This window comes from Haliotis cracherodii, unplaced genomic scaffold (genome assembly GCF_022045235.1).
Source record: "Haliotis cracherodii isolate W230 unplaced genomic scaffold, xgHalCrac1.p SCAF_31, whole genome shotgun sequence".
Taxonomy (NCBI): Eukaryota; Metazoa; Mollusca; class Gastropoda; order Lepetellida; family Haliotidae; genus Haliotis; species Haliotis cracherodii.
In genome coordinates, this window is record NW_027266288.1 from 3,260,403 (window position 1) to 3,548,760 (window position 288,358).

Here is a 288,358-nt window from a genome sequence, read left to right on the forward strand (position 1 = left end):
CTTATTCGAATATAATTTGGTGATGTATTGCAAGGTTAAGTCAGACAGCGTTGTTTTAGGGAGGGTCCATCAGCCTCGACAACCGGGGACTTTCGAAAAGCACCAAGGCATAGTTTTAGTCCTTGATGGTTGAATCCAGTTTTACGAAATTACTCTTGCAAGCACCAGCATACACAATAGTTGGTTGGTTGGTTGGTTTGTTCTTTAACGCCTCACTCCGCAATATTCAAGCTATATGACGGCGGTCTGTAAATAATCGAGTCTGGACCAGACAATCCAGTGATTACTATCATGTGTATCGATCCACGCAATGCATCAACCAAGTCAGCGAGCCTGACCACCCGATCCCGTGAGTCGCCTTTTACGACAAGCATAGTCGCCTTTTACGGCAAGCATGGGTTGCTGAAGATCTATTTTACCCCGGATCTTCACGGGTCAACAATAAATGGGGCCATAGTCCAGTTTAGAGCGAATTAAGGATCTACATAAGTGATGAAGGGATATCTCCTTCCCCATTTTGAACAGATCTAGGGCCTTCAGGCATTTTGTCTTATGGTATTTAATATGTGGCAAAAAAGTTAACTGATGGTCGAAAATTTATCCTAAAATATTGTCTTCTTTTACAATCTTGATTGGAGTGGCCTCTAAAAAGAGTTTGGGGTCTTTATGTGGTTTATATTTGCGACAGAAATGTATACAATTCGTCTCGGTCGGCGAAAACGTAAAGCCACTCTCAAGATATCATTTATGAAATATATTCAGACACAACTGTAATTAGTGTGCAATAACACGCATGTTTTTACCACGACATGAGATATTAAAATCTTCCATAAACAATGACCTATCGATTGAGTCATTTAATACTTGTGATAGACTATTTATTTTTATACTGGACAAGGTAACAAACAAAATACTGCCTTGTGGAACTCCCTGATCCTGATTATAATGATCAGACAGGATTCGTCCAACACAAACTTGACATTGTCTGTCAGTTAAAATAATGCCAGAAGAAACCAGACCTTGTATGTTCCAGACCATGTTGTCGATGCCGCTCCCATAGCCATCCAGTTGTAGCATATAGGACGCCCATGTCTTTGACTGGAATGTATGGTTCTGGAGATAGGTGGGGTCGGGGTAACCAGGGTGACTGGGGCTTTGGGGCCACTGAAAAAATATATAATATGCATGGATTTGCCAGTTTTTGTATGGAGGAATATATCTTCATATCTACATTACTTGCATTTTCGGATTATTTGAATACAAATGTTTCCAGGAGAGCATTGTTTTGAAAGAGTGATCATATATGAGAGTAAGAATTAGGTAATCATAAGGTTATCATATAGTAATACATTTACTTCTTTTCTGAACCGCACATGTAATAATAAAAAAAATATTGGTATATAACCTTCATGAAGATTGCACGATACCTTATTTGATACTGTTTGATACTTAAACGTGCAATATGTGCTACATGTAAGGCTAGCAAATGTTTTAGACATACAAAATAACAACTAGTTATTTATGTCTTTTTAAAAAAAAAGCTACATTGATGTATGAATATGTGTAAGAATATGTTTCAACACCTAGCCCATTGTCCCGTGTTTCATCATTGTTGTTTAAGTGTAATGCTTGCATAGCGATTCTCTCAAATGGCCATCGTGAAATATACCATATGTTTTACCTACACACTTTATAATTTGTCACGGGATAACTATAGCGTTTTATTCAAAGCAACTTTGAACATCTAGTTTAAACATTTTCTCTTTGTACTCCCTCAAATAATTATGTAAACTGTTTACGTACCACACTTCGCCTTCATGGGTTTACTTTGAATCGATACAATGTATGCGTGCAGTGATACATGCCTTATCTGAGATGGTATGCCCTAATATACACAGGTATAGACTGTACAGATCAAGGGTCATGGTTGATGTCGATTTGGGCTAAAGCACGCGGCTCTGGTATTTAAAACCACTGGTAAGATTTTTTCTGGTTGGTTTGTTGTTTTACGCCGCACTCAGCAATATTCCAGCTATATGATGGCAGTCTGTAAATAATCGAGTCTGGACCAGACAATCCAGGGATTGACTGCTGGTAGGAGGCAGCGTGTAGTTTACTGAATTCGAACACATGTCTATATGCACATGAGATCGGATCCAACAAACATTTGCACAAAATGGACACACTCAATCTATATCAGACAAATCAAAAGTTGAAATATTGGCGATGATCTGTATATGGATACACACACTCTCACTCACTGTCTCACCCCCTTTGTAAAGTAGGTAGGAATACAGCTCCTTGCAATATACCCATCAAAACATAGATTCAGAAGGTATACTGAGACTTTGAAATCATACATGAATCATATCATATCATTAAATCAGTTTTTGCACGGAATGTGATTTTTACGTCATACTTACATTTGCAAAGAGAGCATCTCTCAGGTCTCTGTTCACCCAACGCCCGGGAGCCGTTCCGATAGATTTACATTTAGGAATTAGGTTCGTTTGAGTGAGCCCATTAATCTTGTTCCATCTCTCAGACTCATAATAGACCCGTCCACCTTGGGCGAGCCACTCGTTGTGGATTGTAACGGTTGTGTCAGAGAAGGCCTCCTCCCACAGCAACAAGGTGCACAGAACCAGTAGTAACATTCTGCAGTGTAATTAGAATACTTCTATTCCCCAACATGGGCTTTTATGTTCTTTTCAAGGCTGTAATCTGCATGTGAAAGCAGCATGTGGCAGCAATCAGGTACTCCGTTACACATACTTGTGATAAGGGTAGGGCAAAGTAAACAAGAAAACCTTGATGCAGATCATCAAAGTTCCCCGTCATGTGTGATGCCTTACAAACGCATAATTATAACGTTACTGAAAGGGCATGAAGGAGAATTATTCTACTAACCACAAATAAGACAACGCTGTTGTGGAATTTTTTAAATTTATGTTGAGTATTGGGCAATACAGTTGATACATTTGCAAAGAGTAGGTCAAATTAAAAACAGTTTTCCTGTTTAACGCGAATTCTGCATTATTCCCGCTATTTGACAGTGGACTGTAAATAATCGAGTCTGGACCAGACAATCCAGTGATTGACACCAAGAGCATCGAACTACGCAATTTGAATATGATGTCATGCATCAACCAAATCAGCTAGCCTGAGTACCCATTCCTGTTCGTCACCTCTTACGGCAAGCATGGGTTGCTGAAGACCTATTCTAACCTGGGTCTTTATTAAAACAGTAGATGGAAGCAATTTCTGGCACAAATGTAAACATGTGGAAATAGTATCAAAACTGCCAACTAGTATTTGCAGATGGACATTCTCAAATAATAAATCACATGGCAAACACTTGGCAAAATGAGGCATTTGGTTAAAATAATGTAAATGAAAATACTATGGGCACCATATGGTAAAAACGTCATACTAGATGAGGTCTTTGATCAATCTGACCCAAACCATTCCGCATATAAGAGCCAAATAATGCATACGAATCAAAATCCGTAAAATTGCAATGGAGACACCATTAAAAGTTACCAAAAGTGACTGGGATATCAATATTGCTTGTTGAAATGATTCGAGGATATCTGTTTCTCCTGCTTCAATATTTAGAGCATCAATGACGCGGTCATAAAACTGATCTGTTATGGAGACAATATCGCTTGAGACAGTGGCTGCTGGGAACTGATTATGACCTAAATACCCCTCATAGCCTTCTGTGTTAACCATGTGACCATAGAGAGCTGTGCCTTCATTACAGCAGATGATCGAGGTCAGTGGAACAAACGCAAATAGATTTGAGCCCTGGGGCACAAAATATATGATAGCGACCAGAGCTACAGTACATTTAATTCCATTAAACGGTTGAAAAATACTACTATTTTGGTTTGACTTTGCTGCCAAACGTTTCACATGTGGCTATGTCCGGTGCACTGATTAAAAAAACACGGGGGACTGGGTTAATTCAAAATACGAAATGTAACTATTCCAAATATTTCCAGTGAACATGAGCATCCAAACAATCAAAAGTGTGGTATGTAGAATGTGGAATTCAACCGTATTACATTTAAATTGAGATAATTTGTCGTCGTTGTTCACGAATAAGCATATTCAGAACATATTTGATATTATGCTGTTATTTACGATGTCCGGAGTACAATTCGTCTTTTGTTTACACTGCGAAAATCAGAAAATTAATCCTTGAGGAAAAATGGACATCGGTTGAATAATGTCCGCTAATGACTAAAAATGGTCAGTTGCATCAATTAACTTAATTTCCCTTATTTTTTTCCGTTGTTTATATTGTAAAACATGTTTTGTTTCGAGTGTTCTTGAGGCCTGATACAAGATGTTGATAAACTGATGACAATCAGGAATGACGTCATTTCCTTCTGAGGCAAAACTCGCCTCATCAGCAGAAATTGCAGTCAAGGTTTTCTGATGAATATCAGTCAGACGCATATCGATAAATCGGATTCTGGTCCACTCCAGGGGGTCTATTCGCTAGGTATGTCCTTACTGAGAACAAAACAAAAGGACTTATACAGTGTGATGATGGAGTATTAAAACACTTTCTTTTATATGCGTTTTATGACAGAGTGAGTGCTTGAATGAGTGAGTTTGGTTAAACGCCGCTTTTAACAGTATTCCAGTTACGTCACGGTGTGTCAGCTTAATGTGGGAGGAAAGCTCGAAGTGATGCAAGTCTCAGACGTTAACCACTTTGGTGAAACCCACGAGCACAGGTATGGTGCTGACAAACCTAGAAATGTTATCGGGGCGAACCGGGATTCGTACACACAATCATAGGTTTCTGGCGTGCCCAAGGGACGCAGCTCTGCACAGCGAATGCGGCGCCATACACGACTGGGCCACCCGTGCCCCCTATTTTATGACAGAACTTGATTGAGTTGGCTTTAACACCTTTTGTAACAGTATTATAGTTACATCATTGCGTGTCATCTTACTTTGTGAGGAAAGCTAAAAAAGATGCAGTTATGTGATAATGTGTACCTCTTTGATGAAACACACAAGAGCATGTCGGGAGTAGTAGTTGGCATTCTACAGGACACTTCGACAGCAACAACACAAGTCCGCATAAAGGTCCACAACATTTATTCGTCACAAGAAGACATTCAGCTCTCAACATCTCAACTCCATCTGCCAACTCTGACGGGCTTAAATGTTTATGTATAAACACCCTAAGCTTCCTGAACAAATTCCTAATATGCTTATAAGACCAGACCACATAGTACCTCGTCCACAACTCCTTTGCATCTAGTGCAGTGACCAGTCTTAACCTTCACCTTATAAGGCTACTGCATGACGTAATATGCGACTCCAGCATCATCCTGAAAGGCAACGGCCAAAAATCCAATCAGTGAATGATGAAGTGGAAACAGGGGAGGGTCATGCGAGCCTCTACCCAGGGTCGAAAACCCAGTCGCAAACCTCACGCGACATACTGTATACTTCATGTGATATACCACCCGGTCTTGACAATAGATGTGTCTTCTCGTCTTTAATAAGGATTGTGAATAAAGTACAATGGACAATCAGAATAAGTGCATCAATAAATAAATTGTTTAGAAAACATCGTCTGATCGCAGAGAAATATTTTTTTCATGGATGTGTGTTTAGAATTTGTGTGTTCCATACTAACTTAATGTGGTCCTTTCTTTTTCAGAAATTACGTACAAAACCATTTACAGTCGTTCCCCATTGTGCCCACTTACTCAAGATCATCACTGTGATTATTCATATGAATTAAGGTTTTGAATGAACTGGTGTAAAAATAAACATTAGCTGCCACTCTCCTGTCTCCGGCGATTCCTTATTAACACATACAATAACGGAACATCAACATTTCCCATGGCAATAACTATGAACACACATTCCACTCAGGATGGCTGGCCCTTCCACAACTACCTGAACTCGTAGGACAGAGGATGATATTGCATCCCCAACATGCCAATGTATCTATCCGTGATCAAGGGACAGATACAAGTGGAATCCATCATCCACCTCCAGGGAGCTCTGGGCAGCCTGCTGGTTGTCCTGTACATGTTCATCTACAATTGACACCTGTCTTTCTCTCAATCACTGCACTGCTAGGTCTTCGACTGGCCTCTGACAGTAACGGGATGGTCCTTTTTTCTGTTGGTTGTCTTGTACTTGTTCATCTACAATTGACACCTGTCTTTCTCTCAATCACTGCACTGCTAGGTCTTCGACTGGCCTCTGACAGTAACGAAATGGTTCTTTTTTCTGTTGGTTGTTCTGTACTTGTTCATCTATAATTGACACCTGTCTTTCTCTCAATCACTGCACTGCTAGGTCTTCGACTGGCCTCTGACAGTAACGAAATGGTTCTTTTTTCTGTTGGTTGTCCTGTACATGTTCATCTATAATTGACACCTGTCTTTCTCTCAATCACTGCACTGCTAGGTCTTCGACTGGCCTCTGACAGTAACGAAATGGTTCTTTTTTCTGTTGGTTGTTCTGTACTTGTTCATCTATAATTGACACCTGTCTTTCTCTCAATCACTGCACTGCTAGGTCTTCGACTGGCCTCTGACAGTAACGAAATGGTTCTTTTTTCTGTTGGTTGTTCTGTACTTGTTCATCTATAATTGACACCTGTCTTTCTCTCAATCACTGCACTGCTAGGTCTTCGACTGGCCTCTGACAGTAACGGGATGGTCCTTTTTTCTGTTGGTTGTCTTGTACTTGTTCATCTACAATTGACACCTGTCTTTCTCTCAATCACTGCACTGCTAGGTCTTCGACTGGCCTCTGACAGTAACGAGATGGTTCTTTTTTCTGTTGGTTGTTCTGTACTTGTTCATCTACAATTGACTCATGCCTTTCACGCTTGCATATATTTGACGTATAACGGTGATGACCTATCTAAAAGTAATTTTTGTGTAGAAGATTCAATATCATCTCAGATGGCATTTGGTAGATTTTTTCCCCGGATACATTATTGTAAATGTTTCATCATTTTCAAAATATATAACCTTCACATACAAACATATAAGTAATCACAAAATTAGGACTACTATACACATAGGTTAACAGTGTTTCAAATACCATGCGATTTGTTTATATGAAGGCTAAGGTGTTTGGTTATAACGTCCTCAGATTGTATTTGGGCAATACACAATTAAGGTGACTTAGATCATACAACTGAAAATACCCAGAGACAAATCCTATAACAAGTATTAAGGATTAGTGTAAGCAATCATTGGCTTGATTCACACAGCCTGAGTCAGTCCAACATGTCAATATAAATAATCAAGCAGCAATAAAGAACAATTCTCAGTTCTAATACACAGATACACCAGATCTAAATACAGAGGGTATTATATTCTACCGGGATATAAATTGCAAAGACGCCAATCTATGTAGTTAAAACAGGCTTCAGATCAAACCACCTGGTGTGATACTTGTTCTTTGTAGGCATAGCCAGACAGCAACTCTGGTCTTTGAAGTTTAAGTCAGGGCACCGACGCTGCAGTACGGTCGGGTGTCTCTCAGAGTGTATGTTAGATTCCGCTCTTATACCAGAGTGAGTCTCATACCTCTGCGGTTATCGAGCATATTTCTCAATACTCTTTAATTTGATATAGCAGATTGGGATATTAATGAACGATAATGTGCAGCGTTGATCCTTTAAGAAGAAATGTTACATGCACCCAAGGCCCGAGTGGTTTTATTGTTACGGCAGAAAATGTAACTCAAAATACAAGGGAAATTAAGATTTGTATACCAGAAACATTAGAAATAAGGAATCACACAATAACTAGTGGTTACATATAACATGTTGTGCATGTTGCATCTAAAATATTACAAACACATTAGATATACATTTAGATTAAGCAAAAAGTGCCGCAGATCAATGTGGAACACTGTCACAATCAGGAAAACATTATAAAGACAAAATGTGTAATTTGATAACAGCTAAGTGTATCTCCTTTGTTCCCAAACTTCATTCTTCTAGCTTACACCCCCTCACTCTCCTCTTCTGATATACTTCAAACATATCTTATATCGGTATAGTTCAATCATAACTTCCATACATATCTTTGCCATGCATTACACGCAATACCATTATAGTATGGCCTATAATATTATTATAAAAGAGCATGGCCATATCGATATCATGAATGTTTGACATGAAAACTTTACAAATCATACGGAATACATATCTTACATACATGTGAACATTCCTATAACTTTCTTTCGTTCTCATTCACATAACTAATACACATACTTACGAGTCCTCAAGACAGATGTGATCCAAATATAGCTTATCTGGATTGAACTGAAGCTGTGTTTCGAACCCCCAACTACAACCAGTTAACATGTATTTCATATCATGATTAAGAATCTGATTAAGGTAATGATGCACTTTCAACCGTGGGGACTGACACGGGTTAATTTATGGTGGATGTGCGGGTGTGGTGTATGGAACGTGAATGCAATGGTTGTTTAATTGCGTGTGGATACTGTGAAGAAGGAATATATACAATATACAAAACAAGGTGAATATGACAGTGAAACCGTGGGTAAATAATGTCAGTTGAGGTATGGGAGGTTAGTGTTGAAGAGGAGGAGATGACAAGGAGAAAGATATACGACCAGGTTCAATTGAATGCCCAATGGATCGCAAAGAACATTTATTCATTTGTTCAATACACAAATGGGAAAAGATCATAGTTATTACCAAACACTGTTGTAATGCGTTAAATGACAAAGTGGTCTTTTTTATAAAACAAATCACTACACGAATGATTGTTTCTTTGAAGATGATAGGGGGCACGAATGGCCTTGTCGTCTAAGGCGCCGCAATTCGCTGTGCAGAGTTCCGTCCCTTGGGCACGCGAGAAACCTGTGATCGTGGGTTCGAATCCCGGTTTCCCCCGATTATATTTCTAGGTTTGTCAGCACCATACCCGTGCATAGGGTTTCACCGAAGCAGTAAACGTGTGAGACCTGCATCATTTCGGGCTTATATTAACTTTGATGTAATGTCTCCATTCTGGCTTCTGTCTACTCCTTGGCAATTAGTTAGGCCTGAAGTGAACCTTTCTCTAACTTAGTTAAACAAATCTGACACAAATGAAATATCATAGCTAATACTATCCTTACAACCTTTCTCTACCTTCAAAGACAGTTTGCGTCTGAACATTTTCTCATCATTTCTGATACTCTATCTTGTCCCAAGGCACTGAAAATTGTATCTTCGTCTCATCTAATTATTTAAGATAGTTTAGAACTTTACATGATCTTTTAACTGGTCAGTCCAACATTGTGTTTTGTTGGTTGCCTGGTCATGTGGGCAGAAAAGGTAACACAAATCTGTGACACCACTTGTTATCCCATACAGTGATTACAAACTAATGATTTGATGCTACATTCGACATGTTACATCCATATGGGATAAAACAATTACACGAAAATACCTGCTACATCTTCTTCAGCTGTCAGTCCAGATTAGAAGAGGTCATTTTCTGACTATGTTGTATTGACCATAACATATATACTCATGGGTATTGTTTTAAAGATGAGGATCCTCCATTTTGTATCCCTTTTGAAGAAAGAATCATGGTCAAGCATGTCCTGCTTGAACATATTGATTTTCCATCACAAGGGATACATTTTCAAAGTTTCACCCATAAAGGATCTTTTAAATCAAGTAAATGCTCCTTTAGATTTTTACTTTTTTTAAGAAATTGAATTAAATTGATATATTTGGATGTTGGTAATTATTCATTTTATTAAATGGTAGTATATGATTATTAACTGAGATTGGTAGTGGCTATGCCCTTGATTGGGGTTGAAGTAGTGTCAATTATTGTCCTTCAATGAGGATATGAAAGCCACGTCATTCAAAGTAATTTTATGGCTTCCAGTGTTTTGATCTGCGAAAATTTGTTTCTTTTCATCTCTGGCTGAAACTTATTAATAATCACCAGTGACTCAAGGGATGGTGTAAATCCTGCTTGGGTACCATGCAGGAAGCAGAGGTAGTGTAAGTCCCCATGGTCCATAGTGTTGTATGTCTAGGTTATGTATTGTCATGTATATATTTTTATGGTTATATGCTAGATAATAATCTGTGATACTATAGTCGTTTTCATGTCCTTTCCTTACAGGTTTCTATATTGTTTGAATGTATTTATTATTCATTTATAAATTCTTCTCGTCACGAGATTGCCGAAATATTGCCGATGAGACGTTACGTTTTCACTCACACACTTACTTTATTTCAAAGAAAGTATTGCGAAAAGATGTCAGCTACAGTCGTTCTACCAAATTCATTAAAATTTATGAATGTGCAACAGATTCAACGAATCTATTTCAAGAAGCATAATTGATGTCTTGGTCCATACAGGCATAAGATCCCCATACCATTTCACCTTGACTGAGAATTCTAATTGCTCATCATCATCAACACGCCTGATTAAATGTATAAAACGGTAAGACGTGGCAAAGGCAAATGAGGCATCATTATTCCACGTAATGAACTGAAAAAACAACCTTACAGTTCCAGATTCCTTCAGCGTAAATTCCCCTTCTCCGACCTGAATGGGGTACTTTTCTACTGTTGTACCCAAAAGATAATAGGAGTATATCGCCATTCCAAGCTTCCCACGGCTGGCAAAGAAATGGTAACAAATTGCGCAGTGAAGACTTCTGTAACTAAAAAGTATATATATATATATATAAGCATGTGAGTGAGTGAGTGAGTGTGCGACTGGGTGAGTGGTCTGTGTGTAGTATTCAGATTAGACATACATTCTTTATGTAGATACTTGATTTCTATAATGGTAAGAATGTTTTGGAGTAGATGAGAACAATCACTTTCTCTCAAGCACAGCCTTTTACACCTCCCAACTTAACTGTCAGTTGTTGATTTTGTTTGTATCTTTGTCTTCCAGAGTCAAGACAGCGCACATAAATGATAATTCAGTGTAAGGTTTCTAAGTAGAAACACAGTCTGTAAATATGTCACCAATAAAGATTATCGTAGTTGATGTTGCAACCTTTATGCGTTCATCTGACAGTGTATTTCTTTTATGGTGATACATATGCTACTAAGTGTTTGGGAACACTGATGGGAATGTCATGAACACTTTAAGTTGTTGCTTTCCTAAGCACCAAGGATGGGATGTCCACTTCCAGTAACTTATGTCTTATGCAATCGAGATAGCAACTGACCACCCGATCCCGTTAGTCGTCTCTTACGACAAGCATTGTCGCCTTTTACGGCAAGCATGAGTTGCTGAAGAACGATTCTAACCCGGATCTTCACGGGTCTCAACATCGTTATTTGTACTTATTGGTAATCTAATATTTCACATGACCATGATCCTACACTAGAGGACATATACGACATTTACGCTCCAATGAAAAGGGAGGGTGCGGTCTGTACCAGGGTTGTCTTACTGTAAAGACGAGATATTTTATAGATTATATCTTCTCTTTTCTCTTATAATGCGACGTTTCTATACAGATTACCGTACAGTTTGCAGGCACGAGTCATGAAAGGGGCAGTAAGTAATAGCACACGATGCAGAAGCAATAAGTTAATAAAAATTGTCAATGTAAGAGAAAAGCAAGTTTAGATTATCTGCCGAAACATTGGAAAACATCACCTGACGACGGGGAAATAAGTGGCATCATCTGATGAGTGAGTGAGTATGGTTTTACACCGCTTTCAGCAATATTCCAGCTATATCATGGCGGGAGTCACGGAATTGGGCTTCACACATTATTTCCATGTGGGGATTCGAACCTAGGTCTTCAGCGTGATGAGCGAACACTTTAACCACAGGCTTCAACGCCGACCCCATCACCTGATAATGGAACATTAACAGACACGGGTGTATACTTGTGTACTTGAGTCGACAACAGCTACAATAAACAAGAAAATAGTTATACCTATCATGTTTTATGTCCCCTTCCTTTTCCAACTCCAGGTTACGTGGACTCTTGACTTCCCGGTAAGAACGCAAATGCATCACAAGTTTATCATCGAAGCAAGTTTTTATGAATGCATATACGCAGGACATATTATCGCTTGTCAGACAAGGTCCTGTATCTAGTGAAGTCCATAAAGCAAGTTTGATTTTAAGGGGAACACGGACAATATCCCATCTGACCTTTTTCTCCAGGGAATTTCCTTTGAGCATGAAAAGCCCAATGATGAAATGAGACCTCTTCTTACTCAAACTGTACAGCTCATTAGGAAATGAAGGGCTACAAGTCAACGCTATTATTTTGTCGGATCCTAGAATCTTAGTTGTGGTCCAGTTGTCTTTAAAATCTGTAATATAACATATTACATAATGTAACGTGCTTGGAACAGACGGGCATATGAGGGTGTGGGTGGGGTAGGGTTAGCCTAAGGGTAGGGAATAGCTGCACGGCATGTTGCGAATTCCAATTTCGCTATGCAGAGTTGCGTCCTTGACGTATGCCAGAAACCTACGGCTGTTAACATCCCAGATTCGCCCTGATCAGTTTTCCAGGTTTGTCAGCGCCACACCTGTGTTCATGCGTTTTACCAAAGTGGTAAATACCTGGACCTGTATCACTTTGAAGTTCCCTCCAAGCTTGAGCTGACACATCGTGGACAAAATGAAATACAGTTCTTAGCTGATTTCTTATTGACCTGACTCACACTGCAAACACGGCGACGTTGCTTTCGAACGTATATGTGCATTGGATGCTTTCTAAGCGACGGTTGAACTCCGAATAACCGTCGACATTTGATATTATGGTTAATTGCGCAAAAAGGATGTTATCAAACTACTTCTGTGCTTCTGTGTGTCAAAGGAGGTTAAAGCTAACTGCACATGCATGCTGTATGGTCATATGGTAGTGAAACAGTATACTGCATTGTATTCCGCAAGGTGTATTGCAGATGTACTGATAAAGTTACGCTTAAACACTGGGAGAATGTAGACAATGTGGCAGTCACAAATGCCACTTGTTTGAATGTACACACTGAAGTCAAGCACATGACTATATTCAAAATATTCATGACCTCTTCAGTAAAGAAATATCACTTATACACGGTTATTGGTAACACTCATCAAGAATACGCTTTATGTTAATAACCCTGTGTTGACATAAAGCAATATCAGCTGACCCGACCTGAACATTCTGTCATTCAGATCCTCATACAAAACGATAAAAGAAAACCTGTATTCAAAGCTATGACATAGTTAAGCAAATCTAGATGTATTTAGCTAAGGCAGACCAACTACTTGCTTCTATCATGTTTGAAATATATTTCTTGTATTATTTTACTTTTAAAGACTCGAATTTAGCTGACGTCCTGACGTTTAAGCTTCTATGCCTTTTAACCAGGCACATGAAAAACCGTCGTCTGGAGTATCATGAAATGAACGTTAGCTAACATCGAGCCTATATTGCCGAATATGTCAACAGTGTTAAATCTAGAATCAGATTGATTAGATCGACTGTGTCTGTTTCGAAGATAACAACATTTGTGGTAAGAAGCAATGTTGCTCTCTTCGCAAAGTCCTTGTTTCCTCATTGACTTTCAATCATCCATTCACATAATTTGTACAAATATTTGGCCGTTTACACCTATTGGTTTCTGCTTAGGCAGATAAATGAGAGGGGTCCCTGGCATGGATATTTTATATTTACTTAGACAAAGTCCCCGAATTCATGATAAGCTCAGCAGCATTTATAAAATATGCTGAGTCAACTTCAAAACAAATTTTCTGGCAATCACATTAAAACATTACAAATTTTGTGTCAGAGTTGTATGACTGTTTTCCTTCATGGACAGAGCATGTTTGTTTGTACCTCAAAAATTATGAGATGTAGACGCCAAAAGCTGAAGGTGCCTGAATATTGCTCGATCTTAAGGGAAAGTTGACTATGGGGAAGTAAAAGTCATCCCTCTTCTTATTGAGTCTTGTATAAAGGGGGGCACGGGTGGCCCAGTCGTCTAAGGCGCCGCGATTCGCGGTGCAGAGTTGCGTCCCTTTGGCACGAATCCCGGTTCGCCCCGATTATGTTTCTAGGTTTGTCAGCACCATACCCATGCTCGTGGGTTTCACCGAAATGATGAACGCCTGAGACCTGCATCACTTCGGGCTTTCCTCCCACATGAAGCTAACACCCCGTGATATAACTGGAATACTGTTAAAAGCGGCGTTAACCCCAACTCACTCACTCACTTTGGTAACATGTAAATGTAAAACGTCTCATGTAATGCGCAGTAGACATTTTTTTATGAATTTAGGGGTTTCCTTAAAAATACAACTGAACAACAAACAGCATAACGCGAATGTGTAAAGCACATTTACCAAAAAAAATTGTCACAGACCCTTTTAGACAAAATTATAAATTTCCTGTACATTTACCCATAAACCCCATGTCCCCACATACATTTAACGGAACTATTACGTGTACAAATAGACACGTGGAATGAGCAGTGTATGTGTGTCGGATTACAAGATACTTGATTAGCCTTTCTGCCAATCGGGGCAGGTATCGCCGCCCTTGATGGCAACAGCCCCGTTTTGTGATATGACAAGTAATACGCGACTCGTCGAGTGCTTGTTAACGCTGCGTGAGCAACAAAGACACAAGTGTTAAATACAGACTTGAAAAAGATAAACTTTGATTCGGAATAGACGATCCCGTAAGATATTTAATAAAGCAAAACGGCGTCTTAAAAATTCAAAAACAGAATTTAATAAATTGGCATATCACCAAGAAACAAAAGCTTAAAATACATGTATGGAAAAGAAATTACGTATATTACAGTTTAAATAGGACTTTTCGTCAAAACATTTACCATTCATCAAAAGAATTTTCGAAGATCCTAACTAAATGTAAGAAACAAACAAATCCGAAAGCTCCTGATATTTTGTCCTTCTTTATTTTTGTATAAAAAAATAAATGAAAACAAATTCGATGATTCAGAATTAGAAGAATGTGCAACTGCAACATTACTATATGATTGTAAAATCTTAAACGATGACGTAACAACTGAAGCAATTATAAAAGCTGCAAAGAAACTTAAAAGAAATAAGGGTTCCGGACAAGATTTTATCGAGAATGATCATATTATAGATATCATTGGGGTACTTGCCCCACTATCTTCCAAATTTTCAATCTTTTCCTCTGAAATGTTTTGTTTGTTTGTTTGCTGTTTAACGCCGCACTCAGCAATATTCCAGTTATATGACGGCGGTCTTTAAATGATGGAGTCTGGACCGAACAATCCAGTGTTTGACAAGGCATCATCCAGGTCAGCGAGCCTGTCCACCCGATCCCGTTAAGGCGATCCATTTGACCCAAAACTCGTATCGACCTATTACGATATAAAGCTGTTTCGGAAAACTTTTTTTACCTGTATCCTAAACGAACGATTAACACATTTCTAGATGCTGATACTATGCTCCAGCAGAGTCGGGAAACTACCCCCCACAAAACTTGTGCGTGCATAGATTTTACAAAAGCATTAGATACTGTCTGTAGGACTGTGGTCTAAAATGCAAAACATTGGTATTGAGGACCAATTTCAGTCTTAAGTTGAAAATGTGTACTGTAATTTTAAATCAATGGTGCAATCAAATAATGCAGAATAGGAGTATTTCTCTTGTCAATCGGTTGTCAGACAGGGCGAAAATCTATTGCCACTCCTGTTTTCAAAATCTTTAAATGATCTTGAACCGTATTTAACAAAACAAGGATGCGAATGGATTTTATTTGATTGTATATCAGGGAATGGAACCACAGTGTGGCTTCAAGTTTAAGTATTACTCTATGCAGTCGACATGGTCCCTTTTGAGCGATTGGATTGCACAAATCATGAGATTCCTTGAATCGATATTGCTTAAAATGGAAGCTAAATGAAAATATCTGAAAAACAAAAATAATAATCTTTGGAGGGGGGCCCAGCAAAATCAACCAAATCAATATTTTAGTTTGAAGGAAAGACACTGGAAATTGTTGATAATTATACATATTTATGTATAAATCTTCACAGACATAGAAAAATTGTTTTTTTTTATGAAATCACTGACAGCAAACGCGACAATACGAATGTACTGCCTAATAAAAAGCGCACGAAATGTTAACCTACCATAAGATTGTTTATTGAAGGCGTTTGCCGTGATGGTAGTGTCAATACTTGTTTACTCTTCCGATATATGGAGTTTTGAAAATGAGAGACAGCATGCAATTGAAATTTTTTTAAATAGTAAATCGTCTGAGGAATTACCAAAATTCTAAACTTTTCTATTACTTCCCAACACTATCTACTTGCCAATTTCACAATTACTTCCATTGAATCATCAATTGCCCATTGAAAACGGCCGATGGCGAGGGTTACTGAGAGGAGACCGTGTCTGTACACTTTGAAATTCATCTGCTGTTGGAGACGAGTTTCACAATCTTTTTGGGTGAAAAGCTCTTCTCCAACAACGACTTCTTTATATTCCGATGAATTGTTATACCTGGCCAACTATGTGTAAACTGCATAAGACGTTATCATCTAAACTATATCCTTTTTCAAACAGCTGTCCAGAATCATTGTACATTTGAACACATTATTACGTTAAAGTGTCTAAATAAACTATTAAGGCATGTTACCATCTTGATCTGAATTGAATATTATACGTTGTATATATTTATACTCTTGTACTCTTGACTGTACTATACGTTGCCGTGGTTTTTTTTCAGGTGAACAATCGACTTGTCTTTGCATGTGTTTGTGACGGGTGTCACCGGTTGGCCAGGATAGACTCACCTCATTGCGAACACCTGTTATTATCCGGACCAATATTGTATGTTTCGCATCAACATCATCCTACCGTTCTGTTGGTTCTCTGTTTTTGACATTACGAACGCCCTGCAGAGGTTTGGTTAGTTCGTTGTTTAATGCCGCACTCAGCAATGTTCCAGCTATATGACGGCGGTCTGTAAATAACCTGAGTCTGGACCAGACAATCCAGTGATTAATATCATGAGCATCGATCTACGCAATTTGGATCGATGACATGCATCAACCAAGTCAGCGAGCCTGACCACCCGATCCCGTCAGTTGCCTCTCACGACAAGCATAGTCGCCTTTTACGGCAAGCATGGGTTGCTGAAGACCTATTCTACCCGGGATCTTCTCGGGTCCCCCGCAGAGGGATCCAAATTATTAACGCTACATGTTTCTCAAGGAAAACGGAAAATGTGCCAAGTCGCATAATTTACTGTAATTTGCTGTGCTTAATTGTTTCTGTTTAGTATGCTAGAAACCTGTGACCCTTGGTTCGAATCACAGATTCCTTATTATTCTATTTCTAGGTTTATCAGCACCATACCTGCATTCTTGGGATTCAACGAAGTGGTAAACCTCAAAGACATTTATCATTTAGGTCCTTCTTATAAAATCGAAATGAAAAAAAAGCAAACATTTCCTTCAGAAGATATTAAGTTAAAACACACTGCTACAGGTTTTGCTTTCATACATTTTAGAAGTGTGGGGAAGGGATAAGATGTTCCCATACATGCCGAGGTAAGAGTCTGAAATGTTCTAACTTATAATAATGATCCGAGTCCATACAGTGTGCCAAATGTGTGTCATACATTACCCGAAGGAATTGAAATTGGAACATAATTTGGGTACATTTCCATACCTTGTTACTGAAGAATAAATTATCTTTCATTAATGTCAATGAACTTGGTAACAAGGTTTGTAGAGACTTCTTGGCGCGTTTAGAAATGCCACTGACTTGTTACATATCCCACAACGCCCTTATAGCAAATCTAGTAGCACATCGCAGGGCGGATCACAGAGACATAAGAGTCAGGCATGTCCCACAACGCCCTTATAGCAAATCTAGTAGCACATCGCAGGGCGGATCACAGAGACATAAGAGTCAGGCATGTCCCACAGCCAGAAATACAACTACTACAGTTAAAGATCGATAGTATCCTAAATGAAGCTGAGGGTATTATGTGCATCGGGGGAGCAAGGCCATGTGATTAGTCATTAACATTTATAAAAGGTTGAGCAAATTATATTCTTCAAAACATCGAACGTATTTTGGATAATTTCTTACTATTTCTTATATATTTCTTATAATTTCTCACCAATTAATCAATTTTCATTCATTTTCATTCTTTTTCTCTCCAATGCGAATGTACAGACACAAGAATGACAGTTCCCTGTTTGCAGTGTCTTTTTGGACGTTAACTTTGTACCTAGCATTGCTTCCAAATTCTTTCTCAGAGAGACAGCTGCATCCTAATTACTTTAAGGACTTTCTTATCTTTGGAGTTTGCAGCATTCAAACGTGAAACTTATCACAGTCACCAGAGTATTTCCACTCTTGTTTTATGCCCTCGAAAACCATCTGCTCTCGAAAAAGTGAAACAAATTACCTTGTTTTGTCATCTTCAATAATTTAGCATTTCGTTGTTCCGTCGATATTCTACCTTTCCCCTGTAAGTGTTCTTGTACGTCTGCAAAAAAAATTCGAGTACCGATTTAAAACAATATTGCGGAGTACAGACCAAGTTTTATCATTTTAACATTAATCATCAGTGTCAGGTAATTATTTGATTACAGACGGGAGCACGGGTGGCCCAGTCGTCTTAGGCGCCGCGATTCGCTGTGCAGAGTTCCGTCCCTTTGGCACGCCAGAAACCTATGATTGTGGGTTCGAATCCCGGTTCGCCCCGATGATGTTTCTAGGTTTGTCAGTACCATACCCATGCTCGTGGGTTTCACCGAAATGGTAAACGTCTGAGACCTGTATCACTTCGGGCTTTACCCCCAAATGAAGCTGACACGCCGTGATGTAACTGGAATACAGTTAAAAGCGGTGTTAAACCCCAACTCACTCACTCATTCACTATTTGATACAGGCAGTCTACAGGTAAGCAACACGGAGGCAGGTTTCATGTTCATCGCTACATTCTGCAATGTTCCGCTCCATGACAACGGCCTAGAAATAATCGAGTAACGATCAAGCAATCCAGTGATTGATGTTGGGAACAACGATCCAAATGTCTCTTTCAACCCACATAGCAACTATGATTTAACCAGGAATCCCGGAAATGGCTGCAAATAATATGGCCGTTTATTGATAGCGGTTTCTAAAGTTACTGCATTGAGTAATAAACTATCATAAACATCGATTATTTCAAGAATGACAGAACAGAATAATGGGAATGTTACCCTCGTTTGTATCAGCACAGTAAATACCGTATGTTAGGAAAACATGACATGAAATTATGCTCGCCAAAAGCTCGTATAATTCATTGATTATTCCTAAAATATTATATACCTCTCAATAGAAGTTAAAGAACACCCGATTCTTTCATATTACTATAGTTAATATGTCTTGGCATGTGAGATTAATTATAGTAATATGAAAGAATTGGGAGTTCTTTAACTTCTTTTGAGTAGTATATTTCTGACGCGGAAACACACCAAGTTAATAATCTCATGTCAAGACATCGAATTATCCATACCATATTTAAGTGGGATATATCTTCTGATGGTGTACCCTGTCAGGAAATAATCAGGTATGTTAAAGTATACCTTTTGTAAAACAATAGAACGAAACATATGTAGACGACCGTTATGTGCAGATAAAATCATATTATGCACTCACCATAATGGACACACTTTGTTTCACCACTTCGAGACTTTACGCATGTGCTCCCTGGCTGACACTCGGAACAAGGAGCCTGTGAAATGAAAGAATAATATGTTTCAATGGATAACCCTGACTTGTTATTTACTTGCTTTGACCATTGTATTGAATGTAACAACCATACTCCGCTTGTAGCAACATAGATATTAAATCCAGTGTCAGATACATGTTGGGGCAGTGCTGAAAGAAGCGCAAGCAGGGGGCGCCTCCTATATTTGTGACATTAATACAAAACTTCAACGATAAAATAAACCCAACTTTCTGGACTATTCGACGAAACAGCTTCATTTGGGTTCTACAGACAAACTGTCTGTCTGTAAATAATCGAGTCTGGACCAGACAATTCAGTGATTAATATCATGAGCATCGATCCACGCAATTGGGATTGATGACATACATCAACCAAGTCAGCGATCCTGACCACCCGATCCCGTTAGTCGCCTCTTATGACAAGCATAGTAGCCTTTCACGGCAAGCATGGGTTGCTGAAGACCTATTCTACCCCGGATCTTCACGGGTGTTGTATGACTTGAGGTTGCCACCGGTAGGTAGAGTGTGTTTTAACTCAATCCAAGGACATAAACCCATGAGCATGGCTGTGGATCTGACAAACCCTGAAAACCCTGAAGGCCTTGTCGAAAAGCCTATTTCCGGGGTCTACCATCGTAACATTGCTTTTACAAAAAACCGAAGTAACACTCAATCCAAAGACATCGACCCACGAGCATGGTTGCGATGCTGACAAACCCTGGAAACCCTGAGGGCCTTGTCTAAACCTTAATTCTGGGGTCTACCATCGTAACATTGCTTTTACTAAAACCGAAATAACACTCAATCCAAGGACATAAGCATGGGTTGCTGAAGACCTATTCTACCCCGGATCTTCACGGGTGTTGTATGACTTGAGGTTGCCACCGGTAGGTAGAGTGTGTTTTAACTCAATCCAAGGACATAAACCCATGAGCATGGCTGTGGATCTGACAAACCCTGGAAACCCTGAAGGCCTTGTCTAAAGCTTATTAGTGGGTTCTACCATCGTAAAATTGCTTTTACTAAAACCGACGTAAAGCTCAATCCAAGGACATAGACCCACGAGCATGGCTGTGATGCTGACAAAGCCCGGAAACATAATCAGGGGGTTCTCATCAGCGATCACAGTTTTGGGGCACGGCTACAACCAGGTTGGCCAGAAGCCCTCAAGTTTAGGGTTCAGATAATAATATCTAAAACATCAAGTTTGTCTAAGTTTAAAAGTGACAAATGTTTGGCCTTACTAGTGTTACTTTCTTCCGACACATCCAGTCTTCATAACTCTCTGACGTCTTTGGTTTACCAGCTGCCACATTACTTGATGCCATGCAGATCCTGCAAACCAGCGTCTTGGAATTGAATCCTACATGACTACAACTAGCAAGCTGCAAACATTTAGTGAAGCACAGTAAACTACCGTATGGCGCTAGTTCAGCAAGAGGGGCGTCACATAGCTCTTCTTGTGCACATTTCCTGAATACAGTCATATCCTTGATCGCATCTGCCCTGTACATGACGACCCACGGGACGGTAAGACAAGTCCAAAACACGTGGCATATCATTCTTAACAGCTTGGATTTTTTGATACCAACACTGCTACTAGTACAATGTAAAATGTTTTGCTTCCTTAACCTTCTCGAAAATACACGTCTGTGTATTGGATGTACAATTCAGGAATGTTATACCGGGCTTTCACGAACCAGACTGCTACACATCGTTAAGAAAAAACACTCTTCTCGACTGTCCCCGATCAATGCCTTTGCCAACGGAACGCAGACAGTCAGTATTCAAGTTTTTTGAGCAGTCAAGCATCTTTATTGCATGAGATAAATTTTCTTATATTGAAGTGAAGCTCACATTTAATTCATATAAAAACACATCGATGTGCCAGGGAACTATTTTATGGTGTTATCTGCTCACAATGAAAGTAGTTGTCGTGAGTATTATCAGTTCTGTTCCAGACTCTATCACATCACTGAAAGAGCAAGTAGATCATTAGTGTTCAGTCAATACAACGATAAAGGAAAAACATCGCTAAAATAGAGCATTAAAGTAAAGTACTTGAAATTGTATATTCCTTAAATGAATTAAGAGTAGTTTTAAGTAGAAAGATCTCATTTTTGTAAATATAATCACTGTGAAATATCAATTCTATTTGTCCTGCGTCATTAAATATGTTTAATCACAATTATAATGGATAAATCATGAGGTAAAATCATGCAATTTTTTTATCTCCTTTGAAAAAAGTAAAGTATACAAGTAAGCTGGAAAGAAACTTCAAAACCATATGCACAACAAAATTCCGCGTCAGAATGTCATGTTGCGTTGGTTTGTTTGTTTGTTGTTTTACGCCGCACTCAGCAATATTACAGCTATATGACGGCGGTCTGTATCTAATCAAGTCTGGACCAGACAGTCCAGTGATTGACATCATGAGCATCGATCCACGCAATTGGGATCGATGACATGCATCAACCCAGTCAACAGGCATGATCACCCGAACCCGTTAGTGGCCTTTTACGACAAGCATATGTCATGTTGCGGAAAGTACAACATAAATAAATTTCGGAATTGACTTCTCCGACTCCATAATGGACACGTTAAGGGTTTTCTGATTGGACGGCTATTTTTAGTGTCGTTCATGAGGGATCCTGAATATTTATCATAATAATCCTAACCTATCATATACAACATAATGCTGTATCTAAAAGCCCTGAACTCCGCAAGAAGACAAGTCTGACTGTGCTGGTCCAAACCAAACCCACATTGAAAGAAACTACGTCTGTAAAATGACCCAAAGATAGTCTGCAAGTTATGTATTTACCGTATTCGCCGTAATTAGCGCCCCGCTCTAATTAGCGCCCACGGCGATATTTGCTGATCTATAGGCTAGTAAACAATCCTAATTAGCACCCCTTCCGATTGATTAATGTACACAAGACTTATTTAAGCGCGTACATAATGCGCACTCGTGTGTTATATGCACCCTTAGTTATGGCAAAATATATCTTTCATATATGAACATTTCAGGCTGTCAGTGTAAACCACGAAATTTACGATCTTTCAACTCTTTTCACCAAACTAATGTTTCATATTTCTAATTTTGAGAGCGCCCTGGGCGCTTATTACGTCAAATGCGGTAATAATAATTTATGTTAGTACATTGTGATACTTTGTTTGTTTGTTTGTTGTTTAACGCCGCACTCAGCAATATTCCAGCTATATGACGGCGGTCTGTAAAATAATCGTGTCTGGACCAGACAATCCAGTGATTGACATCATGAGCATCGATTGTGATACATTGAAGGATTTAGCTTTAATAGCGCCATATCACCGAATTTCGGAGTAATGTTAGAATTGTCGTAAGAGGCGACTAACGGGATCGGGTGGTCAGGCTCGCTGATTTGGTTTATGCATGATATCGATCCCAATTGCGCGGATCGATGCTTATATTAATCACTGGATTGTCTGGTCCAGACTCGATTATCTACAGACCGCCGTCATATAGTTTGAATATTGCTAAGTGCGGCGTAAAACAACAAACCAACCAACCGGAGTGATGTACATGGTACGTCTATCTTCGCTTCTTTTCAAGCTTTTGTCAAAGGGTTTCGCACTGAAGGCTGCTTTCCTGAAGTGAGACATCTCTCACATATCGGCCTTACAATAGCAGACATTGTTACACATCAAATGTCAACAGATGCCAAAGGGGGCTTTTAAAGATTTATAGACATAACAATAAAATAAATTTCAAAATATTTCCCGAATATTCCACTCTCATGTTTTCGCAACTGCTACTCTGCCCACACAACTCGCTCAAACACTCGTCATATCTCTCACACTGCTTCAAACCTACTCCTACTTCCAACTGATAATCTATTAACTATTTGATAATAAGCATACACATAGTTTGGCAATATTCAAGCACAATGCAGACATGTAAATGCACTAAGGAACTGAACAAGCTCCCTTGTGGCGAATACCTTAACACATGTACAGTTCAGGTATGTATACACAGGTTCACTTCAATTCAAAACCAAGTGTCACTTGTCTCGAACCAAAGTTCACCTCCAGATATAGATCCTGTCAATCTCGCGAAGCGCTACATCCGTTACCAGCATTTCAGGTGACGTGCCTGTACTCTTGAACTAGTTCTGCTTTTCGAAATGCGCGACTGCCAAAGCTAACTTTGCTAGACAGGACCAAGTATTCTACCATGCTTGATTGTCTCCTCTATTGACAGTCGTGAAAGATGGCTTAATTCTGAATAATAATGATCGGTTATTTGTCATTACTGCAAAGTTCCTGACTGACAAATGACAATCATGGAACCGTTCGTAAAGGAATGTGTTCTTTTCTTCACCGTTAAAATAACTTTGATTAGCAGTTGGGTAACTATCGTTCAGAAGTGTATTAATGTTCGCAGTGGACAGTTATTTTATCATAACGTAGGATGTGCTACTTGTTTCTGAGATATAGGATTTGTCATGAAGATGCAACAACCAATAGTGAGTGAGTGAGTTGGGTTTAATGCCGCTTTTAACAGTATTCCAGTTATATCAGCCAGGTTAATGTGGGAGGAAAGCCCGAAGTGATGCAGGTCTCAGACGTTTACCACTTCGGTGAAACCCACGAGCACGGGTATGGTGCTGACAAACCTAGAAACATAATCGGGGCGAACCGGGATTCGAACCCACAATCATAGGTTTCTGGCGAGCCCAAAGGACGCAACTCTGCACAGCGAATCGCGGCGCCTTAGACGACTGGGCCACCCGTGCCCCCTCAACAACTAACAGGAAGGCCAAGCGACCATAGTGTTCTTGTACCTGACAGCATGAACATGTGCTTGCCTTTTGGCAGTTTGACTCGGCATTGGTCGGTTGGTTGGTTTGTTGTTTTACACTGCACTCAGCAATATAACAGCTATGTGACGGCGGCCGGTAAATAATCGAGTCTGGACCAGACAATCCAGTGATTGATATCATGAGCATCTATCCACTTCTTACGAAAAGCATAATCGCCTTTTACGGCAAGTATGGGGTGCTGAAGACCTATTCAACCCCGGCATCTTCACAGATCGACATTGAATTAGGGAAGATTTGGAGGATGAAATTAGGAAAATCCATGCTATGAATTTGTAAACGAGAAATGTGTTTAAGTCAATTGTATATATACATTTTTTAGTAATTATACTGCATAATAAGCCAGTCATGTGTTTGGAATGAATATGCATTATATATAGTTAAGTAAGTAGTTTAAAAAAAACTAAAAATATTAGTTACAATGAGTAAGTTACTTCTTTAAGATCTTTTTGTATGACGGAAACAATAGTTTTATGCAATGTAGAAAGCATGTGCATAAATTGTGTAATTTGAAAAGTTAGTTTGAATATTGGTGAGTGAGTGTGGTTTTACGCAGCCTTAGGCAATATTCGAGTAATATCACGGTGAGGGACACCAATAATGGACTTCACACATTGTACCCATATAGGGAATCGAACCCGGGCCTTCGGCTTGACGAGCTAACGCATTAACCAGTAGGCTACCCGACCGCCCCAGTTTGAATATTAAATGAGAATAGACATAATAATGCAAATGTATTATTATTGTGCATTTTGGAAAGCTTTTACTGAGATTGTTTACAGACCGCCAAAATATAGTTTGAATATTGATGAGTGCGGCGTAAAACAACAAACCAACCAACCGGAGTGATGTACATGTTCCTAAGAGGCGACTAACGGGATCGGGTGGTCAGACTCGCTGAGTTGGTTGATGCATGTCATCGTATTCCAATTGCGTCGATCGATGTTCATGATGTCAGGTGGCCCAGTCGTCTAAGGCGCTGCGATTCGCTGTGCAGAGTTGCGTCCCTTGGGCACGTTAGAAACCTATGATCGGTTCGTCCCGATTATGTTTCTAGGCTTGTCAGCGCCATACCCGTGTTCGCGGGTTTCACCGAAGTGGTAAACGTCTGAGACCTGCATCACTTCGGGCTTTCCTCCCACATTAAGCTGACACGCCGCGATATAACTGGAATACTGTTAAAAGTGGCGTTAAACCCAACTCACTCACCCACTCACTCATGATGTCAGTCACTGGATTGTCTGGATTCAGCAATATTCCAGCTGCATGATAGTACGATGTCGTCCAATGTTAACCATTATTTCAGACAATCCGAGACGAAATCTTGAATATGTTATGCGCAGAGATTTGTATGTAATAACATTTAAATACAATTCAAGTTCAATCAACGATTCAAAAGATCTATATATGACATATCTTGAACTGTTTTCACGTGTCGATCTCCAATCCTGCTGAAACATATCTAGTGACTTTCTATGGAATAATCTTTAAAAAATCATGTTTATTACCGACACCTTGATACAACCACACATAACCGAAACCGTGATAAAATAGCATCTAAGGAATATTTGATGCCCATGTTGTGTACCCTTGATTGTCCTGATTAAGTAGCATTTTGTATGCTTTTCTAGGCAGGCGGTCTTCGTGCATTTCTAAAATGTTAAACCAGTATTTTAAACAACGAATATATGCATTAATGTACATCGGATATCTTCCACAATCGCCATAAACCATACAGTTTGGAGTGTTTATTCCTGTCTTCAAAAACTTTTTACATGCATATAAATGTATTTTCGCTATGGTTCATAATTTTTAAAACCCCAAAGTTCTGAGCCGCATAAAAGGATAGACTGTATTTGGGCATCAAATAGCTTAAAATAAACTCTAAGTGGAACAGGTTCTAATTTAGATACAGTGGTAAGTAACATGACCATTGCTTTCTTGGCCCTTGCAGCTAAATTTTGGACAGTTTTTCCTAAATTCAAAGTCTTAATAATAATAATAATAATAAAGTCCATTTCTTCAGCGCCATTTCCGTCTACGTAGTCGCTCATAGCGCCTCATATCTAGTTTTGTCTTGAAAGTGTCCAGAGTTGGAGATTGCCTAATTTTCACTGGAAGGGAATTCCAGAGCCCAGATGCAGTGTGAGCAAAAGTTCTGTTGCCCAATGCTTTGAGTGAGACCATACGGACACTAAACTGGAGTTCCTGTGCTGATCTGAGATCTCGTGCTGGCTGGTGTAGGGTAAGAAGTTCACTCAGATAGGAAGGTGATGTACTATCGTAGCACTGGTATGCAATGCACACGACTTTGTATTCAATCCTAGATCTTATTGGAAGTCAGTGTAATGATTTTAATAAAGGAGTGACATGTGCACGCTTATTTCGTCTACATATCGCGTTTCAATTTGCTACATAGATCCTGTTTGATATTAATAAGCAGACTGTTAGCATAGTCCAACCTGGCTAGGATAAGTGATCTCACGAGCTGATGTGCCGCATCGTATGTCAACATGGGTCTTATATATCTGACTGATGTTTCGAATGTGGAAGTAGCAACTTTTGCAGATATTGTTTACTTGACAATCCATGGTCAGGTTTTGGTCAATGATGACTCCGAGGTCTTCAACAGTCAAAGAAAAGGGGATATCAACTCCATCATCAGTCAAGAATGATTCGGATATTGATGCAACAGATCGGCTACTCCCAGTGAGTATGACCTCGGTCTTATCAGGGTTGAGCTTCAGACGATTCTGTGTCATCCATGTCTGGATCGCAGATGTGCACATTCGCAATTCTGCTATCACCTGTGCTGAGTCATCAGGTGTGAAGACTTTCATGAGCTGATTATCATCAGCATAACCATGACGACTAGTGTCAAAAGTGTCTGTAACTTTGCCTAAATGAGAAATATAAATCACAAACAACAGAGGTCCCAATACAGAACCCTAGGGGACACCATAACAAAGGATTGAATCTTCAGATGACATGCCATCAATCGAAACAACCTGCTTTCTGTTACACAAGTATGATGTAAACCAAGCAAGTGCAACATCTGTTATACCAAGATTAGACTCAAGACGACGTAGTAGCCTGCTATGGTCTCTGGTGTCAAATGCCGCTGATAAGCCAAGAAGGACAAGAAGTCCTACCTTGCCCTTATCAGCAGCTGCCAGCAGATCATTCATGACTCTCAGAAGACAAGTTTCTGTGGAGTGAGCTGGCCTGTAAGCCGATTAGAACTTATCATATAAGCCATACTGTTCCATATAATCTGTAAGCCTGACTTTCACAGCTTTTTCCAGGATGTTGGACATGAACGACAAATTACTCACAGGTCTATAGTTCAAGAGAAAGTTATGGTCCAAAGTCTTCTTCTTCAAGAGTGGGCGAACTAGGGCCCTTCTATGTCGTTCGGGTACCTCTCAAGACTCCAGACTCAAGACTGAGGTTCACCATCCTAGTTATTATGGGAAGCAAGATATCCATGTAATCCAAAACGAATTTGGTAGGGACAGAATCAACTCCTGGACAGTATATTGGCTTTCAAGATTGGATGATATTTAATGCCTCTGCTTCACAGTATCCTTCCTTAGTAAATAAAATACCCAGGTATTTATATTCATCTGCAAGACTAACTGGGGTGTTTTTGTAAAACAAGTTTTCGGACTTGACCATCTCTCCTAAACACAAGCACATTTGTTTTATCTAGGTTTACTGTAAGTTTCCATTCGTCTGTTAACGTTTCTAAGATATTCAGCTGGTTTTGAAGCCCTACCACAGTATCTGATACAAGTTTAACATTATCAGCAAACAATAGCGTGAATAACTCTCAAATATCTGGGTACAGCTGAACACTGTGTTTGACAATATTGTATGTCTGACAATATGGTATGTTCACTTGTTAATGAAAAATGAGAACAGCATAGGACTTAATAAGCAACCTTGTTTCAAACCAAGAGGACAATCGAAAAAGTCTCTTAACTGACCATCAAACCGTACACATGCTCTCACAATTGTGTACATACTTTTAACATATGTAGCATTTTACCATTCATGCCTGTATTTTTCAAACAAAGCCATAATTTATGTCGATCAACAGAATCAAACGCTTTCTTAAAGTCAACGAATGCTTCATAAAGCTTCTTCTTACGCCTTCTGAACAATGGGATCAAGGGTAAACTTGGTCAGAAGTAGAATAATGTTTTCGAAAACCAGCTTGCGTTTCCGGAATTTTGTCTCTCACATTTGCCCAAAGCGTAAGTCTCTCGCTTAAAATACATATACAGACTTTACTAAGTGTACTATTCAGGGAGGTTCCTTTATAGTTATCCGGATTATTAGGATCACCCTTTTTGTGGAGAGGTACAATTATAGCTTTCGACCACGTATTAGGGAAATGGCTACTTGAATACACTACTGCCTAGAAGTTCATTCCCCTTACACGCATGGGCAACGCGTTACGCAACCCGTGTGCACCGTGTTGGTCACGCGTGTGGAACCCGTCTGCCACGCGTGTGATACCCCGTGTGCAACGCGTTGAACATGGGTGTGCACCCCGTTCGCCACTCGTGTGCAACGCGTGACACACTCATTAGAGGGGGAACAAACTTTTGATCAAAGGAGGACCCACTTGGAGGTGGTAACAAGGAGAGAAAATTTTGTTATCCTGACGAAAAATGTTAATACACATGTGTTTGCTAATGTCTCCTTTTTAGATGTGATTTTGTGGGAATAACATGAATACTGTTGTGATTAAATAGATCTGTCTTGTTTTATACGACCATTCCTTCTAAATGCGATGGTGTTAAGAGAATACATGGTCCTGGAACATGTTATTGCCATTGAAATGCTTTTATTGTGATTTGACATTAACCGTCTGTAGTACGGCTTTTAGTGATTATATGTATGAGGTTTGGCGACACATTGTTTTTATTAGATCCTAATTACTTTATGATGACTGGGACTCTTTGTCTCAGCTCCATAGCCGTGAGGCTGGAAAAGAGCAGCATGTAATTAATGAGAGTGGGTTATATCATTGAGGATACACTTGAGTGAAATACTAATTACCGTTCTACAGGAAGAGATCTGTAGACGTAAGCGCGGGGTTGTGTTTTAGCTGGCCGTTCCATAATGGCCGCCAGGAGAAGTAAACAGTGAGCTTTGACTGCGTCATCTAAAATAAATAATAAGATACAGCAGTGTTATTTTAACGGGTCTATTGAATAAACTACCAGCGCTACTGTCAATGTATCTTCTACTTGATCCTTGATACATCGTTTTGGCATTCACAATACTAGTATATAGTATTTCAACGTACAAAGGAGCACTGATCTTAAGCCATTCCGCGGGAGTGGTTGTTCCCTTTACATTACTGTATTTTCCTAGTGAGTACCGGGATGATATAGCAGAAATCTAGACTTGTTCGCGACCTGTGCTCGCCAATTGTAAGCGCATTTTCATTGATAGTAGAAAGACGTATGGTCACATTGATCAACAAAAATGAAATGCAGTTTTGGAAATGTAGGTATATTTGTGGGGGGCATCGGTACTGGTGATGAAGTTTTGATAAGTCACTTGCTTGGTAATTGTGCGATCTTCGTGTACACTATTTTGACTTGCAACACAAGGTAAATATTTTATCTGAGCATTGCTTATTTTACCGTATGTATATGTTTACACTCAAAATGTAAACAGATTTCACTAAGGAAATTTATTAAACGCCTAAATATTCGGTTATTTTACAAATTTAAAATATGTCCATTTTTATTAATATGATGACGAATTCCAAATATTTGTTTATGTTTAATATCATCACCAAGTACAGTTCTGTATTGTTTGGCTTCTTTTCTTAGCATAATTAATATATTGTGCGGTGTTTAAGCCCTTTTGATCGTCTTTATCATTTTAAGTCAGTCTGCTAAATAAATGGACAGATTATTTCAATTTTAAGTCAATTTGTAAAATGACTGAAATATTCAGATATTTTATTAATTGCCTGAGTGAATCATATTCTACACATTGACTGTAACAAATACACGGTTAAAGATTGCAGCAATTCTATTCGCCGTTTGACTCGATATCATAGAGCCTGATTTCGGATCAACCGATCCTGTAATCTTGCCTTGAACGGGGTCAATCGTCAACATTTTGGGTTTGTTGGTAACTGTCTCATAGTCAAAGAGTGTGGAACGTATTGGCCACTGCATACTGACTTCTACCAGTTCCCTGCATGCCAATAGCCCGTAGACGCTAAATGTGTTGCAGATTCCACAATGGTTAGTTGCCAGAAATGTAGTAACATCTAATGTAAGCAGTGGTGTGGAAGTTACTCTATTTAGATTCTTTTGAAGTCAATTGTAATATAAAATCCTCTAGAACAGCTATAGATTAATCCAGCATGGTCTGTAATAATCTTCTGGAACAGCTGTAGATTAATCCAGCATGGTCTGTAATAATCTTCTAGAACAGCTGTAGATTAATCCAGCGAAGTCTGTAATAATCTTCCAGAACAGCTGTAGATTAATCCAGCATGGTCTGTAATAATCTTCTAGAACAGCTGTAGATTAATCCAGCATAGTCTGTAATAATCCTCTAGAACAGATATAGATTAATCCAGCATAGTCTGTAATAATCTTCTAGAACAGCTATAGATTAATCCAGCATGGTCTGTAATAATCTTCTAGAACAGCTGTAGATTAATCCAGCATGGTCTGTAATAATCTTCTGGAACAGCTGTAAATTAATCCAGCATGGTCTGTGATAATCTTCTAGAACAGCTATAGATTAATCCAGCATGGTCTGTAATAATCTTCTAGAACAGCTGTAGATTAATCCAGCATGGTCTGTAATAATCTTCTAGAACACCTATAGATTAATCCAGCATGGTCTGTAATAATCATCTAGAACTTCTGTAGACCAGATTGGTATGGGAATTTGTAGAAGGTATTTATACTATATAAGTGTGTACACACATGCCTCTCTCATCTCACATTATATCTCACATCACATCAAGACCAGCTTGGTGGATCTTGGTAACTTAGCAACTGCTATGTGAATATTATTGCCACTCCTATTATATTTTATGGTTCAATTGGCCCAGTGAACCGAGTAGCCCAGTGGTTAAAGCGTTCGCCCGACATGGGAATAATTTGTGAAGCCAATTTCTGGTGTCCCCCGCCGTGATATTGCTGGGATATTGCTAAAAGCGGCGAAAAAAAAAATACTCACTCACTTACGGTTCAATTGTAATTGTACTGCAATAACATTTTCTACTACCACGGTAATTGCTCTGCAGTAATTTGTGTTGATTTGTAAACCTAGCTCATATTATGATGATACAATTGTTAATTGTATACTATTGCTTTGCTGTTTGTTGGCTTCACAATGATTTTATTTACGTTTTAAATTTCTGGTTGAAATTTGACACGAAGAATGAATAACATGGAACAAGATAGCCAGTAGTTAGTCAGTGAAAATATAGAACTGAGAGATGAGGTGTCACATCTTACCCGCAAAATAAACTCTATGGAAAGCCAGGCCAAATGAAACATCGTGATTTTCTATAACGTGGAAGGACATTCAGCTGAATCGTATGAAGATACCCTCGATGCCGTAACCAAGGTGATGACTGAAACTATGAACATTTAATATGAAGATTTTGCACTGTATAATGTACGAAGACTACCATCCAAGGCATCCGGGCCCAAACCAGTGCTCGTCACATTTGCCCAATCTTACCACAAGTCGAAAGTAATGATGGGGGCCAAATATCTGAAAGGCCAAAGGATCAGAGTGTCTCATGACTTCACAGATGATGAAAGGTATACTCGGCGAAACTAAAACCTTTCATGGACAAGGCCAGACAAGATTGGTGTTTCTCTGTGATGAGATACACCAAACTGCAGATAGACAACGAACTATATAAACTCGATGAAGCCATTCCAGATACTCCAAAATTGACTCTAATTAGACGCTTCAAACTCAGACCACCCTCCAGTGAAAATATTCATGACTTAGGGTAAACTCCACCAGTAGTTGTAGCATTCCGGCCAAGGCCTGGGTGATCAATATTCGGGGATTGCTGGTGTCTGTTGGAACATGGAAGGATTAAAATCCAAATTGTGTATACCTTCATTTTGTGACTTTACCTACAAATTTAATATTTTAGGTTTAGTAGATGACGTATTCTGCTTCCCTGGATATCAAGTTCTGGAACACTCGAACCAAAAATGAACACGCCATCAGAAATTCCGGATGACTACTTGTATTAGTAAAGGACGCTTTTTTCTGATTTATGCACCGTTATAAATACAGAATCTGAGAATATACTGTGGCTTAAGATCCAAAGTCCTGAAAGTATGAGTGATGAAATATGTTTTCTGGGTCTTGTATATTTCTCGTCACCCAATTCAAGTGCCTACTCGGCTGAACCTATTTTTGATATCCTAGAGAATGATATTGTTACATTCAGGTCAGATAACCCATATTGTCATGTTGTAGTCATGGGTGACCTTAATACTAGAATCAATTGTCGCTCTGATTATATTGTAAATGATGATTCCACACATCTACCCATCGACGATGACGTTAGTTATGTGGAAGATAGTATCTTTTTAACTAGGTCTTCACGGGATAGCATTATTAATAAAAGAGGACAGGCCCTATTAGACTTCTGCAAACTCACAGGCCTTAGAATTTGGTGAAGATGTTGGGATTGGTACTTTTACATGTTATGCTAACAACGGCCAAAGTGTGGTAGACTATGTTCTAGCGACTAAACATTTCTTCCCAATTTTTTCATCTTTCTCGGTTGTGAATCAAGTGGAATTGGGCAATTTACCTGTGACATTTGCATTAGAATTTACAATAATAAATGAGAAATGTGAAGAAAAAACTTTAACACCGAAAAGTCGACTATATTGGAAAGAAGAGTTGAAAACAAACTTTAATCATAACTGGAATACTATACCGGTTTGTAAAATTAGTGAATTCTCAGATAATCCTGCCAATTGTACAACAATGGCTGTATCTTCATTTGCAAACATTATGGCGGCCTGTGCTGAAGGCTGTACAGTTCCGCAGTCAAGCTTACGTAGAAGTGATGATAGAAGGGGAGGTAACTGGTACGACAAGGAATGTGTTGAAGCACGAGCCGATGCACGCAGGTGGTTGCGTGCATTTCATACCTCCAACAGTAAAGTTGATAGACAGCTATATTCATCGGCATTGAAATACTATAAATAAATTTGTGTAACTAAATGACAGTATTACAGATCAGTTTCGGTGGATAAACTGGTGTCTTCTTTAGAAATAAGTAGTAATAAGATATTTTGGTATTTAGTCTCAAAAAGGAATTGTGCCCCCTTTAAAAATATATCTGTTAATCACTGGATTTAACATTTCGAGTCAGTGTTTCAAGGTAGCCGAGAAAGTGAAGATTCTTTTGAGTTTTATAAATTTGTAGATGACTTTGTCAACTCCATTGGTATTGCTAGATACTTTTATTACTCTAGAGGAATTGGTACAAGCTCTTGGAGATATGAAGTATGGTAAAGCTCCTGGGTACAGTGGGATACCTCTGGGTTTCTTTAAGAATTTCTCTAAAACGCGGCAGGATGTATGGTGCCTTTATAGATTTGAAAGGACTCTGTGTATAGGAATGGCTTACTCTTCAAATTGTGGAAAGGAGGTATTAATGGTCGAATGTTTAGATTAATTCGTAATATATATAGATCTGTAAAGTCCTGCATTTCTCTAGAAGGTGGATATACACAGTTTTTCGAGTGCTACTCTGGTGTTAGACAGGGATGCCAACTGTCGCCTTTTTTGTTTTCATGCTTTATCAATGATATTGTGGAATTTTTTAATTGTGAGGGACTTTATTTATTCTATTGTTTGCAGATGACATAATCTTGTTAGATGTAACAGCTAATGGCCTACAGAAACGTCTTGACCAACTTTCTTTCTTTGTCCGTTTTGTATTGTGCCATATATAGAAACTGAATTCCACTTTTGTCTCGAGTGTCCATTCTTTTCGAATTTAAGGGAACAGGTACTTCCTAAATATTATTGCATACGTCCAACATAAACTAAAACAATTATATAGCTGCAACCTCTATAAAAGAAGATTTGCAAAGTATGTATTTCTCGCTCTCAAGAAAAGGAACACTCTTCTTAAAGATAGGTTCCTTGATGTTATAATCAGCGCTCTCTGTACATGTGCACTGACTTATCCAAATTACCTTGTATAACGGGCCAGTGGGCCCTTTACGGAATAAACGAATTCGCATTCTTTGATTATCATTTATAAGATTTATTTAGATTGTGTGAAGCCAACAATCACAATTGAGCTTAGTGTGGATGACTATTACAAACTTGACATGTGCTGGGGTATACTGGTATGTCGGTACAAAACGTGTCAAAATCAGGAATGACAGGCTTCGCTCTACTGGGTGAGACACATGCAAACAAGAGGATCGGTTCCATTTATGTGGAGCAATATTCCTGCAGCTGCAGCTTTTGGTGTCTACATTTCACAACTTTTGAGATGATCCAGCATGCTCTTTCTACCAAGACTTCAAAGAGTGGCATAATGTTTGATCAAGGTTACACGGTACAAGACCCCAGTAAAGCTATCAGAAAGTTTTATTGGAGACATGTGGAAGGCATTTGAAAATGAGACGCATGAGTGAGAAGACTGATGTCCGGTGCAATTTATTATTTTGACTTACACAATATGTTCCCGTATTGTTTTGTCAAGTGAGCAGGAGGCACGGGTGGCATCTAAGGCGCCGCGATTCGCTGTGCAGAGTTGTGTCCATCTGGCACGCCAGAAACCCATGATTGTGGGTTCGAATCCCGGTTCGCCCCAATTATGTTTCTAGGTTTGTCAGCTCCATACCCGTGCTCGTGGGTTTCACCGAAGTGGTAAACGTCTGAGATCTGCATCACTTCGGGTTTTCCTCCCACATTAAGCTGACACGCCGCGATGTAACTGGAATAATCTTAAAAGCGGCGTTAAACACAACTCTCTCCTCACTCAAGTAAACAATAGACTTGCCTTTGCATGTGTTTGTGACAGGTTCCGACGATGGGACAGGATACACTCACCTTATCGAGAACACCTGGTGTCATCACTATTTGATAGTGAGTAAAAAACACATGATATGATCGGAATAGTAAAATCGAATCTGCTTTGGGCAGATATATCTTATGCATATGCAAAGGATTTTGCTACTTTCGTTTTGGTGGTACACTTCACAGACATATACGTTCTTGTAAAGGATAATTGTCGTTAACACTTACCTTTATTTAACTACACTTGCAAATAACATTTATGTTTCTTGATTCCCTACTTATTTTCAGAATGTACATTTAAAAAACACAAGCAAATAGGAAACACTGCGCCACACCCATGCACATAATGGTTGATCAAGCTATTAAACATGAAAAGATAAAGGTTGCAGCAGTTCACCTCTAGATTATAAAATGTACAGACGAGAGAATAGCGTATAACTGAAGATCATTTCGGTGTACATGAACAAGAAGATAAATTATAGACGTGGGAAAGTATGAGAGCCACCAACCCATAAATAATTTCTTATTTAATGTAGATTTTCCACCATCATTATTTTTAAGGAGATCAAGTAAATTTTGAACACTGTGGATTTATAAAATAACAAAATGAAACATATTCGACATGGGTACAATCTGTGAAGCCCATTTCTGGTGTCCCCCGCCGTGATAATGCTTGAATATTGCTAAAAGCGGCGTAAAACCATACTCACTCACTCACTCACTCACATAAGGGACCAAGAAGAAGCCTGATGTAATTCCCTGTTTTCGCTTGGCTTCTATTATATGTCTATCCAAGACATGACACGTGTATGTAACGGGTGCCACCGGCGTTGGGGAATATGCTGAACCTTTACAGGAACACCTGGCAGTGTCACCATTTCATGTGAGGTGAGGTGAAATTGGGTTGAACGTCGCGTCCAAGATTATTCCACTTATATAGCGACGTGCATGTATGTGTGTGTTTTTGTGTGGCTGCTTGTACTAGTCCGGACTGATGCCAATTTATAGTGCTAGCCCACTGAGATACCATGCCGCAGTTTAACATGAATACCCCACTCAGACTCAGTATACTGACTCCGAGCCGACCAGTCCTTGTTTTAGCCCCTTAATGCCGAGCGCCAGACAGGGTAACAACAAGTACCATCTTTTAACGCCTTTTGGTATGACGCGGCCGGGGATCGAACCCCGGACCTTCCCCTCTCCGGGCAGACGCTCTACCACTAGACCACGGAGGCGGTCTGTCACCATTTCAGAAACAGTTACTTACATGTATGCTGTAGTCGGAGCCCTTATCGTAGGTACAATCGGATGGTCCACTCAAGGCAAACTCCCTCCTCAGTATGGCCGTAGTGAGATACCTTTTTTGCATTTGGTTTGTTGTTTTACGCCGCACTCAGAAATATTCCAACTATATGACGGCGGTCTGTAAATAATCGAGTATTGACCACACACGTGTTTGTAACGGGTACCGCCGGCGTTGGGGAATATGCTCACCTTTTCTCGAACACCTGGTAGTGTCGCCATTTCAGAAACAGTTACTACTTATGCTACAGTCAGAATCCTTATCATTGGTACAATTGGATCCTGGTCCACTCAAGGTGAACTTTTTCCTAAGTATGGCCGTAGTGGGATACACTGTGGCGATGGAGTGGGAAAACAAATTTATTAAGATGTTACACGTTACTGTTGTATTTCCAGCGTTTTGCGGCTTCCTCATGCTCAGTCATTAGCCGTCACCTCAACATTCCACATACATCACAACACACGTGCTTCTCCCAAGTGTGTATTGCGCTGCATATTTAAACCGGACAACCACAGGTGTACATCAGCCAATACAAAAAGTAGGACAGCTCAAATAAAACGGAGCACTGCTTCAGTGAAAACAACAGACACTGAGCTCGAGTGAATTGGGTTTAACACGGCTGTGGACAGTATTTCAGGTACATCAAAGCACGCCAGCTTAATTTGCAAGGAACGCCCAAAAAGATGCAGATATGTGATATTAATTACCTCTTTAAGGAAACCCACAAGAATATGTCCCGAACAGACGTTGGTGCTCAACGGGATAACGACAACAGAAGTCCGCACATGGTCTACAGCATCTATTATTCCCACACTCTGAGGAACGCCTGACGCAGTTCAGCTGCAGTTGTCGGCCTTGGTCGGACGTCATTCGGCCGTCTTTGAATCTCGTCCCACAGGTGCTCGATGGGATTTAAATGGGAACTGAGGGCAGGCCACTGCATGGTTCTGATGCTATTCTGCTGGAGGAAGTCTCTTGTTGCCCTCGCAGTGTGGGTACAGGCGTTATCATGCTGAAACTTGTGGTTGCGGTAAAGTGCCAAATGAGGTCTCAAGACTCAAGGTACCGAGCTGCTGTGACACCATTGCCTCTCCCTAAACCGATGTTCCAGAAGACCACAGGATCAACCCTCTGGGCAAGACCAATTCCACCCCACACCATGATGCTCGGACCACCCCATGAGTCTCTTTCAACAACACAAGCATCCGAATATCGTTCCTTACGTCGTCGCCAGACTCTCTCTCTCTGCCATCTGCTGTTGACATACAGTGTGGGTACGGGCGTTATCATCTCCATCTGCCGAACACTCGCAGGCTTATATGTTAATATTGTCATGTGTCGATTCCCAAATTGAAACAATATATAAACCCAGAAATATGTACGTAAAAGAACTTCAGTGTGAAACCAATAAACAACCAACAAGTGGTATTCAATCAAGAAAGGCATTACAATGTTGTCTAGGTTACAAATCAATACAAAGTACTGCACAACAATTACAATGGCACTACACAAAACAGTCGTAGTACAATATTCAATGACAGAATATATTATGATGGCAGTGGGCAGTATCCAATACAACAATACAGTGGTGACATCAGTGATTATAGAATCTTCATACAACGGCGACAGTGGTCAAGCTTCCCAGATGTGCCTTGCCAGGGAATCGGGAGAAATGAATGATCTTTACACGACTAGACTTGATGTAATGAAATGTATGAGAGAGATACGAGAGGCATGTTCTCATCCCCTTATACAAAATAGCTAAGCGATAAATCGCAAAAAATGACGAACGAAGCGTGGTTTATTTCACGATAAAACATTGTTCTATTATGACGTGATATCTGATGATTCGAACATGCTCTCGCAACTTGATGACGTCGTAAATTGGACAACGTTATTTTTTAGAGGGAAGTGTTTAGTGAGTTGTTCCCCATAGATGTAGATAAACGCAATGGCTGAACTATCGCTTTCAAAATTGAGAGAGATATGACAATCGGTATTGGGAGAAAAGGTACAGATAATCGACGTGGAAATTGTGAGAATATGCAGGAAGCGCTATTAAAAAAATGGACTTGTCCTAAATTCCCGCGTCGGATTCTATTCAGGGAGGCATCATTATATAGATACGGGTAAATATTGTTAAAGCATATTCTTTTCAGTAACATTCTTGAAGAGGCTGTACATAATGTTGATATCTCATATAAGAAATAAACGACTCGTGGTCGTTGTTTATCGTACAGTATAACGCGCCTCTCATGGTTTAGTCTCCCTGCAGTGTTTTATTGTACGATAAACAACGACTATGAATCGTTTACTTCTTTATTATACCTTACCAGCTTCAAGACTTTCTAGTGATGTAAGGCTCTATACACTGATGGACATGTTTCGCCGATTCCGGAAGTAACTATACCACTCTAGCATCTAAATATAGTAACTTCCGGGCGATGGCTTACATAAAAAAAGTATCATATTCCTGACGACTTATCATTGTCCAAATACACTAACGGGATCAGGCTCGTTGACTTGGTTTAAGCATGTCATCGATCCCAATTGCGTGGATCGATGCTCATGATATCAATCATTGGATTGTCTGGTCCAGACTCGATTATTTACAGACCGCCTTCATATAGCTGGAATATTGCTGAATGCGGCGTAAACAATCAACCAACAACCAACCAAATACAATGCAATTAGCTTCTTCCGATCCTGAACAGAAACAATGTGACACAGTTACAATAATTGCTCAAGAATAAAAGAAACGTCACCATGGATAGATATATGAGAAACCTTATTTGTCCAAACACTGTAAACATACTTTGAGACATATTAAAAAGATGAAACTTGGCAAAACTGATCATCAAGGTTGAAATTAAAGTGCCAGTGTTCTTAGAGTGAAACACAACACTAGTCTCTGAGAAAATGGCATCACAAGTCGGTATCTCATGTGTCCGCCATGTGCATTGGTGACTGCCGTACAACGTCGATACGTGGAATGGATGAGGCGGTTGGTGAAGGCCATGGACACTTGAGCCCACACTCTGAGGAAAGCCTGACACAGTTCAGCTACAGTTTTCGGCCTTGGTCGGACGTCATTCAGCCGTGTTACGACGTAAATTGTAATAAAAAGGTAAATTGTAATACTTGCAGAAAATTGTACTAATTTTGACGTAAATTGTAATAACAACGTAAATTGTTATAAATTTTGACGTAAATTGTAATAACAATGTAAATTGTTATAATTTTTGACGTAAATTGTAATACGCAAATTGTAATAAAAATTGACGTAAATTGTAATAATCTCTACTTGCGGTAAAATGTAATAAATTCTTACGTAAATTGTAATAACCTTTCTACCGCAGTGTCCAAGACGCCAATTGACTAGAAATGATATTTGTCAGTTGAGCTTGCGTTTCACATGTACAATTCGAGGAATACTGTGTATGATGACAAACGTACAAAACTGTTAAGTTAGGGATGGTTGGTATAGGCTTTATCGTACAATCGTCATTAAAGGGTGGTGTCAACATCGATAAATTTAAATGACTGAAAGATCCATCCTCGGGTTCAAAATGATGGGTTACACAACCGTATATTCGACAAATAACTTAATTGTGACATATTGTTCAATACTCTTATAAGGCTATTCAAGATGTTTTTTTGCATGACTTGCTTCAACAGTACGTTGACCAGTTCGACACGACTGAACGAGTGATGTCGATTTGCAGTGGAAACGCTATACGAGTTGATAAGGAGTACATGATCCTTTTCTTGAAACAAACGAGGGAATTTAATCATATTTATACAATTCATTTTATTTTGACGAAGAATTCAAATACAACAAATGAGTTGACAGATCCCGTGCATACAAAAATAACATCCGGTATCTTCGAATAACTCTTGTACAGTTTCAAAGAGTATACGAATTATCATAAATTTCTTGCAATCAATTGCTGAAATATATCTGTTTGTATCCAAATAGAAATGAAATGAAAATGTATAATGAAAATATGTTTGTCACTAAAGCAAATTTTCTCTTTGACCTTGAAACGTACTTGAAGATCATTAAACTCGACAATCGTTGGTGGATTGCGCCAAGAAACCTTGATACGAAATATATACCTACAATTATCCCCTGAAAACATTACCTCCTCTGAAAGATTAAGAGGATTGAAGTAATTTGGGCTAACATCAAGCACTGTAATAACATACTCCCTTAAAATTCCAATGAAATGACTGGTGACTTATCAAAAAGTCAACTTGTATTTTGCTCCGATTTTTTTTACCTTGTTCTTATTGCCTACCCTTATCACCTTTTTTCTGAAATTGAGTTAAAACTTCTAAATCTGAGACTGCAATATATGTCTTCAGAGGGTATTTCATACACTATATAATAATTGTTTTACCCCATTTCAAATTTGGTTTCATGCTGAATCGCCCTTTTCAACTACTGTTAACACACTAAAAATGCAAGGAAAGCATCCCAAACATATATTTCTATATATAATTACATTGTGTTGATAACCACGTACTTAACCTACAGAAATATATATATGCAACAATGTTCGATATATCAAGTTTCAAAAAGTTCTCACACCCCACACTAAATCATATTTAATGACGATTGTACGATAAATGCTGTACCAAACTTCCCTAAACAGTTTTGTAGCATTGTGTGTGTGTGTGTGTGTGTGTGTGTGTGTGTGTGTGTGTGTGTGTGTGTGTGTGTATTATAGCTTGATATATATATACAAAGGTACCAAACTGTTTAGGGAAGTTTGGTACAGCATTTATCCTACAATCGTCATTAAATAATATATATATATCGAGCTATATTCGTAGCGAAAAATTATATATATATAACTCGAGTATAACTCGAGATACTTTTGTCATGCAGTGAGAATACATGCATGTTTGACACACACAGCTATTATATTTGTGAACAGTAATCCTTATACAACTATTGATATGTAAAGGGACCTTGAATAGTAAACTTTGAAATATACATCTTTACTTAATCCGTTACTTGTTGGGGCGAATACACAATATCTAATAGTATATACAATGTAGGTAAAGAATATCCACGCCCCTCTTTTGATATTAATAAAAACATTATATGTAATGTTATGTATTAAGTATTCTCCTTTCCCATGCATGGGAAATCTATGCTGCATTTGCCCACGACTGTTTTTTCCCCTTTGACATTGCACAAGAGATCTGTCACTCATTTGTTGTATTTGAATTCTTCGTCAAAATATAATGTATAAATACGATTGAATTGTCTCGTTAAATAAACCTCCAATGCAAATGGACATAATTTCAGGGTCCAGTTGCACAGAGCTCTCTTCGGTAACTCGTAACTCGATTATATTGCAATTGACTCCTAGCTAAGCTACTATTGGATGATGAATCAATTAACCTATTTGTCGAATAGACGTACCTAATGTAATCCATCATTTTTAACCCGAGGATGGATCTTTCACTCATAAATGTCGATGTGTACAGTTGCTAGAGTATCATTCTAACAATACAGACATGACGCAAGCTGCACGTAAAATAATTGATAAAGGTAGTCCTTGCGGGTTTACATACCTACATGTACATCGCCCAGGACATTGTCATTATTTGCTTAACATCCTCCGCGCAACGTTAAAGAAGTTGAAAGTTGAATAATAATAAATTGATATTATGTATATGAACATGTATAAATCAGCTTGCACACAGACTACTGCAGAATGACATGTCATCCATTTGCTAGTTAAGTTTAGTTTAAATATATTTTATTCACAGAACAAAATGAGAATTGTATTGGGGACAAGTTCTTGCAACTTACTAAACCCCTCTCCGCATAAAATATGTACAAATATACAGTTGCAAAATAAATAAATTTGCTTCAGTCAGTAAAAGTCAGACTTTCCACATTTACACATCAATATATTTGTGTAAGTTTGTTACTTTATAATTATTCCATTGTGTATATTACTACCTACTTAACCAATTGAAATATGATCCCATTAGGTTAAATATGAACAATTATGATGAAAATCGTCAATAGGATATATTACAATTAAGTACAAAACACACAGAGTATTTCTCTAATAAATAAGAAAACTAAGTTCATTCTCGTAATTAATCCTCTTATGGACAACCAGAGAAATGAAATTCCCATGCGTTTATATAAACATATGATTATACAACAATGTATGATAACGACCTCAATCCTCCCCAACAGCCATACTTTAATGACGATTGTACGATAAACCCTGTACCAACCCTGACAAGGAAAAGCTCTAGTCATTTAACGCCTTTGACACTAAACTTATAAGGTTATTACAATTTACGTAAAAAGTTATTACATTTTACCGCAAGTAGAGATTATTAAAATTTACGTCAATTTTTATTACAATTTGCGTATTACAATTTACGTCAAATTTTATTACAATTTACGTTGTTTTTACAATTTACGTCAAAATTATTACAATTTTCTGCAAGTATTACAATTTACCTTTTTATTACAATTTACGTCGTAACAAGCCGTCTTTGAATCTCGTCCCACAAGAGCTCAATGGGATTTAAATGGTGACTGAGGGCAGGCCACTGCATGGTTCTGTTGCCATTCTGCTGGAGGAAGTCTATTGTTTCTCTCACAGTGTGGTTACGGGCGTTATCATGCTGAAACTGAGCTGATGTGATGTTCCAGAAGACCACAGGGTCGACCCTCTGTGCAAGACCAATTCCACCCCACACCATGATGCTCGGACCACGAGTCTCTCTCTCAACACAAGCATCCGATTAACGTTCCTTACGGCGTCGGCAGACTCTCTCCCATCTCTCTCTCTCTCTCTCTCTCTCTCTCTCTCTCTCTCTCTCTACTACCCTTAGTACCCGTCACGTGTGAAGTGAGTAAGCATGTCCTCCCTAACCCTTAGTACCCGTCACGTGTGAAGTGAGTAAGCATGTCATGTCCCCCCTTAGTACCCGTCATGTGTGAAGTGAGTAAGCATGTCCTGTCCTCATTGAGTATCCCGTCATGTGTGAAGTGAGTAAGCATGTCCTGTCCTCATTGAGTATCCCGTCATGTGTGAAGTGAGTAAGCATGTCATGTCGAACCCTTAGTACCCATCATGTGTGAAGTGAGTAAGCATCTCCTGTCCACCCTAAGAACCCGTCATGTGTGAAGTCAGTAAGCATGTCCTGTCCTCCCTGAGTATCCCGTCATGTGTGAAGTGAGTAAGCATCTCCTGTCCACCCTTAGTACCCATCATGTGTGAAGTGAGTAAGCATGTCCTGTCCACCCTTAGTACCCATCATGTGTGAAGTGAGTAAGCATCTCCTGTCCACCCTAAGAACCCGTCATGTGTGAAGTCAGTAAGCATGTCCTGTCCTCCCTGAGCATCCCGTCATGTGTGAAGTGAGTAAGCATGTCCTGTCAAACCCTTAGTACCCGTCATGTGTGAAGTGAGTAAGCATGTCCTGTCCTCATTGAGTATCCCGTCATGTGTGAAGTGAGTAAGCATCTCCTGTCAAACCCTTAGTACCCGTTACGTGTGAAGTGAATAAGCATGTCCTGTCCTCTCTTTGTACCCGTCACGTGTGAAGTGAGTAAGCATCTCCTGTCAAACCCTTAGTACCCGTCATGTGTGAAGTGAGTAAGCATGTCCTGTCCACCCTTAGTACCCGTTATGTGTGAAGTGAGTAAGCATGTCCTGTCTAAGCCCTTACTACCCGTCATGTGTGAAGTCAGTAAGCATGTCCTGTCCGCCCTTAGTATCCGTCATGTGTGAAGTTAGTAAGAATGTCCTGTCCACCCTTAGCACCCGTAAGGTGTGAGTGAGTAAGCATGTCTTCTCTAACCCTTAGTACCCGTATTCTGTGAAGTTAGTAAGCATGTCCTATCAACCCTTAGTTCCCGTCATGTGTGAAGTGAGTAAGCATGTCATGTCCCCCCTTAGTACCCGTCACGTGTGAAGATAGCAAGCATGTCCTGTCACACCCTTTGTACCCCTCATATGTGAAGTCAGTAAGCATGTCCTGTCTAATCCTTGGTACCCGTCATGTGTGAAGTGAGTAAGCAAGTCATGTCCTCCCTAAATACCCGTCATGTGTGAAGTGAGTAAGCATGTCATGTCCACCCTTAGTAAAGCCATGTATGAAGAGAGTAAGAATGTCATGTCCACCCTGTGTACCCGTCACGTGTAAAGTGAGTAAGCATGCCCTCTCTAACCCTTAGTACCCGTCATGTGTGAAGTGAGTAAGAATGTCATGTCCGAACCTTAGAACCCGTCATGTGTGAAGTGAGTAAGCATGTCATGTCCACCCTTAGTAAAGTCATGTATGAAGAGAGTAAGCATGTCATGTCCACCCTTAGTACCCGTTACGTGTAAAGTGAGTAAGCATGTCCTGTCCTCTCTTTGTACCCGTCATGTGTGAAGTGAGTAAGCATGTCCTTTCCATCCTTAGTACCCGTTACGTGTGAAGTGAATAAGCATGTCCTGTCCTCTCTTTGTACCCGTCATGTGTGAAGTTAGTAAGCATGTCATGTCCACCCTTAGTACAGTGATGTATGAAGAAAGTTAGCATGTCATGTCCACCCTTAGTACCCGTCACGTGTGAAGTGAGTAAGCATGGACTGTACTCCTTTAGTACCTGTCATATGTGAAGTGAGTAAGCACGTCATGTCCAACACCTAGTACCTGGCATGTGTGAAGTGAGTTAGCACGTCATGTCCAACACCTAGTACCCGTCATGTATGAAGTGAGTTAGCATGTACTGTACTCCTTTAGTACCTGGCATATGTGAAGTGAGTAAGCCTGTCCTGTCCAACACCTAGTACCTGGCATGTGTGAAGTGAGTAAGCATGTCATGTCCAACCCTTAGTACCTGGCATGTGTGAAGTGAGTAAGCATGTCATGTCCAACACCTAGTACCTGGCATGTGTGAAGTGAGTAAGCCTGTCCTGTCCAACACCTAGTACCTGGCATGTGTGAAGTGAGTAAGCCTGTCCTGTCCAACCCTTAGTACCTGGCATGTGTGAAGTGAGTTAGTATGTACTGTACTCCTTTAGTACCTGTCATATGTGAAGTGAGTAAGCCTGTCCTGTCCAACACCTAGTACCTGGCATGTGTGAAGTGAGTAAGCATGTACTGTCCTCCTTTAGTACCTGTCATATGTGAAGTGAGTAAGCATGTCATGTCCAACACCTAGTACCTGGCATGTGTGAAGTGAGTAAGCATGTCATGTCCAACACCTAGTACCCGTCATGTGTGAAGTCAGTAAGCATGTCATGTCCAACACCTAGTACCTGTCATGTGTGAAGTGAGTAAGCATGTCATGTCCAACACCTAGTACCTGGCATGTGTGAAGTGAGTAAGCATGTACTGTCCTCCTTTAGTACCTGTCATGTGTGAAGTCAGTAAGCATGTCATGTCCAACACCTAGTACCTGGCATGTGTGAAGTGAGTAAGCATGTACTGTCCCCCTTTAGCACCTGTCATATGTGAAGTGAGTAAGCATGTCATGTCCAACACCTAGTACCTGGCATGTGTGAAGTGAGTAAGCATGTCATGTCCAACACCTAGTACCCGTCATGTGTGAAGTCAGTAAGCATGTCATGTCCAACACCTAGTACCTGGCATGTGTGAAGTGAGTAAGCATGTACTGTCCTCCTTTAGTACCTGTCATATGTGAAGTCAGTAAGCATGTCATGTCCAACACCTAGTACCCGCCATGTGTGAAGTGAGTAAGCATGTCATGTCCAACACCTAGTACCCGCCATGTGTGAAGTGAGTAAGCATGTCATGTCCAACACCTAGTACCCGTCATGTGTGAAGTGAGTAAGCATGTCATGTCCAACACCTAGTACCTGTCATGTGTGAAGTGAGTAAGCATGTCATGTCCAACACCTAGTACCTGGCATGTGTGAAGTGAGTTAGCATGTACTGTCCTCCTTTAGTACCTTGCATGTGTGAAGTGAGTAAGCATGTACTGTCCAACACCTAGTACCCGCCATGTGTGAAGTGAGTTAGCATGTCCTGTCCAACACCTAGTACCCGCCATGTGTGAAGTGAGTAAGCATGTCATGTCCAACACCTAGTACCTGTCATGTGTGAAGTGAGTAAGCATGTCATGTCCAACACCTAGTACCTGGCATGTGTGAAGTGAGTAAGCATGTACTGTACTCCTTTAGTACCTGGCATGTGTGAAGTGAGTAAGCATGTCATGTCCAACACCTAGTTCCTGGCATGTGTGAAGTGAGTAAGCATGTCATGTCCAACACCTAGTACCTGGCATGTGTGAAGTGAGTAAGCATGTCATGTCCAACACCTAGTACCTGGCATGTGTGAAGTGAGTAAGCATGGCATGTCCAACACCTAGTACCCGTCATGTGTGAAGTGAGTAAGCATGTACTGTACTCCTTTAGTACCTGTCATATGTGAAGTCAGTAAGCATGTCATGTCCAACACCTAGTACCCGCCATGTGTGAAGTGAGTAAGCATGTCATGTCCAACACCTAGTACCCGCCATGTGTGAAGTGAGTAAGCATGTCATGTCCAACACCTAGTACCCGTCATGTGTGAAGTGAGTAAGCATGTCATGTCCAACACCTAGTACCTGTCATGTGTGAAGTGAGTAAGCATGTCATGTCCAACACCTAGTACCTGGCATGTGTGAAGTGAGTTAGCATGTACTGTCCTCCTTTAGTACCTTGCATGTGTGAAGTGAGTAAGCATGTACTGTCCAACACCTAGTACCCGCCATGTGTGAAGTGAGTTAGCATGTCCTGTCCAACACCTAGTACCCGCCATGTGTGAAGTGAGTAAGCATGTCATGTCCAACACCTAGTACCTGTCATGTGTGAAGTGAGTAAGCATGTCATGTCCAACACCTAGTACCTGGCATGTGTGAAGTGAGTAAGCATGTACTGTACTCCTTTAGTACCTGGCATGTGTGAAGTGAGTAAGCATGTCATGTCCAACACCTAGTTCCTGGCATGTGTGAAGTGAGTAAGCATGTCATGTCCAACACCTAGTACCTGGCATGTGTGAAGTGAGTAAGCATGTCATGTCCAACACCTAGTACCTGGCATGTGTGAAGTGAGTAAGCATGGCATGTCCAACACCTAGTACCCGTCATGTGTGAAGTGAGTAAGCATGTACTGTACTCCTTTAGTACCCGTCATGTGTGAAGTCAGTAAGCATGTCATGTCAACACCTAGTACCTGGCATGTGTGAAGTGAGTAAGCATGTACTGTACTCCTTTAGTACCTGTCATATGTGAAGTGAGTAAGCATGTCATGTCCAACACCTAGTACCTGGCATGTGTGAAGTGAGTTAGCATGTCATGTCCAACACCTAGTACCTGGCATGTGTGAAGTGAGTTAGCATGTACTGTCCTCCTTTAGTACCCGTCATGTGTGAAGTCAGTAAGCATGTCATGTCCAACACCTAGTACACGTCATGTGTGAAGTGAGTAAGCATGTCATGTCCAACACCTAGTACCCGCCATGTGTGAAGTGAGTAAGCATGTCATGTCCAACACCTAGTACCCGCCATGTGTGAAGTGAGTTAGCATGTCCTGTCCAACACCTAGTACCTGGCATGTGTGAAGTGAGTAAGCATGTCATGTCCAACACCTAGTACCCGCCATGTGTGAAGTGAGTTAGCATGTCCTGTCCAACACCTAGTACCCGCCATGCGTGAAGTGAGTAAGCATGTCATGTCCAACACCTAGTACCTGGCACGTGTGAAGTGAGTAAGCATGTCATGTCCAACACTTAGTACCCGCCATGTGTGAAGTGAGTAAGCATGTCATGTCCAACACCTAGTACCCGCCATGTGTGAAATGAGTAAGCATGTCATATCCAACACCTAGTACCCGCCATGTGTGAAGTGAGTAAGCATGTCATGTCCAACACTTAGTACCTGGCATGTGTGAAGTGAGTAAGCATGTCATGTCCAACACTTAGTACCTGGCATGTGTGAAGTGAGTAAGCATGTACTGTCCAACACCTAGTACCCGCCATGTGTGAAGTGAGTTAGCATGTCCTGTCCAACACCTAGTACCCGCCATGTGTGAAGTGAGTAAGCATGTCATGTCCAACACCTAGTACCTGTCACATGTGTGAAGTGAGTAAGCATGTCATGTCCAACACCTAGTACCTGGCATGTGTGAAGTGAGTAAGCATGTCATGTCCAACACCTAGTACCTGGCATGTGTGAAGTGAGTAAGCATGTCATGTCAAACACCTAGTACCCGTCATGTGTGAAGTGAGTAAGCATGTCATGTTCAACACCTAGTACCTGGCATGTGTGAAGTGAGTAAGCATGTCCAACACTTAGTACCTGGCATGTGTGAAGTGAGTAAGCATGTCATGTCCAACACCTAGTTCCTGGCATGTGTGAAGTGAGTAAGCATGTCATGTCCAACACCTAGTACCTGGCATGTGTGAAGTGAGTAAGCATGTCATGTCCAACACCTAGTACCTGGCATGTGTGAAGTGAATAAGCATGTCATGTCCAACACCTAGTACCTGGCATGTGTGAAGTGAGTAAACATGTCCTATTCTCCCCTCGTACCCGTCGTTTGTGAAGTGAGTGATACACACATGATAACTAGTAATGTTACAAGATGGCATGATTATTTCTGAATATATGAGTCCAAACTACAAAGTAGTCTTTTATCCATTTTACTTCTTTTCAATATGCCTCATTTCCACGGCCAGGAATGCATCACCGATCGTGCAGAGAAATCAATACAGTACACCAAAGTTGGCAGTTATCTGTATGACATGTCATGGTAAAGGAAAATTGGATAATAGGTTTATTGGATCATCTACCATCTTTAAGGGACTTATATGTTCCACAAATAGTTGGGAACGAACTTGAAATGAACACACAGATGCCATTCACCGTGTGGTTATAGATCCAAGTATATTTAATAACTTGTACATAAGACATAACATGTTTAAAAACCAATATGAACAACGAACAAAACATGTCGATTAGTGATGTTGGCTTCATAGTGTGTCATTCGGTCATGCAATAGTTGTTCACTTCGCTATGATGACCCGTTACACAAACACATCCCGACAGATAAGAACCATATGTTACAAAACACTTCGCACGTGGATGGAACTATATAGAATATCAAGTGACATTTTGTAATTACTGTTTACACTGTGACCAGCTTGCCGATAAGCGGATGTTTGATGTCCTTACTGACAGTGTCGATTGTAAATTAGTTCGTTTCCTTGTTTCGACATCAGCATATACACTGAAATGAGCTGAGCTTAAATTTCTTCATATTATTTACAGAATATCCCTTAAAACTAGGGAGTATCAAAAAATTATAACATTAGAATTATACTCAATGTGAAATGAAACTTTAATGCCTTCGGTGTTAAATAGGGGCGGTCGGGTAACTTGTGGTTATTCGCATTCGCTCGACACGCCGAAAGCCTGGGTTTGATTCCCGACATGGATACAATGTGCGACGCCCATTTCTAGTGCCCCACGTCTTGATATTGCAGGAATATTGCTAAAAAAAGCAGCGTAAAACGATACTCACTCACTTACGATGTTGAATACTGTATCCTCTTCGTTGTGATAAAGGGCGATTTATCATATGGTACACTGTGTAAATTTAAAACATCAAAGCCGTAGAGTAATCCGCTCGATCATCAACGGAAACAAACTCCAATGGGCGCAAACGGCAAAAGAAGCGTCAAACAGCACATGAACGGGCCATGGAGAGCCAGTGATGGCACCAGTGATTGCACCAGGTGATGGCACCAGTGATTGCACCAGGTGATGGCACCAGGTGATGGCACCAGTGATTGCAACGGGTGATGGCCCCAGGTGATGGCACCAGGTGATGGCCCCAGGTGATGGCACCAGGTGATAGCACCAGTGATGGCACCAGTAATGGCACTAGGTGGTGGCACCAGTAATGGCACCAGGTGGTGGCACCAGTAATGGCACCAGGTGGTGGCACCAGGTGATGGCACCAGGTGGTGGCACTATTGATGGCACCAGTAATGGCACTAGGTGATGGCACCAGTAATGGCACCAGGTGGTGGCACCAGTAATGGCACCAGGTGGTGGCACCAGGTGATGGCACCAGTAATGGCACCAGTGATGGCACCAGTAATGGCACCAGTAATGGCACCAGTGGTGGCACCAGTGATGGCACCAGTAATGGCACCAGTAATGGCACCAGTAATGGCACCAGGTGGTGGCACCAGGTGATGGCACCAGTGATGGCACCAGGTGATGGCACCAGTAATGGCACCAGTAATGGCACCAGTGGTGGCACCAATGATGGCACCAGTGATGGCACAAGGTGATGGCACCAGTGATGGCACCAGTGATGGCACCAGTGATGGCACCAGTGATGGCAACAGGTGATGGCACCAGTGATGGCAACAGTGATTGCTCTGGGTGATGGCACCAGTGATGGCACCAGGTAATGGCACCAAGTGATGGCACCAGGTGATGGCACCATGTGATAGCACCAGTGGTGGCACCAGGTGATGGCACCAGTGATGGCACCAGTGATAGCACCAGTGGTGGCACCAGGTGATGGCACCAGGTGATAGCAACAGTGATTGCACCAGGTGATGGCCCCAGGTGATGGCACCAGGTGATGGCACCAGTGATGGCACAATGATGGCACCAGTGATGGCACAAGGTGACGGCACCTGTGATGGCCCCAGTGATGGCACCAGGTGATGGCACCAGTGATGGCACCAGGTGATGGCACCAGTGATGGCACCAGTGATGGCTATTTTAGAAGAACATGTATAGACAAAACCGAACTATAAGAAATCTCTGCTGAAAGAGATTACCAGCCAATTCAGCAATGATACAAACTCCATATGTTCTGTTTCCATGAAATCATACTTTGGAAAATTCCCCAGTCGAGTTTATTTTCTCTGACATTTTGACGTCCTGTACCAGATGTCAATGTATTACGATGCCAAGGTGCCTGGTGTAGACCGATATTTCTCATCTAAATAACCAAGAGTTCAGATATGTTTTAAACATGTGATATTACTGAACGTCGATTTAGCAGACCGCGTCCGTGGTCTAATGGTAGAGCGGCTGCCCGGGGAGCGAACCCAGATCGCGTCATACCAAAAGACGTTAAAAGATGGTTCTTGATGTTACACTCCCTGACGCTCGGCATTAAGGAGTTAAAACAAACACTGTTCGGCTCAGAGTATACTGTGTTTGAGTGGGGTATACGTGTTAAACTTTAGTATGGTATCTTAGTGGGCTAGCACTATAAACTCGGCATACAAGCAGCCACACACACGCACACGCGCACGCACACACGCACACGCACACGCACACGCACACGCACACAGGTGCAGGCCCGTCTCAATATAAGTGCATAAATGTTGAACACGACGCTAAAGCACACAACACCTCACTCATTTTAGCAAAGCAGTTTCAAAAATAAATCAACGAAAACAAAGAAAGATAAAGTGGGATTATAAAATCTTTGCGTGTTCTAAAGTTTTCTTAATCCTATAGGGCGGTCGGGTAGCTTAGTGGTTAAAGCGGTCGCTCGTCACGCCGAAGACACGGGTTCGATTCCCGACACTGGTACAATGTGTGAAGCCCATATCTGGTGTCCCCCGCCGTGATATTGCTGGAATATTGCAAAAAGCGGCGTAAGACCATACTCACTCTTAATCCTATAGATTTAAATACACAGGGAAGCCTTATTGCTTATCAATAGGACTAAGTTCAACACAGCTGCTGCACAATTGATGATGCAGAATATATTGTGAGGTGCAACTGTGACACTGACAACCACTTAAACTGAAGCAGTTTGGCAATTCAAGTTATGGGAACATACGCATGTGTGTCATGGTAATACGCGTAGTAAGCCTAATTATAATGGAGCCATCCATCAACGTGTAGATGCATCATTGGACAGTTCCTGAACGGATGTGTATAAAGGATTGGACATGCAGTTTGGTTGATATGTGCCGCTCCAAGATGGATACGTTAACCTGCATCTTAAGCTTGCTGTGTCTTGCGTGCTGGTCCCTTCCCCGTGGTGTTGAAGGTAGGAATCTAACTGACCACCAAGGCATACCATGAACTGAAAACTAACACTTACATTTGGCTGATCGATTTGTCAATGTCGTCAGTTTCAGAAAAGTATGACCTTTGCCCATGTTCGACCACTGTTCACTGAGTGTCCTTCTGGCTCGCTGAACGGTGGTGAAGTTAAGACGTAAAAGGACGAGTAGTTATTCACTGTTCTCAGAAAGACGATGCTTGCAAGAATATAGCAGTAGAGATGTTCGATTACACCCTATGTATAATTGTATTTTTATAATTAAATATTTTTTAATCGAGCCTCTTCTCGTGACACACAACAATATAGCAAAAGGGACATGATATGTTATATAGGTATTTTGTCAGATAGCAAAATAGTTCTACTGCTGGGCTGTTTTATGCCCCTCCATGTTGGAGGAGAGTAATACATGCAGACAATCTCTACTGCATTCTACTGTTGGGCTGTGGCAAGCCTTTCTATGTTGAAGGTGGGTTGTAAAGGAGGATTGTCTCACTTACTGTTGGGCTGTTGCAAGCCTCTCTATGTTGAAGGTGGGTAGTAAAGACATATTGTCTCTACAGTCTTCCACTGTTAAGCTGTTGCAAGCCTCTCTATGTTGAAGGTGGGTAGTAAAGACATATTGTCTATACAGTCTTCCACTGTTAGGCTGTTGCAAGCATCTCTATGTTAAAGGTGGGTAGTAAAGACATATTTTCTCTACATACGTGCTCCAATGCTCTGTTTCAAAGTCCCCCCAAATTTTTTCCACATTCTGCATCGTAAAATCTTAATTTCATATCATGACACTCACAACTGAAATGGGTCACCATGGCAACTTAGAGATGCTGTGATCAGAATGATGATCGTGACGGCTTCCATTTCATCTTCAGCTGCAGTAACTAAAGGGGGAGGTTTACTTCTAAAGTCTACATTCCATACACAAGGAAATAGGCAGATTAAAAGGAAATGATCTTCAACAACACATCTTTGTCATAAAACCCTCTTTAGTTTCTTATCATTTGAGAAGGAATCCGACCTCATCCTGACAAGCTATATTCTTTCCTATTATTACTACAGTAAGAATGAACTCTGTAGTGGCTCTCATTGTTATATACAGGCACGAAGTGCACAGGCGGATTCCACAAGCATGGAGGTTCTTGTTATTGGTTCTCGAACATAAAAGGAACATTTGCAGAAGCGAGGGTGAGTGATTGATACATTCCAGAAGTCTGAAACGTCATCGGATTTGTGGGCAGTTATTTCATGACACACATCTACATTTCAGTTACGTAATTTTATCCAACTTGACGCAATTGGTAAAAAAAAATGTTAGGGGGTATGGATTTTATACAACGTTTGGTAAATGGTAAAACAACTAATTTTCAAGCTTTCTTTCGCATGATTAAGACGTTTCTGTATTGGAGAAAATATGTATCATGTGTTTGGTCAAATGTCCACATAAAATGATTAATACCACCATAAGATCTTGACAGGACGAACTACTTTAGGGTGATATCTGATGTAACAAACCGGTGTATGTGTGACACATAGAGAATCTCACCAGAGTGTCTTTTGATATCATATATATCAACACAAGTTGATAAAAGTGGAAAAATTCCGAGGCTTGCCGAGGATTTTTGCCACTTTTATCAACGAGTGTTGATATATTTGATATCAAAAGACACGAGGTGAGATTTTATTTATCATCCAACATCATTCTTCCAACCTTTTTCAAGTTGTAGACAGTAATTAGCAGTGTCTTCAGTGTAAAAAGTACTGCAAACAGCTTCAGTAGCAGAGCCATTAGTGATGTCATTTGATTGTGACGTCATGGTAACCAGTGAGATCACAATGGTCTGCAAAGCATTGTGATGTAATTTCATTGCAGCGATATCTACAGTGTAGATATCGCTTGATCTCATCCAAGCGATATCTCCTGTGGGAACCAGTTTTGGATGATAAATAACCTTCACTGCAAGGCTAAAATGTTACACCTCTAAAGTTGTTGCTTTTTGCATTGCTTACGTTCATTTATTGATCGATCTCCTAATAAGGGACTGCATAAAGTGATAAGATTGATTAACAATGTGTTTTGTAGTAAGTCAGAGATCTTCTTAACTTTGTAGCATAAGATGAGTAACTGAGATTTTTGATGGTTGTTTCCTTGCAGTGGACTGAAAAAGAGTAATTGTTCCCCTGTGAAAATCATCAAAGTTTTATTCCTGAACAGATAAAGAGAGGTGTAAACTCTTTTACATGTGTTCCTTTGTTCATAAGTCCTATGAAGAATGTGTGACATAAGTTAGAATTGTTCTTTATTCTTCACAGTCGATCTGTCGCTTCCTGGGCAGTGATCTGGTCACCATCACCAGTCACACCGAGGATGCCTTTGTCAGAGGGTATGCGACCCAGCGGGGAAAAGGTGAATACACTCAGCAGTGCCAAGTATCATTGTTTTACCCCAAATTCAATGGTACACACGTCATTGAAAAATTGTATGATATAAACATATTTTTTTCCATAAAGTGGAGGGACTGGCAAACAAGCACATTTTGCTTATCTGAATGCCTCTCCCAAACATGATACATATACAAATAGCAATGCATATAGGAAAATTGTATTCATTCCAATGGCGTAATTGTAGCGTAAAACGAGGTTTCACTGGTTCACTATAATACGTATAGGTATGTAAATAGATATTTGCATGGTTTGTGATACGTTATAAAAGATACGTGTACAAAAGTTATTTCCTATAATAATGAATACCCATTGTATGTCATATATGTTGAAATAGGCCCGTTGTCTCATACTGAACACATTCTTTGTTTTCTTATTCCGCAATGAAGCTGAAAGATACTACCTAGGGGCCACCGACCTCGGCCTGGAAGGACGCTGGGTATGGACAGGGAACAAGCCCTTCACTTACACCAACTGGGGACCAGGGCAACCAACTAACTACAAAAATAATGAACACTGCCTCGAAGCTTACAAAGGTTATGGATACGGTTGGAATGATGTTAATTGTGACAAGAAAGCAAATTTCATTTGTCAGATGTCGCCACTGAGAGGATAAATAAAACTGTTGCTGCAGTCTGTCTCTGACAGCAACAATTTCACATGTGTGATTAAGAAATAAACGTACCCGTTATGCATATATTACAGTTAACCAGATAACCAAATACATGTTACAGGGAACACACTCAGCACACTCTTGCACACTCAGATACCACGACGCAGTTTAAGTAGTAATAGGCAGTATTCTAAGCCGACCAGTCCTATTTCTAGCCCATTATTGCCGAGCGCCAGACAGGGTAACAAGTACCATCTTTTAACGTCTTTTAGTATGATACGACCGGGCACAGCACGACGGACCTTTCGCTCTCCGGGCGGACGTTCTACCACTAGACCAAGGAGGCGGTAGACAGGGTAACAAGTACCATCTTTTAACGTCTTTTAGTATGATGCGACCGGGCACAGCACGACGGACCTTTCGCTCTCCGGGCGGACGCGCTATCAAGAAACCACGAAGGCGGTCTCTCGGTAAAGCCACATTTCCAAATTAAATTGGACGCATCAGTGACAAAAATCATACCCCATGCAATTACCTTATTCAACTTGTATCATATGTTGTATCCAGATAGCATCTGTAAGACCGCCTCCGTGGTCTAGTGGTAGAGCGTCCGCCCGGAGAGCGGAAGGTCCGGAGTTCGATTGCTGGCCGCGTCATACCAAAAGACATTAAAATATAATACTTGTTGCTACCCTGTCTGGCCCTCGGCATTAAGGGGCTAAAACAAGGACTGGTCGACTCGGAGTCAGTATACTGTGTCTGAGTGGGGTATTCATGTTAAACTGCGGCATGATATCTCAGTGAGCTAGCAATATAAATCAGACCGGACTAGTACAAGCACACACACACACGTGCATTCACGTCGTTATATAAGTGCCATAATCTTGGACGCGACAAACAATGGTTCTGTAAATCATTAAAAATGTCACATGTAAAAGTGAAAGAAGACCTGGAACATGAAGTAAAATTAATAGAAAAATAAGTTCTGTTTCTTTGAGCATTTCAGATGAGGAACCGTTTTTAGAAAGTAGCTTTTAGGGAACACATTTTATGTTGGTTGGTTTGTTGATTTAAGCCGCTCTCAGCAATCTTCCAGCTATATGACGGCGGTCTGTAGATAATCAGACCAGACACACACTCTGTAGGTTCTGTAATATTAAGTGTAGGGTGTGAAAATTAGAATACATGTGAATGTCCACATAAATACAAAAAATGGTTTAGCATAATAATTTAGCGGTTTCAATAAAGAGACAAAACCCTTTCTATAGCCAATGGAAATCTCTGCATAAAGCAAAGTCGACAAAGATCCTATCTACTTGTCATAAGCATGTGTTTCTGAATCACTATAAAATAGTGATGATACCAGGTGTTCGGTGAGCGTATCCTGCCCCACCGAAAAGTAAGTATTGTTGGGGCAGAATAATAGAAAAGTTTTATATAAACTTGGATTGTTTGTGAACTATGGCTACTTCCAATAATCAATAGTTGTATTATGAAAACGTATTCACTGTAACCCTTTACCTTAGCACCCACCGTGCGTGAAGTATTTGTACATGTGCTGCCAGTCCATGGCACCCGTTACGCGTCTGATCATGTGTGGCTGGCTCTCTAGCAACCGCCTTGTGTTACATTAGTGTTCGTGGTTTGTTAAGGTCACAGCAATTTCGAAATAGTTTCTTGGTTGTGATGGAATAGCATATAATTATACACAAATAGGACACTAGTGCTTGTGTTGAAAGCTAAAGAACCGTTTTTTATTTTGTTTAGCAACGCGTCTAATGATGCCCTAAGATTGGCCATGCCATTTGTGAGTGGGTTGGGTTTAACGCCAATTATATCACGGCGTGTCAGCTTAATGTGGGAGGAAAGCCCGAAGTGATGCAGGTCTCAGACGTTTACCACTTTGGTGAAACCCACGAGCACGGGTATGGCGCTGACAAACTCAGAAACATAATCGGAGCGAAGCAGGATTCGAATCCACAATCATAGGTTTCTGGTGTGACCAAGGGACGCAACTCTGCAAAGCGAATCGCGGCGCCTTAGACGACTGGGCCGCCCGAGCCCATCCATGCCATTTGTAAAATTATGTGCTAAATTTGCGTCACTGCTCATCAGTCGTTACGAATGTACAACCTTACCCTGTTTTCGAGTTGTATAAGTGCAATAATCTTGGACGCGACGTTAAACCCAATTTCTCCTCACCTCACCAGCATCTGTTAACATTGTAAAACAAGTTTCCCAGTTGAAACTCTGGAAGTTAACAACGCCATTTTGACATACCTTTTTTACATTTTCCCGAACAACTTTTAGAACAACTTGAATAGGATCGTCAAGCTCGGAACACGCGTGTTCCAATTACGAAATCAGTTCCAGATTGCCTTCATCGATGGATGCAGACATATTTACATTCAAGGCACCAATGACGTCAGCGACACCCAGCTTCATGAACATAACACATATCATGGTTCTTAAAACATACTGAACTGTACTGAACAATGTTTATTAAGCTAAAGATTACAAATAATAACACGTGTCTGAGTATTAGTGCTTTGTTAATGTCTCAAACCATATGTCTTCAACAGCATCATCGAAAAACAGTTTTCCGGATAGAATTATGACTAAGAGCGAATATCTATTTTGACTCGAAATAGGTATATGTAGGATATGTATATTTCATGTAATTTTATTAACATTTGATGAAGGCAACCACTCAATCAATACCCGGATGGTCATGCACAAATGACACAGTCATCGCATCATAGACAGTTTTGCAAGTCACATTTGGTACTGCATATCAGATAAAATCAGATATATTGACAACTGTGTAGGCTTTTTCTGGCTGCTAATTACCAACGGAACAGCTAGTGTTCATTTGCATAGAAATATATTTACCAGTGCGACCACTGTCAGTTGATTTTAAAAAGCTTTGGTGTGAAAAATTCACTTTGCATGTGTTTGTGATGGGTGTCACGGGTGGGGCAAGATACCCTCACCTTTTCTTCGCTATCAACTGGTATTATCACTATTTGATAGTGAATCATAAACACGTGCTCATGACAATCAGTCCATTCCCGTTAATCCGGTCTAAATAGCACTGATTTAATCGGTTCCCATCATTTGCATCCGATAAAGCCGATTTTCGGATTAAAGAGTGTCGGATTAAAGAGACTTGACTGTAGTCGAATTCAATTGACGCTGATTTTAGCAAAGATTTCTGGTGAATGTTGAAAGGGTTTTGTCACTTTAATTTACAGCATGTCACAATCTGAAACAATCGTGACCAACGTTTATCTTGACGTTGATCAAGTATCACACATGTTCTGTTGCATACGTGTGAAGAACTTAGGCGCCGTCCAACTTGTTATCATACAGGTGTGCAATAACACCGAGGTGCGGACCACAGCTGTGCTGCCACTCATGATCCTAGCATTTCTGTCACCTGAAATATTACATGAAAAAAAATCTTTATATGCACAACTATACGTGATATATGCTTGATCAATCTATGTTCATGTCAAACAAAGATCCGGTATAGAATAGGTCTTCAGCAACCCATGCTTGCCATGGAGACGACTATGCTTATCACAGAGGCGACAAACGAGATCGTGTGGTCAGAGTCGCTGACTTGGTTGATGCATGCCATCGCTTCCAATTGCGCGGATCGATGCTCATGATATAAATCACTGGATTGTCTGGTCCAGACTCGATTATTTACAAACAGCTGTAGCTGCAATGTTGCTGAGTGCCGCTATAAACAACAGACCAACCAACCAATCATATCAAACACCAGGCTATTTAACAACAGCTTGCACCATGGCTCATTTAAATATGTATATTTAAGTTTGTAGCTGACTGTGGTGCAATATATAGACCTAGAAATTAGTTGAGCTCCCCTTGGTTTTGCGACCATGTCTGTTCAACAACAAGGTGTCATTCGCGTCAAGCCTGTGCTATGGTTGAGAATTTAATGGCTTGTCTTGAAGATGTGTCGCTTGACCAATGAAAACACAGAGAATGCTGCAAATGTTCAAATATTCTAATTGCAGTAATTTCATTTCAGACGAATAATGTTGCATTTGTCGAGTCCAAAGGACATGCCGATATCACTAGAGAATGACTCGACAAGGAGAATCTATTATTATTATTATTATTATTTACAGATTAAAATGTAAAATGCAGCAAAGAGGGTTTGGGTGATCCTGGCATATTCAGGCTGGTTAGGTTCATCATCAGTTGAGGGCCCTTGCCCCTGTACACGCAGCCCAGACAGCGAATGGGACTTCTCCCAGGAAGCGCTGTCTAGTCAAACCCACCCAGAACTTGTGAAGACTCACCAGCACTGCAGCCTTCTGCATTACCCAGTTTGTCAAAAGGGCTGTATTCCTGGTAGCAAACCCAGGTACGCTCCCAATGTCAGTCAACAGATCGGCAGGTACCAAATCTAAGTCACCGAGATCAATGGGGAGTCGGACAACTTGGTACTTGGGGTGCAAGCGTGACATTTCGAAAGCGATGTCCGCATGTTTGCCATGTTTTTCCTCAATCTTGTCAATCATATTAGTGTTAAAGTGGACAGAAAACTCAATGATATGAATGATTTCATCGGACTTATCAAAAAGGACAAGATGCGGTTTTTTGGCCTGGATACGTCTAAGGCTGTAAATGGGCCTATTCCAAAGAATTTTGTATTAATCATTTTCCATGACGTCCTCTAAATATTCCGGGTCGTACCATGGGTGGATCTCTGTGTCAAAACAACAAGCATGCGAAGACGGTAACACGATGATCAAGCCACCTCATTATGTCGTTTAAGATACTGTGTTTGTGCCAAAGTTGGGAATCCACCCACATTGTGTTGGACAGTCTCATTAAATTCATAACATAATCTACATTTCATATTTACATTTTGATGCAAAATCACCCATTGACTGTTTCGAGTGGGAAGTGGCCTATCCTGAGCAGCAAACAGAAAGCCTTCTGTTTCACATTTCAGGCCAGGCGACTTCATCCAAGCGAGGGACTCTGCAGGATTGCTGATCTTCTCACACTGCACATAAACTCGATGCAGTGCTCGTTCAGATAGCATTTCCTGGAAAATGGAAAGGCTACCTGAATGGTCCGAATTGATATGGCGCTTCGCTTGGTTGACACTTATTTCTGTACCGTCCAGCAGTACAGAACCATCAACAAAATCAACACAGTCGTTGAGATTATGTACCACATCCTTTGCTCGTTTTCGAAAACTGTGGAATGCCTTGTTTTCATCATGAATCTTGACATGCTTCACAAGAGGATCATCAGACGAATAAATGTGTCCAAAAGTGCACAAGACAATTCTATCATGAAGAGCCTCCACATTAATCAAACCACGCCCTCCCATCATGATTGGTAAATATAAGCGATTGAGGGAAGAGCGAGGATGGTGGGATGTATTGTCTGACATGATTCTTTGTGTGAGTGTTTCAATACCCTGAATTTCTTGTTTCGTCCAATCAACAACACCAAAAGAATACGAAAGGACGGGCACAGCATAAGTAATTGTGGCTTTGATTTTATTGCGAGCGTTCAGCTCTAAACTCCAGATTTTCTTAAGTCAACATTTGTTACTCTGCCCGAGGTTTGCCCTTGATATGGGCATTCTGGAGTTTGTCCCTAATCTGCATCTCTAAGTACATATAGGCCTGACATTCCACAAGATGGTCAGTAACTCCTCCTCCAAGTAAACATACGGATCCTCCCTCTTCTACCTTGCCACGTTTCAAATGAAAAATGTTGCATTTTTGAGTCCAAAGGACATGCCGATATCATTAGAAAAGTACTCAACAAGCAGAATCTGTTTTTTTTTAGTATAGATCCTTTATTGGCTATAAGTTCAAGGTCATTCATGTAAAGGAGGTTAGTAAGGGCTGTTGAGATTCTGTGCTTAGATGTCCCGGGTGACAACTGTTTTCTTTGCTGAGCTAAAAGCTTAAAGGTTTTAGTGACAAACAGAAAAACAAAGGGCTAAAAGAATCGCCCTGAAATATTCCTCTGCTGATAGAAATGGGTTCCGAAGTCACCACCTGCCCCATATCAAGTTGAGTTGAGTTGACCAGCAATTCATTAATGACTTGAGTAAAACAAGTAATCGCTTGGGGACGTCAATACATTATTATTATTATTATTATTATTATTATTATTATTATTATTATTATTAAAATATAAAAGAATGCAGCAAATGAGGGTTGGTGTGATCCTGGCACAGTCAGGCTCGTTAGGCTCATCATCAGCTCAGGGGCGTTTCCCCTGACACTCTCCCAATGTCAGGCAACAGACCTAAGGCACTGAGAACAATGGGGATTCGGGCCACAATACATGTACATTTTTAGTACATATATACAGCTCAATAGTTTAATTTGTTACAAAATTATTTGCAAGGTTAATTTGTTAAAGAAACTACAATATATCCCAATTAATTATTGCTCCTCAATGGCTGTTTTTTCGAATTCCCTTCTCCGTTTACCAGTCCTGTTCCTTTTGGGAGTAAAATCATTTATATATATATTCCTCAGATATGGATTACTACTTATCGGGCCTTTTGTCGCAAAAATGTGGAGAAGGTCTCAGGCCTGTATTAATATATACTGCGCACTAGCCACTGACTTGTAAATTTTCTTCTGAAGCCCCCCGTTCAACATGACTTATTCATGTATGTACCCTATTCGACGTTATAAGCGCCCACGGCGATATTTGCTAATATATTGGCAAGTAAACAATCCCAATTAGCACCCCTTCCGATTGATCAATGTACACAAGACTTACTCGTGTGCTATATGAACCCTTAATTATGGGCAATTAAATTCTGGAAATATATACCTGCCGTATATAAACATTTCAGGCTGTCAGCTTAAACCACAAAATTTATCTTTCAATTCTGTTTTTTTCCACCAAAATAATATTCAAATAAGGGCCCCTTATTTCTAATTTTGAGAGCGCCCTGGGCGCTTATTACGTCGAATACGGTTAGTGTATTTGAGATACATATTTTATGAACCTACGTTAGTAAATATCAATTAAACCGACAAACATGACATTTGTATCTTGACGACTTAATTCAAATAATTTATTTATACTCGGATATAAAAACATATAAATGTATTCAGTTTCACAAAGGTAGAAATCGTGAAAGGTATATTGTGTTTTGTTTATAATATTGTTTAGCCCTATGTCCCTCTAAATACGCATCATTAGTTCCAAGCTGCTTGTGTCCCGATAGCTTAATCAATGCTCATCTTTTCACAGCTGCTCCAAACCATGAAAACGCTTTATATCATATATGCATCCGTTTACTCGCCAGTGCATCCTATGATACGCCAACCGCCAGCATCTCAACTGCAACAATGAATGTGTTCTCTGGTGTTGCGCTTCTACTGTTAGGCTCTTCCATGATCCTGTATGCAGAGGGTAAGTCACTCATTTCACCAAAACGTTTAACATGTCCTAATGGCATAAATAGTAAATAATGTTTTCCTGACATTTCTTGATACTCTGTGCGAACAGAAAGAAAACACAACATTGCTTTTTTACCTTACTGTCATCCTTAAAGAAATATGTTTATACACCTCATTTATATGTCTTTGAAAGCAAACATCAATAAACTAGTGTATACTCCAGGAAATTGCCTTCAATAAAATGCACGTAAGAATCGGTAGATCCATAACTTGGATATTTGCATGTGTTACCATATGGGACTACATGTATTAGCATTCTACAACAAGGTTCCGTGTGTCTATCATGTTTTACATCATCTATAATAAAGGTTTTGTTTTTCACACCCCACGTTTGGAATGCCATAGCATAAAGGAAATTGTCTCGTAACGTTTTCAAGTTACAGTAACCAGTGAAAATGATGCACAAAATGCAGTAGGAAGCTATTTCACAGCAATATTATGCTGATTTAGCGTCACATGAGGGACCATTGAAGTATTGGTTTAAACTGTTTTGTGGCTATGACTCTCATGGCGGAACGCCATATATTTCAAGGAGACGTGTTTCATGCAAATACTTTCGTGAATCTGATGCCAGGTTGTTAAAATATACAATATCTCGCCAATAAATGCTTTTAATTAAGTTAAGGTCATATAGCAGCAGAATTGCGACCTTCCTCAAATTGACAATACTTCACGTATCTATACTCAGCAACAAAAGATCCTGTGACACCAATATTTTAGTGTATTTTTCAAACAAGTAAAATTTGGTTTTCAATATTGTAGTACATGTATGGAATCAAGTCATAAAAACGCAACTGCTACAGAAAAGCATGCATTCCATGCAAAGGTTGACTTTTATGCAAGCCCCATGCATTTCACTACCCAAGAATGGGTATAAAAACATGTGCGTTAACGAGATTCCATATGCATTGTTTAGCATCGTGCTGACAACAACCACTCAGAAAAACAACAACATTACGCAGTTATTTTACATTACGAAATGCCACGCCTGTCCGAAAATGAGCGTCTGCAAGCCAATGGTATGCTTGAAGCAAGATCGAGTCAACCTGATGTTGCAAGACAATTTAACGTCCACAGAAACATCATTTGATGTTTATGGCAACGTTGGCAACAGACGAATGCAGTCAGAGGCCATTCCTCTGAGTGGCAGGCCACGCATAACCAATAATCGACAAGACGACTGGATTCGAACAACACACCTACGAAATCGATTTCAGCCATCAATAGTGACTGCAAGAAGCATCCCTGGCCTTCGACGAATATCTTCACAAACTGTACGTCGTCGCCTCAGATGTGCAGAGATTGTCGCCAGAAGACCCAGACGTCCCATTTTGACAGGAAACCACCGTCAAGCACGTCTACAATATTTGACGACACGCGATGTTGCGCTTCGTTTCATCTCGGACCTAATCCTATTCAGGACTCAATTATAGCTCTATATGAGGTATCCAATCGCGTATCGTTGCAACTGCATGCAATTTTCAGGGTAGTACAGAGTTGCAAAAAAATACTACTTTTTATCGTTTTAATGATACTTCATTATGCCATGGGAAAATGACAGATGGCGAGCCTTTGGTATGCTTCAGTGTGATGTCACACGCCAATTTAACGTCCAGGCCATATGACACTAATGGTGACGCGACGAGGGCTGGTAAAAAAATTCTAAGCCTAACAAACAAAACCAACAGTTGGGAAAGTGTTTTCAATTTTATTTTTCAACATAATCTCCCTGCTTTTCAATACCCTTCTCATATCGACAGTGAAGCTTTTCGATTCCAGTCAGGAAGGAGTTTTCTGAAGCCACCCTGCAAAACCCGTTCATGGAAGCTTTAAGGTCATCGTTGTCGTCATTGCGCTTTCCTCAAAGGTGATCTTTCAGTTTAGGAAACAAGCGGAAATCACTTGGTGCCAGGTCGGGCGAGTATGGAGGCTTTTGGAACCCACATTGTCGCACAGCCACCTTTGCAAGTCGAGCGATGTGAATATAGGCGTTGTCATGAAGTAGTAGAACTCCAGAAGTCAGAATTCCTTGCCAGCTTTCTTTGATAGAATCTCTCATGTGATGAAGCAAATCAGCATAGTAGGCACTAGTAGTACTAGTAATCATCTTTGGACTTTCAAAGAAATCAACAAGGATCACACTCTTTGAAACCCAGAATACAGTGGCCATGAATTTCTGTACTGATCTTGAAGACTTTAATTGTTTTGGTGCCGGAGACGTGAAATGGTGTCATTCCATTGATTGACTATTTGACCCATTTTTCATCACCAGTTACTAATCTCTTTTTATATTTGAAAAAATCCTCCTCAATTTAGCTCGAAATTTTGTCTAGCAATGTCAGTTCTTTTTTTCATTAAGATTACTTTGTCACTAACCGAACAGATATCTTATCCAGCTGTAAATGTTTGTGAACAGGGTGAATGGATCCATTCCTTAGACCTGTGTCTTCTTCAAGTTCAGCAATGGTAATATCTGACAGTATAGGTTTTTCTATCTCCTTGATTGAATCTTCATTGATGGGAGTTGAGGAACGTCCAGACCTAGGGTTATCATCAAGGCTTGTTCTCTCAACCTTGAACATGGATCAACAAAGTTTAACCGTGGAATAACTAGGGCACTAACTCTTGTGCCATGAATTTCATGGGGAGTACATTTCTCTAAAGTCATAAACTTAATGACTGCTCGGTACTCGCTCTTTTCCTTTTCTGTATCCATTAGACCCCTATCACAATCTACTGGCTGTCACTAATATACAAACGGACTCAACAGACCAAATAAACTTGAAATGAACTACTAAAAAATGTACTACATTGACTAGTTCACATTGTTATGGCCCATAGTTGAAAGTTAGTCAGACTTAGAACATTTTTTGCAGCGCCCGTATTAACAACCACGTCAGAGACGGTCACCTCAGTATCCGCCCACCCGTGAAAACCCCTTGCCAAGATATCGTCGACACAGGTTACAGACAGCCAGGCTCACAGCCCGTGTAGAAGCGGCGTATCTGCGAGGGTGGTCAGCAGGCACTGACACACCTACGGCATCCGTGAGAGACGCCCAGCTTAAAGGCTAATACTAATCAAGGTCGACGTCTCCATTTATTCAGATATGTAGTCTTTGTCACTGATGTGTCACGTTTACTTGTTCACCGATCCGATTGCAGAACACCGTCTTCAGGCATCCAGGTGAACGTTATGGCACGCCGTGCGTTCTTGAAAGCGATCGTTTGAAGGTGTCGGCTTAATGATCTGAGGTGAATCAACGGGTACACGGTACAGTCAAACTGTTGTGATTGATGGGAATTTGAATGTTGCGAAATACCAGAATGCTTGCAAGATCCCCTCATCATTCAAACATGCTGGGATGAAATGGAATGATGTTTCGAGGCCATTCTCATCTTCAAATGATGTTGCAGGAACTCAGGTTTATCCCTCCTCAGATATGGACTACCATTCATCGGGCGTTTCTTTGCCTCAATGAGCAGAAGGTGTTAGGCCTGCATTATTGCCCACTGCCACTGACTTGTAAACTTGTCGCTGAACCCTCTCGTCCAACATGACTCATTGGCATGTCAGGAGCGCTCCTCACATGGACTGGTGCTCGCTACCGTACCTTCGTAACATTTGCCTCCGTTTCAAAATATTCAAATTATTGCAGGATTACAATACAGTAAAATACGCTTATAACAAACACGCTTATAACAAACACGCTTATAACGAACTGATGGATATTATGAACTTAACGTTTGGTCCCGGCATGGCTCCTCACCTTCTGTACCTTCTGGATATTGGTATATTGTACTTTTGATACCGAACATGAGTAGATTAGGAATATTAACATGAGCTTCTTTTTCCCTGTTTTGAACTGCTGGAGGACCTACGGTGCCACATCGCCAGGATCTACTAGTAATTCTTTATTTGCCAACACCCACTTCCTACATGGGTCTTTCAGCCTGGTCTATATCCTATACTTCTGTTTAACAGTGCATCAGAAACATATGGCTTTAACTAACCGATTCCAATTGCTTATCAATATCAATTACATAAACCAATATGTTTGTTTAAATGTTGAAGGTTCAAGGTGTGTAGCAGGGTTTCATTCCCATGGACGTTCCTGCTACTGGTTCTCTGAGATGACAGGAACGTTTGCTGAAGCAAGGGTAAGTAACCAGTGCTGAGTCTTCTGTTCAAATATGATTAATATATAATAGGAAAATATCGAAAACATTAAACGTATTTTGAAAACAATGTTTCTGGTCTAACTTCTTACCCCTTTATCAGGTGAATGGTTGAATAAAAGAATGTTGATATGTACACAGACTTGCTATGAATAAACGTGATAAGATTAATGTACAGAGCTATAAACAGTAGAAACAGGACTGACAAGGGGAAGCCAATAAAAACATCTGGAGTGGTATTGATTCAGATCGGTTGGTGTATCATTGTGCTATATAGGTTGACAATCAATCGATCAAATCTGATCGAAGTTACACTTGGCAAAATACAGAAACGTGCACTAGGATATTTCATTACATGGGGTGCCACATATTAGATAAATATAACACAGATGAGTTATGGACTGCTGACTATATATGCACCCGACGGGAAGCGGAGCTTATAAATTTGCGAAGAGAAAATGGGGAAATGCCCACATGCAATCGTGTACATGCATTGTACAACAGATATGTAAGGGATCAAAAATGACAAGACGTGTTCATGTTGATTGTCTATACCTGTTTATCATCTAGTGGTTTGGAAATTGTTTTCGAAAAATTAAAAAAAACATCATTGAGAACGGGAATCCAGTGGATTGACATCTTAAAATCTCAGGACCTCAATAGACGGTTGATATACTACTGTTCATCCCGATACCATTCGTTTTGCAGTCAGTCTGTCAGTTTTTCGGAGCTCGGCTCGTCATCATCAACAGTCGAGCGGAGGATGACTTCATCAGGGGATATGCAAGGGGAAAAGGTTTGTAGAGGCACAAGTGCACTGAAAGCCTAAGAGTTTTGGATAGGTAAGCAAGGCAGTGTGACTCTTTACATAGACAGGTGACACGTTTTGAAAAACAATAATTGAAAGACTTTTTTGACAAACAATCGATCAATTTGTTGAGGCTGTGTTTCAATTCTAAACTTCACCTTTTGCATTTAAGCTCCCATTTACTTCATTGGAGGGAATGACCTGGCTCGCGAGGGCAGGTTCGTCTGGGAAGGAGGCAGACCTTTTGCTGGTGGATACCAGAACTGGGGATCGGGTCAACCAGACAACTACAAGGGGGGTGAGGATTGTGCCACCATTTGGAACGAAATCGGGTATCTCTGGAATGACGCCCATTGCAGCCAAAAGTGCAACTTCATATGTGAGATTTAAAAGTGAAGTAATTAAATTGTGTGGCTAATGCCTGGCATCCCGTTTTCTTTCGCTTCTATCCAGAACCAGTATGTGTCACACTGTACAGTCATGATGCGTATCCATGTACATTCACTAACGTTGGTATACCTTCAACTCACTTACTTCTAGTTAGTCCTGCAATATACACTGATTTCAGACTTGAATAGTTTCACATTTGGTCTTCTGATCCGCAATATTCTGAACACAGTATTTCTCAAATATTACATTTTCTTCAAATACAATCTGAACAACTTACGGGAAACCTATCTTGGAACAAGTTATACATGAAACTTAGACTCAACATGCTTGGGTAGATTACCATTCAAAGTATTGCCATTGTAGAATGTCTGAAAGTAGAGGTGAATGTCGTATGAAGCGACGGAGTGGATAAGGTGGTAAAGTTCGGTGACCATTCCAAGTATTGCCATTGTAGAATGTATGAAAGTGGAGGTGAATGTCGTATGAAGCGACGGAGTGGATAAAGGTGACCTGGTTGACTGCCTGTCATAGTACCGGCGACGTGGGACGTTGGTCATAATATCAAAACAAGGCATGTCATAAATACTTTCTGTGGTGTAGAAGCTGTCGTAAAAGCTCTTTAGTCAGTAAAAGTTTATCACACACCTGTTTCCCAGTGACAGAATATGTCTGTGTGTAACGATTGATTACCTTGACCACTGAAATAGTGTGTTTCTATATCTACAACTATTATGTCTAAAATGTAGATAACGTTATGCCTTGGAGCCTAAACAATGGATCACAAGATTTCTTTCAAATTATATATAATGTTTTTGTACAAAATCGTGATTCATTTTCACTTTAATCGGCATTTAAAAACCTTGTTTCTTCGAATATAAATATATGAGACCATTGTTTAAGTTTTAAGCTCCTACGCAAGAATGAGACATATCCACTTGCACCTAGTGAATTCATCAATTAAGGATGCCACACAATTGGCTTCTGGGCAAGCATGTGTAGCAGCCATAAGATTTCCAATCCCCATAATGGGATTCAGACCACGGACCGTCTGATCCGAGGTCGGACTCCTTGTCCACATGAACAGAGGTTAAGCCTGCCAGCACTTCCCCATCAACAGAAGACACGCTTTGGGCCGCGTTTTGCTGATATTTAATGTGCACGTACTCAGCCCCTACGTTAGGCGCTAATGTAGCGGTCATACAATATCCGATTTCTGGGATGGGATTCGAACCACGACCTTCTGATCCAAGGTTAGGCAAGCTGACAGGGTGTGGATGTCGTCTGTGGGATGACTGCAGCCTACTATACATGCCTTCCTGTTCAATATTTCAAGATTCCATCCTGATTCCTTAGAGATTTAGAGATGTACAAGACGTCCTTACATACACCGGGTTTGAGCTGGCAGTAAATATTGGTGTTGTGTCGCTTGCAGAAAGTGTTGGGCCGGTGGCAGAGTTATTCAGGGTTGTATCCAGTAGAAGTTTCACTTCGTGCTTTCCTCCTAAATCAAGCTGACACTCGGTGATATAGTAGTTTATTTGTTGCTCAACGCCGCGCTCAGCAATATTCCAGCTATATGATGGCGGCCTGTAAGTAATCGGGTCTAGACCACACAATCCAGTGATTGACATCATGAACATCGATCCACGCAATTGGGATACGATGACATGCATCAACCAAGTCAGCGAGCCTGACCACCCGATCCCGTTAGTCGCCTCTTACGACAAGCGTAGTCGGCTTTTACAGCAAGCATGGGTTGCTGAAGTTCTATTCTACCCCGGATCTTCACGGCTCCTCAGTGATACAACTGATGTTCTTTTCAGCATAACCAAACTCACAATTTACTAGGGCCTCACTCGAGTGAGTTTTGTTCAACTCACTCTTTTCACGCATAACATAGCTATCGGGGAACTACAAGATAATCAATTAGTAGTACAATGATAGTAATAATAATGACGAGGGACATAATCTCAATGTTAATATTGTTGATGGTTCTCTACTGCTGAACGGTGCTCGCTGCTCGCGAGGAGCTTGTTTTGAAATGAAAATTAATTCTAAGCTATCCATTTGTCGTGATCACGTTAGTTCTTTCGCCTTGCTACACACAGAATATGTAGAGTGCGTCATGGAAAATGATAAATACAAAATACTTTGGAATTGGCCTTAGACCTATCCAGGTCCTGAAAACCTGATATTGTCCTTTTCATAAATCCAATGAAATCATCTGTCTCTTTTGACACTAAAGTGATTGACAAGCTTCAGGACAAATATGTGGACATCGATTTCTAAATGTTACACTTGCATCCCAAGTACTAAGTTGTCCGACTCCCCATTCTTCTCGGTTCCTTAGGTTTGGTACCTCCCAAACTCTGTTGACTGACATTGGGAGAGTACCCGGGTTTGCTACCAGCCCTTCTGACCATCTGGGTAACGCAGAAGGCTTGCAGAGTTGGGGAGTCTTCACGTTCTCCGAAAGGTTCTGGGTGGGTTCGACTGGGCAGCGCTTCCTGGGAGAAGTGCCATTCGCTGTCTGGGCTGCGTGTAGAGACAGCAAGGTCCCTGAGCTGATGATGAGCCTTACCAGCCTGACTGCCAGGATACACAAACCCTCTTTGCTGAATTTGTTTTCTTTTAATGAACCTCCTCTGTCCTATTTACATTCAACGTGGACAAGTAGTGGACTATTTAACTATAAAATATTAAAAAATATAATAAAGAATTTTTTATTTATTCTTACATATATGGACAGAGCGCTGATAACAACAATAAAATCGACAAACCATGAGAAGTTTCAGCTACACCTCATAATTACGTTCATGATACATATATCTTTTGATTATTGATTACTGAACATTTACCCTTTGATGTATAAATAGATGAAAATGTCTTTTAGCAGTATTACATTTGTGATACTTTCGATAGGTTGAAGATTTGTTTGTTTGTTTGTTGTTTAACGCCGCACTCAGCAATATTCCAGCTGTATGACGGCGGCCTGTGTAAAAACAATCGAGTCTGGACCAGACAATCCAGTGATTGATATCATGAGCATCGATCCAGGCAATCAAACCAAGTCAGAGAGCCTGACCACCCGATCCCGTTAGTCGCCCCTCACGACAAGCATAGTCGCCTTTCACAGCAAGCATGGGTTGCTGACGATCTATTCTATTCCGTATCTTCACGGGTCTCATAGGTTGAAGAAAGAATTTTACGACTGCTTTAAGAAGGGACCTCTTCACAACAGACATGTCCGGGTAAGAAAAGAAACCCCCCTCCCCCCACCCCAACCCTACCAACATCCCCACCCTCCACCTATGCTGACCGCCTCCATGGTCTAGTGGTAGAGCGTCCGCCGGGAGCGAAAGGTCCGGGGATCGATCCCCGGCCGCGTCATACCTAAAGACGTTAAAAGATGGTACTATTGTCACCATGCCTGGATCTCGACATTAAGAGGATTAAACAAGGACTGGTCGGCTCGGAGTCAGGATACTGTGTCTAAGTGGGATATTTATGGTAAACTGCGTATCTCAGTGAGCTAGCACTATAAAATCGGCATCAGTCCGGACTAGTACAAGCAGCCACACACACACACATACATGCACGTTGCGAAGTAAGTGCAACAATCTTCACCATTTCACCTCAGCACCACCTCTATGTCAACCTATACACTCTCAGTTCAACTTTGTTCATGGCAAAAAGATGTATCCTTTATTCATTATTTGGCTATATGTGTATTACAATGACATTGCTTGGTTAAAAATATATATGAAAAAATAAAATCGACTAAACTGACCATGTCGGAGAAGCGTACGTATTATACCATATTAACGCAGGGTTGCCTTTTTACCAAAGCAATGTTCGGTTAATATTCCATAGTACTACGTACCTTAATGTCATTGCTTTATTTCATGACTGCCAAGACGACACTTTCAGACGTATATTTCGCCTCCTTGTTCTTGCATATGGATAAGGTGCGTTCAGATTTTTTCATTTCCAAACTCTCATGTCACGTGATCGCAGTTTGTTCGTCTCTTTGTTTGTTTGTTTGTTTGTTTGTTTGCCTTTTAACGCCGCACTCAGCAATATGGTCCAACCATATGACGTCGTTGTGTAAGTAATCGATCCTGGACCAGACAAACCAGTGATTGAAATGTTGATGTTCATCTTTTTTTTCCAAATAGTGTAGTCTATTTTCCCATTCCACATTACATCGTATACAGTGTGAGAGAATGTAAGGTACAATAGACAATATATATGTAATTTACACAAGCCACAATCGCATTGCTTTTAATAGATAGGTGATTGAGCGAGGATGGTTTTACGCAGCTTTTAGCAATATTCCAGCAATATCACAGCGTGGGACACCACAAATGGGCTTCACACATTGTACCCATTTCGGGAATCGAGCCAGGGTCTTCGGTGTGACGAGTATAGATAGGTAAGTATTGAACAGTGGGTTCAATAGATTAAGACATCAACATATTGAGCTTATATAATTTGTGGCACAAGTAGAATGTAATTGGTATATATTTACATCCCAAATGGTGATTGCTACAAATTCTTACAAATTGATACTCATCTACTTTACCCGGGTTACAAACAAAACATAACCGTTGATGTTTTAGCTCTTTTCTGTATCACAAAGCTGGGAACAACATCTCATTTGAGCAACTTTTGTTTGTTTGTTTGTTTGTTTAAAGCCGCACTCAGCAATATTCCTGCTATATGGCGGCGGTCTGTACATAATAGAGTCTGGACCAGACAATCCAGTGATTGACATCATGAGCATTGAACCACGAAATTGGGATACGATGACATGCATCAACCATGTCACCGAGCCTGACCACCAGATCCCGTAAGTCACCTCTCATGACAAGCACAGTCCCATTTTAAGCAAACATGTTTTGCTGAAGACCCATCATCACGGGTCACTGAGCAAGTGCATGCCTATACTTAAACATAGTTATCTCCTTAAAATATGATTCTGAGCCAAATTTAATTTTGAATGCGTCATAAAGGGTTAATTTTGATAGGGCTGCGCATCAACCTTGGTCATAAGAAGATTTTTCACTTTATTTTAGACATGAAGCTGGCAATGTTATTTATAGACTGCTGCCCCCATTCGAACCCAAAGCATCTGATGCCCAGGCGGCCATACCATTATTACAGTCTAACATGAATAAATAATAACATTTCGTTTCAAAACGTGATCCTTTTACGCTGCTTATTTTAACAAATACTTAGCAACACGTTCACATGCAAATATGTACATCTGTAGAATATTTCCTTATTCTCTTCCACGACTGCTTCACACATAAAAACTGCTTACACGCAAACATTTGTACAACTTCTATTTCCGGGGATTTATCTACAACCCATACTTCAGAACCATACAGTAAAAATTACCAGATTTGGAGTCAAATGTTTAAAACAACCGACGGTCAAGGCTGCAGCGTGGCCAGCGACTTTATAGTTTCAAAGAGAACTGAAAGGAGGCCTTATTAACCTGATTAGACCATGACAGTGATCTAGAAAATAATACTCCATGGTATTTATTAAATACACACTCAAGTTCATGCTCGTCAAATTACCACCCCTCAAATCTTGATAAATTGTCACCCATTTTGAAAACAAGAATTTTGTCTTATCTAGATTAACTGAGAAATGGTAGTTGTCACAAAAAGATTTTCTGACATCAATATTTTTTGGAGCCAATAGATAGTATCACCAAAATGGACAATATCATCTTCAAAAAGCATCAAAAATTCCTGTACGATATCAATGTGTAGCTGTACACCTGGAGCAGAAGGTGAATCTATTTGTCAAGCAAGTCAATTGATAAACATGAAGGTTAGGAAAGGAATCATCACACAGCCTTGTCTAAGACGTAGAGGACAATCAAAACATTCAGAAAAAATATTACTTGTCTTAGCACATCTCTTGACACAACTATAAATAGACTCCTGTGCAACACCATATAGTTTAGAATAAACCATAATTAATATTCATTATCATTCAAATTAAAATCAATATTAGAATGTCCAGTCTGTTCAGTGGAGTTGCAATAGCATTCTTCGAATCAATTCTAAAAATGCAAAAAACATTCCGAAATATTTATGTTATCCTTTTGTGGCTTCTTTGTTGTATATTTTCTTAGTTCAGCTTGAAACTCTTTTGATTTGTTATTTTGTCTAACAGAGCATCTCTTACAGAAGCACTATACTGTTTCTTTTTAATCCTGATTAGGTCAATCTTCCCGAGGCAAGTGAGTTAACTGACCTTAAAGGTCCAGTTTCCACCCTTGCCGAACTAGGCTTGTATTATGGAGTTATATTTTGGCTGAGTCTATGCATAGTTCAATCAAAATCGCGTAACGAAGTCGAAATCCTGTTCGTTAACTGTCGAGCAGATTCTGGTCGATTGCAGTATTTGCAAAACATATGCCCCGCCAACTCGGCGTCAGCAGATATTTTCGAAATCTTTTCATGTCTTTAGTCAAAGTGCTCACGTGATTTTTTTGCACATTGCGATGTAAGATCCGTTTTATGACAATATAGATATTGATTATTGATCAGATCGCCTTTACTCTTCGCCGCCATTTTGTTTTTAAGCAAATGCAAGTGATACAAGAGGCGGAATCTGATTGGTCCATAGGAGAGGCAGAAAAGGGACACAACTCATAATAACCACTGGTGGCGCTACGATTGGGCCCAGAAATTCCTGCCAAGTTCGACAAGGGTGGAAACAGGACTTTTATAGTTAGTTAACTCCCTTGCCTCGGAAAGATGAATTAGGTCATTATATCTATTGCATTGAGAAATGAAGCACTGAAGTGATACATTTTGTTTATCTAGTAAATAAATTCAATAACCTTCGAGTTAAGAATCTGTCATAGGAAGTAATACACAAGATAATATTCATGAAGTTTGAAGTACATGTTTTATTGAAAAATTCTACTGATAACTTGGTCCAACAAATGCTAGTTAACATATGTGTCATATCATAAAGTATAAAGAGAGATGGATTAAACAAGAGAGGGGGGATGTGACCCGGTGGGGCAATTGGCAGGGTTGGAATAGGCCGTGGAGTGAGGTGAGGTGGTTGTGGTTTAACGTTGTGTCCAAGATTATTGCACTTATGCAGGGACATGCATGCACATGTGTGGTGTGTGTGGCTTCTTGTACTAGTCCGGACTGATGCTGACTTTATAGTGCTAGCCCACTGAGATATCATGCCGCCGTTTGACATGAATACCCCTATCAGACACAGTATACTGACTCCGAGCCATCCAGTCCTTGTTTTAGTCCCTTAATGCCCGGCGCCAGAGGGGGTAACAACAAGTAACATCTTTTAAAGTCTTTTGGTATGACGCGGACGCTCTACCACTAGACCATGGCGGCAGTCTATAGACTGGGGGGCCTTGGCCTAGGTGAGCATAGGCCTGATGCAAATAAACCCATCTATGCCCCACATCTACGCCCAATACCCTACTGAGTGAATATATTATGCGCCAAACAATAAATTGTTCCACAAACCGGCAAGGCTGAACATTGACACAGACTCCATCTTCCTGTTTGGGACCATGACGACCTATCTACATGCTACCCACATTCTGCCTTCCCAATTCACACCTGCACCACCTCCCTTTGTGTCATATGATCCCTGAGATCCCGTCTCCCAGGTACCCAAGTCATCTCCCATCCTATCCCAGACATGCTACCCACATTCTGCCTTCTCAATTCCCACCTGCACAACCTCCCCATGTGTCATATGATCCCTGAGATCCCGTCTCCCAGGTACCCAAGTCATCTCCCATCCTATGCTAAACAAGCTACACACATTCTGCCTTCCCAATTCCCACCTGCACAGCCTCCCCATGTGTCATATGATCCCTGTCTCCCAAGTACCCAAGTCATCTCCCATCCTATCCTAAACAAGCTACCCACATTCTGTGTTTCAATTCCCACCTGCACAGCCTCCCCATGTGTCATACATTCCCTGAGATCCCGTCTCCAAGGTACCCAAGTCATCTCCCATCCTATCCTAAACAAGCTACCCACATTCTGTGTTCCCCATTCCCACCTGCACAACCTCCCCATGGAGCTTTATATGATTTCTGAAAGCAACTTCTTTGTCAAAATGAAGATCACAAATCTGACATAGGTATTTCACCCCAGCCATATGAACCTGTTGGTGTCTCACTAGGTCCTCCTCTCTTGAATATGTTGCGTCACACACACCACACATGCATATGGGCACAGTTCCACTTATGTTCTCTCTATCCACAGGAACTAGTGTAACAGGGTTGCTGGTTCTCAGTGTTGGTGTCACTGCATCCGAAGATGATCTGATTGCTCCGTGTTCATTAAAGCGCATCTTGAGGCCATCATTCTTGGCATGCTGCAGAGGGCATGTTGAGTTTTTTATCATTTTGGGGGAGTAACCATGCCAACTGTGTCTTTTCTGATGTATCTTTAGCACAGCCTTCATCGAAAACATCTTCCCACAAGCCCCGCACTTGAATCCTTTCCCAGAATGAGACTGGATATGACAATCAAATATCCTCCGGTCTTGGAATATCCGGCCACATCTATAACACTTGAGGCAGCAGCTGACCCTGTGAGACTCTGTATGAAGCTTAAAAAGTCCTATGAAGGAAAACCCTTTGTGACATATGTCACAAGAATAGTTTTGAATACGAGTCATTCCACGACGAGAACCTTCACCGTGGATGTATGTAGATCTGCCACCATCAGCAGCTGTATTCTCTTGATGACCCTTGACTTGACTGTGTGTCTGGAGGTGGGAGGTGAGTGAAGCTGCTGTCCCAAACCGCAACCCACACAGGCTACACTGATACAGCAGGTCGGCCTTGTGGAGCTCCTCATGCAGCATGGCCTCTCTGCCAGACACCAGCACCTTCTTACACAAGTCACACTGGAACATGGAGCTACTTCTACTCATTGTCCAAGATGCTGATGGTTTTGTAATCTTAGCTGCTACATGAAATGACCCAGTGTGTTGAGTGTCATTAGTCTCTTTTGCAGACAAGGTTCCAGCGTCAACAACTGTAGCTCCTTGTAGGGGTTCATTGCTGCCTAGATTAACAATGTCACACCTGTGAAGTGATTCTGTCCTTGTATTTCCGATAACCTCATTTCCTACACTGCAAGACTTTATTCTTTCAGTACTTTCTTTACTGTATGCCAAATGGGTAGATCCGACACTTTCAGTACCCTTTTTGGCCTGAGGCCTTTGTAGAGGCTGGACACTTGATTTAAGCACATCAGCTTCCAGTTTGATCTCCACCTCATGAAGGGTTAACTCCACCACAGCATCACTGACCTCAACTTCTGTAAGACCAATTTCAGTGTCTACAACAGCTGGACCTATGTCTACAGGAGCAACAGATGCATCTTCTCTCTCCTCTGTTAGACCAATTTCTGTGTCTACAACAGCCTGACCAATGTTTACAGGAGAAACAGATAACTCTTCTTCCCTCTCCTCTGTTAGACCAATTTCTGTGTCTACAACAGCCTGACCAATGTTTACAGGAGAAACAGATAACTCTTCTTCTCTCTCCTCTGTTAGACCAATTTCTGTGTCTACAACAGCCTGACCCATGTCTACAGGAGCAACAGATGCATCTTCCCTCACCTCTGTTGAAACAATTTCTGTGTCTACAACAGCCTGACCCATGTCTACAGGAGAAACAGATGCATCTTCTCTCACCTCTGTTGGACCTATTTCTGTGTCTACAACAGCCTGACCCATGTCTACAGGAGAAACAGATGCATCTTCTCTCTCCTCTGTTAGACCAATTTCTGTGTCTACAACAGCCTGACCCAATCCCAAAGGAGCAATAGATGCGTCTTCTCTCACCTCTACTTTAGGACTGGATAAATCTGCTTCTATGACCGCCTCACTGATCTCAACTATCTCGATATTGTCTCCAGCCAGACAGGCAGGGTCATTGTCCACACCAGGGAGAGATTGAAGGTGAAACTGCTGGGCTGCTCGTGGCAGTGACTGGTCAGGAAGTTCTGTGTCCCCATCTAATTCTTTATCTTTCTTAACTTTCACAGATTCAAATTGAAACAGGAAGTCTTTTTCCTGTAACAACTGACCTGATTGCATGGAGTCCGCATCCTCCTTCACACCATAAGATGACATGCCTGCTTTAGAGTAGACTGTTCTTAAGACACTTTGAAGAATTGATGGCTGAAGTCGAGGCATGGGTTTTTTAGACACCTTACACACACCTTCATGGGCATGATAATTTTCTTTGGAAACAAACAGCTTATCACATTTGTTACATGAAAATATCTCGCCATTTTCCTTTCGGACATGCACATTTTTCATGTGTGACAGTAGACCTTTTCTGTCATAGAAATGTTTGAAGCATTTATCACACATTTCTTCCTTCTTCTGATCATGGACTCTTTTCCTATGACTCTTCAACTGTGATGAGTTGACGAAGCATGCCGGACACTGCTGGCACCGATGAGGTCGCTCACCTGTGTGTGAGCGTCGGTGAATCAACCAATTCCCGTGCTGGATGAACTTCTTCCCACAGAAGTCACACTGGTAGTTCTTCTGTCCTGTATGGATCTGAATATGCTTTCTCATCACATACTTGGCAAAGAACTTCTTCCCACAGTGTTCACACTCATAGTTTCTTTGTCCCTTATGGACATTGAGGTGATTGATGTAATTTGTCCGGCTTGTGTATTCCTTACCACAAAGTTCACACTTAAAACGCTTCTCATTGCAGTGAACGTTCCCATGTTCGCGAAGCAAAGCACGTGTCCTGAAAGACTTACTGCAGATGTGACAGCAGTGAGGCTTTTCTCCTGTGTGGATCAGCTGGTGATTCTGAAGGTTGGTATGAGACACAAAGTACTTTCCACAAACTTCACAACAAAAGGGCTTCAAGCCACTGTGTGTTTTGACATGTGCCATATGACATGGTTTGGTCTTACTCTCCTTACCACAAGTGTCACACCTGAACCTTGTGTCACCATGGATAAGCTTGTGATTCTTCAGCAGGGACATCTTCTGGAAGTCCTTCCCGCAGATATCACAGACATGACCGAGGATCTGATCATGTTGAACATGAGGGTCGTTCCTATGGCTGTTTCTATGCGAGTAATACACACAGGCTGAGTTCAGGGATACTCCACATGCAGAACATGTGAGACTCATTACTGCTGTATGTTGTTCGAAAATATTCTGTGTTGTGAATGACCTCCGACAATCAGGGCATTTAATATTGCGCAAAATCTGAAGACCATGTTTCTTTAAATGTTTTGATAGATCTTGAAAGTTCATGCCGTTTCGATGGCAGAATTCACAGTTATAGAAAGGGTACCGAGTGTGCAGCAACTGATGAGACTCCCTCTTTTCTTCCGAGGCAAAGAACTTTTTACACACTCCACAGGAATATGGTTTCTTTTCATGAAGCAGGACATGAGCATGGTATGACCCCTGCTGGACAAACGTCTTTCCACATGACAAACATTCTAATTTCTTAATTCCTGAATGAACTAACAGATGCTTTTTCAATGCCTGTTTTCGTCGAAATGTCCTGTGGCAATGTTTACAATCATAGGGCTTCTCCCCACTGTGGAACAGCATGTGGGCCTGGTGATTACTTTTACTGGAGAAGGTTTTCCCACAGTCAGCGACTTCACACTTGAAGCTTTTCACAGCGAGGTGAGTCTTGCTGTGTTCCCTGCAGTAGGACCTGGTCTTGAAGCACTTGCCACAAACCTCGCACATGAAAGGCCGATCCTCTGAGTGAAGTTGCTTATGTTGATGCATGTTAGACTTGAGGGCGAACCTTTGTCCACAGATGGAACATGGATATGGTTTCTCACCAGAATGACAGCGTTCATGAGTGACAAGAAGACTCTGGTTGACGAACACCTTGCCACAATATGAACAGAAGTATTTCGTACTTACTGATCTCTTCCTCTGAAAATTCTGCGTTCCCTTTTTTATAAGAAAAGATCCATCTTGATCCTTCTCATCTTCTGATGATCGTACGGGTGTTGTGCTGGCGTATTCTGAGGGAGATCGGATCCTGGACAGTTCATATTCATTGAGGGACAAAAAGCTGTCAGTCAAACATGCTTCATCAACATTCTTCTTCTGGTGATTTCTATCGGATTTCCTTCTTTGGAGTACACAGTTTGTTGTTAAACTGGATCTTTCACTGCCTGAGATCCCCTTAGTGGGTGAGTCTGAACTATCAGAATACGCATTAACCACATTTTTCTTTCCTAACTGATTACCTGCATGTGTGTCTGTTTCACTTATCTTAACAGGACTCAGCTGTAGGTTAGCAACCAGCAAGTCCTTACACTCAGGATCACTTATTTCTTCCAAGCATGCCTCCTGTACTTCATCTGACATCTCATCACTTCTCACCACCTGTTCTCTAGCACCTACAGGCACATCCTGCTGTTCTTTAGCCTCTGCAGACACATCATGCAGTCCTTTAGCACCTACGGGCACATCCTGCTGTTTGTTAGCCTCTGCAGACACATCATGCAGTCCTTTAGCACCTGCAGACACAGCCTGCTGCTTCCTACCACCTACGGGCACATCCTGCTGAGAAGGCCCCCATGGAATCCCACACTCTGCTTGTGATGCTACAGAGACCTTACCAGCTCGGGGTGACTCTGGACAACACTTAAACATCGGACTCTCTTCACGTCCAACCGGTCCAGTTACCCAACTGGACGTCTTTGTACCACTCTTGTGTATTTCATCACCAAACACTTCCTTAACACTTGTTTGAGAAGCTTCCACACACTTCCTGCTAGATTTTTCATATCTCTGTTGCTTCTGTCTGGGATGTTTTGCTGAAATAATTTTCTGTTTTCTGCCATAGTTGTCAGTTGAGCTGCTTGTGTTTCTCCCATCAGGGGATACTCGTATCCTGTCTTTCTTCTTTGAAGACAAAGATATCTTATCATACTCATACATACTGCACACATTTTTTTTCTTCTCTCTTGAACTCCTCCTGACTGGCTCAAGTGCTGTCCTGACACCACAGGTCTCTGCCATTTTTTCCCAACACTCTGAACCCAGAGTCAAAACTGGAACTGTTGTCCCCTGTTGACACCTGAAACATGAATAAATACTTCAGCTCTTGTCATAAACAATAAGGCTAGAGTACCACAGGCTCACAAACTCACCCTTATTCAGTTCACTATTACCGTATTCGACATAATAAGCGCCTCACTCTAATAAGCGCCCACGGCGATATTTGCTAATGTATTGGTTGTGAACAATCCCAATTAGTACCCCTTCCGACATCTTCCCGAGGCAAGTGAGTTAACTGACTATAAAAGTCCAGTTTCCACCCTTGCTGAACTAGGCTGGTATTACGGAGTTACATTTTGGCTGGACTAACGAATCTATGCATAGTCCAATCAATCCAAATCCGCTTCGAAAACTGTCGTGCAGATTTCGGACGACTGCGGGATTTGCAAAACATGTGCCCCGCCAACTCGTTGTCAGCAGTTATTTTCCAAATCTTTTCCTTTTTTTAATCAAGGTGCTCGCATGATTTGACGCATTTCGCGATGTAAGACCCGTTTTATCACAATACAGATCTTGATTATCGATCAGATCGTCCCGACTCGACGCCACCATTTTGTGTGAAGCAAACGCAAGTGATGCGAGAGGTGGAATCTGATTGGTCCATAGGAGAGGCTTAGAAGGGACATAACTGGTAATAGCCACTGGTGGCGCTACGATCAAGTCCAGAAATTCCTGCCTAGTTGGGCACCCTATATTATGAGCAATTCAATTTTGGAGAAACATATCTGTCGTATATAAACATTTCAGGCTGTCAGCATAAACCACAAAATTAACGATCTTTCAACTCTGTTTTTTTTCACCAAAAAAATATTCTAATAAGAGCCCCCAATTTAAATTTTGAGAGCACGTTTCTGGTGTCCCCCTCCGTGATATTGCTGGAATATTGCTAAAAGTGGCGTAAATACTGTCATGGTAAAGACACAAGATACAATTTTATGAGGGCTTCAGATGCTTTCTAATATCCAAACCAAAAAAAAATTTACTATTAGTAGTATTAATTACAAATCTTGACAAACTAAGACAAACATACGATCAGTTAACATTAAAAACTAAAATGTTTTGAATAAATGTTCTATAAAACAGAGAAAGTATTGTATTATCAAGTTTTAAATACCTAAGACGCCCTAAGAAATACAATTTGCACCTAAGCTGATGAAGTTTTTTATTGGAAAATACACTTGGGCTTTTGAACTTATTGGACTGTTCACGATGTTTAAGATGGATGAGTTTTTGGGACTGAATAAATACCTTTAGGTCAATTAGTCTAAACCACCTTCTTCGTGTTTCTTTTTATCAAGTTGGTTCTTTAAATTACCGTATTCGACGTGAACAGTCCCAATTAGCACCCCTTCCGACTGATCATTGAGACTTATTTATTCGTGTATAATACGCACTCGTGTGTTATATATGCACCCTTAATTATGGGCAATTAAATTCTGGAAAAATATATCTGTCGTATATAAATAGTTCAGGCCGTCAGCATAAAACCACAAAATTTATCTTTCAACTCTGTTTTTTCCACCAAAATAATATTCTAATAAGAGCCCCCTATTTCTAATTTTGAGAGCGCCCTGGGCGCCTATTACATCGAATACGGTATATCATACTTTCCAATCCATATAAACTTATGAAATGTTCTATTTAGATCTTTAACAAATTGATCAGATGGGTTGGGTAAAGCTGACAATATGTGCACTAGAGTTGATTACCGTATTCGACGTAATAAGTTCTCAAAATAAGAAATAGGGAGCTCTTAATAGAATATAATTTTGGTGAGAAAAAAACAGAGTGGAAAGATCGTTAATTTGAATTGATACAAAAGAAAAGTCTGTGCGTATTACACACGACAGATCTATTTTCCAGAATTTAATTGCCCATAATTAAGGGCGCATATTATACACGAATAAATAAGTGACGTTGATCAATCAGAAGGGGTGCTAATTGGGATTGTTCACAAGCCAATATATAAGCAAATATCGCCTTGGGCACTTTTTAGAGCGGGGTGCTTATTACGTCGAATACAGTATTTATAAGTGATTTTACAACAGTGATCTTGCCAGTAGTGAGTGGGTGAGTGAGTATGGTTTTACGCCGCTTTTAGCAATATTCCAGCAATATCACGGCGGGGGACACCAGAAATGGGCTTCACACATTGTACCCATGTCAGAGTTTCATAAGACATCAATATAACAGGTAGAGGGGAGGTGAAATAGGGTTTAATGTTCCAGATTATTGCACTTATATAGAGCTCTGTGCATGAGTAGGCGTGTTTGTGCGTGTGCGTGTTTGTGCGTGTGCGTGTGCGTGTACGTGTGTGTGTGGCTGCACGTACCAGTCAAGACTAATGCCTGTTTTAAAGTGCTAAACCAGTGGGTCTTCAGCGTGTCAAGCCAACGTTTTAACCACTGGGCTGACCGCCTCGATCATGCCAGTAAGTATCAAATGGCTGTGTTTCCAGTTTGCCAGCAATCTATTATAGTTATTTATAGTCTTCCTTAAGTGTAAATAACCAATAGCTCTTTTTTATACTGTCATCGCAATGTTTCAGTATAGATCCTCATACCCGGACAGAATGAGGGGAGAGTCATGAAATATAATTCACATATTTGGGGAGGATCATGAAAATAAGAACACTAAAAAATACCAAATACAGTTGTTTTGCATTTTTTCTTTTCAGTTTTCAAGCAGGGGTTAAAAAAAGGTCAAGGTCATGGGGAGGGTCATCCAAAAGTATGATGTACAAGCCCTAATGCTTTGTTGGTTTGTTTGTTGTTTAACGCCGCACTCAGCAACATTCCCACCATATGACGGCTTGCCCTGATGCATAATAAGCACTAGCGCAGGGTGATTATTTCCTGGGAAAGAGTTCCGTCCGTACCCCCTCCCTCCCTCCAAAAGTAAATAATCGAGTCTGGACCAGACAATCCAGGGATTGACATCATGAGCATCGATCTATGCAATTAGGATCGATGACATACATCAACCGATCACCGAGGCTGATAACGGGATCGGGTAGTCTGGCTCGCTGACTGGATTGATCCCAATTGCGTGGATCGATGCTCGATGCCAATCACTGGATTGTCTGGTCCAGACTCGATTATTTACAGACCGCTGTCATATAGCTGGAATATTGCTGAGTGCGGCGTAAAACAACAAACAAACAAACAAAAACTCCAAACGTCTCCTGTGCACTGCGGCTGAATCATTTCTATTTTGGAGGGGAGATACTGGCGAAGGTCTTACCATTTTCCGTACATTAGGCTAGTCAGTCAAAAACCTCTGACACCCACCCCACCCATCCACCCTGTAATAAATAGCGGGTCCCCAATCCCAACATTTAAAAATTGCCATCGCAGCCAAGTACAAATTCGTCCCAGATAGCAAATAGAGGGTAGAGAATGCTTATCCTGCAAACTTAAATATTTAGACACTACTGATGTAGGAGAGTGCAGAGCCGTTCAAGTTGACTGTAAACAAGGTCACATGTTACCGTTATTCTACTCACAGCCGCGTGTGTCAAGTTGAGCAAGCTGCCTGAGTCGTTATCGCCATGGACGCCCGCAACTTTATAACTGTATAAATGCCGTGGTGCTGTATTCCTGCGATTCCCATTCAAAACATTAATTCTCTCTGGCCTAATTCATCTGAAAAGTCTCTCAAAGTATGATTTCCAAGGGAAGTAAGTCTCGTTATTAAAATCCGGACATGGTACAAATTGCATTTGTATGGAAGACTAATAATGATACAATTCGTCTTTCCACGGTTTCTCAGAAAAACACCGTGGCCAGGATATTATGATTAATACACATTAATTCACAACTCGGAAATTTAATGTCGTCCATTGTCGTCCATTTAATGGCGTCCATCTGTGGACTTCACGGAAGCGGGTCACAGCTGCCTCATGTCAGAACGGCCTCAAAAGGTAAAGTCAAACCGGCCGCAACCCATAGTCAAAATGGCCACGCACAAAAGTCATGACGGCCACAACAAAAAAGGTCATAACGGCCACACACAAAATAAAGAAGACAAACTCAATAATTGTCATAGTAATTGTTTGATATACATTGTATAACAGTTCATAACACCATATGCACACAGATCTTAATTCAGCATGCACTAACTGGGCACTACACAAGTGATTACACAGTTCAATATCACAGTTCCATATCACATATCAAACCCTTGGTCCATGGTTTGAAGCCCGTATGTTCAGCATCTGTGATGGTGTTATGTCGCCTTCCTTGTACGATCTCCAGGCCGCGCAGATTTCTAAAAAAATCTTACTGGCTTTTAGCATTCCTTTTGAAGTAGCGACGTAGCTTGCCAGCTTGCATCAGCGAGACCCGAAGACCAATGAGAGACGTCTCCTTGTGTGAGTGAGTGAGAATGGTTTTACGCCGCTTTTAGCAATATTTCAGCAATATCACGGCGGGGTACACTAGAAATGGGCTTCACATTGTACCCATGTCAGGAATCGAACCCGGGTCTTCGGCGTGACGAGCGAACGCTTTAACCAAACCATACCAAAAAGCAAGTTAGTTCAATAACAGCCTCGCGGTATAGTTTCCAACATGACACGGGGCGGTCGGGTAGCCAAGTGGTTAAAGCGTTCGCTCATCACGCCGAAGACCCGGGTTCGATTCCCGACATGGGTACAATGTGAGAAGCCCATTTCTGGTGTCCCCCGAAGTGATATTGCTGGAATATTGCTAAAAGCGGCGTAAAACCATACTCACTCACTCACTCCAACATGACACGGGACATCCTCTACAACGTTAATGTTAAGCCATGACCTGAATATTCTCCCTACACGAACCCCATGGAACATTTCAGATACAATATGAAACTACCGACCTAAAAAGGGGACAGATGCTATGATAGTGAGTGAGTGAGTTGGGTTTAACGCCGCTTTTAACAGCATTCCAGTTATATCACGGCATGTCAGCTTAATGTGGGAGGAAAGCCCGAAGTGATGCAGGTCTTAGACGTTTACCACTTCGGTGAAACCCACGAGCACGGGTATGGTGCTGACCTAGAAACATAATTGGGGCGAACCGGGATTCGAACCCACAATCATAGGTTTCTGTCTTGCCCAAAGGACCCAACTCTGCACAGCGAATCGCGGCGCCTTAGACGACTGGGCCACCCGTGTCCCCGATATGATAGTGAAGATGTAATGGTGATAGATGTCTGGGAAATTAATTTGTGATCAGATGCAACGCCACGGCATTATATATATTATATGGCTAATTTCAAATAATTACAAGCAGCGTTAGAAATTGGCACTAGTCCTGTAGTCCTTGCCAAACTAGCTAATAGTTAAGGTATCTTAAGGACTAGTACAAATTTGCTAAGTTTTAGGGGTTTTGATATATGTTATGATTGTAAGGACTAGTAGACCAAAAATGTTAGTTTCTGCCGCTGACAAGTCGTCCCCTTATTTGTTGTCGGTACATATGTGATATCGAAGATATTGCTGTCTGTTTTCGAGCGTGGCATTTTTCGTCAAGAAGATATCAAAGTAAATTATACAGGTTATTGGATAATTAGAAAATAACCTACGAGCAACGAGGAGGAAGAATATTGGTATGAAAGTTATCTGACGTGTCTAAATGGTTAACAAGTTGGGTTTGTTTCGTTTTTACCTTTGCACGTTTTTGCACACGCACGCACGCACGCACGCACGCATATATATATATATATATATATATATATATATATATATATATATATATATATATATATAAAATACAAAATTCTAAAGATGAGCTGTATAACTTACTCAACCGGTTTCACGAATATGCTTTTCAAGATTTAAAACATACGTCAATTTAGGGACGAAACAATACAAATACATATATAATTTATATAAGTGTTATGTCCCATAACGTATGTATATATATACGTATTTGCACGCACTGAGCCAGACCGTTCCTGTTCCGTAGCGACAGATCTATGAACGGAGACCAATTCTTACTCGGAATCCCCAAGGAGTCACCTATGTAATAAGTAACCACGTATGCTATGCCCTTCTTTGAAGGGAATTCTCAATACTGGAGTCTAAGTAACTCTGTTGTCACTGTGCCGGTTACGCCTAATCCAGTTTCCACAATAAAGGCACTGGGAAGTTTCCATACAAATTATGTAGGGATCAATCATTGTAAATAAATAATTATTATGTGTGAATGTCCTTAGCAACATATCAAATATAAACCGGCAAATATCGTGCATATAAGGTTAAATATCATATATTTCTGTTTTACACTTTGCATTCAGTTTTGTTTCAGATACGATGTGGACAATTTGGGGGGAACATGTGTAAACATTGTTAATAACTTGTCCCTAATGACAGCTTCAGACTCGCAGACGATATTGCGTTGAACGATTGTGCTGGGTGCATGTCATCAATGAATTGAGCTAAATCTGTCACAATATCTACTGTTCTTCATATTTTTGGTAACTTTCTATACGATGGAGCTTCCAATCGAAGAACATGATTTAGATGACGAGACTAAAAAGCGAGGAGCTGCAGGTAATAGTTTCTCTGATTCGGAACGGATCAGATTTCCGTCAGGTTTTCGAGGTGAACGCACCACTGAAAGATGATAACAATTTACGCACATTGAGGTGTGCTTGCATTTGTTTAAGATGAATGCGTTTTATATCCCTTCGTTGCGTGCAGCTTATGAAAAAGAAACATATATGATCCAGGTTTCCGACTGTTAGCTTACGTCAATATGGCAGCCACTCGACCTGATCAGCTGGTCGTGTGTTTTTTTTGGAGGTCTGCCTTCTTTCAGTCTGATCAAGTGTGAGTCGAATATGACAGGAGCTCAGTTTTCATGTTAAGTAACAAACAAATAAAAGTAATAAATTGTATTTATATTCAACCAACGTGAAATAGTTGCAGTTTTGTCTTGATAAGATCCCTGTGGGTATAACTTGGACCCTGTGGTACCACAGCATTCATTGTACCGCAGCATTTATGATTTCGGGTAGTCCACGCAGGACAGGATAGTAGTGGCTGTCTATTAATGCAGATCAGTAACGGGGAAGTGCTCGCTTCATAAACAATTTCCTTTTCCTTAGAATGTCTCGTCTGAAGTGAGTAAGCATATATTATCGCCGAGTACCCTATTTTCGAATGACACCGATTTTCGAAGAGACATAATGAACATGATTTTGTCACGTTATAACGAGAGGTGGGACGTCAACAAGGATGTCGCCCTGAGAGTGCACACGTTCATCCTGCCAACATTGTGTTGATGTGAAGTACTGTACACCTGTCAGAACAGTCACTCGTCATTCAGAATTTTGGTGCTTGTGCCATGATGAAAAAACAGTGTGGAATAGTTTGGACATTATCATTTGAAAAATATTCATATTTTGTGACTAGGTTTCAAACTTTCAATTACTGTTTGAGTTTCAATGCCAACCTGCAAGAAATATGTTGAGAACTGTGTGCCAAAACATGTCTGTTCATTCATGAAAATCCTGCTAAAGTACCAGACCAATCAGGGTCCACTTGCACAAATCGATCTTAGCGCAATGACTTGCATTTAACATTTGAAACATGTTTATCTCCTAATTCACTGGGTATTAATCATTTTGATAATTATTTTTAAAAGTGTGAATTTTAGGGGCTCTTATTAGAATATTATTTTGGTTGAATTGAAAGAAAAATTTCGTGATTTATGCTGACAGCCTGAAATGTTTTTGTACGACAGATATAACTCTTGTGTACATTGATCAATCGGAAGGGGTGCTAACTGATACTGTTCGCTAGCCAATATACATGTATTAGCAAATATATTAGCTGTGGGTGCTTATTAGAGTGGGGCACTTATTACGTACTTGTATTTTCTTTTTTTAAATTCATATCTTAAAACCGCTCATCCCCGCACTACTGGATTTTTTTTATTTAAACCTGTATGATTTTGCTCTTCAACTTATATTTTTTTTATGAGCATCATGAGCATCAATCTTCACAATTGGGATACAATGACATGCATCAACTAATCACTAAGCCTGATCACCCGATCCCATTAGTCGCCTCTTACAAGCATAGTTGCCTCTAATGGGAAGCATGGGTTGCTGAAGACCGATTCTAACCCGGATCTTCGGCAGATGAACATGAAATGAATATGGTATTATGAACTAAACATAGGGTTCAAAACGTTTGCAGAATTAATAGTAAATTTAGACTGATGTGTAGTACACAATGACTGATCTAACTGATCATTTTTTATGTATTGCAAGGAAATCTGCAATGTGTCAACTTTGGTACAACACTCCGATATTCCTTTCTGCACCACAGTATAGAGATTGATGGTTTCATTGAAATGTCGGAGATTATTATGAACATATATGTTGATGTAGACAGACAGCCTGTAACATCTGTTGACATGAACACAGGTATTTCCATACCTGAGTCAGATGATATGTATTTGTCATTGTCACGTTTGATGATGATCAATGGTTTTGAATTTGTTTTCCATGTATGCAGCAGGGATTTGTCCACGATTTCCAAACTAAGTGTCCTTGGCTGGCAAATCTGGAAAAAACCCTGTTATTTTGTTCAAATTAAGCATTCTTTTTTCGTCATGTTATTGGTAAAGTACAAGTCACTTTGATAAAGCCATGAAATTAGTTATTACTTTAAAAATGAATTGGAAATGTTTTAATTTGCATATAGGCATTTTAACGACATTTTCTGCAAACTTTTGAGTATATCAGCCTCTGAGAAGGGCTAGATAAGTTGATGTGTTGGTCTCACTCATTCTTTGATAATTACAGTTAGGGGATCCTTCTAATAGTTGATGTCCTTTCTCTAATGTCGAAAACAAATATTTTACAAGTACCAATATAAAAATCCTATTGTAGAAAACCTCAATCCGGGGTAGAATAGGTCTTCAGCAACCCATGCTTGCTGTAGAAGGTGACTATGCTTGTCATACAAGGATCGATGCTTATGATATTCATCATTGGATTGTCTGGTCCAAACTCGATTATTTACAGACCACAGTCATATAGCTGGAATATTGCCGAGTGCGGCGCAAAACAACAAACCAACCAACAAAAAAACAAGGATGCCAGGATCCTCCTTAATTTGTAATACCACTTTGTAAGCAGGTACTAATAAGAGTTGACTTGGGCAACACATGGAAGTCATTGATGCATTCATAACTGTGAGTGTCTATTACAGTGTTTCGAAATTAAGGAGTCTTTGTGGTGTTGTTCTATGGTATTTGAATCTAGGGGCCCTAACATGTTTAGCTTTTAACATTCTAGGGGAATCGGATACCTAGCTTGACGTTAATTCTTACTTTCGATCACATTATTTAAGAAATAAAAGACGAGTGGGAGTTGTTTATCGTACAATAACACACAGTCGGAGCCCCTTATGGTTTATTCTCCCTGTAGTGTTTTAATGCTCCCCTCATTTCTTATTCCCCCTGCATTGTTTACAATAAACGATGACCACACGTCATTATATTTCTTATTTGAGATATCAACAATTTGTTCAGCTTCCATTAAAATGTAAAAACTCAGAGCTACAGATCAGAAGTGTATTTGTGTAAAATGTGCCCAAAAAATATTCAAAACCCAATTACTTTCAATTAACTTGCGTACAGAAACGCATGCATTAAATGAAAAACTCAAATGTATGAAAATAGCATGCTTAAGTACCCAATAAAGCATTTTCAGCATGCGTACAAAGGAGCTATTTTCCGAAACACAATTACGAGCTAATTTACTCTCCGAGTCAAGCCTATATATTTAGAACAGTTATATTCATCTAAAACATTATTTCATTTTGTTTTAAATCTTAAAATGTTCACTACCGGGGTAATTTTGCAAAAAAACGAATAGAGTGATGAATAGATGAGTGAACAGATATTGGTCACCCAATGAAAAATGTCCTAACCCAATTAAGATAGAAACCCTAGAGTAAAAACTCAATTGCTGAAAAAGTTATCTGGAGCTCTGCAAACTTTAAGAATATTTACTCATATTTAAATAAGGATGACTCCCTGAATACAATTGGGCTTAAGCAAAGTTGGGCAAATCCATTTTGTGAACAGGGGGGTAAAGTTTGGTATTTCCCGGATATTCTCACAAGTTTCACATCGATTATCTGTACCTTTTCTCCCAACACCAATTATTGTATGGCCCCTAGTTTCGGGTGCGATCGTTCGGCCCATAGTGTTTATCTGCGTTGCCCAGCTACATATATGGGGAACATCTAACTAGACACTTCCCTCTCAAAAGTAATGTCGTCCAATGTATGATGTCATCAAGTTGCGAGCATATGTTCGAATCTCCAGAAATGACGTCATGATAGATCAATATTTTGTGGTGAAATATACCACACATTGTTTTTTGTGATTTATCCTGTCGTTGTCTTATATAGATGGCTGTAAAAGTTTCATTATAGACACACTTCTTATATGTATATCAGTATTGTAGCCTGGAGCTGGTCAATGTGAGATTGGTTTGTATTTTAGCCACCTATCTCATAGGCCTGCAGTGTGAAGCAAATTCACTGACTCATCAGTTTCTCAGCAATGTTATATGGGTCAGTTGTGTGACGAGCGACCCATGAGTTCTCAGGTAGTGGGTCACTTGACCCACAAGGACGGTAATCGATCTGATGCTCTGCATTCATATGCCCTGGATAATGTTTGTTCACTTTTGCTCTGTGTTACTGAGAACTAGAGTGTTTGACGTAATAGGCGCCACGCTCTAATAAGCGCCCACGGCGATATTTGCTAATATATTGGCAGGTGAACAATCCCAATTAGAATCCCTACCGATTGATCAATGTACCCACGACTTATTAATTCGTTTATAATACGTACTCGTGTGTTATATGCACCTTTAATTATGGGCAATTAAATTCTGGAACAATAAAATATATCTGTCGTATATAAAAAGTTCAGACCGTCAGCATAAACCATGAAATTTATCTTTCAACTCTGTTTTTTCCACCAAAATAATATTCTAATAAGAGCCGCCTATTTCTAATTTTGAGAGAGACCTGGGCGCTTATTACGTCGAATACGGTACGTCAAACTCTGTCTTTCCTTGTGTGAAATTAGCAATTATATCCATGGAGTATGATCAGAATTTTGTTTGATATGTGTTGTTTATGTAATGAGACACATCGATTTCTCTAAGATAATGTATGCCCTCATCTGGCAACAAAACCATGGAAGTATGCAAATTGGGAGGTCTTTGATAGGAACATCAGAATCTGTATATATTATTTATTAACTCACAAATTCATACTTAGTATACTCCTGATGAGGAGGCAGGGCCCTGAAACATTGCAAAACAAAAGAAGAAAAAAGTTGTTATCCTTTAAAGGAGGCTGATATTCGGCTCCAAGAGTGTAGGAAATGTCAGTACAAATTTCCAGATGGGAAGTGATGGCAACTTGATGAGGTGATTCTAGGTAAGAATATAGGTTTGTAACGTGCAACTTGATGGGGGAATTAAGGGTAAGAATATAGGTTTATAATAGGCACACCTTTTGCCAAAATACCCAGATAATTCTAGGGTAGGGCCTTGTGTTTTTAGCCCCTAAATTTGTAAAAAGGCCCACATTTTCAAATACAGTGGGGCATTTTGACATTGTACTGTATGGGCAAGTGTGGGTGCACCTCGGGAATATCGATAGTTTCGATTGTATTTACCATATCAATAAAACAGATGCAATGCTGTTCAAATTTGCTTTTTCTTTTGATCATGAGTGGTAGTAATTTACACATGGTAATGTGGAAGTTTCTTTTTCTTAAAGAAAAATACAAATTTAATTAGTCATATCTCAAACTTTACTTTTTGTTTGTTGTTATGGTTATTACATTTATAGGGAGCTTGTCCCACTTTTTAATTCAACTTTAAAGATCCATCTAAAATGATACATTGAAAACTATTGATATTTATCGCAATACTTGCTTGCAATATCAATAGTTATCGCAATAGTTTGTTTCAGTATCAATAGTTATCGCAATATTGATGTCCCGACCAATAGTCACCACTAGTGCTTTAGTAGCTTGTTGGAGGGAACATGGATATTCAAAATCCTTTCTTTCTTGTGGTTTATATTTCTCTGGCAATTTCTTCATATTTTCCAGAGGTGACGTCACCAATGTTTTCTCCCACAAGAATAAAGTTCCCCAAACACATACACACTGATGTTGATGACAAACTACAGGCATTGGCAGATTCCATTTTGAACCGAAGTCAGATAGGAAATGAACAGGTCAGTCGCCAGGTGACTGCCCCATTTGAAGTACCTGAATACCCGATTGAAGAAAAGGAGAACAGAAGCTACTTCGAACGACAGTTCAGTCACAGGTAAATGTTTGTATATTGATATTACCCAGCTTTTGTGTCACCAATGGTCAAACAGTGATATAATATTTCTTTCTGTTGCTGATACACGGATTCATACAGTTTGCACATCGGTTTTTCAATTCATACCTCAATGAACCGTAAAACATACACAGTCAATCGTTAATTAAAGTTCAGTGTGAACTTATCATCATGTTCTCAATACACCATGTGTTCTAATATAAGAAAATCCCATTTATAGGAGCTGTCATTTGGGTCAGTCTTCCAATAGTTTCAGAGTCACAGAGCTTGTCAGAATGTCCCTTCAGAGGTATACTGGGTGATTTATTCAATATCATTGCTTTTAACGATGTAATGGCTTTGGAGAAGGGTCATTCCACATCCTTGTATAGCGGCCCTAAAATTTCTGAGTACCGTGATGGGTTTCGACCCACGGACCTTCTGATCAGAGGTCGGACGCCTTGTCCACATGACCAAAGAGGTTAACTCCGTCAGCAGGCTGACAAAGTAAGGATGTCATCTGTGGGATGACTCCACGCCCTGTTACATACTCCCCCGTCAACAGAAGGCACGTCCCGGGCCGCATAGTAGGGTACTGAGGCTTATTTTGCTCAAATGTAATATGAATATGCTCAGCCTCATGTTGGGCGCCAATGTAGCGGCCCTAAAATTTCAGAGTCCTGTGATAGGATTCAAACCATGGACCTTCTGATCAGAGGTCGGACGCCTTGTCCACATGTCCAAAGAGGTTAACCCTGTCAGCAGGCTGACAAGGTAAGGATGTCATCTGTGGGATGACTCCTTGCCTTGCTACATACTCCCCCGTCAACAGAAGGCACGTCCCGGGCCGCATAGTAGGGTACTGAGGCTTATTTTGCTCAAATGTAATATGAACGTCCTCAGCCTCACGTTGGGCGCCAATGTAGCGGCCCTAAAATTACCGAGTCCTGTGATGGGATTCAAACCACAGACCTTCTGATCAGAGGTCGGACGCCTTGTCCACATGACCAAAGAGGTTAACTCCGTCAGCACGCTGACAAGGTAAGGATGTCATCTGTGGGATGATTCCACACCCTCCACGCCCTGCCAGGCTTCACTAATAACTGGGAACACAGCACTCTCCATGCATTCATTTCCCCTTTTCAGTTATCGACTTGTCATTGTGATGCAACATAATAACTGCCCCAATTGCCACAGTGATAGAAATTAGCACTAGCTAGTTTTGATAGCTTTGTCACTATGCAGTGTTAATGAGCTGAGCTTATAATTTTACTAGATTCTAACTTGATATTGTGGGTAAAATCTCATGCTGGAACTGTAGCTCAAGGAATTACTGTAAACTAATCGGCTATGGGTTGGTTGAGCGTGAACACTTCTGTACTCACCCTTGGTACAGTGTTGGAACCTTTTAGCTTCTGACTTGGTTAATCCAGTCTGTGCCAACAACTTTTGCATCTACTTCCCATACTTGTCTCTTAAAGGGGAAGTGTACACGCAAAAATCACTTTCTTTCTTTTTCTAAACAAAACGCAATTTTAGAATTAGTTAGTATCTGTGTTTGAAAATATACACTCATTTTTTTTCACAGTGAAAGTAGGAAGCTCACAATAGTGTGAAAGTGATATGCCGTTATGAGGCCTTCATTTTACGAGCGAAATAGGCCTGAGTTATCCCCCTTAGATTATGACGTAATTGGTGCCAATTCAACTGGGTCCCTGTCTATTCTCAACGCAAAAGATATCAAGGACCAGTTTGCGGTAAAACAACATGGTCTACGACACACTCCGGCGCAGTGGTGACTCAGCATAACACAATTCTGGCTGGCATCTGAGATGCTAGAATCACAAAACTGTACCTACACCACGTGAAGCGGCTCTAACAAAGCATGATGACGTCATAATGTTTATCAATTGGCACCAATGACGTCATATTGCAAGGGACATAAGCCATGGTGTTTTTGTTATGGAAATAGAACACTTGGTAAATGTGAAAAATATAAATCGTTTTAGTGCAAAAAATATGTTAATTAAATATGATGTTTTTATATTTTTGTCTATGACACTTCTATGTTAACACTTTTAATGTGGAAAAAGTACAAGAAAAAAAGTTTCATTTCCGTGTGAACTTGCCCTTTAACTTAAACTATAATTGCTGAAGCTGACTAGACCAAACAGATTTTTACTAGGCCGGGCTCAGACTAGAGCCTAAAGTCTCAAACTTTACACATGTTACTTCAAACCCATCTTTCAATGTTTAAGAATGTTTCTTGGTGGGGCCATATTTGATTATAATTCTGATCTGTGTTTCTCATATGTATTTCACTTCACATCACCTCACCTCTGTTGTGCCAGTCAACAAATCACATTATGGCAGTAATACTGGTTCTTTTTCCTCTCAACAGCCGTCCATGAAACATTGGTTCCTGTGAGGGAACTTGCCAGGTTACCTCCTTTTGGCCACAGAAAACCTGTTCGGCTGGCGAATTCAAAGTTCTAGGCCCACTTGCACAATGCGATCTCAGCGCTAAGATGATCGTAACTCCCATGCTTTAACATAGGCTTACAAAGATCGCTTTGTGCAAGTGAGCCCAGGATTGCATTCCTTTTACTGTCATTAGTGTCAACTTGTCAAATGGTGCAGTTTTGGTCACATGGGACTTTTGGTACGATGTCAATCACTGGATTGTCTTGTCCAGGTTTGATTATTTACAGACAGCTGTCATGTAGCTGGAATATTGCTGACTTCAGTTACTCACTACTTCTAAAGCAAGAAGAGGCACAATCCAGACCAGAGTTCTAACGACTTTGTTACTTGTAAGTTAGTTGTTACGGTCAGAGTACTTACATTTTTGACTGAACTACAGCAATAGTACTTACAGTTTTAACTGAGCTACAACAATAGTATTTACAGTTTTAACTGAGCAACAGTCTTAGTACTTACAGTTTTAGCTTAGCTACAGTCATAGTACTTAGAGTTTAAAGTGAGTTTCTGTTGTAATACTTACGAGTTGTAGCTGAGCTACAGTTGTAGAACTCAGTGTTAACTTAGCTACAGTTGTAGAACTCTGTGTTAACTTAGCTACAGTTGTAGAGCTCAGTGTTAACTTAGCTACAGTTGTAGAACTCAGTGTTATCTTAGCTACAGTTGTAGAGCTCAGTGTTAACTTAGTTACAGTTGTAGAACTCAGTGTTAACTTAGCTACAGTTGTAGAGCTCAGTGTTAACTCGGCAACAGTCGTAGTACTTACAGTTTAAACTGAGCTACAGCGATAATATTTACTTTTGGCCGTCTGAAGCCAGAAGTGACATTTCCTGAACCCGAAGAGCTCATAAATTTGTTTCAAATTAAGTTCAAATGATATGCACTCCTCCATTGAACAAGAGATTAGTCATATGACTGCAGAACTGATATCTTGATGAGTATATGAATTTTTCACAGTGGTCATGATTGGTGGATGAAGTGACAGCCACCCATAACTGCTCTTGATGCGCTGTAGGTACAATGAATATTATTATGCGTCCCTTGGGCCGCAGTATATTTTTTCTGTGTCCATTCTCTTCATGGCTACTGGACACTCATTAGTCCATCACGTAAAACCCTGGCCAAGTTACGACCCCTCCAAATAAACAATACTGACATATGCACGTTAATGATTCCTGGACATTTCTGCATTGATCTATTTATATGAGGCATTACACTTATGTATATTCCCTTAAGTGTCTCCCAATTAGCAGCTAATTGCTGCACAGGGCAAAACACTAGGAACATCTTTGATCATCTATCACATTGGCTGTGTGGATCATATCTATACATATTACAATACACTGTAAGTTTCATATCTGTTTTTAACATATTTATTCAAAACAATTTTTTTGAAAATGTTACTGTTAGGTATATCAAGCACATAAACATTAAAATATACAGTTATGAGTGGATGGTTATAACTTATATGTCAGTTGGTATACAATTAAAATACCAAATGATATGGCACCTATGAGTGGATGGTTATAACTTATATGTCAGTTGGTATACAATTAAAATACCAAATGATATGGCACCTATGAGTGGATGGTTATAACTTATATGTCAGTTGGTATACAATTAAAATACCAAATGATATGGCACCTATGAGTGGATGGTTATAACTTATATGTCAGTTGGTATACAATTAAAATACCAAATGATATGGCACCTATGAGTGGATGGTTATAACTTATATGTCAGTTGGTATACAATTAAAATACCAAATGATATGGCACCTATGAGTGGATGGTTATAACTTATATGTCAGTTGGTATACAATTAAAATACCAAATGATATGGTGAACCATGTTGCCGTAAAAGGTGACTCTGCTTGTCGTAAAAGGCGACTAACAGGATCGGGTGGTCAGACTCGCTGACTTGGTTTATGCATGTCATCGGTCCCAATTGCGTGGATCGATGCTCATGATAAATCACTGGATTGTCTGGTCCAGACTCGATTATTTACAGACCGCCGTCATATAGCTGGAATACTGCTGAGTGCGGCGTTAAACAACAAACAACAAACAACGATATGGTGAAATATACAATATCTTGAGAACTGAGTTTCACTTTGTGGGAGTTCATTGGAGTGTGAACCATCATACTAAGAGGTTGGACAACAACTGTTTTAATATAGTTGCTTTGTGAAAGTTCAATGATGTTTTTCACCATGTATTGACACACAAGACTAGGTTTGAATACTGTCATGCTTGCTTCACATAAGGTGATGTGGTTTGGCTTGTGTATGATGACACACTTGTAAACAACCATCACCATGATCAGCAGCCGTCTGTATGTATTTTTATTTTATTTACTTTAAATTGTGGGTTTTGCTACAATGGCAAATGTTACTGATTTGCGTAACATTCAATTATCCTCCCACTTTAGGCTGGCATTCTTTGATTGCACTTAAATCCTGTTGAAAGTTGTGTTTTGTCCTTTCTCAGTTTGTGGAAAAAACTTTCGAATCTAATATTCTTATCACATCATTTTCAGAAGATTTTTGTGTTATTATATGGACTGTTATTAGCTGAGATTACTAATCCAAACAGAATTTGACTAGACCCTGGCATTGCATGCACATGCTTCTGTAGTATTATCAGGTGTTTTGAGAAGGGCACTCCTCTGTTTCCCTCTCTAAAGGTCCAGGACCGCCTCCGTGGTCTAGTGGTAGAGCGTCCGGAGAGAGGAAGGTCCGGGGTTCGTTCCCCGGCCGCGTCATACCAAAAGACGTTAAAAGATGGTACTTGTTGTTACCCTGTCTGGCGCTCGGCATTAAGGGGCTAAAACAAGGACTGGTCGGATGGAGTCAGTATACTGTATCTGAGTGGGGTATTCATGTTAAACTGTGGCATGATATCTCAGTGAGCTAGCACTATAGATAGGCATCAGTCCGGACTAGTACAAGCAGCCACACAAACACACACACGTACATGCACGTCGCTATGTAAGTGCAATAATCTTGGACGCGACATTAAACCCCATTTCTCGCATCTAAAGGTTCAAGCTGGGGACACACAGTGACTACACACACTGCAGCAGTGCTCATGTACAACCAACAACGGCCATGTCTTTCTGTTGTATTCATGAATTTTAACCCCGTCATGTTTTGCTGGAATATTGGTAAAAATTAGTAAAATCGACGTAAAACCATACTCACTCACTCACTCATGAATGTTACCCTTATGGAACCAGTTTTCTGAATGATACATATATGTTAGTAGTCATTAGACCTTCAAGATTCAGATTTGTCACATGATGGAGTTTATAGTAAAAAAATTGAGTTCATCTTGAAATGACAATGCAATTGCCCTGTATGTGTATCACAATGAACAATGACAAGGAGAATTCATTTACATTTCCAATACATGTCCCACTATTCACTGTGATGTTCCTTCAAATTTTCTTCAGAGAGCTTATCCAAAATGGTCTGGAACATGTTTTCAAAACAATGTCTAGATGTTGTAATTACTGACTGAAAATACAACACAGTTTGGTGATAAACTGGTACTGCTCTATTGATGGATTACAGGAAGATGTTCCTGTTCATATTGTGGTTATAAACTGGTACTGCTCTATTGATGGATTACAGGAAGATGTTCCTGTTCATATTGTGGTGATAAACTGGTATTGCTATGTTGATAGATGTTCATTTTGTGGATCTCTGGTATTGAGTTGTGAGGAAACATGACGCTGGTGTTCAGGCGTACATTGACTGACATTATACTATCTCTGCACCAATGAGTTTGTAATATATATGAGCATATGATCTTGTTCTGTGTTTCTGTATTCTGTCTGAAAAGACCCGTGAAGATCCGGGTTAGAATAGGTCTTCAGCAACCCATGCTTGCTGTAAGAGGCAACTCTGCATGTCGTAAGAGGCAAATAACGGGATCAGGTGGTCAGGCTTGCTGACTTGGTTGATACATGTCATTGTATCCCAATTGCATGGATCGATGCCCATGATATCAATCACTGGATTGTCTGGACCAGACTTGATTATTTACAGACAGCTGTCATATAGCTGGAATATTGCTGAGTGCGGCGTTAAACAACAAACAAACAAACAAATCTGTCTGAAAATAAACTTACTGTTCCAGGATATGATGAAATGATGACTGATGCGTGTCCCATTGCTGTGTGATAAACCTTATATATCCTGCGTGTTGCTTGTGTGATTGACTGCTCCTGTTTGCTGTTTCAGGTTACCCGCTAATGTCCTCAATTTTAATATCACAGAGTGAGTTTGATAAGCATGGGTGTAGACAGTATTTGTTCTTGTATGTTGCATGATGTCATTCCTCCTGTAGCCTAGTCCCTGTATTCTCATGTATGTGTGTAAGAGAAAATACATCATTGCAATTCAGTTGGTCTTTCATTATTAATCAGTGGCTGACCTGGAATTAGTTTGGTATGGATATGAAGTATTAAGATTGATTTTTTAAAGTGATGTTTGTCTTAATAGACCCGGGCGGTCGGGTAGCCTAGTGGTAAAAGCGTTGGCTCGTCACGCCGAAGACCCGGGTTCGATTCCTGACATGGGCACAATGTGTGAAGCCCATTTGTGGTGTCCCCCGCCGTGATATTGCTGGAATATTGCTAAAAGCGGCGTAATACCATACTCACTCACTCACTCTTAACAGACCCACCCTGATCCACAGGAGCCATGACTTTACAATACTATAAAGGAAAATGTCATTGTCCCTGGTACCTATTGCCAGAATCAGTTACAACATCAGCACTTTTAGCATCCTCAAAGGAACAGTGCATGCATTAATGTGGAAAATCCTTTGTTATTTTCATAGCTTGAGTAATTGATAATGTATCCTGCTTGTGGTACAAATGGCCCAGAAGAAAATGTAATTTGACCTGGGCCAACTTGCACAGAGCTATCTTAGCGCTACAACTATTGTAAGTCTATGTTAGACTGGGGGCGGTCGGGTAGCCTAGTGGTTAAAGCGTTCGCTCGTCACGCCGAAGCCCTGGGTTCGATTCCTGACATGGGTACAATGTGTGAAGCCCATTTGTGGTGTCCTCCGCCGTGATATTGCTGGAAGATTGCTAAAAGCGGCGTAAAACCATACTCACTCACTCACTCTATGTTAGAGTATGGGAGTTATGATCATTTTAAGATTGTGTGCAAGTATGAGATCTGCATGATACATGCATATGCATCCAATGCCTTTATTGTTATTCCTGTGAACATGTCATTACAATATGTTTTGTAACGAAAGTGTGTTTAGCTCCTGGTTCTATACTTTGATGGAGGGCAATGTTAGAATTGTTGGGAAGTCCTGGGGTCTTTACATTTTGTTCTATAGCACTTGTACCCCTCCTCCTTATGTTAGTTCTGCACATAGGACCCTTTAACTTTCATTCCTATCTTCAGAGCTCCAGATAAGCTTTTGGTGTTGTGGGTATTTTACCCATGCATTTTAAAATCATTGGGTATCAGTATCTATCTGGGTATTCAAATTTCTGTTACCCACTAGTTTTTACACATGTGGGTATTTAAGTTAAATATTAAAAAACACTATTCATCTAGTCCCTGCAAACTGGTGTCGTGTGGGTTCGAGAGCTTTATCGGACTCAAAAATACCACGATACTTCCATAAGAAAGTGTGATGGCAAATGATCATTATGTAACTGTCATCTTGGAGTTTGGCAAGGTTGACGGAATGCCTGTTTATAATTTCAAAATAAGTTGCTGATTTGCTGATCGAAGATGCAGGGTTACTTCACAATATTTTGATGATACGCACAAGTTTTATTTTTGTAGCATATCTATAATGTTCGTTGCGTATTTGATATGCTTGGACTTTATTTTACTGCATATTTCTGCATTTCTGATGCATATTTTACGCAGATACGCAGCTTATCTGGAGCTCTGTACTTTCTAACACTGTTGGGCAAACCACACAGGCATCTGTGTCACTCTCACATTTTCTTCGTTTGATTTCTTATTTATGGTAGTATGTAGAAATGCAGCGTTGGAAATTGGCACTAGTCCTGAAGTCCTTGCCCAACTGCCTTATAGTTAGGACATCATAAGGACAAGTAGAAATTTGCCCATTTTAAGGGTTTTCCTACATGTTTTCATTCAAGGACTAGTGGGCCAAAACTGTTGTTTCCATCACTGGAAATGTATGTTTGTTTTGACTCATCTGCAGTAATGCTACTGACTAAACCATCAATCTTATGATGAAAGTAGTGGTGTACAAGAAAATTTTACTGGTCCTTCCAGAATTTTTCTAGTCAGACGATGTTTCTTTCGAACACTGACACTTCATTTGCAAGTTCAGCGGTAGAAACTAACAGTTTTACTCTACTAGTTCTTATAATGATAACATGTGGCAAAACCTGTAAAAATGGCAAATTTCTACTAGTCCTTATGATACCTTAACCATTGGGTAGTTTGGCAAGGACTTTAGGACTAGTGCCAATTTCTAACACTGAAGTTAATGAATCAGTTAATTCACACTTCAATATTCAACATGAAACTTGAAAGAAAGGTGTTCTTATCATTATCCACATGTTCATTGTTAAATATTTAGACAATGTTAGAAATTGACACTAGTCCTGTAGTCCTTGCCAAACTGCCCAATAGTTATGGTATCATTTTTAAGGGTTAGTTTCTAACGGTGAACAAGGACACCCTTTATATCTAACAACCCTGTGGGCATTCTGCGTTAGAGTTGGTCCCCAGCAACCAATGCTTCTTGTTAGAGGTGACTTTGTGGATTGGGTGGTCAGTGACTGTATTTCGTGTAATCACAACTCACTGCTCACTATGTCACATTGGTTTGTGTGGTAAGGGCGGTTGGGTAGCCTAGTGGTTAAAGCGTTCGCTCGTCACGCTGAAGACCCGGGTTCGATTCCCGACATGGGTACAATGTGTGAAGCCCATTTCTGGTGTCCCCTGCCGTGATATTGCTGGAATATTGCTAAAAGCGGCATAAAACCTTAATCACTGACTCAATGGTTTGTGTGGTGTTGATTGTTTATTTACAGGCCATCATCAGCTGGAATATTGTTTCATGTGATGGCAATAGTCAAACAAGACAAAACAGTCAGGTTGAACATGTTTAAGTAAAGCGATCAAAGAGAATAGTATATTGTTCTGTTCTAAGCAATATTATTTACCAAGTCACATTCAGATAAAAAAAGGGGGCACGAGTGGCCTAGTCGTCTAAGGCGCCGCGATTCGCTGTGCAGAGTTGCGTCCCTTGGGCTCGCCAGAAACCTATGATTGTGGGTTCGAATTCCGGTTCGCCCCGATTATGTTTCTAGGTTTGTCAGCACCATACCAGTGCTCATGGGTTTCACAGAAGTGGTAAACATCTGAGACCTGCATCACTTCGGGCTTTCCTCCCACATTAAGCTGACACGCCGCGATATAACTGGAATATTGTTAAAAGCGGCGTTAAACCCAACTCACTCACTCACTCACTCAGATAGAAAAAGAATTGTTTTGATAGTTTGAAACTTTGTGCTTGTGGAATGTATCTAATCCTTTATCCTTGTATCACATTCCCTGCATGTCATTGCACAGCAATATTGCATGATATCACATAGCATGTCAACTTTGAATTTGCAAGTCCTTCAAAGAACTAATAACATGGTTATGAGTTTGCAGGGGGTCCTCCTTTTGCAAAATACCATAGACGAAACCCTGAAGGATGCTTTAATTCATACCACTCATTGTGCTAAAATACGATTGATAAGGGGATCCTTGACATTACTATAATGTTAAAAAGTGGTTTTCTAGATTTATATTCAGTGGAGAAAAAAACAGGACTTTCTTAATGTTGTATAGTGCCACTAGTCTTGTTAATTGTCTTGAATTGACCTGAATCAGTCAAGTAATTGTGTTTGGAATGTGCTTTATATTTGGAACTTGCTCAAATCTTGTTTGAGTAATCATATCCAATACACATGAAATTTAATTGACTATAAACTCATATTTTTTTCATTGAAAAACAACATGATGGTAAATTATGAATCATATCATGATAGACGAAATCCTAAAGGATCCCTTAATTCATACTACTCATTGTGATTTAATAAACCTCTGATTGTGGGTTCGAATCCTGGTTCGCGCCAATTATCTTTGTAGGTTTGTCAGCACCATACCCGTGCTCCTGGGTTTCACCGAAGTGGTAAACGTCTGAGACCTGCATCACTTCGGGCTTTCCTCCCACATTATACGCTGACAAGTCGCGATATAACTGGAATATTGTTAAAAGCGGCGTTAAAACCAAAAGTCACTCACACTCACTCACTGATTTAATAAAGGGATCCTTGTCATTACTCTGATGGTAAAGTGTGGTTTCTTAGATTTAAATACATTGGAGGAAAACCCCAGGACTTTCTTATATTGAACACTGCCATTAATCTTGTACCACATCCTCTTGTCTTGCAATAAAATTATGTTATTACCGATAAGAACACTTGTCTGAGCATTATTGCTTTGTTTTATGTCATTGTTGAAAATGAAGAATTCCTGTTTGGCAAAGACTGGAACCTGTGGAGCACCCCAGTGGCAATTCTGGATTAGATTAGGTCCAGGGCCCCGTTCCACAAAGCGATCTTAGTGCTACGTTGATCGTAAGCCTATGCTGAAGTATGGGAGTTACGACCAACTTAGCACTAAGATCGCTTTGTGGAACGGGTTCCAGAACCATTGCTTGTTGTAAGACTAAGAGGGTACCAAATGGCCTGGGTGGTCAGGCTCGTTCCCTGATGGCTTAGTGCCCTGGTGGTGTGGATCATTGTTCACAATATCAGTCACTGGATTGTCTAGTCCAGTCTTGATTATTTTCAGGCCGCCATGTTTTTTCTGGAATATTGCAGTGTTAAACAAAAAAATCACACACACATACGAAACTGTAGAGCAGGAGTGGTACCTTTTTTATGAAAATTGTATATATTTTCCATTATCAGTATTGAGTTCATCTCAAAGAGCATTATGTTCTCAGAGCATGCTACAATTACTGTTGATTAGGCCAAACTGTTTGTGTACATCCATTACTGTGTTTGTGTTAATCAAATGTTAAAATAGCATGGCTGTATCCCCAGTCATGTGTATGACATGATTCATATGGTATATGAGTAAAATATGTTTATAACGAACACGCTTATAACGAACTGACAGATATAATGAACTTTATTTTTGGTCCCGGTCATTTGCTGTATAGATGTTGTATATATGCTTATAACGAACTACGGTTATAACAAACTAAAATTAGTGGTCCATTTGAGTTCGTTATAACCGTAGTTTAATGTATTATGTAGTTGGTGCACTCCAAATTGATGTCATTTTCATTCACAGCTGCCTGATTACAGTTACTTGATTCTCAAGGTTGAAACTCATATCTTAAACGACAATGACTTTTTCACAGTTGGTGGTATCAGAAAACTGATATATCACACAATGTGGATCTTGTGATAGTTATGAAAATGTTTACGTTTGTGAAATGCTTCAAACTTCATATCCAGCCTGTTTAATCAAACCATGCTTCACTGAGCAAACAACAAATGAACCAGTTTTTGGACATTCACTCTTGGAAAACTACTTTCAATTACACAAAGAAAAAGATCGAAGCTATTTACATAAATTTGTAAATTGTCTTGAATTTACCTGAATCAGTCAAGTTATTGAGTATGGAATGTGTTTTATATTAGGAACCTGTTCTGATCTTTAAATTTGTTATAATTGGTTTCAATAATAATATCCATTAGACATGAAATTTAATTGAGTGATAAATATAATTTATTAAGTTCATTTTTTTTCTTTGACAAACAACATGATGTTAAATTATGAACTGATGGATATAATGAACTTTATTTTTGGTCCAGGTCATTTGCTGTAAAGATGTATATATGGCAAAAGATGAGGACATGGTGGTAATGGCGGACACCCCAAATGTTGGTTTTGAAAAAAAGATGTATTCAGATTGTGCCGAGCAGTCAACACATATCACTATTGAGCAAGGGGGTATTGATTTTTTTGTGGTGTATTGGGTGCGGCAGGGTAGCCGAGTGGTTAAAGCGTTCGCTCATCATGCAGAAGACCCGGGTTCGATTCCCGACATGGGTACAATGTGTGAAGCCCATTTTTAGTGTCCCCTGGAATATTGCTAAAAGCGGCGTAAAATCATATTCACTCACTTGTGTTGTATTGTGATACCAGTGATATATATCATATCGCGAGATGTCAGGCATTACGCAACGGTGGTGCCAAATAGACTAGCGCTAGAAACTAACAGTTTTAGTCCACTAGTCCTTTGATTACATGTAACAAAATCCTAAACAAATGGCAAATTTCTACAAGTCCTTATGATACCTAAACTATTCAGCAGTTTGACAAGGACTATAGGACTGGTGCCATTTCTTTCGCTGTAGACCATTCAGAATTTTCTATACCAAGACTTCATTCTAGTGAATTAAGTCTGGCAAACTTGATTTGAAGGAATGTGTTTGAAATACCTAACCTGTCTTTTACCTGCTGAATAATAATAATAATAATAATAATAATAATAATAATAATAATGATGATGATTATAATAATCTTATATGAGGATAGGCAACAGCATCATGTTTTTAATTAGCAATGTAAGATGCTTTAAAAAATTGACACTTGTCCTTGAAACATGAAGGTGGATTAAGGTTCACTGAAAGGAATTGTCATTGAATTATCTTGGTTCAATAATTCGTGTGGCTACAATCACATCTGAAAGCTTTCATCTGGCTACAAGCTAAATTAGTAATATTGATCATTTAATCCGGTCTCACATACATATGTCACAATAATTAGCTGTTTCCCAGAAAATCATTTTGAAGCTATAGTGCGTTCTCAGTTTCCTTATTGAAACTGTAGTACAGTCCACCTCATCCGTCTCAGCAGGAACAAACCTCGTACATCCTTTCGTTGCCAGGATACACGTGTTGTGTGAATCACACTTCAGCGCTCACTATTTAGAATTAAGAATAAAGGTCAAAGGTTCCTTTTCATGTCCCTAATGTTGAAAGTTCAAGGTCCCTAGATGGCGGAAGACTCCAGCATTCAATGTAACCCCTTAATTTCCAGACCCATGAAGATCCGGGGTTGAATAGGTCTTCAGCAACCCATGCTTGCCGTGAAAGGCAACTTTGCTTGTTGTAAGAGGCGAATAACAGGATTGGGTGGTCAGACTCGCTGACTTGGTTGATGCATGTCATCGTATCCCAATTCCGTGGATCGATGCTCATGATGTCAATCACTGGATTGTCTGGTCCAGACTCGATTATTTTACAGACCGCCGTCATATAGCTGGAATATTGCTACCCACCATCACCTTAAATTCCAACACTGTATGCCCGTTACGGTCCTTGGTTTGCCAGTTTAAGACACTGCTTGGGAGCATTTACCACCGTCATTAATATCCTGTATTGCTTTGGGATTTCCTCCCACTTTACTTCAGAATGTGAATATTACAACGATATTAGACAACTGTACTTACCAACAACTTTTTGCCACAATCCAGATATGCATAAATTCAAAATGCTGCTGTCATCTTCATGTAACAATTACTTGGAAAAGTATGTAAATACCTGTATTACAGGTATGAAAGAAGACATAATTATGAAAAGCCTGTAAATCTGTAAATTTGTACCTGACATTACCTTTTTTGCATGTACCACACTATTTCAAATGTATGTATTGTATATGGGCCAATGGCCTTTGTACAAATAAAAGACTTCTTCTTCTACACATTCAACTGACAGATTGTGATATTATTCACACATAAGCACTCAGCAGTGATAGAAGCTAACACTTTTAGTCCACTAGTCCTTATAATGATAGCATATAGCAAAACCCTTCAAAATGGCAGATTTCAACTTGTCCTTATGATACCTTAACTATTTGGCAGTTTGGCGAGGACTACAGGACTAGTGCCAATTTCTAATGGTGCAATAGTCCAAAATATTTACATCTACTCACAAAGCCTTAACTTGTTTTATCCTCATTTACAGTAGACTTTAGGGTTAATATATATATATATATATATATATATATATATATATATATATATATATATATATATATATATATATATATATATATATATACATATATATATATATATATAGATTTGGATACGAATAGCACTCTCTTCTGCAATTGGATCATACTTGTGTGTGTGTGTATGTATGTGTGTGTATATATATATATATATATATATATATATATATGGAATTCATAAAAACCTTGTGGATGGATCCAGGGATTAGTGTAGGTTTTTCAAAATGCGAGCCCTGGAGATATAGAGGATGGAGTACAAGCTGATCTTACAAGGCCGTAAGTATGGTTTTATGCCGCTTTCAGCAATATCCTAGCAATATCACGGCGGGGGACACCAGAAATGGGCTTCACACATTGTGCACATGTCGGGATTTGACCCGGATCTTCTGCGTGATGGGCGAACGCTTTAACCACTAGGCTACCTGACCGCCCCACAAGGCTGTAAGAAATGTTACAAGCAAGTTGAAATAAAACCCTGGATACGAAAACAAATTTCTATGCTAGTGTCTAGATTTGCACTGCTCACACTGATACTTCAATACAGCGTTAGAAATTGGGACTTAGGTCCTGAAGTCCTTGCCAAACTGACCGATAGCAAGGATATCATAAGGACTAATAGAAATTTGTGATTTTAAAGGGGCACTGATCTAACGCAATTCCCCGGGACTGGTTGTTGCCTTTGTTATTGTTTTTTCCCAGTGAGTACCCGGATGTAGAGCAGAAATCTAGACTAGTTCGCGACCTCTGTTGCGCCATTCGTAAGCGCATTAGTCACTTTTATTGATACCGGTAGTAATAAGAGCGTATGGTCACATTGATCAACAAAATGAAATACAGTTTTCGAGATAATAAGGAAATGTAGGCATCTTGTGGGTAGCATCGGTAATGGTGACGAAGTTTTGATAAGTCACTTGCTTGGTAATTATGCGATTTTCGTTTACACTATTTTGACTTGCAACACAAAGTAAATATTTCACCTGAGCATTGCTTTTTTTATAGTGTGTATATTTTTTTACGGTCAAAATGTGTAACATATTTATTAACCGTCTAAATATTCAGTTATTTTACAAAGTGACTGAAAAACATTTCCATCTGCATTATTATGATAACGAATTCCAAACATTTTGATGTTTAATGTCATCACCAAGAGACTGAAAATGTTACGTTGAAAAGTACATTTCTATGTTGTTTCGCTTCTAATCCTACATAATAATCTGTTGTGATGTTTGTAGGCCCTTTTGATCGTCTTAATCAATCTGGACAGATGTTTTAGTCAAAATGACTGAAATATTTACACATTTTAAAAATTGCCTGAGAGAATCACATTTTACAAATTGACGGTAATCTATACACGCTTACAAAGGAAATGACCTGTGAAAACAACGTCTATCGCGCATTGAAGAATTTCCAAACCAAGACGTAGAAAAACAAGAACGAATCGGTTCAAATGAAGGAAAACAAAATGCAAATACCATAATAACAACTTACCAAATTTATGTGTATAAATAGGCAGCTTCCTTATTCGAGGAATGTATCCGTGAATATCCACACAAAGGAATAATATCCCACTCGTCTGCAGCTATACAAAATAACTTATTCGATGTCACGTGTCTCTGTAACTATCAAATATTCTAAAAGATATATATCGTTTCGGGTGTCAAGTATCAAGGGTCGGCTGAGAAAGGCCACGTGACAACTATTTTCATTACGTCGACGGTTCCTAAAAAATCCATTGAGTTTGATAACAATGAGCAACCAATCAACGTATTATCAGTTACCCTTTGAACAAATTGTATGTTGTTTTTACATCGGCACTTCACGCCATGATATGAGTGTATTCCCTTTGTTTTAGTAAACCTAGACATGTAAACACTCACTTTTGACATATCCACTGTGCAAGATAACAGTGATTAATCAATCAAAATATTTTCTGTTAATCCTTTGATGACTAGGAACGATCCGTTGATTTACAAAAAAAGTAAATCAACTGATCATTCATCTCTTGCTGGGCTGCCACGTGCATATTACATAACCTCACTTCAAACCTGGATTTAGATTGAATAATTACCCCAGACACAATAAATGCCAAATGAGAACCTTTGTCAGGTAATCTAAGTGGTGCTACCACTAATTGTACCTGTAATAAATTCATTAACTGAGCATCAAGTGAATGACGACAAATACACAAGTGTAGGGTTATACGAGAAAACGTGGATGACAACAAGGGAGTAGTAATCGTATTACACAATCCGAAAATGCTTTCACTGCATGGATACTTTTTTTAGTATTAAACTATAACCATCTGGGGTATTTCCAAATGACGACTTCCGATGAGCTCCGCCGTTCTTTTTGTCTGTTTGTTTAGGCTGAAGAATTTATTTAACATGCGCCCTTTGTCGAATCTTTATAGATCACAGTTAACCAATCAGTGTTTATGCAAAAATGCGTAAAACAAATATTGCCTGCAGCCTCGAAGTTTATTTAGCTGTCCTTGCAGACGGTAGCCCAGTCTCTGGTCACGCTCAGTTGCGTTGCGTATCATCCGGGTACTCACGGGGGAAAAAACAATAACAAAGGCAACAACCAGTCCGGAGAATGGCGTTAGATCAGTGCCCCTTTAAGTGTTGTGCTATATGTTGTCATCATTAGGACTAGTGTACTAAAACTATAAGTTTCTATCGCTGTAATAGATGACAGTCATGAGGGAATAGTGGTATGGGTGGGCCTTGTAGTTAAGGTGTTTGTTTGTCACACCTAAGACTAAGTTTGATTCCACAGTTTGGTACAATGTGTGAAATTCATCCTTGTTGTCCCAGTCCCATCACTGAAGTGTGAATAAACATCACTCAAACATTCACCTAGAGAAAATAATCACCTTGGTTTTTTCCGAATTCTGTTCATCTTGTAGACTGATGGAGATCATTCTTTTCCCTCCTCTCTGCATCCATTCATGCTTAAAAAATGACTCTAGAACAATGCGACTGACAACAGAGGTCTGTGTAGGGAACATGGCAAAGTTACTAGACCAAACAAAATGTTGCCGGTCCAGAATTTTTTAGACAAACAAAAACAATAAAAGGGTAAATGTAAGAATACTGCTGTTTAATGTTAGTTCTCAGACTATAACAATAAATGTTGGATTGTCAGCTTAGTAACTTTAACTCCTGACCATTGGGCAGGCAACTTTTCAAAACTTACTGTCCATCTCAGACTGTCGCCAGGTATTTTCATCCCTGACGGACTAAGAAAATGATAGATTACCACAGTAAAGATACTTATTACTATTGCATTTTTCTCTTACAATAATGGAGGCATACAGACAAGTGATAATAGATAGTAGTATCACTCCACGTCGTGGCAACATGAAATGCTCAGCATGGGGTTGTCTAAAAATAGCACTGCTTTTCAGTCACTGCAGTAGGCGTGTCATGTCATGTCAGTTAAAATTTCAAGATTGAAAATTTATCTTAGCTTAATTTTATCAAATCATTTCAGCGAAAATTTGTAAGACGACCACGTTTTTGTAACATGGATGTTGATTTTGTAATACGTTCTTTGTGATAGTCCACTCATATTTTAGCACACAAAATTAGGCTTGAAATGGTGGTGGTGGGAACTAGGATTTGATATGGGCCAGTGGACATACTTGCCTCGGGAAGATGGACAGGGACTGATAGAAGCTAAGCTTCTTAGAGCAAAGCCAATTTACTAGACTCAGGCTACAGACTAGTGGCTAAGTCACAGATAGGTTTGGGCCCAGGGCCTATCTGAGTGAGCCCATTTTCAAACATTGTGAAAATCAATGTCCCATATCTCTGTATGTAGTAGAAAAGTTGGGCCAATAACAAAAAGGGTAGCCAACCTTCCCAAGCAAGTCACAATATGAGCAGGGCTTATACTCAAAGGTCTTGAGCCTGTGCCTTTAACTCTAATCTATGTACGGTACAGTTTTGTGAGGGTATTATTATTATTTTGCTTAATTTGTTTTTAATTTTGCCATTCCAGTTATGAAAAGGCCTGAAATACAAATCTGAAATATAAATCATTGGAAAGGCTTTAACGTATGATGAAATGCCTTGAAAGGGCCTTGAATTTGAAAGACAATATTAATGTTTGAGTCTTCTGTTCAGTAAATTAAGTTACAAATTGTGTGAAGACATCATGGAAGAAAAGGTTAATCCGTAGATAACCTTGTTAAATAATATTCCTGATTTTGTTTCAAGGTTTGTCAGCACCATACCTGTTGTCCTTGCCGAACTGACCTATAGTTAGGTATCATAAGGACTATTAGAAATTTGTCATTTTTAAGGGTTTTTATATCATAATAAGGACTAGTGAACTAAAAAATGTGTGAATAATATCACAATCTGTCAGTTAACAAGCCTGACAAGCAGATCCATTCTAGTCATCTCATGCAACAGGCATTAAATATTGCTGGAGACCAATTCTAACCCAGTATCCCCATGGGGTGACAAGCATAGGTTGCTGGGACCAATTCTAACCCAGTTTTTGCATCGAGAACAATAGGTTGCTAGGTACGAATTGTAACCTGGTATCCCCATGGGAAGACAAGCATAGGTTTTCTGGGGACCAATTCTGACCCTGTTTCCCCACAGAGAGACAAGCATAGATTGCTGGGACCAATTCTAACCCTGTTTTCCCATAGGGAGACAAGCATAGTCTGCTGGGACCAATTCTAACCCAGTTTTCCCAAAGAGAGACAAGCATAGGTTGCTGGGACCAATTCTAACCCAGTTTCCCCATAGGGAGACAAGCATAGGTTGCTGGGACCAATTCTGACCCTGTTTCCTCACAGAGAGACAAGCATAGGTTGCTGGGACCAATACTAACCCTGTTTTCCCATAGGGAGACAAGCATAGGTTGCTGGGACCAATTCTAATCCAGTTTCCCCATAGGGAGACAAGCATAGGTTGCTGGGTACGAATTGTAGCAGGGCATCCCAATGGGATACAAAGGAATATGATTGCTACTATTTCGTTATGAATGACAAAGACGCGCATTTACACAGACTTTCAAAGTCCCTTTTGAATAATGAGAAATTTATTCAATCAGTTGATGCATAATTCATTAGCTATGTCCTTTTCACCTTGCTTGTACAGGGTTAGAAACTAACAGATTTTTGTCCACTAGTCCTTATAATGATAACATATAGAAAAACCCTTAAAATGGGCCAATTTCTACTAGTCCTTAGGATACCTTTACTATTGGGCAGTTTGGTAAGGACTACAGGACTAGTGCCAATTTCTAACACTGTTGTATCATTTCAAATAACCTGCCTCACTTGATTCAATAACTATTTGAAGATATTCATCATCACTGACTTTGTTTGCAATATGCAACATGGCTTGGCCATGGATGAAGGTCGGTTAGCAGTCTGTGCTCAAACCTTAGCTCTCAGCATCATTTTCAGTAGAATTTAGTTTTATTATATGTAAGCTGACAAGACAACAAAATTATACTTGACTTGTGCTTCGGACTTGTGGATAAATCTCAGACTGGTTAAATGAAAATGTAATATAAAATGCCTTCAGACTCACTTTTAAAATAATTTTTTAATTAAATATCTCATTATTCATCAAAGTCGTCTTTTTATTGTCCCTTATTTGAGTTATCTCTGTTCTTTTTGTTACTAAAATATAAAATGTATAGATTTTTTCCTGAAGACCGTGGAGTAAAGGAGGAGGAAGCCGTATTAACCAAACAACTCCTCAATGGCCATAGATCTATTAAGAAAAGACTATACACTCAGACAAGCAGTTGCTGATTGGCCGGGATAAGATAGGTCAATATAAAGTGTATTGTTGCTGCTCTTGTTTGCGTACAAAGAAGTGAATCTCAATCATAGGTTGTGTCATTAGGCTTATGGTGATGCGATTAGCCTTGTAGTGAAAGCTGTATGTACATGCTGTAGGCACTTGCAACATTGATACGTTCCAATTCCTTTGTGAAGCAGGTGCTTGCTATTCTTTATGATGTTGCTATTCAGGTGAGTGTGTGTATTATGCGTGTGAGAAAATAGAGAATAGAATATAATTGTCAGGAATTGTTAGTGATTATTCTGTCAAGGTGACTGAATATAGTTCCTGGTAGTTTGTCAGATATATGGCTATTGTGTTTCACTATTTTGTTTAATTTGAATTCTTCATTTTTTATGATAATACAGTGTGTGCCAAGAGCATTTGAGTTCCTTATCCTGAACTTGGCTCTTAGCATTGTATTTTAAACATTAAGGTGTTGTCATATGCACTATTGTTAGCGGATCTTATGAGACTGAACAGGATGTTACTGGAAACAGGCTATGGACTATGGCTAAGGTCGCAGACTGATGTTTTGGAGGCTTTTTTTAAGGAGACAGTTGTGCCAAGACTAATAAAGTGTTGTGATTGAAACAAACCAAACTTGTGTGATGCAGACTATTTTACAGCAGGATTCGAAAACTGATGAAACTGTTTCATCCAGGTCTTGTATTTTCAGCCAATCCCAAATAACTTTGACAGTAAACTTACGAATGAAATTGTTCAGATTGACAAATAGCTGGATTAATGAGTCATGGCTCTGCAGAATAATATCTTTTTAATGTATGTACACGTTCCAAAAACAGGGCTTGGTTCTGGATTAAGAAGGCCTGGATTAACAAGTGTCTGTATTGATATGTCAAGGTTGGAAATTCTTCTTTTTGGCACTCTTTAACACATTAGTATCTTAGACAGTACTTGTGGCACATAGAACAACAAACATCAATCCCAGTGTTGTCACAAATTACCTTAGAGGCAGACAGAGGCTAAGAGGCAGAGGCAGAGGCAGATTAAATGAAAATAGTGAAAAGTCGTTAATCCAGACCTTGTTAATCTGGAACTTGTACATATTCATAAAAGATATTATTCGAAATGTTTACCTTCAATTTATGCAATTCAATATTTGTGTTACTACAATAGGATATTTAATTCACCCTGTGGTGATTCTTTCTAGGAGACAGTAATACCCTAGGTAAAAAAATATCAGTAGAACTTTTTGCCAAGGATTTTATTTCCACAGCCAGTATCTTACTAAAACTGGTATATTTTCCCATTTGAATATTCTTTCCTCCAGAATCTGTTTTACCCAGAATCATTGATCCAGGGATTATTCTAGAATTTTTTACTTATGAGAGAAAATGTCCCCTAGTCCTAAAGCAATCAGCTGGTTTTGGTGTGTGATGAGATTTTGCTAATATTTTGTCTTCTCACCATGCTCACTGTGGAAACTGTATTGGATTTTCGGTATTTGTGACTCGAATTATGTTGCAATTTTTGTTACTGGATTATATAGTTTTGTCCTCGGATATTCTATTCCTATGTTTGAGCATTAATGATTCCAGTGAAAATATTAAAAAATTATTACTTGAGTATGAAAAGACATTTCAGTGGAATTCTTAATTCTGTTCATTGTTTACTTTAGGAGAAATTACATTAATATTTATGTATTTCTGTTCATTGTTTACTTTAGGAGAAATTACATTAATATTTATGTATTTTTGTTCATTGTCAACTAGGAGGAATTATTCGCGCGTACAATTATGAATTGTTTAGGAGGCGTGTTTACCACTGTCAGCTTGTCATTTTGTTGGCATGAGGGAGACAAGAATCTGCAGTTAGCAAATTTCTAGGTCTTCGACGATGTTTTTTTAGATTGTAATTTTATATGTTCAAAGTGATGACATGAAATGGTGACTGTTGTAAATGATGTTACAGTTTGTTGGCCCAAAATATGATATTTGTATTCCAGATGGGATGAAACACGGTGCTTTCATCAATTTTACTGACTATGTCCGTCTGTAGTGTGTACCATATCGAAGGAAATCAGCGTTAGAAATTGGCACTAGTCCTGTAGTCCTTACCAAACTGCCCAATATTAATATAGTATCATAAGGACTAGTAGAAATTGGCCCATTTTAAGGGTTTTGCTATATGTTATCATTATAAGGACTAGTGGACAAAACTGTTAGTTTCTAACCCTGGAAATATTAATGAATTTTCAATTAATTAGATGTGACAGTTCATCCTATGTTCATTATACAATGAATGTTGCCCAAGGTTCACTCTTTTGTTTAATTAGCAACAATATATTGTTTATGTCCTGCAGAAGTCGGCCTGTTTGCCATGTGCAGCAGCCAGGTCATGTTTACAAGTAACCGAAAGTTGGAATGTTGACATTCACCATGTTGATGAGTTACATTTGAATGATGATTAAGTCACAGTTTTAAATTTTTATGGACAAACCTGAAAGGAAACATATCGTAGCATATTCTAAAAACTCTAAATCTTTCTTGCTGTTTGGCCACTAGAAATAGTTCAAACTTCATAATTCACACAACAATGTTGCGCACTCCACCATTGTCAGCCGATGCAAAGCTCCATGCAGCGATATAGGAATCGGTTGTGCACAGTAAGAGATGGCATGCAGTGTTGTGAGTATAAAACTCACTGTTTCAAAATGACAACTTTTGATTGAATAAACTATCGTGTTAATTTGTTGTTGAAATGTGTAGGTACGGTTGATAATTTTATTCAAGCAGAAAAATATTTTTGATTTTTATAGGTGAAAATGAGAGTGTCACTGCTGATGAAATAAAAATGAAAGAATCGCACTGATTGAATGTGGATGTTATATCTATGACAACTATGCAAGAATATCACGTCCCGCCGAAGATCCCAATATGGGTACAATGTGTGAAGCCCATTTCTGGTGTCCCCCGCCGTGACATTGCCGGAATATTGCTACAAGCAGCGTAAAACCATACTCACTCACTCACCCACTCACTTGCCCTGGGGTCAACATGGAATTACAAGGCAATATAGTTGAAAGTCAAGCAAATTATATTTGGCACACTTCGCATTATAGATGTGCTAATGTTTGTCAAGTTTTAAGTTTGTGATTTTGTTGTGGTTTTAGTCACATTTGCCTTTGTAGAGGTGAAAATACTGCATATCCATGTTTTCCAGCACTTCCTCACAGACCCTGTCATCCCCTGTGGAGCGGAGACTGCCATCCCTTGTGGATGAAGATGTGACGCCCCAGGAAGTAAAGGCGGAGCTAGATGAGGAGATTGATTTGGTCCCCACATTCCAGAAGATTACCATCAGCGGAGAGGATTTCAGTGGGGTGAGTGCACTGGTGGTCAGGCCCTGTAACTTGGTTGATGGTTTAACACCGCTCCCTAACACATGGATCATTGCTCATAATATTGATCATGGGATTGTCTGGTCCAGACTAGATTATCAGATCAGGTTGTGTATATCTTGTGTCTGGCTGTGTGTCGTGTGTGTCAGGCTGTTTGTGCGTCCATCTGTGAATCGTGTGTCAGGCTGTTTGTCTGTCCGTCTGTGTATCGTGTGTCAGGTTGTTTGTCTGTCCGTCTGTGTATCGTGTGTCAGGCTGTTTGTGTGTCCGTCTGTGTATTGTGTGTCAGGCTGTTTGTGTGTACGTCTGTATCGTGTGCCAGGCTGTTTGTGTGTCCGTCTGTGTATCGTGTGTCAGGCTGTTCGTGTGTCCGTCTGTGTATCGTGTCAGGCTGTTTGTGTGTCCGTCTGTGTATAGTGTGCCAGGCTGTTTGTGTGTACGTCTGTGTATCATGTCAGGCTGTTTCTGTGTCCATCTGTGTATCGTGTGCCAGGCTGTTTGTGTGTACGTCTGTGTATTGTGTGTCAGGCTGTTTGTGTGTACGTCTGTGTATCGTGTCAGGCTGTTCATGTGTCCGTCTGTGTATCGTGTGTCAGGCTGTTTGTGTGTACGTCTGTGTATCGTGTGCCAGGCTGTTTGTTAGTCTGTCTGTGTATTGTGTGTCAGGCTGTTTGTGTGTCCGTCTGTGTATCGTGTCAGGCTGTTTGTGTGTCCGTCTGTGTATCGTGTCAGGCTGTTTGTGTGTCCGTCTGTGTATTGTGTCAGGCTGTTTGTGTGTCCGTCTGTGTATCGTGTGCCATCCAAGTCATGGTGGTTGTTTGCTCATGCTTACCGTCTTTGGCTACCCAGGTCCTGTTATGGTTATTCCCAGGCTGCCATTAAAAATACACGTGTACAGCCTGTGCCAAAAACCTCTTGGACTACATCAAACTTGGCTCTCAACATAATTTTCAGTAGCATGTAGTGCAATTATATGGACTTGTTATCTGAGCTTACTTGAGCAAACAGAATTTTAGGCTTTGGACCAGTGGCCTCATGTTATAATGTTACACACTCCACAACATTTTTTACACAATACAATACCACTGTCTATGTATTCAAACATCACTGTTCATTTGGTGTCATGCCAGTTATATTTGACAGAATATATGAGGGGTCTTTACGTACTTGAGGTTTTTACTGTCAAAGCATATGAATCAAGGGACCTCCTAAATCTTAAACATTATGACAAGGACCTTCACTTTCATGTATAATTTTGAACACTGTTTACTAACATCAGTTTGTGATGACCTCACAATGCATCATTGTTGATGTAGACCCCGAAAACTTCACACAACAGGTTTGAAACAGAACACACTACTTCTACACTAATACACCTAGACTCATCGTAACCCCACAAAATGTTTTGGAGTGGGCAAGCGGTCAAAAGCGCCGTGCTAGCAAGCGCCTGGTGCTGAGATCGTATCCCACTAGTGACCAGGTTGTTATTCAGCCTTGGGACCAACAATGTTTACAGGTCCTTACAGTGTTGTCACTATCCCTAGTGTACAGTACATACACCCTGTGCACTCAAAAGAACTCATTCATCCGATGGTAGATGGATGACCAGATGGTGGAAACACGAATACGTACATACATCCGAAACACAAGTAGCAAAACGTGTGAGGTCACCCTGGGCAAGTGACTTAGTTCAAATTGCCTCTGTTCACCCAGCAGGGAATGGGTACCCAATATGTGAGGTGGATGTAAAAATCTGTAGCGCCCATGGGTAGCTTGGGTTGTATACTCCCCAGGGAGTTGAGAATGATAAAAGGAATGCAAACGGATCCACTGGTCGGGGATCAAATAAAATCACATTTGAGCAGAAACTAGTACCTGGATACCTGCGGTATATAAATGTACAGTTTAAATAAATTAAAATGAATTGCAGGTTTCACTTGGTAAATGCAAATATTCTGATGCTCATGTCATAAAATCAGTATGACAGTTGACACACACTCACATTATAGAGGGAGAGAGGCTGATACATACATTATTGGAGACACACGTAACATTGCGAATGATTATTTGCATACTTGTATATGGTTATCGGTAGGAAGTGACATGGAGACGATGGCTTGCAGTTTTCTACAAGTTTGCTTTAGATATATATAAAAGAAGCACTATGTGCCAGGTCAGCACATAGTGATAGTTCTGATGGTGTTGGTACACCGGAGCACCTAGCCTAACCCGAGCTAGGCTGAGGGTAAGACCTTTATTTTCATCTCTAGACCAAGGCTTACATAGACAAGGTCACCTGACATGGATTAAGTCATAAATACGAACAACAGTAATTAATCTTTGTTCATTCAGACAAAGGTTCTCCCAAAGCAATCGCTATGACCATGCAATATCTGTATGATCCAATATGTATCACAATACATGGCTTATGATCCAATACATATCACGATACTTGCATGTGCTCTTATCTGTTGACCCGTGAAGATCCTGGGTAGAATAGGTCTTCAGCAACCCATGCTTGCCGGAAAAGGCGACTATGCTTGGCGTAAAAGGCGACTACATGATCAGTTGGTCAGGTTTGCTGACTTGGTTGATGCATGTCATCGATCCCAATTGCGTGGATCGATGCTCATTATGTCAATCACTGGATTGTCTGGTCCAGACTCGTGTATTGTCCCACCATTATTGTCCCATCGTTAGTTTTTGCTTCGTGTGCAACTGTCATCAATACTTGTATTGAGGAGTGAAAAATTTAGATCCACCGATACATCATGTATTGTCCCACCACTACAGAGTTAAAACTTAATACTAGCCCACTAGCCTGAGGCTAGTACAAATTCCTGGGGGCTAGTACAAATTTCCCAATGTCCCCATTGTTTTAACATTGTAAGGGTATTTTATCTTTATCTGGGCTAGTTCTAACCTGCGTGACTACATTATAGTGCCATGTAATGAGTCACTGTTTCTCCTTGACAGCATCTTCCCGAGGCAAGAGCGTTAACTGACTTGGCGAACTAGGCTGGAATTACTGGGCTCGATCGTAGCGCCACCAGTTGCTATTTCCAGTTATGTCCCTTCTAAGCCTCTCCTATGGACCAATCAGATTCCACCTCTCGTATCAATTGCGTTTGCTTCACACAAAATGGTGGCGCCGAGTCTGTTCTGATCTATAATCAAGATCTATATTGTGATAAAACGGGTTTTACATCGCGAAATGCCTCAAATCACGTGAGCACCTTGATTAAAAACATGAAAAGACTTGGAAAATATCTGCTGACAACAAGTTGGCGGTGCACATATTTTGCAAATCCTGCAATCGACCGAAATCTGCACGACAGTTTACGAACCGGATTTCGATTTCGATGCGCGATTTTGATTAGTCTATGCATAGATTCGTTAAACCAGCCAAAATGTAACTCCATAATACCAGCCTAGTTCGGCAAGGGTGGAAACTGGACTTATATAGTCAGTTAACTCTCTGCCTCGGGAAGATGCCTTAACAGTAATTAACACCACTGCTGTGTTACAGGTGCCCCTGAAGGATCTAGAACTGGCCTCAAAGAGTCTTGTGAAGGCTCTGATGATCCGAGAGAAATACATGGCCTTGTCACATCAACACTTTCCTCGTGTTACTGCCCGCTTTCTTCAGAGCTTGGAGGATCGTGAGGAATTTAGCAAGGTCAAGAACTCTTATTCTGTTGGTGACAAGAAAAGCATCGAAGGTAACTATATTGAAGATCTGTTTGAACTGTCACACTTTGTTCTTTTGATGTTCTTTAGTTCTAAAGTATTTCACTGTTGTCATTTTACTTTTCAACTTTACTTATTTAGCCGAGCCTTTCATCAAGTTTTCGTATAATTATCTGATTTGACACTGTCATAGTGATAATTTGGGAATGTATTCACATAAATAATAAAACTTTCCGTAGTTGCACAGCAGTTGTATATATACAACAATAGGCCAGTAACACTGAGTGCATGACAATGTTGATCAGTTACTGATCGTTTCTGTTGTAAACAATAATAATCTGCTGCAATGCCAAGCTTTGTACGTATCACTGCTGTTTGATGGGTAGTATGCATGGCAACCAAACATGTTACCAAACAAGAAAATATTGGTTTCTGTTCAAAATGCATTCATTTACATGCTTTGATATCTTTAATGATAATAATGATAATAATGATAATACCACCCTCTCTATGCAAAACATATACACTATATTTCTCTGAAGATTATTTTCATCTCTCGTAATTTGATTACAAATAACTGATGTAAAGAAGGGATACTTGTAATATCAATTGATGTTATTAACTAGTAATAATGTATTAAATACTATTGGTATTGAGTAATCTTGAAATTCCTACTGTGTTGTTATGGAGATAGGTGTTGGAACTGAGTGCTCTTGTCTGAGTACTATATTGTGTGTATGAAAGGCCGGCGGTCTGCATCTGATACAAAGGACCTTCAGCAGCAGCAAGTCATTTGTTACAAGACTATATATAACTCTAAAAGTACAAATTTAACCTTTTCAAAATTATTTTTGCTGCTTTTGATATACGTTTTCTTTATCCTCTTCATACAGTTTGCTACGTATTATGTAGCGAAAACATTTGACCTAATATGGCCCAAATTCTCTTGGAGAATAATGTTTTTCAAACATTTTTATCGGCGATAGGCCAATACTATTTTCAAACACAAGGTGAAGGTTATATGTTTGGAAGATTTTCAGAAACGCAAATAAATTGTGAAGCTGAAACTTGCACAAAGAAGGACGGTTAAACTAACAGATGACTGACATGTTGCTGATGTAGAGTCCTAATCTGTAGGTTGCTAATTTCCTCTTTTGTTTCTTCAGTTGACGAAGACATGTCTGGCATTATGTATTATGAAAAGCAAGGTATACATGGTCACATGTGTGTGCTGTGTTTGTTTGCTATTTTGTTTAGTTCCTATTTTGAATTTTCTCTCCCATTTTGTCAATCCTGACCATGTGACTTGCACATGTGCTCCAGACCTGGTCGATCTGGTACTGTGGGTGCCATGGATACTGTCATTAACAACTTTTCCTTTTAATGAGTTAATACACGATTTCAAGCACTATAATAGTTTACTTCCGATGAAGAGTGCATTTTAACAACTGAATGTTTAATAGTAGTTTTGAATAAATTGTATGTATCAAAGATAACACATTTCTCCACATTTTATTTACAATCTGTAGAACTCAAATATTATTATAACATGGACTATCCAGTCTAGCCATTTTGATTATTTTTTGAGCAAGAGAATGTTTCAAGGTTGCTCATTTTAAGAATGCCACAATTTATTTTCAGAATTACATATGAACCGGTGTCGTGTTATTGGAATGCATGTAGAAGTGATACAAATAAGGAAGGGAATTATGAATGTTAACTACTTTATCATGAGGAACACAACGTTTCAGAGTATATGCTTACTCCTTCATCCTTTCATAATAAAGAAATTGACATCTATAGTTGTCTTCCTTATGTATAATGTTGTATATAATTTTATCAATATATTATATCAAAAGAAAAATGATTAAACTTTATGCCATATTAAAAACACATGTTGAATTAAAGCAAGGTCTCTTTGAGGATACAGGTTCAAGTTTTCTTACAGAAAACTAAATTATCTGTGCAATACGCCTTTGAAATATTTCTGCAGTACCAGCTGCTGTGAGGCCCAGGTTGTTGTAATGCATGGGTTTTTCTCCCAGGGTGTATGCAGATAAACATAGCCTCCACCTTGCCCCTGATGTTAATGTCCTGGTGTGTCAAGGTAGTGTGCTTCTACCTCCTCAGCATGGGGTAGGTGGGCTGGTAGTGTTGTCACCTGGCACGCTCAAACCTAGATTGGATCCAAAGTCTAGTAATCTTTGCGAAATAAGTGAAGTGAAGCCATTAAAGAAGGACAAGTGATGGTCTGTGCCACGATTCTATCATGACCTTTTATCTGAAGCCTATGATAGTTTATCACTGGAGAGTATGTGACAGTTCCCAATTGATGGGGCAAGTTACTAACTAGGACAGAGAAACAATAATATGGTAGACTATAACAGGTCGAGATCTTAGTGTTCTTGATGTTGCAACTGAAATAGGATTATGACAGTCCTGTAAGATAGATTTGTTGAACAGGGTCCCAGGGTCAGTTTCTGCAAGGTTGTTGTAATGCAACAACTATTGGAAGCCTATGTTAAAGCATGGGGGTTACGATCATCTTTCCGTTAAGATCGCTTTGTGCAAGTAGGCCCTGATTTTGCAGCATTATGGTATTGTTCATAAGCCTAAACACAACTGATCTGATTAATTAAATTCTGAATTTCAAAAATACTGTAAAATAACATCCACAAATTGTTTGTCAGCTTGTTGCAGAAATATTGGCTGTGTCCAATTTGAAAATGTTTGATCACTGAGTGCCTAAATAATGATTCCCCAAGAATTGTTGCTCCATTGATAAGACCAAGTTTATCTTTCCCTTGGAAGGCAGAATCGAGATAAGCATAGTTTTCCCAATATCCTACATTTTGCAGTTCAGCTGAGTGGTGCATTTATTGATATGTACACCTGATGATGTACAGGGAGTATACCATATTCGACGTAATAACCGCCCAGGACGCTCTCAAAATTAGAAATAGGGGGCTCTTATTAGAATATTATTTTAGAAAAAAAAAGAGTTGAAAGATAAATTTCGTGGTTTATGCTGACACACTGAAAAGTTTAAATGCGACAGATTCATATTGCCAGAATTTAATTGCCCATAATTAAGAATGCATATAACACACGAGCGCGTATTATACGTGAATAAATAAGTCTTGTGTACATTGATCAATCGGAAGGAGTGCGAATTGGGATTGTTCACTAGCGAATATATTAGCAAGTATCATGGTGGGCGCTTATTAGAGCATGGCACTTATTACGTCGAATACGGTATAGGTTTTCTAGGTAGGTAGAGTAGGTCTTAACGATGCCCTGAGGATGAAGCACATCAATGCCCAGATTGTCATGGCGATCCAGGCTATTGATTCCACACAGCATAATGGCTGCTTGCTTCTCATAACTGAAAGACAGATTGCTCACTAAAAGGATTCCCTACAAATCAGTTGACAAGGCCAATATGCTATTGAATGTATGGATAAGCATCTCTCTGCAGTTATTGGTTGTGCTGTAAGAAATTATAACTCTTTCATCTACAATTGATTGTTTCCTCATGCATATTCAAGTCCAAAACTAGCTGCCATAATTTACATTTGCAGTAAAGGGCTAAATCGGTACCAATTAAAGAATGTCAGGTGTTGTATAATGATAGTTGTTTTTCATTCCTCATCCCAAGGTGAACGTAAATTGGACATACATGAGCACTTTATTGATGCTCCCGAACTAGGAACATTGGTACCTGGTGTCCCAGCCATATCAGTCTGTGACTTAGTCATCAGTTCGAAGCCGAGTTTAATTAAAACGATTTTCGGTTCAGTAAGCTCAGCAGAAACTAATCTATATATCAGACTCGTATAGTAGGACCAAAGATAATGCCAAGATCTTGTTCAGGCTTGTAGATTACATTTTGCAGAAGTTTACCTTCATGTTTGGCAAGAGCTCGGACTGCAAAAATACGCTAAAATGGCAATTTTTCCATACTACAAAATGCTATTTGGGAATACAGAATGCAACATGTTGCCTTTTGTGAAGATTTGTAGTATTGAAGCTCTGTTGAAGCTTTGTAGAGTAAGCTGCCAGATGGTTACTATGGCTACTTGTACGAAAAAACGCCAGGGCCCCGTTCCACAAAGCGATCGTAGGGCTAAGGTGATCGTAACTCCCATACTTTAACATAGGCTTACGACAGTCGTAGTGCTACGTTCGCGTTTGTGGAACAGGGCCCAGGATAGGATCAGCTCTTGACCCTGGGTTCAGATCAATTGTCTTTCCAGGATATTGACTAAATGGCATTCAAAATCTTAAAGATTTATTTACAAATTTGGCAGTGATGTAGAAGTTCCAATCAAGTATGGCTAAGATCATGTTTAAAGCTGTATATATCTGCTCAGTTGTACTCCAACTTACAATGCTACATTTTGTGGGATCAACTCTCAACTCGGGATACCATCTACGACTTAAAAGTTGAGTAAAATTCTGTTTGGTGTAGTAAGATCAGCTAATAAAAATCTACATGATAATACTAGAGTGTACTGAAATTGTTGCGGTACACTTAGTGACCTACAGAATACCGGATACCTAGTCACCATATTTGTTTGTGTCATGTGCACTATAAATCGGGATCTGTCCAGACTATTACAAACACAAACACAAACACACATCCACATGCGATGGCGCTAGGAAAAAAACGCTTTGTGAAATAAAAAAATACCTTCATTTTCAGCTTCCACAAATTTACTTTTCAGTGTTATTTAATCTGACCTTTGAATTACATTTTTGAAAGAAATCAGTTGAACCTGTAAAAGCTTACGATATTTCAAGTTATTGTGCACTAGGAACTCTGGGATATGGAACCGAATAGCGTAGGAAAAACGGTAATGTAACCATATTCGGGCATGCTTCACACATTTAACTTCACGACAAAATGGAATTTCGAATTTAGGATGTTTTCCGTTTTAAAGAAGAATTATTTAGTTTTTGTAGGAGAAAGGGATCAGTAAGAAATTGAGAGGAGAAGACATGTGGTGAGTGCCGAACTGAAAACTTTTATTTGTATACTGATAATAGCTACAGCATTGACGCCAAATTTGGAAATGTTGTAAGAAAGGCTGTGGGGGATAATATTTCCGTTCACCATAACTCATGGTTTGAGAACAGTAAACTAGACATTGGCACAGTATTGTCATTGACCTATTGTTGGGTTTGGAGACTGCCACAGGATTTCTTTCACAGGGAAATTGACATTTGTTCATGTCGCACTACCAGGGATAGATACCACTTCCGCAGGGAGGTTTGCGTTTGTGTGTGGATTAGGTCAGTGAGCAGCGGTAGAAACTAACAGTTTTAGTCTACTAGTTCTTAAAATGACAACATACAGCAAATCCCTTAAAAATGGCAAATTTCTACTAATCCTTATGATACCTTAACTATTGGGCAGTTTGGCAAGGACTACAGGACTAGGGCCAATTTCGGTGAACAGATAGGTAATGTTGGAAGCATTGTTGAAATAGTTGAGTTTAACTTTGTAAAAAGAATATTCAACAGTGGAATGAGGGTTGAAGGGCAGTGGGTTTTCAGGGGCATTGATAGGGACACAAAACAATGGACTCTAATACCAGTAATTCTGAAGAACATAAATCCAGGAAAGACCATCATCAGTGATTGTTGGAACGCATATGATTGCCTGAAGGAGAAATATTTTTCACATTTGACAGTTAACCACTCAAGGATCCCAAAACCGGGGCACGCATGAACACTATAGAATCATTGTGGGGTGCATTGAAGTGTTTGCTTCCAGGAACAGGCACCGCAAAAGTTTTGTATTCTTCTTATGTTGAAGAATTTTGAACAAGTCGCAAATACTTGTCCAAAGGTAAAGATAAATTTGAGGCCTTCCTTGAACTGATTGTTCGGGTTAATAATATAACCCTCATGCTAAGGACAGCCTAAGTGGTCTAGTGGTAGAGCGTCAACCCAGAGAGCGGAAGGTCTGGGTTCGATCCCCGGCCGCATCATACCAAAAGACGTTTAAAGATGGTACTTGTTGGTACCCTGTCTGGCGCTCGGCATTAAGGGGCTAAAAGAAAGACTGGTCGGCTCGGAGTCGGCATACTGTGTCTGAGTGGGGTATTTATGTTAAACTGTGGCACTATAAATCGGGATCTGTCCGAACTATTACAAACACACACACACACACACACACACACACACACACACACACACACACACACACACACACACACACACACACACACACACACACACACACGTGCATGCATGTCGCTATATAAGTGCAATAATCTTGGACGCGACGTTAAACCCAATTTCATCTCACCTCACCTTATGCTAAGGACTCAGAGTTGTTGTTCCTTCATGTCAGTCACTTGCTCCTACTGATGTGAAAGACAGTGTGGATGACTTTGCATTGTAATGCAGGAAAGCAATTTCATACAAGATAATACATAAGAGATAAGATGTTGAGTACTCACCATTTGATTGGATATATTTATTTATGGGCTGAAAAAGTCAGGCGAATTGATAGTAAAGTGGTGACATGTAGGTACAAGCATCAATCCTGAGGAAGTTTCTTGCGCAGTTTTCTGCGCATGTATAAAAGATGGTGGAAGGTATCCGGTGTTCTGTATTGTAGCCAAACAAGAACCAAATTCTGTCCAGTGGACTCAAATGTTTTTTGACACAGACTGGTGATACGTCTGAAACATTGCTAAGAGCGTTCGACTTTAACCTGTTCCTCGGTGTGCCCAAAACTTTTAATTCTACTCGCTCAAACTTATATTTTGGTGTTATTTTCATTTGGTTTTAGTCCCAGCATATGGACTAGCATAAGCTGATCTTGCTAGACCAGAAAAGGTTTTACTAGAATTAGGCTTCTATCTGGTGGCTTAAGTCTCAGGTTGGCTCATTCACTTACTAGGGGCTGAATGTGTATCCAGTGGATGTTCTGAGTAAGAAAGGACAACTGAGGTTCTGATGATCATTTGGACATATTTTCTTTGTCTATGGACCACTGAGATTATTTTATTTTACAATGTGGTTCACCTGCTACACATGGTTAACTTACAGATGTGGTTCATCTAGTCCATGTGGTACAATTCTATGTTCAACTGATTTCATGGTGTACTTGAATGCTTTAGACAGCAGTGAACAGATGACTCAAAGCAAATAAGAAAAGTTGCTAATTTATGACCATGAGATTGCTGAGACCATGCCTGCACACCCTGAGCTCCTTATGTCAGAGTTACACATGTGACCATAAACCTGCTCAGTTTATAAAACAGTGTAACACAAACTGAAGAATGGTGTATGCATAAGATTCTACCCTCAATTAATGCAGAATTAGGACATCTGCTTGTGTTGTTGTGCACACCAGGTTTACAGGTTACCATGGTAATACTGTATATCACGGGCAAGTTTTTCATACCTAGAAATAGGGGGCTTTCAAGGGCGTGTCATCTTATACACAGGGTTGAAGAGTTTTGATGTTTCTTTCCCAACACAAAGACATTACTGTGAGCATGTTACACCGGAAATACCATGTCAAGAAATCCGTACTGAAGTACGCAAACTGATCATGTAATTACACTGTCTGGTTATAAAATGTGTTCTATTTATATCTGAAATTATATGTGTTATCAGTTTTATTCAAAATTTCATTCAATATTGTTTATATTCATTTCGGAGAAATCGTATGTGAAGTGATCAGAAGATTGCACAACCCACCGTTATTTACAGCAACCATGGCCAAAATTATTACACCTTGAAACAAACTTTAGTGGATAGAGAATGGATATATATATATATATATATCATAAATGCCACACATTGACTCGTTGAAAACATATAATTTGTTGTAGTTTGACTATAATATGTCAACACAAAGTTTTGCTGTTGCGAGCGCAGGAGCATCGACGGTGATTGGTAAATCATCATGTCTAGTGTTTTTATCTCAAATTTTAAATTTATATTGACCAAGTTTAATTGTTATGATCTGTTCATTTCCCTGAATTTGCTGAAGGGGAAGACAACACGTTTTTATTGCAAATGTAGGGATTGTGTATGCGCTGGTGACGTGCTTCATTCCGATTCGCTTTATAGACGGGGTATATAAAATAGCATAGATTTTGAAGGCTTGTACAGGGGGGTCACTTTATAGACGGCGATATACAGTAGTGTGTAGTTTATATAAAATACTACCCTCAATTAAAACTGAATAAGGCATCTGCTTATACATGTACGCCAGTTTTACAGGTTACCATGGTAATGGTGTTTTGTTATATGTGATTCTACCCTCAATTAATGGTATTAAAATAATATCATCTTACGGCACCAATAAGTACACGCTACGCTACACACTGTGCAGAGTTGCACCCTTGTGCACGCCAGGAACCTATGATTGTGGGATCGAATCCAGGTTCGCCCCGATTATGTTTCTAAGTTTGTCAGCACCATACCTGTGCTCGTGGGTTTCACCAAAGTGGTAAACCTGCATCACTTTGGGCTTTCCTCCCACATCAAGCTGACATGCTGTGAAGAACTGGAATACTGTTGAAAGCGGCGTTAAACCCAACTCACTCACTCACTCATTAGGAAAGTTTTACACGGGTGTGTGGGAATAAATAGGCAAGGTTACACATCACTGATAGGCAGAGAAACTCACTGGTGCAAAAGCTCTACTATCAATTTATCTAACAGTCCATAGGAAAAGTAGGAAATGACTGCAATTTGAAAGGTGTATGGGTACAGCATATGAAATGACTTAAATGGTGGTATCTTCAGCTGTGTATGATTTCATCAATAAAACTCATTACCAGTGTTTGAGATAAGGACCCAGCGTGTGTTGGCAGGTCTAATGTGGAGTGTGTAGCTACATGCTGTACCTGTGTGTAGTGGAGCTGGAATGCTTCATTTAGTTGTAACCATGTGCTTTGTTTGCCTTCAGAGTTTGGCCCAGTTTCTATCGAAGGTAAAGCAGCCTCCAATCCAGGCATGCAAATGACCTCTGCCCTGCAGTTTGGTTGGCTGTTCGGGTCACATGATTGTGTAACATGTATTTTGGTAGATATAGCGCTAGCTTGCTAAGGCTGCCTGCTGCAGGGATGTCAATTTGGGGCACTTTCTTTTCTTTTTAAAAAATAAATAAATTTGTTTTCTTTGTTAAAATATTGACAATAATATTTCTGAGTCAATATATGTTTGTTTAACTTTTTCTGGCATGATTTTCTGTTTCCATTTTATTGAACTGTTTGGAGAATACTTACATTAGCAATGAGAGTATATGTCAATGTATGTCTGTATATCGGGTTTCATCAAACAAGTGAAATGTAGGTGACCTGAGTCTTGTGACTTGCTCTGACTGTACCAGATAGAGATGAGTATTTGTGTCAACACCAGGTTCAAGAGCACTCGGTGCTGTGCTAGGTTACCTATTGTAGATCTGATCACTGTAACATACTTGACCTTAGTACTGAATGTTCTACCCATATATGTTGCTCCTTTCTACAGTGATAAGTGGGGCGGTCGGGTAGCCTAGTGGTTAAAGCATTCGCTCGTCACGCCGAAGACCCTGGTTCGATTCCTGACATGGGTACAATGTGTGAAGCCCATTTCTGGTGTCCGCCGCTGTGATATTGCTGGAATATTGCTAAAAGCGGCGTAAAACCAAACTCACTCACTCACTTACAATGATAAGTGCTTACTGAGCAGCAGCATACTCCAGAAGTGTTGTATGCATAATATTTCATATAAATTGATAAGAAGTTCAAGGAGAAACAATTCCAAATTGGAAGTATCTATATATACAAATGCAACTTCGTAGCAATGTTACTACTCTTGTCGTTCCATGAAGAACTGGATTAGAATTGGTCTTCAGCACCCCATGTCTGTCCGAGAGGCGACTAACGGGATGGGGTGGATGGGCCAGCTGACTTTGTTGATACAGGTCATTGTATCCCAGTTGCGTGGATTAAAGCTCATGATGTCAATTACTAGACTGTCTGATCCAACCCCGATTTGCTGGAATATTGCTGAGTGCGGGATTAAACAACAAACAAATAAACAAACTACACTAGTCATGTTATTTATGTGATTATACCTCAGCGATAATACATCTATAGACATAGACATACAATTAAAAAAATTGACTATAATGTATACCATAATCTATGGGGAAGATGTGGACAACTTGATTTTACTTCTTGATTACACTCTCCAAGGGAATTGTGGTTAAGAATAGGTCCCCATTAACCTGTAGTGGTCGTTAGTTGGGACCAGGTAGTTAGGATAGATGACTTGGTGGATCATCGTTGTCAATTATATGAATCACTGGATTGTCTGGTCCATTAGATCACGTAGCTGGAATGTTGCTGAGTGCAGAAGTAAACAACTGACAAACAAACAAGTCATTCGTCTTCTTTCAAAACAAAACGTACAGTCATAGTCAGCATTTTATGCATGTCAAAATTTCATCATTTGCACCTAACGTAACCAATTAGTTTTTTCCCTTTGAGCATGCCTGCCGTCATTTAATGCAATGTGCAGACATGCCCCTGACATCCTGCAGCCTCAGCTTCCTCCTGCTGTTACACAATGCAAGTGACCAATCACATCGTCTGTAACACACAAACCCTCTCATGGCTGTCTGTTGACAAAAACCCACTGCAGCAAGATGATAAACTTTCAACTTGTCATGGATGAAATCAAGTCTATGTCTTGTGCAGACAAAGGCTGTCTAGACCTTGTCTAAAACTCGCAATGTTTCTGTGGTTTGTACATTCTTTTGAAACAAATCAGGACAACTAATATTTGATTGTGCGTAATAACACATGGATTTACGTAGTGGAACCTTTACGTGAGTATGTTGAATCAAAGAAAGAACATGTCCAATTATTGTCAAGAACATTGTCATTCACATGACGAATGTGTATATATTACATACAGCCAAGGAGTATTGTTGTCCATAAATTCTCAGTTCATCTGTGAGTTTTAACTCACATTATTTGATGGATAGGACTCAGTATCAGACATGATCACTAGGGGAGACAACTCTGAGCAGTTTGTGTTATACAGAGGGTGATCAACAGCCTAATACAAGAAGTTCTGCTATTAGGTTTGTTTTTGTGTCCTTAACATGTGTGCTGAAACCCACTAATACATTTTCATTTACTTATGATGTTTAGGTAGAAATGTTCAATCTAATGCTAAACTGTTTGAATTTATTAACATATCACATTTTTGCACACTTGATAATATGCCTAGAATGAGTACTCTGTTCAACTATATACTGTTTACATGTGTGCTGTTTAGGACATTGTATGACTTCTGTCGTTTACCATGTAGGATGTCAGCATCTTTATGGGAGGTTAATTTCTAGAAGCTCAGACATTCCTTTTTTCTGTAACAAGTGCATATTTACATCAAAATTAAGTGCCACTTCCATTTAACTAACAATATATATTTTTTATAATGATGAAGATGCTTGAATTCTTGTCTTTATTTGACTTCATTCTCGTGTTACTAGTCATGAAGATTTCATCGTTGGTAGAATTTAGGAAATGCTTTCTTATTTATGTGCTTACATTTCTTTACATGCTTGTCTTAGAGGTATAAATATCCTATTGTTGAAAGCTCTATCCACAGCGCTTTTGCTGCAAATCCAGTTTCCTAGATGATCACCAAGCTGCATCAGTTTGGGGGCATATATTGAATCTTTTAGTGGTTAACTGTCCTTATTTTGCATCAAAAGAATCACAAATACTGCATTTTACCAGTGTGTTGGTGTAGATTATTTAGAAGTCTGGAGGGGCCATGAAGTATGAAACCTTCCTTTTGTTAATCACAAGGGAGGCGGTAGGGTAGCCCAAGGGTTAAAGCGTTCGCTCGTCACGCCAAGGACCCGGGTTCGAATCCCGACATGGGTACAATGTGTGAAGCCCATTTCTGGTGTCCCCCGCTGTGATATTGCAGGAACATAAACGTAAAACCAAACTCACTCACTCACTCGCTTAATCACAAGGGACTTGAATGACATTAAGCTAATACCTTTGTATTATTGAAATATGCATGTACATTCACTAAAAGCTAAGAATTCACACTCTCCCTTCCCCAACCACACACTGTCTGAAATTAAGATATCAAATTTTGAAACACTTCCTTAAAACAATTCTCATCTGCATCAGTGTATCATTGTTTAGGTATTTCATATCCTCAATTTATAGGAGTGGTCCACTGGGCCTGGGGGAGGGCCTGATTGCATCATACAGCTCATTTTGATGACTGCATGTTGCCATGATATAGTTGCAGGACACAGTGATATATGGCTTGCAATGTTCCCAACTACAGGCCACAGTGATTGGGATGTTCCCAACTACAGGCCACAGTGATTTGAATGTTCCCAACCACAGGCCATAGTGATTGGAATGTTCCCAACTACAGGCCATAGTGATTGGAATGTTCCCAACCACAGGCCACAGTGATTGGAATGTTCCCAACCATAGGCCATAGTGATTGGAATGTTCCCTACTACAGGCCACAGTGATTGGAATGTTCCCAACCACAGGCCATAGTGATTGGAATGTTCCCAACCACAGGCCACAGTGATTGGAATGTTCCCAACCACAGGCCATAGTGATTGGAATGTTCCCAACCACAGGACACAGTGAATGGAATGTTCCCAACCGCAGGCCATAGTGATTGGAATGTTCCCTACTACAGGCCACAGTGATTGGAATGTTCCCAACCACAGGCCACAGTGATTGGAATGTTCCCATCTACAGGCCACAGTGATTGGAATGTTCCCAACTACAGGCCACAGTGATTGCAATGTTCCCAACTACAGGCCACAGTAATTGAAATGTTCCCAACTACAGGCCACAGTGATTGGAATGTTCCCAACTACAGGCCATAGTGATTGGAATGTACCAAACTACAGGCTATAGTGATTGGGATGTTCCCAACTACAGGCCACAGTGATTGGAATGTTCCCAACCACAGGCCATAGTGATTTATTGTTGTAGTATTGTGTACTGCAATGTGATGTCTTATGGCTTGCCATATTGATCTTGACTGTTCCTATACACCCCTTCTTGTGCAAATGCCTCCGTGGTCTTGTGGATAAAGCACCTGCTCGGAGTGAGGAAGGCCGGGGGTTTGATCCGCAGCCACATAACAAAAGACGTTGATGGTACGTGTTATTACCCTGCCTTGTGCTTTTGTCAAGGGATTAAAACAAAGACTAGTTGTCTGGGAGCCGGTAAGCTAGGGCTGAGAGGGATATCCGTGTTAAATGGCAGGATGGCATCTCACTGGTTTAGCACCATAAAACAGGCATTAGTCTTGACTGGTACGAGCAGCCACACGCACACGCACAAACACACGCATACGCATGCACATAGCAATAATCTGGAACATTAAACCCTATTTCACCTCCCCTCTACCTGTTATATTGATGTCTTATGAAACCCGGGCGGTCAGGTAGCCTAGTGGTTAAAGTGTTCGCTCGTTGCGCTGAGGACCCGGGTTCGATTCCCGACATGGGTGCAATGTGTGAAGCCCATTTCTGGTGTCCCCTGCCGTGATATGGCTGGAATATTGCTAAAAGCGTCGTAAAACCATACTCACTCACTCACTCACTTATGAAGCTCAGAGCACACAATGACATCAGTGTATGAGAATCTTATTAATGACTACTTAAAACATAAGTTTACTTTCACGAGTCCAGGGGCACACTGTAAACACAAGCCGTCATAACCCTGCGACAAGTCCCATACAGTAACATGGACAAAAGCACTAATATTGTCTAGTGAAAATGTACCCAGATACATTTTTAGAGCACTTATGAACTTTAGCAAACTTAGCAAGTGTTTCATTGTGTCATAGGATAGGATATTGAATGGAAAAGCTTGTGTAATCATTCTGTGACTTCAGCCACTAATTAGAACCCAGAGTAAAGTAAAATTTGGTCTAGTAAGCTCTGCTAACATTAGTCCATATGATTACTCTAAGCTCTCCTGAAAATGATGTTAAAAGCCATGTTCATCCAAGAGATTCAACACTTTTGCACAGACTGGTAAAAATGATTTGTAAATTTGGTCACCTTTTTTGCTTCTTTTCGAACTGGACAAAAATCTTATCACCTTGGTGATAGAGTGTAAAAGGATTACATTTTCATATTACAAGATGTATTTTCTCTTTTCTATAACTTGGAAGCTGATAGATTTTGGGGGGACGTTTAACACTGCAGTGAGAAACTGAGTCAGAACTTAAGAAATATTTGATTTTTCTCTTGTCCCATCTTACCAGTATCAGTATTTGAAAGCATTGGGGATTTAGGGTTAGAATTGTTCCCCAGCAACATAATCGGGTCGTAAGAAGCTACTTACTGGATCGGGTGGTAAAGCTCGGTGACTTGGTTGATGGCATGACATCATACCCCGACGGCATGGATTGTTGCTCACAATATCAATCACTGGATTGTATGGTCCAGATTCCATCATTTACAGGCCGCCGTCATTTAGCTGGAATATTGTTGAGTGTGGCGTTAAACAACAAATGCAGCCACCCACCAGTATTTCGACTGGGAGTCACTAGAGTCACCAATCTTTTCTTTGACAGCCACACTTACAAGCAGTATGGGTAGTGGTTAATATAGGCCTCTGTGATGCTTAGTGTTCTGCTAAAATACATTGCTTACAACATAGTCTGGTATTTGATCATCACTTTTAATTGTAATGTAGTTATGCTGCTGAATGTATGTTCAGGAAATAAGACAAGAGATCAAAAATTAAAAGTATAAAATATGTACATGATCTTTCTCCTGTTAACATTTTTAATTTCACCAAACGTATGTGATACGGCTTTAAAGCATTTTCCAATCTCAAGTGTGGGTTGCATGAACTCATGTTAACAATGTCTTTTGACATTCTTTTATGTGGAGCAGAGGAATTAGAAGTCAGTCAACACCTTACTCAGCGTTGTTATTTGGACATCATTAACTCTCATGTTTTTTATGCATAATATTTTATTTGTGATATCAGCATGTAAAGAGAAGAATTATAATAGCATATTTAGAAACATTCCATTCAACTGTCTGTAGGCCTCATTTTTTAATTTTATGTTTCACGGATTTATTCCAGCCTTTCCACACAAGGTGCGGTTGAAATGAAAATAAAAATAAATAGCTATGTCAATCATTTTTTTATTAAATATGAAAGTCATTGTGATGTGGAGTTAAAACTGCAGCTGGCTTCTTAAATCACTGATAGTGATGTAGACATGGAATTTATATATAACATATTATATTGTATAAGAGGGTATATATTACTTGTGAGAGACATGATAAAAATAAATTATTTTTATGTTTAATTTATTTCTTTTCCAGCAGCTTTTCAGTAGGGCCGGTAGGCCGGTGAAACGAAAAATAAAAAATGTGTGGCCTTGTTATGATGAAGTTTATATTTTCCCAGTTGTCTAAGGCGTCGCAATTCACTGCATCCCTTAGGTTGGCCAGTAACTTACTGTATGTCCTGATTATATATGTAGGTTTGTAAGCACCATGCTAGTGTGTTTCCTGAAAGTGGTTAAAATCTAATGCCTTCATCAATTCAGGCTCTCCTTCCACAAGAGGCTGACTCTCTGTGGCATAACTGAAATAATGTTCAAAGCAGCTTTAAAACTAACTCATTCCGTTCGTGGAGAGCAGGGTTCAGTGCTCAACCTATTGCCTGCTCCGGGCCTCATTACTCTGGTTCTTCATAATGAAAAGGTTAATAAGAGTTCACTTATCCCTGGCTTTGGAACACATTTATCTTATGCATGAGACTTTTTTAGATATCTCTGTATGTAAAGTAACATCACATATCTCATTCTCTATGCACTGGTATTCATCATTACACCAATATGAACAACGATATTGATCTCAATGCAACTCCATGGCATGTGAGTATTTATGATTCTGAAACCGTATGACAAAAGTTGACACTAGTCCTCATTGTCGCAGATCATCCAATTCACCCGCCACTTAAACATGGCGACCCCTTCAACATCGACATGGATGAGGACGTGGGATGCTGCTCCAAGCTTGTGAATGGTGTTGTGCATGTGTACCGCAGTCGGGAGGCCATGGATAAAAACGTGCCTATTGAGTGGCCGTACCCAGACCTGAACACCTACCTAGATGACCAGAATCTCATGTATGCCTTCATCAGTGATGGCCCTCTGTAAGTACTGATGCTGTTTTGCAATAGCCCTGTCACAAGGGCTCTGTCCCTTGTAGCCCTTGCTGGCATCTCAATAGGTCCTTTGTAAACTTTACTGGTTGTAAGGGCATCTAAATAGGTCCCTTGTAACCCTTGCTGATTGTAAGGGCATCTAAATAGGTCCTTTGTAAACTTTGCTGGTTGTAAGGGCATCTAAATAGGTCCCTTGTAAACTTTGCTGGTTGTAAGGGCATCTAAATAGGTCCCTTGTAAACTTTGCTGGTTGTAAGGGCATCTAAATAGGTCCCTTGTAAACTTTGCTGGTTGTAAGGGCATCTAAATAGGTCCCTTGTAACCCTTGCTGGTTGTAAGGCAGGGTTAGAAATTGGCACTAGTCCTGTAGTCCTTACCAAAATGCCCAATAGTAAAGGTATCCTAAGGACTAGTAGAAATTGGCCCATTTTAAGGGTTTTGCTATATGTTATCATTATGAGGACTAGTGGACAAAAACTTTTAGTTTCTAACCCTGTAAGGGCATCTAAATAGGTCCCTTGTAGCCTTTTCTGATTGTAAGGGCATCTAAGTAGGTCCCTTATAACCCTTGCTGGTTGTAAGGGCATCTAAATAGGTCCCTTGTAAACTTTGCTGGTTGTAAGGGCATCTAAATAGGTCCCTTGTAACCCATGCTGGCCATAGTTGAAAGAGCATCTAAATAAGTCCCTTGTAACCCTTGCTGATTGTAAGGGCATCAAAATAGGTCCCTTGTAAACTTTTATGGTTGTAAGGGCATCTAAAATATCCCTTGTAACCTTTGCTGGTTGTAAGGGCATCTAAAAAGGTCCCTTGTAGCCCTTGCGGTTTGTAAAGGCATCTAAATAGGTCCCTTGTAACCCTTGCTGGCTATGGTTGAAAGGGCATCTAAATAGGTCCCTTGTAACCCTTGCTGGTTGTAAGGGCATCTAAATAGGTCCCTTGTAACCCTTTGCTGGTTGTAAGGGCATCTAAATAGCTCCTGTGTAACCCTTGCTGATTGTAAGGGCATCTAAATAGGCCCCTTATAAACTTTGATGGTTGAAAAGGCATCTAAATAGGTCCCTTGTAACCTTTGCTGGTTGTAAGGGCATCTAAATAGGTCCCTTGTAACCTTTGCTGGTTGTAAGGGCATCTAAATAGATCCCTTGTAAACTTTGCTGGTTGTAAGGGCATCTAAATAGGTCCCTTGTAAACTTTACTGGTTGTAAGGGCATCTAAATAGGTCCCTTGTAACCTTTGCTGGTTGTAAGGGCATCTAAATAGGTCCCTTGTAACCTTTGCTGGTTGTAAGGGCATCTAAATAGGTCCCTTGTAACCTTTGCTGGTTGTAAGGGCATCTAAATAGATCCCTTGTAAACTTTGCTGGTTGTAAGGGCATCTAAATAGGTCCCTTGTAAACTTTACTGGTTGTAAGGGCATCTAAATAGGTCCCTTGTAACCTTTGCTGGTTGTAAGGGCATCTAAATAGGTCCCTTGTAACCTTTGCTGGTTGTAAGGACATCTAAATAGGTCCCTTGTAACCTTGGCTGGTTGTAAGGGCATCTAAATAGGTCCCTTGTAAACTTTGCTGGTTGTAAGGGCATCTAAATAGGTCCCTTGTAACCCTTGCTGGCCATGGTTGAAAGAGCATCTAAATAGGTCCCTTATAACCCTTGCTGGTTGTAAGGGCATCTAAATAGGTCCCTTGTAAACTTTGCTGGTTGTAAGGGCATCTAAATAGGTCCCTTGTAAACTTTACTGGTTGAAAGGGCATCTAAATAGGTCCCTTGTAACCCTTGCTGGTTGTAAGGGCATCTAAATAGGTCCCTTGTAACCTTTGCTGGTTGTAAAGGCATCTAAATAGGTCCCTTGTAACCTTTGCTGGTTGTAAAGGCATCTAAATAGGTCCCTTGTAACCTTTGCTGGTTGTAAGGGCATCTAAATAGGTCCCTTGTAACCCTTGCTGGTTGTAAGGGCATCTAAATAGGTCCCTTGTGAACTTTGCTGGTTGTAAGGGCATCTAAATAGGTCCCTTGTAACCCTTGCTGGCTATGGTTGAAAGGGCACCTAAGTAGGTCCCTTGTAACCTTTGCTGATTGTAAGGGCATCTAAATAGGTCCCTTGTAAACTTTGATGGTTGCAAGGGCATCTAAATAGGTCCCTTGTAACCTTTGCTGATTGTAAGGGCATCTAAATAAGTCCCTTGTTAACTTTGATGGTTGCAAGGGCATCTAAATAGGTCCCTTGTAACCCTTGCTGGTTGTAAGGGCATCTAAATAGGTCCCCTGTAGCCCTTGCTGGCTATGGTTGAAAGGGCATCTAAATAGGTCCCTTGTAAACCTTGCTGATTGCAAGGACATCTAAATAGGTCCCTTGTAACCCTTGCTGGTTGAAAGGGCATCTAAATAGGTCCCTTGTAACCCTTGCTGGTTGTAAGGGCATCTAAATAGGTCCCTTGTAGCCTGTTCTGATTGTAAGGTCATCTAAGTAGGTCCCTTGTATCCTTTGCTGGTTGTAAGGGCATCTAAATGGATCAGGTGGTCACACTCGGCAACTTTATTGATAGCGTGTCAACGTACCCCTACAGCATGGATCGTTGTTCACAATATCAATCACTGGATTGTCAGGTCCAGATTTGACTATTGATATGCTATCTTATAGCAGGAATATTGCTAATGGCGGCTTTTAACTTTTCACAATATAGACAGGGCCAAGGCTATTGAATCTGCTATCACATATTGAATGCCTCTTCAACCAGCGACTGTCATTTTGCTTGTGCCTTAATAAGTCCCCCTTAAACTTCATTGTGACTGTTGGGCATTTTGGCTTCCAGGAAGTCCTTCTGTTACCGCCGTCTCTCGTTCCTGTCGTACAAGTTCCAGCTGCATGGCCTGCTCAATGAAATGAAGGAGTCCGCTTCTCAGAAAGAGGTTCCCCACAGAGACTTCTACAACATCAGAAAGGTCAGATCACACTTTGATTTATCGGGACCTACTCAGAGACCCATACTTGTCTGCACCAAATGTCAGAAAAAAACTCATAAATCTAAATTAAAAATTTCCCAATTCAATTTCAATATTCCCAATGCTGTTATATATAACTACATGTGACAACTTCATGGTGGTAACTTGTATTTCACTGATAAGGCCTTTTATATCTCATAAATAATGAGAAAAATGCTGACTTTAAAAATAGAAAATACAGTTACCCTGCTTATTTTTTTTTTCCAATGTATTCAAATCCAAAAGTGAAAAGCACATCAATGGGAGTTTATCAACATGAAGTTAGAAGGAACGGTTGCGGGCTTAATTAACAGTGTTGTGGCAGATTCTGATATTGTCAACGAAATGTGTGTGGCAGAGAAGTCAAATATATGGCATGCATGTTGAAGTCGACATTCCCATACGTTTCTGTACGACTTTCACTGTAAACACACATATATTTCACTGAAAAAAACGAGCTGTATCAGCTTCCTCTTCCAAAATGCAAGCATTTCGTATATTATTGACATGTCAAAAGTTCTGTACTAATCTTCCCCAAGAGAGGTAAGTTCAATTTGTGATAATTTTTATTTTGACCATCGACATTGCGAAATGAAAATAGGTAAATAATAATAATGGGATAGTGATTTTTTTATTAGACCACCAGGATTTCTTTTCCTTTTAAAACAACTAATAAAATATAAAAAGCCTAAAGGGCCCAATAAAGAGGAAGATGCTTAAATGCTCAGTTTTGGGGTTGTGAAAATATTTCTTAGTTTCGGAAAATAAAAACTTTATTTTATCACACAAAAATCTGGCTTATCACTTGGGTGAGATCTCCTTGGAGATATCACTGCAATGAAATTGAATGACAATACTTTCAGATCATTGTGACCTCATTGGGTACCATGATGTCGCAATCAAATGACATCTCTTATCTCTCTGCAAATGAAGCTGGTTAGGCATACTTTTTACACTCAAGACACTGGTTATTACTGTTTGCAAACTGAAAAAAACTAGACGAATGATTTTGGATGATAAGAAGAATGAAACCTGGACTTGTGTAGATATATTTCATATCAAAAGACTCTTGGGTGTCACTTGGTGTCTAATCTTAGCTAAACTGATAACATGGAGATTCTGCTGCAATTTGTTCAGCATTCACTGACTGTCAACTTTAAGATAGAGGATTCAAATACTAATGCAGAATGCCTCAAAAGCCCTGTGAATCCCCTTAATTTTGAACACTGCAAGATGTAGCATGAACTGTTGAGTATGAAAAGGTGTGTTAGGGTACATGTATGGACTTCAACTTGTGTATTTGCTATAGACACTACGACTGTGCAGACTGCCTTGTATTGCTGTGTTACTGATATCAAGGCCCGCAGACTCACAGCCTCTGTGTGTTTTAGGTGGACACCCACGTACATGCCTCCTCCTGCATGAACCAGAAACATCTGTTGAGGTTCATCAAGAAGAAGATGAAAACAAGCGAAGATGAGGTTGTGTGTAAAGACAGGAACAGCAAACTGATGACCTTGGCTGAGGTAAGACATGGAGCCAAGAGACGTGTGTGTTCCACAAAGGCAGCGATAGAAACTAACAGTTTTATTCCACCAGTCCTTATAATGATACCATACAGCAAAACCCTAAAAATGGCAAATTTCTTCTAGTCCTTATGACAACATGGCTAAACACATGTTTCTTTTTCACAATATTTTATTATTTGATCTTTATTTGACCTTTGCACTTTGACCCTGCTCCTAAATTATCTCAAGATGCATTTTCTCACTCTGTAAATGTCGTCTCCGCAGAAACCAAGACCAATGAAGCTGAAATTTCCCTGCCTATTCCCTCCAAATATGACACCCTAATTTGTTCAGGACCTCACTATTTTAAATTTTGATGTTGTTTTTACCTATAAATTACAATGCCTGTTAAACATATCTGTGATACATTTGAGAACTTTTTTTCTCCACAATCAATTATAGACAAAAGTAGTCCATCATAGGATCCAAAATGTTCCAAAGATTTTTTTCAAATTTGGTCATGATATAGAAGAATGATCATATCACGAAAAAGTCCTAAAACTATCTGTCTCTTGAGAATTCACTGATAAATCTGCTCATCTGAGGATTGTTTAGGAAGGACCAGTGACATTCCTTTGTCAGCTGCTACTGATGATAGTAATAATTGATTTCTCACCCTGCTCATGTGTAGTATATTGAAATGACGGTTTTGAGAGATCATAATTTAAGTTCAATCGTTTCTTGTGTTTTAGGTGTTCAAAAGTCTCAATCTGACAACATATGATCTAAATGTGGACATGTTGGATGTACATGCTGTAAGTATATACACAAGGAACTCCTCACCTCAATTAGCAGGGATGAGAATTGTCCTCGGGTCTGATGAATTCAGTGGAGACCCCTTTGTGATACATGTCCTTACAATATATGAACAAATCATTTATCATCCAAAACTGGCTCCCACAGGAGATATCGCTTGGATGAGATCAAGCGTTATCTACACTGTAGATATCGCTGCAATGAAATTACATCACAATGGTTTGCAGACCATTGTGACGTCACTGGTTACCATGACGTCACAATCAAATGACATCACTAATGGCTCTGCTACGGAAGCTGTTTTCAGTACTTTTTACACTGAAGACACTGCTAATTACTGTCTACAAATTGAAAAAGTTGAAAGAATGATGTTGGATGATAAATAAAATCTCACCCTCGCGTCTTTTGATATCAAATATATCAACACTCGTTGATATATTTGATATCAAAAGACATTCGGGTGAGATTCTCTATATAGTCCCCCAGACCAAGTCTAACTTTCAGTGTTTTATTTCAGTTTTCAACTCTGAATAAGATGTTTTGTTGTAGTATGTTAGCATTACCAATTTACCGTCATGCTACAAATATGAAGTGTGAGATATTTTTTTTATAAATGATAAAAGGTTAAAGCATATGGGGACAGTCATCAAACTATCTCTATATGCAAACCTGATATATTGTCCCTGTCCTCTGTTCTCTACCACTGGACATTGCTATTTATAAGATTGCCACTGGTTGCATGTGATGGCTTTCAAGAATACTGGGGGGCTCGGGTGACCAAGTCGTCTCAGGTACCATTATTCGCTGTGCAGAATTGCATCCCCTGGAAATGCTGGAAACCTATGATTGTGAGTTTGAATCCCGCTTCAAGCTGATTATGTGTATGGGTTTGTCAGCACCATACCCATGCTCGTGGGTTTCACCGAAGTGGTGAGCGTCTGAGACATACATCACTTCAGGCTTTCATACCACATAAAGCTGACACGCTGTGATATAACTCGAACACTGTTTAAGGCGGTGTTAAGCCTAACTCATTCACCCACTCTCTCAAGAATACAGTGTGATAGTTTATCATGAAATCTGTTTGATGTTCATGTTAAGCTTCAACTCTGAATGGAGCAAGTGACACTTAAGACACTGGGGGGATTCTGGCTAAGAATTGATCCCAACAACCTATGCTGGTTTAACAGGTGACCAAATGGATTGGGTGGTCAGATGCAGGGACTGGGTTGATGCGTGTCATCGTACCCTGACAGCATGGATCGTTGCTCACAATATAAATCACCGGATTGTCTGGTCCAAACTTGGTTGACCCGTGAAGATCCGGGGTAGAATAGATCTTCAGCAACCCATGCTTGCCATAAAAGGCGACTAACGGGATCCGGTGGTCAGGCTCACTGACTTGGTTGATGCATGTCATCGATCCCAATTGCGTGGATCGATGCTCACAATATAAATCACCGAATTGTCTGGTCCAAACTCGATTATTTACTGACCGCTGTCATGTATCTTGACTATTCTTGAGGTCAGTGTTTAACCACAAACAGACAAACGATAACTGACATGTTTGACTTCTCTGCATTTCAGGACAGAAACACATTTCACAGATTTGATAAGTTCAATGCCAAGTATAATCCTATTGGTGAAAGTCGGTTGAGGGAGATTTTCATCAAAACTGACAACTACATCAATGGCAAATACTTTGGTCAGGTGATAAAGGTAGGTGTCATGTTGTCAGTCATTGGTATATAGTTTTAAAGCCATGTACAATTGTAGTTTTGAGAGTGGAAGTGCAGCTCTCTGGGCAATATTTCATTCAAATGTACGACTCGGTGAGAGTGGAAGTGCAGCTCTCTGGGCAATATTCCATACAAATGTACGACTCGGTGAGAGTGGGAATGCAGCTATCTGGGCAATATTTCATACAAATGTACGACTCGGTGAGAGTGGGAATGCAGCTATCTGGGCAATATTTCATACAAATGTACGACTCGGTGAGAGTGGGAATGCAGCTATCTGGGCAATATTTCATACAAATGTACGACTCGGTGAGAGTGGGAATGCAGCTATCTGGGCAATATTTCATACAAATGTACGACTCGGTGAGAGTGGAAGTGCAGCTATCTGGGCAATATTCCATACAAATGTACGACTCGATGAGAGTGGAAGTGCAGCTATCTGGGCAATATTTCATACAAATGTATGACTCGTTGATAGTGGAAGTGCAGCTATCTTGGCAATATTTCATGCAAATGTACGACTCGGTGAGAGTGGAAGTGCAGCTATCTGGGCAATATTCCATACAAATGTACGACTCGGTGAGAGTGGAAGTGCATCTATCTTGGCAATATTTCGTACAAATGTATGACTCGTTGATAGTGGAAGTGCAGCTATCTGGGCAACATTCCATACAAATGTACGACTCGGTGAGAGTGGAAGTGCAGCTATCTGGGCAATTTTCCATACAAATGTACGACTCGGTGAGAGTGGAAGTGCAGCTATCTGGGCAACATTCCATACAAATGTACGACTCGGTGAGAGTGGAAGTGCAGCTATCTGGGCAATATTCCATACAAATGTACGACTCGGTGAGAGTGGAAGTGCAGCTATCTGGGCAACATTCCATACAAATGTACGAGTCGGTGAGAGTGGAAGTGCAGCTATCTGGGCAATATTCCATACAAATGTACGACTCGGTGAGAGTGGAAGTGCAGCTATCTGGGCAACATTCCATACAAATGTACGAGTCGGTGAGAGTGGAAGTGCAGCTATCTGGGCAATATTTCATACAAATGTATGACTCGGTGAGTGTGGGAATGCAGCTGGAATGCAGCTTTGAGGGCAATATGTCCTACAAATGCAGGACTGAGAGTGGAAATGCAGCTATCTGGGCAATATGCTTAAGAGGAACTTAGTACTATGACTAATGCAGCCTATTGTCTATCTCTTTGTGGAGCAGAGCCCAGGGCTCTATGCCATACAAGTGTGAAAGTGCAGCTATCTGGACTGTATACGGTACAGTGCTCCATAGTATTAGGTGTGACAATACAAGGAATTGTTCATTTAACCAGCTGGTTTGGAAACATGTTATTGCAATTATGTATATTAAGGTTCATACATGCTTGAAAAGGCCTTGAATTTTGAGGCCCCTCTTCATTTTAATGTCAACCTTGAGAAGGCATTGAACACTACCCAAATAGCTTGAAAAGCCTTGAATTTGTACACTGTGACATACTTGTCAGTAAAAGTAAGTGATAGATCTGAGTGCCAAAGACCATGAAGAAATCATGATAGACTTAATAAATATGTAGATATTTTGTCATGTTCATTCTTCTTTTTAGGTATTACAGCATATATAGTTTGCTGGATTTATTAAAATATTGACAGACTAAGGCTACTAACCCACCTAAAAAAGCCTTGAAAGAGACACATGGAAGCTTTGAAAAGCTGTGAAAAGGCCTTGAAGTTTAATGTTCCATACCTGTATATATTAATTGTCTTGAACTGTAAGCGAGTAGTTAAAGGCACCGTGAGAATACCACTGATTTCTCTGATCTACCTTGACACGCAGGAAGTGATGAGTGACTTGGAGGAGAGCAAATATCAAAATGCAGAATACCGTCTGTCTATCTATGGGCGGAGTCGAGATGAGTGGGACAAGTTGGCAAAGTGGGCGGTGGAGCATCGCGTTCACTCAGAGAACGTCCGATGGCTGGTGCAGATTCCCAGACTCTAGTATGTAAAACTTACCTTTGCTTTCATGGTTTGAATATTCATTGATTGACAAGTGTTACAAGCAAATGAAAAGTGAAACATAATTGTGAAGTGTGTCTCTGATATTCCTGTCATTATATACTTCCTAGACTGCAATAGTTTATGATCATGTGGTCATATTTGAGAAACGTGTTGTATGGATGTTGTGAATGGTTGTAACTGTTGTATGCATGCAGGCTGTAAGAAGCATGTTTGTGTTGATGTTGTTTCTTGTCACACACTAACACATGTTGCTGTTTGTGACACAGTTACACATGTTTGACCAACTTCTTCATCACACCAACTTCTAAATACCACTGAAAGAAGTTACATATGTGTTGAAGTTTCAGTTGTGTATCACAGCTGAGACAATGTTTTGTTTCACTCATTGACACATGTTGTTTCTTGTCACACCGTAACACACATGTTGCTGTTCATGACAGAGTTGCACATGTGTTGAAGTTTCAGTTGTGTATCACAGCTGAGACAATGTTTTGTTTCACGCATTGACACATGTTGTTTCTTGTCACACCGTAATACACATGTTGCTGTTTGTGACAGAATTGCACATGTTGAAGTTTCAGTTGTGTATCACAGCTGAGACAATGTTTTGTTTCACACACTGACACATGTTGTTTCTTGTCGCACTGTAACACACATGTTGTTGTTTGTGACAGAATTGCGCATGTTGAAGTTTCAGTTGTGTATCACAGCTGAGACAATGTTTTGTTTCACACACTGACACATGTTGTTTCTTGTCACACCGTAACACACATGTTGTTGTTTGTGACAGAATTGCACATGTTGAAGTTTCAGTTGTGTATCACAGCTGAGACAATGTTTTGTTTCACACACTGACACATGTTGTTTCTTGTCGCACTGTAACACACATGTTGCTGTTCATGACAGAGTTGCACATGTTGAAGTTTCAGTTGTGTATCACAGCTGAGACAATGTTTTGTTTCACACACTGACACATGTTGTTTCTTGTCGCACTGTAACACACATGTTGTTGTTTGTGACAGAATTGCGCATGTTGAAGTTTCAGTTGTGTATCACAGCTGAGACAATGTTTTGTTTCACACACTGACACATGTTGTTTCTTGTCGCACTGTAACACACATGTTGTTGTTTGTGACAGAATTGCGCATGTTGAAGTTTCAGTTGTGTATCACAGCTGAGACAATGTTTTGTTTCACACACTGACACATGTTGTTTCTTGTCACACCGCAACACACATGTTGCTGTTCATGACAGAGTTGCACATGTGTTGAAGTTTCAGTTGTGTATCACAGACAATGTTTTGTTTCACACACTGACACATGTTGTTTCTTATCTCACACTGATGCATGTGTTGTTTCACTCTCAGACATGTGTTGTTTTTTGTCACATGTGTCACTGACACATGTGTTGTTTCACACATTGACACATGTTGTTTCTTGTCTCACACTGACACATGTGTTGTTTCACACATTGACACATGTTGTTTCTTGTCTCACACTGACACTCGTGTTGTTTCACACATTGACACATGTTTCTTGTCTCACACTGACACGTGTGTTGTTTCACACATTGACACATGTTGTTTCTTGTCTCACACTGACACATGTGTTGTTTCACACACTGACACATGTTGTTTCTTGTCTCACACTGACACGTGTGTTGTTTCACACATTGACACATGTTGTTTCTTGTCTCACACTGACACATGTGTTGTTTCACACATTGACACATGTTGTTTCTTGTCTCACACTGACACGTGTGTTGTTTCACACATTGACACATGTTGTTTCTTGTCTCACACTGACACATGTGTTGTTTCACACATTGACACATGTTGTTTCTTGTCTCACACTGCCACACGTGTTGTTTCACACATTGACACATGTTTCTTGTCTCACACTGACACGTGTGTTGTTTCACTCATTGACACATGTTTCTTGTCTCACACTGACACATGTGTTGTTTCACACATTGACACATGTTGTTTCTTGTCTCACACTGACACGTGTGTTGTTTCACACATTGACACATGTTGTTTCTTGTCTCACACTGACACATGTGTTGTTTCACATATTGACACATGTTGTTTCTTGTCTCACACTGACACATGTGTTGTTTCACACATTGACATATGTTGTTTTTTGTCTCACACTGACACGTGTGTTGTTTCACTCATTGACACATGTTGTTTCTTGTCTCACACTGACACATGTGTTGTTTCACACATTGACACATGTTGTTTCTTGTCTCACACTGACACGTGTGTTGTTTCACACATTGACACATGTTGTTTCTTGTCTCACACTGACACATGTGTTGTTTCACTCTCAGACATGTGTTGTTTTTTGTCTCACACTGACACGTGTGTTGTTTCACACATTGACACATGTTGTTTCTTGTCTCACACTGACACATGTGTTGTTTCACACATTGACACATGTTGTTTCTTGTCTCACACTGACATGTGTGTTGTTTCACACATTGACATATGTTGTTTTTTGTCTCACACTGACACATGTGTTGTTTCACACATTGACACATGTTGTTTCTTGTCTCACACTGACATGTGTGTTGTTTCACACATTGACATATGTTGTTTTTTGTCTCACACTGACACATGTGTTGTTTCACACATTGACACATGTTGTTTCTTGTCTCACACTGACACGTGTGTTGTTTCACACATTGACACATGTTGTTTCTTGTCTCACACTGACACATGTGTTGTTTCACACATTGACACATGTTGTTTCTTGTCTCACACTGACATGTGTGTTGTTTCACACATTGACATATGTTGTTTTTTGTCTCACACTGACACATGTGTTGTTTCACACATTGACACATGTTGTTTCTTGTCTCACACTGACATGTGTGTTGTTTCACACATTGACATATGTTGTTTTTTGTCTCACACTGACACATGTGTTGTTTCACACATTGACACATGTTGTTTCTTGTCTCACACTGACACATGTGTTGTTTCAGTGATGTGTACCTCAGCAACAAGCTTGTGAAGAACTTTGAGGAGATCTTGGAGAATGTGTTCCTGCCTCTGTTTGAAGCCACCAACAACCCCAAGAGTCACCCAGAACTACATGCCTTCCTGCAATATGTAAGTGAAGAGAATGCCCTCTTCCAGAGGAACCCTGTGGGGTTTCCAGGTCAGAACACATCCCCAGCAACCTATGCTAGTTGTAAGAGACGACCAAATGGATATGGTGGTCAGGCTTAGTGATAGTTAATTGCGTAACCCTATGGCTTGGATCGTTGCTCACAATATTGATCACTCGACTATCTGATCCAGTCTCCTCACTGTTTTTCCCTGAGTTAACTATTTGCAGGTCAGGTACATAGTATTTCTACCTTCAGTGTAAAATAACACTTATCTGATTAGGCTTCAAGAAAAGATTGATGCGAGTTAAGTTTTGAGGTTTAAAATAACTCTCCTTCAGGTGACGGGCTTTGATTCTGTGGACGATGAGTCCAAATCTGAGCACATTGTGTTTGACAAGGACACGCCCCTTCCACAGGACTGGAAGTCCGAAGAGAACCCCCCCTACAGCTACTACCTGTATTACATGTATGCCAACATAACAGTGCTCAACATGTTCAGGAGGTGAGGAACACACCATCAGTTTACCACAACCCCACACATTCACACATTCTCATTGCCTATGATGATCTTCATGCATGTTGAGCAAAAGAATTGGCCATGTGAATAATATAATGGTTGTAAGCAATATGGGAATACATTGATATGCCACTTCTTTTTTCCCAGAGAAAGGACCAATCATAAATCAAAAGCAGAATAAATCTATCATCATGACCATGGCCACTACCAATACATATTGTGTTGTCCCACAAAATCTGCAGAATCAAAAGGAATTTAGGTCATTGTAAGACACTGTTGGTGTTAAATCTTTTTTTCTCACCAGTTTGCCCATAATTATCTGCTGCAGAGTTGCCATCTACCTTATAGTAGAAGTGATAAACCACAAGATTATGTCATTAGTTCTTCCTGAATTTTACCAATCTAGTTCTGGCAGACTTATGATAATTTTGAATCCTGGATGGTGAACCCCCAACTATTCAACAGAAGTAGTTGTCAACAACTTTTCCTACGTGTCCTTTCTGTCCACAACATAGCAAATGATGGCAGGAATTGACCAGACTGAGGCACTCTCAAGTGAAATTTCTTTAACAGATTTCAGAAAAGAATATCAAAATGTCAGATCAAAACAAATCCTTCAGCCTGACACAGGAACAGAATCTACTTGCTAGCATTGAGCTCTATTCAGTTGGTATTTCATTGAAAGTCACTATTCCATGTATGGATAGCAGAGGTGCATTAGTTCCACCATGAAATGCTTTAGAGTCAGCTAAGGTGTTACAGCTTTGATCTTGTTTGTTTCCATTTGCAGTGAGCGAGGGTTCAGCACCTTCAAATTTCGCCCCCACTGTGGTGAGGCCGGCAATGTGACGCATCTCCTCGCTGGCTTCATGTTTGCTGAGAGCATCTCACATGGCCTGGTTCTCAGGAAGGTTGGTCCTCAGGGATTTACAGGACAGAGAATCCTTCATCCTATATGCATATCAACTGAAATAGGACGCAATATTAAAATACAGAGTGCAGAAAATTACTGTTCATATTTCAGAATGAATGCTTCAATTTCATAATTATTTACCATTGAAAACAAATTTCTGTACATAATCATTTGAAAAATTCAATACATAGATTTGTTTTTAATTGGCTAACTCAATATAAATTTGTAACTAACAGCCTCTGAGGATGTGCAGTCTTACATCACTTGCAGTAGAGTGCTGTATTGAGCTTTCAACTCTCTAGGACACCCATTTTGTAGCTTTGGACCCAATTTTTTAACCTTAAAAGTCAATAGCTTTGAGTCTCCAGGACAACTCTAAAATATATCAGGTAAATCACTGCGTGTACTAGAAATTCAGACAACATGGGAAATCTCCTCTAAAGATTAAACAAACAGACATTCTCTTTTGGCAATATCATCTTAATATTATACACACACTCATGGATGTGATATAAAACGTCATTACCAGAAAATATCCATTTTGGATTTTCCTCCGAAACAGATTCCATTGGGAGTATAAGGGAGAAGGAACCTATGCTTGTCCTTAGGGGCGACTTAATGGATTGTGTGGTCAGGTTTGGTGACTTGGATTATTGCATGTAATTCATCCAAATTGGATGGATCAATGCTCATGATGTCAATCACTGGATTGTCTGGTCCAGACTCAATTATTTACAGCCTGCCACCATAGAGCTGGAATATTGTGGTGCACTACGTTCAACAACAAACAAACAATACTCTCCATCTCTCCATGTTGCAGGTGCCAGTGCTTCAATACTTGTACTACCTAGCTCAGATTGGCATCGCTATGTCTCCGCTCAGCAACAACTCTCTCTTCCTCAACTACCACCGCAACCCACTTCCGGAGTACTTGGCTCGAGGCCTCAACGTGTCCCTGTCAACAGATGATCCTCTTCAGTTCCACTTCACTAAGGTCAGTGTCGAGTTGATTCGTCCTGTCATCATTCTTAGGTTCTTGGACAGAATTGAACTTTCTTGCCAAATGCAGGAATTACAGAGGTAAATTAACTCTCAGTACTTCAAAATTGCTACAAAATGGAACTGAATGTGTGCCCCTCTTTCACTAGTTTTGTGTTGTGTGCAGGAACCGCTGATGGAGGAGTACAGCATTGCAGCCCAAGTGTGGAAGCTCAGTACATGCGACATGTGTGAAATCTCTCGCAACAGTGTTCTACAGAGTGGATTCCCTCATTTGGTAAGCACAAAGACGTAGTTTCAGATTTCATATTATCTGATCGACCAGGTTATTATATGTATGCCATGACAATTTTATTGATGTTTAGTTTTTTACAGATGGCAAATGCATGTTTAAACTGAAGAAACTATAAGCAGCGGTGTTAGTTCATGTGGACTAACTCAACTAAAGTTATGATTGTGTAGGGGCGGTCGGGTAGCCTAGTGGTTAAAGCGTTCGCTCGTCATGCCGAAGACCCGGGTTCGATTTCCGACATGGGTACAATGTGTGAAGCTCATTTCTGGTGTCCCCTGCCGTGATATTGCTGGGATATTGCTAAAAGCGGCGTAAAACCATACTCACTCACTCACTCACTATGATTGTGTATGGATGGTGTGGAGCTTTCCTCAGGCTATCAACCACTGGTTCATCTGGTCCAGATGGTGTACAGATGACTCGGCTACATCTGGAGAGATGCTGACAATTAATAATGGATCGTACAGACATATGATTGGAGAATTATGACAATTAAGTAATTTTCACAGAAGTTCTGAAAAATGTCATAATATATTTCAGAAAAGTCAGAAATCCAAGCTGTCTGTAGTCTTGCTATAATGCATGTATGGTCAGTGCACTAAGGTTATCCTGTTGCAACTGGACACATTTTTCCATTAATTCACTCCTGGTAATGAGAACAATGTAATGAAAAAACATGATAAAACCCAATACAGTTGATCTGAAATTGAGAAAGTTGTCTTTACATGTCTATGTACACGAATCTTATTATATATAAGATAAGATAAATATTTGTTTCCCATTTGGGAATTCTTCTTACTTTAGAGCATCAGAAATTTAAAGGGGATTAAACAAATACACATTTATAACATGGAACATACAATATTTAGAGGTTTAAGGTTTAACGAAACAAATCCTGCAGACAATGAGTTGGAAAGTTTATGTTACACAAGGATGTAACATTTGTTTAAAAGTGATATTCTTACTGGATTAAAAGAGGTCTTGGATTGTTAGATTTACCTTTCAGAATGAGATATCTTCATCCAGATGGTAAAACAAAATTAGGCTAAATTAATAACGTTCTATGGGTATAAAACATCATATTTCATCAACAGGTGAAACAGCACTGGCTCGGCCCTAACTACACCCTAGAAGGCGTATCTGGAAATGACGTGAGTCGCACCAACGTCCCCGACATCCGTGTGGCCTACCGCTACGACACACTGGTTGAGGAGCTGAGGTCCATCTGTAGGGGGGCACTGTCCTTTGATCAATCCTCCCAATCCAGCAAGAAGAACTCAGTCAGCAGCTAAACATAAGAAGACACGAATGAGGCAAATGTGTCGGGTTCTAGATAAGAGGGTTGTGAAAAGTTGATTTATCATCCAAAACTGGCTTCCACAGATTATATCCGATGAGATCATGTGATATCTCTCTCCTTGGAGATATTTCTGCAATGGAATTGCATCACTCTGCTTGCTGACCATTGTGACATCACAATCAAATGATGTCACTAATCTCTCTGCCACTGAGGCTGGTTAGCTATCTTTGTACACTCAAGCGCTGGATATTACTGTTTACAAACAGAAGAAGTTAGAAGAATGATTTTGATATCAAATATATCCACATTCAGTGATAAAAGTTCACGAGGCACGAGGTGAGAGTCTCTGTTTTGATCTGAGTAAACAAGTTTGCAGTCACAGAATTATCTAGATATTGCACAGATAACCCTGGGACAGCTAATGGGTAAACCATCATATGACTGCAGGTGCAATGGGGAAGTACAAGTCTTGTGAAACAGTTAACGTATATATATGTGCCACTTATTGATATAAAGATGACTTGTGAACATCAAATAGGTCAACATGTGTAATTTGATGGAATAATGTTTACGTGTCAATCATTATTAAAATCAGATCTTAGTTCTCGCTACCTCTGAACAAAGATCTGAGAACATCCCATTTATGGCCATGTTTCACGAACTTTGACTGACAAAAGAAATGACTAACATAAAATGCCTCAAAGGATACACATATATATATCATTTCTGTCATTTCTGAAACTGTCATTTCTTTAATGTTAGTCTTTTATGTTAGTATGTCTTGCAGCCAGTAACTGTTGTTTGGAATGCACCATGTTAACACATTTCGACGCTCACTTTCCCAATCTGGTAGACGATGCTCTGATCGATCGGGTTAAAGGTAATTCTGACGTGACCTGTAATGGGATGTCCTTAGATCTTTGTTTAGTGGTAGTGAGAAGTAAGATCTAACTTTTACTGAGGTGAATGTGTAGAGATGTCATTCCTACAACTCTTGAAACATTTTTCACTGTGTACTTGCAGTCATACAGACATACAACTGTGTGCAATAACAACTCAGATGCATACTCACAAATGTACACAAAAATACATAGCATCACAGTATGCAACATCACCTCTAGAATGCTGGAGAGGTTTCAGAATTTGGTCATTAATGAATTTTTGTAAGGAACCTTCGTTTACTAAAGCTATGCGTATTTCCATTGAAGTCATTGAAATCCTCAGATTATCAAGTTTCAAGCTCTGAAGCAATTTAGAACATCAAAATTATGTTTGTATATGGAAAGAAATCAATAGTCCAGCTACCCAAGTGAGAGCAGACATCAGCTTAAGTTGTCTGAGGGTAGTCATTATTTTATCTTCCCTTCTACATACTGTGTAATCCGGGGGCACGGGTGGCCCAGTCGTCTAAGGCGCCGCGATTCGCTGTGCAGAGTTGCGTCCCTTGGGCACGCCAGAATCCCGGTTCGCCCCAATTATGTTTCTAGGTTTGTCAGCACCATACCCGTGCTCGTGGGTTTCAGCGAAGTGGTAACTGTCTGAGACCTGCATCACTTCGGGCTTTCCTCCCACATTAAGCTGACACGCCGTGATATAACTGGAATAATGTTAAAAGCGGCATTAAACCCAACTCACTCACACTACTGTGTAATCCTGAAGCTGGTTCATACATACTGAATAAATACACTTTCATGAGTGCGCAGCCAACTATACATTCATGCACATGTTAATGTTAGCACACTTGTGTTTTGTTACTGTATATATTGAGTGCTTAACATGGGGAGTTCGCTCGTCATGCCGAAGACCCGGGTTCGATTCCCGACATGGGTACATTGTGTGAAGCCCATTTCTGGTGTCCCCCGCCGTGATATTGCTGGAATATTGCTAAAAGCGGCGTAAAACAATATTCACTCACTCACTCAACATGGGGATAAAGCTTAACCTTGGACTTTATACAATAGCCAAAATTAATTAGTGATGCCAATGATTACAAATGTATTCCATTCTGTATCAAATTATCAATGTTCCAGAAAGTTTACAAATTAATGTTTGGGCATATGTCAATCTAACAACGGTAATTTTTAACAGCATAAGATTATGTGTTTCATCTCTATATATGGTAGAAATCAGTAATTTGTTTGTGGCATAAACAGCTCTTGTATTGACCTAAAAGAATTATGAAACTAGAATATATGGAGGTGTGATATCCAGGGATGAGAATTTTTCCCACAGATGATGTATTGTTAAGAGTCACTTTTGTAATTCTTGTAAAGTATGCAGATCTGATAGAAGAATGACAGTAACAATTTGTGTCTTTATTGAGTGAAAGAAATGACTTACTCAGCCTTGTACAATAATTTAAATAGAAGGTAACGATCTGCCTTTTAAGAGAATAAGATCTACCCGATTGAGAAATTGTATGAAGATCATGTTCAGGTTGTACAGAATGTGATGGAGGCCACTCTGTGTGATGTGTAAAAGGCTGTGCCGTTTCTTCAGTTAGAGAGTGGCAGGGTGTCATATCGGTTATGTTTCTAGGCATTGATGACTGATTGTCAACCTGCAAATCTATTTTCCACTTTGGTCATGTTATAGGGGAATGTGATGTCAAATGTTCATAAATCCTGAAAATGTCCAAATGCCATTTGTTCGTAATAAAATTCCCGACGTGTGTGATTCCCACAGGAAACAATGTGTTACTTCCAAGGGTTTATTAACCATGTTTATAACATTATTTTTCTACCTCAGTATTTTCGATTTTTTACATTATTGATTTTTTTTCAAAGAAAACAAGTGGCAGAAATAATTCCTTTTTGAAGTGAGCCTAACTGCTAACTATATAGTTTGTTCATACACAGGAATATGCAGCTGTATTAAACAATGAATTTTTATTGAGCAATTTTGGTCAATATAAATATATATAACTCTACAGGTATTCCTGTGATTCAAAGAGACAGTGTTAAGTTTTATTCCCTTTTGAGTAGTGTGTTGATTGTACTGGTCATTGTAAATAGGAAATGGAATTGAGAGAGAAAGAAGTTACTTAATGAAACAGATACTATTTATTGAACGATAGTATGGTGTGTTTATCTGTTGGAGGGTATATATTTACCACTTAGATAACTTGTGCAAATAGTACCATGCTATATTTTGTTGATGCCTAGTGCCACGTGTTAGTGGTTGTTCAATACATGTGATTCACCCTATTCTTCCATGTTTGTGATACGGTGTACCTTTAATTGTTATTGGATTGTTACAGTTAATGTTTCAAACCTACGAATGAAAGATGTTAATCGTGATGGTAATAAAGACAATTTTCACCGTTGACAGCGTGGTGGCATCATCAGTGCCTCGTTCTGTGAAGGTGATGCAGTGTTTCAGACAGGAAGTAGTGAGATTGGACAAATAATCATTTAGCTGCTAAGTCATAGCTACTGCATATCGCTGTAATAGGTCCCCAGTAAGACAAAAACCAGAAGTAGCATCAGCTGGTGAAAATGAACAAGAATAGTTCTTGGATGGGTGACAACCAGTGGTTTGACTCCCTCATATGTCCATCCCTCTGGTTTGTCTGGTTCAGTAAGAGAGTTGTGATGAAATTATAAACTGTTCTTTCTGCATGCGGTAATTGAGAAATAACTCAAACCAGTTGATTTCGAATTGGGAATCAATCAGCTCTTTGTTTTAACTTCCAGAACCAACATACTCGAGCGATTTCTCAGATTGTTCTATGATTTTGTAGAATGACCTACAGGTACTTCAGTGTTAATTGGCCAGAATGAATGGCCAGTGAATTCTTAGCTCAGAAACCATTGCAACAGCAATTGTATGTAGTCTTCATAATTTTTTTATTTTAATTGCAGAAAGTTGGTCAGTAGACTCATTTCATTACAGATAAATTTCAAACAACAGTGTAACGTCATGGCTGCCTTTTCAGGTCAATTTAAGCATAACGATGCATGCTTAAGAGATTTTTCTTTAGTAACCAAAGCATGATCCGCCTTAATGTTTAGTTGTCCAGTCTTGCAACAGTCATCCAAATGTAACTGGAGTAAATACAACACAGTTATGTTAAAAACTGATTACATGTACAGTCTTTGATTTCCCAATGATGAGATTGCTGGAGCCTTAGCTCAAGTGGTATTAGAAGGTCGCAAAAGTGATTTTGTTGGAAGTGTACATGTATATGTTTGTGTATATGGGTTCGTATAGGATTATCCTCTATGTGGGGATGATGTTGTGTTTGTTGGTGAGATGGGCAAGAATTCTTTTTGTACCTCACGTCTGATGGACATCTGTCCTTAGAGGCGTTGGGGGCCGGTCTGGCACAGTCACCTAAGACACCACAATTCGCTGTGAAGACCTGCGTCCCTTAGGCATACCAGGAACCTGTGATTGTGGGTTTGAAGCCCAGGTTGCCCCGATAATGTTTCTAGGTTTGTCAGCACAATATCCGTGCTTGTGGGTTTTCACCAAGGTAGTAAACGTCTGAGACCTGCTTCACCTCAGGTTTTCCCCACATTAAGCTGACAAGCTGAAAGTTAACTAAAATAATATTGAAGGCTGCGTTCAACCAAACACACTCACTCACTCCTAGAGGTGTTATTGTGAGATTTGTGTATTTAGATTTCATATTGTGAGTTTCCAGTTCATCAATACATCTCAACAGCTTGTATTGGTTGCAAAAATCACTGCCTACAAGATGCGGATGTTTTAATGAATTTCCAATATATGTTTGTTCATTCCATGATAATCTTCTGTATGATATTAATCAGTGCCTAAGACAAGTATGAGCACTTTACTTAGAATCAATAATATTCAGAGACAGTGTTTGTTTGCTTGACTGAATTGCATTAGTATCCTTCTCATAGACTGATGAATCTTATTTTTCAATTCGCTTTCCATATTGTATTTCCCATGGTTTTATATATAATAATCAGTTTGTTCAAGGAAAACAGAACATGCTTCATATCAATACTCCTACCATGTTTGTTTCTTTGTCTCCTTAGGCATAGCAGAAACCCATGATCATCAAACCTATGACCTATGAATCTTTGCCATGATTCTGTTTCTAGGTTTGTCACATGCTTGTGGGTTTCACCTATCAGGTGAACATCTTAGCACCTGCACCACTCCTGGCTTTACTTCCACATTAAGCTGACACACCATGATTTAACTCAAGTACTGATTCAAGTGGTGTTAAACCCATATTACTTACTATCGATGGAAAATGTAATTACTTATTAGCAGATGGGTATGGACGAAATACTCATTCAATATTTTTTCTCAAATCTGTTCCTTAGCTTAAACGTCTCTGTGTTACACATTTTAATGATTTGAAAATGTTGGTATAGATTTCATAATGATGTTACCTCATACATACTTTGCAGCTTGTGCCAAAATTCATATATTTTACCAGCTGTTTTACTGTGTCATACTTTCGGGCTCTCTTAAACAAATTAATTCGGCAAATTCAGCAAGACGTGCTTGATGGGTTTTCAGGCAAGTGATATAAGGCACATTTGTAAAGACCCCTTGGAGATACAACTACAAATTAAACATTGATATTTTGTTAAAACAATGTGTTAGACAGAAGCAAGACTTCAAATGTACTACTACTGAATTAAGTACATGTGCAGAAATGAGAAATTCGTTAATACCTGGCGGTCTGTCTCAAATTTACTCTCATGACCAGCGTGTTTATTGTGGGTATGTTGGTATTTCTGTTGTACAAGTCTAGTCTAGTCTTTCTCCCAGTCAAGAGACTTAAAAGCTCCGTTGTCACAAGTTATTAGTATGAAGATATATGTCTCTAATTTGTTGTATTTAAGTATTTGCTACTAGAGAATCAATGTTTCAGAATTTCTCAATTTTATTTCCATTCCAGATAGTCTTGAGTATGTTAGCATATATGTATATTACACATGATTTATCATTTAGAAAGCATATTTCTCTGCTTTGATGGTGCAATTAAAAGCCCTTCACATTTTTTTAGTACAGCTATCAAGACAATATTTGTTGTTTCCAAATTCTGTTATGCAGTACAAACTTGGGAATGTTTTTGTTGTTATGCAAGAGACTGTGTTGTTGTTTCACTAACACATCACTTTCACTTCTATTGTTAAATTGTTTGATAGGCATTATTTAGAACAAAACGTAGAAGTTGATGCATGACAAGGTAGACACAATTTTATGGATAACAACTACTTTAATACTGTAAAAAGCCATGTTTCGGTATAAATCCTTATATCCAAATGTCTTGCTTGACAACAGTATAAGGATCTATACAGAAACGTTGCTTTTTACAGTATTAAAGAAGTTGTTATCCATAAAATTGTGTCTACCTTCTATTGTTAAGCTTCATGGCGTGAGGTTCAAACTAGCCTAGTGCACCTGGGTTGCTATTAGTCATTGTAGAACTGGTGCATTTGGACAAGTGTGCTTATGAGTCATGACATTATTTCTTATTTTTTATTTATGGGGATTCCAGGGTGAAATAGACCATTGACCATTGCTTTGTATGAACCCGCGAGATGAGGATCATGCTATGATTGTCCTGGTCTGTTTCTTGTCATCTTACCCTGATGTGTTTGTTTGTTGTTTAATGCCACACTAAGCAATATTCCAGCTGTATGGAAGTGGTCTCTGAAGAATTGAGTCTGGACCAGACAATCCAGTGATTGACATCATCAGCATCGATACACACAATTACGATGCGATGACATGCATCAACCAAGTCAGCGAACCTGACACCCGATCCCGTTAGTCGCCTCTTACGACAAGCATGGTAGATTTTTATGACAAGCATGGGTTGCTGAAGACCTATTCTATCCCGGATCTTCACAGGTATCTTACCTTGATGGTACACACTAGTACTTTGCCTGGTCTTTCTGGAATATCAACAGGCGGCTGTGGGGTAACTGGAATACTGCATTGAACAACCTACCCCCATTGAACAACCTACTGGACTCAAGAGTCACCTTTGTGAATATCAAGCTCAAGATCCACTCAAAGGTAAAGAGTGTGTGGCAGTTGTCATCTTTCTACATTTTGACTCCTTAATTATCACAGTAACCTTTGTGGATGAGTTGACCGCAAACAGATAAACTTGGTCACAGATGTCTGTGTTTTATCAGTTAGGTAAGGGGAACGTTCACCCCAACATTATATTATGCTTTTATTCATTTTAATTTAGACATGTTTGATGAATCTATCGATAGATTAGCATTATTCAGATTGTTCCAGTTTGGCTACTGTTTTATGTATATTTTATAGATGTGTGCAGTGCTTCCAAACTTATGTTTTCTATTGTTTCTATGTTTTGCATTTAGTGTTTATTGTGTTTATTTGAAGTTTTAATTATTGGTGAAATATAATGTTATATCACCTGTGATTTTATGTCCAATGTAAGTCATATCAATTGTGGAAATTAAAAGTTATACAAGATGTCTTTTTTGTCTGTTTTCATTATATTCATTTCAGTGTTCTGTTTATCAGTCAGTGTGTCAAGACTGTTTATGAAAGGTCTTAAGAAAGAATTGCTTTTATTATGATAGAGTATATAATATAGAATCTTCAATACATTACTCATACAGTTTGGCCTGCCTCTAACAGAGTGAAAGTCAATTCTTAATTGTGCAAATGCAATGGTTGATTTTACATTAATTGAGGTTTTGATACAAGTTGAGAATAACTGCATAGATCTATGCTTGTGATGTCTGTCACGGTTTGATTGTTTTCATAATGGAATATTGTTGAGTGCTAAAGACGTGACAATTGGACAATTGTTTTCTAAGATGCTGATTGGGATCAGTGCATTTTTCTGATGGGGAGCTAAAACATATTGAGAAATAATCCACTTGCATGTGTGTTGTACTTACTTTATGACACTCTTGTAAGAATTCATGAATTACTATCACTTTCGCTTGGGAAATACAAGAATTCTCACACTTGTTTTGTAAAATCAGTATGACACACATGCTCGTGTAATAATCCTTAATTTCTTATCACAGTCTTCATTGAACCAAGACATTTTTATACAAAATCATCCTGCCACGGATTACATTTTACAAAACTGTTGCAGGAAGGATTGATGGTTAAATAGACGGGATCAAATTTATCAACAGTTCTTTCAAGTGTTAGTTACATAACAAACAAAATTGGTGTAGATTCTAATACCCCTCCGTTTACATTAAATCACTAACCATTCGAGGTCAATATACAGTTGCTTGAGTAAGGGATCTTATATTGGTGAAGTTCACTGATAAGTAGTAGTGAAAAGTTTACCTCCTGTCATAGTGGCTATTCAGTTAGTAGGGCTACAATATGATCAGTACTATCCCTATTACATTGACAATTTTAGCCCAAATACTCGAAAAGCCATGCATTTTTTGCATTCTTGCTCGTAATTTCATTATTCTAATTCTATGTTATAAAAATGTCCTTTGTCAATATTCTCACAAGATTAGTACAGTGTTACTTCTCAGCACTGTTTTGAAGGGGCGGTCGGGTAGCCTGGTGGTTAAAGCGTTCGCTCATCACGCCGAAGACCCGGGTTCGATTCCCGACATGGGTACAATGTGTGAAGCCCATTTCTGGTGTCCCATGCCGTGATATTGCTGGAATAATGCTAAAAGCGGCGTAAAACCATACTCACACACACACTGTTTTGAAACAGCAAAAGAAAATACATTGAATAATTACAAATTTCCCTGGCTGCCTTTGCTTCATGTGAACCATGTGAGTCTCTTGATGGTATCTACATGAAAGGATATACTGAAAATCTTGAAATTAACTTAAATGCGAAAAATGCGAGTGGTCTTTGCTCACATTATTAAACATCGCATGTTTCATTGTCGATCTAAAACCTAGTTCTTACAACAAAAGAACACCACATTGTCTATAATCATAATTCGCTATATGGCTGAAATAATGCCGATGCGACGTTTAATTTTAACTCGCTCACTCAATCACTATAAGCATAATGTAGAGCCCATAATATTTCCGAGTCCCGTGATGGGATTCGAACCATGGACCTTCTGATCCAGGGTCGGACCAAAAAGGTAAACCCTGTCAGCATGCTGACAAGGTAAGGATGTTATTTGGAGGATGACCCCATGCTGTGCTACAATAAGAAATAGTAAGAGTCTATTGTGGTATTCTGACTATATCACAAGCATTTTTTCAGAATAACTAAAAATAGTGATCATACCATGTGAGCGTATTCGTCACATACACATGCAAACACAAGTCAAATGTTCACCTGAGCAACAAGGGAACATATCGTAAGAGTACATTTTGTGGTCAAGGACATGGATACTGAGTAGACGGTTGTCCCTTTTCCGCTTTACCTTTTCAGCCAATCAAATAACATAATTCACTAGTCAGCTAATCACATTGCTTGAAGTATGACTCACTGATTCATGTGAACATTTCACGACATTTACCTTTCACACACACGGTTTTGTCAGATCGGGTCTCAAGACACCTCATGTTAGGGTAAGTCTTTACTTGACAGAAGCCAGCTCGGACCTAAAACAGGCATAAGTAGAACACATGTCTTTTGACATTCCGTTCATCTGTTTATATCTCCAGCCAATATATGTAAATCTTCCAGTGTGCATCCTTGGAGATCTAATTATGTAGATACTACTACTACTACTACTACTACTACTACTACTACTACTACTACTCTGGATATATATGGATCTTCTCTATTAGACTCTTTTTTGTATATGCTTCAACAGTTGGTAGCGGGTTACTCATGGTATTTTGGGTCATATTTGAATAACTGACGAAGCTTGTTATTGTCATAATAGAGAAGTCATCTGTGATTATATAACCAACAGGTTGGAAGACATTCAACATGTTCTACTCTTTCGACCAATTGTTTTGCATATATAATGAGTTTAAAGTTGTGATTCCAGGTAGGAGGCAGCTCATGATAATCTGGTCCATATTTGAAAAACAGACGAAAGTCATCTGTGTGATTATATGACCTGCAGGTTGACAACAGTATGATGAGTCTTGGCAGCCACAAGTAGTGGGATGTACATCTTCAGCTAACAAGTCCACATTCTGCAACACTTTCCAGACTATATTGTGAGCTCTTTCTGTTGTAGACCCATTCTTCAGCCAAAGATGCTCAAGTCGTTTGGCTTCTTTCAACGATTTAGTCATATGCTTGGTGTATTCCCTGATTTCTCTGGACATCCTATTATGCCGACTGCATTTATAGCTATTCGATACATATCTAGGTTCTCTACTGTCTAAACGTATAAGCAAAGGATGGAGTGGTTTTCTGTTTTAAAATGTTCACAAATGGAAAAATTTCAGTTGATGTCCGATGTATATTGGCTGAAACGTGTTGATAATTTTGGTTGTCTAAAAGTGTAATTTCAATGCCATATTTGACGCCTTTAGAGTGACAGAACAGTTTGATTTGAATCAAGAACAGTTATCAAAATAGCAGGAAGAAATATTGTATGGATATGGGTTCGTAAGGAAACATTTTCCTCCAACCTTTCTGAATATTTTTTGGTGATTTTGGTATTTTTAACTTTAAAATAGAAATTGCCTTTATGTTGTACACGGGGGCATGGGTTGCCCAGTCATCTAAGGTGCCGCGTTTCGCTGTGAAGAGTTGCAGACACGCCAGAAACCTATGGTTCTGGGTTCGAATCCCGGTTCGGCCCAATTATGTTTCTAGGTTTGTCAGCTCCATACCCGTGCTCGTGGGTTTCACCAAAGTGGTAAACGTCTGAGACCTGCATCACTTTGGGCTTTCCTCCCACATTTAGCTGACACGCCATGATATAACTGGAATAATGTTAAAAAAGCGGCGTTAAACCCAACTCACTCACTCACTTATGTTGTACACAAGTAGAGTTCATCACAGCCCAAAGGACCACCAGAGGAAAGAACGTTCATCACAAACAACACACACACAAAACTTACAACTGCCAAGTCCACAGCACCAACGAAGTATTTTGCCTCATTCGTTACCCTATCGTTGTCCATTTTCCATAGGCGGCAAATTGGAGTTGGAATAGTGTATTCAATAGCTCGACAGAAGCCATTCTTTATACATTTGATTTGGCATAACTTTATGCCTGTGTACTTGACGATGTACGGTGGATGTGTCGGCGTATCTGTTGGCAGCTGACAATTAGCCACACCAAATTTGAGGCACGTTATTAAAGTTAGGAACATGTTCTCAAGATTACCAAAACACATCTTTGCTGTTCACAGATCTATATTATTTAACATCGATATGGTAGAACGGAAAATAATAAATGTTGCTGACGACAATGAAATAGGCAGCATCGATTAACGAGATTTTAAGTAGCAATTCAAGGGATTAGCTAAAAACTCTTACATATCCACCATTCTACTTTTCCTCTTGTGGCGATTTTGACAATTTTACCAAATGCCATTTGATAGCAAAGATACAAAGATAGACATTGATTTTCCATTAAGATGAACGAATTATCCTGCATTGTTAATGATATAAAATGTAACCAACGATAAGATAAGGGACTTTATGTGTGAAAAATCACATTTTGACTTCTTATATATTATAAAACTTCGGTATCTTAGGACCATGAAAATTCAATTCATAAGCTTCATTTAATATCTACTACAAAGATACACGGCATCAAACATGTGGACTTATTTTCTGGAAAGTCCCATTTTCGGACTTATCATGCTTATAACTTTTTTTTTAAAAATAATTGCCGTTTTTGGATATAGAGTCTCATTAACTGAATGTAAACTTGTGTGCTGAAATGTTTTGACATAATGTTTTTATCACATTACGAACTAACGAAAGATATTAATTTACAGTCCTAAAACATGTCAGTTGATGTCAAACGTCCCTCTTTATCACGTCACATTACAATTTTATGTCCAAGCACCAAGGAGTCCCTTTTCTCCTGTTGGTTCACAAATATTGACAATAACTAGTCACGGTGACTCCTTGAATCGCATTTAGCTAATGTATGTGTGTGTGTGTGTGTGTGTGTGTGTGTGTGTGTGTGTGTGTATGTACATGTGTGTGTGTACTGAATCTAGATCTAGTTTACATATCAATAAGCTAATGAAATCATAATTAAATAAAACAAATAATCAGATATCAATTTCAGAGAATATCTCATCACTCATTTAAACGGATCAACATCTTTTTCAAACGCGATAAAAAAAACATATGGCTACTACAAATTGAAGTTTACAAATATGTCTTTCATATGCCTGTTTCTGCTGTACGTCCGCTTGACCCAAAACTGCATATTAACAAAATGAAGAATGTTACATCGCAGAATAATTTATGACGGAGAAGAGTACATATTGAGAATAACCACATTCTTTGGCTTTCGTTGTTGCACTTGCTCATAAATTGTTTGGTCAAGGTTACAACATTCAAGGACTCAGTGAAGCTTTCAATTTTTGTTAAGGTAGACATGTGGAAGACATTTTCAAATTTGATGCATCACAGACAACAATGATGTCCGATGCAATTCCTATTTTGACTTGTACCATATGTGCCGGTGTTTTGTTTTTTTTTCAAGTGAAAATATGACTGCCTTTGCATGTGTTTGTGACTGATGCATCCAGTAGGGTAGGATACGCTCGCGAACACCTGGTATCACGATTTGATAGTGATTCATAAACACAATGTCATGCTCATGATGTAGCCGGAATAACATTTTCTAGCTCAAGTCATTATTTTGCTAAATGCTAATTGGAGAATGAAGAGCATGAAAGAAGCATGACCAAAGGACTACTAACGTGCGCATGCGCCTTGACCTATGATATTACGCATGCGCACGGACAGCGTCTAAACCGCGAGATCGCGAGATCGCGAGAAAATGAACAGTCACATTCTCGCGATTCCGTGTTTTTGTGGCCTAAATTGACAAGCCGAGATTGCGAGATTTTGCATCATGTCCAAATGTCGCATTCTCGTGTTGTTGACCAAGACAAAAGGTGCTATGTACCAAAAACACGAGAATGTGAGAACGCGAGATTACGCCATTCTCGTGTTTTTGGCATATTTACCTCGTTTCCAAATGTCGAGATCGCGAGAATGCGAGATCGCGAGAATGTCCCTTACAGTATTCCATAGTTTTTAGCGTGTATTCATAATGATAATATCGACCATATCCCTTGAAAGTATGCATTAAACAAGTGTACAAGCTAAATGATAGATGGCGTTATCACACGTATCCCCAAGTGACAGATCAGCACCTTTTCTTTCAAGTAAATCAAATACTTCTCTATGTCTCCAATATGCTCTGATATGTGACAAGTTCAACTTTGACTCTTATATCCAATAGCTCTTATATGTGAGCGGTTCGACTTGGACTCTTGTATCCAATATCTCTGATATGTGACAAGTTAGACTGTGAATAGTGTATTCAATAGCTCTGATTTGTGTGAGGTTCGACTGTGGATAGTGCATTCAATAGCTCTGATATGTGAGAAGTGCGACTTTGAAAAGTGTATTTAACAGCTCTGACATGTGACAAATTCGACTTCAAATATTGTATCCTATAGCTTTGATCTGTGACAAGTTAGACTGTGAATAGTGTATTCAATAGCTCTGATATGTGACAAGTTAGACTGTGAATAGTATATTCAATAGCTCTGATATGTTAGAAGTGCGACTTTGAAAAGTGTATTTAACAGCTCTGACATGTGACAAATTCGACTTCAAATATTGTATCCAATAGCTTTGATCTGTGACAAGTTAGACTGTGAATAGTGTATTCAATAGCTCTGATATGTGAGAAATGGAACTTTGAATAGTGTATTCAGCAGCTCTGATAATTGACAAGTTAGGTTTCGACTTTGAGTATTGAGTCCAGTCGCTCGTCTTGGCATCCAATTTCAAAACTCATGAGTCAGAGCTTGCAAAAGGAAATAATAAGAAAAATAATAATAACAACAGGTGAGGTGAGGTGAAATGGGGTTTAACGTCGCGTCCAAGTTTATTGCACTTATATAGCGACGTGCATGCACGTGTGTGTGTTTGTGGCTGCTTGTACTAGTCCGGACTGATGCCGATTTATAGTGCTAGCTCACTGAGATACCATGCCGCAGTTTAACACACAGACACAGTATACTGACTCCGAGCCGACAAGTCCTTGTTTTAGCCCCTTGATGCCGAGCGCCAGACGGGGTAACAACAAGTACCATATTTTAACGTCTTTTGGTATGACGCTCTCCGGGCGATAAGAACAACAACAACAATAATAATAATAATAATAATAATAATAATAATAACTATTATGGGAGGGCGTGGTTTGATTAATGTGAAGGCTCTTCACGACAGAATTGTTTTGTGCACTTTTTCACACATTTATTTGTCTGATGAAGACAAGGCATTCCACAGTTTTCTAAAACGAGCCAAGGATGTGGGACATAATCTCATTGTCGGTGTTGATTTTGTTGATTTTGTTGATGGTTCTGTACTGCTCAGAAATGAGTGTCAACCAAGCGAAGTGCCATATCAAATCGGCCCAGACTCAAAGAGAAGGCTTTCTGATCGACCACTGCATCGAGTTTATGTGCAGTGTGTTGAGAAGGTCAGCAATCCTGCAGAGTCCTTCACTTGGATGAAATCGTCTGGCCTGAAAAGTGAAACAAGGCTCTCTGTTTGCTGCTCCGGACCAGATACTTCCCACTCAAAACCGTCAATGTGTGATTTTGCATCAAAATGTAAATATGAAATGTAGATTATGTAATGAATTTAATGAGACTGTCCAACACATTGTAGGTAGATGCCAAGATTTGGCACAGACACAGTATCTTAAGCGACATGATGGTATAGCGCGATCATTTTATTACCGCTTTCGCCATGCTTGTGGTTTTGACACAGAGGTCCATCCATGGTACGACCCGGAATATGTAGAGGGTCATGGAAAATTATCAATACAAAATTCTTTGGAATAGGCCCGTTTACAGCCTCATACGTATCCAGGCCAACAAACCTGATCTTGTCCTTTTTGATAAATCCAATGAAATCATTTATATCATTGAATTTTCTGTCTCTTGTGGACAATAATGTGATTGACAAGATATAGGATAAACATGGCAAATATACGAACCTCGCATTCGAAATGTCACCCTTGCAACCCAAGTACCAAGTTGTTCGACTCCCCATTGTTTCTCGGTGCCTTAGATTTTGTACCTCCCAATCTGTTGACTGACATTGCGAGAGTACTCGCGTTTGCTACCAGGAATACAGCCCTTCTGACAATCTGGGTAATGCAGAAGGCTGGAGTGATGGGGAGTCTTCACGCAGGTAATGTAGCCTGCTGTTCATTGTACCCGGATAGTATGACAAAGACAAGCACATGACGCACACATATGTTACAGAAAGAGATATGTGAGTGAAAATAGGAATGTTCTTCACTGTTACCTTCACCTTATACATACTTCTTTTGCGACCCTGTCAAATTGCGGTCCCAACCTAAGAGTGACATATGCAAAGTTCATTGCTCAACAGTAAATCCTTCCCAAAGTTGGTGGTACACAAACAGTTTTTCAGGCTGTGATCGTGTAGATGACAATGACCCTTCAAGTGACTTTTCACTATTGACTTGTCTTTGCATGTGTTTGTGATGGGGCTGGATGCGTTCACCTTTTCGCAAACACCTGACATCATCACTATTTGATTGTGATTCATATACACATGCTCATAGCATAGTCGGAATCGTACAATCGACTTTGTATTTTGAAGGGATTTCTAATGAATATCGTAATTTGTTAAGAATATCGTGATATCCACAATATCATCAGTGATAGATCCAATGAGCTTTAATTTTTAGCCCAATTAATTCAAGAATTTGGTCATTCTTGCTTGGAATCTCATATTATTAATTCGATGTTGTTATAAAAAATGCGCCGTACCTATTTAAGTATAACTGTACAGTGTTTCTTGTCAGAAACGACAGCCAAAGCAAGTATACTGAAGAATAACTAGCTGCACTCGCTATCATCGCTTTATCTCATCTATCCTAATTCTTGAGAGAAATACCTACGATTCCAAGTGAAAGGATATATAAGAATATAAAACTGTTCAGTGTTGACAATTTCACACTACATACCAAGCAAAGAATATCGTTATCACCAGTATCGAATTGGGATAGATTAGTTAGTTTCTTTGTATATAGATCAACAGCAACACATTGTCCGCATGTCGCAACCATCACTGCTGTCACTTTGTTCTGCTTGAGGCCATACCTATCAACACTGGACAGGACATTTGAAGAATGAGTTCACCATTGACATCAACTTATGAGAAATCAACTCATTTTCTCACAAGTCAAACACTTCTTTGAATATGATCGAGAGTGCATTCAACACGGGTTGTCCTCACTGAGCCGCCCCTTAACAATGTGTCGTGTGATTACATACTTCACTGTATCTACATTTCCTCCCTTGCAGGCCATATTCAGGATGTTATCACCAGCATCATTGACAATTCTCAGATCAGCCCCATTGTTAACAAGCAAGTCAAACACAGTCTTGCTTCCCTTATGTGCTGCAATCATTGCTGGAGTGCGAACGTAGTCATTCCGACTGTTGATGTCCACAATGTTCTGTGTGAGGAGGTCCTTGACTATCTCAACATTTCAACAGGCCAAATGAAGGATGTTGCTATTGGCATCATCCAATAGTGATAGATTTGCTCCTTCTTTTACAAGTAAGTCAAATACTTCTTTGCGTTTGTCGCATGCTGCCGACAATACTGGTGTCATGCCATCCACAAAGCTGTTGATGAACTTAATGTACTGTGGCAGGAGGTACTTGATTATCTCAACATTGTCCCTTTCACAGGCCAAATAAAAGATGTTTTCTTCATCATAACTCAAGAGTGACAAGTTTGCTCCCTCCTCCACAAGAAAGTCAAAAAGTCCTTTATCACCCCATATTGCCGCATTCATTACTGGCGTCAAGCCGTCCACATTTCGATTGTTGACGTCCACAACGTTCTGTGTGAGGACATACTTGACTATCTCAAGATTTCGTCCCTTACAAGCAAAGTAGAGAATGTTCCTATCGGAATGACCCAACAAAGACAGGTTGGCACCTTTCCTGACAAGTTGGTCAAACACTTCTTTATGTCCCCCATGTGCTGCAAGCATCGCTGGTGTCATCTTATTACTTCCCCATGTGTTGATGTTTATACGGATCTCAGATAAAATATATATATATATATTTTTTTTTTATTTATTTTTTTTTTTTTTTATTGATCCTGGTAAAAGTACATCGTGTTTTGATAGGAGTCAAAAATACATGAACAGGGTTTTTTAAGAAAGTACATATCATTCACACACATCCATACACACATTCACACTCACCAGAAGCTTTAGTACTTATGAAGACAGAATGCAGGATATATATTTAGTAAAGTTTTGGAATAGCAAATGTTTATATTTTCAAAAGGTTTTCATAAGGAGCCCATTTTGTATAGAATTCAGTCTGTTTGGCTTTAATAAAGTGTCTATATTTTTCTATTTGGTAATAATATTTAACCTCATTTTGGAAATGTGTAATGGTTGGTTGGTTATTTTTCATTTTGCATCTATAAATGTGAAATTTGGCCAATAAGAGTATCAGAACAAAAATATCATCGGTGTGGAAATGTTTTGAAAAGCCAAAAAGAATTAGATCTGAAGTAAGATTTATCTTGCCAGTATGTGGACACTTGGATTCAATCCATTGTGAAAATCTTTTCCAGAAATCTTTGCTTACCCTACAGTCCCAAAACAGATGTTGGATAGATGCTGGCTCGGCATTACAGAAAGTGCATAGACAGTTGTCAACAATATGCATCTTGAGTAGATAAGTATTAACAGGTAGAATGCTATGGAGCAATCTAAGCTGAAACCAAGATAATATATATTTGACTCGGCACAAATCTCCCACCTTACAGGCATCAAGGAGATCAGTGTTTAAATTGGTGTACACTTGCGTTTGATTATGCTTTGCTGTAGGAGGACATGAAACCGTTTGATTAAACATTGAACTTGAAAAGTAATACTGCATGTGTAAAACTTAAAAGAAAATATATAACGTGTATATTTTGGCAGATCATCGAGACGTTTTACATTCAGTTGTACGTTAATTACACCTGCACATTAACGCGATTTACATAAGAATGGCATTATCCACAGCAGCATCCACAGCGGCATGACATCCGGTGACGTGAACTTAGAGTCTGTAACTAATTTCATTCGAGGTACATATTTTCGTGATGAATATAAAACATGTCTTAACTCTCATGCTCTTTGAGTGATGTTTCTTACCATTTTGATCCTGTACATTCCACTCTTGTTCATGATAGGCATCCAGTTCACATGTTATTTGATTAGGTGCTGAATATAAACAAATATTTGAATGAAAAGTAGGTTGCCCTTATGCATACGCCTTAAGTGTAAACATGAAAAGAAATAACAGACAATATAATGTAACATTTATTTTAGACCAAAAGACCTGCTTTCTTTAAATCTCAAATAGTAAAGACTTCAAGGCAATATTTGCAAAATTGTTATTATCAAGAAATAAAATAATGACATTAACCTTTGAATTCAGAATTCCCTCCTTTACAAACCATTACACATGAACTAATATTCATGTGAATATTATAAATGCGGTCGCACATATGTGAAATCCCAATATTTCTCGAGGGACACACACTTGCTATGACACGACTTGGTATCACTGACGATGATGACAAATGTCTCTCTTGTTATAATTAGAAAAATAAACCAGTGAAATAAACTCTGAATACAAAATTCCCTCATTTGCAAGCCACAACACATGAACTGAATTTTGAATGAACCACGTATTTATCTTTTACCAATAAATACATTAAATGAAACTTTGGAAGATATGTGGCATCATGGAACTCCGTATTGATTATTTCATTTTTTTTTCAAAAACATCATCAATCTATAGCTTCTTTGAGAGGCATTTAGAAGTTGGAGTACTAAGTAAAGATAAGATATATATGGATGAACAGCTTCTTTATTACAAGTAGGGGCGCACTTCAGTCCAGCTATATGACGGCGGTCTGTAAATCAACTAGTTTGTACCAGGCAATCCAGTGATTGACATCAGGAGCATCGATCTACGCAATTGGGCTACGATGACATGCATCAACTTGAAATCAGTTTACACACAATTACTACTGTCTCACATTTGGGTAACATGGATTGATACTCTCTGAGTTATGTCAACATTTTACGACATTTACCTTTCACACACAGAGTTTTGCCAGTTCGAGTTTCCAGACACGTCATGTCTGGGCAAGTCTTCAACTGACAAGAGCCATCTCGGACCTAAAACAGGAGTAATGTGCACATGTTTTCATCTCCTGTGCAATGTATTTACATCTTCTACTCTACATGCTTGAGATCTTATTTATGCGGATATAATTCTGAGGTATTATTGGCCAGGTTATAATAACATATTAAGAAACTTATTCGAATTTATTTTTGTTTGGTTTACATTCAAAGTATTAGCCGGATGGCAGTATGTTGCCGTTAGTGCCATAAGTTTGTACGTTAGTGACGTGATTACTGCAAGAAGGTTGCTGATGAGCATGACGTTGCATGTGTTCAAACAGAAGGTTCGTTAGTTCCAATCGGGTACCATTTCGGTTCATACATTAACCGGGTCGTATAATACCCCGTCACTCCCTAGATCAATACGGCCTCCGTGGTCCAAATACGTTAAAAGATCTTGTTAAAAGTACTTGTCCTTACGCTGTCCGGCGCTCGGCATGAATGTTCTAAAACAAGTACTGGTCAGCTCGCAGTCAGTATACTGTATATGAGTGTGGTATCCATGTTAAGCTGGGACATGGTATCTCATTGGGCAGGCACTATAAAATTAGCATTAGTCCGGACTTGTAAAGCAGCCACACACACACGTGCATACACGTGTTATACAAGTTTAATAATCTTGAACACGACGTTTTACCCCATTTCACCTGATCTCACCTCTGTTTGAAACGTATTTGCCTGGTATTCGTGTTTGTTTACGCATACCAATAACTATATCAGTAAGGACCCTGCATATTTGGTATAACTGCAAATATGTGCATGTTATCAGGCTGTGAATATAAGCAACGAATACCTTTTCAGTAATGATCGTAAGAAATATATGCGTGTGCGTGTATATGATTTGTGTGTGTGTGTGTGTGTGTGTGTGTGTGTGTGTGTGTGTGTCTGTGTGTGTCTGTGTGTGTGTCTGTGTGTGTGTCTGTGTGTCTGTACATGGTCTTCAGCGAACCGTGCTTGTCGAAATAGGTGACAGACGGGATCGGATGGTCAGACTTGGCACCGTATCACAATACCTGCTTATGTCAGACTTTCTTGTTTCCTCTTATTCAGTTTGTGCATTCTACCAAAGTCAACACCACGCACTGACTTAGCCTACTCTGAAAGACATTACAAATGTTCTCTTCTCTATTGACCCTCTTTTGACATACGACAATATTCATACTGTTTTCAAAGTTAGGATCCTTCACGGAAGCGGGATGTCACCTGTGATTGAATGACCTACAGCTGGTACCTTTACGCTGAGTCATGGCAGACACAAGTAGTGGAATTTACATCACGAGCTGTCAAGTACACGTTCTGCACCCCGTCCGTATAATTGAACACACACATACTTACATCTGCCAACTCAATAATTCCAACGAAGTAATTTTCCTCATTGGGAAGCGTATCGTGATCCATTTCTGATAGTTGACAGGTTAGAGTTGGAATAGTGTATTCAATACCTCGGCAGAGACCGTTTTTTACGCATTTGATTTGGCATAACTTGATGCCTATGTTCTTGAAGAATAACGAGCTATACGCCGGCGTATCTGATGGCACCTGGCAATTAGCCACACCAAATATGAGGCATGTTATTAAATTTAGGAACATGATCTCAAGATTACCAAAACACAACTTTGTCATCTTGCTGTTCACAGATCTATATTATTTGCCAACTGAAAATACCATGTGGTAGAACAGAAAAATATAGATGTTGCAGTCTTAATAACGAGATTGTCTATTCTGTCTATCGACAGATCAATCCAAAAGGAAATCAAATACCCATAAGAGTGTTAAGTAGTTATCCAAGGTATACAGTTTCCAGCGTCTACTTATCAACCATTCTACTTTTTCTCTCGTGACTTCGACTTTTACACCAAACAATGCCATATGATAGCAAAGATAGACATACATTGATATGCACTAAGATAAACCAATTATTCTGCATCATTGTTATATATATTAAATATTTACAAATATAAGCCAGTATGATAATAATATGACTCCTTGATCCTTCCGCCACATACCCACCTACAGCTAATCTTGTCTGTGGCCTGATAGTGTGGTAGATATCAAACTTATACTCAATAATATATACACGCAAGAGTATGTGTGTGTGTGTGTACTGAATCTAGATCTAGTCTACGCGTACATAATTTACTGAAATTGTAATTTAACAAGTATAAGAAAGGGGTTTAAATGCCTATTTTATTACCAGATATCAAAGAGAATGGCATCGACGAGACGTCAACAACGTCTCAACGCCCTGAAAGTTTTGAATCTATACAACTCTGTCAACACCAACCGGCAATAAACAAGACGGTATAGTAAACCAACGACACTTCAAGACACATTTAAGATATAAATAGATTCTATTTTTCAAATTAGAGGGCTCAAGAATCAAAATGTGACATTGTTTCATCTATGATATGTCTCCCTATAGAAATGCTCTTGAACATTCATACCAACATGGATGGGTATAATGATGCCCTGGAATGGTTATGCTGTGACTCAGTGATCCTCATATTTCCATGGCTTGCAACGAAATACATGACTTGCACCAAAATATTTGATATTTAGTCTACACATCCGAAGCAACATCTTGATCACTCATTTAACAGATCAATGTCTTTTTCATGAGTCACAAGAGACGTATGACTATTACCATATCAGCTGATTGTAACTTCACAGGAAAGTATTTGACGGAAAAGTGGATATATTAAGGATTTCCAGATTATCTGCCTGTCAGTGATGCACTTGATCTGTTATTTTTCTTAATGGTGTGTCTAACATGTCACTTGAAAAAAGGATGTATTCAACAACTGTACAAGCAAATGGCAGATTCTTATCATACGTATCCACACGTGGCAGATCAGTACCTCTCTCTGTCCCCAGTATGTTGCACTCATCGCTGGTGACCATGCATCATATCCTCTTGTCTGGACCTCTGGAAGGTTCTGTGTCGGAACACTGTGTTGCAATCTGAAGACTTCCTCCAACATTAAGGATTATTTTGATGGCATGACTCATTGTTGTCTGATTAAACCTTTCGAAACCTGTATATAAAACAGACCCCCCATTGCTGCACCATTTTCTGGCATTCTCCCGTCCACATATTTACAATTTCCTTTGTGAGGGCAGACCTTGACTTCCTCGATATCTGCTCCGTCACATGGGGAATGTTCATATTGTCAATGGTACAGATCAGCTTCTTCCTCCTCGAGTACGTCTTTATGTTAATCGTTTCTGGCTGGTTCCTGTTATTTTGTATCGGATTTTCTTGTCGTCACCATCTAATAATGACAAGTAGGTTAAACACTTCAGGATGTATCTTCTTTTCTCAGCATTTTTTTTGTCTCCATTGCTGTTGTGGCCATACTCTTTGACCTTGTGTCAGGTCCGTCAAGATGACCGTCTAGCGCGAATACCTTCAGCGCGTAAACGGTTCCTCACTGTCTGGGCTGATATCCTTCTCAATCGTGATATTGCCGTAGTTGTAGAGGTCGCCGTGGTGATGCTTTACGTGAGTGACATAGCCGTATGAATCTCTCCTGTGCTGTAGAAGTGATAGGTGGATCGGATCTGGGAAGGTCACGTATTGTCCCGAGTGTCTGATAACAGATCCTCAGTTTGGTGCTTGGTGCTACGGGTTTGCAGTTTCCCCGATGACGTTGCTTTGGGCTGCCGTTAGTCGTGGCATGTTTTCGTTGTTAATTTGCTGTAAGGTTGTGATGGCATGGACATGAAAAACATATGTTTATATAGACCAGCAACTGATGTTGCACGTGCACTTCATGTTGGTGTGCTTTTTCAACTTTTCACCAAAGTCATACAATTCCAAATCCATGCAGAAATGACAACTCATTTTTGGTATTAATTTTTGTATGGATGTTTTTCTACTTTTTTGCAGAGTATATAAATATATTGGTTGTACCTTTTACAATTCATGTTCAGGTTGGTGGGTATAGCATTCAGTTAAATCCCATGAATGAGTTATCCAATGATGCAAGTATGTCTTGTATGAAGCAATTAGCAGTCATTTTCAGCAAGGTATTGATACTAGTGTGTAGTACGGTTTATAGTGTGTTACGAGGTGATCATTAGATTAAAACGCAGAGGCTAGCCAAGAAATCGGTTCACTCAGGACTAGATTGGCCAATCAGTAAATGACCATCCCAGATCAACTAAACTTTTTCCAAAATCTTCTCAGTAGCCTGAGGCTATTCAGACAGTCACAATGTCTGCCTATGTGACCCTCAGGTGAGTTTCAGAATTGTCGTTTTGACTTTTATCATAATCATTGACCATAGATATGAACCTGCCAGGCAAGGCCGAAGAATGAAACTTGTAAAGAATGGACACACGAATATAAATGGCATGTATGTGTTATAGGCAACGCTTTTTACAGTGAAGGACATAATCTTCATTTCCTCGGAATAGTGCAATGGACATTGGTTACGTAAATTTGTGTATCAAAAACAGGGGCGATGACTGCATCGTTGAGGCAGTCAGTAATTTAATGAATAAGGTATACTCTTAAAGAAAATCTTTATTGAATATCATTTAAGATTTCAGATTTTCTGATAACTTGGTTTTGCTCATAACACGGATGGCACTTTTAGGTGTTTGAGAATATTAGCGCCAAGGCCATTTTCGATAGCTCTTTATTACACATGATAAGAATAACTGGAAGTCATCTTATTTAAGAAATAGATAAAGGATAATTTTCACATACTGTAAAGAGTTAGATTGTAGATTCTATCAGTACGTGTTGTCTTTATAAGTGAGTCATTTTGTATTAGATGCCCCATACAGTGGTGATATTGACATCGAGTTTAAACAAAATATATCAGTAATTCCCTTTTCAACATTTACTGCATGACCAATCAATGTATAATGAATAATGCTTATCAGGTCAGTCAGTTTCGCTGGCTGTCATCACATTATCTCATTCATCCTAATTCTTGAGAGAAATACCTACGATACAAAGTGAAAGCATATAGTATAATTTACCACTTTTCAGTGTTGACCATTTCACTCTACATGTCAAGCAAAGAATATCATTATCGCCAGTATCGTATCGAATTGGGATAGATAAGTTAGTTTCTTTGTATATATATCAACCGCCACACATGTCGCAACCATCACTGCTGTCACTTTGTTCTGCTTGAGGCCATACCTATCAACACTGGACAGGACATTTGAAGAATGAGTTCGACATTGACATCAACTGTCACAAGTCAAACACTTCTTTGAATATGAACGAGAGTGCATTCCACATGGGTTGTCCTCACTGAGCCGCCCCTTGACAATGTGTCGTGTGATTACATACTTCACTATATCTACATCTCCTCCCTTGCAGGCCATATTCAGAATGTTATCACCAGCATAACTGACAATTCTCAGATCAGCCCCATTGTTAACAAGCAAGTCAAAGACAGCCTTGCTTCCCTTATGTGCTGCAGTCATTGCTGGAGTTCGGTTCTCCCCATCTCGTCTGTTGATGTCCACAATGTTCTGTGTGAGGAGGTACTTGACTATCTCAACATTTCCTCCAACACATTCATGTAGTGGAACAGGAAAGACTGAAGGCAATCAGACTTCGGATGATACTTTAGATAGACATATATTGATTTTATGTTAACATTATTCTGTATCGTTAGTTATGTATTGATAACAACTAGCCTTTAGGCTTTAGTCGTTTTCACGATGTATCTTGCCCTACTGTTCATGGACCTTTAAGGCGCATTGGCTTAATGCTAGGTCTGAAATGGTATACATTTTATGCTGCAACACCCTTTCATATTGTATTGGTGTTGGTGATGAGACGGAACAAGAAAGTCATTGCATTGACACCCTGACACGAAGACTGATGTCAGACAATAGATTCCACCACCCTCGCTCTTCCCTCAATCGCTTATATTTACCAATCATATTGGAAGGGCGTGGTTTGATGAACATGGATGCTAGAATTGTATTGTGCACTTTTGCACACATTTATTTGTCTGATGATCCTCTTGTGAAGCATGTGAAGACAAGGCATTCAACAGATATCAATTCTCCGAAACGTTCTGGGTGAGTTTGACTATGCAGTCCCATTTGCTGTCTGGGCTGCGTGTAGAGGGGGCAAGGGCCCTGAGCTGCTGATGAGCCTATAATATCATAATACCTTTTCCCCAAGCTGAATATCTTGCTCAAAACGCATCATTACCCCTGTCATTCTCATATTCAAGAGGAGTAATAACGGAGCTGCCTGTAATGTGCAAGAAGGTTAACAGGTACTTGCTGTGGAAACACCATTGATATATGAAAACTGACACAGACAATAACTATATATGAACCGGTTTCTTAATCAACGATGAAAGATGAAATTTGATGAAAAGCAACCAACATTGCCATTGATAATTATATTTTAGAACCATTGGAACTAAAAAAGACCACTGGAGTTTGACAAGGAGTATAACCATTTCAGCACATGCGTAGATTAATTCATCTACTTCACATACACACCATTAATCAAAAAGGGCGACAAGGCGATAATGCAACATTATCAATATATCGCATTGTCGCGTTGTCGTGCATTTTAATGCTTTGTTACACATTATTGATGAAGCGACAATGAGACAACGCAATATACTTTGGCCTTGAAAAAATGTCCCGTTGTCGATTTGTTGCACTTTCGTAGACTAAAAACGATTATTCAAAGCGCGACAAAACGATCACGCGACAATGTGACAAATGGTCAAAATGTCTCGTCACATTGTCACACTTTGATTCATTTTGACACATGATACTTGTTTTTGTTTGGGCCACAATGCGAAAATTCGACAATGCGACAATGTCCATCTTATAATAATGTGCAAAAATATTTTATTTCTCAATTTTTTATCAGCTAATCATTTATTCAAGTGGGCTGTCGCGGTACACCTGGTTCAGAATATATCTTAGATTCATTAGGACTATCAAGCTGACAATACATATATCAGATATGTTTCAAATATTTAAAGAAAATCTTCTGTTATAGAATTTTATTCGCCCCAGTAAATTGAAATTTAAGGGACAGAACCACAGGAATCTTCTTATCTAGAATTCTGCTTCTCCACCACTGTTATATTAATGGATACACCACCATATATTTGAAATGAAAGATATTAACAGTTATCGGCAATATCAAAAGGTAAATTCTGTTATTTTACATAGCAATTAGCACAAAATTTCAACGAGATGTTCCTCGTAGGTCCAGATTGAGTTGGGGAGCTTGGTATATATCCGCTTTGAAGAGTAGTTCTGTTATCTCAGAGTGTGTGGCTTGATGCGGATTGGAAGCCCTAAGCAATACAGGTATGGACAGTGCTTTTAGCTGAGATTTCTTATGCTTATGGAAAGGGCTCTGTTGCTTGTATTTACACGTTTATTACTTGAGTGAAAGTCAAGAAGTCGGGCAAAGTACTGACAACACCAAAGACAATCAATACTCACGATCATGGGTTTCTAACCTGCCCAATGGCCGCAACTCCGTGAGTACCCAGTAGTTCATGATATGACACGACTGACAGTCTTGAAGCACTTATATGTCACAAAATGAAATTGACGCACATATCTCAAGAAGTGAAATAGTGATGGTTCAGTGTTAGTGGTGTCAAATCATGAGTATAAAGTCCCAGGTGTATGTCAAGAATGGACTAGTACTTGAACGTAAGTATCAATAGTATTTATTCACGTGGTTACTTCCGGACAGATAAAGCACATGGACATTGCAATACATTTATAAAGTGGAAAGTCTCTTGCCTCCATCTACCTAATAAAAAACTTAATTACACTTCCGGTGTGATGACATTCACACCCAGTTTCAACTCAACCCATGCATGAACATTTTAAGCTGAACATATTGGTGTTAGTTCTGAACGTTCTTATCTTGTTAATGGATGATACAAACACAAATTCATCCTACTGAAGAAAACTATTCTTGAGTTTGAACGTAAACATGAACATTACACATTTCTGTGAGAGTAAACACGAGAGTTAGTGTTTTCAGACCATTCCCAAAGGTTACCAGGTGAAACTTTAGCGTACCCTTCTCTCAGAAAGCATGCATGTCAACGGAGGAAGCGTTACAGTGATAGCTCAGTGTCAGTGGTGTCAAATCATGAGTATAAAGTCATAGAGTAGTTTAGCCTACTGATCATTGTGAATAGGTAGCATTGCCTTCTGATCATTGTATCCAGGTAGTATATCCTGGGCCTTCTGATCATTGTACCAATGTAGTATAGCCTTGTTTTACTTGTACCTAAGTAGAATAGCCTTCTGATCATTGTAACCTGGTAGCATAGCCTTCTGACCATTGTACCCAGGAAGTATAGCCTTCTGATGATTGTACCCAGGTAGTATATCCTTCTCACATCGCGGTCACAACGTATGAGTGACATATGCCGTTCATGGCTCAACAGTAATCCTTCCTGAATTTGGTTGTACAAACATATTTTTCAGGCCGTGAGCGTGTAAAGAACAATGACCCTTCAAGTGTCTTTTCAGGTGAACTATTGACTTGACTTTGAATGTGTTTATGATGGGGCCGGATACGTTCACTTTTTCGTGATCACCTAGCATCATCACTATTTGATCGTGATTCATAAATACATGCTCATATCATAGTCAGAAAGGTTCAATCGACTCTGTATTTGTAATGGATTTCTTATGAATATAGTGATAATCTGCCACAATAAACAATATTTTCAGAAATAGACCCAATGCACTTTAATTTTTATCCCAATTAATTCAAGAATTTGGTCATTCTTGCTTGGAATCTCATATTGCTAATTCGATGTTGTTATAAAAATGTGCCTGGGCTACTTTTGTCTAATTGTACAGTGTTTCTTCTCAGAACCAAGGCAAATACCCTGAAGAATAACTAGTTTCGTTTGCTATCATCGCTTCATGTGAACCATCCTAATTATTAGAGAAATATCTACGATCTAACACTGTTCAGTATTGACCATTTCACTCCACATGACAAGTACAGAATATTGTTAGGATCAGTATCCATTTGGGATAGATAAATTACTTTCGTTGTATGCTCGTGAAGATCCGGGGTAGAATAGGTCTTCAGCAACCCATGTTTGCTGTAAAATGCGACTATGCTTGTCGTAAGAGGTGACTAACGGGATCGGGTGGTCAGGCTCGCTGACTTGGCTGATGCATGTCATCGTATGCCAATTGCGTGGATGCTCATGATGTCAATCAATAGATTGTCTGGTCCAGACTCGATTATTTACAGACCGCCGTCATATAGATGGAATATTGCTGAGTGTGGTGTTAAACAACAAACAAACAAACTTTCGTTGTATATAAATCAAACGCCACACCTTGTCCCCCACGTCGCAACCATCACTGCTGTCACTTTGTTCTGTTTGAGGCCCTACCTATCAACACTGGAAATTTGAAGAATGAGTTCACCATTGACATCCGATTATAAGAAATCAACTCATTTTCTCACATGTCAAACACTTCTTTGAATATGATCGAGAGTGCATTCAACACGGGTTGTCCACATGAACCGCCCCTCAACAATGCGTCGTGCGATAACATACTTCACTATATCTACATTTCTTCCTTTGCAGGCGATATTCAGGATGTTATCACCAGCATCATTCACAATTGTTAGATTAGCCCCCTTTTGAACGAGTAAGTCAAACACAGCCTTATGTCCCTTATGTGCTGCAATCATTGCTGGAGTTCGGTCCTCCCCATCTTGACTGTTGATGTCCACAATGTTCTGTGTGAGGAGGTACTTGACAATCTCAACATTTCCCCCAACACAGGCCGAATGGAGGATGTTTCCATTGTCATCACTCAATAGTGATAGATCTGCCCCCTCTTTCACAAGAAAGTCAAACACTACCTTATTGTTGGCCAATGCTGCTTCCATTACTGTCGTGCTCCCATACTGTTTTCTGTTGATGTCCACATTGCCCTGTGTCAGGAGGTACTTGATTATCTCAACATTTCCCCCTTCACAGGCCAAATAAAAGATGTCCTCTTCGTTATTATTCAGAAGTGACAGATCTGCCCCTGCCTCCACAAGAACGTCAAACACACCCTTATCACCGTTATACGCTGTAGCCATTACTGGCGTCCACTCATCCGCATCCCGACTGTTGATGTCCACAATGTTCTGTGTGAGGACATACTTGACTATGTCAACATTTTCTCCATTACAAGCCAAATGGAGGATGTTGTCACCTGTAACATCCGATAAGGACAGGTTGGCACCTTTTCTGACAAGTAGGTCAAACACTTCTCTATGTCCTGAAGATGCCGCAAACATCACTGGTGTCATCTTGTCCTTATCCATTGCATTGATGTTTGCCCGGGGATCGGACAAAACGGAATTGACTCGGCTCAAATCTCCCTCCTTAGAGGCATGAAGGAGATCAGTGTCGGAATACACTTGCGTTTGATGCTCTTTTTCTGAAATATCCGAAGTATCAAAATAATGTATGTGTCAAAATATATTACTCTTCGTAACGTCTTAATTATAGGATGTTTTCTACAACAAATTGCTAAAGTTAAGTGTTTGAGCCAAGACGTCAATGAGATGAAAAATGAAGTGACATGGGCCCTTATCAGGCATCATCATTTACCGAAGATTTTACTTGCCTTTGCATGTGTTTGTGTTGGGTACCACAGGTGGGTCAGTATACCCTCACCTTTCCGTGAACACCTGGGATCATTTCTATTTGATTGTGAATCAAGAACACATTCTTATTAAACAGTTGGAATCGTAAAATGAATTCTGCCGTCAGAAGATATGTCTGATGTGAATGGAATTGAATTCACATCTATTTCACAACCAAAAATGTATTACGTCGCGATAATGTTTCATATTTTTCATTTTACAATGAAATTAAATCACATTCATGTAATTTCACCCTCTCATAGCATATTCAATTCAATTCTTTATTTCAGTATAAAGGCCATACGCCCACGTACAAATACTCATGGAAAAATACAGTATGACGCTGATGACAGAGGGTATTAAGTGACAGTATTTCGGATTGCAAGTGCTTCCAGTATTATACTTAACACAATTAGTTACAATACTAGAGTGGTTACAAGATAATGGTGTATTATATTTAAATAAAGTAGGATTGGAAGAGTAATAAATAGGTAAATACTTATTTCTTAAATATCTGTAACATGGGCAGAAAAACATAAAATGAAACTCATCTTCAATTTCCTGTAAATTACAAAATCTGTACTGCCTATTACAGTACTCTATACCGCATCTTATACCTAAATTTACCATCAATGGCATCTCGCCAACTCTTAACAAACAAAACATACGTCTATAATGACGGCTTGTGATTTCACAGAGTTACTTTCCAACTGTTAGAAATGACTTATATTCCTTATACATTGATAATTTACGTATTTTTACAAACTTTACAATACCAGTCCTGTCAGTTAAAGTCTTTTAACCTTTGAATAAATGCATTAATAAAGAGGGTCTCATTACCAACTTCCTGCGAAATCAACACGTGGCCAAATCCGTAACTGAATAATAATGTTTTGACACAAGTTACCCATGTATTGCGATTAACTTCATCTAAAGATTTCAACGTCAATAACATTGCTTAGGGTATCTATAACTGGGTAAAGATATCAATTTCAACCAATATTTAATACATCTCTTGTGATAATCAATAAATAATCCATATCTACCAGATTCGCCAAAGGCAGCAACATTTGAAACATGACTTCCAATTGCAAGAGTAAATTCATAGAATTTAATCTAAAAAATTTCAATTGCTGCAATTTTTTAATAGCCCCATATTTCTGAAGTGTATAATAATACAGGCTTAATTTGACTGTCAAATATTTTAAAAAGTATATGTACGGGTATGTTCTTCAAACAATGCTGTAATTTCTTAACAACGAACAGAGCCTTATTTGCCTTCTGAACAAGAGAGTTGTTACCAGTCGTCCAACACAGCCGATTTGAAAATAACAACATTCTACTGTAAATGCCGTTCACCATCGTGCTTTGAGATTTTTCTTAAGGTTGGGTACATACGCTGTTAATGTAGATATTGGATGAATGCCCCTCGTAGTTAGACAGTGGATGTGTATATATTAGACAGTATTGTCGTTTTACTAAAATGTTTATTGGATTAAATAAGTATGTTTTTATGTGGTCTGAACGTATGCTACTGGACGTGTGAAAAACTGGAATTTTCGTGTGAGGGCAAAGCTGAACGGATCGGGTCTGAATATTTCTGAGAATGTTAGCGTGAAAAGTGTAGTTGTACGTGTGCATGATATACAACATGTGTGCATGGGAAAGTTTGTGTCTGAGTGGAATGAACTGTTATGCAAGCCTGTCGGAAGAACGGGTGGTAATAAATTACGTACGTATAGAATGTTTAAAGATGTGTATGGGTGTGAAAGTTATGTAAGTATGTATATGTCTTGTTCTTACCGCACTGCCTTCTCCAAATTTATATCAGTTTCTGCTCCTCTGAAGTTGGAAACAGGCAGATATACGAATATGAGTGTCAATGAAAGGGTGTGTTTTCAGTGTAAGGAAAGTACTGAGGATGAATGTCATGTACTGCTGGATTGCCCTGTGTAAGATGATTTGCGTGAAAGTTTATACGAAAAGGCCTAGAGCAATGTAATACTGATAAACTTATTTTACTTTTCAAATATTATGTATATTTTACAGCCAAAACCTACTATTTAATTGTCCAACGAAGAATTTTTTTTTATATGGCTACTGTCGAGAAGTATATTTTATATGCCCCTTTTACATTAATATATTTATGCTGTATTTATGCCGATCTTCAAGTGCAGTATACATAATGCGGAAGACATTTGCGACAAGACTGTGTATTGTTCTTGGATCTCTGGAAAGCCAGCAGTGAATGTGGGTTAATTGTATATTTATGAGGCGCTTCCTTTAGTATTTGTACTCAAATCTGGGTAATTCCTAAAATCAAATATAACCTTTAACTGTGTTACTTTTGACCTGTGAAGATCCAGGGTAGAATAGATCTTCAGCAACCCATGCTTGTCGTAAAAGGCGACTAACGGGAACGGTGGTCAGGCTCACCGACTCGGTTGATGCATGTCATCGATCCCAAGTGTGTGGATCCATGCTCATGATAATAATCACTGGATTGTCCGTTTCGGGCTCGATTATTTACAGACCGCCGTCATATAGCTGGAATATTGCTGAGTGCGGTGTTTAACAACAAACCATCCAACCAGCTTTTAACATGCCATCAAATGAGGTCCATATGACACCATATTGTCATGCAAACTTTCAATACTTTCTGTGAAAAACCAAGAACTGTTCCAGGCCCTCCAAGAAGAATGGCGGCGTATCCCACGTGACGTCATCAGACAACTGCCGTTTTTTGTTCGCGGGTGAGTTTTTGCGTCTCTTGGCGCAGGGGGTGATCATACATGCTATCAATTTGTTGAGTCATTGAACTTTGGGTGGTTTTGGGAAATGTGTGTGCGTGCCCTTTGTCCATTACTTTGAAAGCTTGGTTATACTATCCCACCTCATGTTGGATGCAAATATCGGATGATGTACAATTGTCATTTTAAATATTGATTTCGTTGAGATTTCGATCTTTTCAATACATTTTACTTCATGCATCTATCTTTTGTGGTTTTAAAACTAGAGTGATTAAATAATATGGTAAAGTTTCTTGTGGTGGTAAGTCTGGTCACGATTTCACCAATATTATTAACTCTCTTTTAATTGCATTTAACAAATATTATATATTTTCAAGGGAAACACGGATGCTATTACTCTTCACAGTTCAATCCAGGCACGAAAAATTTAGAATTCTTTCTCTGAGATGAGTCCTACCTCTTTTAGCTTTATAATACTTATAATTATATCAATGGATTCCTGTTTTGCTAGTTCAGAAACAAAACGACTCTCAACCTACAATCAAGGTCTGAAAGAATATTTTTTATGTGAAACGTATATAAATATCATATATTCAAACATACATTTAATGTTTTAAGTTTTCACCTCTCTCACATTTGTGTAAGATGAACTATTACTCTCTGATTCATGTGAACATTTGATGATATTTACCTTTCACACACACAGTTTTGCCAGTTCGAGTCTCCAGGCACGTCATGTTTGGGCAAGTCTTCAATTGACATGAGCCAGCTCGGACCTTAAACAGGAGTAAGTAGGACACATGTTTTGATCATTTTATTCCATCTGTTTATTTCTCTGGCCAATATATACTCTGCAAAACAAGAAACGCAAAAGTGGTTGTATATGTATATTTTATATCAACAGACGGTAATCGATTGTTCAAAATTGGCACACATCATTTTCATTGACCCAGGTTCCATACGGCATACATGGAACAGTAGATTTTCACCGTCGTCCCATGGAAGCAATGAGATCCCGAATTGTGGCCTGGGGAATGTTCAACCATTCTACCTGCCTGCAGTTCCTGTGCAAACTGTCGGAGGTTCTGTGGCTGCTTCTTGCGTGCTCGCAGTCGTGGATCCAGTGCATCCCATAAATGATTTGGTTGAAATCTGGAGAGCAGGAGGGCCATGACAGGACATGGATGTTGTGATTCCTGAAAGAAGACTGTTTTGCCGTGTAAGGACGGGCGTTGTCTTGTTGGAAAATGACCGTCGCTTGTTGCATAATGGGAAGGACCTGTGACCCAAGAGACCCATACGTTTAACGTTGTTTGTTAAATTCACCAGAACTTGCACCAAGTCTGTTCCGGCAGTGTAGGAGATGACTGCCCTTATCATCAGGCTACCACCACCAAATCTGTCCACTTCCTGTATGCAGTTTCGTGCATAACCTTCCCCGCGACGCCCGTAAACACGACGTCTATCATCCGCACGGCGAAGCATAAAACGTGACTCGTCACTAAAGCCAAACTTCTCCATCACAGTTGTGGCCGTAATCTGTGACCTTGACCTTGCTGTTGCACATGCATGTCATGTTGGTGTGTTTTAGCGATTTTTCCATCTTTTCAGCAAATTTGTGAAGTGCCTCATTCTTTCCACGCATAAATAAATGCCAATCCAAGCAGAAATGCTCAATTCATTTATGGTATTAATTTTGCATGAATGTCGACAACGACCTGTAATATATTTATCAATCTCATGAAAATCCGATCTTAGTTCTTGCTACAGCCTAACAAAAATATGAGGACATCCTTTTTCGGGATAGGATATTTACGATTTTACAATTTTTGCATTTCTTTTCTTGCAGAATATATACATGCTTTGAGATCTCATTAAGTGATACTACAACTACTACTACTACTACTACTACCACGAACGCCCAAAAGAAAGCAATCTTTTAACTCCGCAGACCAGTCAGACTCCCTGCGCCCTGCGGTATTCAAATCAACCATACTGGAGATGGGACTTGCCCCAGGGGGAGGCATAGAAACCATCCAAAAATATCTTGGACGCACAAACCTTTGTCCACACTTCCTCACATGATGGCCTGAAATACCACGTAAACATGGCAAATTATTGTAGGATTGGGACAAAGCTATGCTAATGTGTGCATACCTGACAGAGCAGAATATTCGCGACCTTTAAGTTGTATATGTGCTGTCAACCTGGAGCGCGAATTGCCAACACGAATCAGGCACCTTTGCATGAATTCTCAGCTCGAACAGTAGCAGACACGAAAATGAACGTTCGCATTATACTTGCAAAATTACACGATGCCCAAAATGAAATCCGCAATGTTGGCATCTGAAGATAGTGAGTTTTCTTCGGATTTGGACCCCTCTTCTGTCAGTGATCTTTCTGAGGATCCATTTTATATTCTGTTCATGTCGTTGTATAACAAAATCTATGATTGAGACACTGAGACCACTAAAACAATTTTACCAATCATTTCCACAGAATCTACTTGATAAATTAAATGACATTATTGCTTCAATCTCAATTATTACTGTTCTTTGCATGACATTAATTGCTGTACCCCAGGGTAGGGGATTACAACAATAATGTACATGACTAAATAAGGTCATCATTATTGTGTTTCATTTCACCTGATGGCTTGACAAAAGCTAATTAAAATATCCAAATCTATTGGGATGCCAGGGCCTGATGGTATTTGAAACTGTTATTGGAAACTGTTTCCTTGTCTCCAAAGACCATCAATTAATGATTAAAATTCTCTTTTCGGATACAGCTGGTTTTCCGTTCCTGCTTGATTGAGCAAAAGTCGAACAATACTTTTCACAATTAAAAGTGATTTGACTGACCCTTAAAACATCCGCCCTACATGTCTGAATAAAAAGTACAAAATATTTACAGGGTGTCTTACAGATCTTGTGTCATCATGCTGCGCTCCCAAATGTATTATTTACATGGAGCAGACAGGAGCCATAAAGGGAAGATCAATTGTTTTTCTCAAAAAATGATCATTGAAGAGACTAAAACTAACGACTCTAGCATCTGAAGGATGAAGGTGCTGTGTCTCTTCGACATAAATTATTCTACGAAGTGCAATTATAATGCCGTATATAACGTGTTTAGATTGACAGGACAGGTAAATGAAAATCAGGATCAGTCCAAGTTTTGTAGTGTTGTGTGTATCATGAAAGAAATATTGCATGGATAAAGAAAAACATATTCCTCCAACCTTACTGACTGTTTTGGGGTAATGCTAGTAAACGAATGTACACGTTTTAAATAGAAGTTGACTTCATGTTGTACAGAAGTGGAGATCATGATAGCCCCAAGAACAACCAGAGGAAAGACAACGTTTATCACAAAAATTACACACATACTTACATCTGCTAACTCAGTAGTTCCAACAAAGTAATGTTCCTCATTCGCAAGCGTATCGTGATCCATTTATGAAAGTTGACAGGTTAGAGTTGGAATAGTGTAATCAACAGCTCGGCAGTGGCCGTTTTTTACACATTTGATTTGGCATAACTTGATTCCTATGTTCTTGAAGAATAACGAGCTATACGCCGGCGTATCTGTTGGCAGCTGACAATTAGCCACACCAAATATGAGGCACGTTATTAAACTTAGGAACATGATCTCAAGATTACCAAAACACAATTTTGTCATCTTGCTGTTCACAGGTCTATATTAATTCCCAACTGAAAATACCATGTCTATGTGGTAGAACGGAACAAAATAAGTGTTGCTGACGACAATAAGATAGGCAGCATTTTCAGGACTATCGTCATGTTACATTTTATTGTAGTCTTAATAACGAGATTGTCTATTCTGCTATCGGCAGATCAATCCAAAGGGAATCAAATACCCATAAGAGTGTTTCAGAGTTACAAATTGCTATGTTAAGGAGTAATCCAAGCTATACAGTCTACTTATCCACCATTCCGCTTTTCTTCTCGTGGGTGATTTCGACTATTACACCGAACAATGCCATGTGATAGCAAAGATACACATACATTGATATACATTTAGCTGAACGAATTATTCTGCGTCATTGTTATGTATGTTTAATATTTAAAAATATAAGCAAATATGATAATAATATGACTGCTTGATCCTTCTGCCACATACCCACTTACAGCTCATGTTGTCTGTGGCTTGATAGTCTGGTAGATATCAAACTTACACACTCAATAATATATGCACGCAAGAGTATATATATATATATATATATATATATATATATATATGTATCATGTGTGTGTGTGTGTGTGTGTGTGTGTGTGTTGAATCTAGATCTAGTCTACACTTCCAAAATTAACTGTAAGTGTAATTAAATATAACAAGTATAAGAAGGGGTTTGGCTGCCTATTTTATCATCAGTTATAAATGGGAATGGCAGCGACGAGACGTCAACAACGTCTCAACGCCCTGAACATTTTGAATCTATACAACTCCGTAAACACCAACCGCCAATAAACAAGATGGTACGGTAAAATATACGACTCTTTAAGATATAAATAGATTCTATTTTTTTCAAATTAGAGGGCTCAAGAATCAAAATGTGACATTGTTTCATCTATGATATACGTCTCCCTATAGAAATGCTCTTGAACATTCATACTAACATGAATGTGCATAATGATGGCCTAGAATGTTTATGCTATGACAGTACTCAGAGATCAATGTCTCTTTCATGAATGACAATAGAAGTATGACTATTACCATATCAGCTGATTGTAACTTCACCGGGAAGTATTTGACGGAAAAGAGGATATATTAAGGATTTCCAGATTATCTGCCTATCAGTGATGCACTTGATCTGTACTTTTTCTCAATGGTGTTTCTAACATGTCACTTGAAAGGATGTATTCAACAACTGAACAAGCAAATGACAGATGGTCTTATCATACGTATCCACACGTGGCAGATCAGTACCTCTCTATGTCCCCAGTATGTTGCACTCATCGCTGGTGACCATGCATCATATCCTCTTGTCATGACCTGTGGAAGGTTCTGTGTCGGAACACTGTGTTGCAATCTGAAGACTTCCTCCAACATTAAGGATTATTTTGCTAGCATGACTCATTGTTGTCTGATTAAACCTTTCGAAACCTGTATATAAAACAGACCCCCATTGCTGCACCAATTTCTGGCATTCTCCCGTCCACATATTTACAATTTCCTTTGTGAGGGCAGACCTTGACTATCTCGATATCTGCTCCGTCACATGGGGAATGTTCATATTGTCAATGGTACAGATCAGCTTCTTCCTGCTCGAGTACGTCTTTATGTTAATCGTTTCTGGCTGGTTCCTGTTATTTTGTATTGGGTTTTCTTGTCGTCACCATCTAATAATGACAAGTAGTTTAAACACTTCAGGATGTATCCTCTTTGCTCAGAATTTGTTGAGGTTTTTCCCATATCACCAATCTCATTAAACTAATATCTTTCATCACCTCGATATGACACCTCTCGGGCCGAAGTTTTTAACGTCGAGGCTTCTACATTGTAGGTACGAATGAGCGAAGCCTTCATATCTTCTCGTCTGAAAACGAAGTCAATTTTCGCATGTATCTCGCTTAAATGCCTTTGTGGATATTTATTCACCCTCTCGTATCAGAGCGCCTTTGCATCTAGGCCCCAAATGGAGTATCATCGAAGGGATATTTGTGTTGCCTATATTATATCGTATTATCAAAATATAAGTGTGATTTAACATGAAACGTAGACATGTTTTGATATCCTTTCTTTCGAATCGTAAATATATTAAAAAACATATGAGAAATACATACGGTCATGAACAAATCCCTTGATCTAAATGTAACAAGATATGAAGCATAACTTTTGAATGAATAACTTTCCCCGCGCGAAGCCTGTAAACGCGACGTCTATCATCCGCATGGCGAAGCATAAAACGTGACTCGTCACGAAACAAAACATGTCTCCATCACAGTTGTGGCCATACTTATTGACCTTGTGACAGGTTTCCCAAGATGACCCCTCGAACTGGTCGTCTAGCACGAATACCTTCAGCGCTAAACGGTTCCTCACTTTCTGGGTTGATATCCTACGCAATCATGATATTGCCGTAGTTGTAGAGGTCGCCGTGGTGATGCTTTCACGTAAGTGACGTAGCCTTATGAATCTGTCCTGTGCTGTAGAAGTGATAGGTGGATCGGATCTGGGAAGGTCACGTATTGTCCTGTGTGTCTGATAACAGTTCCTCAGTTTGGTGCTTGGTGCTGCGTGTTTGCAGTCCGCCGATGACGTTGTTGCGTTGTGCTGCCGTTAGTCGTGGCATGTTTTCGTTGTTCACTTCCTGTAAGATTGTGATGGCATGCAAATGAAAACCAAATGGTTTTTTTATGGACCAACAACTGATGTTGCACGTGCATATCATGTTTTTTGTTACATGGTTGTGTTTTTGCGATATTTCCATCTTTTCACCAAATTTCTGCAGTACCTCATTCTTTCTACACAAACAAATCCCAATCCATGCAGAAATTACCAACTCATTTTTGCTATAATTTGGTATGGATGTCGAATTTACTACTTTAACGCTTCTTTTTTAGCAGAGTATATTAATATATTGTTTGTACCTTGTAAAGTTCACGTTCAGGTTGGTGGGTATAGTATTCAGTTAAATCCAATCAATAAGTTATCCAATGATGCAAGTATGTCCTGTATGACGCAATAATCAGTCATTTTCAGCACAGTATTGATACTAGTGTGTAGTACGGTTTATATCGTGTTACGAGGTGACTATTAGATTAAAACGCAGGGTTATAATTTGCCTAGAAATCGGATAACTCAGGACTAGATAGGGAAATCAGTAAATGACCATCCCAGATCAACTAAACTTTCCAAAATCTCCAAACTCTTTCCAAATCAGCAAACCATCCTAGATAACTCATTTCCATCCTATTCAGGCAGACACAATGTCCACCTACATGGCCCTCGGGTAAGTTTCAAAATTGTCGTTTTGGCTTTTGTCATAATCATTGACCATAAATATGAACCTTCGAGGCAAGGCTGAAGAATGAAACTTGAAAAGTTTGGACACACGAACATAAATGGCACGTTTATGTTATAAGCAATGCTTTATAAAGATAAGGTCATAATCTTCATTTCATTGGAATAGTGCAATGGACTTTTGTCGCATTTATTTGTATATAAAAACCAGGGGCGATGACTGCATCGTTGTGGTAGTCAGTGATTTAATGAATAATGTATACTTTTAAAGAAAATCTTGATTGAATACCATTTAAGATTTGAGATTTTCTGATAACTTGGTTTTGCTCATAACACGGATGGTATTTTTAGGTGGTTGAGAATATTAGCGCCAAGGCCATTTTTGATAACTCTTTATTACACATGATCACAGTAACTGGAAGTCATCCTATTTAAAAATAGATAAAGGATACTTTTCACATACTGTAAATAGTTAGATTGTAGATTCTATCAGTACGTTTTGTCTTTATAAGTGAGTCATTTTGTATTAGATGTCCCATACAGTGGTGATGCTGGCATCGAGTTTCAAAATAGATATCAGTTACTCTTTTTGCAACATTTACCTCATGAAAATTTAATGTATAATGAATAATGTTAATCAGGTCACTCAATCTATTGCTTTAACCACGACGACTTGGTCAGTTAAAACGTGATATTGTATATTACGCTTTAAATTTTTTCGCCAAAGAGATTTGTTTCAATGTATCAGAATGTCGTGGGAAACCGATCAATCCAAAAGCCTTCTGACAAGCAGATTGTGGTAGACTGAATCACCGATGGACTCCTCGAAACAAACCTATATGTAGTGTGGGGCTGGGGAGAGGGAGAACTTTTAGTACACCGACTACCTTTTGATGGTTTCATCACCCCTGGTCCACATGCAAAACAAGTAGGGGAGGATACCCTCACCTTGTCCTGTCCCATGCTCACGATACAGTGGGAATCGTACACTGGACTCTGCTTTTGCAGATACATCTTATGAACATGGACAGGGTTTTGTCGCTTTTATTTACTAAACGAATATTTCCTTTTCGACATTCTTAGGTAATAGCCCGTGAAGACGCCGGAGTAGAATAGGTCTTCAGCAACCCATACTTGCCGTAAAAGGCGACTAACGGGATCGGGTGGTCAGGCTCGCTGACTTGGTTGATGCATGTCATCGATCCCAAATGCGTGGATCGATGCTCATGCTGTCAGTCACTGGATTGTCTGGTCCAGACTCGATTATTAACAGACCGCCGTGATAAAGCTGGAATATTGCTGAGTGCGGCGTTAAACAACAAACAAACAAACAAGCAAATCTTAAGTAATAACACATCAAATGTATCATATTTATTTTTTGAAATAATAATTAAGAGAAGAAAAGTAACTAAACATGCCAGTCTGACGGTCTTCGGTCATTCCATGGAGGCGGCCATTTTTCGGTCTCGCAAGGTAACGAGATCGTGAAATCGCGATAGTATGACGTACACGACACATCACCGTAAGCGCCAAATCGAAGGTCAATGGCGTTTGTCAGTATGTCTTAGCCGATACCGTGCGATTTGAACACGCCGCTATGTCAAGCTTGGTGGTGTTCCAACTGGCGACTGCAGCCCCACTGAAGCCACAATTAGCCATACTTCTGCAGACGAAACTGTGTCTGTACTGGACCATGTGGACCATGTCGAAGGGCCAAGTACATCAGATCCCTTCACACCTGAGGAGTTCTTAACATTCATTAAGGAAAAAGCTCCTTATCTAAGTGATGGACAAATGAATGTGTTTAAGTCACATTTACTTAACTCAGGTGCATCTGACATACATGCCAGGAAATGGGACAGCGACATGACAAAGTTGTTGCTGTCCATTTACACACGTATCCCCAGAGTCTACAGACAGTTGGTGAACAGTGGAAGCCTTCTCCTTCCATCTGAAAGCACATTGAGTAGAAGTAAGAACTGTGTAAATAAAAAAACAGGCATCAATGATGACATGATGACATGTTCTAATTCATCAATAGTCTGCAATTCCGCATCACCAAAGTCTGAATTGCCAGAGAAGTCAGGATCATTCACCTCGTCAACATGGTAAAAGTCATCACCAAAATCAACCTGCTGATACACCTGTAAGATATAGTACATATATATACATGTGGTATGTATTCAGGAAATCGAGTAAAATTTACAATCATTTTACGATATAACTTCCTTTGAGTCATGGTAATTGTATATATAGCAATGATTACCTGAATAAAAAATAATCATGATATACTTTAAGTACCTAATAATGTTTACTACATATTGTAGATAATCATTTGTGAAAACTTGTCAAATAATGTCATCATGGTTATTATAATATTAATACAATAATTCATGAATACAATTTAAAGGTATTAAGAATTGATTTATTCAATAATCATGATAATGTTTGATAGTGACATAGATAAATTCAAAAGTTTAAATATCATAATGAATTTTGGATCACCTTCTTCAGCAGGAGAGATCTGATGATGGGGCCTGTCCAGGTTGCTCGCAGTAGTGTGACACTTCTCTCTTGTGTTTCTTGCAGCAGGATGGCTGATAGTGATGGACACAAAGACCTTCAATATCCACAGATCTCCTACGGCAACTCCAAGCTGACTTGGTTGAAAGATGTTTCTGCAGTCAATGGTTACTCGAGGAAGTGTCTGTCCTTGAGATTTGTGTGGTGTCATAGCATAGGCTAGGTTGGGAAACGGGTGTCTCTCACAAATGAGAAAGTAAAAGACACTTTGTGCAGTTTGATCACTTTGTTTCCAAATTGTACAGTTGTACAGAATCTAATGCTACAACTGTTCAAGCTCACCATTGACTAACTCTTGTGACAGGTTTCTCGACAACATCACTGGACAATTCAGTTTCAGAGAAAGCACTCTCTTTGCAAGGAGTTTGTCCATTTTTTTCCTTTCTCCGGAGTCATTTGCTTGATAGCGTGTGCTTTCTCCGGGCACTTTTGCCAACTCTGAAGCATTGTGACAGTCGACTTCAAAGTTCCGAGCATACAGGAAAACGGGAGCAGCACCCTCTCTTAATGGTCTAGACACTGAATACATCAATGGGTCAGTCTCAACACGGGGGCACCCATGCTCTTGTTTATTAATGGCTTTAACAAGCTTCACGTTTGTTTGACGCATAACATTTGTCAGTCGAACCTTGTGTGTTATTGTTTCAATCCATACATCACTTGTGAATGGATGTTGGCCAGGTTCTTGGTACATGGCATTGACATATGGGGGAATTTGAAAGACATTCCCAACACACACAACCAACAATCCTCCAAAACTCAAACATGGGTCTCTAATACTCCTGCATATGAATTCAAGCTGAAATTAAACAGTATAAATTGTGTACATGGAGCATATGTTAACAAGACAACAAGCATGAAATACTGATATCCCCGCCAATATGACATGTCCGGTTGTGTGCAATGCATTAGCTCGGGTGAACTATGTTCACTGGGCCTTTTTTGTAAATGGCCTAATTTGCAGCTCTAAAAAAAGTTATTACTGGTGTTGTTTCCCATCTGCAGTTGATAATAGAATATTTTACTGTATCTGGAATGAGTTAGGATTAGACAAATGGACAAACAACTTCTTAATTACAATTGGGATCGATGATTTCGGTGTAGGTTCTAACACCATTATCAAGCAAGTACGGTTGACAAGAATAAATACAGAATAGGAGGCAGTGTTTATACAGTTGATGGTTTAAGATCAGTTACACTGTTGTATTTGTAATGAGTAATGTAATGTTTCTGCATAAAGTTAGTCGATGAATGCAACAACCGTGTCCATGACAATTATGGAGGAACGTACACACAAGCAAAACAGAGCTTACCATCAAGAATGGAAATGTATTCAATACTGCGAGATGATATTATGTGCCAAGTATGGTGATGAAATATGGTACGTTTTTCAAGATCTGCTCCGGAAACGAGGAATACCGCCATTTTCAATCTAAGTCAAAGTCGTTGCCATAAAAACTCGATAAATAATTTCTTTAAAAACTAAAAAAAACTATGAAAAGGCACCACTTCACCACTAGTCCTATCTATGTGCCAAATTTGGTGAAGAAATATAGTACGGTTTTCAAGATCTGCTCCGGAAACGAGGACTACCACCATTTTCAGTCTAAGTTAAAGTCGTTGCTATGGAAACTCAAAATATATGTTCTTTTTAAAAACCCAAACTATCAAAAGGCACCAGTTCACCACTAGACCTATCTATGTGCCAAGTTTGATGAAGAAATATGGTATGGTTTTCAAGATCTGTTCCGGAAACGAGGACTACCGCCATTTTCAATCTAAATCAAAGTCGTTGCTATGGAAACTTAAAATAAAAATAAAAATAAGATCCCAAACTATCGAAAGGCACCAATTCACCAATAGACCTATCTCTGTGCCAAGTTTGGTGAAGAAATATGCATATGGTATTCTTTTCAAGATCTGCTCAAGAAACGAGGACTACTGCTATTTTCAGTCTAAATGAAAGTCATTACTATGGAAACTTTTTTTTAAATCCCAAAGTATCAAAAGGCACCAGTTCACAACTAGACCTATCTATGTGCCAAGTTTGGTGAAGAAATATGGTACGGTTATCAAGATCTGCTCCGGAAACGAGGACTACGGCCCTTTTCAGTCCAAATCAAAGTCGTTGCCATGGAAACTCGATAAATTTTTTTTTTTTTAAAAACCCAAACTATCAAAAGGCACCAGTTCACCACTAGACCTATCTATGTGCCAAGTTTGATGAAGAAATATGGTGTGGTTTTCAAGATCTGTTCCGGAAACGAGGACTACCGCCATTTTCAATCTAAATCAAAGTCGTTGCTATGGAAACTCAAAATATATGTTCTTTTTAAAAACCCAAACTATCAAAAGGCACCAGTTCACCACTAGACCTATCTATGTGCCAAGTTTGATGAAGAAATATGGTATGGTTTTCAAGATCTGTTCCGGAAACGAGGACTACCGCCATTTTCAATCTAAATCAAAGTCGTTGCTATGGAAACTCAAAATATATGTTCTTTTTACAAATCCCAAACTATCCAAAGGAACCAGTTCACAACTAGACCTATCTATGTGCCAAGTTTAGTGAAGAAATATGGTATGGTTTTCAAGATCTGCTCCGGAAACGAGGACTACTGCTATTTTCAGTCTAAATCAAAGTCGTTGCTATGGAAACTCAAAATATATATTTTTTTTTAAATCGCAAACTAACAAAAGGCACCAGTTCACCACTAGACGTATCTATGTGCCAAGTTTGGTGAAGAAATATAGTACGGTTTTCAAGATCTGCTCCGGAAACGAGGAGTTTCACCATTTTCAATCTAAATCAAAGTCGTTGCCATGGAAACTCGAAAAATATTTTTTTCAAAAATCCCAAACTATCAAAAGGCACAAGTTCACCACTAGACCTATCTATGTGCCAAGAATGGTGAAGAAATATAGTACGGTTTTCAAGATCTGCTCCGGAAACGAGGAGTACCGCCATTTTCAGTCTAAATCAAAGTCGTTGCCATGGAAACGTGAAAAATAATTTCTTCAAAACTCCCAAACTATCAAAATGCACAAGTTAACCACTAGACCTATCTATGTGCCAAGAATGGTGACGAAATATAGTACGGTTTTCAAGATCTGCTCCGGAAACGAAATGTGACGGACGGACGGATGGAAGGACGGACGGATGGCACCCATTCCTATATCCCCCTTTCACTTCGCATCGGGGGATAATGATAAGAACCGTTGGAATAGGCATGTATGATGTATTCCAAAAGAATATAACTCTAAGGGCATAGGTTTTGAGGAGATAAGTAAAAATAAGTGACAGTATTTAAAATGTAATGACACACAAGAAAAAAACATTGTCTTAGCTACTATATTAAGTACATTAATATTGTGACTTGCCATATTCATGAGAATAATTCCTACATTTTAACATGTTAAAAAATACCTTTGTTATGGTATGTTTAGGATTTCATGTCTAGTTTTAAACTCTATTAATATTATGATTTGTGATGGAACTGTGAAGATGGTTAAGTTTGGAGTATATACATATAATACATGTCATATTTACCTGTTCAAATATTTTTTTTCTACTGATGATCAGCACATCAGTCTCCTTAATCCTCCTGTAGACATTCTTCTTTTCATCACTAAGAAGTATCTTATATAAGTCAGGATTTCTGTGTCTTCCATCACTCAGCCCAGCCCAACCATGACGAGTTCTCCCATTAAGCTGTCTAGAAGCCATACCAGTGCTAGCAGTAATAGACACCAGTTTCCATTTCTCCTCAATCTCTTCGTAATTTCCTTGATAAGAACCGTTTTTCCTGTGCCACCCTGACCAATGATTAGAGTGTTGTGTCCATCTTTGATCAAATTCCATGCAAACACTTGTTCTTCAGTCAAAGCTATCATTTTGAACCCACATGGCTTGCACATGTATTGTTGTTTTCACGCTGACTTGACATAAGTAGGTCAGCCAATCAGGTGGCTCGCTCGATTCTGCCCGCGTTTGAAATCTACTTCCGCTCGGGGTTGGTAACATTTTCCCAGCTCGCGAAATAAACTGTCGATATTTCGGTAAATAAGGGACATTAATCGAATGAAGATGACTTGTACATGTGTAGAAATGTGTTATCGATCTATCTACGGCCAGAAATGCGCTGATCAATAAGCGTACAATAAAAAATTCGCCTTGGATATCGATAGCAAGATGGCGAGTGACGCTTCTTTTCTCTATTTACATATAGGTGGTATATAGAGGTTATCACGCGAGTGTGTTTGGGGATGGTAAATATCCTGCATTAGGAATAAACATTGTATTTAGCGAGCTTTGTGTTTATTCCTAATACAGAATATTTACCATCCCCAAACACACATGCGCCTACGTGCTTGCGCTGTGCCTTCCACGGTTTGTCCCCCTTACGTGTCATGTACACATTTCTATACAAAATTACATGATAGTTTCTTAAAGAACTTCATCCGTCATGGGTCTTAAAATAAAGAAAATTCAGATTTTGTTGGGTTCAGGGTATTCATGGTCAAGTACCGTATTGATGTTTCATACACTTTTCTGGAATTCGAGTTATTTTGCAATTCATCGTTTTCATTTGGAGTCAAACGGACTGAAGTTAATGTTGAAATACTTTTGTTGATTGAATATCACTTGTTGGTTGTTTATTGATTTCACACTCAAGTTCTTTTACGTACATATTTCTGGGTTTACATATTGTTTCAATTTGGGAATCGACACGCTGCAATATAAGCCTGCGAGTGTTGGGCAGATGGAGATGTGAGTTGCGAGCTGAATGTCTTGTAAATAATAGATGTTGTAGACCCTGTGCGGGCTTGTGTTGTCGTTGTCCCGTTGAGCACCAACGTCTGCTCGGGACATGTTCTTGTGGGTTTCCTTAAAGAGGTAATTAATATCACATATCTGCATCTTTATGGGCGTTCCTTGCAAATGAAGCTGGCGTGCTTTCATGTACCTGAAATACTGTCCACAGCCGTGTTAAACCCAACTCACTCGAGCTCAGTGTCTCTCGTATTCACTGAAGCAGTGCTCCGTTTTATTTGAGCTGTCCTACTTTTTGTATCGGCTGATGTACACCTGTGGTTGTCCGGTATAAAAGTGCCGAGTACTACACACTTGGGAGAAGCACGTGTGTTGTGATGTATGTGGAATGTTGAGGTGACGGATAATGACTGAGCATGAGTAAGCCGCAATACAATGGAAATACAACAGTAACATTTAATTAACACACATTAATGAATGTGTGTTCCCACTCCATCGCCACAGTGTATCCCACTACGGCCATACTTAGGAAAACGTTCACCTTGAGTGGACCAGAATCCGATTGTACCAATGATAAGGATTCCGACTACAGCATACGTAATATAACTGTTTCTGAAATGGTGACACTACAAGGTGTTCGAGAAAAAGTGAGCATATTTCCCAACACCGACAGTACCCGTTACAAACACGTGTGTGAAGAACCGCGGTAGAATAGGTCTTCAACAACCCATGCTTGCCGTAAATGGCGACTATGCTTGTCGTAAGAGACGACTAATGGGATCGGGTGGTCAGGCTCGCTGACTTGGTTGATGCATGTCATCGTATCCCAAATGCGTGGATTGATGCTCATCATGACAATCACTGGATTGTCTGGTCCAGCCTCGATTATTTACAGACCGCCGTCATATAGCTGGAATATTGCTGAGTGCGGCGTTAAACAACAAATCAAATGCACAAAAAGTATCTGACTACGACCATACTAAGCAGGGAGTTTGCCTTGAGTGGACCATCCGATTGTACCAACGATACAGCATAAGTAACTGTTTCTGAAATGGTGAGACTACCAGGTGTTCGAGTAAAGGTGAGCATATTCCCCAACGCCGGTAGCACCCGTTACATACACGAATCATGTTTTTAAATGGATGGACATATAATTGAAGCCAAGCGAAAGCAGGGAATTACATCGGGCTTCTTCTTGGTCCCTGACGTGTTTAGAAATGTCCTCTGTGTTCCACCATACACCATTCGAAAGCTTCACTAAGTGTTTCGGAAGCACAACACACAATATTGACATATGTTTCAGTTTGTTTTTTGTAAATCGACAGTGTTCATAATTTACTTGATTTCTTTCAAAATAATGATGGTGGAAAATCTACACTAAATAAGAAATTACTTATGGGTTGGTGGCTCTCATACTTTCCCACGTCTATAATTTATCTCCTTGTTCATGTACACCGAAATGATCTTTCGTAAAACGCTATTCTCACGACTGTACGTTTTATGATCTAGAGGTTAACTGTTACAAGCTTTATCTTTCATGTTTAATAGCTTGATTGACCATTATGTGCATGGGTGTGGAGCAGTGTTTCCTATTTGCTTATGTTTTTTAAATGTACATTCTTAAAATAAGTAGAGAATCAAGAAACATAAATGTCATTTGCAAGTGTAGTTAAATAAAGATAAGTGTTGACGACAACTATCCTTTACAAGAACGTTTATGTCTGTGAAGTGTACTACCAAAACGAAAGTAGCAAAATCTTTTGTATATGCATAAGATGTATCTGCCAAAAGCAGATTCGATTTTTCGATTCCGACCATATCATGTGTTTTTGACTCACTAGCAAATAAGTGTTCTCGATAAGGTGAGTTTATCCTGTCCCACCGTCGGCCCCCGTCACAAACACATGCAAAGGCAAATCTATTGTTTTTTTTACAAAAACCAACACGGGACCATATGGTGTTAGTCAAAATAATAAATTGCATCGGACATCAGACTGATGCGTCTCGTTTTCAAATGCCTTCCACATGACTCCAATAAAACTTTCTGGTAGCTTTACTGGGGTCGTGAACCGTGTAACCTTGATCAAATATTATGCCACTCTTTGAATTCTTGGTAGAAAGAGCATGCTGGATCATCTCAAAAGTTGTGAAATGTGGACACCAAAGGTTGCAGCTGCAGGAATATTGCTCGACATAAATTGAACCGATCCTATTATTTGCATGTGTCTCACCCAGTAGAGCGAAGCCTGTCATTCCTGATCTTGACACGTTTTGTGCCGACATACCAGTATACCCGAGCACATGTCAAGTTTGTAATATTTGTAAAAGTCATCCACACTAAGCTCAATTGTGATTGTTGGCTTCACACAATCTAAAACAATAAAATGACAATCGAAATATTTTGACATACGATTTTGTGATATGTTAAACTTCCATCCCCAAACATCTTATACGTGTCGACTTGCAAATTGAAACAATAAGTTAAACCAGAAATCAAAACGTAAATAAAATCAGTGTCAAGCAAACAGACTGCAAGGAAATAGAATACAACAATTAACAATTGTTTCATCATAATATGATGTTTCAAATCAACAAAAGGTACTGCAGAGCAATTATCGTGGTAGTCCACACCAGAGTGTAAGTACAAAATGTAATGGCAGTACAATTACAATTGAACCGTAAGTGAGTGAGTATGGTTTAACGCCGCTCTTAACAGTATTCCAGCAATATCACGGCGGGCGACACCAGAAATGGGCTTCACATATTATACCCATTCCGGGTCGAACCCGGGTCTTCGGCGTGACGAGCGAACGCTTTGACCTATAGGCTACCCGACCGCCACTAATTAAACCATAATGAATAATAGCAGTGGTAATAATATTCACATAGCAGCAACAGTGGCTAAGTTACCAAGATAGACCAACGCTGAACATCCAGGGTGAATACAATGATTTTCACACAAAAGCTGGTCTTGGTGTGATGTGAGATATAATGTGAGATGAGAAAGGCATGTGGCTGCACACCTATATAGTCTAAATACCTCCTACAAATTCCCATACCAATCTGGTCTTCAGTTGTTCTAGAAGAGTTTTACAGATCATCTGTAGCGGTTCTAGAAGATTTGAGACTTCAAAAGCATCTAAATAGAGTAACTTCCACACCACTGCTTACATTAGATGCTACTACATTCCTGACAACTAACCATTGTGGAATCTGCAACACATTTAGCATCTACGGGCTATTGGCATGCAGGAAACTGGTAGAAGTCAGTATGCAGTGGCCAATACGTCCAATGTTCCACACTCTTTGACTACGGGACAGTTACCAACAAACCAAAAATATTGACGATTGACCCCGGTCAAGGCAAGAGTATAGGATCGATTGATCTGAAATCAGGCTCTATGCAATCTTTCATCCGGCAACTGCAGTACGATTAACGGGTCAGGCGATAAGCGATGCGTTTCTAACGCAATAATATGTCATAAGGATTTAATTTTACGTGCATTTTAGTGATAAACCTTGCACACATATCAGGTATAGTGCACCACACAACCCAGTTGTGAGTCACAATAGTTCCACAGCTAAATGGATAAGTTGGTCAGGCTTGGTGACTTGGTTGGTTGTGTGACATGGTGCCCAATCAAAGTGGGACGTTGCTTATATATGCCAAACGATTTGTAAATTTTGGCAGATATAAAAGGGCAGTTGATATCAACATCTTTGTCTGAGAACGACTATGCAATTGTATTTAAATGAGACACTTGCGATAGATGTTATATATGACAGTGCTATTTGTGTTTACTATTTACAGATCAAAATAAAAAATGTAGCAAAGAGGGTTTTGGTGATCCAGGCGGTCAGGCTGGTTAGGCTCATCCTCACCTCAGGGCCCCTGCCCTCTTCACAGCAAACCCGGATATACTCCTCCAATGTCAGTCAACAGATTGGGAGGTACCAACTCTAAGGCACCGAGGACAATGGGGAGTCGGACAACTTGGTGCTTGGGATGCAAGCGTGACATTTGGAAAGCGAGGTCTGCATACTTGCCATGTTTGTCGTGAATATTGTCAATCACATTAGTGCCAAAAGGGCCAGAAAATTTAATGATATAAATGATTTCGTTGGATTTGTCTAAAAGGATAAAATAAGGTTTGTTGGCCAGGATAACTCTGATGCTGTATACGGGCCTATTCCAATGAATCTTATAATGACGTCCTAAACATATTCTTAGTCGTACAATAGATGGACCTCTGTGTCAAAACATCAAGTATGGCGAAGACGGTAATAAAATCATCGAGCTACACCATCATGTCGCTGAAGATGTGTTTGTTCCAAAGCTTGGTATCCACTGACAATGTGTTGAACAGTCTAATTCATTACATAATATACATTTAATATTTACATTTTGATGCAAAATCACACATTGGCGGTTCCGAGTGGGGACTGACAGATCCTGAGCAGCAAACAGAAAGCTTTCAAGCTTTCACATTTCAAGACAGTCGACTTCATCCAAGTGAAGGATGCATCTTGGTTGCTGATCTGCTCAACACACTGCACATAAACCCGACGCAGTGGACGTCCAGATAGCCTGACAATGTATTTGACAATCTCATTAAATTCATTGCATAATCTACATCATTTCATATTTACATTTTGATGCAAAATCACACATTAACGGTTTCGAGTGGGGGTGACTAATAATCTGACGCAGGGCCGTTTTTATCGTTTTGTGTTGTTGCAATGATTCTCTCAACACACGTGATTAGTCTTGTGAACTAGTGGGACAGGATATGTTTACCTTTACCCGAACACCTGGTATCATCAATATTTGTTATTGAATCAGAGCACATGCTTGTTTGTTTCTTTGTTGGGATTGATGACATGCATATACCAAGTCAGCAAGCCTGACAACCCGATCCCGTTAGTCGCCTCTTACGACAAGCATAGTCGCCTTTTACGGCAAGCATGGGTTGCCGAAGACCTTTTCTACCCCGGATCTTCACGGTGTCAAGTGAGCATATTTGACTACCATAATTAACAATTCAAGACTTCTATCAGGGTAAGAGATCGGAGAGTGGAGATATTAGATGCGGGAGACTAACAGAATGAAATATGGTTGGTTGGTTTGTTGTTCAACGCCTCTTTATATGAGCATATTCGCCTTTTACAGCATGCGTGGGTTGCTGAAGACCTATTCTACCCCGGATCTTCACGGGTCTAGGAAATATAGAGCAGTTGTAAAGAATATTTGACACAATCACACTGAAGGCAATCGTATTCCTCATGGCCTGGAATGGTACGTAATGCATATGAAACTCGATGGCAATGTACGACAATTTTTTTGAAGTTAGAACAACCAACATTTTCAAACGGCTGTTTCGCTGCTTCATAGAGAAGGAACGAAACTGACAAACAATTGGCAGGACAGTTTAGAAACATACAAACACAACACAAAAGTGGCAATTCTATCAAGTAAAAAAAAATATGTCTGTGTAACCAACGACAATGGAACGTACACAAAAAATGAGCTATAATGTAAGTATCATGTTCAGATTATTTTGCGCAATGGTGAGTGAGTGAGTTGAATTTAACGCCGCTTTTAACAGTATTACAGTTATATCGCAGCGTGTCAGCTTAATGTGGAAGGAAAGCCCGAAGTGATGCAGGTCTCAGAAGTTTACCATTTCGGTGAAACCGACAAGCATGGGTATGGTGCTGACAAACCTAGAAACATAATCGGGGCGAACCGGGATTCGAACCCACAATCATAGGTTTCTCCCGTGTTCAAGGGACACAACTCTGCACAGCGGATCGCGGCGCCTTAGACGACTGGGCCACCCGTGTCCCCTTTACGCAATGGAGATATAATACACATGATAACATTTTCAATCGAAATGGATGAAGACATGGTGGTTATGCTACGAATACCTATGCATGATTAACCCCTAAGCGTTTGCGTCAATAAGGGAGGCTTTTAGATCCGCTAAGCCCAATTATGCCATGATAAACGTTTATATCGAATTACGTTAAAAATCAGTCAGGATACCAGTCTTTTCAGATTGATGACAATCACACATAACTTTTCGACGTCCTACATCTTTTGGATGAAGGTTGTACCCTAGGCTACACAGCATAACCTACCACAGTCTGAAAACAAGGGATGTTTGTTTGTTTGTTGTTTAACGCCGCACTCAGCAATATACCAGCTATATGACGCCGGTCTGTAAATAATCGAGTCTGGATCAGGGATTGGGATCGATGACATGATTCAACCAAGTGAGCGAGCCTGACCACCCGATCCCTTTTGTCGCCTTTTACGACAAGCATAGTCACCTTTTGCTTTATCGTTGTATTGACTGAACACTAATGATCTACTTGCTCTTTCAGTGATGTGATAGAGTCTGGAACAGAACTGATAATACTCACGACGACTACTTTCATTGTGAGCAGATAACACCATAATATAGTTCAATGGCACATTGTTGTGTTTTTATATGAATTAAATGTGAGCTTCACTTCAATATAAGAAAATCTATCTCATGCAATAAAGATGCTTGACTGCTTAAAAAACTTGAATACTGACTGTCTGCGTTCCGTTGGCAAAGGCAAAACCCCTTTCCATTGATCGGGGACAGTCGAGGAGAGTGTTTTTTCTTAACGTTGTTTAGCAGTATGGTTCGTACAAGCCCGTGATAACATTCCTGAATTGTACATCAAATACACAGACGTGTATTTTCGAGAAGGTTAAGGAAGCAAAACATTTTACATTGTACTAGTAGCAGTGTCGGTATAAAAAAATCCAAGCTGTTAAGAATGATTTGCCACATGTTTTGGACTTGTTTTACCTTGCCATGGGTCGTCATGTACGGGGCAGATGCGATCAAGGATATGACTGTATGCAGGAAATGTGCACAAGAAGAGCTATGTGACGCCCCTCTTGCTGAACTAGCGCCATACGGTAGTTCACTGTGCTTCACTAAATGTTTGCAGCTTGCTAGTTGTAGTCATGTAGGATTCAGTTCCAAGACGCTGGTTTGCAGGATCTGCATGGCATCATGTAATGTGCCAGCTGGTAAACCAAAGACGTCAGAGAGTTATGAAGACTGGATGTGTCGGAAGAAAGTTACATTAGTAAGGCCAAACATTTGTCACTTTTAAACTTAGACAATCTGCAGGATGTTTTAGATATTATTATCTGAACCCCAAACTTGAGGGCTTCTGGCCAACCTGGTTGTAGCCGTGCCCAAAAACTGTGATCGCTGATTAGAACCCCCCTTATTATGTTTCCGGGGTTTGTCAGCATCACAGCCATGCTCGTGGGTCTATGTCTTTGGATTGAGTGTTACTTCGGTTTTAGTAAAAGCAATGTTACGATGGTAGACCCCGGAAATAAGCTTTAGACAAGGCCTTCAGGGTTTCCAGGGTTTGTCAGCATCGCAACCATGCTCGTGGGTCTATGTCTTTGGATTGAGTGTTACTTCAGTTTTAGTAAAAGCAATGTTATGATGGTAGACCCCGGAAATAAGCTTTTCGACAAGGCCTTCAGGGTTTCCAGGGTTTGTCAGATCCACAGCCATGCTCATGGGTTTATGTCCTTGGATTGAGTTGAAGTGCTCTACCTACCGGTGGCAACCTCAAGTCATACAACACCCGTGAAGATCCGGGGTAGAATAGGTCTTCAGCAACCCATGCTTGCCGTGAAAGGCGACTATGCTTTGTCGTAAGAGGCGACTAACGGGATCGGGTGGTCAGGATCGCTGACTTGGTTGATGCATGTCATCAATCCCAATTGCGTGGATCGATGCTCATGATATTAATCACTGGATTGTCTGGTCCAGACTCGATTATTTACAGACAGACAGTTTGTCTGTAGAACCCAAATGAAGCTGTTTCGTCGAATAGTCCAGAAAGTTGGGTTTATTTTATCGTTGACGTTTTGTATTAATGTCACAAATATAGGAGGCGCCCCCTGCTTGCGCTTCTTTCAGCACTGCCCCCACATGTATCTGACACTGGATTTAATATCTATGTTGCTACAAGCGGAGTATGGTTGTTACATTCAATACAATGGTCAAAGCAAGTAAATAACAAGTCAGGATTATCCATTGAAACATATTATTCTTTCATTTCACAGGCTCCTTGTTCCGAGTGTCAGCCAGGGAGCACATGCGTAAAGTCTCGAAGTGGTGAAACAAAGTGTGTCCATTATGGTGAGTGCATGATAAGATTTTATCTGCACATAACGGTCGTCTACATATGTTTCGTGCTATTGTTTTACAAAAGGTATACTTTAACATACCTGAATATTTCCTGACAGGGTACACCATCAGAAGATATATCACAATTAAATATGGTATGGATAATTCGATGTCTTGACTTAAAATGAGATTATTAACTTGGTGTGTTTCCGCGTCAGAAATATACTACTCAAAAGAAGTTAAAGAACACCCAATTCTTTCATATTACTATAGTTAATCTCACATGCCAAGACAGATTAACTTTAGTAATATGAAAGAATCGGATGTTCTTTAACTTCTATTGAGTAGTATATAATATTTTAGGAATAATCAATGAATTATACGAGCTTTTGGCGAGCATAATTTCATGTCATGTTTTCCTAACATACGGTATTTACTGTGCTGATACAAACGAGGGTAACATTCCCATTATTCTGTTCTGTCATTCTTGAAATAATCGATGTTTATGATAGTTTATTACTCAATGCAGTTACTTTAGAAACCGCTATCAATAAACGGTTTGCGTAAACCGCCTATTTATCATATTCCGCCATATTATTTGCAGCCATTTCCGCGATTCCTGGTTAAATCATAGTTGCTATGTGGGTTGAAAGAGACATTTGGATCGTTGTCCCCAACATCAATCACTGGATTGCCTGATCGTTACTCGATTATTTCTAGGCCGTTGTCATGGAGCGGAACATTGCAGAATGTAGCGATTAACATGAAACCTGCCTCCGTGTTGCTTACCTGTATGCTGCCTGTATCAAATAGTGAGTGAGTGAGTGAGTTGGGGTTTAACACCGCTTTTAACAGTATTCCAGTTATATCACGGCGTGTCAGCTTAATGTGGGAGGAAAGCCCGAAGTGATGCGGGTCTCAGACGTTTACCATTTCGGTGAAACCCACAAGCATGGGTATGGTGCTGTCAAACCTAGAAACATCATCGGGGCGAACCGGGATTCGAACCCACAATCGTAGGTTTCTGGCGTGCCCAAGGGACGGAACTCTGCACAGCGAATCGCTGCGCCTTAGACGACTGGGCCACCCGTGCTCCCCTCTGTAATCAAATAATTACCTGACACTGATGATTAATGTTAAAATGATAAAACTTGGTCTGTACTCCGCAATATTGTTTTAAATCGGTACTCGAATTTAATTTTCTTTGCAGACCTACAAGAACACTTACAGGGGAAAGGTAGAATGTCGACAAAACAACGAAATGCTAAATTATTGAAGATGACAAAGCAAGGTAATTTGTTTCACTTTTTCGAGAGCATAAAACAAGAGTGAAAATACTCTGGTGACTAAGGACATTTAAGGGTTGTGATAAGTTTCACGTTTGAATGCTGCAAACCCCAAAGATAAGAAAGTCCTTAAAGTAATTAGGATGCAGCTGTCTCTTTGAGAAAGAATTTGGAAGCAATGCTAGGTACAAAGTTAACGTCCAAAAAGACACTGCAAACAGGGAACTGTCATTCTTGTGTCTGTACATTCGCATTGGAGAGAAAAAGAATGAAAATGAATGAAAATTGATTAATTGGTGGACACTAAGAAATTATCCAAAATACTTTCGATGTTTTGAAGAATATAATTTGCTCAACCTTTCATAAATGTTAATGATTAATCACATGGCCTTGCTCCCCCGATGCACATAATACCCTCAGCTTCATTTAGTATACTATCGATCTTTAACTGTAGTAGTTGTATTTCTGGCTGTGGGACATGCCTGACTCTTATGTCTCTGTGATCCGCCCTGCGATGTGCTACTAGATTTGCTATAAGGGCGTTGTGGGACATGCCTGACTCTTATGTCTCTGTGATCCGCCCTGCGATGTGCTACTAGATTTGCTATAAGGGCGTTGTGGGATATGTAACAAGTCAGTGGCATTTCTAAACGCGCCAAGAAGTCTCTACAAACCTTGTTACCAAGTTCATTGATATTAATGAAAGATAATTTATTCTTCAGTAACAAGGTATGGAAATGTACCCAAATTATGTTCCAATTTCAATTCCTTCGGGTAATGTATGACACACATTTGGCACACTGTATGGACTCGGATCATTATTATAAGTTAGAACATTTCAGACTCTTACCTCTTATCCCTTCCCCACACTTCTAAAATGTATGAAAGCAAAACCTGTAGCAGTGTGTTTTAACTTAATATCTTCTGAAGGAAATGTTTGCTTTTTTTTCATTTCGATTTTATGAGAAGGACCTAAATGATAAATGTCTTTGAGGTTTACCACTTCGTTGAATCCCACGAATGCAGGTATGGTGCTGATAAACCTAGAAATAGAATCATAAGGAATCTGTGATTCGAACCAAGGGTCACAGGTTTCTAGCATACTAAACAGAAACAATTAAGCACAGCAAATTACAGTAAATTATGCGACTTGGCAAACTTTCCGTTTTCCTTGAGAAACATGTAGCGTTAATAATTTTGTTCACTCTGCGGGGAACCCGAGCAGATCCGGGGTAGAATAGGTCTTTAGCAACCCATGCTTGCCGTAAAAGGCGACTATGCTTGTCGTGAGAGACAACTGACGGGATCGGGTGGTCAGGCTCGCTGACTGGTTGATGCATGTCATCGATCCCAATTGCGTAGATCGATGCTCATGATATTAATCACTGGATTGTCAGGTCCAGACTCGATTATTAACAGACCGCCGTCATATAGCTGGAACATTGCTGAGTGCGGCGTTAAACAACAAACCAACCAAACCTCTGCAGGGCGTTCGTAATGTCAAAAACAGAGAATCAACAGAACGGTAGGATGATGTTGATGCGAAACATACAATATTGGTCCGGATCACGCAAACGTAGCCTCACAAAGAAAAATGACGTCCGATGATATGTCATTCTGTATTCTGCTTTTCCTGGGATACACTAAACTGACCGTACGATTCCTACTATATCATAAGCATGCGTTTGTGAATCAAATAGTGATAATAACAGGTGTTCGCAATAAGGTGAGTCTATCCTGGCCAACCGGTGACACTCGTCACAAACACATGCAAAGACAAGTCGATTGTTCACCTGAAAAAAACCCACGGTAACATATGGTACAGTCAAATTAGGGAACTGCATTGGGCATCATTTTTGTCACTCATGCGTCAAATTTTTAAATGTCTTCCACATGTCAACCCAAAAAACTGTTTGAAAGCTTACTGAGGCCTTGAATCTTGCAACCTTTATTGTAATCTTTCATATATAAGCGACTCATTGAAAACGTGGAATTCACAAAATTAAATGTTAAAAGTAGTACTTCTATAGCTGAACTTAAAACAAAAATATTTCAAAATGATATTATATCTCAATATTATTTCAGTTATGGAAAGCGTGAAATTAATATGATTCACAGTAGACATAGATATAGATATAGCAATCTGAATAATGATTTATTCAGGTTTATTTGTCGGTATTATGAACAAAGGGGCTCAGCACCAAATTAGAAACCGTTCTAAGTGGTAACAATAATATTTTTGACGAATAAAATAATTCAATTTTCAAATATGTGTGCATGTATGTACATGTGTGTAATACTTGTGCCTAATCCATTTGATTTATTGGCAATAAAATATGTTTAAATCAAATCAAACTATAACTGGCAGCAAGTGCCGAACCTATAACGTTCACTTAATAAATGAATGACTGTATTTCGTAAGGGGACCACCGGACCATTATACATTGTTCATTAATCGGTATCCATTGTAACGATGGAGCGCCAGATGATAACAGAGTATATAAAACTAACAATGGTAAAAAAAATAGAGCAGATCATACTAAAAGATCATTTCTTGTCCACAGGGGTTTACCCCAACCGATTACTTTATATGAAATTGTTTACAATGCATAAATAAACAATGAAGCTTTGGAAAGTATCAGTACTTATTTACAAAAGAGTTTGTCAAAGTAGATAAGTACATACATTCTGTTACAGTGCATATATGAACAATAAAGTTTGAAAAGTAGAGCAGAAAAGTAAATCGTACAAGAAGCATCGGTTCTTGTTTACAAAGCGTCTATTTCACCCGACCACTGGGGACTGAGTTATTGAAAGCCATTATTAAATATGTAGTGAGTATCCTCTTATTACATGTTCATATTAATCATTGGTTACGAACTTTTCCCTTTTCTTAAATGCAAGAAAAATGAATTTTCCTATGCTCTTTAACATTGTGATGTTAGAAGATACAAGTAAACTATGAAGCTTTTGCTCTGTAAGACAGCGGTGAAAATAACTAGGAATAAGGAATAAATCCGAATAGAAGTTACATTCAAGACAAAAATGAAACTCTACGGTTGGAATAACACAAAAAGGACAGAGACGTTTATGTCTCGCCAAACCCAGCTTTCTGCCTGTCTCAATTATCAACTGATGGCTAGGGCACCTAAGTGAACAAAGTGCAATACGATAAGCTTTTATATTAACATCGTATAAATAATTTTAAAAATACAATATGAGTTTTCAATGATCTGTACAGATCTAGCTTGGAAAATGTTTGAAGATTTGACAACCACATTTGTTGATCAATATCGATACATCTTTGTTTAAATGAAGCCAAGAACTGATTTATTTTCCAATATTCTGAGCCTCCCAAACAGTTCCAAAACCATAGTTGTATAGCAGCATTTTCACATCTAGGGACCATGATTTGATATTTTTATTTGCCAAAGATAATTGGTAATTATACACATGTTTTAGAATACCGTTTTCTTCTTGGTACAACAACCGTATCCAAAACTTAATGATTTTAACAAAGCGGTTTACTTGAAGAGAGTATCGACCAAGCTCTCCACGAGCAACAATGTTAGGTGTAAATCTGCTAAGATTCAAAATAGTTTTACAAAATACGTCATGAAATCTTTCAACATCGGGTGAAGTGTGGAATCCACACACTTCACTTACATAGTTTAGAACTGGGGAAATTTTAACATCGAAGATGTGTAATAATACTTTCAAGGGCAATTTAGTGAAATCTGCAATTTTAGATTTTAAACACTGGAGGGTTTTATTAGCTTGCAAAGCTAAAGTTTTTTGTGTGTTGTACCAAGATCCTGAGCTTGACAAATGAACACCCAAGTACTTATAGGTAGGGACAATCTCCAAAGCTTCATCCTTTAGAACGTTCACTTAATACTAGCGTGAGAATGACCGTAGGTATATTCTTCAATTAATGAGTCTGTTTATACTTATTACGGACCAGTTTTTAAATTTAAGCATTAAAGACGATCCTTGCACCTCCCTGTGAAGCGGTATATAGTGTAAGTATCAGGTTTATTTCTCTGTAAAACCACCAACGGCGGTACAAGAGTATATATATATACAACGTATAATATTCAATTCGGATCAAGATGGTAACATGCCTTAATAGTTTATTTAGACACTTTAACGTAATAATGTGTTCAAATGTACAATGATTCTGGACAGCTGTTTCAAAAAGGATATAGTTTAGGTGATAACGTCTTATGCAGTTTACACATAGTTGGCCAGGTATAACAATTCATCGGAATATAAAGAAGTCGTTGTTGGAGAAGAGCTTTTCACCCAAAAAGATTGTGAAACTCGTCTCCAACAGCAGATGAATTTCAAAGTGTACAGACACGGTCTCCTCTCAGTAACCCTCGCCATCGGCCGTTTTCAATGGGCAATTGATGATTCAATGGAAGTAATTGTGAAATTGGCAAGTAGATAGTGTTGGGAAGTAATAGAAAAGTTTAGAACTTTGGTAATTCCTTCGACCAGTTACTATTTAGAAAAAAATCGATTGCATGCTCTCTCTCATTTTCAAAACTCCATATATCGGAAGAGTAAACAAGGACTGACACTACCATCACGGCAAACGCCTTCAATAAACAATCTTATGGCAGGTTAACATTTCGTGCTCTTTTTATTAGGCAGTACATTCCTTTTGTCGCGTTTGTTGTCAGTGATTTCATAAAAAACACAAATTTTCTATTTCTGTAAAAGATTTATACATAAATATGTATAATTATCAACAATTTCCAGTGTCTTTCCTTCAAACTAAAATATTGATTTGGTTGATTTGGCTGGGACCCCCCTCCAAAGATTATTATTTTTGTTTTTCAGATATTTACATTTAGCTTCCATTTTAAGCAATATCGATTCAAGGAATCTCATGATTTGTGAAATCCAATCCAGATGGGGCATCGCTCAAAAGGGACTGTGTCTTCTGCATAGAGTAATACTTAAACTTGAAGCCACACTGTGGTTTCATTCCCTGATATACAATCAAATAAAATCCATTCGCATCCTTGTTTGGTTGAATACGGTTCAAGATCATTTAAAAATATTGAAAACAGGAGTGGCAATAGATTTTCGCCCTGTCTGACACCCGATTGACAAGAGAAATACTCCTATTCTGCATTATTTGATTGTACCATTGATTTTAAATTACTGTACACATTTTCAACTTAAGTCTGAAATTGGTCCTCAATACCAATGTTTTGCATTTAAGACACAGTCCTACTCTCCAGACAGTATCTAATGCTTTTGTAAAATCTATGCACGCACACGTTTTTTGGGGGGTAGTTTCCTGACTTTGCTGGAGTTAGGATAGTATCAGCATCTAGAAATTTGTTAATCGTTCATATGGGGTACAGGTAAAAAGTTTTCTGAAACAGCTTTATATCGTAATAGGTCGATACGAGTTTGGGTCAAATGGATCGCCTTAACGGGATCGGGTGGTCAGGCTCGCTGACCTGGATAATGCCTGTCATCGATCCCAATTGTGTGAATTGATGCTCGTGTTGTCAATCACTGGATTGTTCGGTCCAGACTCCATCATTTACAGATCGCCGTCATATAGCTGGAATATTGCTGAGTGCGGCGTTAAACAACAAACAAACAAACAAAACATTTCAGAGGATAATATTCGGAAGATAGTGGGGCAAGTACCCCAATGATATCTATAATATGATCATTCTCGATAAAATCTTGTCCGGAACCCTTATTTCTTATAAGTTTCTTTGCAGCTTTTAAAATTGCTTCAGTTGTTACGTCATCATTTAAGATTTTACAATAATATAGTAATGTTGCAGTTGCACATTCTTCTAATTCTGAATCATCGAAATTTTTTTCATTCATTTTCTTATACAAAAATAAAGAAGGAATTAATATCAGGAGCTTTCGGATTTGTTTATTTCTTACATTTAGTTAGGATCTTCGAAAATTCTTTTGGTGAGTGGTAAATGTTTTGACGAAAAGTCCTATTTAAACTGTAATATACGTAATTTCTTTTCCATACATGTATTGTAAGCCTTTGTTTCTTGGTGATATGCCAATTTATTAAATTCTGTTTTTGAATTTTTAAGACGCCGTTTTGCTTTATTAAATATCTTACGGGATCCTCTATTCCGAATTAAGGTTTATCTTTTTCAAGTCTGTATTTAACACTTGTGTTTTTGTTGCTCGTGCAGCGTTAACAAGCACTCGACGAGTCGCGTATTACTTGTCATAACACAAAACGGGGCTGTTGCCATCAAGGGCGGCGATACCTGCCCCGATTGGCAGAAAGGCTAATCAAGTATCTTGTAATCCGACACACATACACTGCTCATTCCACGTGTCTATTTGTACACGTAATAGTTCCGTTAAATGTATGTGGGGACATGGGGTTTATGGGTAAATGTACAGGAAATTTATAATTTTGTCTACAAGGGTCTGTGACATTTTTTGGGGGGTAAATGTGCTTTACACATTCGCGTTATGCTGTTTGTTGTTCAGCTTTATTTTTAAGGAAACCCCTAAATTCATAAAAAGTGTCTACTGCGCTTTACATGAGACGTTTTACATTTACATGTTACCAAAGTGAGTGAGTGAGTTGGGGTTAACGCCGCTTTTAACAGTATTCCAGTTATATCACGGCGTGTTAGCTTCATGTGGGAGGAAAGCCCGAAGTAATGCAGGTCTCAGACGTTTACCATTTCGGTGAAACCCACGAGCACGGGTATGGTGCTGACAAACCTAGAAACATAATCGGGGCGAACCGGGATTCGTGCCATAGGGACGAAACTCTGCACAGCGAATCGCGGCGCCTTAGACGACTGGGCCACCCGCGCCCCCCTTTATACAAGACTCAATAAGAAGAGGGATGACTTTTACTTTCCAATAGTCAACTTTCCTTTAAGATCGAGCAATATTCCAGCACCTTCAGCCTTTGGCGTCTACATCTCACAACTTTTAAGGTACAAACAAACATGCTCTGTCCACGAAGGAAAACAGTCATACAACTCTGACACAAAATTTGTAATGTTTTAATGTGATTGCCAGAAAATTTGTTTTGAAGTTGACTCAGCATATTTTATAAATGCTGCTGAGCTTATCATGAATTTGGGAACTTTGTCTAAGTAAATATAAAATGTTCATGCCAGGGACCCCTCTCATTTATCTGCCTAAACAGAAATCAATAGGTGTAAACGGACAAATAGCTGTACAAATTATGTGAATGGATAAATGAAAGTCAATGAGGAAACAAGGACTTTGCGAAGAGAGCAGCATTGTTCTTACCACAAATGTTGTTATCTTCGAAACAGACACAGTCGATCTAATCAATCTGATTCTAGATTTAACACTGTTGATATAGTCTGCAATATAGGCTCGATGTTAGCTAACGTTTATTTCATGATACTCCAGACGACGGTTTTTTATGTGCCTGGTTAAAAGGCATAGAAGCTTAAACGTCAGGACGTCAGCTAAATTCGAGTCTTTAAAAGTAAAATAATACAAGAAATATATTTCAAACATGATAGAAGCAAGTAGTTGGTCTGCCTTAGCTAAATACATCTAGATTTGCTTAACTATGTCATAGCTTTGAATACAGGTTTTCTTTTATCGTTTTGTATGAGGATCTGAATGACAGAGTGTTCAGGTCGGGTCAGCTGATATTGCTTTATGTCAACACAGGGTTATTAACATAAAGCGTATTCTTGATGAGTGTTACCAATAACCGTGTATAAGTGATATTTCTTTACTGAAGAGGTCATGAATATTTTGAATATAGTCATGTGCTTGACTTCAGTGTGTACATTCAAACAAGTGGCATTTGTGACTGCCACATTGTCTACATTCTCCCAGTGTTTAAGCGTAACTTTATCAGTACATCTGCAATACACCTTGCGGAATACAATGCAGTATACTGTTTCACTACCATATGACCATACAGCATGCATGTGCAGTTAGCTTTAACCTCCTTTGACACACAGAAGCACAGAAGTAGTTTGATAACATCCTTTTTGCGCAATTAACCATAATATCAAATGTCGACGGTTATTCGGAGTTCAACCGTCGCTTAGAAAGCATCCAATGCACATATACGTTCGAAAGCAACGTCGCCGTGTTTGCAGTGTGAGTCAGGTTAATAAGAAATCAGCTAAGAACTGTATTTCATTTTGTCCACGATGTGTCAGCTCAAGCTTGGAGGGAACTTCAAAGTGATACAGGTCCAGGTATTTACCACTTTGGTAAAACGCATGAACACAGGTGTGGCGCTGACAAACCTGGAAAACTGATCAGGGCGAATCTGGGATGTTAACAGCCGTAGGTTTCTGGCATACGTCAAGGACGCAACTCTGCATAGCGAAATTGGAATTCGCAACATGCCGTGCAGCTATTCCCTACCCTTAGGCTAACCCTACCCCACCCACACCCTCATATGCCCGTCTGTTCCAAGCACGTTACATTATGTAATATGTTATATTACAGATTTTAAAGACAACTGGACCACAACTAAGATTCTAGGATCCGACAAAATAATAGCGTTGACTTGTAGCCCTTCATTTCCTAATGAGCTGTACAGTTTGAGTAAGAAGAGGTCTCATTTCATCATTGGGCTTTTCATGCTCAAAGGAAATTCCCTGGAGAAAAAGGTCAGATGGGATAATGTCCGTGTTCCCCTTAAAATCAAACTTGCTTTATGGACTTCAATAGACACAGGACCTTGTCTGACAAGCGATAATATGTCCTGCGTATATGCATTCATAAAAACTTGCTTCGATTATAAACTTGTGATGCATTTGCGTTCTTACCGGGAAGTCAAGAGTCCACGTAACCTGGAGTTGGAAAAGGAAGGGGACATAAAACACGATAGGTATAACTATTTTCTTGTTTATTGTAGCTGTTGTCGACTCAAGTACACAAGTATACACCCGTGTCTGTTAATGTTCCATTATCAGGTGATGGGGTCGGCGTTGAAGCCTGTGGTTAAAGTGTTCGCTCATCACGCTGAAGACCTAGGTTCGAATCCCCACATGGAAATAATGTGTGAAGCCCAATTCCGTGACTCCCGCCATGATATAGCTGGAATATTGCTGAAAGCGGTGTAAAACCATACTCACTCACTCATCAGATGATGCCACTTATTTCCCCGTCGTCAGGTGATGTTTTCCAATGTTTCGGCAGATAATCTAAACTTGCTTTTCTCTTACATTGACAATTTTTATTCACTTATTGCTTCTTCATCGTGTGATATTACTTACTGCCCCTTTCATGACTCGTGCTTGCAAACTGTACGGTAATCTGTATAGAAACGTCGCAACATAAAATAAAATATCTCGTCTTTACAGTCGTAAGACAACCCTGGTACAGACCGCAACCTCCCTTTTCATTGGAGCGTAAATGTCGTATATGTCCTCTAGTGTAGGATCATGGTCATGTGAAATATTAGATTACCAATAAGTACAAATAACGATGTTGAGACCCGTGAAGATCCGGGTTAGAATCGTTCTTCAGCAACTCATGCTTGCCGTAAAAGGCGACAATGCTTGTCGTAAGAGACGACTAACGGGATCGGGTGGTCAGTTTCGGTGACTTGGTTTGATGCATATCATCCATCCCAATTGCGTGGATTGATGCTTATGATATTAATCACTGGATTGTCTCGTCAAGACTCGATTATTTACAGATCGAGTCATATAGCTGGAATATTGCTGAGTGCGGCGTTAATTAACAAACCAACCAACCAACGATGTTAAGAGGGTAGCAACTACAAATGAACATTACACGTATAGGTTCTAAGAAAGCAGTAGACGCTACATATAACATTCACGGGGACATTTTACTGGACATTACAGTGGTTGCTCTAAAACAAAACCGCAACTGCCGGTGAATATTACTTCTAAGTTGCTCAAGAAAGCAGTCACTGTGTGGATATTGCATCTAGAGTGCGACAGAAACTGAGAGTGGACATTACTTCAAGAGTGTTTAAGAAGGCAGCAACTGCGACTTTACATTACTCAAGTGGTATATGTATCCTCTCGTAACGTACTGACAGCACAAGGCTCACAATCCCTTAAGTGGATGAACTAAGAAAAACTAGTTACCAATAATAAAGCATGAATGACCATCAATACCAATAAAATGGTCGAGAAAGTAGCTGATACAAAAGAACATTACATGTATTGGACAGTAGGCACAACATATAAGATCAAGGGAACATGTCCATGGACACTACAATTGTAGCGCTAAAACGTGTACAGTACATCTGGAGTGTTTAAAAAGCAGATATTGACAGTGAAGATCACATCCTGAGTACGTCAAGAAAGCAGCATCTGCCAGTTGATTTACGATCTCGATTGCATAAGAAATACAGTTAGTTATCGCAAGTGGACATCACATCCTGGGTGCTGAGGAAAGCCACAACTTGAAGTGTTCATGACATTCCCATCAGTGTTCCGAAACATTTAGTAACACATTTATCACTATAAAAAAATACACTGTGAGATGAACTCATACAGGTTGCAACATCACCTACGATTATCTTTATTGATGACATATTTACAGACTGTGTTTCTACCTAGAAACTTTACACTGAATTATCATTTATTGTGCGCTCTCTTGACTCTGGAAGACAAAGATACAAACAAAATCAACAACTGACAGTTAAGTTGGAAGGTGTTAAAGGCTGTGCTTGAGAGAAAGTGATTGTTCTCATCTACTCCAAAACATTCTTACCATTATAGAAATCAAGTATCTACATAAAGAATGTATGTCTAATCTGAATACTACACACAGACCACTCACCCAGTCGCTCACTCACTCAATCACATACTTATATATATATATATATATATATATATATATATATATATATATATATATATATATATATATATATATATATATACTTTTTCTTTACAGAAGTCTTCCCTGCACACTTGGTTACCATATCTTTGCCAGCCGTGGGAAGTTTGGAATGGCGATATACTGCTATCATGTTATGAGTACAACAGTAGAAAAGTACCTCATTCAGGTCGGAGAAGGGGAATTTACGTTGAAGGAATCTGGAACTGTAAGCCAACTGTCGTTGGCTAAGTACATTAAATGGAATAATGATGCCTCATTTGCCTTTGCCACGTCTTACCGTTTAATACATTTAATCAGGCGTGTTGATGATGATGAGCAATTAGAATTCTTCGTCGAGGTGAAATGGTATGGGGATCTTATGCCTGTATGGACCAAGACATCAATTATGCTTCTTGAAATAGATTCGTTGAATCTGTTGCACATTCATAAATTTTAATGAATTTGGTAGAACGACTGTAGCTGACATCTTTTTGCAATACTTTCTTTGAAATAAAGTAAGTGTGTGAGTGAAAACGTAACGTCTCATCGGCAATATTTCGGCAATATCGTGACGAGAACAATTTATACATGAATAATAAATACATTCAAACAATATAGAAACCTGTAAGGAAAGGACATGAAAACGACTATAGTATCACAGATTATTATCTAGCATATAACCATAAAAATATATACATGACAATACATAACCAAGACATACAACACTATGGACCATGGGGACTTACACTACCTCTGCTTCCTGCATGGTACCCAAGCAGGATTTACACCATCCCTTGAGTCACTGGTGATTATTAATAAGTTTCAGCCAGAGATGAAAAGAAACAAATTTTCGCAGATCAAAACACTGGAAGACATAAAATTACTTTGAATGACGTGGCTTTCATATCCTCATTGAAGGACAATAATTGACGCTACTTCAACCCCAATCAAGGGCATAGCCACTACCAATCTCAGTTAATAATCATATACTACCATTTAATAAAATGAATAATTACCAACTTCCAAATATATCAATTTAATTCAATTTCTTAAAAAAAAAGTTAAAATCTAAAGGAGCACTTACTTGATTTAAAAGATCCTTTATGGGTGAAACTTCGAAAATGTATCCCTTGTGATGGAAAATCAATATGTTCAAGCAGGACATGCTTGACCATGATTCTTTCTTCAAAAGGGATACAAAATGGAGGATCCTCATCTTTAAAACAATACCCATGAGTATATATGTTATGGCCAATACAACATAGTCAGAAAATGACCTCTTCTAATCTGGACTGACAGCTGAAAAAGATGTAGCAGGTATTTCGTGTAATTGTTTTATCCCATATGGATGTAACATGTCGAATGTAGCATCAAATCATTAGTTTGTAATCACTGTATGGGATAACAAGTGGTGTCACAGATTTGTGTTACCTTTTCTGCCCACACGACCAGGCAACCAACAAAACACAATGTTGGACTGACCAGTTAAAAGATCATGTAAAGTTCTAAACTATCTTAAATAATTAGATGAGACGAAGATACAATTTTCAGTGCCTTGGGACAAGATAGAGTATCAGAAATGATGAGAAAATGTTCAGACGCAAACTGTCGTTGAAGGTATAGAAAGGTTGTAAGGATAGTATTAGCTATGATATTTCATTTGTGTCAGATTTGTTTAACTAAGTTAGAGAAAGTTTCACTTCAAGCCTGAATGATAGCCAAGGAGTAGACAGAAGCCAGAATGGAGACATTACATCAAAGTTAATATAAGCATCGGCAACATGAGGCTTGATCCAAATCCCACGTTGGATGATACAAGCTTTGGCTAGTTTTGAAACAGACTCATCAGCCTCCACCACATACAAACTATCAACAGAAGATGTTCTAAAAGTTCCAAGACAGAGCCTCAGTCCTTGATGGTCTATGCTATCTAATGTCTCTAAATTATCTTCTTTACTATGGAAGCTCCGCCATATACAATTGAACCATAGTCTATTTTTTGCGGTATCATCTTCAAGTGAGTGAGTCGGGTTTAACGCCGCTTTTAACAGTATTCTAGTTATATCACGGCGTGTCAGCTTAATGTGGGAGGAAAGCCCGAAATGATGCAGGTCTGACACGTTTCTGGCGTGCCCAAGGGACGGAACTCTGCACAGCGAATCGCGGCGCCTTAGACGACTGGGCATTCGTGCCCCCTATCGTCTTCAAAGAAACAATCATTCGTGTAGTGATTTGTTTTATAAAAAAAACCACTTTGTCATTTAATGCATGACAGCAGTGTTTGGTAATAACTATGATCTTTTCCCATTTGTGTATTGAACAAATGAATAAATGTTCTTTGCGATCCATTGGGCATTCAATTGAACCTGGTCGTATATCTTTCTCCTTGTCATCTCCTCCTCTTCAACACTAACCTCCCATACCTCAACTGACTTTATTTACCCACGGTTTCACTGTCATATTCATCTTGTCTTGTATATTGTATATATTCCTTCTTCACAGTATCCACACGCAATTAAACAACCATTGCATTCACGTTCCATACACCACACCCGCACATCCACCATAAATTAACCCGTGTCAGTCCCCACGGTTGAAAGTGCATCATTACCTTAATCAGATTCTTAATCATGATATGAAATACATGTTAACTGGTTGTAGTTGGGGGTTCGAAACACAGCTTCAGTCTTATCCAAGGTATACCCCAAAAAAGTTCAATCCAGATAAGCTATATTTGGATCACATCTGTCTTGAGGACTCGTAAGTATGTGTATTAATTATGTGAATGAGAACGAAAGAAAGTTATAGGAATGTTCACATGTATGTAAGATATGTATTCTGTATGATTTGTAAAGTTTTCATGTCAAACATTCATGATATCAATATGGCCATGCTCTTTTACTATAATACTATAGGCCATACTATAATGGTATTGCGTGTAATGCATGGCAAAGATATGTATGGAAGTTATGATTGAACTATACCGATATAAGATATGTTTGAAGTATATCAGAAGAGGAGAGTGAGGGGGTGTAAGCTAGAAGAATGAAGTTTGGGAACAAAGGAGATACATTGTTGTTATCAAATTACACATTTTGTCTTTATAATGTTTTCCTGATTGTGAAACTGTTCCACATTGATCTGCGGCACTTTTTGCTTAATCTAAATGTATATCTAATGTGTTTGTAACATTTTAGATGAAACATGCACAACATGTTATATGTAACCACTAGTTATTGTGTGATTCTGTATGTCTAATGTTTGCGGTATAAAAATCTTAATTTCCCTTGTATTTTGAGTTACATTTTCTGCCGTAACAATAAAACCACTCGGGCCTTGGGTGCATGTAACATTTCTTCTTAAAGGATCAACGCTGCACATTATCATGATGGTCATATTAATTACGTTCATTAATATACCAATCTGCTATATCAAATTAAAGCGTATTGAGAAATATGCTCGATAACCGCAGAGGTAAGAGACTCACTCGGGTATAAGAGCGGAATCTAACATACACTCTGAGAGACACCCGACCGTACTGCAGCGTCGGTGCCCTGACTTAAACTTCAAAGACCAGAGTGGCTGTCCGGCTATGCCTACAAAGAACAAGTATCACACCAGGTGGTTTGATCTGAAGCCTGTTTTAATTACATAGATTGGCGTCTTTATAATTTATATCCCGGTAGAATATAATACCCTCTGTATTTAGATCTGGTGTATCTGTGTATTAGAACTGAGAATTGTTCTTTATTGCTGCTTGATTATTTATATTGACATGTTGGACTGACTCAGGCTGTGTGAATCAAGCCGATGATTGCTTACACTAATCCTTAATACTTGTTATAGGATTTGTCTTTGGGTATTTTCAGTTGTATGATCTAAGTCACCTTAATTGTGTATTGCCCAAATACAATCTGAGGACGTTATAACCAAACACCTTAACCTTCATATAAACAAATCGCATGGTATTTGAAACACTGTTAACATGTATGTATAGTAGTCCTAAATTTGTGATTACTTATATGTTTGTATGTGAAGGTTATATATTTTTAAAATGATGAAACATGTATAATAATGTATGCCAACTACCAACTACCATCTGAGATGAAATTGAATCTTCTACACAAAAATTACTTTTAGTTAGGTCATCAAGGTTGTATGTCAAATATATGAGGCCAGTCGAAGACCTAGCAGTGCAGTGATTGAGAGAAAGACAGGTGTCAATTGTAGATGAACAAGTACAAGACAACCAACAGACAAAAGAACAATCTCGTTACTGTCAGAGACCAGTCGAAGACATAGCTGTGCAGTGATTGAGAGAAAGACAGGTGTCAATTGTAGATGAACAAGTACAAGACAACCAACAGACAAAAGAACAATCTCGTTACTGTCAGAGGCCAGTCGAAGACATAGCTGTGCAGTGATTGAGAGAAAGACAGGTGTCAGTTGTAGATGAACAAGTACAAGACAACCAACAGACAAAAGAACCATCTCCTTACTGTCAGAGGCCAGTCGAAGACATAGCTGTGCAGTGATTGAGAGAAAGACAGGTGTCAATTGTAGATGAACAAGTACAAGACAACCAACAGACAAAAGAACCATCTCGTTACTGTCAGAGGCCAGTCGAAGACATAGCTGTGCAGTGATTGAGAGAAAGACAGGTGTCAGTTGTAGATGAACAAGTACAAGACAACCAACAGACAAAAGAACCATCTCCTTACTGTCAGAGGCCAGTCGAAGACATAGCTGTGCAGTGATTGAGAGAAAGACAGGTGTCAGTTGTAGATGAACAAGTACAAGACAACCAACAGACAAAAGAACCATCTCCTTACTGTCAGAGGCCAGTCGAAGACATAGCATTGCAGTGATTGAGAGAAAGACAGGTGTCAAGTGTAGATGAACATGTACAAGACAACCAGCAGGCTGTCCAGAGCTCCCTGGAGGTGGATGATGGATTCCACTTGTATCTGTCCCTTGATCACGGATAGATATTTTGGCATGTTGGGGATGCAATATCATCCTCTGTCCTACGAGTTCAGGTAGTTGTGGAAGGGCCAGCCATCCTGAGTGGAATGTGTGTTCATAGTTATTGCCATGGGAAATGTTGATGTTCCGTTATTGTATGTGTTAATAAGGAATCGCAGGAGACAGGAGAGTGACAGCTGATGTTTATTTTTACAACAGTTCGTTTTATACTTCAATATACATGCTTAATCACAGTGATAATCTTGGGTAAGTGGACACAAGGGTGAACGACCAATTGTACAGGATTATTTTAGAAATTGTGCTTTATGTATTTGCTTGACTCCCACAGATGTATAACGATATGTGAATTCTCTCTGTAAATGATATTGTACGTAAGTTCTGAAAAAAGAAAGGTCCACATTAAGTATGGAACAAACAAATTCTAAATACACGCCCATCCATAAACAAATATTTCTCTGCTATTAGACAATGTTTTCTAAACAATTTATTTATTGGTGTACTTATTCTGATTGTCCATTGTACTTCATTCACAATCCTTATAATAGAGGAGAAGACACGTCTATTGTCAAGACCGGGTGGTATATCACATGAAGTATACAGTATGTCGCGTGAGGTTTGCGACTGGGTTTTCGACCCTGGGTAGAGGCTCGCATGACCCTCCCCTGTTTCCACTTCATCATTCACTGATTGGATTTTTGGCCGTTGCCTTTTAGGGGGATGCTGGAGTCGCATATTACGTCATGCAGTAGCCTTATAAGGTGAAGGTTAAGACTGGCCACTGCACTAGATGCAAAGGAGTTGTGGACGAGGTACTATGTTGTCTGGTCTTATAAGCATATTAGGAATTTGTTCAGGAAGCTTAGGGCGTTTATACATGTACATTTAAGCCCGCCAGAGTTGGCAGATGGAGTTGAAATGTTGAGAGCTGAACGTCTTCTTGTGAAGAATAAATGTTGTGGACTTTTATGCGGACTTGTGTTGTTGCTATCGAAGTGTTTTGTAGAATGCCAACTTCTACTCCAGAAAAGTGCTTCTGGGTTTCATCAAAGAGGTAAACCTTAACACATAACTGCATATTTTTTTTATCTTTCCCCACGAAGTAAGATGACACGTAATGATGTAAATGAAATACTGTTCCAAAAAGTGTTAAAGCCAACTCAATCAGGTTCTGTCATAAAACTGAATAAATATTCAGTTCATCAGATCTCAAATCATAAATATATATCATGTGTTGCTTCTCATCATCTGGGGGCATGGGTGGCCCAGTCGTCTAAGGCGCTGCAATTCGCTGTGCAGAGTTACGTCCCTTGGGCACGCCAGACACTTATGATTGTGGGTTCGAATCCCGGTTTGCCCTGATTATGTTTCTAGTTTTGTAAGCACCATACCTGTGCTCGTGGGTTTCACCCCATATACTACTACCCTTTACCAACATATACAGTCTGTACGATGTACCATCCCTCTCCTGACTTTACCGTGAACATATAGAATGTATCGTCCGTCTCCTAACTATACTGCCCCGATTATGTTTTTAGGTTTGTCAGCACCATACCGGTGCTCGTGGGTTTCACCGAAGTGGTAAACGTCTGAGACATTCATCACTTCAGGCTTTCCTCCCACATTAAGCTCACACACCGTGATGTAACAGGTCTTCAGCAACCCATACTTGCCCTAAGAGGCGGCTATGCTTGTCGTAAAAGGCGACTAACGGGATCGGGTGGTCAGGCTCGTTGACTTGTTTGATTCATGTCATCGATCCCAATTGCGTGGATCGATGCTCATGATATCAATCACTTGGTTGTCTGGTCCAGACTCGATTATTTACAGACCGCCGTCATATTGCTGGATTATTGCTGAGTGCGGCGTTAAACAACCAACCAACCAACCAACCGTATGCCTTCTCGTCGGAGACATCGTTGACAACTTGGGCCAATGTGGTCTGGCATTGTCATCTTGCATTTCAACATTTCTGCAGATAATTCTAGCAAATGAAACGAGCAAAAATTTCCTCAACATATCGCTGCCCAGTCAGATGTCCATTCACAGTAACCAAAACTAGTTCGTCTAGAGAGATAGCCAGCCCGTGGTATCGACTCACAAACTCGATTACAAAGTTCATAACGTATCATTCATCATACCTTTCTACATGAAACACACGGCTCTGTACCGGTCTGTGTGGTGACAGCGAACAGATCGTCACCATGGGAAAGATGGAGGTCACAACGAGCTCACACACATACCAACTGAACCCATTTATGGCTGACTATCAATACCCGCCTTATTCAATGGCGTTTACAATATCAAACAATACACTGTTGCAGTGAAAACCAGACCGTGAAACGAAAGCTACACAATTACTTATGGATTATATGCGCAATAGCTTAGAATTCCCCAGTAAGACAGGGCGTATGGCATCAGGAAGTGTTGCCACCTAGCCAACAGACTGGTGGTGGTATGTGTTACCTGCCTGACACAGTGATACAGACACTATGACAGGGCGTACAGCATCTGGCAGTGTTACCACCTAGCCAACAGACTGGTGGTGGTATGTGTTACCTGCCTGACACAGTGATACAGACACTATGACAGGGCGTACAGCATCTGCCCATGTTACCACCTAGCCAACAGACTGGTGGTGGTATGTGTTACCTGCCTGATACAGTGATACACACACTAAGACAGGGGGTACAGCATCTGGCAGTGTTGCCACCTAGCCAACAGAGTGGTGGTGGTATGTGTTACCTGCCTGACACAGTGATACACACACTAAGACAGGGGGTACAGCATCTGGCAGTGTTGCCACCTAGCCAACAGACTGGTGGTCGTATGTGTTACCTGTCTGACACAGTGATACAGACACTATGATAGGGCGCATAGCATCTGGCCATGTTGCCACCTAGCCAACAGACTGGTGGTGCTATGCGTTACCTGCCTGACACAGTGATACAGACACTAAGACAGGGAGTACAGCATCTGGCAGTGTTGCCACCTAGCCAACAGACTGGTGGTCGTATGTGTTACCTGCCTGACACAGTGATACAGACACTATGATAGGGCGTATAGCATCTGGCAGTGTTGCCACCTAGCCAACAGACTGTGGTATGTGTTACCTGCCTGACACAGTGATACACACACTAAGACAGGGCGTACAGCATCTGGCCATGTTGCCACCTAGCCAACAGACTGGTGGTCGTATGTGTTACCTGCCTGACACAGTGATACACACACTATGACAGGGCGTACAGTATCTGGCCATGTTGCCACCTAGCCAACAGACTGGTGGTCGTATGTGTTACCTGCCTGACACAGTGATACAGAATGTCGATACATAGGGGAATACTCACTCACGGCTACTGCAGTATGACATTGGGTCCTGAATCACATCTATAGTCAGGCATGGAGCACGACACACACACTGTGAGTAGTACTCAGTCGCTAATCACCTGCCCTAAGTTAAAGCGCGAGTCAGCTCTAGCCCAGAACTGTAGTTTTATACTGTACATTCTTCTACACACCTTCAATTTTAGATCAGATAGGTCTGTCTGACGAAAGCAGGTGTAAATATTTAATATTAATATAATCTTTTGGTGGCGTGCAGCGATTCAGTGTGTAACTAATCACAATTCAGAATGGACTGTCTGTCAACCCTTACAGGTTAAAACCATGTTTTATTGTAAAACAGAAAGTTTATTATCTTTACTCTTCTGTCTTGAGTTATTATGTTCATCTAGCTGGTTTCCTGAGATTTAGCGTCTTGTCATTTGGTTGGGGAATTGTTTTCTGCCCCTCGCTCGTATGGTGGTTACAATGGGCCAGTGGCGGTTACAGTGGGACAATTGTGTTACAGTGGGACAGTGGTGGTTATACTTGGACAATGGTGGTTACAATGGGACAATTGTGTTACAGTGGGACAGTGGTGGTTATACTGGGACAATGGTGGTTACAGTGGGACAATTGTGTCACAGTGGGACAGTGGTGGTTATACTGCGACAATGGTGGTTACAGTGGGACAATTGTGTCACAGTGGGACAGTGGTGGTTATACTGGGACAAAATTTTGGTTACAGTGGGACAATTGTGTTACAGTGGGACAATGGTGGTTATACTGGGACAATGGTGGTTACAGTAGGACAATTGTGTTACAGTGGGACAATTGTGTTACAGAGGGAGAATTGTGTTCTAGTGGGACAGTGGTGGTTATTATGGGACAATGATGGTTATAATGGGACAATGATGGTTATAATGGGACAGTGGTGGTTATAATGGGACAATGATGGGTATAATGGGACAATTATAACCAGCACAGTCCCATTATAACCATAATTGTCCCATTATAACCATCACTGTCCCATTATAACCACCACTGTCCCACTAGAACACAATTCTTCCACTGTAACACAATTGTCCCACTGTAACACAATTGTCCCACTGTAACACAATTGTCCCACTGTAACCACCATTGTCGCAGTATAACCACCATTGTCCCAGTATAACCACCACTGTCCAACTGTAACACAATTGTCCCCGTATAACCACCACTGTCCCACTGTAACACAATTGTCCCACTGTAACCGCCACTGTCCCACTGTAACACAATTGTCCCACCTGAGCATCCTCGACAACCACCTGTGTATTATTTTGAAAACATAAATAAACACTTGCCGTCATAGAAATTGTATTCCTGATTTTAGAAAAGTATTGTATCTGATAAAACATTATTACAACATACACTGACGACCAACAGAAACTTTACCATAGTTTTGAATCACTCTAGTTTAAAAACCACAACAGATAGATGCATGAATTGAAATGCATTGACGAAATCTCAACGAAATCAACATTTAAAATGACAGCCACACAACATCCAATATTGGCATTCCAGTAAACCGAAATGACGCTGGGTAGCAAATTTCACAGCAATGGACAAAGGGCAAACAAACCTAAAATCGTTCAATGCCACTTCACATTGATAGAGGGCCTGGATCAGTTCTTGTCGGTTGGCTGGAGGAAGTGGTCACTGTCGGAGACGACGATCCATGACATCCCAGGGGTGTTCTGTGGGGCTCATGTCTGGGGAGCGTGCAACACGTTCACGTTGTTGGCTGCAAGGAAGTTCTGTAAGATCGGGCTGTGTGGGGTCTGACTTTGTCACCTGTTGTAGAAAACGTAGGACAATCGGACGAAGAATGTCATCCATGTAACGCTAAGAAGTCAAATGTCCGTTAACGATGACCAGTGGTGTTCTCTCCAGCCCACACATTTCTCCCCACACCATAATTCCCCTTCCACTCCACCATACGGGGGGGGGGGGGGGGGGGGGGGGGCGCTTAACATATTGTTTTGCATAATTATATAGATATGCTACTACAACTGCGACAGTGAATTTCATGACAACATATATTTATACATCAAAGTGAACGTATCGCCAGCTCTCCGTTAGGTCTTCGATGACAGCACGTTGAGCCGTACAACCAATGTAAATAAAGGTTAACTACGCTAAAACAAGTAGATTTTCATGTATTAGGATACTTTCTTAATGAACCGTAACCATTCTTTGACATTTGTTTATGAAAATGTGTAGACTTGTCAAACATGAAACGGATGAAAAACATATTCATTATCTTGAATGGACTGTGAAAGATGTGACGAATCATCACATGGCGCTGGCCTGTGGCAGAGGTGGCCTCAGACCACAGTTATCCCCCCTAAGTTTTACCATGAACCGGAAGGAAAATAGGAGAATATAGTACCCTGTTGAAATGGGCTGTTCAGCCTGTGGCAATTTTTTTGGAGTGACTTGTGATAGCTTAAATGAAAGATAAGACATTGTAGTTTGCTGTCAATTTTTTGTTAGCCCCAATCTGTGAAGGTATTGATTCCAGCTTCCCATGATTTGACCACAAGTTGAAGGCCGCGGTGTGTGTTTCGGCTCGAAACTTCCGGTGAGCATTGTTGACAGTGGTTACTGCGAAAGCGAGATGGTGAATGCTGGCCGAAACTTTGCCTTTTAAGTGACAAGTGGCAGGTTGGTCAGCATGCAACAGGAGAACAGCCTACGACTGATAATAATTATGGAGGGCTGTCATGATGCACGTGATTTTCACTTTTTCGGATTTTCTTAAAAAACAATGATTTCAGAGACTAGATGTTAGACTAGTGTTGTCCCTATTAATTTGTTCATAAAATAAGTTGTTTACATCATACAATGAAATTTTGAAAAACACATTATTTAGATGCTAGTGATTAAATGAGGTATCTTCTCCGTGTTCCAGGTACCGGACAGCACTCTACTGGTGGTGGACAACACAAATCCCCGCATCCTGGACAAAAGTAGAAGGGAGATGACTCTGTGTCTACTCCGACTGCTGACAGTTATTGTTGGGATTCTTACAGTGTGTTTCTGTTGGACATCCTGCTGACGCTGAAGTACGCCTTGGATGTATTCGCCATGGAAGTAGACAACAGTCCTGCTCTCCAACATGTCCGACCACCGTTAATGTTTCCCACCTTGAGGATAGTCAGAGCTTATATCTGGAATAAGTTATAATTCCCCTGGTTGACATGTGAAACATGGAACATAACTCATTTCCACACCCGTGAATCAAGGCTGGGTGACAAGTGAAACGTGGAATATATAGCTCATTTCCACACACGTGAATCACAGCTGCATGGCAGGTGATATTTGGATATATAACTCATTTCCACCCACGTGGATCACAGCTGCGTGACACGTGAAACGTGGGATGTATAACTCATTTCAACACACGTGGATCACGTCTGGGTGACAGGTGAAATGCGGGATATATAACTCATTTCCACACCTGTGAATCACAGCTGCATGACAGGTGAAATGTGGCACATATAACTCATTTCCAAACCTGTGAATCACAGCTGCATGACAGGTGAAATGTGGCACATATAACTCATTTCCAAACCTGTGAATCACAGCTGCATGACAGGTGAAATGTGGCACATATAACTCATTTCCAAACCTGTGAATCACAGCTGCATGACAGGTGAAATGTGGCACATATAACTCATTTCCAAACCTGTGAATCACAGCTGCATGACAGGTGAAATGTGGCACATATAACTCATTTCCACACATGTGAATCAAGGCTGGGTGACAGGTGAAACATGGAATATATAACTCATATCCACACCTGTGAATCAAGGCTGGGTGACAGGTGAAACATGGAATATATAACTCATATCCACACCTGTGAATCAAGGCTGGGTGACAGGTGAAACACGGACATGTGCAGAGTGGGTCGAATGTTATTTTTTCAGACACACGTGAAACACATCTCTGCGACATGTGAAAAGGGGAATTATTACTTGTTCTCACATTAACGTCAAGCAAGCCTCAATACCCTTAGGAAGTGGTGCGACATACTTCTGTTTTCACAGATTACTATTACTGAAGCTTCAATGACATGCCTGTAGTCACTCGAGATGAAGAGGACCCACTCCAGAATTGTGTTGATACTTGTGGAGAGTTTAGCGTTGAGAGTCTTCAGCCTGTGCATACTTATACTGTAGTCTACTGCTCCGACAGAACACATGAACTTGTAAACAGCAGGGAATTAACAAGGACATATCGAAGTGTACCTACACAGTCACACAGACATGATTCAACACAGTCACATTCACAAATGGGAATGATTGGGTACATCGCTTTTAGGCCTGCGTTTTTTTTATTTCAGTTACAGATACACGTGTGTTCACGATCCCTGCACACGTAGTGTTAATACGGTGGCGCTGGCAATGTGTGGATGCTGCTGATGACGTAGTTGTTGATGTTGGTGCCGTTATGAATACCAGATGTGTTTGACGTGATGGCAGTGCCTGCGAACGTCAGTCATTGAATGCAGACTACAGTTACGTCTTCCTGCTAATGAATGTAACAGTGTGTGTGTGTGTGTGTGTGTGTGCGTGTGTGCGTGTGTGCGTGCGTGCATGCATGCATGCGTGCGTGCGTGCGTGCGTGCGTGCGTGCGTGCGTGCGTGCGTGCGTGCGTGCGTGTGTACCACCACTAGTCCAGTGTGTGAAATAGGTATATACCCACTGAGCTGCCATGTCACAGCTTAACTTGAATACCCCTCTCAGAGACAGTATACTGACTCCGAACCGAACAGTACTTGATTTAGCTCCTTAGGGCCTAGCGCCAGGAGTGAGTGAGTGAGTTTACGCTGCTTTTAGCAATATTCCAGCAATAACACGGCGGGGGACACCTGAAATGGGCTTCACACATTGCACCCATGTCGGAATCGAACCCGGTTCTTCGGCGTGGCGTGCGAACGCTTTAACCACTAGGCTACCCGACCGCCCCTGAGCGTCAGGAAGGGCAACAACAAATACCATTTTTAACGTCTTTTGGTATGACGGGCCGCTCTCCGGGCGGACGCTCTACCACTAGACCACAGAGGCGGTCCACTAGTCCAATGAACTGCACTCTCCTGGCGGACGTACTCCCAACAACGTTGTCCCTTCTTATATTAATAACATTGCTTAAGGAAGCGCCCTACACCTCTTGAAAGTGGAAAACATATTTCCATTCTTAAGCTCTTTCTTATTAACGCCGAGCCCGATAGTTACCCATAACAAATTGTTTCCATGCCAGAAACAAAATACCCGTAATTGTTTCACCGGCTCTGTGCTTTATTCCAATATTGCAACATGTGTCAACATTCCTGTCACATGTCAAGAAATAGGAAATTTCCCATCCTACTGACCCGTAATGACGTAATGCAAACAAAACAAAGGAAAACAATAATTGAGTGTCTATTTATATTTTGGTTTTACATTTGGACCCCTCGTGGAAAGTTTGGAATGAAGATTCAGTGTACCCCCTACTCAGCCCCGCGCGACATGCACGATCAACTTCACAGAAGCAGTTCAATGCGATACACTGTGGTTCCCAGACTCAGCACTACATGAAGCGTCATAAAATATCACCTGGTACACCGGTGTGTGCTGTTCCTTGTGTGTTCGGTCCACCCCCCCTCCCCATCCACACCCAAAGTCTACCCCCCCCACACACCCCCACACCCCCCACACACACACCCCACACACACACACCCACACCCCTTTCCCATCCCACACCCCTTTCTCACCCCACACCCCTTCCCCATTCCACACCCCTTTCTCACGCCACACCCCTTCCCCATTCCACACCCCTTACCCACCCCACACCCCTTTCCCACCCAACACCCCTTTTCCCCCCAACACCCCTTTCCCATTCCACACCCTCCCAACACCGCATACAACCAATCACCTCGAACATACATGCTCAAGACGTTTGTCAAATGTTTCATGATGTTATATTTTATTTTTGTTAAAAAATATTTGTTCGGATAGATGATAAATTGTTTATTGCATATTTTGGGGAATGGTTGTCAACCACTGAGTATATTGGTGACACAATACCTGGTAAATAAAATGAATACCTTGGATATTTGTCATGGTTGTCCAATGGTTGTCAACCACTGACTATATTGGTGACACAATACCTGGTAAATAAAATGAATTCCTTGGATATTTGTCATGGTTGTCCAATGGTTGTCAACCACTGAGTATATTGGTGACACAATACCTGGTAAATAAAATGAATACCTTGGATATTTGTCATGGTTGTCCAATGGTTGTCAACCACTGAGTATATTGGTGACACAATACCTGGTAAATAAAATGAATTCCTTGGATATTTGTCATGGTTGTCCAATGGTTGTCAACCACTGAGTATATTGGTGACACAATACCTGGTAAATAAAATGAATTCCTTGGATATTTGTCATGGTTGTCCTAAAACTGGGGAGTAAAAGAAAGTTTACCGAGTTGGTTCTTTTGTGTAACTGAACATTGAAAGAACTGTTGTTCACGTTGGCTGTTTCCATTTAACCATTACTCATTCCTGAGACAGTAAAAATCTGTGGTTGGATATTTGTTTTGGAAACATATATGGGTTCTATGAAGACTGGGGTTAACAATGAATTTGATCCCACGCGAACCCTACCATGTTTGAAATTTTGAAAATTTGTGCCGAAAAGAGTAAATTTATTTGTTTGATAGGCATTACTCAGAAGTTGATAATATTACAGTATTTAAGAAGTTGTTATCCATAAATTGTGTCTACTTTGTCAGCAAATTTATTGATTTTAAAGATAACACGTCAAACATCAACAGGTGTGTATTAGGCGACTTTCTTTTATAAAGTTTAAAAGTTTTAAATCAAATTATGTTTTATAAAATATAACAACATAGAGGTTTTGTTTGAGTGCTGACTTAGCGAATGTACCGTTCATGTTTTGGATATAATATCGCTAACTCGAGATATTTTCAAATGAAAATCAAACACATGATAGCATCAACTGAGATGTATAGTTTCTTTTCCCCCTCAGTATAGATATAAATGGACCACGTGTATGTGTATCTTTCTATGGCTCTCTGTTTGAATGTACGTTTGTGAGAGCGTTAAGTTTGTTCGTGTGTTTTCGTGAGTCAGTTTGTATATGTTTACACGTGTGTTTATTAATGACTGCCCTGCACGTGTATTACTGTGTTATGTCAGTTTGCGCGTGAGTTTGTACTCGTATGTATGTCTTTACGTTTACTCCAAAGTGCATTTTTCGCTTTTGCACGTGTGTTTGTACACGTTTATTCGTGCGTTTATAAGTGTGTTTAGAGGCGTATGTTTACATGTGTGTTAGTGTATGTTTACATGTATACTTGTAAGTGTACGTTTACATTTTTACATGTGTTTGTAAGTGTATGTTTACATGTGTGTTAGTAAGTGTATGTTTACATGTGTGTTAGTAAGTGTATGTTTATATGTGTGTTTGTTAGTGTATGTTTACATGTTTAACTGGGTGTTTGTTAGTGTATTAGTGTGTTAGAACTTTTCGGAGAATGTAAAGACTCTCCAACACTGCAACCTTCTGCATTACCCAGATTGTCATTGGGTACTCTCACCAATGTCAGTCAACAGATTCGGAGGTGCCAAACCTAAGTCACCGAGACCGATGGGGAGGCGGACAACTTGGTACTTGGGATGGGAATACATGAAACAAACAAACAAACAAACTAGTGATGATCAAACAGCATATAAACTCTTATTTGTTTTATTTGCGTAACACACAAACATGGCGAGGTTGTGAAAAGACAAATAATTAACAACAATACTGTGTCCTGAATACACACTGCTTTTCAGAAAGTGGTCAAATGTAACAGATGCTTCGGCCCTGGGAGCCGTGCCAATTAACACTTGTCAGAGGGGTACACAAAGTAAATGTTCTAGACTACCAGTTGTCCGACTATTTTGTGGAAGCCTCGGTGGCTGAGTGGGTTAGATTAGTAACTTTGTATGCTGGCGATTATGTGCCAACCCAAAGAAGTACTTTGTACTTTACTGACAAAGTGTTATCCCAAATATAACATTTGTTAAATATTGCGTTCGCAAATCTGCTAGCCACAACAATGTCCTTGAAATGTGGTTTGATTTAATTTCAATTAAAACCGTACATTTGTGCGCATTAACTGTTTCCTATTAACCTCTTAATTTTACAGTTATGGTGTTAAAATCTGTTAATTATATGAACAGACGAAATAAGATTGTATGGGGAAAGTGTGTTAATTTTTTTCTTTAAGTTCATTTGTAATAACATGACTCTAAGATACGATTAAATTGAATAATTGGCGTCCGAATTAAGAGATATCATAAATAGTGTCACAGAGTGACTTAACTGCACTCTGGACAACGCAATGTTAAAGAATTGTAGCTTCTGAACAACAACCCTTTTTGTACAGTATCGTTTAGGAAATCTGAACTATTTTAACATGATGTAATCCATGCGTAACGGCGTCAGTTGAACCATTGTCTAACACAGCATTTCACATTATGACATTTATAGCCTTAATCCATTTTCCCAGGCCGTGTCTGTAACCACATCCATAAGCCCAATGTCAAGGGCAACGCCATTGTTTCATTGTCTGTCTATTGTTGTCCTAAAGTGTATATATATGTTTTCATCTTTACTGTTAGTTAGTCTGGTATTCCGACAGCACCTGTATGTACAGCCGCGAGTAGGATACGCCTGCTTGCTGCACTTCACTTCACTTGTACTTGTTAAGTTGGAATCTCCGCTCGACATATTTCTAATTGTATTTTGTTTTATTGCCGACTAAAAAAAGTTTGGACTCAACGTATTCTTCGTCTGAGCTAATTTCCCCGTCGACACATGCGCGTTGACAATAGTCTTATCCTTGATTACGGTTGTCCTAAATAGCAGGTGTCTTAGCTGACATCACAACGCAAAATTACTGGATTTCAATATAACCCTGTTAGGTTCCACTCGAAATTAAACATGACAACCAGTGGATATGTAAATGTTCACAAAATAAACCCTGAGTGACACATTTTTCCATGTAACAAAAAGCGGAATATGTGGACGAATCATAATAATACCATGCTCTCTTTAGAAAATTATAACTTTGTTGTATTTACAGTTAGCCGTTGAATATCCGTTCATTCCAAGGGGGTCTTGGCAAATAGCGTTTTATCACACATAAGTGTTGGCTTCCGTGACCATTTCGTGCATTTCCGTGTAGTCCCCCCTCTTGCGTATAAGGGGCTCTATATGGGAGAGATCTTCTTGTCTCCTATGTCTTTGGTCAACACGATTGCGAATATCACTTGCACTATCTGAAAGCAACATAAACAAGCTAAGTACATTACAGACAACAAAATGTGGTGCTTGCGTTGGGGAAAAACAACAAAACACGGTACATGCATTCTGTCACGGTGCAAAGAGCCCATGTCACGGTCCACGGAGCCTATACCACGGTGGGCGTAGGTCATGTCACACTGCACGGAGTTACTGTCACACTGCACGGAACTACTGTCACGGTGCATAGAGGCTAGACCATGGTGTACCGAGCTACTGACACTGTGCACGGAGCTACTGTCACATAACACGAAGCTACTGTCATGGAACACGGAGCTACTGTCACATAACACGAAGCTACTTTCACGGTGCACGGAGCTACTGTCACGGTGCACGGAGCTACTGTCACACTGGACGGAACTACTGTCCCGGTGCACGGAGCTACTGTTAAGGTGTACAGAACTACTGTCACGGTGCACGCAGCTACTGTCACGGTGCCCGGAGCTACTGTCACGGTGCACGCAGCTACTGTCACGGTGCACGGAGCTACTGTCACAGTGCACAGAGCTACTGTTAAGGTGTACGGAACTACTGTCACGGTGCACGCAGCTACTGTCACGGTGCACGGAGCTACTGTCACACTGCACGAAGCTACTGTCACACCGCACGGAGCTACTGTCACACCGCACGGAGCTACTGTCACACTGCACGGAGCTACTGTCACACCGCACGGAGCTACTGTCACACTGCACGAAGCTACTGTCACGGTGCACGGAGCTACTGTCACACTGCACGGAGCTACTGTCACGGTGCACGCAGCTACTGTCACACTGCACGAAGCTACTGTCACGGTGAACGCTGCTACTGTCACGGTGAACGCTGCTACTGTCACGGTACACAGAGCGACTGACGGAGATGTGAACGTGTACCTACCAGCATCAGTACAACCCCCACCACGCCCAGGATTGCCCAGGTTTGCTGTTCTTTGATTAAATTCAGCAGCTTCTTGTAGCAACCCTGAAATATGAGGAACATTGCAGACATCAACCTTTCTATATCACACTATTGTTAAGGAATGGAGAGTTTCGAGAGTTTCCCCTTCTTAAAATACCTCCCTATTCTCACACTTTGGAAACACATGCCAAAGAGCAGAGTACCATGCATTGTAAAAGACAGCACGTCACGGCCCACGTGCACCAGCAGAACACAACACTGTGGTTAAAGCGTTTGCTCGTCACGCCGAAGACCCGGGTTCGATTCCCAACATGGGTACAATGTGTGAAGCCCATTTCTGGTGTCCCCCGCCGTGATACTGCTGGAATATTGCTAAAAGCAGCGTAAAACCATACTCACTCACTCACTTAAACCAATGAATAGTCCTTAAAATACTATTTCAGGTAACTTCTAAAATGCATCTGTTCACGTGCTGCCCAAATGTGTCTGAGCTCACATTAACAATATCCAGGGCTAAGTTACAATGGGCGAACACAACTTCCTTGTGCGTTGTTCACAGTAGAGTTCTTGTGTAGATCATGCAAATATATTTGGGATAACACTTTCCGAGTAAAGTACAGATTCTCGCACTTTTTTGGGTTGAGTCCCGTCCGGGATTCGAACCCACAATGCCAGAGTGAGGCTCCTAATCTCAAGCACACAAAGTCATCGATCTGCCCCCGAGGCTTCCACAAAAATGAAAGTCCGACATCTGGTAGTCTGGATGTGCTGGCGATTAGGTGCCTCACTCTGGCAGTGTGGGCTCGAATACCGGACGGTACTCAAGGCCCCCCCCCCAAAAAACAACAAAAAAACCAACCAACAAACAAACAAACAAACAAACAAACAAAAAAAAACAAAAAAAACAACAACAACAAAAACCCCAAACCCCCGAGAATCTGTACTTTACTCAGAAAGTGTTATCCCAAATATGACATTTGTTACATTTGACCACTTTCTAAATGGCATTGTGTGTTCATGCAAATATACTCACTGTCAAAGGAAACGCAATCCATAGAAACGTATAGAGAAGTATGTACGTTAAGAAGCGATGTTTCCAATGTGTACCAATTAATGAAAAAACTAACAATCAATCAAATGTCACCACATAGTGACTTTATTCTTATCACGATATGCTGCACGTGATTTCCAAACCTTACCCGCTAATCCTGCACGAGACAAATTGTGCATCTCGAGTCATGGATCTATGACGTCACATGTGATGCGTTCATGAGCGTCGGTTCACACAACATACCAGTATGTTCGTGTGTTCATGAAACCAATCTATTATCTCTTAAATATGAGTTATTCTTCATGTATTAACTAACATGATATGTTATGATATTCACGTTTCTTGGCGATGAGTAGATTTGAAATTGCAAGTGAATGAGTGAATTTTGTTTAACGAAACTTTTAGCAATATTCCCGTAATATCACGACGGGGGACACCAGAAATGGGCTTCACATATTGTACCCATGTCGAAATCGAACCCGGGTCCTCCGCGTGACGAGCGAACGCCTTAACCACTGGGTTACCCGACCGCCCTTGAAACTACAAATACAGGCACACAAGGTGGATAGGCTGTATTGGGTAATAACGGACAGTGTTGTTAATTTGTTCTCATGAGTATTTCTAAGCAAGAAACCTATAATTAATCGTGGTATATAATAAACGTGATATATTGTGTCATTTTACGCAAATACGCAGATTATAAGGTGCTCTGCGGGGATATAAATCCCTGCACTGTCGAGGATGATCTACGCTACCTGTGTGTGTATTCTGTTGGCGGTGAAGGGCCTCTGCGTGCACTCGTCTAGTCTGTTGCTCTGGAGATAGTCGTCAGTACAGCAAGCAGGGGAGGCCTGTAGGGTGAAGGTGTTCCCGTCGTAGGTGTACTTGGTCCACGGCGCGCTGTCGTTGAAGTCGTCAGGACCTCCCATCGCACAGCACTGCATCTGAAGATGACGCCAACGTGAGAGAGAGACAGTGTGGACGACAGTGCCGATACATCATGAAGGCTGACACGAGATAGGTTTCCAGCGATAATAATGTGAGGAGTCAACTCGAAAAGCTATTTCAGATTATTTCTTTATTTGACCGCCTCCGTGGTCTAGTGGTAGAACGTCCGCCCGCAGAGCGGAAGGTCAGGGGTTGATCCCCGAACGCGTCATATCAAAAGACGTTAAAAGATGGTACCTGTTGTTACCCTGTCTGGCGCTCGGCATTAAGGGGCTAAAACAAGGACTGGTCGGCTCGGAGTCAGTATACTGTGTCTGAGTGGGGTATTCATGTTAAACTGCGGCATGGTATCTCAGTGAGCTAGCACTATAAATCGGCATCAGTCCGGACTAGGACAAGCAGCCACACAAACACACACACGTACATGCACGTCGCAATATAAGTGCAATAATCTTGGACGCGACGTTAAACCCCATTTCACCTCACCTCACCTCACCTCAACTCACCTCACCTCACCTTATTTCTTTACTTCAGCTTTTCTTTGAAACAATGAAAACTGATATCACACAGACAAAATATATAGATCAACGCCGATTGTGTTTCAGTTTAGACATGAGATGTATTATCACACACGCTTGCACGTACGCGTGCATAGGGTGAAGGACTTCTAATCAAGAGGTTTTAGGTTTGTATTCCGCCGAGGTGTTGCGTTCATAAATGTGATGCTGCTGAATGACGAATAGCATTTCTAAAAATACCATAGAAAGCGCCCTTTATTAAAATTACCTTCAATGAATTTCAAGGTGGTATACGGGTCTTTCCCACATGAAGACCCTAAACACGTTTGACTATTAAACAAAATCCTAAGCATATTTAGACCTGTACATGTCACAATTATGGGACCAGAAACGTATTTAGGTTTGTGACGAGGATTTAAACACATTTATCGCAGTGCACGAACGCGCGCGCACGCACGCACGCACGCACGCACGCAGGCAGGCACACACACACGCACACGCACGCACGCAAGCACGCATGCACGCACGCACGCACGCACGCACGCACACACGCACACGCACACACATACGCACTCACACACATACACGCACTCACACACATACGCTACGCACACATACATATATACACACATACACACACATACACACGCATACATACATACATACATACATACATACATACATACATACATACATACATATACACTCAATCACATACATAGATACACACAAATACATAACACGCACTCACACGCACACACACGTACATACACACATACACACGCACATGCACACACATATACACATGAACACACACAAACAACCACATACATGCATATAAATATACGTACGAGCACACATACACACACATACATACACATACACACGCACAAACATAAACATCAACCGCCACTGTGGATGATATAACAGGAACTACTAACTGAATAGGAGAGAATGTTGATGGCGAGGGTGAAGATGTCGCTGCTGTCGGGGCCCTTGTAGTCGTCGTGAACACGTTGCTGCAGCTGCTCCTTGATGCTGGCGTGCAGCTGTAATGTAATGCAGGTATTGAAACAAGAAACAAATGTTGGGTGACTAAGGTCTAAGGCCAAGGCAAGGTTTGCTACATCTCAAGTTGTTTCTTCAATTACTGCTGACTCATGGACTTCGACTCAACAATGTTCTGCTACATGTGTATCTAAAGGTGTTTCTGCTGACTCATGGACTTCGACTCAACAATGTTGTGCTACATGTATATCTAAAGGTGTTTCTGCTGACTCATGGACTTCGACTCAACAAGGTGCTACATGTATATCTAAAGTTGTTCCTTTAAATAATTGCTGACTCATGGACTTCGACTCAACAAGGTTGTGCTACATGTATATCTAAAGGTGTTTCTTCAATTACTGCTGACTCATGGACTTCGACTCAATAAGGTTGTGATACATGTATATCTAAAGTTGTTCCTTCAATTATTGCTGACTCATGGACTTCGACTCAACAAGGTTGTGTTACATGTATATATAAAGTTGTTCCTTCAATTACTGCTGACTCATGGACTTCGACTCAACAAGGTTGTGTTACATGTATATATAAAGTTGTTCCTTCAATTACTGCTGACTCATGGACTTCGACTCAACAAGGTTCTGCCACATGTATATATAAAGTTGTTTCTTCTCTTACTGCTTATATTATGGACTGCTATCTGAAGTTGTTCATTCAGCTACTGCTGGGACATTGGCACATTAGCTTACTGCGTTGTCGATCAGTTATCGCAGCTAATCATAAAACGATCTTAGGAGTGTTGACTTCCCTGTTAATCCAGTAAACCGCCACATATCCCATACTCTACCAGACATCACCCAGCCATACACGAGGCCCACTGAAGTAGGACCAGATCATCTTACCCCCACGCTAATTGTTGTCGGTGGGGTTTTGTAAACAAGAGAACATTATCTCCATACCCGTCAATAGATCAGTATACGTTGCTCTCGTAGACTTCAAGACGCCAAGCGAAATGCAAATACTAAGTGACTTAATACCTTTTTTTGCGACTGGAAACTACTTGCTCGCAGTGTAACACGCAAATCATCTGTGACAGTGGAATGGGGAGAAAATATTTTTATAATCGGTGACAAACTCTACATATTGTCGTGAATATTCGTACAAAATATGTCTTACAATATAAAATACAAAACAATGCCTGTAGCATCTGGTCGCTGATGCTTGGATCAACAAATTGAAGCTGTATATGAGTGAGTGAGTGAATTGGGTTTAACGCCGCTTTTAACAGTATTCCAGTTATATCACGGCGAGTCAGCTTAATGTGGGAGGAAAGCCCGAAGTGATGCAGGTCTCAGACGTTTACCACTTCGGTGAAACCCACGAGCACGGGTATGGTGCTGACAAACCTACAAACATAATCGGGGCGAACCGGGATTCGAACCCACACTCATAGGTTTCTAGCGTGTCCAAGGGCCGCAACTCTTCACAGCGAATCGCGGCGCCTAAAACAACTGGGCCACCCGTGCCACCCAGCTGTAGATGAGCGCCTAATGATTATCGTCACATGAAATTAGGTGTCACACGCCATTCCTCTTAATTATTTTCTACCATAAATAGTATTTTTCGTTATCAAATTCACCTTATTTATCAAACCAATATATGGAATATATGAGCATTGCTTACATTACTGTTAGTATTTGTCACGCACTTACAAATATGAGGTCGCTACTTTCATAAAAAAACGAAAAAGAAACCACGAAAAAAACCACTGAGGACACACAAAGCATTTCTGGTTCACGTAATCTTTAAATAATAAGTTTATTATTATATTAATGTTATTTAATAAGGATAAGTATATTTTTTGTTTTATTGATCATTTCGATGTATTCGATGCCTGCGTTATTGCTGGTCGCCCGGAGGGTCAAACAAGACTACATATGCGCCGAATACGCTGAATAATACGCCGAACAGCACGTGAATTGTATCGACAAAACAAATAAATAAGTAGAATCGGTCGATGATGAGAAACGAAACACTTTGTGTGGCGTGACACTCGATAAAAAAAACATTATTCTATCGTGACCTGGGCAACGCAGATCAACGCGATGGCCGAACGATCGCATTCAAAAGCGGGAGAGATATGACAATCGTCATTGGCATGAAACGTACGGGTAAACGACGTGAGGATTGTGAGAATATGGGGAAATACCCACCTGTGTATAAAATGGACTTTTCCGACATTGCCAATGTCGGATTCTATTCAGGGAGTCATCATTATTAAAATAGGGGGAAGTAATTGTAAAGCTTGTACATTTCATCATCATCATCATCCTTAAAGAGGCTGTGTACAAAATGTGGATATCTCATATGAGAGGTGAGGTGAAATTGGTTTTAACGTCGCGACCAAGATTATTGCACTTATATAGCGACGTGTGTGTGTGTGTGTGTGTGTGTGTGTGTGTGTGTGTGTGTCTCTCTGTGTGTGTGTGTGTGTGTGTGTCTGTGTGTGTGTTTGTGTTTGTGTGTCCGTCTGTGTGTGTCGTCTGTCTGTGTCGTCTGTCTGTGTGTGTGCGTGTGTGTGTGTGTGTGTGCGTGCGTGCGTGTGTGTGTGTGTGTGTGTGTGTGTGTGTGTGTGTGTGTGTGTGTGTGTGTGAGACTGCTTGTACTAGCAGGATAAGAGACAAAATCTTTACTGTGGCTTAAACGACAATGACCCACGAACGTTGATACGTACGCTTTGATGCTGGTGGCATGACACACGTGCATCGCCTAACTCTTCATCAAATAAACGTTAATAAACCCTTAGTTTGTAATATAGATAACTCGCGTCGTTGTCTCGAACATTCAGGTACCAACTGTTGTTTACAATGATAGTACTTTTTGGTATACATATTGAGCAAAGATAATTCGGGATCGTGAATATTTTGCAGGAGTTTCTTTGAATGTTTACGGTATATGTAATATTTCTTTTTTTTGTTCAGTATATATGCCCATCTCTCTCATTCGTCATTACTATCATTATTAACATGACTTGTTTATATAGAGTACATGCTTGTACTTCGTTACGACACAGAGGGACCTCCTACTCGAGGACATAATCACCTGCTCGGGGACAGGACCACCTACTCGAGGACATGATCACCTGCTCGGGGACAGGACCACCTACTCGAGGACAGGACCACCTCCTAGAGGACATGATCACCTGCTCGGGGACAGGACCACCTACTCGGGGACAGGACCACCTCCTAGAGGACAGGACCACCTACTCAGGGACATGACCACCTACTAGAGGACAGAACCACCAACTAGAGGACAGAACCACCTACTAGAGGACAGGACCACCTACTCGGGGACAGGACCACCTGCTCGAGGACAGGACCACCTACTCGGGGACAGGACCACCTACTCGAGGACAGGACCACCTACTCGAGGGCAGGACCACCTACTCGGGGACAGGACCAGCCACTCGAGGACAGGACCACCTCCTAGAGGACAGGACCACCTACTAGAGGACAGAACCACCTACTAGAGGACAGAACCACCTACTAGAGGACAGGACCACCTACTCGGGGACAGGACCACCTGCTCGAGGGCAGGACCACCTACTCGGGGGCAGGACCACCTACTAGAGGACAGGACCACCTACTCGGGGACAGGACCACCTTCTCGAGGGCAGGACCACCTGCTCGGGGGCAGGACCACCTACTCGGGGGCAGGACCACCTACTAGAGGACAGGACCACCTGCTCGGGGACAGGACCACCTACTCGAGGACAGGACCACCTACTCGGGGACAGGACCACCCACTCGAGGACAGGACCACCTACTCGGGGACAGGACCACTTACTCGAGGACAGGACCACCTACTCGGGAACAGGACCACCTGCTCGAGGGCAGGACCACCTCCTCGGGGGCAGGACCACCTACTAGAGGACAGGACCACCTACTCGGGGACAGGACCACCTACTAGAGGAAAGGACCACCTACTAGAGGACAGGACCACTTACTCGAGGACAGGACCACCTACTCGGGGACAGGACCACCTGCTCGAGGGCAGGACCACCTAGTCGGGGGCAGGACCACCTACTAGAGGACAGGACCAGCTACTCGGGGACAGGTCCACCTACTCGGGGACAGGACCACCTGCTCGAGGGCAGGACCACCTACTCGGGGCAGGACCACCTACTAGAGGACAGGACCAGCTACTCGGGGACAGGACCACCTACTCGGGGACAGGACCACCTACTCGGGGGCAGGACCACCTACTCGGGGGCAGGACCACCTGCTAGAGGACAGGACCACCTACTAGAGGACAGGACCACCTAATCGGGGAAAGGACCACCTACTAGAGGAAAGGACCACCTACTTGGGGACAGGACCACTTACTCGAGGACAGGACCACCTACTCGGGGACAGGACCACCTGCTCGAGGGCAGGACCACCTCCTCGGGGGCAGGACCACCTACTAGAGGACAGGACCACCTACTCGGGGACAGGACCACCTACTAGAGGAAAGGACCACCTGCTAGAGGACAGGACCACTAACTCGAGGACAGGACCACCTACTCGGGGACAGGACCACCTGCTCGAGGGCAGGACCACCTCCTCGGGGGCAGGACCACCTACTAGAGGACAGGACCACCTACTCGGGGACAGGACCACCTACTCGAGGGCAGGACCACCTAGTCGGGGGCAGGACCACCTACTAGAGGACAGGACCAGCTACTCGGGGACAGGTCCACCTACTCGGGGACAGGACCACCTGCTCGAGGGCAGGACCACCTACTCGGGGCAGGACCACCTACTGGAGGACAGGGCCACCTACTCGGGGACAGGACCACCTACTAGAGGAAAGGACCACCTACTCGGGGACAGGACCACTTACTCGAGGACAGGACCACCTACTCGGGGACAGGACCACCTGCTCGAGGGCAGGACCACCTCCTCGGGGGCAGGACCACCTACTAGAGGACAGGACCACCTACTCGGGGACAGGACCACCTACTAGAGGAAAGGACCACCTGCTAGAGGACAGGACCACTTACTCGAGGACAGGACCACCTACTCGGGGACAGGACCACCTGCTCGAGGGCAGGACCACCTCCTCGGGGGCAGGACCACCTACTAGAGGACAGGACCACCTACTCGGGGACAGGACCACCTGCTCGAGGGCAGGACCACCTAGTCGGGGGCAGGACCACCTACTAGAGGACAGGACCAGCTACTCGGGGACAGGTCCACCTACTCGGAGACAGGACCACCTGCTCGAGGGCAGGACCACCTACTCGGGGCAGGACCACCTACTAGAGGACAGGACCACCTACTCGGGGACAGGACCACCTACTCGGGGACAGGACCACCTATTAGAGGACAGGACCACCTACTCGGGGACAGGACCACCTACTCGGGGACAGGACCACCTACTAGAGGACAGGACCACCTACTCGGGGACAGGACCACCTACTCGGGGACAGGACCACCTACTAGAGGAAAGGACCACCTACTCGGGGACAGGACCACCTACTAGAGGACAGGACCACCTACTCGGGGACAGGACCACCTACTAGAGGACAGGACCACCTACTCGGGGACAGGACCACCTACTCGGGGACAGGACCACCTACTCGGGGACAGGACCACCTACTAGAGGACAGGACCACCTACTCGGGGACAGGACCACCTACTCGGGGACAGGACCACCTACTAGAGGAAAGGACCACCTACTCGGGGACAGGACCACCTACTAGAGGACAGGACCACCTACTCGGGGACAGGACCACCTACTCGGGGACAGGACCACCTACTAGAGGACAGGACCACCTACTCGGGGACAGGACCACCTACTCGGGGACAGGACCACCTACTAGAGGAAAGGACCACCTACTCGGGGACAGGACCACCTACTAGAGGACAGGACCACCTACTCGGGGACAGGACCACCTACTAGAGGACAGGACCACCTACTCGGGGACAGGACCACCTACTCGGGGACAGGACCACCTACTCGGGGACAGGACCACCTACTAGAGGAAAGGACCACCTACTAGAGGACAGGACCACCTACTCGGGGACAGGACCACCTACTAGAGGAAAGGACCACCTCCTCGGAGACAGGACCACTTACTCGAGGACAGGACCACCTACTCGGGGACAGGAACACCTACCTGTGAGTCTGTGGCGATGAACAGTCCACCCATCGTTGCCACCGCCAGGATAAGCAGGATCATACACACACAGTACTGCGGAAAGACAGCAGACACGTCATTAACTGCAGCTGACGCAGGTAAAGTGAGAGAGTGAGTGTGGTTTAACGCCGCTTTGAACAGTATTCCAGTTATGTCACGGCGAGTCAGTTAATATAGGAGGAAAGCCCGAAGTGATGCAGGTCTCAGACGTTTACCACTTTGGGGAAACCCACGAGCACGGGTATGGTGCTGACAAACCTAGAAACATAATCGGGGCGAATCTGGATTCGAACAGACAATCATAGGTTTCTGGCGTGCCTAAGGGACGCAACTCTGCACTGTGAATTGCGACGCCATAGACGACTGGGCCACCCGTGGCAACAAAAGCTGATATTCTGTATAATGTGTATTGTATATTGTATTGAATACAGTGTATATTGCATTGTTTGTTTGTTTGTTTATTTAACGCTGCACTCGGCAATATTCCAGCTATATGACGACGTTTTGTAAACAATCGAGTCTGGACCAGACAACCCAGTGTCTGACATCATGAGCATCAATCCATGCAATTTGGGATACAATGACATGCATCAACCAAGTCAGCGAGCCTGACCACCCGATCCCGCCAGTCGCCTTGTTCGATAAACATGGGTTGCTGAAGACCTACTCTAACCCGGATCTTCACGGGTCGTACATTGCATTGAATACAGTGTATATTGTATGGGACACAGTGTATATTGTATGGGCACAATGTATATTATTAGGAATACGGTTTCAGGGTTGCAGTGAACATGTGTGGACAAAATAGTATGTCCTATGGCATAGATCGTGTGTATTGCACGAGATACGGTACTGTAATATTGCATGGCGTTTTGGGGATTATTTTGAAACAGGGTATATGATATGATCCGTGTATTCAGTATTAGATCCCCTTTACTAAACATAAGAGACAGTATGATGTAACCAGTTTCTCATAGTGATGTTTAGAGAAACATCGTATCAATATAATATCATTGGGACGGTCACGTGTTCCGTGGCCCAGGCACGTGTCACAAATCAATTGCATCAGTGAGTGAGTGAGTTTGGTTTAACGCCGCTTTGAACAGTATTCCAGTTATATCACGGCGTGTCAGCTTAATGTGGGAGGAAAGCCCGAAGTGATGCAGGTCTCAGATGTTTACCACTTCGGTGAAACCCACGAGCACGGGTATGGTGCTGACAAACCTACAAACATAATCGGGGCGAACCGGGATTCGAACCATAGGTTTCTGGCGTGTCCAAGGGACGCAACTCTGCACTGTGAATTGGGGCGCCTTAGACGACTGGGCCACCCGTGCCCCCCCAGTGGCATCAGGGTAGGGAGACTTACAAAGATGAGGAAGAGTCTCCATCTGCAACAAGCACCGCAACACGCCAGGAAACACAGGCCGAACAACGTCACGCCGATTATGATCAGAGCGAGGCCGATTTCATCTACTAGAGGCACAATGTCAAGGTCATTTGTTCCGGTCGGAAGCCTAAAAGGGACGGTCGCTTTCAAACCTTCAAACAGGAATTTCATAAAAGTCCCGGGGAAGAATTTCAAGATGACGCCTATTACGATCAACGCCAGCGATATGAGCTGAAAAAGATGAAAAAAGCACGTTTACCATACAACAGATGATGGCGACAACTAGTATTGTTCTCAACTGCAGCACTGGATCATTGTGACGCCATCTTGTTTCAAATGATCTTTCAGCATTGATAATTGGTGAAATACACACGCGTAAATATCAAAAGGTTATGTATCTTTCTACCCCGATGGATAATACCGTCACTGTCTACCCACTCTATGAGGGGGGCACGGATGGCCCAGTCGTCTAAGGCGCCCCAATTCGCTTTGCAGAGTTGCGTCCCTTGGGCACGCCAGGAAACTATGATCATGGGTTCGAATCCCGGTTCGCCCCGATTATATTTGTAGGTTTGTCAGCAAACCCGTGCTCGTGGGTTTCACCGAAGTGGTAAACGTCTGAGACCTGCATCACTTCGGGCTTTTCTCCCGCATTAAGCTGACATGCTGTGATATAACTGGAATATTGTTAAAAGCGGCGCTTAAGCCAAAAACACTCACTCACTACCTACTCTATCAGAGTCTGGACTCGTCATCGTGACGTATACATGTATACAGCTGACTGGTATACTAGAGTCCAGTATCAGCTCCTAGCGGTGTGAAGCCCATTTCTGGTGACCCCCGCCGTGATATTGCTGGAATATTGCTAAAAACGGCGTAAAACCATACTCACTCACTCACTCCTAGCGCGTTTCTCAAAGGCCACATGTTTTCGTTAACGTGGTACAAATGACGCAGATAGGTAGGGGAGCGAGTTAGGTTTACTCATTTCCTGTTATTCGTTGCCTGTACGTGACGGCGTGCCTACACCATGTGTTTTGCTTCACATATGATGTGTATCAACACATTGGAAGTTCTTTCTTCATGTTAATCTGACCTAGAAAATGCTGAATTGATCATGAATCCACAGATGATGAGTTCCAATTTCTGTCAGCGAGAGCGTAAGTCAGCTGTGGCAATACCAAGCAATGACACGACGGGCTACCAATGTTGGGTGTCAAACCAGGGTGTTCGGCATAACTAACGAACTAAAATTATTTATATTTAGATATAGATATATTATCTAAATATAAATTGAGGACAAAGCACAGAAACAAACCAACCTGGCCCGTATTCACAAGCGAACTTTGTGAAACAATTGTCCTAAGTCTATATTAAACTGCAGATGACGATGTACAGTAAACTACGGTTATAACGAACTCAAAGGGACCGCTAATTTTAGTTCGTTATAACCGTACTTCGTTATATGCATATATACAACAAATATACAGCAAATGGCTGGGATCAAAATATAAGTTCGTTATATATGTCAGTTCGTTATAAGAGTGCTCGTTATAAACGTATTTTACTGTAGTTAATCTCGTCAATTCGAACTCCGTAAAATAACGAACTTATATTTTGGTCCCAGCCATTTGCTGTATATTTGTTGTATATATGCATATAACGAAGTACGGTTATAACGAACTAAAATTACCAGTCCCTTTGAGTTCGTTATAACCGTAGTTTTCTGTATATCGTCATCTGCAGTGAACTGTTGCAGTTTAATATAGACTTAGGACAATTGTTTCACAAAGTTCGCTTGTGAATACGGGCCAGGTTGGTTTGTTTCTGTGCTTTGTCCTCAATTGATATTTAGATATATAAACACCCCCACCCCCCACCCCCTCCCCCTTCTGTCCACTATACCCTCCCGTTACAGGGTGGAGCGGACGTGACGATACATCGGCCGTGACTTGCTGCCATTAGGTTCACACTTATCTACTTCAGCAACAGCTGTTACGTGGGATTCCGGGCCTGTTTATCTACTGTTTCTAGTGGCTGGTCGAGATCCCTGATAGAGAGCTAATTTTGTGACCCATATGAGGAGGTGTGAGTGAGTTATTAAACGTCACACTGTCAATATTTCAGCCAAATCGTGACGAATTAAGTCGGTAAACTTCGCAGGATAAACAATGAATAAAACAAACACAACGATACAACAAAGGATAATTATTCGTTCTTGAATTTAAATTCATGCAAAAATGCTGAAAATTTTAAAATGATATAATTTATTTTTTAAAAAAAGAATATCACTTTTGTGTGAGGCAAGCGTGTTCGAATTCGCATCTTATAACCTGTAATAGTTTCTTGAATACAAGACCCAACGTCGTATCGTGTAACAGACGAGTTATTTACAACCCTGATAATAACAAAAATGTTTTAGTAACGACATAGTTCAAGCTCGGTCATAACTTACGGCTTATTTAAAAGTTCATTTAAATTTTAAATTTTGAATAATCAAATAAACAGGTAGAGAGTTTTCAATTCTTCTGTATGCTCACAATATCAAATCTAACTCACCAGAAATAGAACATTCAGTAGTACAAGAATGCATTGTCCACAGCCGGCACAGAAGCCCATTGTCTCAGATTAGTCAGGAATTAAGTCCAAGATACGTAATCAAGCCGTAACATGAAGGACGCCATGCTCCTCTGGGCGGGGTCTCGACGTTTCCTCATGCAGCTCACAGTGCCAGCACAGCGGGGTTGACACACACGCCATGGCGACGACCGTGACAACAGGTCGACCACATGCGACACGGCTCGGAACAATGGATTTGAAAATCGATTACTCGGTGACCCATTTCAACAGGTTTCGCTTGTAAACATTAAGAAATTCGTCCTGCTAATTGTTGTTATGTTGATGTTTTTGTAATGGTTATCATCATTATGATTATTAATATTAGGGTTGTTTAACTAGTTGCATTGCATTTAAATCTTGTTTAGAATAATGTCAGGAGTTGAATTAATATTATAACTGTTTCGTCATTTCATTGTCGTTACTGTATTTGTGTTAGCACTATGAATAGGATTATTTCTACGTCCAATTTGAATATCATCATTTTAGTATTACTGGACGACATACATAATATATTTTGATTTGATTTTAATTTTAATTTAATTTTAATTTTAATTTAATTTTAATTTCAATGTTGCAATTTGGTTGCAGAGAGGTTATCAATGGTCATACACCATCATAATCATCATAATTGCTCAATTTCAAGTAGTAATAGTTTCAGCATGTGAGTAAAAAATTTAAAATTTAACGTCGCATCGGAATTATTTCAGCGATATAGCGACTCAGCATGTGATAAGTTTGGAGCAAAAATATGATGCGATAGCAGACCACATGCGAATAATCTAAATAACTGCATTGTGTATTTAACCTACATATGGACTTCGTTATCGTTGAGGTTGTGAAGGCAAACTGGAGCATGTAGATACCGCTGTTTGTATTCGGACACGCATAATCAGGACTTGGTAGCAACGTTACCGTGCATGGGTCCTGGAAACAAACACTGTCAACTGCCAGACATACGGAAACCATTCACTTGAGTGAGTGAGTGAGTTGGGTTTAACTGCGCTTTTAACAGTATTACAGCTATATCACGGCGTGTCAGCTTAATGTGGGAGGAAAACCCGAAGTGATGCAGGTGTCAGACGTTTACCACTTCGGTTTCGGGGTTTCAAGGGACGCATCTCTGCACAGCGAATCGCAGCGCTTTAGATGACTGGGCCACCCGTGCCCCCCATGCACTTGAAAATTGGATTTGACCAAATAATTACAAGCGTGATCAAAACGTTACTAGGCAGGAAACAGTCGCCGAAACACTTCAGGTCTAAACACAGCTATGATACCTGTATCAAATACCAGTACAACACCTTCGAATAACCATTTCTTTCTTTTTTTTCATTTTTAGCTTCAATCTACGGTGGCCCATAAGGGACATGGAGTCTGTTTTTCCATATTTTGATATTTCACTTACTTTCATCGTAACCTTTTGCAAATTTTCACGATTTGTGATTTGTGATACATCATGTGTAAAAAAGATATTGAATTTCTGAAAATTGAAACGAAAATTTCAAAAACTAAAATGAAAATGTCCAAAACAAAAATGAAAATGTCAAAAAATAAAATGAAAATACAGAAAACTATTTACACCGCGGTGGAAATAGTTTTCTGTGGTTGCATTTTAGTTTATGATATTTTCGCTTCACAATTCAGCGACTCCAAAGCTACTTGAAAGTATATTTTCCATGTTACGGTTTTTATACATGATTTATAACATATTTGTAAGACAAATTGTGTTAATTTGCTTAAGGTTACGATAAAAGTAAGTGAAACATCAAAATATGGAAAAACAGACTCCATGTCCCTTATGGGCCACCGTATCCATCTGACATGGTTGTAAACTTTCTTCCGTCCGGCAGTTCAGTCCCAGTTTTTAACCCAGAAGATCCATGCTTCACATGACGTCCCTGTGAAAAGGACTGAGGGTTCAAACAGATGTTTGACTTGGTTGATGCATGTCATCGTACCCCCATTGCGTGGATCGATGCTCATGACGTCAGTCACTGGATTGTCTGGTGCAGATTTGATTATTTACAGACCGCCGTCATATAGGTGGAATATTGCCGACTGCGGCGTTAAACAAAAAACATGCCATCACTTGTGACACGAGTCAACCACGATGTGGACTCTGGGGGAAGAGATCGTTTCACTCACCCTGCAGGGGAAGGTGCGATCCCACGGGTGTCAGGTGAAGTGAGGTTAGATTAGGTGAAGTGGGATGAGGTGAGGTGAGATGAAGTGAGGTTAGGTTAGGTCAGGTCAGGTCAGGTGAAGTTGATGTGAGGTGAGGTGTGGTGAGGTGAGGTGAGGCGAAGTGGGGTGAGGTAAGGTGGGATCAGGAGAGGTGAGGTGGGGTGAGGTAAGGTGGGATCAGGAGAGGTGAGGTGGGGTGAGGTAAGGTGGGATCAGGTGAGGCGAAGTGGGGTGAGGTAAGGTGGGATCAGGAGAGGTGAGGTGGGGTGAGGTAAGGTGGGATCAGGAGAGGTGAGGTGGGGTGAGGTAAGGTGCGGTGGGGTGGGGTGGGGTGGGGTGGGGTGGGGTGGGGTGAAGTGAGGTTAGGTTAGGTCAGGTCAGGTGAAGTTGAAGTGAGGTGGGGTGGGTGAGGTGGGATGGGGTGAGGTGAGGCGAAGCGAAGTGGGGTGAGGTGGGGCGAGGCGAGGTGAGGTGAGGTGGTGTTTAAAGTCGCGTCCAAGATCATTGCACATGTAGGGACGTGCATGCACGAGTGTGTGGCTGCTTGTACCAGTCCGGGCTAATGCCGATTTATAGTGCTAGCAGACTGAGATACCATGCCGCAGTTTAACATGAATACCCCACTCAGACACAGTATACTGACCCCGCGCAGACCAGTCCTTGTTTTAGCCCCTTAATGCCGAGCGCCAGAAAGGGTAACATCTTTTAACGTCACTTGGTATGACGCGGCCTGGGATCAAACCGTCCGCTCTCCGGGCGGATGCTCCACCACTAGACCACGGAGGCGGTCTAGATACGCTATGATCATGTGTTGTTGATTATCATGTAGATGTGTTCTTGTTCTTGTAGTGTCACGTGGCACTAAATTGTGATCATGTCACTGTAGTGTCATGTGACTGTGTAATGGTTTGTCACGTGATATATAAACTAAGTCGCGCAGGGTAACCTAGAAATCAAAACGTACAGAACTAATTAGTGAAATCAGTCGTGAGTGAGTGAGTTAATATTTAACGTCATATCGGCAATATTGTAGCCATATCGTGACGGGAAGTTATACTTTTATAATATATATATATTTAGACAAAATAAACACTTGCCATCGGTGGACAGTACAATAAATAGAATATTACAGATTCAATCTAAAACTAGTTAAGAACATTACGTATCAGTCCACAACACAACATAAAATGGGCTACGAGTATATCGCCAGTAACTAAAGGGAGATCACCACACCAGTGAGTGAGTTGGGCTTAACGCCGCTTTTAAATGTATTCCAGTTATATCACGACGTGTCAGCTTAATGTGGGAGGTAAGCCCGAAGTGATGCAGGTCTCAGACGTTTACCACTTCGGTGAAACCCACGAGCACGGGTGTGGTGCTGACAAACCTAGAAACATAATGGGGGCGAACCGGGATTCGAACCCACAATCATAGGTTTCTGGCGTGACCAAGGGACGCAACTCTGCACAGCGAATCGCGGCGCCTCAGACGACTGGGCCACCCTAGCCCCCTCACCACGCCAGGTACCATGGGGCGATGCAGTACGTGCATGGATCCCGTCACAATTTAGTGAAATCACTAAATGACCACACAACATTAAACGAATAATCAATAAAGGATATGATAGCAACGGTGATCTGCAATATTCAAATCAAGGCACTCTAGGGAACCAATAATTGGCCCGACGCGTTATACCATAGTCTGTCTTACAGACCCTAAAACAAATACAGTAAAGTACGGTTATAACGAACTCAAAGGGACCACTTAATTTAGTTTGTTATAACCGTAGTTCGTTATAATCATATATACAGTATAACTACTGCAGATAGTCGGGACCAAAAAAGTAAGTTCGTTATATCCGTCTATTCGTTATAAGCGTGTTCGTATATAAGTCACGGTAGTATAGGTTGCTGGGGAGCCATTAGAACCGAGAATCCCCGGTCCAATTTCTGAGAGTTAGGTTACTTTCAAGAATAGGTCAGTCTGTGAAATGCGCTGTATTGCATCTGAGTTGTGTAATCGTGGATAAATATGCATTATATTTACAAATGTACCAACTATGCCATAGATCACAAATCCAACATTTGGAAAGATGGTATTGGTGAATACTGTGTTGACAGACTGAAACGTTTTACACTTTACCGTGTTATAACAGACATGTGAGGTGAAATGGGGTTTACCGTGGCGTTCAAGATTATTGTATTTACATGGCTGAACAGGGGGCACGGGTGGCCCAGTCGTCTAAGGCGGCGCGATTCGCTGTGCAGAGTTGTGTCCCTTGGGCCCGCCAGAAACCCATGATTGTGGGTTCGAATCCCGGTTCGCCCCGATTATGTTTCTAGGTTTGTCAGCACCATACCCGTGCTCGTGGGTTTCACCGAAGTGGTAAACGTCTGAGACCTGCATCACTTCGGGTTTTCCTCCCACATTTAGCTGACACCCAGTGATATAACTGGAATACTGAAAGCGACGTTAAACCCAACCCATTCCCTCACTACATAGCTGAACCATCGAATTTCCCCAATCTTCCGGAGTTAACTGACTATTAAGGTCCAGTTTCCACTCTTGCCGAACTAGGCTGAAATTATGGAGTTACAATTTGGCTGGAGTAACTCTATGCACAGTCCAATCAAAATCGCGTAACGAAATCGACATCCGGTCCGAAAACTGACGTGCAGATGTGGGTCGATTTCAGGATTTGCAAAGCATGTGTACAGTCAACAGATATTTTCCAAAACTTTTAATATTTTTAATCAAGGTCCTCACGGGATTTGATGCACCTCGCAGTAAGTAAGACCCGTTTTTTTACAATACAGATCTAGATTATTGAACGTCTTGACTGTGCGCCGCCATTTTGTTAGAAGCAAACGCAAGTGATATCAGACGTGGAATCTGATTCATCAATAGGAGGGACATAGAAGGGGCATTACTAGTAATAGCGACTGGTGGCGCTACGATCGAGCCCATACATTCCAGCCTAGTTCGGCAAGGCTGGAAAGTGGACGTTTACAGTCAGAGTTAACTCCCTTGCCTCGGGAAGATGACCTTCCCCTCCTCCGGCCGACGCTCAATCTGCCCATGTTATAACGTCAAAACGTCAAAACGTCAAAACAGTCCGAGATAAGAACACACACACACGTGCAATGGCACTGTTGTTTATTCCAGCACGTCATCAGTGATCACATACATTAAAAGTTTACATTATGAAATAAAAGACATTTAAACATACAAAAATAGTGGCTTTTACATATGAAACAACAAATGTACTTCCGGTACACCTCCTTCAATACCAGCGTTGATGTGTGACATATATATGCATCATCGTATTAATATGAAACGAGCAATGGGTGTAGCGGTGCCAATTCTAATCCATCTTAACGTTTTCTACAATGTTCATTCTGATAACCAGGGGGTCACGGGTGGCCCAGTCGTCTAAGACGCCGCAATTCGCTGTGCAGAGTTGCGTCCCTTGGGCACGCCAGAAACCTTTGATTGTGGGTTCGAATCCCGGTTCGCGCTGATTATGTTTCTAGGTTTGTCAGCACCATACCCGTGCTCGTGGGTTTCACCGAAGCGGTAAACGTCTGAGACCTGCATTACTTCGGGCTTTCCTCCCACATGAAGTTGACACGCCGTGATATGACTGGAATACTGTTAAAAGCGGCGTTAAGCCCAACTCACTCACTCACTCTGATAACCAATATGAAATGACTCATTCGGTGTCTTAGAAACTGATAAATCAAGCCATGCTTGAGAAGTTTTAAGGTTAACACCATGGACACCAAGAACACCAAGAACACCAGGAACACCAGGAACTCCAGGAACACCACTGATGACATGCCCTGCACGGACCCTGCGTGTACAGTAGACAGTAGACAGTAGACTTTCCTGTAATTAATCGTCCGATTGTTGGGTGTCGGCGTTCTGAGCAAGAGCAACGTGATAAAAAAATGAGCAACAGTTTGGCATTCTGAGCATTGGTAAAATATTCCTGATCTTCAAGAATGATATGAAAAATCGAATATTTCGAATACAAATGCTTGTGAGTGCGATCTAAAGGCTTGAGGATTAATGAACATCATGGGCATCTTGGGGTGACGTTCATGTTAGCATTGGTGTTGATGTCAGATTGAGAGACGCCAATGAACACCTTTAAGGGCATGCCCTTCTCAAGCATCTACATGAGACCCGTGAAGATTCGGGGTAGAATAGGTCTTCAGTAACCCATGATTGCCGTAAAAGGCGACTTATGCTTGTCATAAGAGGCGACTAACGGGATTGGGTTGTCAGGCACGCTGACGTGGTTGATGTATGTCATCGTATCCCAACTGTGAGGATTGATGCTCAGGTCATGATATCAGAATGTCTGGTCCAGACTCGATTATTTACAGACCGCCGTCAAATAGCTGGAATATTGCTGAGTGCGGCGTTAAACAACAAACAAACAAACAAACTAACTAATTGATTACATCCGAGTTTAGGGTTACCTCGATACAACACACACATATATATTCGGGTATGTAAAGACTACATGATCAGAGAACTTAAATAATATCCTGGCATATACTTATTAGGAATGTATGTCATGTGTACACTGGTAGACTTTCCTAAAAGTAATGGTCGGATTGTTGGGGGGTCACTGTTCTGAGGTTACATTATTCACAAGAACAACGTGATAAAAACATGAGAAAGAATTTGATAATCTGAGCATCGATAAAACATTTCTGGTCTACAAAAATGATAAGTAAAATCGAGCAGTAAACCGAGCACGTGTCAAATGAGCATGACTAAACGCGATCTTGGAGTTGTTATTTTCCTTGCGCACGGAAACAAACATTCTTGGAAGGCTTGGTCAACGATTCATAGGCTGCAAAGTAAATGTTTTAATGAACCAGTGTTTATAACCGATTTTTAACATTAGATTATATAAAAACACAATTTGGAGGCCAGGGCAATTTCACGAGGAGCAAAATTCATAAGGAAATGCTACAAAACCGTTTCCATTTTCAAACGAATTCTCAGCCAAAAGCAGAGTCGACTATATGCTTCCGACTATATCATAAGCATGTGCTTAAGAATCACTATCAAACAGTGTTAATTACAGGTGTTCGAGAAAAGGTGAACGTATCCTGGCCCTCCAGTCACAACACATGCAAAGGCAAGGCAATTGTTCTCTTGAGACACATCACTGTCAATAAGGATCAACGTGATCACCAAACAGGTCATGAAGAAAGGTTTCTGTTCGGAACAAATACCAAACTTTACCACATGTGCGTGTTGGCTCATGAGGCAGTCTACTTGCCTTTGGAACTGCCTTCATGTTTCATTACGAAAAATCATTGGTATAAATCACCCAGGTTCCAAAATTAAATATATGAAATTCCCACACGTCCATGACTCTTAAATCGTGTCACAAACGAGTCGAATTTTATCATGTGACTGTGCAGTGCACTGGGGGGCCTCATGGCATGTTATGCTACGGTTGTGTCCGCGAAGGGGCACCTGCCTGAGGTAGAGTGTGAGCTGACTTTGTTTGAGGACTGTAGTCTGTCAGCCGCAAGGAGTCGTAGAAACTTGGGACAGACACACACAGACATCCACCACGAACATGGGGGACTATGAGAATCAAATGGTACCATCAGACAAGCAGGGAAAACAGAAGGTGGCATGAGAAGCACAAGTACCATACAAAACACACGGTACCATCACACTAGGTACAAGGGGAAATACAAGGTAGAAGCACAAGGTGCCGCCAGACACACTAGGTACCATCATACAATCAGAGGAAACAGAAGGCATCATTAGAACCACAAGGTACCACCAGAATCATAAGGTGCCACCAGACACACTAGGTACCATCATACAATCAGAGGAAACAGAAGGCATCATTAGAACCACAAGGTACCACCAGAATCATAAATGTACCAGCAGACACACTAGGTACCATCATACAATCAGAGGAAACAGAAGGCATCATTAGAACCACAAGGTACCACCAGAATCATAAGGTGCCACCAGACACACTAGGTACCATCATACAATCAGAGGAAACAGAAGGCATCATTAGAACCACAAGGTACCACCAGAATCATAAGGTACCACCAGACACACTAGGTACCATCATACAATCAGAGGAAACAGAAGGCATCATTAGAACCACAAGGTACCACCAGAATCATAAGGTACCACCAGACACACTAGGTACCATCACACAATCAGAGGAAACAGAAGACATCATTAGAACCACAAGGTACTACCAGAATCATAAATGTACCACCAGACACTCAAGGGACCATCATACAATCAGAGGAAACACATGGCATTATTAGAACCACAAGGTACCATCAGATACACTTGGGACCATCATACAATCAGAGGAAACACAAGGTACCACCAGACACACTAGGTGCCATCATACAATCAGAAGAAACACAAGGCATCCTTAGAACCACAAGGTACCATCAGATACACTAGGTACCATCATACAATCAGAGAAAACACAAGGCATCATTAGAACCACATAGTATCACAACAACGGAATTATTTTGAAAAAAAGGAGTAGCTTCAGAACCACAGGGATACATGAAGACACTAAGACGACACGTATCCTGGGAACATCGGTAGATGACCTCCCAGAGACATACGGAGATCACGAATCAGACGCAAGGGGTAATGCATTAAAACCTACGGTTTTATCAGAAACACAAGGTATCATTGGCTATATGGACATCATCGGAAAGCCGGTATCATCACAATTAGGAACTGCGAAAAAACAGTGGGATTCATCTGAATCATTGGAATAAGGATCTGAAACATGGTGATTCAACTGAAACATTGAGGTTCGCCTGAAACATTGGGGTTAGCCTGAAACATTGAGGTTCGCCTGAAACATTGGGGTTCGCCTGAAACATGGGGGTTCGCCTGAAACATGGGGGTTCGCCTTAAACATTGGGGTTCGCCTGAAACATGGGGGTTCGCCTGAAACATGGGGGTTCGCCTGAAACATGGGGGTTCGCCTGAAACATGGGGATTCATTGGAAATATCATTAGAAACACAGAGTCGAAGTGAAGACACCGGGCTACTATCGGACCCATGGGGCTATCATCAGACACATGGGACCATCAGCGGAAATACAGAGTACCATCAAGAACCACAGGGCTATCATCAGACACATGGGACCATCAGCAGAAATACAGAGTACCATCAGAACCACAGGGCTATCATCAGAACCACAGGGCTATCATCAGACACATGGGCTATTATCGGAAACACAGGGCTATCAATAAAAAAACTATATCAACAATACAGACAAAACACATTTCCCTGCGGACAATGACTGTCAGCTCAGATCGGCCTTGTGTGTCCATATATATATAGACAAAGGTAAGATACAACAGACCGTCCACTATATAAAAATGGGACAGACGCTGTGATGCCTTCTGAGACATACATCACTGGTGTTGGTGACGACCTTGCTGATCATGTCAAATCAATAAATGGCTCCCATTTGAGCTTTCGGCTCTTCGGCCACGAACTATCCTCCCGTGGGTGTCCTATAGTATACATTCCGTCACCGAACTACAGCGAAGAGATGGGTAAGTGTTACAGACACTTACAATATAACATTATTGCAGCCATGTGATAACGGGAATACTGGCTGTACAAATAGTAGGGAAGCGATCCGGATCCTGAAGCTAACAAGCTACCACACACACTGCTGTCTGACCCGAGTCAGGCTTAAGCAATAGGCACTTTGTATGAGACAGGTCCGATACTGCTACTCCATCGGAAACTCACGATTAAGTATAGAACATCTTCAACAAATGTGTGTAAATGTTGAGGTAAACACACATATCTCGATGTTCGAGGTAACACATATCTCGATGTTCGAGGTAACACATATCTCGATGTTCGAGGTAACACATATCTCGGCTCACAATAAAATCCCGAACTTCACAGGGAAAGCTATTCGACTTTGAGCTGTACAGTCTTCTCATTTTACCTCAATATCACTGAGGTAGCTTCATGGATTTGCTGGCTTTGTTCAGTACGATTCCTCGACAGTTTACTATTCCCCGACCCGTTAGCATCTTCAGTCCTCCTTCTCTCTGTCACTGGTACTGTCGATGACAATTTCGGGTATTTTGGCAGCAGCAGGAGGGGAGATAACTTCTACTTCCGGTTTGACTTCTTCCATGTGAATTATGGGATCTGGACCGTCCTCGGCAAGACCGATCTCCACAACTCGGTCTGACGTACTAAAACAGGGAAATTTGAGCAGGAAGTGGCAGAGGGCGCCCCCTATCACCAAAGCGCCACCTAGGTAGAACGAGGTATCGTACGAATTGTTAAGGTCGTACACAGCACCTGCAATTACAAATTAAATCCATATTTAATCTTGCGTCAAAGGTTCAGCAGCAAAAAACGAAAGCCAATTTATTTGTACGTCTAATAAACTGAATCTAATAAATAATGTTCAGAACTTGTGGCAGGTGTAGGTAAACGGTTTCACCTTATGCCGCATCAACGTTAACGTTACCGTGGCGACATCACTGGGGAACGATGTCACGCAATGAGGCCATTGAAGGAGTCGCGCAGTCGTAGCAGACTCTCACGACAATCATAGGCCGATATGCCTATTTTGTGAATGTAGGACGATCAATGCCGAAGACAACCGAGTGAATGTGAATGTAGGACGACCAATGCCGAAGACACCCGAGTGAATGTGAATGTAGGACGACCCATACCGAAGACACCCGAGTGAATGTGAATGTAGGACGACCCATGCCGAAGACACCCAAATGTTTGTGAATGTTGGACGACCAATGCCGAAGACACCCGAGTGTTTGTGAATGTAGGACGACCCATGTCGATGAAACCCGAGTGAATGTGAATGTAGGACGACGCACCTGCGAGCGGTGGGCCGGCTGTAGAAGATATTCCACGTGCCAAAGTGAGCAGGCCGAAGGCATTGGTCAGGTTCTCCAGGCCCAGCAGGTCACAAATGATGATAGACGTGAGGGAGATGTAGGCAGCTGAGGACAGAGAGAGTTATCATCAAATAACGCATGCAGACATTCATGCTTTACCATTAGCCTCGTCCGGATCAACAAATATTAACGAATAATTGGAAATGTTCCTTATTTGTGGGGACACCAGAGGCCCAGTCATCTGAGGCGCCACAATTCGCTGTGCAAAGTTGCGTCCCTTGGGCATGCCCGAAAACTATGATTGTGGGTTCGAATCCCGGTTCGCCCCAATTATGTTTCTAGGTTTGTCAGCACCATACCCGTGCTCGTGGTTTCCACCAAAGCGGTAAACGTTTGATACCTGTATCATTTCGGGCTTTCCTTCCACATTAAGCTGACACTCCGTGATATTACTGGAATACTGTCAAAGCGGCGTTAACCCCAACTCACTCACTCCTTTGTCTGTTGTTTAACGCCGCACTCAGCAATATTCCAGCTATGTGACGGCGGTCTGTAAATAATCGAGTCTGGAGCAGCAAATCCAGTCATTGATATCATGAACATCGATCCACGCAACTGGGATACGATAACATGCATCAACCAAGTCAACGAGCCAATCCCGTTAGTCGCCACTTACGATAAGCATAGTCACCTTTTACGGCAAGCATTGGTTACTGAAGATCAATTCTACCCTGGTTATGCACGGGTTGGCTTTAAACAGTTTTAAGATATTCCATGGTTTGTCACGGCCGTTTACGAATTGGTAATTCCAACGCTAATGGAAATGCTGACAGACCTAGAAACATAATCAAGGCGAACAGCGATTCGAACCTATGATGACAGGATACTGGTACGTCTAAGGGACGAAACTCGTCACGAAGGCAAACACGGGTGACCTACCGACACACAGACCGAAGAAGGCAGCAAATGCACACAAAAGGGGGTAGGTGTTGCAGAACGGGGCCAGCATCGTCGATATCCCCAGCAGCAGCATTGCGACGTTGTTGATCATGAGGCTGTCAATTTTCCGAAGATCTGCCAGAAAGCCCGCGAGGACACGTCCAATGGTGTTGGTTATTCCTGAAACACAGTGAGTGAGAGAAGGTAAAATGGGGTTTAACGTTGCGTTCAAGATTATTGCACTTATAGTGCGATGCGCGTGTGACTTCGAGCAGACCAGTCTTTGTTTTAGCCCCTTCATGCCGAGAGCCAGACAGGTTAGCAACAGGTACCAGCGTTTAACGTCTTTTGGCATGATGCAGCCGGGAATCGAACCATCGACCTTCCGCTCTCCGGGTGGACGCTCTATGAGTGAGTGAGTGAGTGAGTGAGTGAGTGAGTGAGTGAGTGAGTGAACGAGTGAGTGAACGAGTGAGTGAGTGAGTGAGTGAGTGAGTGAGTGAGTGAGTGAGTGAGTGAGTGAGCTTTGAACTGCATTCGCGGTATATCTGCTCAATGTAGGTGGAAAGCCCGAATGATGTTGGTGTCTGGCGTTAACAATGTTGATGAAACTGGGAATTCATCCCACGGTAAGAGAGGTTCCTTGGACGCCAAAGGGCTATCCAAATTTGGCGAATTAGATTAGGCGAATCTACTCATACATGTGTATGAACTGGCTGTTGAATGCCGAATTTAAAACAAAAATAAATATGAAACATGGGACAACCTAATATAACTAGGCAGAGGGGAGGCTGATGACAAACTTAATGGCTAAGGGGAAGCAACTCTTGTCAGTCTATTTCACAAAGCAAACCAGATGTTCGGTCCTTGTGCCAGACTTAAAAGCACGACCAGTTCCGATAATTTGTGGGTTCCCCAAAAGTCTGCCAATCAGATCACAGATCGTTATGTGAGTATGGCTGAATGGTTTAGGTACCTTCTGAGCGTGATCAAATTCACCACAAGCCATCAAAATACATAAACTGTATCTATATGAACGCCTTGTCAATTATCGGCGCAATTGGTATATATTTTTGGATATTACAGATTGATATTGTTGTCATTATATTCTGTTTGTTTGTTTGTTATTAAACATCGCATTCAGCAATATTCCAGCTGTATGACGGCGGTCTGTAAATAATCGAGTCTGGACCAGACAATCCAGTGATCAATATCATGAGCAGCGATCCACGCAACTGAGATACGATGACATGCATCAACCAAGTCAGCGAGCCTGACCACCCGATCCCGTTAGTCGCTCTTACGCCAAGCATTGTCGCCTTTTACGACAAACATGGGTTTCTGAAGACCAATTCTACCCCGCCTTGTGTTCAGACTTACCTATGATGGACAGAAGAAAAGCTGCCTGCGACTCGTCGATCTCCAGCGAGATAGCGCGGTCCACGAGGTAGACGAAGGGGACGTAGAAGCCCAACATGGCCAAGACGTTGCCGAAACAGATGAGGAGGAAGGTTGGGTTCTTCAGGAGCTTGGCGTCAAGCATCTCAGACAGCGTGTCACGTGCAGGCTTGGGTATCCACTCGCACGTGAAGCACGTCTTCTCCATGTGCACGCTGGGAATGCTCGTCACGCTGCGGATGTAGTCTTTCATGTCCGGCTGCGACTTGAACTGTTGGATGTTCATGATGCTGCCGCTGTAGAAGATGTCCTTCCGGTACATCGGGCGAGACAGGTCCGTCTTGATCTTGTTTAAGTTGGCTTCGGATATAAATGTTAAGTCGTGAGCACGACGGGGGCTGCTTTGGTGAATCCTGTCCTCCACGTCCAAAAATCCAATTTTTTGGACCAAAGGTTCCACTTCCGCCTTGTCCAAATCGTCATCAGGGATAGATGCTATGTATTTGGAAGCATCAATAGGCTTGTCCTTACTCTTTGATGTGGAATTGTCTTCTGTGCGGGTTGAATGCATTACCATATTTGGAACCGAGGAGTAAGCTGCGCCACTTGTTGGTTTAGCGGAGTCCAATACTAAGAATTTATTTTTCACGATTGGCTTTGATTTAGAAATCATATCAGTCACGTTCTCCTTCTTGGGTTTCTTCTTACCTGGCGCCGCCAGGGGGCGCATTAACATCCCGCACACCATGCCGTTAAAAACAATTCCTGATAGGATTAGAAGCGCGCTCTTCCACTCTAGGGTGTCGAGTAGGTAGCGAGAGAATGGGGCGAATATGAACATCCCAACTCCGGACCCGCACACGCCGATGCCAGTAGCAATGGCGCGCTTCTTCTCGAAGTAGAACCCCACACTGACGATGGCGGGAAGGTACATCATGCCGAAACCGAACCCTGAAACAACAACAACACAGCCAGACATAAAATGCTATGAATCCAAATATATTTCAAACATAATATTTAACTAATGTGGTGGTATCCACGTAGTATGGCACGTCTACATTATTCACGATTCTCTCGGAATTAAAAACCTGCCCCCGAAAACGCTTTAAATAGATAATGATGCTTCAAACTTGAAAAATTATGAGCCACTTGAAAAATTATGAGCCACATATGGTCACGATATGGCTGAAATATTGCCGATGTGACGTAAAGCATTAACTCACTCACTCACTCTGAGCCACATAAAATACATTGCTGTCGGGTGATTTAAATAAAAAATACTTTAATAACATTGTTTTAACTAAAAATATATATATTTATCATATACTTCAGTGTGAAAGGCTGAGTTTTCCGAAGTTGAGAAAGGTGATATTTTCTTTGCAGTGAGGGGCGGTCGGGTAGCCTAGTGGTTAAAGCGTTTGCCCTTCGCGCCGAAGACCTGGGTTCGAATCCCGACATGGGTACAATGGGGCCCATTTCTGGTGTCCCCCGCCGTGATATTGCTGGAATATTGCTAAAAGCGGCGAAACACCACACTTACTAACGACTACTCATTGCAGTGAACATAACACTTTGACGGAACTATTGTCATACAACAGTTACCTCCCCTCAAATGGTCTCCCTTTATCTAGTGTTTAGCCCGAAAACAAACTGTTGACGTCCAGCTTACGTTAGTTCCACTTTGACAAGGCAAAATAATGACAGATCGTCATTCATGGAGTTAATATCGCTTCTCATCGTTTGTTATTCTCTTGTAAATGCTTTGTTATAAACTGTAAATTTATCATTTAACTCGTCAATCGAGACTGTTAGTTTCCCAAAGCGCTATTTTTGTTACTTGACCAGCGTGTATTCTTTCGCTTCCAACAGCGGTCTCGTAGTTTTCAAGAATATTTTTTGTTAAAAGTTGATTATGTATAGAATCATATCAACAGGTATGAAAAAAGACCCTAAATATTTGTTGATACTTTTATTTACATTGTTTAAGATTTTGCTGACACGAGAGTACTTTTTACGTTGCAAATACAAGGGGTAGTGAACCGTCCCTGTGTGTTAGGTAGGGAGAATTTACGTTTCAAGGTTTTACATTTGTAATGAAATATTTAATTTTCCGGCAGACAACTTCACAAAAAGTATATAATAAATAGGATATTCCATGTGTCTTGTGAAATATTATGTTTTTCTCAACGAGTGACGGTGGGAAAGGAGATATTTTCGTGAAAATATCTCATTTGTCCCCGTCACTCGACACGTGGAATATCATCTATATCAAATATTAATATCAAATGGTCAGTGCCTTAATGAGGTACTAAAGGACGCAACAGGTACGAAATACAAGAATAACACGACCATCAAATAAACATGACGTCACGTCAATGTGACGTCATCTCAAGTATGACATCATAGACAAGGAGAATAAGTTTCAGGCCTCGGTTAGACGTCAAGCCATTCGCTACTTCCGTGTTAGTCGGAGGGGTCACGTATTCGCCGCTCCTCATGTTTGTTTGTTTGTTTGTTGTTTAACGCCGCACTCAGCAATATTCCAGCTATATGACGACAATCCAGTGATTAAAATCATGAGCATCGATCCACGCTATTGGGATCGATGACTTGTTTCAACCAGGTCAGCGAGCCTGACCACCCGATCCCGTAAGTCGCATTTTACGACAAGCATAGTCACCTTTTACGGCAAGCATGGGTTGCTGGAGACCTCTCCTACCCCGGAATCTTCACGGGTCCGCTCCTCATGTAAAGTGCATGCCAACTTACCTCCAATGACGCCGTAAGTGAGAATCAGGATTTCCACATTTGGAGAGAATGTGCTGACGGCGAAGCCTATGGTTGCTATGACACTGCCGGCCATGCACACGGGCCGACATCCGAACTTGTTTGTAAGGGCGCTAACGATTGGCCCTAGAATGAAAACAAATAACCTGATTGGTTAATGCTTCTTTTTTTCTAAAGTTTAATTTTATTATGACATGTGATCAAATCAGAGCTAGAGCTAGTCAACTGGGGCGTATCTGGTCTGGCACAAGGTTCGATATAAATGTCTAATTATCTGATAAATCGTGCCGTCTGAAAATAATGGAGTCTCGACCAGGGAGCCCATTCAACAGACATTACCGCTGATCCATTTAGCGGCCTTGAACTTCAAGCATATGTTGCTGGGGACCAATTCTTAACCCGGAATGGGGCGGTCGGGTAGCCTGGTGGTTAAAGCGTTCGCTTTCGATTCCCCACATGGGTACAATGTGTGAAGCCCATTTCTGGTGTCCGCCGCCGTGATATTGCTGGAATATTGCTAAAAGCGGCGTAAAACCATACTCGCTAGAACCCAGAAAACCATCGCATGGCAAACGTTTAGTTTACATTTGCCTCAAAAACAAGGCATGTACCGTCTTTCCTCTATTAGACGCCGGGCCTCTATTAGAAGCCGGGTCAATTGTTCAGTGCAAAAAATAGAAGCCGGGCCCCTAAAAGACGCCGGGTCGATCAATTAATGATCCCTTTCATTCGTGGTCATAATGAAATGGGGGTATTAATAGAAGCCGGGCCTCCAATAGACGCCGGGCCTTTAATTGACGCCGGGTCAAAGGCTTGTCCGAAATAAATAGGAGCCCGGGCGTCAAACAGTGAGTGAGTGAGTGAGTATGGTTTTACGCCGCTTTTAGCAATATTCCAGCAATATCACGGCGGGGGACACCAGTCAAATAGAGGAAAAACGGTACGTTCTTTGACATCGTAGTAACTACCAGCTGGTAATTTAATTACAATCTATCAATAGATGATGTTTGTCTACAAATACTATTCGTACTTAGACATTGGGATCGTGAGATCCGAATTCTGTCAACTCTTACGACAGAGAGGGGGCACGGGTGGCCCAGTCGTCGAAGGCGCCGCGATTCGCTGTGCAGAGTTGCGTCCCCTGGACACGCCAGAAACCTAAGATTGGGGGTTCGAATCCCGGTTCGCCCCGATTATGTTTCTAGGTTTGTCAGCACCATACCCGTGCTCGTGGGTTTCACCGAAGTGGTAAACGTCTGAGACCTGCATCACTTCGGGCTTTCCTCCCACATTAAGCTGACACGCCGTGATATAACTGGAATAATGTTAAAAGCGGCGTTAAACCCAACTCACTCTCTCACTTACCACAGAGTACCAAAGACAACTTATGTCGGGAAATCGTTTCAGTGTTAGCATCCCATGACAATCTATTCCAATGACGTCATGTCTTATCACATGTTTGCGACACTGAGTGCCTTCCTTACCCTGAAATCTAAACGTGCTTATGTTTGGAACACACGGAGTAAAAGACGCAGGTTGCCCCGTAGACTAACATTTAGTCTTTGAAATCTTATATTACACAATATCCTTCTTGACTCTAAAAATAAAAAAAATTCCCTATGCTGATTTCAGAATAGAGCTAGCTTGAGCTGGCTAGACTTGCTTTTGTATGCATTTCTAGATTATTATTTTTTCATAAAATAAATATATTCCACGGTCATGGTGCAGGACTAGTTGCCTCGTACCTACCTACGCACAAGTAGGTCCCCACCTGGACAGACCCAACCAGTGCCACTTTACTCTTGGACTCGTTGAAGAATGTTGTGAATTCCAACAAGAATATACCAAAGGTGTACCCGATGCCGTCCACGATAATGTTGCAGACGAGAGACGCGGCGACGATCACCCAGCCCCATCCTCCGTCCGGCGGTGTGGGAATATACGCATCAACTTCATTTGTAGACGCCATGTTTTCATCCTGGCCATTTTGTAGACCGTTTTTTTTCTCTTTACTTGGCATGTTGTCTCCTTGTCTACCAACCTCTTCACTTTAACGTTATATAGCTTCAGCGAGATATCCGCTCTCATGGGACACCTGGAGAGTGAAAGGGCTCAAATCTCATTTAACCGAGACTTCGAACGGGAAAAATTCAAATCTCGTTTAAACGAGATTTGCAGGTGCGGTCATCCAAACGTCATGTCCTTTGAGGAGTTGTAATGTCGTAGACAGGTGCCTGCAAAATAACATGGATATATGTTATAGTAATAAATCACCTTGTCACCTGCTTGGCATCTTGTCTTTAAGGGTCAACCCCTAACGCCTAAGTCCAAGCAAAGGTCAAGAGTGGACGAACTGGGTTAACCCGACACTCAAAACAGAAGGTAGCATTCCCACGTATATTGTGTGCTGCTCCAGGAGTGCAGGCTGAGTACACGGTGAACTATTATTTTACTTCAATTCATTTATAGTCAACCATGCGGCCCCGGGTTGACGTAAACAGCCCTACATGTTGAGAAGCGTCATGTGGTGTGCTGTGTCAGCATTTCATCTCAAACGCCGACATATATCTGTCACATATGGACACATTGCCCTCACACACGACACATTCCTCTCACACACGACACATTTCCCTCAGATACGACACATTCCCCTCACACACGACACATTCCTCTCACACACGACACATTCCTCTCACACACGACACATTCCCCTCACACACGACACATTCCTCTCACACACAAAATATTCCTCTCACACACAAAATATTCCTCTCACACACGCCACATTCCCCTCACACGACACATTCCCCTCACACACGACACATTCCTCTCACACACGACACATTCCCCTCACACACGACACATTCCTCTCACACACAAAATATGCCTCTCACATACGACACAGTCCTCACACACACGACACATTCCCCTCACACGACACATTCCCCTCACACGACACATTCCCCTCACACGCGACACATTCCTCGCACACACGGCACATTCCTCTCACACACGACACGTTCCTCTAACACAAGACACATTCCTCTCACACAAGACACATTCCCCTCACACACGACACATTCCTCTCACACAAGACACATTCCCCTCACACACGACAAATTTCCTCTCACACACGACACATTCCACTCACACACGACACATTCCCATCACAAAAGACACATTCCCCTCAAACACGACACATTCCCCTCTTACGCGGACACATTCTTGTATTACATGGACATTTCCCCTCGACCACGGCCAAAAGTTTCCGCACAAACGAAATATCACACGGACACATATTTCCCTTACGGGTCTGCTGTTTAAACCTTAAAGGGCAAGTTCACACGGAAATGAACCATTTTTTCTTGTACTTTTTCCACATTAAAAGTGTTAACATAGAAGTATCATAGACAAAAATATAAAAACATCATATTTAATTAACATATTTATTGCACTAAAACGATTTATATTTTTCACATTTACCAAGTGTTCTTTTTCCATAACAAAAACACCATGGCTTATGCCCCTTGCAATATGACGTCATTGGTGCCAATTGATAAACATTATGACGTCATCATGCTTTGTTAGAGCCGCTTCACGTGGTGTAGGTACAGTTTTGTGATTCTAGCATCTCAGATGCCAGCCAGAATTGTGTTATGCTGAGTCACCACTGCGCCGGAGTGTGTCGTAGACCATGTTGTTTTACCGCAAACTGGTCCTTGATATCTTTTGCGTTGAGAATAGACAGGGACCCAGTTGAATTGGCACCAATTACGTCATAATCTAAGGGGGATAACTCAGGCCTATTTCGCTCGTAAAACGAAGGCCTCATAACGGCATATCACTTTCACACTATTGTGAGCTTCCTACTTTCACTGTGAAAAAAAATTAGTGTATATTTTCAAACACAGATACTAACTAATTCTAAAATTGCGTTTTGTTTAGAAAAAGAAAGAAAGTGATTTTTGCGTGTACACTTCCCCTTTAAAGGTTTTATTTGCAAGGAAATGTGCATAGTCATTGAACAGTATATGCTTTGAACTTCAGTACAGATGAAACCAATACCAACCTATCCCAGTGACAGTGACATGAATACTGACTGTATCTGTGCTAGAGTTCTGAAGGTACTGGGTGTATGGCATTGATACCAGTACGATGCATCACAATGGGCACTGCGAGGGAGGGAGGGAGGGGGGTCAAGTACTCCAGACGGTTGAATCATACACCTTAGCCCCCAATAACCTGTTCGAAAAATATTCAAATACCTGTTCGAAAAATATTAAAAATACCTGTCAGAATAATATTCAAACACCTGTTCGAAAAATATTCAAATACCTGTCAGAAAAATATTCAAATAAAACCCAAATACCTATCCGAAAAATATTCAAATACCTGTCTGAAAAATATTCAAATACCTGTTCGAAAAATTTTCAAATACCTGTCTGAAAAATATTCAAATACCTGTCCGAAAAATATTCAAATAAAGCCCAAATACCTGTCCGAAAAATAGTCAAATACCTGTCCGAAAAATATTCAAATACCTGTTCGAAAAATATTCAAATACCTGTTCGAAAAATATTCAAATACCTGTCCGAAAAAATAATCAATTAAAGCCCAAATACCTGTCCGAAAAATATTCAAATACCTGTCCGAAAAATATCCAAATACGTGTCCGAAAAATATTCAAATACCTGTCAGAAAAATATTCAAATAAAGCCCAAGACAAAAATCAGCACTTCGGGACATTGACACCGGGGAGAGACCGGGGCATTGCTACAGAGAGACCGGGGCATTGACACACACAGAGACCGGGGCATTGCTACAGATACCTTCTAGCGTCTAACAGGCAGCTTGAACTGTATACTCCGCAGGGAGCCGAGAATACTTTTTAAGTGCACAGTGATCCTGTGACCGGGGTAATAATAGCGCTTTGCGCATGCCCCTGTGTGGTGGGAAAATATGTGCAATATAAATTGCCAATTATTAATATTATGATTATGATTATTATTACTGATAATCCTACTGATCTTCAAGGACAAACGTTCACCTTGCTTCTTAATACGTTTTCGGAAACCAAATGCTCATGCATAATTCAGACAATATAAATGTTGAATTAACCCAGGAAAGTACTAAAGTAAAGGAATTGTACTTAAGAAATTACCTTTAAAAATCCATAAAACAAACAGGAAGCTTAAAAAATGAATTAATGTTTTAATATATAAACTTTCATGAACAAAGCCAAAGACATTTTGGTCTTTTTATTCGGCGCACTTTCTTAACAATCGCTTTGCATTGTGCTTACCTTGACCTGTAATTAACGTGCAATAAAGTCTACAACTGGAGACAATCGACTGCGATTATTCTTTCAAACCCAAAATTTAATTGGGGTCATACGCTGTTTGTGTGATCATCTGTGACCATGGCCTTCATCTTAAGGGCATTTTAAAGGAATATGACCCTGTTGTGTCCTTTATAGTAGCGTGTGAAGACTCAAAAGTTAACCATGTCAAGGTGAGCTAACAATCTAGAACGTGTTTTCAATGATAAGAGAAGCTGCATCTGCCCTTATGGTTAATCCCCGACAGGTTGACGAAGTGAGACGCATGCCCTGGGCTGAGCGGTCGGAAAACAATAGGAGAGTCGGCTACCGCTGTCGCGTGTTCAACATGCACGTGCTTCAAGGTGAAATATGACTGATTGTGTGAGGTACTTCGTGTCACGTGACCCTACCGCACCTGTCTCAAGTGAAGTCCGCTCGACAGGTAACAATTACACCGTATATCTCACAAGGCCAAGGTCGCAGCTCGAGGTGAACCACTCACTAGTACGTGACACCGTACATGTACCTATTATCATAACTGTAAAACAATCATGGAGACTTGAACACCTGTTGCATCGTGGGTCTGATGAAGAGACAGGATGTAGCCCTTGGTGAGTGATTGAGTATGGTTTTACGCCGCTTTTGGCAATATCCCATCCAAATCATGGCGGGGGACACCAGAAATGGGCTTCACATATTGTACCCATGTCGGGAATCGAACCCGGGTCTTCGGCGTGCATCTTCCCGAGGCAAGCGAGTTAACTGAGTATATAAGTCCAGTTTCCACCCTTGCCGAACTAGGCTGGTATTATGGAGTTATATTTTGGCTGGACTAAAGAGTTTATGCATAGTCCAATCAAAATCGCGCACCGAAATCGAAATCCGGTTCGAAAACTGTTGTGCAGATTTCGGTCGATTCCAGGATTTGCAAAACATGTGCACCGCCAACTCGTTGTCAGCAGATATTTTCCAAATCTTTTCATTTTTTTAATCAAGGTGCTCACATGATTTGATGCATTTCGCGATGTAAGACCCGTCTTATCACAATATATACCTTGATTATCGATCAGCTCGTCCTGACTCGGCGCCACCATTTTGTGTGAAACAAACGCAAGTGATGCGAAAGGTGGAATCTGATTGGGCCATAGGAGAGGCTTCGAAGGGACATAACTGGTAATAGCCACTGGTGGCGCTACGATAAAGCCCAGTAATTCCAGCATAGTTCGGCAAGGGTGGAAACTGGACTTTTAATGTCAGTTAACACTCTTGCCTCGGGAAGATGTCGGCGTGACGAGCGAACGCTTTACCCACTAGGCTACCCGACCGCACCCTGTGGCCCTTAAATGTTGTGTCCATGTAATAAAGAAGTTCTTATTCATTATATTTCTTGTCATAGCAATATTTTGAGTTGATATATATTCCCCATTTCCCTTCAAACATGTATGTGTTTTGGTTTGTTTGTTGTTTAACGCCACTATCAGCAATATTCCAGCTATATGCCGGCGGTCTGTAAATAATCGGGTCTGGGCCAGACAATCCAGTGATTGACATCATGAGCATTTATCCACGCAATTGGGATACGGTGACATGCATCAATCAAGTCAGCGAGCCTGACCACCTGATCCCGTTAGTTGCCTCATGCTACAAACATCGTCGCCTTTTACGGCAAGCATGGGTTCTGATGACGTATTCTACCCGAATCTTCACAGGTAGCTTGTATGCTTCAAAATGAGGTCAGACGGAGCTACCAGGAAGGAACCCTTGGTTTCACTCTCTTCCGTCCTTTGCTCCTTAATCGTCGCACCATGAAATTGGTTGATTGGTTTGTTGTTTAACGCCGCACTCAGCAATATTCCAGCTATATGACGGCGGTCTGTAAAAAAATCGAGTCTGGACCAGACAATCCAGTGATTGATATCATGAGCATCGATCCACGCAATTGGGATCGATGGCATGCATCAACCAAGTCAGCGGGCCTGACCACCCGATCCCGTTAGTCGCCTTTTACGACAAGCATAGTCACGTTTACGGCAAGCATGGGATGCTGAAGACCTATTCTACCCCGGAATCTTCACGGGTCCGCACCATGAAAAGCACATAATGTTATCAGTCGTGTAAAAACGCCATTCATCTCTCACGTATGAACAGTCTGTTTCAATCTCTTTGTAACGTCAGTCATTCTTCCTTGTTCTAAAGGCAGGGAAGTGAAGCGATTACTTTGATTTTATAGCATTTATATTGTAAGTCGCCATTTTGGTTTATTGAAAATTAAGACCTCGTATCCGAAACATACGAATCATGAACATGAAATGTTCATGCTAATTTATGTCAGCATTAAGATAATACTCAACAATCGTCTTTATGTAGCTAAATGTTTAATTTGCTGTATTCTAAACCCTTCATGTGACAATCCTATGTCGGTTTACCTAAAAGGACTCATTTTCCGATTGACACGGTGTATACAAAAGACGAACTATAATCCGGAAATCGTCATTAACAAAATAACATATTCCTATGTAATCAAACTAAATGTTTTGAATTGGTTTATTTTCAATGAATGATGAGCAATGCCATCTTTGATCACATGTAATATGGCTTAATTCCAAATGCTACACTTTTGATTGTTAATTGGGTGCTCATGTTCACTGACAATATTTAGAATTGCTTTGTTCTATATTTCAAATTAACCCAGTTCCATATTTATGTTTTTACCCATTCCCCCGTGGTTGTGCCGGGTTTATTTTGTGGCAGAAGCGCTATCTATTTGATACATGTGTGTGTTTGTTGTTTAACGCCGCACTCAACAATATTCCAGCAATATGACAGCGGTCTGTAAATAATCGAGTCTGGAACAGACAATCCGGTGATTGTTGATACACGTGAAACAACCACGTTGAACGCAAACAAACTAGAAGCAAAATGAAAAAGCTAGTCGGCGAATTTGCATCAGGGCTGTTGTGTTTGTCAACCGTTTAATTAAAAAATGTCAAAAATAATCATAAAAAAACGTTTAATGGAATTCAGTGCACAGCCGTAGCTGGCAGCTATCATATGTTTGCGTCAGTACCGTGTTCCACTGACCTACGTATGAAGGCACGGGTATCTGTGTGCTATTTGGGACAGTTTTATGGCCCAGTCACAGGTGCTCCAAATATGGACTGATCCGAACAGACAAGCGATAATTCTTACTTCAGTTTACTAGTGTGGATGAATTGTGTGTTTGTTTGTTGTTTAACGCCGCACTCAGCAATATTCCAGCTGTATGACGGCGGTCTGTAAAAAAATCGAGTCTGAACAAGACAATCCAGTGATTGACATCATGAGCATCGATCCACGCAATTGGGATCGATCATATGTATCAACCAAGTCAGCGAGCCTGACCACCCGATCCCGTTAGTCGCCTCAAGACTCGATTATCTACAGACCGCCGTCATATAGCTGGAATATTGCTGAGTGCGGCGTTAAACAATTCAACCACCAACCACCACCATGACCCCAGATCCCAGAAGACTTCAAACTGTACACACTGTTATAATGATGAACAATATGCATAATCAAGGACTCGTCAATGGAGCAATGGGTGTTACTGACTCCGTATGTTTGATCACGTCAATGATGACCAAATGCATAATCAAGTGCAAAGAGCATGTTATTATAGTATTTAATTACATGCATTTATAGTAGGCCATACATTTTCCACATGTTCATTTTTTGTGCCAGAAAGTGCTACAACATCATATATACCACTCAAAAGAAGTTAAGGATCACCTGATTCTTTCATATTACAATAGTTAATCTCTCATGCCATGACAGATTAACATTACCAATATGACCGAATGAGTATGGTTTTACGCCGCTTTTAGCAATATTCCAGCAATATCACGGCGGAGGACACCACAAATGGGCTTCACACATTGTACCCATGTCGGGAATCGAACCCGGGTCTTCAGCGTGACGAGCGAACGCTTTAACCACTAGGTTACCCAACACCCCTTACCAATATGAAAGAATCGGGTGATCCGTAACTTCTTTTGAGTAGTATATTTACTTTTTTTTTAAAACTACAGCTACCATGTGCAAATGGAGCAAATAATATATTTTTGGTTATACCTGCCTTGTCTAGTGTGTGGTAAATATAATTATGCAACGTTATGCCTTTCACTTGTGCCATGCAGAAGCTCCGTGTCGTATATCCAAGCAACAACTCCTACCGTTTAATTTGCCATGCACGAAATATTAATTGTTTACCACAGTAACATCATAATTATGCATTTCTGAGTCATCACATATGGCGGGGAACTTTGATGCTCTTCATCAATGTTTTCTTAACCTCCCTCATCAAACATTCATGTCACGTCGCACTCACAATTAAACTGACAGCACAGACTGCTGAGTCGGCAGACAAAGCACGACCTACAACCTCCAGCTGATGGCATGCCTCACACTCGTATCTACGAACAGGTCGATCTTATAGCACAGGTCATGTCGTACAACAAGGTAGATGTCTTATTACACAGGTAGATATCTTATTACACAGGTAGATATCCTATTACAGAGGTACATGTCTTATTACACAGGTAGATATCCTATTACACAGGTAGATGTCTTATTACACAGGTAGATATCCTATAACACAGGTAGATATCCTATTACACAGGTAGATATCCTATAACACAGGTAAATGTCTTATTACACAGGTAGATGTCTTATTACAGAGGTAGATATCCTATTACACAGGTAGATGTCTTATTACACAGGTAGATGTCTTATTACACAGGTAGATGTCTTATTACACAGGTAGATATCCTATTACACAGGTAGATATCCTATTACACAGGTAGATATCTTATCACACAGGTAGATATCCTATTACACAGGTAGATATCTTATTATACAGGTAGATGTCTTATTACACAGGTAGATGTCTTATTACACTTGTAGATATCCTATTACACAGGTAGATATCCTATTACACAGGTAGATATCCTATTACACAGGTAGATATCCTATAACACAGGTAGATATGCTATTACACAGTTAGATATCTTATTACACAGGTAGATGTCTTATTACACAGGTAGATGTCTTATTACACAGGTAGATATCCTATTACACAGGTAGATGTTTTATTACGTATTTTACCTGTATTGTTTTAACACCATATACTCAGATTCATAATACCTTCTCCAGACCTGCGTCACGACGGTGAATTATGCATGAGGCGACACTTCCAACAACAACATTATGCAGACATAATATGTAAATCTAGTCCATAGATGTATTACATACTTCTTAAGATTGACTGCCAACCACATTATTTGTCGCCCGTATACAGTGAACATTTCAAAGCATATTGGTCTTGTATAAGTGAATGCCGGATTGAATGAAAACCCTTTCAAAGCATATTGCTCTTGTATAAGTGAACGAGTGCATACAAAGGCTCGCATGATGCAAGTTTTCCTAATAAATTACATTTAACATAAGGATACACACTCGACTAATACTGTCTATATATTTCAGGGTTAGGTAACTTTAAGGTCGCAGATATCACGAGTGAGTGAGTGAGTGAGTGGGTGGGTGGTTGGGTGAGTGAGTGAGTGAGTGAGTGAGTGAGTGAGTGAGTGAGTGCGTGGGTGGGTGGGTGGGTGGGTGGGTGAGTGAGTGAGTGAGTGAGTGGGTGGGTGGGTGAGTGAGTGAGTGAGTGAGTGAGTGAGTGAGTGAGTGAGTGAGTGAGGTTTTACGCCGCTTTTAGCAACATTCCAGCAACATCAAGGTGGGGGACACCAGAAATGGGCTTCAAACATTGTACCCATATGGGGAATCGAACCTGGGCCTTCTGCGTGTCGAGCGCTTTAACCACTAGACTACCCCACCGACCTCGTTCCATAGCATGGTTATATGGTGAGTGTGTGCGGTTTTACGCCGCTTTTAACAATATATTCCAGCCACATCACCACGGGAGAGGACACGTTGTACCATATTTGGATTCGAACCCGGGCCTCAAGCGTGTCTTGCGAACACGTAACCACCAGCATACCCCCACCACTCCACAATATAATGTTAGGCAACGGAAAAATCGACCGCCTCCGTGGTCTAGTCATAGAGCGTCCGCCCGGAGAGCGGAAGGTCCGGGGTTCGATCCCCGGCCGCGTCATATCAAAATACGTTAAAAGATGGTACTTGTTATTACCCTGTCTGGCGTTCGGCATTAAGGGGCTAAAACAAGGAAAGGACTGGTCGGCTCGGAGTCAGTATACTGTGTCTGAGTGGGGTATTCATGTTAAACTTCGGCATGGTATCTCAGTGAGCTAGCACTATAAATCGGCATCAGTCCGTACTAGCACACACACACACACGCACACGCACGCACACGCACACGCACAGACACACACACACACACACACACGTACATGCACGTCGCTATATAAGTGCAATAATCTTGGACGCGACGTTAAACCCCATTTCACCTCACCTCACCAACGGGAAAAATATATTGTTTTTAAATAGAAATAGAGAGGCGTGAGGGTCAGGTTTTAAAGTAAAGCATCGACCATCGATACATGTTTAAGCCGTATGTTTAACGTGAGGTCTATGAATAAACAGATGTTTTTTTCTATTTCGGTACGCATCATAAGAAGACATACGGACCGTCCTTACTTTGTGCTAATTTCAAGCGACCATGTGATAACAGGTGGCCTTCTGCTGATGTCGCGTTGACAGGTGTTGTAGATAGTAATGTCACGTGACAAGACTCGGCACACTTGCTACGTGTCGTAACAGTTTAGCTCTCCTGGTTGTTATAGTATACAATGTGTATATCGCGTTATACTGAGCATTGTTGCCGCTATAATGAGGCCTGTTGGTTTTAACGCCGCATTCAGACTGTTCGGTAACATCACCGCGTAATTATTTTGATTCAGATGGTAACGTCTTTCACTTTGAGACCGCTTCCGTGGTATAGTTGTAGAGCGTCCGCCCGGAGAGCGGAAGGTCCGGGGTTCGATCACTGGTCGCGTCATAACCAGCCGTGTGGTTAACGCGTCGGCTCGTCAAGACGAAAACCCAGGTTTGATGGTACAGACGCCGGGAATAGAGGAGGATGCGAGAGGGTGCAACCGACGCCGGGTATAGAGAGTGAGGGGGTGCAACCGACACCGGGTATAGAGGGTGAGGGAGGGTGAGGGGGGGTGCAACCGACGCCGGGTATAGAGGGTGAGGGGGGTGCAACCGACGCCGGGTATAGAGGGTGAGGGAGGGGGTGCAACCGACGCCAGGTATAGAGTGTGAGGGGGGTGCAACCGACGCCGGATATAGAGGGTGAGAGAGGGGGTGCAACCGACAGCGGGTATAGAGGGTGAGGGAGGTGCAACTGACCCCGGATATAGAGGGTGAGGGAGGTGCAACCGACGCCGGGTATAGAGGGTGAGGGAGGGGGTGCAACCGACGCCAGGTATAGAGTGTGAGGGGGGTGCAACCGACGCCGGATATAGAGAGTGAGGGGGGTGCAACCGACACCGGGTATAGAGGGTGAGGGAGGGGGTGCAACCGACAGCGGGTATAGAGGGTGAGGGAGGTGCAACTGACCCCGGATATAGAGGGTGAGGGAGGTGCAACCGACGCCGGGTATAGAGGGTGAGGGAGGGTGAGGGAGGTGCAACCGACGACGGGTGCAAAGGACGGTGAGACACGATGTTACAGATGCCGGATATAGAGGACGAGAGAGGATGCTTTGGGTTGTACGCTAAATAAGGTTCTAGATAAGATGGAATGTGTTATCAGCCGTATAAACCACACAAGGCCACATGTTGTCTGCCAGATGGCACATCGACATAAAGTAGGCTATCAGTTATCACTACGTTTCCACGTAATGCTTATACAGTATTGCCCGGCGGTGGCGATATTGTCAGTTTGAACCGCAACATTCACACATTCGCTCTAAACTCACCCACACGCACGAACAATGACAAACGAACGTTGAATTTGCCATTGCAGACATTGTTGACGTAATGCATACATCGTTGTTGGTGTAAAGGCAGACATTGTTGGCGCAATGTAGATATCTGTATTTATGTAATGAATACAATATTGGTGACTTAATGCATGCATCATCGTAGACGTAATGCAGATATCATTGTTGACGTAATGCACACAACTATGTTGACGTAATGGATACAGCATTGTTGATGCAACGCATACATCATTATTGACGTGATGCGGACATATATGTAGAGGTAATGCATATATCATTGTTGACGTGATGCAGCATTGTTGACGCAGTGCAGACGCCATTGTTGACGTAATTAAGACGCCATTGTTGACGTAATGTATACGTCATTGTTGACGTAATACAGACATCAATGCCGACGTTATGTATACGTCGTTGTCGATGTAATTAAAACATAATTGATGTAATGCAGACAGCATTGTTGACGTAATTAAGACGCCATTGTTGACGTAATTCAAACATTATTGATGTAAAGCAGACAGCATTGTTGACGTAATTTAGACGCCATTGTTGACGTAATACAAACGTTCATGACTTTCCAGACTCGGGAACCAGAAAGTCCAACACTCTTGTCATGAAATCAATTTCACTCATGTACTAGCTCCATGTAACCTACCCGTATGTTGACATGCCACTTGAACACGCACGCACGCACGCACACATCCGTGCGCTCCAATAACACTCACCTAGCAACTGTTACATCAGACAGCAAGTAAGCAAGTATGAGGTGTACGGTCAACGCCTTCAGATAGCGTAAATGAGAGCATGTCGTGAGTCCTGGGGGAAGGTGTTTTTCTTTGAATGCACGGTTCTCAATGTAAGGAAACCTGATACTGCATCTCATATGCAGACTACAGCGCAACTTATTACCATAATTGCTAGAGATACAATCCTAGCCTCTGCTATTTAGAAATCCGACATTTGTTCAAGTACAGTTAACTACGGATATAACGAACTCGAAAGGAGCGCCAATTCTACTTCGTTATAACCGTAGTTCGTAATAAGTATGTATACAGTATACATACAGCAAATTGTCGGGACAAAAAAGACAGTTCGTTATATCCGTCAGTTTGTTATAAGCGTGCTCGTTATAAACGTAGTGTACTGTATTGTAAAAGTACACTGCATTTCATAGCTAGTGATTATGTTCAAATCTTTCAAACAGGTATATTCAATTGCATGTGGATCTTTGCACAGTGTGCACACTGAAAGAGTGGGGTTCGGTTCACGGTGACTACTTAAACCCACAGGCAGATATAGACTAGAGATATAAGCTCTCCGCGTTGACTGACATACGATGTATTCTAAACACTTCACTTCTCTTTCAGGTCGTGTTATGTACATAGTGCGTACAGTAGATAGGTTCCCTCAATCTCGCCACAGTGCGGTAGATCTGAGAGGTCTCCCTTGGTATATTCGACCCGTGAAGATCCGGGTGGAATAGGTCTTCAGCAACCCGGGCTTGCCGTAAAAGGCGACTATGCTTGTAATAAGAGCCGACTAACGGGATCGTGTGGTCAGGCTCGCTGAATTGGTTGATGCATGTCATCGATCCCAATTGCGAGGATCGATGCTCGTGATATCAATCACTGATTGTCTGATCCAGACGCGATTATTTACTGGGATATTGCTGAGTGCGGCGTTAAAACAATAAACAAACCTTGGTATATTCAGCGCTATGTAAGTGAGTGAACGCTCTTTGAAGGGGGTCGCTTCGTGGTACTTGTTGTTACCCTGCTTGCGCTCGGCATTAAGATGACTAAACAAGGACTGGTCGGCTCGGAGTCAGTTTACTATGTCTGAGTGGGGTATCCATGTAAAACTGCGGCATGGTATCCCAGTGGGCCAGCGCTATAAATCGGCATCAGCCTGTACATGGCGTGGCTGTATCAGTGCAATTATTAAACCCCGTTTTACTATCTTGTAAAGAGCAACTATGACAAGAGTGGAGTACGGGGACCCATCAGCAACGATCCACGACGTCGGGAAATGATAACGCGGTCACCCATTGTATCCATCCGATCAAGCATGGGACACACGGGACACTGACCCTTGTGACACAAAGGCGTCTTCGCGGAAAGGGGACTGGTGACCATAAGTGGAACGTTCACACAGTGTATTGGCAAACGTCGTCACAGAATGGAACACACAGTCTTAAACGCACAGGCACCTGCTCAGGACCCCTTGTATTCCAGTGAGTGAGAGAGTGAGTGAGTTGGGTTTAACGCCGCTTTTAACAGTATTCCAGTTATATCACGTCGTGTCAGCTTAATGTGGGAGGAAAGCCCGAAGTGATGCAGGTCTCAGACGTTTACAACTTCGGTGAAACCCACGAGCACGGGTATTGTGCTGACAAACCTCGAAACATAATCGGGGCGAACCGGGATTCGAACCAACAATCATAGGTTTCTGGTGTACCCAAGGGACGCAACTCTGCACAGCAGACGCAGCCTTAGACAACTGGGTTACCCGTGCCCCCGTCACGCAGATGAACTACGCCAGGTAAATATGCTAAAACACGGTATCATAAAGTGTCATTGTCAATTGTGATTCTTACCGTCGTGTACTGATGATCCAAGGCCAGTATTACAGCCGAATATATGTGAGGTCCCAGGTTATCTTCTCAGGCATTGATCTACGACGGTGCGCGTTTTACTATCCCTACAACCAGTAGTAAACTAGCGTGTGGCGTGCACTCAGCTGACGGTCATGTGGTCTCCACGTGGTGCACTGAGCTAATATTTCCGGGTAGGCCGACCTTCTCGCTGAATGGATCACCTCGGTCCAAGGTCTACCAGCTCGGTGACGTATCTGTACCGCTACAGTGTCACTGCGTCCCGTAAAGTACACACCCGGCCATAAACAGGTTACACACCCGGGACAGACAGCTTACACACCCGGGACAGACAGCTTACACACCCGGGACAGACAGCTTACACACCCGTTCATCAATTCTGATTTCACATATATATATTTCACAATTTCACATATTATATTTCTCGCATATCTGACATCAATTCACATAGTTTCACATATTATTGTTCTCGCATATCTGACATCAGTTCAGACAGTTTCACATACTGCAGTTCTCGCACATCTGACATCAAATCAGAAAGTTTCACATATTTTAGTTCTCGCATATCTGACATCAATTCTGATAGTTTCACATATTATAGCTGTCGCATATCTGACATCAATTCTGATAGTTTCACATATTTTAGTTCTCGCATATCTGATATCAATTCTGATAGTTTCACATATTATAGCTGTCGCATATCTGACATCAATTCTGATAGTTTCACATATTATAGTTCTCGCATATCTGACATCAATTCTGATAAATTCACATATTTTAGTTCTCGCATATCTGACATCAATTCTGATAGTTTCACATATTATAACTGTCGCATATCTGACATCAATTCTGATAGTTTCACATATTATAGTTCTCGCATATCTGACATCAATTCTGGTAGTTTCACATATTATAGTTCTGGCATATCTGACATCAATTCAGATTGTTTCACATATTATAGTTCTCGCATATCTGACATCAATTCTGATAGTTTCACACATTATAGCTGTCGGATATCTGACATCAATTCTGATAGTTTCACATATTATAGTTCTGGCATATCTGACATAAATTCAGATCGTTTCACATATTATAGTTCTCGCACATCTGACATCAATTCTGATAGTTTCACTCATTATTGTTCTCGCATATCTGACATCAAATCAGATAGTTTCACTAGTTCTAGTTCTCGCATATCTGACATCAATTCTGATAGTTTCACATATTTAAGTTCTCGCATATCTGACATCGATTCTGATAGTTTCACATATTATAGCTCTCGCATATCTGACATGAATTCTGATAGTTTCACATATTATAGCTCTCGCATATCTGACATGAATTCTGGTAGTTTCACATATTAAAGTTCTCGCATATCTGACATGAATTCTGGTAGTTTCACAAATTACAGTTCTCTCAAATCTGACATCAATTCAGATAGTTTCACATATTATATTTCTCACATATCTGACATCAATTCAGATAGTTTCACATATTATAGTTCTCGTATATCTGACATCAGTTCAGAAAGTTTCACAAATTACAGTTCTCACATTCCTGACATCAATTCAGAAAGTTTCACACATTATAGTTTTCGCATATCTGACATCAGTTCAGAAAGTTTCGCATATTATAGTTCTCGTATATCTGACATCAGTTCAGAACGTTTCACCAATTACAGTTCTCGCATATCTGACATCAATTCAGAAAGTTTCACACATTATAGTTTTTTGCATATCTGACATCAATTCAGAAAGTTTCACACATTATAGTTTTCGCATATCTGACATCAGTTCAGAAAGTTTCGCATATTATAGTTTTCGCATAACTGACATGAATGTAGATAGTTTCACATATTATAGTTCTCGCATAACTAACATGAATGTAGATAGTTTCACATATTATAGTTCTCGCATAACTGACATGAATGTAGATAGTTTCACATATTATAGTTCTCGCATAACTAACATGAATGTAGATAGTTTCACATATTATAGTTCTCGCATAACTGACATGAATGTAGATAGTTTCACATATTATAGTTCTCGCATAACTGTCATGAATGTAGATAGTTTCACATATTATAGTTCTCGCATAACTGACTTAAATGTAGATA

General features: G+C 40.5%; 10 protein-coding genes across 13 annotated transcripts in view; 4 read left to right on the plus strand and 6 right to left on the minus strand.

Moving 5' to 3' along the window:
• Positions 1 to 2,695, minus strand: part of LOC139477153 (beta-porphyranase A-like) — a 6,161-nt gene extending 3,466 nt beyond the window's left edge. The window contains exons 1-2 of the mRNA XM_071259703.1: positions 2,424 to 2,695; positions 1,020 to 1,164 (exon numbers count right to left, since the gene is read on the minus strand). Of these exons, the coding sequence (XP_071115804.1) occupies positions 1,020 to 1,164; positions 2,424 to 2,657 (379 nt within the window). The 5' untranslated portion in view covers positions 2,658 to 2,695. The remainder of the gene's footprint in view (positions 1 to 1,019; positions 1,165 to 2,423) is intronic.
• A 50,292-nt stretch (positions 2,696 to 52,987) lies between these two features.
• On the plus strand, positions 52,988 to 56,142 carry LOC139477139 (perlucin-like). The gene is made up of 4 exons (XM_071259691.1): positions 52,988 to 53,072; positions 54,187 to 54,272; positions 55,398 to 55,491; positions 55,916 to 56,142. The coding sequence occupies exons 1-4, from the start codon at positions 52,988 to 52,990 to the stop codon at positions 56,140 to 56,142; spliced, it is 492 nt and encodes a 163-aa protein (XP_071115792.1).
• Positions 56,143 to 63,495: 7,353 nt separating this feature from the next.
• Positions 63,496 to 69,005, plus strand: LOC139477152 (perlucin-like). The gene is made up of 4 exons (XM_071259702.1): positions 63,496 to 63,582; positions 67,704 to 67,789; positions 68,516 to 68,603; positions 68,788 to 69,005. The coding sequence occupies exons 1-4, from the start codon at positions 63,519 to 63,521 to the stop codon at positions 69,003 to 69,005; spliced, it is 456 nt and encodes a 151-aa protein (XP_071115803.1). The 5' UTR covers positions 63,496 to 63,518.
• Positions 69,006 to 76,463: 7,458 nt separating this feature from the next.
• On the minus strand, positions 76,464 to 85,759 carry LOC139477144 (uncharacterized). Its single transcript, XM_071259694.1, has 2 exons — positions 85,621 to 85,759; positions 76,464 to 82,134 (listed from the first exon to the last, which is right to left on the minus strand). Exon 2 carries the CDS (start codon positions 82,074 to 82,076, stop codon positions 77,055 to 77,057), a length of 5,022 nt encoding a protein of 1,673 aa, XP_071115795.1. The 5' UTR covers positions 82,077 to 82,134; positions 85,621 to 85,759; the 3' UTR covers positions 76,464 to 77,054.
• Positions 85,760 to 88,486: 2,727 nt separating this feature from the next.
• Positions 88,487 to 155,804, plus strand: LOC139477126 (AMP deaminase 2-like). Of its 4 annotated transcripts, none has more exons than XM_071259677.1 (18): positions 88,487 to 88,647; positions 94,256 to 94,478; positions 101,203 to 101,238; positions 118,065 to 118,224; positions 121,772 to 121,964; positions 123,099 to 123,140; positions 137,927 to 138,146; positions 140,971 to 141,100; positions 142,531 to 142,665; positions 143,400 to 143,462; positions 145,051 to 145,182; positions 147,035 to 147,198; positions 150,208 to 150,334; positions 150,675 to 150,838; positions 151,644 to 151,764; positions 152,587 to 152,760; positions 152,932 to 153,042; positions 154,152 to 155,804. In XM_071259677.1, exons 1-18 carry the CDS (start codon positions 88,587 to 88,589, stop codon positions 154,347 to 154,349), a joined length of 2,454 nt encoding a protein of 817 aa, XP_071115778.1. In that variant the 5' UTR covers positions 88,487 to 88,586; the 3' UTR covers positions 154,350 to 155,804. The 4 variants fall into 4 exon arrangements, with proteins under 4 accessions (XP_071115778.1, XP_071115779.1, XP_071115781.1 ...); XM_071259678.1 differs by lacking the exon at positions 123,099 to 123,140 and adding an exon at positions 130,874 to 130,897; XM_071259680.1 differs by lacking the exon at positions 123,099 to 123,140.
• A 15,190-nt stretch (positions 155,805 to 170,994) lies between these two features.
• LOC139477093 (putative ankyrin repeat protein RBE_0220) lies at positions 170,995 to 171,519 on the minus strand. The gene has a single exon (XM_071259642.1). It carries the CDS (start codon positions 171,517 to 171,519, stop codon positions 170,995 to 170,997), a length of 525 nt encoding a protein of 174 aa, XP_071115743.1.
• A 7,398-nt stretch (positions 171,520 to 178,917) lies between these two features.
• On the minus strand, positions 178,918 to 188,288 carry LOC139477094 (putative ankyrin repeat protein RF_0381). The gene is made up of 4 exons (XM_071259643.1): positions 188,168 to 188,288; positions 183,279 to 184,158; positions 179,903 to 179,976; positions 178,918 to 179,276 (listed from the first exon to the last, which is right to left on the minus strand). Exons 1-4 carry the CDS (start codon positions 188,286 to 188,288, stop codon positions 178,918 to 178,920), a joined length of 1,434 nt encoding a protein of 477 aa, XP_071115744.1.
• A 50,139-nt stretch (positions 188,289 to 238,427) lies between these two features.
• Positions 238,428 to 254,267, minus strand: LOC139477125 (tetraspanin-18-like). The gene is made up of 7 exons (XM_071259676.1): positions 254,044 to 254,267; positions 251,464 to 251,715; positions 250,074 to 250,148; positions 243,847 to 243,954; positions 242,195 to 242,383; positions 240,368 to 240,451; positions 238,428 to 239,472 (listed from the first exon to the last, which is right to left on the minus strand). The coding sequence occupies exons 1-7, from the start codon at positions 254,101 to 254,103 to the stop codon at positions 239,404 to 239,406; spliced, it is 837 nt and encodes a 278-aa protein (XP_071115777.1). The 5' UTR covers positions 254,104 to 254,267; the 3' UTR covers positions 238,428 to 239,403.
• Positions 254,268 to 259,431: 5,164 nt separating this feature from the next.
• LOC139477063 (monocarboxylate transporter 14-like) lies at positions 259,432 to 286,383 on the minus strand. The gene is made up of 7 exons (XM_071259622.1): positions 286,225 to 286,383; positions 272,092 to 272,576; positions 270,325 to 270,468; positions 267,538 to 268,506; positions 266,158 to 266,337; positions 265,198 to 265,323; positions 259,432 to 264,655 (listed from the first exon to the last, which is right to left on the minus strand). The coding sequence occupies exons 2-7, from the start codon at positions 272,360 to 272,362 to the stop codon at positions 264,381 to 264,383; spliced, it is 1,965 nt and encodes a 654-aa protein (XP_071115723.1). The 5' UTR covers positions 272,363 to 272,576; positions 286,225 to 286,383; the 3' UTR covers positions 259,432 to 264,380.
• The window catches only part of LOC139477095 (fibrillin-3-like), a gene marked incomplete at its 3' end in the record, with an annotated part of 12,582 nt that continues 4,320 nt past the window's right edge, over positions 280,097 to 288,358 (plus strand). Inside the window, exon 1 of the mRNA XM_071259644.1 lies at positions 280,097 to 280,159. Coding sequence (XP_071115745.1) covers positions 280,097 to 280,159 — 63 coding nt within the window. The remainder of the gene's footprint in view (positions 280,160 to 288,358) is intronic.

Excerpts from the sequence above, each read along its gene's own strand:
- LOC139477139 (XM_071259691.1), top strand. The coding sequence starts at position 52,988 with ATGTGCCGCTCCAAGATGGATACGTTAACCTGCATCTTAAGCTTGCTG. Across the intron at positions 54,273-55,397 it reads GAACATTTGCAGAAGCGAGG|TCGATCTGTCGCTTCCTGGG; the intron begins GTGAGTGATTGA and ends TATTCTTCACAG. Across the intron at positions 55,492-55,915 it reads TGCGACCCAGCGGGGAAAAG|CTGAAAGATACTACCTAGGG; the intron begins GTGAATACACTC and ends TCCGCAATGAAG.
- LOC139477152 (XM_071259702.1), top strand. The coding sequence starts at position 63,519 with ATGAATGTGTTCTCTGGTGTTGCGCTTCTACTGTTAGGCTCTTCCATG. Across the intron at positions 63,583-67,703 it reads CATGATCCTGTATGCAGAGG|GTTCAAGGTGTGTAGCAGGG; the intron begins GTAAGTCACTCA and ends TAAATGTTGAAG. Across the intron at positions 67,790-68,515 it reads GAACGTTTGCTGAAGCAAGG|TCAGTCTGTCAGTTTTTCGG; the intron begins GTAAGTAACCAG and ends TTCGTTTTGCAG.
- LOC139477144 (XM_071259694.1), bottom strand. The coding sequence starts at position 82,076 with ATGGCAGAGACCTGTGGTGTCAGGACAGCACTTGAGCCAGTCAGGAGG.
- LOC139477126 (XM_071259677.1), top strand. The coding sequence starts at position 88,587 with ATGGAGCTTCCAATCGAAGAACATGATTTAGATGACGAGACTAAAAAG. Across the intron at positions 101,239-118,064 it reads CTCAATTTTAATATCACAGA|CACTTCCTCACAGACCCTGT; the intron begins GTGAGTTTGATA and ends CATGTTTTCCAG. Across the intron at positions 141,101-142,530 it reads ACTTCTACAACATCAGAAAG|GTGGACACCCACGTACATGC; the intron begins GTCAGATCACAC and ends TGTGTGTTTTAG.
- LOC139477093 (XM_071259642.1), bottom strand. The coding sequence starts at position 171,519 with ATGACACCAGCGATGCTTGCAGCACATGGGGGACATAAAGAAGTGTTT.
- LOC139477094 (XM_071259643.1), bottom strand. The coding sequence starts at position 188,288 with ATGGCCCTCCTGCTCTCCAGATTTCAACCAAATCATTTATGGGATGCA. Across the intron at positions 184,159-188,167 it reads TGCACAGGAACTGCAGGCAG|AAAAAGAGCATCAAACGCAA; the intron begins GTAGAATGGTTG and ends CGGATATTTCAG. Across the intron at positions 179,977-183,278 it reads AGAAATGTAGATATAGTGAA|CAAGTACCTGTTAACCTTCT; the intron begins GTATGTTATCGC and ends GTGTTTCCACAG.
- LOC139477125 (XM_071259676.1), bottom strand. The coding sequence starts at position 254,103 with ATGGGCTTCTGTGCCGGCTGTGGACAATGCATTCTTGTACTACTGAAT. Across the intron at positions 242,384-243,846 it reads TCAACATTCTCTCCTATTCA|ATGCAGTGCTGTGCGATGGG; the intron begins GTTAGTAGTTCC and ends CGTCATCTTCAG. Across the intron at positions 239,473-240,367 it reads TGGGGGTTGTACTGATGCTG|ATAGTGCAAGTGATATTCGC; the intron begins GTAGGTACACGT and ends TGTTGCTTTCAG.
- LOC139477063 (XM_071259622.1), bottom strand. The coding sequence starts at position 272,362 with ATGCCAAGTAAAGAGAAAAAAAACGGTCTACAAAATGGCCAGGATGAA. Across the intron at positions 266,338-267,537 it reads TTTTCTTCTGTCCATCATAG|GAATAACCAACACCATTGGA; the intron begins GTAAGTCTGAAC and ends ACTGTGTTTCAG. Across the intron at positions 264,656-265,197 it reads AGCCGGCCCACCGCTCGCAG|GTGCTGTGTACGACCTTAAC; the intron begins GTGCGTCGTCCT and ends TTGTAATTGCAG.